This window comes from Callospermophilus lateralis, chromosome 13, assembly GCF_048772815.1.
Source record: "Callospermophilus lateralis isolate mCalLat2 chromosome 13, mCalLat2.hap1, whole genome shotgun sequence".
NCBI lineage: Eukaryota > Metazoa > Chordata > Mammalia > Rodentia > Sciuridae > Callospermophilus > Callospermophilus lateralis.
In genome coordinates, this window is record NC_135317.1 from 107,134,420 (window position 1) to 107,378,460 (window position 244,041).

The window sequence follows — 244,041 nt, forward strand, 5'->3', positions numbered from 1 at the left end:
TCATTTTAGTCACCCTCCATGTGGTCAGGAAGAAAGCTTTGGAAACTGCTTTGGGGTGATGTCAGTGTCCCCTTTCCCTGCTCCCCATATCTAGACAAGAGAACCTGAAACCCAGCCTGTGCTGGATCCCTGGGCCACTCCGAGTGGTGGGGGAGGGCAGCCAATCAGAAGCCTGCTTGGGGCACGTGCAACAATGGACTTCAGAGGAGGGTTGGCCTGGAAAACGGCTTTCAGACGAAACTGTCATTTTATTTATGGATCAGCTCTGGACAGACATGGCACTTCTACTGTCTTCCAAATAATGTCACCCAGCCCCTTTCATGTCCTCTGCACTCCTGGAAGATGCAGTCCCTGAGTGGGCTCTGGCTTTCCCCAGCCTCGGAGAACAGAGGTATGTGGAAGCAGGAGGGTCGGGACAGAGCTGAGGGCAGCCATCTGGGAAGGAGACGGGCATTGGGGTGTAGAGGAGCCGGGACAGCCGCTGCTGGCGGTCAGGCTTGTCGGGCCTAAGTGAGGGTGGAGGTTTGAGGGCTTAAGTGCACCCTGTGCTCTGCACCCTGCTCACCCTCTTGGCCTCTGCCGCCACCCCTCAGTAACAGCCTCTTCCCATCAGTCACTGGATGGTGCCTACCCACATGGGGGTCACAGGAAGACGCCAGGGAGAAACACCAACAAATGTGGTCTCAACAGGGAGCTGACAACTCAGGAAAGAAACAGGAGCAAAGATAACCAAGGACACTGGTGTAGGCAATGAACCACATAAGCTTAAAAGCACCAGACCCCACAGCGGCTCAGAAGAGAGCGTGGGGCGCTCGAGGCCAGCAGGCCGTCCTGACCCTGCCTCCAGCCTGCCCAGCTCCTCGCCACTCTCCAAACAGGACCATGAGGACGTTTTTTTCTTGGACTTAGGATTGAACCCGGGGTGCTCTACCACTGAGCTATGTCCCCCACCCTTTTTATTTTTTATTTTCAGACAGGGTCTTGCTAAGTTGCTGAAGCTAGTCTTGAAATTGAGATCCTCCTGCCTCATCTTCCTGAGTTACCAGGATGACAAACATGTGCCACCATGCCCAGTTGGCATGTTGATGAAAAGTTGAACATAAGCTGAACTGTTTTTAAAAATTCTAGAAGAGATTTAGAGAAACGGAGGATAGTACCTATCCCAAACTTCCTGTAATTTCCATACTGAGACTGCTGAGTCTCCCCTAAGCAGAGCAGAACTGCAAACACGTCCCTCTTGCTGGCCACCCTGGAGCCTCGCTCACATGCTCAGTCCTTGACTTGGTGTCTGTGCGCCTAGATGCGTTCCTGCTTCCACAGCACCCGCTCGGATCCCACTCTCCTCTCACTTCTTCAAGTGGCCACACAGTTGTGGAGAATGCCATCAGTGTGTTCAGAGCGCTCTGAGATGGGATACACCTTTTTTCTGGGCCGTCACATCCCCAAAGTGTCATAAATCATATTCAAATGGGATTCCAGCCTGAAAGAGAGGAAAGAACATGGACTCTCACTCCCTCAGACCCGAGTTCTCCAGCTGTGTGACTGGGGCAAGTCAGCACCTCTGAGCCTGACTCCATGCTGCTTGGAGGGTTAAATGAGCTGACCTCATCATGCAAAACAGTCTTAACAAATTATGATTACAATGTGCTCTATGTCATAGAAAGTACACATCTCTGTTACTAAAACCATGCCCTAGTGTTGCAGAACTTAAGACAGGATTACTCTAAAATTTCTCGTATCATCTATGGGTGGCTGTTCATAAGAAAAACTCCCAGATATTTTAGATGTGACTGCTTTTTTTCAGGGGCAGGGAGGGATATCAAGGATTGACCCAGGGCCACCACTACGGCCCCAGTGCCTTTATTTTTTTTTAACTTGAGACAAGGTCTTGCCCGTGTTGGCTTCAAACTTGCCATCCTCCTGCCTCAGTCTCCCAAATCACAGGGATTACAGGCATGGCCACCACACACAACTAGATGTCTCTGCTTTTGAAGCCCATGAACAAAAATATTCTTTCACTTGTCATTTCAATCAAAATGCATCTAGTTTCCTTGCTTAGTATTCATAAACTTAGAAAAAAATCTGTCCTCAAATCACTTTTTTTAATTGTTTTTAATATTTATTTTTTAGTTATAGGTGAACACAATGTCTTTATTTTACTTTATGTGGTGCTGAGGATTGAGCCCAGTGCTTCACGCATGCTAGGTGAGCTCTCTACCTCTGAGCCACAACCCCAGCCCCTCAAATCACTTTTTTTAAAACAATGAAGTTGTTTGATGGTGTACAACTGTAATCCCAGCTACAAGGGAGGCTAAGGCAGGAGGATCTCAAATTTGAGACCAGCCTCAGCAACTTCAGGAGACCCTGTCTCAAAAATAAAAAATAAAAAGCACTGGAGATATAGCTCAGTGGTAGAGAACTCCTGGATTCAATCCCAGGTACAAAAACAGAAAAGAAATCAGCCATCATCTCTTCCCACTAACTTGTAAGAATGGCCTCTACCCTCACAGGCAGGCAACTAGGCAATCTTCCCAGCTGCCCAGATGGGGTGTTCATCTTTACATCGTGTGCGCCCAGGAACTGCCAGTCATTGATCCTACTGACCTTTCCGAGGAAATGAGTCTTTCCATGCAGCATTAAAACTCAAGTCCACATTGTGCTTGTGAAGAGGGTGTGGAAAGATGCAGTGAGGCTGCTTGTTAGGAGACCATGTCTGGAGCTGGGTGTGGAGGTGCACACCTGTAATCCCAGCAACTTGGGAGGATGAGTCAGGAGGATCTCAAGTTCAAAGCCAGACTCAGCAATTTAGCAAGGCCCTAAGCAACTTAGTGAGACTCTGTCTCTAAATAAAACATAAACAGGGCTGGGGGTGTGGCTAAGTGGTTATCCACCCCTAGTTCAATCCCCGGTAAAAAAGGAAAAGGAAAGAAAGGGCATGTCTGGAATATATTATCCTAAGAATTCACTCATTTTCATTTAAAATTCAACTTAACTGGACATCCTGTATTTTCACTTGCTCACGCTGGCAATCTCACAGGCGGGCAGTAGCCAGTGGGAACAAATTAGAGACAGTGCGCCAGTAGGACAGGAGGGGACACTGCACCCCGCTCAGCTCCTCGCGGTCATCTCAGTTCTGGGGCTGCTCAGCACACCTACAGGGGCCTTTCCAGGGCCTCTCTGGCTACAAGATATAGGAGGCCACTTATTCCTCCATAAACTTACTCCCTCCACCAGAGAAAAATTGCAGCTTTCCTTTCTCTCTTTACTTTTTCCAGGAACTTGATTTTTTTTTTTTTTTTCCTTTTGGTACCAGGGATTAAACTCAAGGGCATTTAAACACTGAGCCATATCCCCAGCCCCTTTTTCTTTTTTATTTTGAGATGGATCTTGCTAAATTGCTGAGGCCAGTAAATCGCTGAGGCCAGCTTTCAACTTTCAATCCTCCTGCCTCAGCCTCCAGAGCTGCTGGGATTACAGACATGCACCACCACAGGCAGCAGGAACTTGTTCTTATTTAGCCAAACAAAATCCCTACATTGGGCAAGTGGGGTGGTTCTTTGGTGCACTGCGGGGGCCACATAAGGCTTCATGTGAGGACCTGTGTCTCCTACTTACCCCATGACTTTCGCATTTCAGTCTGAATATTTGAAGACAACTATCATGTTAGCCCAAATGTCGTCATCTCCTGACTTGATATTTCCAATCTCTCCCGTTGTTCCTCATGTTCCATAGTCAATGAAATCCAAAGCAGGCTTTGAACTGGTGGAGCCCAAGTTCAGTCGGGGTCAGCTCTGAATACTGCCCATGTACCTCAAGATGCCCGGCACCCAAGTGGCCCACAGACATGAAAAGGTGCTCGATCTCTTCAGCACAAAAGAGAAGAACAAGCCAGATGCCAGCTCTCAGGGAGCAAAATGACTGAAACCCCAGGAGACTGTGCGGAGCACTGCACTCACAGCCTGTCCTCGTCAGACTTCAGAAAGCCATTTGGCAAGCTCTGTCGGCAGCAGAGCACATGCCCAGCATGCACGAGGCCCTGGGGTAGATCCCTCGCACTGAAAAAGAAAAGAGAAAAAGATGAATTAAAGTTCAATATATGTGCATCCTGCCACCCAGCAATTCCAGGCACAGATGTATACCCGAGAGTACTGCATCCGTATGTTCACCCAACCACATAGATAAGAATGTTCTCAGAAACCTTCTCCTAGTAGCCAAAACAGACCATAGGTCAACGGTACAATGAACAAGTACTTGGTGGTATAATCAGGTAATAGAATTTCAATACACTATTGAAAATCAATGATTATTGACAAAGACACAACCAAGAATGAATATCACAGACCCTTGAGGGAAAAAAATATATGGTATGATTTTGATTATTTAAAGTTGAAAAACGTGTAAATATCTATGGCATCAGAGATCAAGAGAGGAGCTAGGCAGAGTGGCACAGGCCTCTAATCCCAGAGGCTTGGGAGGCTGAGGCAGGAGGATCACAAGTCAAGGCCATCTTGGGCAACTTATATAAGATCCTGTCTCAAAATTAAAATAATAATAATAATAAAGAGGACTGGGGGTGTGCCTCAGTGGTAAAGCGTTCCTGGGTTCAATTTCCATATCAAAAATCTATTAATCGAGAGAGAAGGGAGGGAGAATGACAGGGAGGTGCCCCGAGAAGGGCTTCTGGAGTGCTGGCCCCATTCTCTGTGGTGATACGAATGAGTGTCACCTGGGTTTGTTAATGTGATAATGATTCAAGCTGTAACTTATGATCTGTGCATTTCCTACATCTATACTGTTCTCTAATAAAAGAGTTGGACGGACTGGGGTTGTGGCTCAGCGATAGAGCACTTGCCTAGCATGAGCAAGGCGTTGGGTTTGATCCTCAGCCTCACATAAAAAATAAATAAAGGCATTTGTGTCCAATTACAACTAAAAAAATTAAATAAATAAATTTTTAAAAAAGGGTTTGTCAAAGCATTGATTTGCAATTAATCTGGTTTTTCAAACCATATGCTATGCAATTTGATTATCTTTCTTGACCATGAAATCAAATAGTTTTTTTAGAATAGTTAGTGATGTGCTTCTACGGGGGCCTGGCATTTCTAAAAGCATTGCGGTTCCCCCAGCCCCACCCGCAGTACAAGGAGCTGTACCAGGGGCACTCCACCATTGAGTTCCATCCTTTTATTTTGAGATAGATTCTTGCTAAGTTGCAGAAGCTGGCCTCAAGTGTGGGATCCCCCTGCCTCAGCCTCCGGAGTCACTGGGGCTGGGGTCATGTCTCAAAGATAGAGTGTTCAGGGGCTGGAGATGTGGATCAAGCGGTAGCGAGCTCGCCTGGCCTGCGTGCGGCCCGGGTTCCATCCTCAGCACCACATACAAACAAAGATGTTGTGTCCGCCAAATAATAAAAAATAAATATTAAAAAAAAAAGATAGAGTGTTTACCTAGCATGCGTGAGGCACTGGTTTCAATCCTCAGCATCACATAAAAATAAAATAAAGATACCATGTCCACCTATAACTAAAAAATCAATTAATTTAGAAAACCTCTAAACAGCTAGGTGGGCAGGGTGGATCATGACTATGATCCCAGTAACTCAGAAGACTGAAGCAGGTGGATCCCAACTTAGTTAGTTGCCTGGGCAATTTAGAGAGAACTTGTCTCAAAATAAAAAACAAAAAGGGCTGGGCACGTAGCTCAATAGTAAAGCACTCTAGTTCAATTCTCCATAACAAAAACAAACAAACCTCTAAATAGCTATTCAGGAGGCTGAGGCAGGAGGACCACATGTCTTGATATATGCAAAGCCCTGGTTCAATCTCTAGCACACACACATACACACACACAAAAAAAAAAAAAAAAAAAAAAAATTAAGACCCTGGTTCTAGTACATCAGTTCTCCCTCCAGATATTTTCAAAATTTTGTTCCCTTCCAACTTTATCAAGGTAAAATTCACAAATAAAAATTGTACATTTTTATGGTGTACAACATGATGTTTCAATATACTAATACAATGTGAAAGGGTTAAATTGAGGTGATCAACACATCTGTCACCTAGCACACTTACCTCTTTTTTTGTGGTGAGAACATGTAAATTTAGCAATTTTCATGAATTCAATGTACGAATAACTGCAGACTCCATGCTGTAGTTTAGATCTCTGACTTATTCATCCCATCTAACTGAAATGTACACTTCGGTCAACCTCTTCCCGTGCCCCTGCCCTACCCCAGCCCTTGGCAACCGCCAGTCTCTGCCTGTGAGCCTGAGGTTTTAGGTTCCGTGTGTGGGTGAGATTGTGTGGTGCTGTCTGTCCGCCTGGCTGACGTCACCTGATGCAATATGCTCCACGTTCATCCATGTTGTCACAACAGAGCTGCCTTCTTTCTCTCCCTCCTAAAGCTGAATAGTATTCCACTGGACCTGTACACACAACATTTTCTTTATCCATTCATCTGTCAGTGGCCACCGTGTTGGTCAGCTTTGTACCACTGACAAGAACAACTTAGAGGAGGAAAGTTGATATTGGCCCACAATATCAGAGATCTCAGTCCATGGTCAGCCAACTCCATTTCTCTGGACCTAAGGGAGGTGGAACATGACGGCAGAAGGGCAGGTAGGGAAAGCTGCTCAGCCTTAGAAGCCAGGAAATAGAAAGGAAGGGGCCAGGGACAAATATCATCCACGTCCATGTCCCCCGGTGACCTGCTTCCTCCGTCCACGCCCCTCCTGCCTACATTGACCACCCACTAGTCCATTCAAATTATTAATCCATTAAATAGAGTAACCCACTGATGAGACCATAGTCCTCATAATCTGATCCTTTCACCTCTGAGCATTGCCCATGAGATGTACGTTTTCTACATATGAGCTCTTGGAATGACACTTCATACCCAAACCATAATAGCCACTTAGGTTAACTTCCTATTTTGTCTTTCAATTATGTTGTTATCAAAGTCCTCCAGCATGCCCATGAAGGCTTGTTCTGAGTTGGTATTAAGACATTTATCAATATCATTTAGTATGATGGTTAAGCCAGCTAATATTATTTTCATCATTTCTATAATTTTGTATTCTACTCACAAGTCTATGAAAAATTTGGTCAAATGCTTTGTTAAAGTCAAGATAAACTTCGTCTATAGCATTCTCATGATTTAAAAGTTTTATAGTCCTTCAAAAAAAAAAGAAAGAAAGAAAGAAAGAAATTGAGCCAGGCCCAATGGGCCATATCGCAGCTACTCAGGGGGCTGAGGCAGGAGAATTGCTTAAGCCAGGGAGTCGAAGGCCATCCTGAGTGCCACAGACCCTGAGAGCGAGAGAGGCGGGAGAAGAGCAAGGAAAGACGGAGTCAGAGGGGAGGAAGGTCAGCGGCTCCTGGCTCTGAGTCCATGCCTCCTGGGATGGCCTCTTTCTGAAGTGGATGCTCACAGACACTGCGGCCCTTTCTCCTGCCCTCGCGTGGCAGGATTGCACTTTCCTGCCTACCCAAAACGAGGTGTGTTCTTGTCCCATGCTTTGGTCAATGTCATGAGAGAAACGTGTGACTTCTGGGAGGAGAATAAGTCTACCCACCTGCTTTCCCACTGCCTGTTCTCAAGAGAAGGCCCCCAAGTGAAGGCAGCAACTGAGGAGAGCCCGCGCGACCTACAGCAGGCAGGTGATTTGAGCAAGAAATAAACGAGAAACAAGGCTCTGAGGTTTGGGTTAGCTGTTGGTGGACATGACCTGGGTGAGCTTGACAGACACCGCGGACTTACAGGTCTGCATTTTCTGGAATCCCCTTGTAGCCTGGTCTTGCGAGATTCAGAGAGGCAGGCACGTGTCCTATCTGCACAGTGTCCCCGTGTGTTCAGGAGGGGGAGCTTGGTGCTCCCCAGCCCTAAGGAGTCATGAGGAGAGAGCTGCTGGGTCCTCTTCCTCCTGCTGGCCCGAGTAAGGCTCAGGCAAGACCTAGCGTTGGCCAGGGCGGTTTGGGGGTCTGCAGAGGTTTTCCCTCTCGGTGGGTATCAGCTGGTCACAGATTCCCATGGTGGAGCTTTCCCTACCACACCCACACACTGATGTATGTTCCAATAAACTCCTTATTGTTTAAACCACCTTTTAAAAAGAAGAGAAAAAGAAGTTCATCCGTACGCCTTATCCTTTCTAATTCCCACGGCGGAGAACACTGAGACAGAAGCATGGAGGTTGAGCTTTGTCCTTACTCCTCGTCGATTTCTTTGCTCTCAATAAAGCCAAAGAATCCCTCTGAAGTTTTCTTAACTTAAGCATTTTCCCTAAGTCTGAACTGAGTCTGGACATTCAGTTTCTCACACCTTTGTTTTTCTTTGTTCATTCTGTGGATCAAACCCAGGGCCTCGTACATGCGGAGTATGCGCTCCATCACTGAGCTACGTACCTGGCCCCCAACTTTCCCTTTTAAAGTTTACCGAATATCTAACATGTACTACTCATTTTTAGAGGTTTCCATAATTCTAAAGCTTATCTGTTAAAAATACTAACATTTTCCTTAACATTAAAATAAATTGCTGAACTCAGGAGGCTGAGATAGGAGGATCACAAGTTCAAGGCCAGTCTCTGCAACTTAGCGAGGCCATAAGCAACTCATTGAGACCCCGTCTAAAAAAAAAAAATTTTTTTAAAAGGGATGGAGATCGTATCTCAGTGGTAAAGCCCCCCTCGGTTAACTGTCTAGTACTCTCATCCCCCCAAAAAAAGAAATTGCTTCCCTTAAGTCTAAGGAGCTTACGTGGCGGGATTACTCTCTCCTTTGAATACTCCTGCATCCCACTATGACCTGTGTCTGGTTGAAATTACCAACCGGTTCCTTCCTGCTGGCCAGAACGAAAACAAATGTAACCACTTTTCTTTCCTTTTCTGTAGTAAATTCTCTTGTTTTCAGAAGTTGGTTTGCTCTGGAAAACCTGGGCCACTGTTACCGTCTGGCGGCAGAGTTGGGCCGGAGCATCTGATCTCCCCAGAGTGAAGGAGGCCCCGGGACCCTGCTCTCCTCAGATCCCACGGGGGGTCTGAGGCTCCAGCTCTGCCGTCCAGCTGCCGCCGCTCGACGGCCTCCAGGCTGCCTTTCCTAGAGCCTCGCCCGCTCAGGCCTCCCGGGGACCCCCCCCCCCCGAGCTCCCCCTCTGTACTGGACACTGACCTTGACTCATGCGACTTCTTGCCTGTGCATTAAATACTCCACATTCATCTACACAGAAGAAAACTCACCTTCACTTTGGTAGTTTGTGGAGCTGGGGATCGAACCCGGCCTCGCACACGCGAGGCAGGCGCTCTGCCTGCTGAGCGGCATCCCCAGCCCCCTCACACCTATACTTTTATCTAATTTTTCAAAAAAGGAAAGAGATAAGGCAGGACAAAGGGGGAAGGGATGGACGCAGGGCGACAGGAGAGGGTCTGGCCAGGGGAACCGTCTCCCAGGCTGGCAGGGGCTGTCCCTGTCCCTGCGTGGAAGTGACGGCCTTGCTGCCCTGGCAGGCGTTGGTTTGGGCAGCGGCGGTTTGGGGTTGGAGGGCCTCGAGGTCTGTGAGGGCTTTCCTGCTGACTCACCCACTCTGCCCCTGTCACCTCCCGGCCATCTAGATGAGCAAGGCCAGGTCGAACAAAGCCAGTGAAGAGCAATAGGCCAGGTGCGGGTCGCCTGCCTGAGGCAGAGGATCCCAAGTCTGAAGCAGCAACTTAGCAAGGCCCCAAGCAACCTAGGGAGACCCTGGATGGGGCTCAGTGGGCAAGCACCCCTGGGTCCAGTCCCCAGTACCAAAAAAAAAAAAAAAAAAGAATGAGAAAAAGGAAAGTGAGCCACGAATATGTCAGACTCTACGATCCCCAACTTTTCTTCCTAGAAGGCCTATTTGAGGACCGTCTCCTGTCACCAGGAAGTCCTGAGCACTTGTCCTGAGTATGGGCACGCGGCGAGAAGAACTGCAGGACCGGACCATCGTCAGGATCGCGGCTCACCTCCCCGACCTCATCGTCTACGGAGACTACTCTCAGGAGCGACCCTCGGTGGACTACTTCGATGGAGTCCTGATGTTCGTGGACATTTCAGGCAAGTGCTGAAGGGGCCCTGTCCAGTGGGCGTGAGCCGCGGCTGGCGCTTGACTCCTGCCCGCGCTGTTCCTGAGGACGCCCTCCACCAGGACACAGGCACAGCCTCTGGGCTGGCTCTCTGGTCCTCCCCACCTCAACTGCCAGTCGTGGGCAGAGCTTCAAGAGGCCCACGTCCCACACCAGGGAAGGGACTCCAGGCTCCAGCGTCCCTACTCCTGTTTCACTGACCCATGCCCCAACGCCACTCCCGCTCCTATCAAAGCAAACTCAGAAACGATTGCCCTCGGTGTTTACGTCTCAATACTGAACTTGCCACTTCTTCAAAGGAGTTGAAATGTGTGTTTTTATTCTCCTGGAATGAAAGTTCTAGTCCCAGTTACAGGAATTGCAGCCATCACTGGACAAGTTGAGTCTGAAAAAAAGAGCCATCTGGAACCTCTCCTTGGCCCCTAAGATAATGAACACAGATAGAGGAGGCTGCATGTGTGACACCTGACCAGCCAAAAGATCATTAGAAGAAACTCTGAGCCATGTGCAGTGGTGCACCCCTGTAATCCCAGAAAGCCAGGGCCAGGCTGAGGCAGGAGCATGGCAAGTTGGAGGCCAGCCTCAGCAATTTAGTGAAGCGCTCTCTCTCTCTCTCTCTCTCTCTCTCTTTCTCTCTCTCTCTCTCTCGGTACTGGAGATTGGCATTTACCATTGAGCCACATCCTCAACGCTTTTTTGTATTTTATTTAGAGACAGGGCCTCACTAAGTTGCTGAGTCTGGCTTTGAATTTGCAATTCTCCTGTCTCAACCTCCACTGGGATTACAGGTGTGTGCCACCGCACCTGGTGTGGCCCTTTCAGGGGATGTAGCTCAGTGGCCAAGTGTTCTGGGTTTAACCCCAGTACCAGAAAAAACAAAAAGGAAAAGAAACAAACAAGTCCCCTGCTCTGGAGGGCAGCCATTGTCCGCATCTTCTAGCTCTGCTTGTTCCTCCGAGTGGCCAAGAAAGCCAGCTGCACATTTGTTGCAGGTTTCACTGCGATGACAGAGAAGTTCAGCACAGCCATGTACATGGACCGCGGGGCCGAGCAGTTGGTGGAGATCCTCAACTACTACATTAGCGCCATCGTGGAGAGTGAGTGTCCCCACGGCCCCGGCTGGAGGAGGTGTTGGTGCCTGCTCCTTCCCTATGTGTTGTTTGTGGCCAAGTGCAGTCACCCAGCTGACTTCCTTCCCTGGTGTGTCGGAAGCAGGCCTTCCCCTGCATGGGCTGTGGCACACTGAAGTAGGTGGACAGGCCTCAGGGCACAGACAGCCCGAGGGAAAGGTGCTGTGCATGCTCAGCTCTTCTGAAATCTGACCTCCATACAGCTCGGACTAAGGGAGAGCGTGAGCAGATCCCAGTGGCAAATAATGAAGCCAGGGCCAGGGTCTCCCAACCGTGTGTCCTGAAGCCCTCCCAGCGGGGTCAGGTCCCCTTTCCACCTCTGCCGGCCTCTGGTTTGCAATGATGATTTGAACTGTTCATGAAGGGAAGGGTTTGCAGGTGGGGTGATCTCTATGCCCACAGGGCCACCAGCTCTGAGTCCCTGGCAATGCCGTAAGGTCACCCTCTAGGCAGCGCTTCAGGCTCACAGAAGCAGACATGGCCGATTCCTTCTGCACCCTGCTCAGCACGGTAGCTCTCAGCAAGTCCGTGCAGATGCGCAGCTCAGAGAAGAAAATGTCCCTTTACAGCGCAGTGGAGAAACCCGCAATGACCCCGCGGACTGCGATCTCCCCACTTCCTGCCTCCTGTGCTGGTGGGGTCCTGTCACATGGGCAGTCACATGGGCACACACACTCACACAAGCCCACCTTGTCCCCGGAGGAGGGCAGCCATCCCCATAGGCACAGAGTGGAGCCCTGAGGCCTGGCCCAGCATGCTCCTGACAGCCTGGAGGCACCGCTGGGCCTGGCGGGAGGTGTCTGGAGACCAAGCCTGTCCTCTGAGCTGCTGCACCTGTGGCAAGGACCCCTTGGCCAGTGGCGGAGGCAGAGCGAGCTGACCCCCTTTGTCTCTCCTCAGAAGTGCTGATGTTCGGGGGAGACATCCTGAAGTTTGCAGGTATGGAGGACGCACGGGGGGGGGAGGGGTGCTGGCTGAGAGTGCACCTCACAAAAGCTGCCCTCCACCCAGGCCCCAAGTCCCGCGTGTCTCTCCCAAAGGTGACGCGCTGCTGGCGCTGTGGAAGGTGGAGCGGAAGCAGCTGAAGAACATCATCACGGTGGTGATCAAGTGCAGCCTGGAGATCCACGGCCTGTTCGAGGCCCAGGAGGTTGAGGAAGGGCTGGACGTCCGCGTGAAGATAGGTGAGCTCCTGGGCGGCTGCGGGGGCCCAGGCAGGGCCGGAGAGGGTGGCTCTGGAGGCGGGCGGAGCGCCACGCGCCACCTGAGAGAATCTGGGCCGGCCGTGACGCTGACCAGTGGACTACCACAAAAGCAGCGTGGCTCCTTCAGTAGCTGGCACACGGGCACCACCAAGCAGAGGGCCCTTGTTGGAGCCGTGGCTGGCATTACTCTATCTCGCTGTTTCTCGAGATCGTGCGGCATTCAGCACAACCGAGGGTAGCTTGCCATTGGGTAGATTCAGCGAGGACATCAGATGAGCCACCTGTCCCCCTTGTAGGAATGATGTGCAACAAAAGCCCGTCCACGGCTCCCGCTGTCTGCAGCACTCCCTAAGGTCAGGCGGAGTGTGGCTCCTGCCGCTGTGTCCCCACAGTGCTGCGGACACTACGCAGCCAGCTCTTCCCCTTGACCACCGTCCCAGGGTGCGGGCATCGTTGTGCCCATTTCACAGGCGAGGAATGGGATCCTGCAGTGCAAACCATGAGTTACATAGCAACGTAGCGGATGTTGGTGTCAGTGTCCGCTCGGCTAAACCCTGTACCCCAGGAGCCCCTGTCAGAGCCGATGGGAACGTCAGAGGTCATCCAATTAACTGTTCCTCGCCTCCTTTAACCTCTGCCCCCTTTTGCTGTTATTTTAAATTTTCAAATAAATCACATGTTCTGTTGTGGAAAAAGAAAGCCCTCTTTTTGTTTTCCAAGTAAACACCTAGAGAGACCGACCTATGACCCTTCTTGAGAATGGCGGGAGCCCCAGCCCCAAGGCTCGCTTCCCCTCCCCTCTGGCCATGTCTAAACGCGGGACTCTAAGGTTTCATTTTAGTGGAAGCCTCAATGTCTTATAAAATGAAAATCCTCCCCAAATCAGGATTATTAGAGTTGTTTTCTATTGCCATTATGTACAAATAAACCGAAGACCAGGTAAAATAACTTTGGGCATTGGTAGGGACATCTGGGGACAGAATTGTCACAGAAAGGCTAATACTAGTAGCTGAAATTTCTAGCTTCAACAAATGGGGCATTTTGGAAGACCTGAGCCTAGAAGGGACATTCTCTGACCCTATATAAAACTTTGGAAGGGGATTCGCCTTGAGGTAGAGGAGTCAAGATTCTGACTCCTCCAACTGCTTGTGCTGCTGGGAATCCCCAGGACTTGTGCCCACCTGTTGCTCCCCTGCTTGCCAGGCCTGGCTGCTGGCCACATCTCCATGCTGGTCTTTGGAGATGACACACGCAACTACTTCCTGGTGATTGGACAGGCGGTGGATGATGTGCGCCTTGCACAGAACATGGCCCGAATGAACGATGTCATTCTGTCACCCAACTGCTGGCAGCTCTGCGATCGGAACATGATTGAAATTGAGAGAATTCCGGATCAGAGAGCAGTTAAGGTAGGTGTGACTTGCTGCCTGCAGAACGTCCTGCCAGTTTGTGCCAGAGGTTGGTTCCCCAATATTCCTGGGCTGCAGACAGGGTGGCGCCAGTCCGGGCTAGACTAAGTGGGCTTTGGCTTAGGAGCCAGGTTGGTGGGCTGAGGAAGAAAGGAGGCTTACTGTGGGCGCCCTAAGGATGTGGAATTGAGGTACTGAGGTCCTCGGCAGGGGCAGGGCCGGGACAGTTAGTGACCTTGCTTAAGGAAGGATCTGCTGGCTGTTACCTGGGAGCAGAGGGAGTTGTTTTGGGGGCGGCCATTGGCCCTGATTATCACTACCCAGAACCCTCCTACCCAGGGTTAATGCTCACTAGCATGAGGACTGGAGGCAAGTGATGACAGCCAGGCCACTGGAGGGAGGACTGGCCTCTATCTTGCCTAGAACTGTCCTTGCAAAATGGCTAGAGAATCAGTGCCTTGAAGACAGATGTGGTTCACACTGTAATCCCAGCAACTCTGGAGGCCGAGGCAGGAGGATTGAAAGTTCAAAGCCAGCCTCAGCAAATTAGCAAGGCCCTTTCTCAAAATAAAATATAAAAGAGGGCTGGGGTGTGTCTCAATGGTTAAACGCCCCTGGGTTCAGTCCCCGGTACCCTATGCTTTGAGAGTGTGAAAAGGGAGGAGAGCTGAGTGGGCAGGGAGGGGCTGGCACCACGGAGATGAGGCCCAGGTGGGAGGCACTCACGCCCGGGACATCCTTCCACCACCCTCCCACCACCGACCCCCCGCCTCCCGCTCCTCCTCAGTCCACGCCCAATCCAGGAGCCAGCTGTCTAGGGCAGCCATGTCCCCACCTGCCGTCATTTTCACACCTTTCAAAACGGTTTTAATTTTGAATTGATTTCAGACTTTCAGAAAAGTTATAAAACTACAGTTTGCCCATATTCTCACTGTCAAACAAAGTTTGTGTTCGGGGGCAGAGAAGGCAGAATACTCCAGAGGCTGGGCACGGGGTGGGGTGCACCCTGTCGTCCCAGCTCAGGCGGCTGAGGCAGGATGACAAGGCCGGCCTCATCAACCTCAGTAACTTAGTGAGAACTTGTCTCAAAATGCAAAAAGGACTGGGATCTAGCTCAGGGGTAAAGTTTAATCCTCAGCACCAAAAATAAATAAAATAAATAAAATCTTTAAAAAAAGAAAGAAAGAAGGAAGATTTCAATGCTCAGTATATAAACCCAGATACACAGAAGGCCCTTCCAGAGGACTAACCTTCATATCTTTGGCCAAGTTTCCCTTGATGAAAGAGCATCGTGTGGGTCTGTTTGTGTTTGTTCTTGTGCCCCCATTTCTTGACGCACCCACAATGCACCTTGGCTATGGTTCTCCCACTCTTCTTCCTTTTTTAGCGGGGGGATGCTGGGGATTGAACCCCGGGGTGCTTTACCACTGAGCTACATCACCAGTCCTTTTTATTTTTTATTGTGAGACAGGGTCTTGCTCCGTTGCTGAGGCTGGCCCCCAACTCTGATTCTCCTGCCTCAGCCTTCCTGTAAGGGTAAGATTTCTAAGCTGCTTCTGAACTGCAGAGCCTAAAGTGTAAAAGACAGGGCATTGTGAATCTTCTAAGCTACAAGGCTTGGGTTAAAAAGTAAAAGACCAGGTATTGTTAAATTCCTCTGCTACCCCCAAATCTGTAATCCCTGTAGCTGTTAGGACAATACCCGAACTGCCCAGTAAATATTTCCATTGACTCCCGGGTTGTCTAATAACTTGGGACTCTGTGAAGCCTGGCAAGTAGGCATTGCAGGACCTAAACCAATCAGTTTGAATGTGTACCCCGCTTAGGGGTGACCAATCACCCCTGCCCCATCTGTTCCCGCCAATGAATGTACTCATCATGTCTCAGAGTTGTTGTTCAATTTTCCCGGGCCTCATGATGATTTGTTCTGATGTATGCAAAGCCCCCACCCTCCCCCAAAAGTGTACTTGAGCACTGCTTGACCTCTGCTCTGGGCTCTGGGCTGATCTATCTTCTTGAGCCAGCCTGCCTGGAGCCTCAGCGTGCTGAATCGGATCCTCAATAAACTCCCTCCTGCTTATTGCATAAAGTCAGTCTCTTGGTGGTCTCTTCCTCCGACGCTTCGCCAGACCCTTACATTCCCAGTTGCTGGGTTTACAGGCAGGTGCCACAGTGCCTAGGTGAACACTGAAATATTAATGAATAGTTGGAGAAACGTTTAAATTTTTCTCTTTGGAGCTGAAGATGGAACTCAGCCTCTCACATGGTAAACACATGCTCTCTCTGAGCTATAACCCCAACCTCTAAAATTTTTACTTAAATTTTCAGTTTTATAAATTAAAGATCTTTTGTGTTTAAGAACACCAATCACTGTTTACCTAGACATGCAAGAGCACATTCCCGGATTTCTACTGGAAATTCACACTAAAGGACCAGATAACCCTCAGAACAAGTGAAAACTTCTCTTTTTCTTTTATTTAGGTTAACTTCTTAAAACCACCCCCTTCTTTTAACTTTGAGGAATTTTTCACGAAGTGTATGACCTTCATGGATTATTATCCTGGTGAACACAAAAGTAAGTACCCTCCATGTAGGTGACCCCTTGCTCTCAACACAACCCCCGGTCTTACCAGCAACCCAGGGACTGCTTCTCGTCCCCTAGAAGAGCAGTTCTCAGTAGCACCCTCTCCCTGGACACTGGTCCCCATCCTCATCTTCCAAGCTTTGGCTGAGTTTCCCTTGATAAAAGGAAAAGTGAAGCCTCTTTGAATTCAACTCAAGCCTCAGAATTCTCTGAAGAGCATCGTGCGGATCTGTTTGTGCTTGTTCTTGTGCCCCATTTCTTGACGCACCCACAGAGCACCTCTTCAGTCTTCTATTTCTTCTTTATTTTAATTGTTTGGAGGCTGGGTTGTGCTGGGTTGCCTGGCTCATCACAGCTGGGCTCCAGTCATCCTCCTGCTTCAGCCTCCTGAGCATTCAGGTCGGGCGTGCCCAGGCTGAGCCACTGACACCTTGTCCCTGCTCTCAAGCTTCTGTCCTCTTCCTGTCTGGGGCTGCTTCTCGGCCACCAGTAAGCCCAGCTCAGTGGCTTCCTCTCCAGCCTCGCCCGAGGTGGTTCATCTCAGATTGCTCTTTTTCTTGAGGCTGTTTCTCCATTTCCTCATCAGAGGACAAAATTGCAAGAATTTAGAGATCACCACTGGCTGTAGTCGGCGAGTCCAGAATCCAGCAACACCTGGTTCCATAAAGGAGAGTAAGGGTTCCGAGGAGGGGCGCAGACCGAGTTGGTTTTGTAAAGAGAAAAGGGCTGTGGAAGCAGGATCAAAGCAGAACAAGTGACTGGTCATTTCAAAGTGACTTTCTTGGGAAGCAGGGCCAAGGAGACAGACAGAAAAATAGCATCCATCAGCCTCGAGCGCCTTTTCATGTGTCAATTGTGCCAATTGACACTGTTCTGTTGGGAGAGTTTGCTGATCCCTCTTGTCCTGATTCTCCCAGAAGGTCAGAGACGCAGCTTGGTTTCAGCTGGGGACCTGGAGCTTCATGACAAGTGGCTCCCTTTTGACCTAACCCGGTCAAGCCCCTGTAGGAGCTTAGTCCAGAACAAAGGCCTCTTGCGGTTTCCTTTAGCAGTCACCAGCCTGTTCCACCCTCCTGCTGTCCTTGCCTGTCATTCCTGCCCTTCTGACTGCATCCTCCTCTAGGGTCATGCGCTCTGTCCACTCCCACCCCTTTGGCTGTAGCTTTAGATGAAGCCCAGAGGCATCACCTCCCCAAGTTCCAAAGCACGATGAAAATGAGATCGAGGTTTAGAGCTACATGCAGCTGAATTTTGGGAAACCCAAGCCTGGAAGAACGTGGATGTCCCTTGGCCAAGGGACCGGAGCCTCCCTTGCTAAGTCCACCCCTCCTCCTGCCCTCCTAGACTTCCTGAGGCTTGCCTGCATCCTGGATTCTGATCCTAAACTGGAGATGTCCCTACAAAAGTATGTGATGGAAAACATTTTGAAGCAGGTATGTTCATAATTGAATTTTTGGCTTTTACTAATGGCTAGTAAAATTGTCTAGTGAAATTAGGACATTCTGTATATGTAGATGACAAACTTAAAATTCATTGTTCAAACCAGGATACTACCTAGGTTGGGATGTTGGGCATAGCTCAGTGGCAGACAGCTTGCATAGCATGTGCAAGGCCTTGGGTTCAGTCCCAGCACAAAAAAAGATGAAAGTGGCCTTATTCGTAGGTCCACTGTGACAACAAGCATCAACCAGAGGCCAGGCACCGTGGGGCCCACCTATAATCCCAGCGGCTTGGAAGGCTGAGGCAGGAGGATCTCAAGTTCAAAGCCAGCCTCTGCAGGAAGGCCCTAAGCAACACAGTGAGACACCCTGTCTCTAAATAAAAAATAAAAAGGGCTGGGGGTATGGCTCAGTAGTTAAGCCCCTGGATTCAATTCCCAGTACAGTACAAAAAAAAAAAAAAAGAAAGAAAGAAAGAAAAAGAAAAGAAGAAGAAGAAGAAGAAGAAGAAGAAGAAGAAGAAGAAGAAGAAGAAGAAGAAAAGAAAAGCATCAGCCAGGCTGTGTTGCCCTTTGCGACTGGACAGGCAGGAGGAGCTGCAAGCAGGTGATGCAGGAGCACCTGTTCTGGGTGCCACAGGGCACACTGGAATACGTGAGTGTCAGGGCAGCGTCACTCCGAGGCCCTTGCATTAATTTTGAGACTTAACAATATAGATAATTAGAACACTTTAAACTACCCTCACCTCCCCAAAGCTTCCCTTTCCATTCCCTTAGATCTGGACTTTCAAATCCACCAAGCCACGGAAATCCCAACTAGCTCTCAGCACTCGCCACACGCCGGTCACTCTGCTATTGCATTTACTTATTTATTTAGGTACCAGGGACCAAACCTAGGAGCACTTTACCTCTGAGCTACATCCTTTTTATTTTTTCATTTCAAGACAGGGTCTCACTAAGCTGTAGAGGCTAGCCTCGGACGAGCTGCCCCAGTGCCCCGAGTAGCTGGGATTGCAGGCTGTACTGTCACGCCCAGCATAACCCTGTTTCACAAGTGAGGAAACTAGTACTCCTGTGGTATAAGAGGTGCTGCTGGGATTTCGACCCTGATCTGAAGGAATACTATAGTTGGGGCGTGGGCTATCCACTGTTCTGACGTACATCTGTTTTAATCCTATCAAAATGCAGTTGTGTCCTCCAGGACATTTTTGTACAACCAGCTTGACCTGTGATTAGAGGCCTTCGTGGTGTGTGGGGATTGAAAAGGTATTAGAACACACCTTCCACGGTCAGCCCAGTGTGGAAACTGCCTGCAGTGTCAGGGGCTGGGGCTGGGGGGCAGAACCACTCAGCAAGCAGGAGACCCACCAAGGCCCAAGAGCCGGTCATTGTCTGCAGCCAGGGCAGGAGCAGGAGCACTGGGACCATCCCATCTCCCCCAGACAGGGCGCTGGCCAGCAGGGGTTTGGGCTGGGAAAATGCCCACATACTCACATCACACACGGAGGAGGGCACCTTCCTGAGACCTGCAGCTCCAGGTCATGGTCACCTGTCCAAGAACCCAGGCGGGGACACCTCGGGGGAGAATTCATTATTATAGAGTCCTTTCTGGGTGCTGTAGAAGGAGTGAGCCAGCGACTCTGACTCCATGATCAGGGCTGCTTCCTCGCAAGCTCCTCTGCAGAGCTGCGTCTGCCCCAAACAAAAAGCCAAACATCTTCAAAGGAGCACAGCTGCTACGCAGGGGTGGTTGCCCCTAGAGTCACCTGCCTGGCGGCAAATGCTGGTGTTGCTATTGTCCTTCTCTGGAGAAAGTCACTTCCTACACCCGTCCCCACCGCCCCAAGGGACATAACAAATTATGCTTTGTTTGGGGCAACCAGGTGGGAGCAAGGTCTGCAGGAGGGATACGGAATCAGGGTGACTCCCAGGGAAAAGGATCCCTCTCGGGTGATAACGCAGGAACACCTGGTAAGAGGTCCTGACTTCCGCGCCACCTGTGGATGACTTGCAGCAGAGAGGGGACCTAGATGAACTACCAGAGAGGCAGGAGCTGGTGCGGCGTGCACTGCTGGGGTAGGGTCTGCCGAGTTGGATTCTAGTCTGCGGCTCTCTCCTCACAGGACCTTCGGGGAATTGTGTATTATCCGATCTGTAAAGTGGGAGAAATAAAACTGATTTTATTTTGCCTAAAGAGAGAGTGAATGTGATGTGAAAATCTTCCAGAAGCCACAGGGTTATGAAAAGGCTGAATTACACAGTACACTTTTGTTTGCTTCTGGAGGTGCTGGGAAGGCATCCAGGGCTCTTTGCATGCTAGGCGGGAGTTCTACCAGGGCTGCAAACCCAAGCCCTAGCTTGACAGTCTTATCCTACTGTCAGAAAAAGAGAGGCCATGAGAACAGCAGCTCTTCCCCCGTCCTGAGGCCTCACAATGGGAGCTGGTCCTTGGGGAGATGGAGTGGTTGCTGGCTGAACATGCCAAGGGTAGACCCCTCTCCAGGCCACTCCCATCAGCTCCGGGAGGCTGGCTCTGTGGCCACCTCACCCTGACAGCTTCAGCTTCCCGGCCTCTCCAGGCTGCCTTCCTCCCAGGGACAAGCTGGGTGTGGGGCAGGGGGGGGCGTAGCTAGGAAGGGTCCACCACAAGGGCCCAGAAAGCTGCTTTGTATCCTGCAGATCGACGACAAACAACTTGGGGGTTATTTGTCTGAGCTTCGCCCGGTGACGATTGTGTTCGTGAACCTGATGTTTAAAGAGCAAGACAAAGCAGAGGTCATAGGCACGGCCATCCAGGATGCCTGTGTGCACATCACTTCTGTCCTGAAGGTCTTCCGAGGCCAGATCAATAAAGTCTTCATGTTCGACAAGGTAAACATGAGCTAAGGGATGGGACCTGCCAGCAGTGGAGGTCAGTGTCCATGGCCAAGCTTGTTGGCCAGTGGAGGAGACAGACAGGTGGAAATCTGACCTAGAGGTGTCAGTCTGTGCGTGGCACCCGCTAGGTGCCAGGCACGGCCCCGGTACTTTGCACACATGCACTGCTTTCCTTCTCGCGACTGCTCCAAGCAGTAGGTGCTGCTGTCGTTGTCCCCATTCTAGAGGCCTGGATCCTGAGACAAGTGGGGACAGGGCTCAGACCTGGGCGGCCTGCCTTCCTGGTCTGCTCCCCAGGCTCAGCTCCCTCTCCCTGCTCCTACGGCTCCAGCCCACTGCGTAAGGCGATTCCCAGGGATTTAGGGCTGAGCCTAGGAAGTGCCTGCCCAGGAGCTGGTTTCTGTGGGGCCGCCTGCCACATCAGGGCCCGCCTGCCACATTAGGGGCCCCACCTGCCACATCAGGGGCCCGCCTGCCACATCAGGGGCCCCACCTGCCACATCAGGGACCCCACCTGCCACATCAGGGCCCACCTGCCACATCAGGGCCCACCTGCCACATCAGGGACCCCACCTGCCACATCAGGGCCCACCTGCCACATCAGGGCCCGCCTGCCACATCAGGACCACCTGCCACTTCAGCGTTTTCATCTGTGGCTCATCTCCGGCTCTCAAGTGCCTGTTCACTGTTCTCAGTCCGGGTCTTAGGTCTGTTCGGTGAGGGACAAGTGACCTGAGAAGTGGTGGTGAGAACTGACTCCCTGTCTCTTTAGAGCGGGGTACGTGATCTGCCCCATCCTCTCGCTCGCTCCTCCAGCAGGCATTCAGTGGGCATTTCACAGAGGCTGCAGCCACTGAGTGCCCTCTGCCAGCTCAGCTGGGCGGGGCCATGGGCTGTGAGAACTGCAGGAATTCCAAGGAGTGCTCACTTCCAGCCTGAGCTCTGGGTGCCCACTTCACCGTCCGTCCCTTCAGGAGGGTCTCAAGAGCACAGGGTCTCAGAGAACAGTCTGTGAAGTCTCTCAGGCAAGGCTCCCAGGGTACTGTGCGACCCCAGCGAGTCACTGAGCATCTCTGAGCCTTGGCTCATGACCTGCCGCTCCTCTTTTGTTTGTTGACTGATTGATTGATTGAGAAGGGGTCTGGCCGTGCTGCCCAGCAGGATGGGCTCCACGGGAGACATGCAGAGTGCAGAATTCCTCGCTGCCAACCTGGCGCCTTCTGCTCTGTGCTCTCCGACTGACTTAGAACCCGTGGGTAAGACGTGGGCTACAGGAGAGCAGGCAGGAGGGGGTGCCCAAAGGAAAGGGCACTAGAGGAAGTCCCACTCGAGACTGGAAGTGGCTCCAGGCCTGGGGATCCAGCGCCACTGGCCTCGCTGACCCCCGCAGGGCTGTTCCTTCCTCTGCGTCTTTGGCTTCCCGGGGGAGAAGGCCCCTGACGAGTTCTCCCACGCCTTGGAGAGTGCGGTGGATATCTTCGACTTCTGCTCTCAGGTCCACAAGATCCAGTGAGTGTTGACCCCGACCCCCCCCCCGGGGGCCCCGACCCTTTGAAAATATATACAGCCCAGTTGGTGGAGTGCTGCCCCGCATGCACAAGGCCCTGGGTTCAAGGAGGAGGAAAAGAATTAAGGGCCCAGTTCTGGGCCTCACTCCTCTCCAGGCCACGTGCAGTTGCCCTACCCGGATCTCCACTGGGAGAACCACCGCTGGGTCCCCCTTCACCATCCCCCCTCCCAGGCCCCTTGGCTCCTGTCATTCTGGAAGTGCTCATTATCTATCCCTCCCCCCCATGCCAGCACCGTGTCCATCGGCGTTGCCAGTGGGATCGTCTTCTGTGGCATCGTGGGGCACACCGTGAGGCACGAGTATACGGGTGAGCCCCAGCAGCCCGAGCGCCGGCCCTGGGCGGGGCAGCAGGGAGCCCAGCAGGAGCGCTGTCACTGAGGGCTCTGGGTGGGACAAGGCGCTACCCATGGAGTGGGGCTTCTGTAACAATGCCCTCGCTCTTGGAATAGGTCAGGACCCCTTCTTCTAGGAGGACTATTGGCATTTCTGAAAATAACACGACCTTCACGGAAGAGTAGGGACGAGTAGCTGAGGTCCCTACTCCCCTTCCTCCCGCGAGGTTCGGCAATGAGGCATCTAAAATACTGGACACCACCGAGCTCCCGAGATACTTAGGTCCAAGTGACACCATAAGATTTCCTTCAAAGTAGTCCTCGGTGGGCAGTGGACAGGCGAGGGTGGGGCAGGGTGGGCCGCGGGCACTGTTGATCTGGGCTTGAATGCGAGGTGAAGCTCCCCACCACGGAGTTTGTCAAAGGGCAGACTAGTTCAGAGATCATTCAGGACTGGGCAAGGCTTCATTCTGTAAAACAGAGCGGCGTCCTGAAGGGCAGAGCAGGCGGGAGACGGCAGACACAGAACAAAAAGCAGATTGGTCCCTGGGTGGTGTCCTGGGAAGGCAGGACGGGGGACAGTGGGGAAGTGCCTGACTGGTCAGCTTCAGGTCAGCTCTGGCCTAAGGACGAAGGCGGGGAGCTTTGGCGGCTTGCCACTGGGGCTGGCCCATTGGGGAATGAGCGTTTCCTGCTCCTGATTTTCCCTCAAGTCCAGCTGGCAGCTTGGTGGGAGTACATGGAGCTTTAGCATGGGGGAGTCTGTTTTGAGTTTTACTCTGGTTTCTGGGGGCCCAGTGCAAGAGCTTAGTCCAAAACAATGGCCTCCTATAACTTTTATTTAACAAGGTTTATACAAGGATGACCTGGCTGGGGTGTAACTCAGTACTACTGAGTTTGCCTGGCACGTGTGAGGCCTGTCTTTGGTCCCCAGCACCAGAAAAAAAACAAAAACAAAACAAAAACAAAAAAAAAGCAAGGAATGTTTGTGTTAAAATGAAATATCTAATGCTCATTTAGTAGTAATATTAAATAAGTACTTAGAAGCAGCCAGGCACCACCCAAAGATGTGAGCATATATTAACTCTTTTTTTTTTTTTTTTTTTTTTGGTACTGGGGATCAAATCCAGGGCCTTGCTTGTGGCAGGCAAGAGCCCTACCACTGAGCTGTGGCCCCGTCCCTGGCTCATTGATCTCCACAATCCACCCTCTGAGATAGCAATAGTGTCATCCCGTCTGGTGGACAGGGAGCTGAAGCCCAAGTACCTGTGAGTGGTAGTTCGAGGCACTGCAGGGCGTCCCCGCTCAAGGGGTCCCTCTGCCCGTCCTCCACGCACCCGGCTTCCAGCCCCGTTGACTTCAGAGGCCACGGACTCAGGTCCACACGGTGCACGCTTGGTCTGTGCCTGGTTTAGCACAGTCCCATTGCGTGCTCTTCCCACGGTGGCGGAGGTCAGCTAGAGCCCCTGGGGGAGCTGTCAGGCCTGGCACCCAGCTTGCAGAGCCTCCCCGTGTCCCTGGTCCTCCCACCCCAAACAGTGTCCTCTGGGCCTCCCAAGTGAGGAATCAGTCCGCTGCTGGCTAAGTGAGTTCCACGTGGGCCGTGAGTCTGTAGCTGTTGACTGACTAGCTACTGGAAGGCCAAATGCTTGTGTCACTCATGAGTGGCAAGGGGGGTGACAGGTGAATGCCTTTGGGATGACCCTCAAATGACATTCAGTTCAAGGGCTGTTTTTTTTTTTTTTAACCCTGCTCTTTGACTCTCTCCTTCCTGTTGTAGTCATTGGTCAAAAAGTCAACATAGCCGCCAGGATGATGATGTACTACCCAGGAATCGTGACCTGTGACTCTGTCACCTACAACGGCAGCAACCTACCAGCCTACTTTTTTAAAGAGCTTCCAAAGAAAGCGATGAAAGGTGTTGGCGATTCTGGGCCAGTCTATCAGTGCTTGGGCCTGAATGAGAAAGTGTGAGTGTGGGTGGCCTCTCCCAGGGTCCCTGTTGGATGTCTGGTCTGCCCAGGCCCTGCTACCAGAGCAGACGCAGCAGACATCATGGAGCGTGCGCAGGACTGTGGGACTCTATCACCAAGTGGAGCTCCTCTCCCCTCCTGCGGCCCAGGGTCCCTGGATTCAGGGACAGACTCTTGCTGGAGATGGAAAGGGAGACTCCTGGGGACTAGAGCCAGGCACTCGGGCCCTCATCTTCCCCATCTTAAATCTGACCTCTTTTCTTTCCTTCAGCATGTTTGGGATGGCATACCTCATCTGCAACAGAAATGAGGGCTACCCTTTGCTGGGTAGGTAGTAAGACTTGACTTGAAAAAAACCTTTTTTTTTTTTTTTGCAGTGCTGGGGATGAAGCCAAGGCCTTGTGCATGCTAGACAAGCACTCCATCACTGACTGACACCCAGCCCGAAACCACAGGACATCCAGAATAGTGCATCCATAAGAGCCTGCAGCTTATTATCACAAAATGAGAATAGAACCATACTCCAAGCCAAGAAAGAGACAAGTAGCAGTACTCCAGGAACACTCACATATGCTCTCCCACTTCCTTCCCCACGGACTTCTGACACCCATTTAAAAATGTTACATAAGCCAATGTGTTGGCGTGTGCCTGGGCTCCCAGTTTCTTGGGAGGCTGAGGCAAGAGGATGGGAGGATGGTTTGAGTCCAGGTGTGCAGGGCCAGCCTGGACAACACAGCAAGAACCTGTGTCTTTTAAAATATATATAAAAATAAATAAAGCATTATAAATAGGTAGATAGATAGATGGATAGATATAGATAGATAGATGAGCCAGATGTGGTTTTTATCTATAATCCCAGCAATTAGGGAGGCTGAGGCTGGAGGATTGCAAGTTTGAGGCCAGTCTTGGCAAGTTAGTGAGGTCCTTAGAAACTTAACGAGACCCTGTCTCAAAATAAAAAAATAAAAAGAGCTAGGAATGATCTCAGTGGTAGAGCACCCCTCGGTTCCGTCCTCAGAACCCCCCCCCCACACACACACACAGCCATACGGTGTGCAGAGTGGTTCTTGCTCATCTGTATCCAGATACTTACATTAACAAGTAAAGCACACAGCTGCTTTCCCTAAAATGTCTACACTTGGATTAATGGTCCTGGTTTTCCACAGACATTGGATAATATCTGAGTCTTTATCCAAGAATTACAGATGGGTCCTCCACAATCTTCTGTCCCACAAAGAAGTGATAGTTGGCCCTTAGTCCCCAAGTATTTCTTCTGTTTGTCTTGATTGGTGCTGGGGACTGAACCCAGGGGCACTTACCCACTGAGCCACATCTCCAGGCTTTTTTTTTTTTTTTTTTTTTTTTAAGAGAGAGAATTTTAATATTTATTTTTTAGTTTTCGGCAGACACAACATCTCTGTTTGTATGTGGTGCTGAGGATCGAACCCGGGCCGCACACATGCCAGGCGAGCGCACTACCGCTTGAGCCACATCCCCAGCCCCATCTCCAGGCTTTTAAATTTTTTATTTAGAGACAGGGTCTGGCTTAGGGCCCCACGAACATCGTCCCGCGTTAGCCTCCCAAGCTGCTGGGATCACAGGTGCTCCCCGGCACTCATCCTGACCCTCAGTCTCCTGACGGAAATGCTCCATGTTTTGAAATCCTGGTCCTTTTGCCTCTCTCCTATCACCCAAGTTTCAAGGGCTGTGAGCTGAGCTTCTGATTTGAGCTTGTATTTAAAAACACAAGAAAAATAACAGTGACAGGGTGGGAACCCAAGGTGATTTTTATTTTGCTCTTTTTTCCTTCTCCTGAGTTTCCCATATTTTCCACAGTGAGCAAGTGTTAGTTTTATAATCAGGAAAAAAATGTACTTTTAAAAATAATTTAGGTTGCCCTGATGGTAATAATAACGTATATGATTTCTGGAGGTGAATTGGACTTTCTTAACCCTAATAACGTTTCTTAGCAGCCCTGAGACAATGTGGTTTGCATTTATGAGGGAAGATTTCCTTCATCACAGAATTGGAAATAAAAATGTTTTCTCTATATTTGTTCAGTATTAGAGCTCTAATCTCAATAAATCTATAGTTTACTACTAGTGTGATGTAGAAAGAAAAGGCAAGCTTTAGTATTAATAGACTTGGTTTAATTCCATTTAGTATGAGCAAATTAAATGGAATTATAATGAGTTTAAAATAATACTTTTACTGGGGGCTGGCTTGTAGCTCAGTTCTAAAGCTCTTGCCTAGCATGCAAGAGGCTCTGGGGTTCCATCCCCAGCACAGGAAAAAAAAAAAAAATCAACTTTCTTTTACAACTGTGGTACTAAAATACAACTGCAAAATCTCCTTGTTAACTGGAAAATTCTCGAGAAAGATTTTTTAAAGTTTGCAGGGCCTCAGTAAAGTCTGAACCATGCCATGTAAATTCCTAGGATAGTCTTGGAAGGGGTGTCCCTCTGTGCTTTTTAAAATATCTGGACTTCTTTGTGTTGCTGATTTTGCTCCTCTTTTTTAAAAAAAATAAATAAAAACAATAGGGCGTGATAAAGAGATCAGATACTTTATGCGTACCATGAAGGAATTCTTGATGTCTAACTGCAGCCGAATCCTAATGTACGAAGGATTATTTGGATATGGAAAAAGCCAGATACTTATGGAAATTGAGTACCTGGCTCAAGGTGAGAACCACAGGTGAGTCCTGGGAATTCTCTCTCCTTGTCAGAGGTCCTGCCCCCTTAGAGAGCAGCTCCATTTACTTGGCATTTCTATAGTTTTGGGGAGATATGACCCTGCACCAAATAGATGATGATGAATATTTTGGGGTGATATGACCCTTTTTGTTTTGGTGGTGCTGAGAATTTTGCCCAGGGCTTCATGCCTGCTAGGGAAGTGCTCTACCACCCAGCCACATCCCCAGCCCTGATAAATATTCTGAACTAAGGAAAAGAGAAACTTTCTGGTCTGGTTGCTGGAAATCCTGATTTGAAGCCAGGTGGGGCTTGGGTAGTTTAAACTTCCTAAATCGTCCCAACATGCCCACAGGTTGAGAGCCACTAGCATAGACACTGTTAACAGGGCTAGATTTCGCCGGCAGAACACACCCAAGTTTGTCACCCTGAGTGGAACAGTGACCATCCTGGGGACTTGCTCTGGAAGGCGGAGCTAATATAATATCGTACACTGTTCCTCTATCTTCATGTGTGGGGTGTGGAAGGCCCTTTCTGGGACAGTCTGCCTGGCCCCTTGCAGAAGTGACAGTAATGACGACCACAAGGATGACTATGGTGTCTCACACAGCTTTTCCCTCTAAGGGGTGAAGGGGAAACTGCTTGCTGACCCCTGTATTTCTATCACTCCTCAACGTCAGGCCTGAGAAAAGCCCGTTTCAAAACCCTGCCCGCTGCCAGGGCTGATCCACAGCAAGGGGGAGGCGTTCCTTCACACAGGCACTTACCAAGTCCCACAGGGTCTGGGACCATTGAGGGCTGTGCAGGTCACCAGAGAACCACAGACGGGGTGGCTTGACAACAGGCAAGCCGGTCTTACAGTTCTGGGGGCCCAGCCAAGGGTGCAGGCAGCAGCTGAGCTGCTCCCTCCCGGATCGAGGAAGAAGACCTCTCCCAGGCCTTTCTCCTGGCTTCTGGCAGTTTGCCGGCCCCGTCTGATGCTGTTTGGCTTGTGGAAGTGTCACCCAGACACCTGCCTTGGTCTGCATGTGGCAGCCTCCCCTGTAGTCTCTGTGTCCAAATTTCCGCTTTTCATAAGGACACCAGACAAGGTGGTTTGGGGACCCAGCCATCTCTAATAAGGTCTCATCTTAACTAATCCCTCTCTAACCATCCTGTTCTCAAATGAGAGATCCCTGGGGCATGACTTCAGCGCAAGGACTTGGGGGGACGGATCGATGATCCCGAGCAATACCTGATCCCTGCCCTCAGGGAGAAGGGAATGTGACCCAGCCTTGGGCAGCAAGGGTCTCCAGGAGCAGCCTGAGAGCACTAACAGAGGAACAGCCATGAGGGGCCACGTGGGGCACCAGGACGCACGGATGACCTCAGCAAAGGTGGCGAGGATGCATCCGCTTGCTGGCAGTGAAGGAAGGTCACTAGGCAGAGAGCAGGGCTGACGGTGAGACCTCGGGAAGTCTCGCGTCACAGAAGGGAGCTGGGACGCAGGCCGTTAGGCAGTGGGAAACCTGAACAGCTCCGGGTAGGCGAGATCCGGTGGGGTCGGCCGCCGCCCCTCCCAGGACTGGGCTCAGGCCAGGCCCTGTGCCGAGGTAAGCGCTCCTCCACGGAGCAACACCTGCAGCCCAGTGGGCAACCAGCCAGCTCCCTCAGGCTCCTGTGGGGCGCCGCCGTCAGATCCATGGGGCAGGGGCAGGGGCAGGGACAGCCGGGCCAGGTGACGGGAGCTGGGTGCACAGGGTGCACAGTGGAAGAGGAACGTCGGCAGCAGAAATCAGCAGCTGCCACAGAGCTTGGAGAGTCTGTCGTCGCGGCTGAACCGGAGGAGTCAGAGCTCCTCTTCACTTCGGTATTTCTGAAAAATGTAAGCCAAACTCTCTTCTGACTCTTGGTTTCTCATGAACAGAACCATTGCTATCGCGTTGACTAAGATCAGCTTCCATCAGAATTTTTACACCGTCCAGATACTCATGGCCAACGTGCTGGGTCTGGACACTTGCAGACACTACAAGGAGCGGCAGAGCAACCTTCAAAGCAGAGTCAGGAGGCTGCTGGACGAGAAGTTCCACTGTCTTCTCAACGACATCTTCCACGTCCAGGTGCCCGCTAGGACTGGGCTCTGCCGGGAAGGGCCACAGGGCCAGCACAGCCGCTCCTTGAGGCTTTGTGATTGACATTTCCTTGGCTTTATTACCCTTGTCTCACTAGAGCACCAGGTGGTGAGGAAGTAGCTCCCAATCCTTCCTGAAAATCCACCATGTTCTTTTCTTAACAGTACCAAGGTCGTAAGGGTAAAGCCAGGGCTTTGCACATACTGTGTATGCACAGCTCTACCTCGAGCTACATCCCAGCCCCTACATCCACACTCAGAAGATTACTGGAAGTATCTGGAAATACCACACTCAAGAAGTCCCAAACGGCCCCCGGTTTTGTTGGTTGGTTTGTGTGTGGTACTGGAACTTGAACCCAGGGGTGCTCTGCCACAAAGCTACCTCACTGGCCCCTTTTAAAATTTCTACATTTTATTTTGAGACAGGGTCTCACCAAGTTGCCCAGGTTGGCCTTGAACTTCTGATCCTCCTGCCTCAGCCTCCTGAGTGGCTGGGGTCACAGGTGTGTGCCAGTGCGCCTGGCTAATGGCCACCTGTTGGTTCGTGTTTTTCTTTCCTCTCCAGTAGAGCTGTACAGTCCTGGCCAGCTGAGCACAGGGTCGCTTTCTCCCACAACTGACTGCCCATGCAAACACTGGGTGTGTTCTCTTCTTCCCTTGGCTCAAAGACAGGCAATCAGGGCTGAAAGGACATAAGGACATCCAAGGAGGGTCTCCCTCGAGGCACAGGCAGCTCAGTGGTTCGCCCAGGGTCCCACAGCTGGAAGATCCTTCACTGTTTCCGGCACTCAGTGTTCTCATGATTTTTCATACAGTTCCCTATTTCTCGGGAGATCTCCAGGATGAGCACTCTGAGAAAGCAGAAGCAGTTGGAAGCACTGTTCATGAAGATCTTGGAACAGGTAAGAGCACCTGTGTGTCAGCCACTGGCCACCTGCCCAAGGGGCTCTGGCTCCAGGAAACTTTGGAAGTAGGTGAAAGCTGGACCCAAAGGTGCTTCCCTCTCTTCCAGTCTTCCAGCTTTGAGCTCAGAATCAATTCAGAATTTAAATAGACTCAGAGGAGTCCCTCAAGCCCACTCCTGGGGCTCGCCTCTCCTGCCTGCCTGACTTCCTTCCGTCCCACCATCATTATACCCAGGTTTGCCCAAATAAGAGTCCACTGGTCGTAACTGATATGGATTGTAAGTTGTTGAAATTCAGATTAATGCAGAGTTATTGAAAAGACAAAGACCCGGCTTGGTTCTTTCCCTTCACCGTAACGGACCATCAGACACCCCGGGTACGCCGCCTGCCGCAGAGCACAAAGCCCTGAAGTCCTGCAGCATTTTTCTTTCTCTTTTGTCACCTGGTCCAGACAGTGAAGGAGGAAAGAATCATTTTCATCATCGATGAGGCCCAGTTTGTGGACGTGGCCTCCTGGACCTTCATGGAGAAGCTCATCCGGACGGTCCCCATCTTTATCATCATGTCCCTGTCGCCCTTCGTGGGCCTTCCCTGTGCGGCAGCCAGTGCCGTCATGAAGAACAGGAACACCACCTACATCACCCTGGGGCCCATGCAGCCCAGCGACATCCGCAACAAGGTCTGCCTTGACCTCAACGTGTGCAGCATCCCCAAAGAGCTGGAGACGTAAGTCACGCTTTCGGCCGCCCCCAGGTCATCAGACGCTCCAGGACGTGCCTGCAAATGCCTGTCCAGTGTTTTTCTGGCCCTGCCTTTAGAGGGGCCGCATGCTGTGCCTGGTGGGGCGGTGCTGCTCACCTCTTCCTGGGGCTCCACACCCTGCTCAGCAGGTGTTTCCCATGCATCAAGCTGGGCTTGGGTCTACCTGTTGTGGTCTACCCATGATAACAGTCACTAGGAGCACAGTCACAGAAGGTGGTGGGAAAGACAGGCTGTGGCCTGCGACCCACCATGTCCCCCGTGGCCGGCAGGTGTGTGGTCTGTCTGTGGCAGCTGTCCAGGCTGACTCTCTGAGCTCCTCAGGGTGCCTCCACGGGGCCCTGAGATGAGCCCTCTGTCAGCATGCACTAGTTCTCTCTCTCAGGATGGAACCCAGGGTCTCGAGTATGCCAGCCAAGCACTCTAACACTGAGCTGCATCCCGGCCCTTTCTATTTCATTTAGAGATGGTCTCGCTAAGCTGCTTCTCTCTGTCCAGTAGCTGGAATTGCAGGGAGGTGCTGTCCCACCCAGACGACAGCATCTCTCCTGGGCTGGCTGCTGACAACCCTCCTGTTCTCTGCTTTTGTTCTTTCTAACGATGTTGCCTTACTCCTGGAAGGAAGATGGCTTGGACAAGGGGTCATTTAAAATAACTCCAACCCTATCCTGAAACAAAAAGAAAAGGGCTGGGGATGCAGCTCAGGTGATAGAGCACCCTAAGGTTCAGTCCCCAGTGCTCAAAATAGAATAACTCCAGTCAGGCATTGGACTCTCTCTCCCCCTCCCCACTCTCTCTCTATACATATCTGCATTTTCCTTTTGATCCAGCAATCCCAGTTCTAGGAGACTATCTCAAAGATGTGTTGACACAAATATGAAGTAACATAAGTAAAAAGTTTCTATCAAACTCTATTTGCATTAATATGAGACTGGAAGCTATCCAATGTCCATCTCCAAGGGAAGCTAAGTTCAACACACTAGGATGCATGAATCCCGGAGCACTGTAGGGCAGTAAACAGAAGTGAGGGAGACCTGGGATCGGCAGGGAGGAGCAGGATGCATGGTTGGTGCTATGCCTTTATTCAGAAAAGTGGAATAGGTGTGTGTGTGTGTGTGTGTGTGTGTGTGTGTGTATACACCCATGCACACTTTTGTTCATATATTTTAGAAAAAGTATTGGAAGGATAAACCAAAAATGCATCCAATTGTTACCTGTATCTAAGGAAGAGAAGCAAGACTGAGGATGTACCTTTTATTGAGTTTTAACTTTGGGGAGATAAAAATGTTTTATGTAATTTAAAAAGAGAAAGAAAGAGAACAAGATGAAAGCAACCCCTGAAACTGGAGCAAACTGGAGCCCATGGAGAATGGGAAGGGGGTCGTCTCGAGTGGCGGCAGGCGCTCTGCAGTGAGAGCCGCCGCCTGTCTTGACGGCAGGTACCTGGTGGAGGGCAGCTGCGGGATCCCCTACTACTGCGAGGAGCTGCTCAAGAACCTGGACCGCCACCAGGTGCTCGTTTTCCAGCCAATGGAGCCTGAGGAGAAGACCAAGGTGACCTGGAACAACCTGTTCAGTAAGTCTCTCGGGGACTCTCTTCCTCTTGTTTCAGTACTGGGTTTGAGCCTGGGGTGCTCGGCCACTGAGCTACATCTCCAGCCCCCTTTGCTTTTTTATTTTGAGGCAGGGTCTCACTAAGTCGCCCAGGCTGCCTCAGCTCACCATCCCTTGCCTCGGGCTCCTGAGTTGCTGGCATGACAGGCGTGCACCACAACGCCGGGCACTTAGTCATCTTCTGTCACTGTCCTTACGTGGAGAAAGTGTTGAGAATGGGCCTTCCACAGGCTGCTTCCTGCAGGGTCAGAGGGCTTGAGGGGGGCGAAAACCTTGGATCTGACACCCAAACTGGAAGAGGACAAAGAGGCCAGACCCCCTGAACTAGGTTAGCACACACCTGTGACAGCCAGGAAAGCCGCCAGGGTCAGACCTGAGGAGCTTGGGTGGCGCCCGGAGGTGAAGTGCTAGCTCAGGGAGGCTGCGCACAGGCCCCACGCTGCAGAGCGTGCCGAGGCCTGCAGCGAGGGATGGCATGACCAAGGCCAGCTGGAAACTCAGGAAAACAATCTCGTTACCCAGAGGAGGAGGGGCCAGAGAGCGGGCTGAGTATACAGTTTGGAGAGTAGATTGAAGCTCCTCTGGCTTTGAGGCTTTTCTGAGAGGTGCTCCCGAGCTGCCGGATTCTGCAGCTCCCAGTCTGGTAGGTGTGAGGCAGAAGAAACCCAGGAGCTCTCCGCCACGATGTTCCCTGGGTCCCAAGGTCCCCAGCTGGTCTGCGCCCCCTCTTCCTGGGTGTCTTCTTGTGTTTGAGTTGTATGTGGCAGGAGAAGAGGGAGAGAGCTCGCCTCTCTGTCTCCCTGGAAGGGGATCTTTCATTTCTGTGACTTTCAATGAGTGATGGTGACTTGACAGCTTGAACCACTCGGTCACCGCTCAGTCTGCAGGGTCAGATTCTTCCTCTGAGGCTGAATTTAGTGGCACATAACAATAAATGCTGTTGAAGATGTAGGGGAACACAGGAGCTCTTACACACTGCTGGTGGGAGTGTAAACTGGTACAGCCACTACGGAAATCAGGATAAACATTTCTCAAAAATCTAAAATCAGGACTACCATACAATCCCGGGTCGTTACCCAAAGGGATTGAGGTCGGCATACTCCAAAGACACCTGCACCCATGTTTATCATGGCACAAATCACAGTAGCCAAGTCGTGGAATCAGACTAGGTGTCTGTCACCGATGGAGAGAATGTGGCAGATACATACACTGGAGTATCACAGAGGACAATCGTCATTTGCAGGAAAATGGATAGGACTGGAGAGCAGCAATCTCTGAGTAAGTCAGTGAGACTTACCAGATAGAAGAACCCGTGTCCTGTGCTCCCTCTGTGTGAAGTGGGGGAAGGGGAGCGGGGAGAGAGTAAGAGGGAGACATTATAGAGAAGAGGAGGGGACGGGGAGAGAGGACGAGAATGATCAAAGTATGAGATGGGCACGCACGAACACACCGCAGTGAATCCCGGCATCCTGTATGATTAACATGCACTAATAAAAGTTTAAAAGATTAAACGAGTCAAGTGTTTCCCCCCTTTAAAACTTCTCAGCGTCTTCTGTGAGACCAGGGAGCTTGTGTTTTGGGAACAGTTGAGGAGTTGACCTTTCGTCTCTAACCCAAGGACATCCCAGTGGAGCGTCCAGGGAGCCACGTAAGCCACGAGATTCCATGAGAAGCAGGGATCACCGGCACTCTGAACTCTGACGCTTGCTCCTGGTACGGAGGAGGGAATAAATGCATGCGAATGGATCTCGGGGACAGACAGAGAGAAGGCCTGTTGCTGGGAGGTTCCAGGAATGAGAAGAGCCAGTGGGGAGAAAAGGGGAGGAGCTGGAGAAGTCCACAAGGAGCAGGAATGGCGGGCGCCAGCACATCGTGATTGCGCCAAGTGCCCTGAACTGTACCCTTTGAAGACGGTTAGTTGTAGGTTCCGTGAATTTCACTTCAGTTAAAAATATGAAATGAATACATGATCTGAGACTGGATCTCTTTTTGGAAGAAAAAGAGATGTTAAAAGACACTGTGGGGTAGTTGACAAACTGGCAGGTGGACAGAGGATTGCAGGAGCCAGTCCATGTCACCTTTTCCAAAGGCTGTAAGAGTACTGAGTTCTGTAAAGGTGTCGCTGTTCTCAGGAAATACGGAGTGAGGTGTCTGGGAGCAGAGTGCGCGGGCTGTGCATCATGTGTTCACACCTTCCCGAAGCACCTCTCTGTGCAGGAACCCAGCGCGGAGCAGGTGGCCCTGAGTACAAGACGCCCAGCGCTCGCTCTCTCCTCCCGTTTACACGACTGAGTCACACCATGAGGCTACCCCCACTTACCTACTCCTATCCACCATCACTCTTCTGCTTGCTTTTTTTTGCCTTTTTTCGGGGGAGGGGAGGGCACTGGGGATTGAACCCAGGGATACTTTACCACTGAGCCACATCCTCAGCCTTTTTTATTCTTCTGTTTTGAAACAGGGTCTCATTCAGTTGCTGAGAGTCTAGCTAAATTGCTGAGGCTGGCCTCAAGTCTGTGATCCTCCTGCCTCAGCCTCTCAGGTTGCTGGGAATACAAGTGTGCTCCACAGTATCTGGCTTAGTCTTTGCTCTTCAGTTAGTTCTTAGTCACTCTTCCTGGTGTTACCACTTGCCTATGGGTCCGGTAGCTCTTAAGCACCTCAAGGGCTGCGCGCATGCAGCATTCACGTTTTGGCCCTTGCAGGAGACAATGCATTTAAAGTCCACATGCACACTGAAGAGTCAGATCGTCTGCCACTTGCTGTTTCTGCCACTCACGGGGCCCTCTTTCACGACCTGGTGGTCTTGCTGTTGGTGTAGGAGTCACCTCTGCAGGAGATGCGGCCTGGGCCTTGCACTGGTGTCTTCCCCTCCCCACCACAGTCTTCAATCTGCCAAGTGTGGGAGAACCACGGGAGGAGCAGGCGATGCACGTTGGGGCACCTGGAGACCCAGTTATTTGGCAAGGTCACTTTCCAGACCTCGCTGTTTTAAATCTCTGGCTGCAGCCGTGCCCCCATCAGAGCTGCGTCTCCCTCAGGGTGTGCCTGTGCCTGAGCGTGGGACTGCAAGTGTGCCTACTGATGCAGGTCACTGTGTGTGCTGGGAGGGATCCTGAGTCCCCGTGAACTCTGTTCTTACCAAACTGTGCACACGAGGGAAGACCCCAATATCGGTGCCATTTATTGTTCTGGGGTGGGAGTTGTCGGGGGAGAACAAAACCATTTTGAGTAAATTTCAATTTTCATAAATGAGTATTTTTTTTTGAGTGAGAGAGAGGGAGAGAGAGAGAGAGAGGGAGAGAGAGAGAGAATTTTAATGTTTATTTTTTAGTATTTGGCGGACACAACATCTTTGTATGTATGTGGTGCTGAGGATCGAACCCGGGCTGCGCTCATGCCAGGCGAGCGCACTACCGCTTGAGCCACATCCCCAGCCCCATAAATCAGTATTTTAAAAACAAGGTACCCCAGAATGTCTGTGAGGCAGTGCTCCTCTATCCCTCCTCCTCCTCACACAGGATCCACCCCAGAGCTCGTGGGAAAGCCAGGCTCTAAAGACAGGATATTAACTCTGGGCTTCCTTTCCTTCTGATCTCCCCACAGAGAATTTCGTTAAGCCAACAGAGGAATTAAAAGGGTTTTCTCTTAGAAATGAGGAGGGAAGTGAAGAAGTCTGTAACCTGGTCAGTGGTGTCAGACTCAAAAACCTGTCGCCCCCCGCGTCACTGAAAGGTAAGGGGCACTCCACCTGGTGCCGGCTCTCTCCTGGTTCCGCCTCCGCTTCCCCTGGGATCCCCCCTGCCCCAGGAGGGAGGGGCCAGGGCTCTCGGCCTGTCTGTCCTGCGCTGCCCTGGCCTGTCTGTCCTGTGCTGCCCTGGCCTGTCTGTCCTGCGCTGCCCTGGTCTGTCTGTCCTGCGCTGCCCTGGCAGGCTGGTTCTTCTACTTCCGATTAGGAGCCTCCCTCCCATGATGTGTTGCGAGCCTGATTTGGACAGGTTTGTTCAACTGCACAAGAGAATGAGGTACAGCACATTTTCAGTTAAACAGAAACCAAATATGAGAGGAGCAAGTCTAGCATTGAGACACTTCTGCCGTCTACTCTTGTGAGAAAGGAATGACAAGGCACTGGATGTCACAGGGGTATTATTAATTATGCTTGGAAGAAAAATGGCTTTCAAGAAATGTTCTAGTTTGCACTCAGCCCCAACGCATGCCATCCAGAGTGACTTCAGACCTTGGAACTCTGTCTTCAGTCGGTGTCATTTGTGTGTCCTTCACTACTGCGTCTCCTGCTGTGGGAAGGAGGACTAGCCCGGCTTCTAGTGTGTTTTGGGAACAGTTGAGGAGTTGACCTTTCATCTCTAACCCAGGGACATCCTGGTGGAGCGTCCAGGGAGCCACGTAAGCCACGAGATTCCATGAGAAGCAGGGATCACCGGCACTCTGAACTCTGACGTTTGCTCCTGATACGGAGGAGGGAATAAATGCATGCGAATGGATCTCGGGGACAGACAGAGAGAAGGCCTGTTGCTGGGAGGTTCCAGGAACGAGAAGAGCCAGTGGGGAAAAGAGGGGACGAGCTGGAGAAGTCCACAAGGAGCAGGAATGGCGGGCGCCAGCCGCGGCCTGTGTGACCCCTGCTGTCTGTACACATCCCTGTCCCACTTTGACCCAAAGTCAGAGCCCTGGAGGCAGCCTCACTCTGCTCCTGTGTGTCTTTAGAGCTGCAGCTGCATTTTCTCTTTTAAATTTGTTTTAGTTGTAGGTGGACAAATGCCTTTATTTCGTTTATTTATTTTCACGTGGTGCTGAGGATGGAACCCAGGGCCCCACATGTGCGAGGCGAGCCCTCAGCTGCTGAGTCCTATCCAGCCCTGCAGTGTGTCTTCCTGCACAGGAGCGAGCTGCGAACCAGACTTAGCTTAGCTGGGTGTCTGCAAGAGGAGCTGTAGAGCAGGACAGGGCCTGTCCAGGATGTGGGTAGTCAGATGGGTAACTGGTGTCTTCTGTGTGTGGCTTTCCACCTGCAGAAATCTCTCTGGTCCAGCTGGACAGCATGAGCCTCTCCCACCAGATGTTGGTAAGGTGCGCTGCCATCATTGGCCTGACCTTCACCACGGAGCTGCTGTTTGAGGTTCTCCCTTGCTGGAACATGAAGATGATGATCAAGGCCCTGGCCACCCTCGTGGAGCTGAACGTTTTTTACTGCTTCCGGAATGGCAAGGATCTTCAACTGGCCCTGAAGCAAAATGCCACCTCATTTGAGGTCCACCATCGCTCCTCGTCTCTGAGACCCAGCGAGGAGATGGGTGAGTCGCACCTGAAGTGACCCAGATTTCCCCTTGGCCAAAGGCGCATAGACTCACGGGCTGATCTGTGCTGGGTAGCGGGTTTATCTCTTGCCCACTGCCTGGCTGGCGAGCCCTTCCTGTTCCCTCCAGCTCACAGCGAGGAGGAGGAGCTCCGAGAATTGGAGGGGGAGGTGATCGAGTGCCACATCATTCGGTTCTCCCGGCCTATAATGCAGAAGACAGCTTACGAGCTCTGGCTCAAGGACCAGAAGAAGGCCATGCATTTGAAGTGTGCCCGCTTTTTAGAGGAGAATGCCCACAGGTGCGACCACTGCAGAAGTGGGGACTTCATCCCGTATCACCACTTCATGGTGGACATCCGCCTCAACACCTTGGACATGGACACCATTAAGAAGATGACTAAGCCTCGGGGAATCCAAGGTAAACCTCCTTCATTCCTAATGAACCCCAGCTATTCCTGGGAACTCTGGAGACTAAGATCTAGAAGCAGTAAATCTGGACCCCAGGGACTTGGCTTGGGCACAGGGAGGCTGAGACCTCTGCAGCCTGTGGGGAAGGAGAAGGTGGGGACTGTCCACACAGCTCTGTCTAGCAGAACCCGCCTCACTGTGAGATTGACAGGGCCCAGGTTTGGGGATCCGGGTTCTGGCCTGACCAGAGCCTAAACTAAAATGCCTGTTCACAGCAATGGCTGGGATCCAAGGGGGCTGGGATGGTCCAACTTGATGCAGCGAGAGCGCAGATGTGGCTTGGTTGATCTAGTGTGAAACAATTCCCAGTGGAAAGAAATAGGAGCGGGAGAGAATCAGGCAGGGCTCCAGAGAAGTGAGCTTGGTCTTAAGGCAGGGTTTCCAGACCACAGCAAAGCAAAGGTAGAGAGGCCACACACTTGCAGCAAACCTGGGGAAACAGCAGAGGGCTCAGGGGCGCGAGGGACTAAGGACTCAGTTCCCACAGGCACGGCGCCCAGCAGGGTCACGGTAGCAGCACCAAAGCCAGCCAGGAAAGGCCCAGCTCACAGGCCCTGGCCGGACGGCCTCGGTGCGTATGGCTGGGTCCAGTGGGAAAGCAGGGCTATACGGAGAGGGTGCTTTATTATGAGGATATCAAACCCTGGGAAGAACTGCAGCAGGTTCAAAATAAATATTCATTCCCATCCATTTTCTATTTTGCATGTATTCCCACTGGATCAAACTTCAAAGTGGGGGGTTATTTTCCCTTTATGGACAATGACATTGAGGCTCTGGAAACTTCAGTAATTTAACACAGAAAAAAGTGAGGGATGTTATTTAGTCTCCTCTTCGTCTGACTGCCCCCCCTATCCCAGCTTCCTACAGCGAGGGGTTGGGCTTTTAGGGTCATGCTTTACCAGAGATTGCAAGAGGCTCTGCAGCGTCAGGTCCATCACTTTTTTAAAAAAGAATTCTTTTGTATACATTTTTCTTTGTTGGTGGACTTTTATTTCATTCATTTATTTATATCTGATGCTGAGAATCATAATGTCCTGAGCCCCTGGGGCTGGGCACAGAGCAGACTTCAGCAGGAGGACATCAAGGGAACCCGAGTGTGGCTGAGTCCAGAGTCCCTCAGCAGCATTTGTTAAAATTCTCCTCAGATGCTATATTTTTCCAAGGCCGTCGATGCCTTTTTAATTATTGTTATAAAGGTTGTGTTATGTGATGTGATGTTGACGTTGACATTTGAACCAAGATACAAAGACACAATGAATGCTGAGGTCCAAGTTGGGGTCAGAGGTGGATCTGCAGAAACTGCTGAGGAAATAGCAGAGTCTGTCGTGGATAAGGAAGAGCGTCTCTGGGGAGAGGTGGGGGTCCTCTGCACCTCCAGCTGGCTGTCTCTCCACCGACCGCCTAGCACAGAATTTGGGCCGCCCGCCCGCCCAGGAAGGCTAAAGCAAGGGACCTGGGCTGCGCTGGGATCAAGCTGCCCTCCCAGCGTGTGGAAAGGATGTGTAGGGTTTCCCAAAGGTCAGACATAACCCGGCTTGGAGAAGAAGGCAGTCTGGGGAGTCTTGGCCATGTGAGAAGACCCCCACAGAGGCCTGGGGCAGGGGGCAGGCAGTGGAGGAGGGAGCATTGCCTGAAGGAAGGAGGACCTCGGCAGCCCCTGGGGAGAGGGGGGAGGGCGTGAGCCAGTGACCCCTCCCAAGGTCCTTAGTAGAGTGCCGTTGTATTTGGGGGATAAGATAAGCTGGCAGCTAGCAGACGGGTTCTGAACAGCTGGCCTCCGACAGGTTGGCTCAGAGAAGAGGGTTCCAGTTATTTTTGGATCCTGCAATAGACCTTGGCCAGCTAGCCTGTGTCACATGAGGCCACTCTGGGAAGTGCTGCTGGTGATCTTTCACCAGCACCCCCCACTGGCGTGAGGCCAGGGCCTGACCACTATGGTCAGGACCTTCTGTCTGTACAAAAGTCTGTCACCTACACAGACTTCCCATAGAGCCTCTGTGAGATTCCCTGCAAGTCTGATCGCAGACGCGGGAGTCCATGACCGTCCTCTGTACTTTCAGTGGTCCTTCTCAGGGTCTTATATTTTCTACATATTGCTGCCTCCTACTGCTCTTCAAAAAGTCAAATTGTGAAATTCATCTGTCCCCCCCCACCTCCTCGCCACCATGGTAGATGAAGATCTAACGCTTACACAACTTCCCACCATCTCTTTCCCTTTCCTGTGTGTGTGGCGGGGGGCGGGGGGTCTGGCCGTGTGGCCCGGGCTGGCCGTGGGCTCCTGGCCCTGCTGCTCCTCGTGCCTCTCCATCAGCTGGGACACAGGGGTGTGCCACAGCCCCGGCTGCACCTCCTAGTATCTCGCACTACCACCCCAGAGGGGTCAGTGAGTGCTTCCGTGTCGACTGTAGAGATTTCTTAGCGAATGTGTATTTGTCCTAGAGTTTCTAGGAAAATCTCTGAGGCCGTGTCTTCCTCAAGGACATCCTGCTTTGGCCTGGGGAGCACCGCAGTTCCTGACCTTCCCACAGGTGGAGTCGGTCCACTGGACCTGCTGGCCAAGGCCTTACCTGGGAGAGACTTAGGAGGCTGCTGTGAGTCAGAGTGAGGAGCGGCTCCTTCTCCCAGTCTCCTGTGAGCCTCACAACCTTAAAAATGGTGTTTTCTGTGACTCGACCCATTTCAAGGGTCCACAGCTCCTCCTTCATCCCTCCCCTGGCTCAGCAGAGTCTGCCACCCGCTTCAGCTTCCAGGATCGCAAGGGCCTTGTTGGACATTTCATTTACTCAACAGATAGCACTGCGTCCCTACTGCGTGTCAGGTACATTAGTGAGCAAAGCAGCATTCTTTTGGGAGAAGTGGATGTGAAGAAGAAGTAGCCATGATGTGTGTGTGTATATATGTAATAACAAATCTCAGGCTGGGGTTGTGACTCAGAGGTAGAGCGCTTGCCTAGCATGCATGAGGTACTGGGTTCGATCCTCAGCACCACATAAATGTAAAATAAACATGCTGTGTCAATCTAAAACTAAAAAAAAAAAAAAAAAATATTAAAAGATAACAATAATAACAAATCCCACAGATGGCAATAGAACTCTGGGCAAGGGGATTAGGAGGAGCAGGTCATTAGGTAGCCCTCAGGAGACTCAGGTAGAGACAGAGCAGGGGTTTTGTGGTGTGGATGGCTAGGACAGAGTGTGCCAGGCAGAGGGGACAGCCAGCACAAGGTCCCTGTCAGGAATGTGGCCCCTCCCGTTCTCCACCTGAAGAGTGTACACCTTTAAAAAACATTTTATTCTCATTTAATGGGGTAGATGTCCCGGGGCTCGGGCTGGGGAGGACCCAGAGGCAGAGTGCTTAGCCTGCTCAGGGTCCTTCATTCACTCTGAGCACTAGAAACAGTGTCTTGGCCTGGAGGAGCAGGGGGTATGTGGAGGAGACAGTCTGACCCTTGAACCCAAAGTCTTATTCCAGGCCTTTGAAACTATGGGGTGAGCAGGTGGTGTCTTTGCTTTCTTCTTCTCTTCTATGAGCATTTAGTATCTTTTTTCTTTTGATTTTTATAAATAGTCCTTGGAGTAGGAAGCTCAATATAATAACCTTTATAAATGAAGAAAATAGAAAACTATGAGTAATATGATCCACTCAGTGGGTAATAAAGGCAGAGAGGATATCTCACATACCCTGTTTCTCTAGCCAATATTCTTTTCTCTGCATCTAATTCTCGCACCATTATGTGTGCATGTGTGTGCGTGTGTGTATATATATATATATATATACCCTCACCCCTTGCAAAGCATTAAACTGAGGGCCTTGCACATGCTAGACAAGAGCGCTACCACTGAGCTCATCCTCAACCCCTACCATTACAATTTGAAACATTTAAAAACAATACATATAATAATACAGGACACTGAAGGAGGAGGAATAGCTTTTCATTTCTACTCATCAGTTTTTTTCAACAAACATTTATTTATGTATCAAATATTTATTGAGCCCCAATTCATGCCAGATAGTGGTGTCCATATTGGGATCATAATGGTAAAAATGATGGGATGGTCACGTGTCCATTCACAAGTTTGAATTTCAGGGGAGGCCAGAGGACAATAAAAAGATGAATTAATAAAACCATCCAGGGGCCTTGTGGGACTAAGTGAGTTGGGACAAGTTGGAGAGGATTGCTCAGAATTATTGCTGGCTGTGTATTACAGGAGTTCGGCTAGAGGGACTTAAACTTATTATTAAGTTCATTTTGCTTTTATGTAAAATGTTCTTCTCACAAGACACTAGCACATCAGGAACCAAAATAGCTGCTGGAACTGCAGCCATCATGTTCCCATTTAGTGCCAGGAGAAAGAAGGAAGGAGGAGGAGGAGAAGGGGAAGAAGAAAGGGATCCGTCCCCTTTGAGGAATTCTCTAGAAGTCCTACCCAATATTTCCTCTATATCCCATCACAGAGTTTGAACTCATGACCGTATTCAGCTGCAAGGGAGGCTGGAAAATGTAACTATTCTGAATAAAATTGAGTTTTGTTAGTAAGGAGGGTCGGAGGGAAGGAGATGGAACTGGGGACCAGAAGCTTCTGCCAGAGACCCAGGTCAGGTTGTTAAAGACCCACTCCATCTTCTCTATAGAAACAGCCCTGAACGGGGCGGGCTCCGCTCCTGTCCAGAGAAAGTCTTGGCAATGCAGGAGGGCAGTGCCAAGGGAAGGAGGGCAAACAGGAAGGATTCAGGTGTGTTCCTGGGTGGGGTCCACCGGACATGCTGCTGGGCTGAATGAGGAAGTGTGGGGAGAGCAGGGAATCTAGCCTCTGCCTGGGTTCTTGCCTTGAGGCAATGAACCATGGCAACCAGCAAATGCTAAATTAGGAAAGCTGTGTGTGGGTCTAGGTGTGTGGAGGAGAGATTCAAGAGCTCTGTGTGAGCATGGTAACTTTGCAATGCCTGTTAGGCATCCAAGTGGCTCTGGCCAAGGAGGACGTTGGATGTGTAGGCATGTAGCTAGAGTAGATGTCAGGGCTTAGGCATATGAAATTGAAAGTCACTGGCACATAGATGGGATTTAAAGTCATGGGCAGATGAAATAACCTAGGGGGAGATCAGGGTGGGAAAGGAAGCCCCGTGCCCAGCTGAGCCTTAGCAGCATTTAGATGATGGCTCAGCAGGCTGTGAAGGAGGGTGGGGACCGAGGCAATCTGTGTTGTCAAAACTGGTGAAAAGAGAGAGCAGTAGCTTGTCCTGAATGCTGCTGAAAGGTGTGATCAAATGTGGGCAAACGCACAGCCCTTCCATTCGGCAATGCAGGAGCCACTGGGAACCTGGACCAGAGCAGTTTTACTTCTTCTGTATTTTTTGTTGGTGCTCTATAATTATACACAATAGTGGGATTCACTGTTACATATTCATGCAGATGACAAGATAGTGATGTCATCTGGTCAGTATCACTCCCAGTATCTCCCCTTCCCTCCCCTCCCTCCCTGGTCCCTTTCCTTCCTTCTACTGGCCTCCAAGAGAAGCTTTCCAGGACCAGGGGGAGAAAGCCCCACGCATTCAGCCTCCACCTCTGGGGGCAAGTGGGGGAAGTCCGGAAGGAGAGGGGTCTGCAGGAGGCCTGGTGGCACGTGCAGGGCGGGGCGCTTGCTCCGCTGGTGGAAGGGAATAAAAGACAACTCCTGAGATGCTCACAAGGCATTTCTAGAAATTGGGATGTCTGTGGAGGGAGGCCGTGGCCTTGGAGCTAGCCGACCCTGTTGCAGCCCTGCCTCTGCCACCAGCAAATCCGGACAGGAGACAGTTCCTCCCCGGCTCTAGGGTTTTTCTGCTCCCTGAATGGAGTCGGCTGGATCAGACAGTCCTCATTTGTTTTCTATCATAAGATCTTCTCTGCTGACATCTGGTTCAGCAAAAGGCTTTTACTTTAAGATTCTCCATCCTTGAGTCAGCATTTTGGGGCATTTCATTTAAATTTTATCTGTATTTTCCCACTTGAAACTGAGTCGCTTTGTTCAGGATGGTTAAATGGCTATTTCAATTAGTGCAGGGTAGAGGAGTTAGGGTACCGTGGTCAACTATGACCAAGAGGACATCTCAGAGGCTTCCTGAAACGGAGGGATGGTTTACGTCCTGCTCCTGTGATACCCTGGTGAAGCTTAACAAGTGGCCTGGCTGCAGTTAGTCTGGCACTCAGACCGCTCCTGGGTTGCTGTCCCTTAGGTCCTCAGAGTTGGTTGCTTTCCTGTGGAAGGAGAGAGTAGAGCATACACATAACCCCTCTCAGCCCGGAGGTGACATCTTCTGTGTAAGAAGTATTCTCAAGGCTTCTCATGGTGCAGCAGGGCTGGGGGATGTGGCTCCTGGCTGGGCAGCAGCCCTCTGTGGCCAGAAGGGAACCGGAGTCTTTGAGCACCACACAAAAATAAATAAAATAAAGATATTGTGTCTCATCTAGAGACCAGACCCCTGTGCTCCAGGGAGCGTTACAATTATCCCCACAACTCCTTTGTTTATTTTCCAGCTAAAGAAGAGGTCAACTTAGCTAAATTGGAGGTTCCTAAGAGACCTGAGTTACTTCCTGAAAATCTCAGGTACAGCTGTATGTAACCATTTAGGAGATAAGAATATAAACCCTTATCAGTAAATTCGCTGTTAGACTCTTTCATCTGGGCAGTCCTTTTGGCCTCTGAGATACAATGGGGAAATGTCCAGGCTATGTGTGATGATTTTGGTCAGTAGTATCTATAGTAGGTTTAATTGCCTTGTTCTTGTTAGTTTTTAAAGATATTTTCATATCAAAGGAGTACACTAGCCAGGAGAGGTTGTGCCTGCCTGACATCCCAGCGTTTCGGGAGTCTGAGACAGAAAGATTGTGAATCACAGCCAGCCACAGCAAAAGCAAGCCACTAAGCAACTCAGTGAGACCTGTCTCTAAATAAAATACAAAATAGGGCTGGGGATGTGGCTCAGTGGTTGAGCACCCCTGGATTCAATCCCTGGTTACCCCCACTCCCCGCAAAAAAAAAAAAAAAAAAAAAAGAGTATGCTAAGCTAGATGTGGTGGGTGTATGGCTGTAATTACAGAGAACTGAGAGGCTGAGGCAGGAAGATATCAAATTTGAGGCCAGCCAGACCTTGACTCCAAATCGAAATCAAAAGGGCTGGGGCGCTGGGGTTGTAGCTCAGTGGTAGAGTGCTCTCCTCGCATGCGTGAGGCACTGGCTCGATCCTCAGCACCACATTAAAATAAATAAATAAAGATATTGTGTCACATCTACAACTAAAAAATATTTTTTAAAAAGGAGGTGGGGGTGGGGTGTGGCTCAGTGGTGAGTACTTACCCAGCATCGAGGTGGGGGTGGGGTGTGGCTCAGCGGTGAGTACTTACCCAGCATCGGCAAGGCCGGGTGCAATCCCCGGTATCAAAAACAAAAGCCTGCTCTGTGTATTACCTGTTGATCTCCTCTTTACTTTTGCATTTAAACAGTCCTGAAGAAATAAAAGATGCCATCTTGGGGTTCTTTGACCTCATTATAACCAGGCTGAGGACCGTCGAGGAAGACGTCATCCCCCTGGAGTCCTGCCAGTGTGAGGAGATCCTGGAGATCGTCATCCTGCCTCTGGCCCAGCATTTTGTGGCTCTGGGAGAAAACAACAAAGCCTTATATTACTTCCTGGAAATTGCTGCCGCTTACCTCATCCTGGGCGATAACTACATGGTAAGCTGCACCATGTTCCTGATTCCTGCCATCAGGTCCCTTTCCTCTGAAAACCACCTTGCTCAGAGGCAGTGTTCAATTGAGAAAGGAGAGTTGGAACAAATTCCACCAGGATCAAACATCGATTAGCACACTGCTCCCTTTAGGGCCTGGCATGGCCTGTCTCCCTCTGTGGGAGGTAAGTGGCCCTATTCCCAGCCCGATACAGCGAGCACTCTGGGTATCAGAGCTGTGGTCCTCAGTAATATCCCCGGTGACGGTCACCCTCTGGTACCAGAATGCCTTCGAGCATGAAATACCTAGAGGTCTTCTGACAGGTGCAGATCTGGTTTTAATCTCATCTCCAAAAAGGCCTCCTCGGGCTGGGGTTGTGGCTCAGTGGCAGAGCGCTTACCTAGCATGTGGGAGGTCCTGAGTCCGATTCTCAGCACCACACACATAAATAAAATAAACATCCTTTGACAGCTAAACAATATGTTAAAAAAATATTTTAAAAAAAAAGGCCTCCTCCACTTTTTCTTGATGCAATTTGTGCTAAAATCATCACATGTAGCTTTAGGCCCCAAAGCACAAAGGAACGTGTCTCCAGGATAATTATAAATCAGGCTCCAGGGCAATGTGACCCACAGAATGACATTGAAATGATCCACTGCTAAGCAACTTGGGTTGAGCTGGGCTGGGCTGAGGAGGTTTTCTACTGCAGACATTCCAGGTGCTCTGATACGCTGAGACACCTGTAGGTCTCAGGAGGATGGGCAGGGCAGGCCGGCTGGGCTGAGGAAACTAGTGTTTCTCCACCTGTCTGACCTTAGGGCCTCCTGGAGCTGCGGGCCCACTAACCTTCCCTGAAGGAATTTGAGGAAAGGTCTCTCCGGGCCTTGCTTCCTCTGCCTCCAGCAGCTGCAGAAGCTCCACGCACCTGAGCGGCTGTGTCCCCAGTCCTTGGCCACAGTGCCGTCTAGTCTGTTTTAAAGTTACTGTCCATCACAGCAGTCCAATCAACATTCATACCTTGGATTCATATACAATTTTAAAAACTAAACCGTTAAGAATGTCTGTCAGCCCTTCGAGTGTTTAAACATGGGAGTCTCGTGTATGTTTCAGGCATGTAGCTGGGTGGCAGTGAGGAGGTGGCCAGTGGGTTCCAGGAGGCAGAGGTTTAGGTAGCCTCAGAGACCAACTCGCTGAAGCCTGTGGATTCCCCTGTCACTCCACACGGAGTGGTGACTGAGGAGGAAGACAGTGACTGACAGCAGGGGCCGGGTGCAAGGCCCCAGTGTGCCCTGCCAAGGAGAACCTGGCTGGCTGGCTGGACGGCAGCTGCCTCCTCACGAGCCTCCTGGCCTCCCTTGGCTGCAGGAGGCTGGCTGTGCCGCCTCCCTGTGCTCCTCTCCAGGTCTGATCTTGTCTTGGTGTTTGCTCGCGCCCTGGAGGCTGGCGATAAGTGAGGAGAGCTGCTTGGGGCTCACCTTCCTCTGCTGCCTCCCAGAGATGGCCTCCGCAGAGGCAGTGGGGCGGTCAAAACTTGCAGCAGCAGGAGGAAAGGCGGGATTGCTAGTGGCTCCTCTTGGCCGAGGGATCCTGCACCCAGGAGCTCTGCCCAGCAGCTGCTGCCTGGAGCTTGCTGGTCGTTGTCCTCAGTGGGGCTGGGGACAGGGGAGGCCCACAGTGGTGCCTGCCTCCTCTCCTCCGCCACGTACGGCGGGGGCTGTTGGGGGGGGGGGCTTGTGTCCCTTCAGGGGTCTGTCCTGCTGGCTCAGGGCCGCGCTCTCTGTGCTGGTTGCAGGCATACGTGTACTTGAACGAGGGAGAGAAGCTGCTGAAAATTCTCAGGCAGAAAAAGTCCTGGAGAAGGACTTTTGAGTCTGCCACATTTTACAGTCTCAAAGGCCAGGTAAGAAGCCACTGGAGGCATGACTCAGTGGTCATTGGCAGAAGTCACCCTTGAGCTTCCCAAGTCCTCCTGCCACCCACACCAGAGTCCCACCTGAGCCCTGAGCCCCCGGCCCTCACTGCTGCTTACCGCACAAGCTCGCTGTCCCGGGTGACAGCTCAGTGAACCGTCTCAACAACCTCTAGAAATGGACGTGAGCTCATGATACACGAGCAAGACGCCAAATGCTAACCCTAGGCTGCAGCTTCCTTCACGCAGTTATCCAGCCAGCAGTCACAGTTACACCCCCCACGCACCCCACCCCACAGGAGGTTTGTTTCCGGCCACAGAGGAGCTGTGCTGTAAGCCTCCCGCCGTCTGTGGCTGGGACCTCCAGGCCCACCCAGACTCCTGGCTTCTCCTCTTCCCTCCGGCTGCCTCCAGGTCTGCTTTAACATGGGCCAGATGGTGCTTGCCAAGAAGATGCTGAGGAAGGCGCTGAAGCTCTTCAACCGCGTGTTCCCCTACAACATGATCTCCCTGTTCCTCCAAACCCACGTGGAGAAGAACAGACACTTCCACTACCTGAACCAGCAAAGCTCGGAGAGCTCCCCTCCAGGGTAAGGGGAAGTTGGGGGAGCGCAAGGCAGACCCCATACCACGCAGGTCAGCCCCCAAGCCCTGGCCTCTAGGGGGCGCCAGGACCCCTGTTTAGCTCTGACCAGTGGGAGGAAGAGCGTCTAGGAGGGGCTCCTAGGCCAGGGCCAGGCCCCACAGCACCTCACAGGCAGCTTTTGCAGAGGGAGTTCAGATGACAAAAGTTTGAGGGTCCCTTTGCAGAGCTAGCTCCAGTGGCCTCCTCTGCTCTGACCTCTCACCACCAGGCCACACTGTTGTAACCAGCACCAGCCAGCCCAGAACCTCAGTCTCAAGCCCACGTCCATTCAGTGCTGAGGCTCTGGGCATTGTCCCAACCCAGGGACATCAGCCCGTCCAGGTAGCCCGATGAGGACGCGGGGTGCCATGGTCAAATTGTACTGGTAAGATTTGTGCTTTTGCTCCCTGTAAAAACTGGAACAAGACAAGGCTGCCCTCCTTCACCACTTCTACTCAACAGAGTCCTGAAACTCTAGCCAGAGCAATTAGGCAGGAGAGAGAAATTAAAGGGATGGGAATAGGAAAATAACTAAAACTATCCCTGTTTGCTGAAGACATGATTCTTCGTGTCTCCACTAGAAAACTTCTAGAACTCATAAATGAATTCAGCAAAGCAGCAGGATACAAAATTAATACCCATAAATCAATGACATTCCTATACATCAGTAATGAAGAAAGTGAAAGAGAAATTAGGAAAACTATCCCATTCAAAATAGCCTCAAAAATACATTTTGGAATTGATCTAATAAAAGAAACATAAGACCTCCACAATGAAAACTACAGAACTCTAAAGAAAGAAATTGAAGAAGATCTTAGAAGATGGAAAGATCTCCATGTTCTTGGATAGGCAGAGGTAATATTGTCAAAATGACCACACTACCAAAAGTGCTATACAGACTTAATGTAATTCCTGTTAAGGGTCTGATGACATTCTTCACAGAAATAGAAAAGGCACTCATGAAATTCATTTGGCCCAGAATAGCCGAAACAATCAGCAAGAAAAGTGAAGTAGGAGGCATCACAATACCTGATCTTAAATTATACTATAGAGCTATAGTAACAAAAACAGTATGGCACCCAAACAGACCCATGGAACAGACTAGAAGACACAGAGACACACCCACATAAACACAGTCATCTCCTACTAGGCAAAGGCACCATAAACATGCATTGGAGAAAAGATAGCCTCTTCAACAAATGATGCTGGGAAAACTAGAAATTCATACATAATAAAACAAAGTTAGACCCCTATCTCTCACCCTGCACAAAACTCTAAGTGGACAAGGACCCAGGCATTAGAGCAGAGACCCTGTGCCTACTGGAAGAAAACGTAGGCCCAACTCTGCATCATGTCGGCTTAGGAACCGAATTCCTCAATAAGACTCCTAAAGCACAAGAAGTAAAATCAAGAATCAATAAATGGGATGGTATCAAACTAAAAAGCTTCTTCACAACAAAGGAAACAATCAAAAACATAAAGAGAGAGCCTTCAGAATGGGAGAAGAATCTTTACCACCTACACTCAACTAGAGCATTAATCTCTAGGACATATGAAGAGCTCAAAAAACTTAACACCAAAAAAGAAAACAAAACAAAACAAAAATAACACAATCAATAAATGGGCTAAGGAACTGAACAGAAGAAGAAATAGGATTGGTCCACAAATATATGAAAAAATGTTCAAAATCACCAGCAATTAGAGAAATGCAAATTAAAACTACTCTGAAATTTCATCTGACTCATGTCAGAATGGCAATTATCAAGAATAACAATAAATATCATGAGTAACAATAAATATCGGTGAGAATGTGGGGAAAAAGGTTCATTCATATATTGGTGGTGGGACTGCAAATTGGTGCAACCACTCTGGAAACTAGTTTGGCAATTCCTTAGAAAACTTGGAACGAAACCACCATTTGACCCAGACATCCCACTCCTTGGCATATACTGAAAGGACTTAAAATTAGCATACTATAGTGACATGGCCATATCAATGGCTCAATTCACAATAGCCAAGCCATAGAGTCAACCTAGGTGTCCTTCAGCAGATAAATGGATAAAGAAAATGTACACAATTTTAGCCACAAAGAATGAAAAATTATGGAATTTGATGGTAAATGGATGAAACTAGAGACTATTATGCTAAGTGAAATAAGCCAATCCCAAACAACCCAAAGCCAGAAAGTGTTCTCTCTGATATGCAGGTGGTGACTTGCAATGGGGGTGGGGGGGTGGGGGTGGAGAATCCAATTGGACAGGGAGGAGAAGGGGACGGGAGGGGGACTGGGAATGAGAAAGACAGTGGAATGAATGGGACATCACTTCCCCATGTTCATACATGAATACAGAACATGTTCAACCACAAGAATGGAAAGGTATACTCCATGTATGTATGATATGGGAAAATACACTCCACAGTCATAACTAAAAAGAACAATTAAAAAAAAAAAGAAAACTATAAGTAATTCTGAACACAGTCCACAGAAAGCAAAATGCACTATAATTTTAACCTCTTCTTTAAAAATAAAAGATTTGTGCGTTTCAGTGGGTGGAAATTTTGCATTACAAAACATGATAATGGGGGAGAGAGAGAGCGGGTGGAAAGGTGGGTGAGGCAGGAAGGTTGACCATTGCGGAAGCTGGGTGTTGAGTGCACATAGCTCGTTAGACTCTTGTTGCCAAGTACAGGTCTGACAGCTTCTGTAGTAATAAGAGTGTCCAGCGTCTCCCACCTGTTGGCAGTTCATACAAGGAGGCTGTCCCTGGGGGGTGGCCTGGAGAGCCTACAGAGGACTTCTCTTCCATTTTGAGAGAGACCCTAGCGCTATTCTTGTACCTTCTGCCTAAGATGCAGCAGGGCGGGTTGCTCCAGCTCTTTTAATCTCACCAAGCGCTGCCTTCCCAGCTTCCAGAGTGGCCCTTAGATGTGGGGTTCCCTGGGTGGCAATGAGCTGAGCCAGCTCCTTTACACAGGTGCAGGTGGGCTCCTGGAGGCAGAGGGGAGGGCAGGCGCTTAACAGGGATCTCCGAGAGGCCTCGGCGCAGAGGTGGGCAGCTGCGCTTGAGTCTCTGATGACAGTGTGTGTGACATGAGCTACTCAGAGCACAGGCATTCTAACAAAGCTCCAACCTACTGGGATCCTGTATTTTCCTTGGCTAAACTTAATGACCCTAGTTGGCAACCGTGTTTTATAAAAGGCATAAGAAACACCTGCACAAGGAGAAAAAGTAGAGAAGCGGTGGGAAAAAGGAGTTGGGGTCGCTGTTGCCTTGCCACACCCACCAGGCGACAGGGCAGGCAGGACCCTGGGTCCCGGGCTCCGCTCCTCATGACTGATGGTGCCCCGCGTTAGCGGCAGAGGATCGTGCCCTGTCGTCCGTCCGTGTCTAAAGGAAAGGACCCAGATTCTCCGTCTCTACCCCGCATCTCTACCCCCCCCCCCCGCGTTCTCGTGGACGGTGAGACCCATGGGTGCTGCAGCCTTGGCCCTCTGCGTCCCACTGCTGGACCGAGGGGGTCCCGAGCGTCCTTGGCTCCGTGGGGCAGAGCCCTGGCTCCCGGCCGCGGGGTGCGGTGGAGGCAATAGCCGGGGAGCCCGCGTGGCTGGTCCAGGCTGGGGTCCGTCGTTCCTTCCTCTGCTGGAAGGGTGGTCATTCCAGACCCAAACGAGGTGAACGACGTGCATGCCCCTTAACCAGCGAGCGCCCACCCAGGCCCGGCTGCCCACGGGGCCCGCGGGAGCCTGCTGGGCGCCGAGGCCTCACCCCGTGGCCCACGCGCTGCGCCCTCCGCTGCACAGGAAGAAGAGGCTGGCCCAGCTTTACCGGCAGACCGCCTGCTTCTCCCTGCTGTGGCGGATCTACAGCTCCAACTACTTTTTCCACTACAAGTTCTACGGCCACCTGGCGGCTGTGATGCAGGTGAACTCGGCGCTGGAGACCCAGAACGACTTCCAGGTAGGGCGCCTTCCTAGCGCCTCTCGGTCAGGAGCGGGTTGGAGAAGCTCTGGCCCGAGTGCCCGGCCCTTCTCCAACTTCACACTCTCAGAAATGATCAAGGATTCCAAGTGGCTTTTCTCTATGAGTTGTATCTGTTGCTATTATCATAAAACAAAAATTGCGACAATTCAAAAATACTTTAAAATAAAAGTCATAAACACATTACATATTAACATTCTTCTTTTTCCTTTCTTTTGGTACCAGGGATTGAACCCAGGGACACTCTACCACTGAGCCACAAACCAGCCCATTTTATTTTTTATTTTGAGAGGGATCTCACTAAGTTGTTTATAGTCTCCTAAGTTGCTAAGGCTGGCTTTGAACTTGGGGTCCTCCTGCCTCAGCCTCCTGAGCTGCTGGGATTTCAGGTGCGCTACTGCACCTGGCAACATTTTTATTTTTTAAAAGAATTCTGTTTCCCCAAACAAACAAACAAAAATACAACGACATTGTATTAAAATTTGGCAAATAGCTTAATGTCTGGATTCACAGAAGATACTAGATTCACACAGGTTACCTCTGGAAACGTGCACAATATACCCAGAGAATGAGGGCAAAAGGGAGAAGCTGAACGGTTGATTCTCTTTTAAAAGACATTTTCAGGCTTTCTGTTGTGCAATCATTTACTTACATTTGCTATTGCTTTTATGTTTCACAAAATTTAAACATTTTACCTTTTGTTTAAGGGACGTAGGCAAGAGGGGCCATGGGCTTGCCTCGGATGCCCCAGCAAATAGGTGTAGAAACTCAGTTTGATTTCTGGAAGCCCATGGCTTTGGCCGGTGACCAGCTTTATTCCCAGGCTTGATAACCCGTGGTTCACTGGCAGGTGCCAGGTGATGTGCCTGGGCTTGGGTCTGGGGACCACCTCAGGCTTTCCCCTCTCCCCTGCCCTGCTGCCATTTCAGATCATTAACGCTTACCTGGACTATTCACTCTACCACCAGCTGGCTGGCTGCCAGGGCATGTGGTTCAAGTATGAGTTGATGGCCATGGAGCAGATCGTGAACCTCCCGCTGAAGGGCGAGGGCATTGAGATCGTGGCCCTCGTGGCTGGTCGACTGGCCCACATCAAATACATAATGGGCCACCTGGACCTGGCCATCGAGTTAGGTAAGGGCTGGTGGGTGAGAAGGGAAAGGAAGACACAAATAATGCCCCCCGACACCGGGATTGTTTTCTTCCCAGGCTCTCGAGCCCATAAGTTGTGGTCACTGCTTCGGAATCCCAACAAACACTATCTGGTCCTCTGCAGACTTTGTAAATCGCTCTTCCTGAAAAGCAGGTATTTATCTTGAAGCCTCTTTATTTTCCAAAGTCGGTCATATTGCTGACTGTTCAGGGCTCGTTTTTATCCTGGTCCATAGGGCAGGACAGGGAGTCCGGTTCCCAGTAAGATGGGACAGCTGGTGGCCTTCTTTTGCCTTTGGATACCTCTGTTTAGCAGAATTCACTCATCAGCATCATCTCTAATTTGGTTGCTCTGGCCATGAGACTGACCGTCCCTATTTTGGAACCAGGACTCCAAGCCCTGGCAGGTGGCGGGAAAGGGAAATGTCTCATAGGAAGGAAAATGCCCAGACAATGGCAACCAGGACTGAAGGCCAGTTTGGCCTGACTATGGTCACCCTGGTCTCAAGATCTATGAGAAACAGGCTGGGGCTGAGGCTCAGTGGTAGAGCACTGGCCTAGCGTGTGTGAGGCCTGGGTTCGATCGTCGGCACCACAGAAAGATAAATAAATAGGGCTGGGCCTATAGTCAGTTGGTAGAGTGCTTGCCTTGCAAGCACAAGGCCCTGGGTTGGATCCCCAACACCCCCCAAATAAATAAATAAATAAATAAATAAATAAATAAATAAATAAAATAAGAAGAAAGAAAGTTATTGTGTCCATCTATAAATAAAAAATGTATATATGAAAAAGAAGAATCTATGAAATAACAGATTGGAAAACAAAACAAAACAGATGGCAGTTTGGGTTTAAGGTTTGTTTGGTTTTGTTTTACTGGGCAGGACCAGGGCTAGACCAGGGCTCACTTCTCTCCATCCACCACTTGGTGATCCTACTGCCTTCTCTGTTCCACAGATACAAGCAGCTGATCCAGGTGCTGGGGTGGCTGTGGGACCTTTCTGTGGCGGAAGAGCACATCTTCAGCAAGGCATTTTTCTATTTTGTCTGCTTGGACATCATGCTCTATTCTGGTAAGTGCAGCTCTGGAATTGAAGAGAAGGTGGGTGTGGCCCCTGTGCTGTGTGGTGAGGCAGCCCCAGGGCTGAGGCCTTGAGACTGCAAGTTTTCAGGCTGCATGGATATGACGGGGATGGAGAGGTTGGTGGCTGTGCTGAGGAGCGGTCTGGCAGGTGCCAAGATTGTGGAGGAAAAGCAAGAAGGAGAATCCCGTCTGGAGTCAGTTACACTCTCAGCTCAGTTTACCCTGGAGCTGACAGGCCTGTCTGGCCATGCACCTGTGCTGGGAGGGCTTCATGTTTACTAGGGTATTCTTAGAGACTTTGTGCTTTAGATTAAAGGACTGGGTTGCTAATGATGAGAGTGGCAGGCACCCACAGCTGTTGGTGAACCTGACGACCTTGAATTGACTGCAGTGGCAGCCCTCGGTGCACAGTTCACCGGCAGGATCAGCGGGGGGCTGTTCTCCACACATGCATTTCAGAAAGGGCTGCACATATTGCTGCTGGTCCGGAAGCCTGGCTGGGAAGGTTGGGGAGAGGCCACACTAAGGTCCTCTTTGTGCTCAGGCCAGGAAAGGTTGGTTTAGACTGTGCTCTTGCCTGGTCTGTGCTGTGGAATTGCGTTGTGAACCTGTAGCATTCCGTGATAGCAGGGGTGCAGGCCTGTCGTTCTTGAGGTCCACGGGGCCCTCTGGCTCATAGCAGTCAGAAAGGACTGTCTGCACAGTGGGCTCTGAGCACCCCACCCACCCGCCACGCTCTGCTGCTGCTTTCTCTTCTAGGCTTTATCTATAGAACGTTTGAGGAGTGTGTGGAGTTCATATGCCAAAACGAAGACAACAGGATTCTCAAGTTCCAGAGTGGAATCCTCCTGGGACTTTACTCCTGTGTTGCTATCTGGTAAGTGTCTCGGATGTCACCAAGTTTCTAGAAGAGCTCCAGGAGTATTTCCAGAAGAAAGCAAAAGCCTGTGTAGCTTCTACCCGAGTTGGCTGGAGGGCGTCACAGAGTATCCACCCGGAGACAGGGAGGGGTTGTCTAGTTCATCACCTCAACCAAGGACAGGGACGTGGCAGTCTCAGGTGTCCTGCAGTGAGCAGTTGCTACACACGCTTCACCAGAGAAACCAGAAAGGGCATGGCCCGATGGCCTCTGTGACCCTGGTTCTTGTCTGTGGATTGAACTGAACCCAGATAGAGACCTGGATTGGGGGGTAGTGGCGGGATTGCATCTGTACTGAACATGTACATTTTCTTATAATTTCCCCCTAAACAATACAGTAAAACCATATTTACATGCATCACACTGGGTTAGGTCTCCTAAGTCCTCTGGAGGTGACTTTAAGTCGACAGGACAGGGTGCATACGTTATGTGCAAATCCTGGCCATTTGCTGTAAGGTACTTGAACATCCACAGGTCCTGTGTGTGGGGAGAGGGGTCTTGGAACCAGGCTCCCAAGGGGAAGGAGGGCGGCCACACTGCTTCTGAGGAGGGTGGAGCCTCCAAACCAGTCATGAGTGGTGCTTGCCCACCTGAACCCACCCACATCAGAGCAGACAGAAACCACGTTGAAGAAGCCGGGACTGCAGGGTATGGCACCCTCAGCAGCGGGCAGTCCTGGGACCTGCAGGTCTCTTCCCCCTGTGCAGAGAAGATTCACACCATGCCCAGGCCTGCTGCCCTGGCTCTCAAGACGAAGGACAGAGACAGGGACCCCATGCACTTGCCTCGTTCTCTCCCCAGACCACCAGCCAACTGCAGCACGCCTCTCTGGAGGAGCGAGGAAGCAGGCGTAACCTGGGGCTTCACCTGTGGAGGCCCTCACGTGGAAGGAGACGGGAGGGAACAAGACTCTCTGGTAGCCCACTCCCCAGGACCCTAGGCTCAGTCCCATCAGCTTGCTAAGCCTCTGACCAAGCAAGCCTCCAGCGATGGCCACACCTGTGCCTGATGAACAGCAAGCCTCCAACATGGGTCACAGCCAAACGTTCCTTAAATTCCACAGCCACCCACCCCTCAGCTCAAAGTCCTTCCAGTCTATTTCCCACCCACCTTCAACTACATGCAGCCACACTGTCCACTAGAGGTCTTGAGATGAGAGTCAGTGACAATATGGAGACATTCCTATATAAAATGTCACAAATCAGAGCAGCTTCAAATTTGAGTCGAAATGCCTTCTTATTATAAAAATTACTTGGGAGAACTCAAAATCTCCGAATTAATTACCCTTGCCAATTAATGTTCAAAGTCAAATTCACTTGCCATGTGGGTTGAAGTTCAATAATAGTCCAAATGTCATTCTAATTTTTTCTGTTTTGACTGGAGAGTTTTTCAACAGTTGTGTCCTAGGCCAATGCGTCTCACATTTAGTGGGCATAAGAGTCACCTGGAAAAGGTGAGCATGGTGGCACACACCTATGCCAACCTCAGCAACATGTCAAAATGCTGCCTCAAAAAAAAAAATCACCTGGCCCCACCTGTCTATTTAGTAGAATCTGGGGACCTGAGAATTCACATTTAAAAGGGGAGCCCAGGTGGAACTGAGTTCACCAGTCTGCTTACACCACTCAGGAGTGCTGGCCCCTGCATCTCTCTTTGGAAAAACTGGAGCAGTTTCTTCAAGCCCAGAATTTATAACTCCAAGTGTCTGATATGTCTCATTTTTTTAGACTCTAAAGAAAGATGGTGGCTAACATTACCTGGGTGCGCCTAAGGATCTGATTCATTTCAAACCATCAGTGAATTCCGAGTTCTCGGGGCTTCGTGGCCCACAGCCTCCTGTGTTTTCAGGCAGGAGGCCCCCAGAGCCCCAGGGCTGGAAACTGCACCCAGAAGCAGTGGACAGGATGCGAGTCCCCTGTCCCCAGGAGTGGCTCTGATTGTCTTACTTCCCTGTGGTGTGCAGGTACGCCAGGCTTCAGGATTGGGATGAATTCCACACGTTTTCCAGCAGAGCCAAACCCCTGGTGTCAAGGAGAACCCCCACAGTTCTTTACTATGAAGGAATTGCCAGGTACCTGGAGGGGCAAGTTCTCTATCTGCAGAACCAAATTGAACAACAGCTGGAGAATGCCCAGGACCGTGGGGTGGAGCTGCTCAAGGTGAGGCCCGGGGCCCTGTCCCTCCTCCACTGCATGGCCGCCTACTTACTGGGCCAGCCAATTTCTGACTGCAGAATTTACATTAGACGTTTATTTATAATAGACATTTTTGAAGTCAATCCTCCTAAACACCAGAAAGAAGAAAGTATGAGCTGCTAGTATCCCTACTACTCAGCAATGATTGCTTTTATTGCACTAGATATCACCTTTCAAGTTCTCTTTGATGTGTGTGCGTACACGTTTCCATTTGTTGTGATTTGCTATTAAACATATTATGAATAATTTTCTGTCATTAAATTAAAACAAAGCATAGTGTTTATCTAATATTATTATTATATTATTATATTATATAGCCCAATTATTCTTGGATGAACTTTCCTACAATATTTTAATGCTATTGTTCTGATAAGCAACCTGGTAGATAAGTCTTCAAACATGACAATTTCAAATATTCAACTGATATGTATTAAGAACTAAACTAAGTACCAGAGTAAAAGAATGAGCAAATTAAGCTGGGTGTGGAGGCATATGCATGTAATCCGAGCAATTTAGGAGGCTGAGGCAGGAGAATTGCAAGTTTGAGGCCAGCCTTAGCAACTTAGCAAGACACTGTCTTAAAAAAATAAAAACAAAAATTTCAAAGGACTGGGCATATACTTCAGTGGTAGAGCACTTGCCTAGTGGGTTCAAGGTCCTGAGTTTAACTCTCCAGGATGGGGGTGGGAAGCAAAGTAGATCTGGGACCGCCCAGGGGGGACAAGCCCCCCAGGGAATGAAGGGTCAAACTGCCGGTGTTAGCATTTACCTTGTTCTCATAAAAACTGAGCACTGATGTGTTTTGTATTGTTGTGTGACAAATTTAATAGCCAGAACCAGCACCCAGGGCTGGGGCTTTATTTAGCTCAGTGGTGGAGCAGGGAGCATGGGCTTGGCGTGTGCGAGCCTCGATTCAATCCCCAGCACCTAAACAAAACAAACCAACAGCACCCGCTTCTGTTTCACAGTTAGGCAGGCTGGAGGTCTGGGAGGGCCTGGCTGGGATCTCTGCTGAGGGTCTTACGCGGCTAGAACTGAGGTAGGGGCCCAGCTGCGTTCTCATCTGTAAAAACCAAGAGTCTGTTTCCAAGTCTTTCAGGCCATGAAGACCCAGGCCCACTTTAGACAAGCTGAATGATAAAACCTGAACAAGGCAGCTGGGCCCACGGAGCAGGGCCGCTCACTGAGCTCTGAATGTTGTCACTCCTGCTTTGTGAGAAGAGAGCTTGGGGCTGGGGACGTAGCTCAGTTGGTGGAGTGCTTGGCTTGTGTGCACAAGGCCCTGGTTTCAAAAAAAGAGAGAGTAGAGAGTGTTACATGGCCTGGGGGAGGGCTCATTACCGCTCCCCCCCACAAACACCTCAGGGTCTCTTCCCAGCTTACCAAATCACTGCCTCCGAACAGGTGGATGTTCAGACTTTGCCCACTTGAAGGTGACATGACACGGAACAGGGGTCTGCAGCTCAGATCTGTGCAACATGCGCTGGCTCTGGGGATAGGGAAATCGCTTGGTTATATAAAGCATTACTTTAAAAATGTCACTGGAGAGAGTAGATGTCTCTTACTTAAGAAGATACTCAGGAGGAATCTGAGATTAACTCCAGGTCATTCAGAAAAAAATACTCTTGGCCATCTTACACTGGATTTAATTTATTCCAAGTGTCTCTTTTCCCCAAATGTCAGGTGAATGAGTCAACTGTCATTGTCACTTTTAGGGATGAATTGAGTACTGATGAAAGTGCCCCTCACTTGTGGTCAACCTGATCAATACGTGAGAACCCAGACAGAAAAATGAGCAGGTGATTAAGTGAAGGTCCATCAATGGTAAAGTGATAAAACCCATTCTTACGAAAGACAGGCAAGGCCACACACAAACAGACGCGCTGGGATCACAACAAAGGCCTAAAACACTAAGAAGACGGTGGCTTTTGGATTCAGGAAGGGAGTGGGGATGGAAGCCTGGGGCAAGGACTGGGACGGGGCACAGTGCTGGGTGGAGGCTCAGACCCTGGGGGGGCAGAGTCTGGATCCTGGAGAGCAGACCTTCTTTATTCAGAGGTGGTGGCAGCCCCAGACTTACTGAGTCCCAGCCAATTCCATTTAGCCAACTCCCTGGGCCATTTCCATAGGCTATTATTTTTGGTGCAGGCCAGACAAAGAAAGCCACTGTCCACAGGTTACGTAAGTGGGCCTACCTCACAAGGCCTGTGTGTGACCTTGAGAGCCTCTGCTGAATCAAGGTGTCCATGACCTTGGCAGCATGCTACAAGCAGCCTGCTGGAGGCTTTGACGGAGGAGCCTACCTACAGCCATTTGGGGTCTGCCCTACAAGACACATTCTGCTCTCCCACAGTCCTGGACATTCTGCTCTGTGTTCCTCTCTGTTCTGTTTTGGAGGTTTCTATTGGAATGCCTGCAGACTCAGAGATTCTCTCCTCAGTTGTTCCTAGTCTACTAATGAGCCCATCAAAGGCATTCTGCATTTATTTTCTTTTTTATTAATCTCTAGCACTTGTTTTGGGTTCTTTCTCAGGATTTCCATCTCTGTTTTTCTTGCCATCTATTTTATCCATTAGAGTTCATATTAATCATAGTTGCTTCAAATTCCTAGACTGACAATTCTAATGTCCCTGCCATGCCTGGTTCTGTTGTTAGCTCTGTCTCTTCAAATTGGTTTCCTTTTCCGTATAATGTTTTCTTGATAGCTGGACATGGTGTACAAGGTACAAGGAAGCAGTGTAAAAGGTCTTTAGTGGTGTGATATAAGGTGTCTGGGAGCGGGGGTGTCCTGTGGCCTCATGACTAGGCGCAGTCTTTAGAGAGCCTGCTTAGCCTGGACCCTGAGCCTCACAAGTGCAGTGCAGTTGCCGCTCCGAGGGGAGACAGGAGTGCGGCAGTCGGCCACTGCTCTGATGAACCCCTGGGGGCGAGACTGCTTACGCAGGTCCTCCTGAGAGCACTGGTATATTTCAAAATGATCCCTTTTTGCCTTTCCCTGCTGGAAGCATAAGGAAATACCCCACCCCCACCCGCCGCCCCCATATTTGCTGCAAGATCCTGGTCAATCTCCTGGAGGTGAAACTCTCAAAATGCAAGTTTTCCAAATTTATTTATTGTCCCCCTTTTTTTTTGGGGGGGGGTGGTCAAGTGCACACAGCACAAAGCTGCCCACTCCAAGTGTGCAATTCAGCAATGCTATCAAGCACCATCTCCTCCACCTGTCTCCATAACTCTACATCTTGCACAGTGGTTGAGCCTTTCCGGTTTCTTACATCTTCTATTTCCTCACTGATCTCCTCTGGCTCTTGTCCCTTCTGTCCAGAGTGGAGTCCTCCAGTCTCCCACTCTTCCTCTAGGTTGTCTCCACCTCGGTTCTGCCAGTTCTTGCTTTGTGATTTTGATGGTTTGCATAAACCTCCTCTTGCTGTGTGGAACCTCTTTTATTTATCTATCTATCTATCTAGATATTTATTTATTTTTGGAACATTTTTTAATGACCAAACTCCTCTTTTGTCTCTCTCTCTTTTTTTTTTTTTTTTTTTTTTAGAGAAAGAGAGAGAGAGAGAGAATTTTAATATTTATTTTTTAGTTTTCAGCAGACACAACATCTTTGTTTGGATGTGGTGCTGAGGATCGAACCCGGGCTGCACACATGCCAGGCGAGCACGCTACTGCTTGAGCCACACCCCCAGCCCCCTCTTTTGTCTCTTATAACTGTTTTTGATTTAAACTCTATGTGTCTGATATTATAGATTTTCATATAACAGTTTGGTAGCTCTGATGGATATCAGATTCTTTCTCCTCCCCACCATTTGCTTTTTTTTTTTGTTTTTGTTTTTCATTGTTCTGGGCTGTCTCTTGCCCTGGATCAGCAGGAAGGCCACTGAAGCTCTTCTCTGGTCTTTCGGAGCCTGTGCCTTTCCTTGGGTGTGCACAGTCACTTCCTAATTCTCTGCATACAGGCAGCTGTTTTGGAATGCTCAAGCAGGGGAGAGAGAAGAGAGGGGAGGTTCACCAGCCCTTCAGTGCCCTGGGTGTCCCTGCAGCCAGAGGAGGGCTTGTAACGACGGCAGGAGGTGCACTGCCTGCCAGCTGCTTGCCTCTGGGACTGTCCCTCTGTGTCAAAAGCAGCAATCAGCCGTCAGAGTGCAGATCCCAGGTATCTGGGGCAGGGTCCCTTTTGTCCATCTTGGATTCAGCAAGTTGTATGTAGGTCACTCAGGAACATGTCACAGCTGCTTGCTGCGGGGCTGGCGCAGGAGACAGGCAGCTGCTACTGTGCTAAGTGCTGAAGTTGGCCAAAATTTGCTTCAACTCATCATCCAACCCAGACCCGTGTGAAGCTTCCAAGGACCCCGGAGTTTTGAAAGAGTTGAGTCCTGCAGACTGCCAGGCGGCTGCTGTCTGAGTGGGAGACAGACCCTGGCGCTTCCTGCTCCACCTCTTCTGCCTGGAGTTTTTAACCCCCAGATGGCCCCTGATGAGTCTCTGAACTCCTCCGGTGCAGTGCAGGTCCCTTACCCTGGTACTGGTTTCCACAGCAGCTTGCTCTGGAGGCCCTGTGTGCACCTGTCTGTCTGCAGTCTTGGGGGTGGCTGTCTGTCCTGTGTCTCGCCCCTCCTACAGATCTGAGAAGAGCTGGGCAGGTTTTGGTCTGTTCAGATCTCGACTCGTTTACCACGTGGTGATTTCCAAGCTCCTTATGTGCAGAACTAGCCAACTTTCCTCCTAAATTTTCAATCATTCACTTGTACTGCTTTGATAATGAGAGTTAGATGTTTTGTTTTCAAAGTAGTCACAGACTGGGGATGTGGCTCAAGGGTAGAGCACTTGCCTAGCACGAGTGAGGCTATAGGTTCAATCTCTAATACTACCAAAAGAAAAAAAAAAGTTGTTGTAGAAAACTATTGGCAGGCCACCGTGGTCTGGGGTGGGCCCTGGCGGCCCCTCTACCTCATGTTACCATTCTATCTACCATACTTAGTAGGTACGTCTCTGTAACACACTTTTTCCCTTGATTGCTCATATATTTAAAATGTTCCCAAACCATCTGTGGAGGAAATGACTTTGTGGTCAGCGAGCTGTTTCGGACTCTGGTTGTACCATTCTGTTGTTTTCCTTTAGAACCTGGAGAGTCTTGTGGCTCAGAACACTACTGGCCCCGTCTTCTACCCGCGACTCTACCACCTGATGGCCTACGTCTGCATTCTGATGGGAGATGGGCAGAACTGCGACCTGTTCCTGAACACAGCCTTGAGGCTCTCGGAAACACAGGGGAACATGCTGGAGAAATGCTGGCTGAACATGAGCAAGGTGTGGGCCCCCGCTCGGGCTGCTGAGACAACACTGCAGCCTGCACGGCTTAAAACAATAGGAATTTACTGCTCATGGTCTGGGAGCTGCAGGTCCAAGGTCAAGGTGCCAGATCTGGTGTCTGCCAGGCCTGTTCTTCAGCGATGGTGCCGCTGGCTCATCCTCACATGGTAGCTGTGCAGGGGGGAAGCTTGGCTCCCTCCTGCCCTGTCTAAGGGCTCTAATTCCATCCAGGAGGGCAGGGCCTTCACGGCCTCATCCCTCCCAAGGACCCTGCTCCCCAACGCCATCACCGGGGGTGAAGTTCCAACATAGGGATTGGGCCCTACTGCCCTTCCACCCCGTGGCCATCACAGCCTGTCTGGGATCCCACACAAAGGGGCTGCTTGTGACCTCCTTTTCCCCTTATGTCCCTGTGGACTCTCCCTCACGCAAATCCTGCTAGCATGGCTCCACCCTGTCTTCCTTCCCTCTTCCCCTCTGCGTTACATTTGTTTCCCGACTTGTGAATGTTGCAGGTTGCTTTGTTCCAAAGCAAAAACCTAGTTAGTACCTCGCCTTAAATTTGGTGTTGTTGGGTAGGGGAATGAATTGTGTGTGTGTGTGTGTGTGTGTGTGTGTGTGTGTGTGTGAGAGAGAGAGAGAGAGAGAGAGAGAGGGAGAGAGAAGGCCATGTCCCGGGGCTGCTGTGGGCCACAGGTCACTTGTCGAGCGACTTGGAAAGCTGGGGGGCCGTAGCATCCTGGGATTGGACACGCCCGGCTCACACGGGTCAAGAGCACCAACCCACCGTTCTCTGTGCCCTCAGGAGTGGTGGTACTCCACCTTGGAGAGCTTGGAGGACCAGTGGCTTCAAACGGTGCTGAGCCTCCCCTCCTGGGAGAAGATCCTATCGGGCAAGGTAAACATCCATGATGTTCAAAAGAACAAATTCCTGATGAGAGTCAATATCCTGGACAACCCTTTCTGACACTCCAGGAGGAGGCAGGCGGTGGCAAGAACGGCCCCCGACTGCTCGCCCACCTTCCTCTGCAGCCCGCCTCCTGCACGCTCCGCTCCCATGTTGGTTTCTTCTTTCCAGAGGGTCGAGAGGGGCTTCAGGGTCCTGCTCGCTCTCCTAACCCCACCCACCCACGCACCTCCACCTCCCCTGAGCTTTGCAGCCTGTTTTCCAGCCCGGGCTGGTCGTATCATATGGGAAAACGTCAGCACCAAGGCGGGTGGCATCCCGAGTTGTGACAGACATGCTTTTAATTAATGTATTAAACTCAAAATGTTTATTTTAAAATGTCCAGTTGTTAAATCTTTTTAAGGTAACATGAAATTGTAAATGACAAACTTTCATCATGGTCTCTAAGGACAAGATTGGAAAAGACACACTTTGGCGTCACCTGACTACAGCTTCCAAAGCCAGGCGGGTGTGCCAGCCCCTCTAGCCATGTGCGTCAACAAGTGGGAAATTAGCTTTTAAAAATTGCGATAGTAGGGGCTCAAGCGGTAGTGCGCTCGCCTGGCATGCGTGCGGCCTGGATTCAATCCTCAGCACCACATACAAACAAAGATGTTGTGTCCGCCAAAAACTAAAAAATAAGTATTAAAATTCTCTCTCAAAAAAAAAAAAAACTTAAAAAATTGCAATAGTAATAATTTTGATTATTAATATTTTGGAGCATTTTTATATGCTCAAAGTTGTGTGTGCGGGTGTTGGGTGTTTTAATTGAGAAACAGTAGCATTCATCTTTATTTCCCAGATGCCGAGGCACGGCTGTGTGCTTTTCCTCTGGGCAGCACAGCTGCGTCCCCTGGAGCCCTAAGGTCAGCCACAGAGGCTGCAGGCCTGGCTGCTGGGGAGGGAAGGCTGGGCAATCAGAGCTTGGGGCTGGGAAGGGAGCCCTGCCACCAGCACACCCCGATCCCACGTGCTCCTCACGCTTCCCCATCCCCATGCCTGGCTGTGAGTGTCAGCAAGGCAGGGGGCGAAAAGCACCGAGGAGCGTGATGAGTAGACACAGATCAGTGTCAGACACACTCGCGCACCGAGCTGTGGTCCTGAAGCTGCACGCTGTCCCAACGCCAGTCGAGGCCTCTCCTTTGTCAGTGCCTCCAGCATTTGATAGGCTGTTCCTCCCCTGCTTTCTGTCATTCGCTCATCCAAGTAAGCACCACAGGCCGAGCACCGAGTAGTGTTGGAGGTCGAGATACAAAGGCAACAGAGGCGATCCTGATCTCTGCCTACTCTGAGGGCCACAGGGAAGACCGACAGATGTCGCTCAGCCCGTTCCATGCTGTCCCAACGTTCTGTCTCACCGGACCACGGGGGAAACGGGGTACACACAGACCCAGGTGTTTAGGACGCTGCTGCAGTGCTTGAAGCCAGGCCATCTCTGTGACATGGTCATAAAAAGCCAAGGCCAGGATACTGAATAAACAGTCAAAGATCCAAGGACTTCCCGTGGCGTGGGAGACCCACGCCCTCGGCCCGGCCCACTCTCCAGTCTGTTCCCATAGCACCTCCCCTGGCCTCAAGATGTGCACTCCTCCACCTTCCGGGCATCCTTGGAAGCAAGGAAAGGTCTTTCTGTGGTCCTTGCCCGCTTTCTGGGTCCACTACTTACCTATGTTTTAGAGGCTGGGCTAGGTTAAGGTCTCCACTGACCACTTGTAGGAGGTGATCTGTGGATAAATGAGAGGAAGTCTTCCTTTTGCTTACTGTGGGCTAAGGCAGCCTGGCCCAACTGGGGTGGACCATGTCATCTGAGGATGCCCATTTGTCCCTTGAGTCTCCCATTTGCCCCTTGAGTCTCCCATTTGCCATTTGTTCCTGGGAAAAGTGAAGGCGTTCTTCCTATCGTGCCCTCTGCCACTGGGGGTGGGTGGAGGCAGGAGAGGGGATGTCAAGTCCTTGACAGCGCTTGCCCAGAGGAGAGAAGGCTCAACGTGGCTTCCCTTGTGCCCTGGGAGACAGAGGCAAGTCCCCTGTGCATGGCTGCTCTGCCCTGGAAGTGCGCCCTCCTCCCGCTCCAGCACTGGCCCTGCTGCTGGAGGAAGGGCACGGGTCAGGCACCCACCAGAGTGACCAGCTTCCCAGGAGACCAAGTCTTCCAGGAGCACACCCCGTGCTGGGGGTGCCCGTCCAGCCGACACTTGCCCTCAGGACTTCAAACGCTTCCTTCACATTCTATTTGCTTCTGACCAAGACGAAGCCCAGATGGGCAAACCTGGAGAAGATAGACAGGGGCAGGCAGTCCTCATTGGAAGCACAGTGGTGCGATTCCCTGAGGACTGGCCACAAATGTGACAGCCAAGACGTGGAGTCAACCAAGGTCTCCACAGACGCATGGAAGGATAAAGAAGACCAAGTGTGAGCACCCAGTGGCCCATCACCCAGCCACAAAGCAGAAGGAAGTTCTGCCGTTTGTAGCAACATAGACTGAACTGGAGGACACCAAGTGAATAACTCAGGCACCGAAAGGCAGATACTGCATGTTCTCACATGTGGGAGCTAAAAAAAAATGATCTCCTAGAGGTAGAGAGTGGTACAGTGGTGACCAGAGGCTGGGGAGGGCGGGCGGAGGGGTGAGAGAGAGGATGTTGACAGGTACAGGGCCCCAGGTGTGAGCCAGCTGCCAACAATTAATTGAATAGAGATGACAAATGTCTGAGGGGGTAGACCTGTCCTTGCCGTGATCATTACACATTGTGCACGCGTATTGGAATATCACCGGAGAGCCCATAAAGATCTACAGTGACACTGTGTCAGTTAACATTCCTTTTTTAAGAAGCAAGTGAGACAGGCGGAGGTGGGAAGAAACTGGATGGTAGTCTGGAGCCTGCACCTTCCACATGTCCGAGTCCATGTGCCTCCACTTTCACAGGAACCCAAGCTTGGTTTCTGGTCCTGACGGCCCCAGTGAGCGACCTGGGGCAAATCCCTGCTCAGGGCTCATCTCTGAAGGAAGCCATCCGCCTGCCCCGGGGATGGGCGTGGCGCATCTTCTGTGTGGACAGCAGATGGCAGCACTGGCTCTGGGATGGCTGCAGCCCCGGGACCTCTCAGGTTCCTGGGCAAGTGCCTTCTTAGCTCCTGGCACGCTGCAGCACCCCAGGGCGCGTCTCAGGGGCACCAGGCAGCTACTTTTAGGAGAAGGAAGATACAGATAATCCACGAGGGCTTCGGGCCCAGGGCAATCAGAGAAGCGATGCTCTGGGTTTTGTTTTGTGTCATTTTTCAGGAGCCTCTGAACACTTGTCACTCCTGTGGGCTCCCTGAGGGCAGAGGACAGAAGCCCAGTCCCCATTACGTCTCCAGTACTGAGCCCAGTGCCGGGACATATTGCCAGAGCTCAGAAAGCACATGTCAATCAATGAGTGTAGCCACATTTCCATTTGATCGTTTCAAGCCTATTCTTCAGGCAGCCTCAGGAGAATGAACTTAGTACTTCTGAGCAAGTAGACCATCTGGTCCCTCACAGGGACCCACAAAAGTTACTTGCCCTCAGTTGAACTAGCCAGGCTTTGCCCAGGTCACAAGGACAAGTGAAAAAGAGGCTGCATGGTAGGCAGGTGGGTTTTGGACCTCAGCTTGATGGGTTGGATCCAATTGCAAGCTGTGTGTCCTTGGGCAAAGCCCCTTCCCATCTGCTCCCTTGTTTGTAAAATGGGGACAATAACAGCACATTGGCAGGGACACTCACAGGTGGCTGTGGGGTGATTTAGGGACGTTCTCAGTGTGTGCCCACTGGGTCTGGGTCTGGAGAAGCCCGCTGAGCACGCGGGTGTGTGACACCATGGGACATGCAACTCCAGCCTTGTCTTGGGGGTTGGGGGCTCAGGGCACAGCCCACCCACGGGAGCAGTCACCGAATGACTCTCCTGAGGAGGTGCATGCACACATTAGCTTTGGAAAGACCACCACTCCTCTTGGTGCTGGGAACTGAACCCAGAGCCTTCCGCCCTGGTTATACCACTGAGCCCCGCCCCAAGCCACCTTTACTTATGGAGAATGGATTAGAAGTGGGCTGGGCAAGATGGAGGCGGGGAGGTAATGATGTGAGCCTGGAATTAGGGTGACCTGCAACCAGGAAGTGCCCTAGAGAGAGACAAGGGCATTGACATGAGACGCTAGAGGAGGCAGAACAAACTGAGATCAGATGGCTCTTCAAGGAGGTGTCAAAATGAACACACAGAGGCCAGGTAAAGACCGACCCTTGGCAAGCCTTTGCGTGGTGCCATGCTGCTAAAGGGACAGTGTGTCTGCCCTTCCCCCCACCAGGCCTTGTCAGCATCCAGGTCTGCTCTCCTGACCCCCTCGCCGGGGTCAGCTCAGGTACCCACCCTGCTCCTGACTCTTCAGCCCCCGGCTGCTCCTTACCTTCTGCCACTGCTCTTGAACATGGTGCTCACCTCCCTCACACCCTCCCATCATCTCTGTCCCTCCTGCCCTCCTGCTGGTCAATGTCCAGTTCCTTGTGTCGGGCTAAACTGCAAGGCCACATAAGCCTTTACTCTGAACTTTGGACCCCGCCGTCTGCCTACGGTTGGCAAGATGAGCTTGCTAAGACAAAGACCCTTCCTTATACTACTAAAATCCCACCTGCCCTCAAGACGGAATCCCATTTTTGTGCCTGGACTGTAAGGCTTTGAAGGCAGAGCTCGCCTCAGGTCTGATGCCTGAGGAGCCTGGGCACCCTCCACCAGGAGCCGTGCTTTCAAATGCCCCTGCCTCAGAGCTCCTCCTGGGTTGCTGGCCGACTGCTGCTGTGGCGTAGGACGAGCTCCGAGCTCACCAGGGCAGGGGGTGCTCATGCTTGTCTCGCTGGCCAGGGGTGCAGCCTCCGAAGGCCTGCGGCAAGCGCAGGCGGCCCTGGGCCACGTGTGGGACCTGAGGCCGCGAGCACTTGGAGTGAGCAGGAGTGAGAAAGGAGACGTGGCAGAAAGTGGCAGCCCCCAGGCACCACCCTGCCCACCAGGTGTCCATTCCAACAGGAAGAGAGGGTGTGGGCGTCACAGAGCTGGGGCCTTCCGAGAAAATGAGGCAATGCAGAGACCCCTCTTCAAACCCCATTCACAAGACAGAATTAAAGACAGGTAGTCAGAACAGAGGGTCCATGGAGAGAATGGAGGCCACTTGGGGTCTGGGAAGTGGGAGGGACTGAAATGTTCATTTCTTCAGAGCCCTTCCTCCACCCTGCTCCGACCTGTGGCTACGGTGACCTGTCCCAGAGATTGTCCCTCCCTCCAGGGAGTTATAAAAGTTAGTGCACCCTGGGCCCTTCCGGCCCAGATCACTCCCCCAGGCCCCTCAGCCCCCCTCTTCTCACCCTGGGGCCCTCCCTCCCAGCATCTCCTGGCCCAGTCACTAGCAGGAAGGAGAGAGACGGGGGAGACCAGGGGAACAAAGGAAGCCTGTGGCACCTAGAGAGGCGCACGCTCTCACTTCCTGGGAGACCGGGATAGCTACCCTGCTCCCTCCCGGAGAAGCCCACGTTACCCCTTTTTAAATAAGCCCTGCTTTATACGCTTGCCTTGAACTTGTGGGGAAGCAGGATAACTGGAGCTATCAACTCTTGTAACCAAAGATTCCAGACGTTGCTCAGAGTAATAGGCGTTAGTTCAGTAGTTCATGGAAGGGAGAGGGAGAGGGAAAGGGGACGCTCTCAAGGCAGGAGAGGGACAATGCCCCTGTCCTGCACTCCAGAGGTGTCCAGAGAGTCCCGCTCAGGCTTGACAGCAAGATGACATCAGATTTTCAAGTCCCCCCTGCCTCCACAATTTTAGGTCCCTTTGTTTGGCTCATGCTGACTGGTTCTAATTGGTTTCTTACCCATAAATTCTCACCGATTTTATGGTTAGGAGGAACTATCCTTATCTCCCAGAGATTCAGGATCAGGTCACCAAAGTCTCTTGGGTTCCTCCCATTGACATTATCTCTGGCCTGCATTTCTCCTGCAGATAACAGGTGGTTGGCTGAGGAATGTGACACGTCCTGTCCACTAGGCCAGGCAGGGCTGCAGGTAAACTGCTTCTTGGAAAAGAAAGCCTGTGGGGGGTCGCACAGTGGATCCAGTTTATAGAATTATCCCCTCACACTCACGTTCCCACCCTCCTCACCTGTCTCTTCCCAAACATGGGGATCTGACCTGGCACACTGACACACATCTGAAGGTCACTGGTTCCTGCGTGGTTGGTAGCAGTGTGTTCAACAGAACTTCACGTGAAGGAAACATTCTATTTCGGATCAACGTGACAGCGCCCATAACATGGAACCACCAAGCTCCATGGTCGGAGTGACGGAGGACCAGAATTTTAAATTTAATCTAAACTTAAATGGCACCTGACCTGGGCCACCACATAGGACGGTGTGGGTCTGTACATATCTGCATTGAGCTTAAGATGCCAGACACAACCCCGACGTTTCAGCCAGGACTTCTCTACAGCAGGACCAGGCCGGCGTGGCCCAGGAGAGAATGGCCTCCAGAGAACACAGTCAGGCTGCCCAGGCCGCGCCTCTCACCAACACGGTGAGTCCAGCACACCAGCCAGCGCGCAGTGGCTGGCTGGCCATCAGTCCACTACACACCAGCCCTGGCGCTCTGCTGCGCCAGCAAGGAGGGCAGGTCTTAAAGGGCTCTGCATTCCTCCGGGCTTACTGTACGTTCTAAGAGAGGCCCTAAGTAAGTATAAATTTTGCTTCTTTTATTTGGTTAAAAAAAAACCTTTGCAATAAAAAATTTCTATTCAAAGGCAGAGAGAGAACCGATAACATGGTCTAGATTTGAACTTCAGTCTCTGGGAGTCTGATGGGTTGACCCCAGCACCTTTGCCCACCTCACACTCCCACAGTGGTTCAGGTGGGCACCTGAAATTACTGAATGTCCGCCCCCCTCCCCAGGCGAAGCAACCACAGATGTGTCCGTGACACAGCAGGATGTCTCTGGGGCCAGACTCAAAAGCAAACAAGAGAATGTTAAACCTGCCAGATTTCCTCTTCCCAGAGGTAGGGAGACCAGCCACAGGAAACAGCCCTTCCCTGTGGTCTGGGAGACTCCAGGCCAGAGAAATGGAGGCTGAAACTCCCAGCCTGGGCTGAGGACGGCCCCGAGGACTGTGGCCACAAACAGCCCCCATCCTCCTGCGGAAGAAGTGCGGAAGCAGCGCTCCCGGGGGACTCCTTTGAGCCCAGAGGCCACGGATTCCTCCCCTGTAAACAGCCAGGCCTCCCACAGCCCCAGCCTTCAGCTGTGGCCCCGCAGCCAGGCCCAGGGCTTTGGGAGGGATGTGAGGAGGGCGGAGGGCAGGCCAGGGCTGCAGAGTGCTTAGGTCTGGCTTTCATTTTTATAGTACATCAGGACCAACGGCCATCACGGCCATCACGGCACGGCAGCAACAACTGACACTTCCATGTCCAAGGCTCAGAAACGGCTTCTAAGGAAAGTCATGCAGGTGTGAACAACAGGGGGCCCTGTCCTTTCCAGAAACTTCTGGGCACAAGGCTGGGAAAGGCAGCCTGTGCCGCACGTGGGGTTTTCTCTTATTATTAGAACATTGGGGTGGGGGGTCAACCTGGCCTTGTGTGTGCTCTTTTGGTTTTAAAACAAAAAGAAATCTTCATTAGAATATGTTGGGTCCTGACGCAAAGAAACCATTTCTGAGACAAAGGGAATCTGACTACAAACTCAGCAATAGAAGAAACCAAGGATTTTTTTTTTTTTGAGAGGTTTTCTGCTTTTTTTTTTTTAATTAGTTGTTCAAAACATTGCAAAGCTCTTGACATATCATATTTCATACATTAGATTCAAGTGGGCTATGAACTCCCATTTTTACCCCAAATACACATTGCAGAATCACATGGGTTACACATCCACATTTTTTACATGATGCCATATTAGTAACTGTTGTATTCTGCTACCTTTCCTATCCTTTCCTATCCCCCCTCCCCTCAAAGATTTGTTTTTTAAAATGTGTTTTTTAAAAAAATTTTTTTATAGTTATAGATGAACAAAATGCCTTTATGCTGAGAGCCATAGCCGAGTTGGAATGACGCATGGCATTTTTGCTAGAACAGAGTGGTTGAGAGGTGATGCCAGCAAGCCATTGAGATGATGATGGTTATGTTAAGCTGTGTATTCAATTGTATATTAGACCCCTGCTGTCCGCCTCAGGCTCCGGCTACTCTTTGGAGTTCTCGAAGAGATTCCTGGGGAGTTCACGTTGGTTGGGGAAGTGCCAGAGGAGGATTTTACGGGTTGGTGTGTGGTATGTCCTGGGAGAAGGCCGCATGCACGGCGTTCGCAGGAGTTCGGAAATAAAGTTTGTTCCTGTTTGAGTAGCTCGTGATTTGTGCCCAGCCAGACTGCGGCATTTGGTGGCCTGTGCGGGGAACACCTGAAGCTCGGAAGTAAGTGAAATTGCTTGCCCCTGAGGGAAGGTGAGAGAATGGGTGACCATTTCAAAAAACAATGTGTTCTTGTTTTGATTTGTTTTTTTTGTTGTTGTTGTTTGTTTGTTTCAAGCTGCCTATCCCTAGAACTTTCTCAGGCAAACTGGGAAAAATGGTTGGCTCAAGGTTTGAAGTTGTTCGGCCCTGAGGAAGAGATAGAGATAGACCGCGAATATACATTTCATAAAAATAGGAAAATTGATACAACGATTTTTTGTTCTGTTTTTGTTTCATTTTGCTTTGGTTTTGTTTTGAGTTATCTGTTTGAGTTGCGTTATCCTTGTAGCAGAAATATGGGGTCAGAAATTAGCAAAAAACAAACCAAAAGAATGTTAAGTAAATTGTTAGAGGAAGGAGGCACCCCAGTAAAACCAAAAAGAGTCAGGGCATACGTTGATATAATACAAAAATGCAGCCCATGGCTTTTTAAGGAGGAGTTGTTGAATATATCACAAAGAGACCATCATGGTGAAGATTTAAGGGAAAGGAAAAGAAGAACCCAGGAACTCTGCCAGTTGGCACATTGCCATTGTGGATGATGATACGATTTTGTTTGCCTAGTCCAAAGCCTTCAGTTCAGATTATGGTAGAAGACACATTAGATCAGGAAATAGGAGGCCTCTCGAGATGGTAAGAAAGGGGAAGAAAGTTAGAGCAGAAAAAGCCATCAGGGGAAAAGTTACAACAGGAGGCTGCTACTAACACCTTTCTATCACCAGAGGGTGTAAGTGTCCAACCAACAGGTCCACCTATGGGGCCCCCGACCCCCGTACTTGATAGATGGGATCCTGAGACAGGACCTCAAAGATTAGCATGCCCTGTATTTGAGGCAGCAGGAGGGCAGCGAATTCACCATGTTTTAGATTTCAAAACAGTGAAGCAGCTAAAAGAGGCTGTAACAACCTATGGTCCCCAAGCACCCTTCACTGTAAGCATGGTCGAATCCATTACCAACTTGAGCATGACGCCAGCAGATTGGACTAGTATGTGTAAAGCTGTGCTAAATGGAGGACAATACCTGTATTGAAGGTTGCCAATGAGGAATTTTGCATGGAGACAGCTAGGTGAAATGCAGCAGCTGGTTATCCTCAGAGAAATCTAGATATGTTGTTAGGAAAAGGACCTTATGTGGGTCAATGGCAACAAATTAGATATGATCCTGGTGTATATTTACAAATTGCTGCAGATGCAGTTAGGGCATGGGAGACTTTACAAGGACATGGAGATTTACAAGATCAATTATCTAAGGTAATACAAGGAGCTAATGAACCTTACGCTAAATTTGTAGATAGGCTTATTCAAAGAGCTACCAGAGTTTTTGGGGATACAGAGTAAGCAATGCCATTAATTAAATGGTTAGCTTTTGAGCAAGCAAACAGATGGTGCAAGGAGGCCATTAGACCATGGAAACATGGAGATTTAAACACATATATTAAATTATATAGAGACATTAATGAACAAGGGCAAGTCTTGGCAGCTGCAGTACAACAGGCTTTAGATGCCAGGCCAAAAACATGCTACAATTGTGAACAAACAGGACATTTTAAAAGGAATTGCCCCATAGGAGGAGGGTTTAACAAAGCTAGGTATCAAAGGAATAGAATACCGAGTATTTGCCCGTGATGCTGTAGAGGGAGACCATTAGGCTAATGAATGCCGTTCTCAAACCACTATAGAGGGTACTCTGTTGTCAAAAAACGGACAAGGACCAGGTGTTTACCCACGATATCACGGAGAAAAGCATTGGGCTCCATTGCCAAAAAATGGACGGGGGGGCCCAATGCTCTGGGGCCCACAACCACAAATATACGGGGCAATGGAGGAACCCAGCAACACCATCAGGGTAGTGCCCAGGACACATTATCCATCAGATCCCTCATCAGACAAACCAGAGGGAGCGCAGGGTTGGACATCTGCGCCTCTGCAAGAGCAGTACTAACTCCAGAGATGGGAGTTCAAATCATTCCCACAGGAATAAAAGGACCTCTTCCCCAAGGAACAGTAGGCTTATTATTGGGACGCAGCTCTTCTACTCTAAAAGGACTTATGATAAGTCCCGGGGTAATTGATCCCAATTATGAAGGTGAAATAAAAATTATAGCTAGTTCTACAAAGGGTATATCAGTAATTTCACCAGGAGATAGAATAGCACAGTTATTAATAATACCCAGCCTATATGATAAATTTTCCAGTAGTACTATAGAAAGAGGTTCCAGAGGATTGGGTTCCACAGGTGTAGATTGGGCTATGCTGTCTTTAAATTTAGATTCTCGCCCCATGCTAAAACTAAATATTCAAGGACATGAATTTAATGGGCTACTGGACACAGGTGCAGACCTTAGCATCATATCTCGTCAAGAATGGCCGAAACATTGGCCATTACAACAGGCCACTCAAACGCTTCGAGGCCTAGGAGTGGCAACTAATCCCATAGAAGTGCAATGGTATTAGATTGGAAGGATTCTGAAGGATGTGAAGGAACTATACAGCCATATGTATTGGGTCATCTTCCTATAAATTTATGGGGACGAGATGTCCTAGATCAATTAGGTTTGACATTAACAAATAACATCAATCCAAATGCGTCCACTATTAGGGCTAGACAAGGTTTTAGGAAAGAAAAAATATTAGGAGAACAAGAACAAGGTATAGCAGCACCAATTCAAATAGATCAAGGAATAAATAGACATGGATTGGGTTTTCAGGAGGGGTCACTGAGACAATAAAAATTACCTGGAAATCAGAAAGACCAGTATGGGTTCCTCAGTGGCCCCTGACTAAAAGATACAAGTAGCCCATGACCTGGTCAAACAACAATTAGCGGAGGGACATATACAACCTTCCGTATCTCCCCATAATACTCCCATTTTTGTCATTAAAAAGAAATCTGGTAAATGGAGATTATTGCAAGATTTAAGAGCCATTAATAATGAGATGGTTATTATGGGACCTGCTCAATCAGGGATTCCTCAATTGTCTGCTTTGCCAGAAACCTGGTATGTTTTAGCTATAGATATTAAAGATTGTTTTTTTTTCAATTCCAATTCATCCTGAGGATAGTCCACGTTTTGCGTTTACTATCCCTGCACTGAATCATGAAGGTCCTGATCAGAAATATGAATGGAAAATACTCCCTCAAGGGATGGCTAACAGCCCAACTATGTGTCAAATATATGTAAACAAAGCAAATCAAAATCCTGAACTACAAATATTTCACTATATGGATGATGCATTGTTAGCACACAAAGATAAAAACACATTGCTAGAATATTATGCCACACTTACAAATTTATTAGCATGGCATTTTTGCCACCTTTATTTTATGTTTATTTTTATGTGGTGCTAAGGATCCAACCCAGTGCCTCACACATGCTAGGCAAGTGCTCTGCCATTAAGCCCCAACCCCAGCCCTTAAATGTGTTTTTAAAAAATGTTTTTGTTCTTGTAATCCAAGCCACTGTGGTGGGGGTGGGGGTGTTGAGTGAGGCAGGAGAATTTCAGGTTGGAGGCCAGCCTCAGCAACCTAGGGAGACCACCTGTATCAAAAAAAGAAAAGGTTAGCTCCAGGCAGAGCCGCTTGGGTTTAATCTCTGCACCACCCCAAATGCTTTGCTAAGTATGGCAAGATCTTAGTTGTTAGGAAACGACGGTGTGGTTGAAGATACACAATAAAGGGTGTAGGGGTGAAATGGCTGTTGAGCACCCGTGTCCTTGGCCAGCGTATCTATGTCCCCGTGCAGCCTGGAAACCAGAGCTGGCAGGAGGAGTCCCGTTACGGGTGGCCTCCTGTGCCCAGGGAAGCACAGCATCCCTCTCGTTCTACTCCTGGGCCTGTGAGGGTCACCTTGGGATGTTCCTGCCAACACTCTCTCCCACTCGAGTGTAAAGCTATGAGGCCAGGACTCTCAGGGACCCTTGGCAATCTATGGAATTAACAGAGCACCAGAAAACTTGAGTGCTTTAATAGTGACTGGTACTTGGGATCCCTGGCCTAGAAGACCACTTTTTTTGGATTGAACCAGGGGCACTTAACCACATCTCAGCCCTTTTCATCTATCAGTTTAAACAGGGTCTTGCCAAGTTGCCGGGGCCTGTCTTGAACTTGCCATCCTCCTGCCTCAGCTTCCTGGGTTGCCGAGATTACAGGAGGGCACCACCACGTCTGGTGTGACATGTTATTTGTGACACAGCTCTCAAGAGATGAAGACCCCTGGCGACCTGCCTCTCTGCCATGCATGCTACCATCTCCCTCACGTCACCTGCACCCAGCTCCTGAGGAACCCATCAGGCACCCAGCCCCATTGTTTAAATACAGAAGTTAAGGGCTCTACTTTAGACAGAAGGGCCTGCCCCACCCTTCCTAACACTGGCTGAGTGACCGTAGCTGGGCAAGTCATAAAATCTAAGCCTGACACTGTCTTTCTGAAAATGGGTATAAGATTAGAGCAACTATTATTAGCTCATAGAGCTGTAATAGAATAAGAAATGCCAAGTGCCTGGCACATTGTACCAAGCACCAAGTAACTATTTCTAAGTTGTCTGTTACTCCTACTTATGTTTGTGGACCCCACGCCAAAGCAGGTTCTGGGAGGAGCTTTTTCTTAACTCCTGTCTCCCTGTGCTCAGCACAGTGCCTGGCTCAGAAGAGCTCTCAGTATAGATTGTTGAATGGATAAATGCATCCATCCATCCGTCTGCCCACCTAGTCAACTAGCATGAACAGCTGAGCGAGCGGCTGTGCAAAGGCCCAGAGGCTCATGTGTTTGAAGAATAAAGAGGAAGGTGTGACTGCTGTGGAAGAAATGAAAAGGTTTTATATTTTTTGTTTGGTTAAAAATGACCACACAATAACATTCAGAAATTAAAAATGATGTATTAAAATATTCACAGAAGTACAACTGAAAAAGATCAAAAATAATAATGAGTTGACATTTTTTTTCCCTAGATGGATACATTTCCATTGAGCAACTAGACAGTTAGGAGTTTTAATTTCCTAGGTGATCCCTTTTAGGTGGCCCTTCACAAGACTCATGAAAAATTTTGCCTCTTTCTGCTTGTTGCAAGTCTGGCCCTGGTCACAAGGGCCAAACAACCAGAGGGAAGTGGTGGACCAGTGGGTGGAGGCTCTGCTCCTGGATACCAGTCTTTGGTAAGAGGCTTTTCCAAGCGGCTTCCAGGGCAGGCAGGCTGGCCAGGACGCTCGCTGCCCTGCGGGAAGGGTCAGGAGGGATCTTCTGCCACGAGGCAGAGGCAGACAGTGTGAGGTGTCCACTGGGCAGGGAGGCCAGGAGTCGGGGAGGGGAGGAAAGAGAAGTGTGTGGAGCCCACAGGGCACTGGCCTCCCACTCACATGGTCCTTCAGGAAGGAGAGAAGGCAGGCTCTGGCACTGGACCTCCCCACCACACCCCGGCCAGCCACCCACGCAGGAGCCCGCTGAGGGCTCCCGAGGTCTTGAAAACAGGCAAAGGTCTTGGGTCGAAGGCCAGAGTGCTGGGGGGAAATGGCAGCCAGCTGAAGGGCAGCTACGGCCAGCAGGTGTCCACCAAGCCCGTCTGTTGGCTGGCGAGTGCACGCAGTGTGGCTGCAGCCTGGGAAGCGGCAGGCAGGTCTCAGGGAGCAGCAGAGCTCAGGGGTGGACGGCGGGCTCCGCAGCAGACCTTCCTCCACTCACCACCTTGGAGCACCTTTAACCCGAGTCGTGCCTTTTCCCTTTAAGATGCTCTGAGGACGCAGCTTCCCACACTTCCCACAGGGGACCCAGGTGGGAGGGGGAGCAGCTCTCAGGACTCCAGGGGAAGGGCCCACGCCCCTGCCCCCACCTTCTAGATGACACTCTTCCCATAGCCAGGGCTCCGGGCAGTTCTAAAGGGGAAAATGTTTCTTTTAAAACAAAGCACTCTGGGAGATGGGAGAACGCAACCTGCACCGCGGTCTCAGGAGCTTTGCCAGCCCAGGAAAACCTGAAAACGCAGAGAGGGGGCAGGGCGGCCGTGGAGGAGAATGAGAGAACAGATCCCTCTCCTTCCTCCACCACTGTCCACTGTTTCAAGTAACGGGGGGCGAGGGGGGGGACAAACCAACCACAACACCAAAACAGGAAGAGGAGAGAGCGCACAGGGCCACTCTACTCCCACGGATTCCCAAAAGTCTGGACCCCGTGAACCTCAATCGTCTTGGGGGTGGGAAGCTTTGGGGAGACCCGGCCGACTGCCCGGGGTTGCTCTGCTGGAGGCCTGAGGCTTCTGAAGGAAGGTCATCCTGTGCAGTGCGAGGCCAGGGCCCTCTGACCACCAGGGCCCTCTGACCACCAGGGTGATCCAGCCAGCCCAGGTCCCTTCCCATATCCCCTGTGGGGACGGAGCCAAGGCCTCTCTGGCTTCCTGTGTTATGTCCACTCTGGCCCAAGGAGGAAGGACAGGGGTCAAGAATGTGATTGATACCTTTCTCCTCCACAGGTGCCACACTCCCGAGCTCAGCCGGGCCTTTCCACCAAATCACCCCCAGGTGTTGATCTAAGGCACCTGGAGGGGAGCGGTACCAGTGGCACCTAGTGGCACACTTATCCTTGCTAACCTGGTGTCATGAACCCACTCCTGACAGGACATCGAGGGTGTGACATTTAAGTAAGTCGACACAACACATAAAATCTGCCCCATGTTTTAGAAGAACCTTCTGTAAGTGGCATAGTTAACAGACGCTGTCTGAAAGCTACGACCAAATGAACGGTTCTGGCGCGTGTGATAGGGCCCCTGGCTGCGTGTCCACCACGGGATCTCCTTCCTCCAATGACAATGAATGCTAAGACTGGTTGAGCCCTTGGATTAAAAGGCCACGTCCACTGGAAACACAGAAGTCTGCTACTGTCTCTTCTGAAAGGCAACCACATCTAAATGGTGGCGACAGGAATGTTCTGAAATGTCCCAACTGTTAATGACCCCGAAGCATGTACAAAAACGGCAAGACGTTCAGACGTAGGCAGATTCACACCCTCACACCATCTTCTCTACATGCAATGGTGGCCCCACATCAGGAAGATTAAATAGAATATACATGTCCTTCACCCACATCCTTTCCTCCCTCTGGGTCTACGCATGTGTGTGTCCTTGCCTGGGTCCCCAAGGCCACATGTGGTTATGGGCTACATTTTCTGCACAAGAGTCCAGTTTGGGTTTGTTTCTTGTCCAGGATGCTCTGGGTCTTAATTTTTCCGGATGTCCGCATACACCACGGATTCCGACTTGTTGATCTTGTCACTGTGATGGCCGCCGGAGTGGTCTAACTGCGCATATATGACTGGGCCCTGGAAGAGAAGCAGAATTAAGGTCTGGGGCAACCGCGTGCCTACGGGACAGGTGTCCCAACCACGGACGGGTTGTGGCTCTGGTTCTAAAGCACAGACCTCCCTCGTCTGTGTGTCTACAAGAAGACTTCCCCTGCAGGACCTCCTGGACCCCTGTCCACCAAGGCTAGGCACAGATGGTGACTCTAAAGCCAGCATGGGCGCTTTGTTACACTTCTCTCTACTCTTGTATGTTTGGAAGCTTATGTAACAACATAACACTCCTCCTCAGGAATACCCCTTGCTTTAGCCCCAGAGAACTCTGCAACCTTAGCAATAGCGATCAGGCTTCAGGACCAGATGGGCACGTCTGTCAACCTGAGACCCGTGGAAACTATGGAAAACACACTCGGTGCCACTCAAAGATACCATCAATTTGAACTGGTCATTTTAGATAAACAGGTACTTTTATTTTTTGTGTGGATGGTACTAGGGATTGAACTCAAGGGTGCTTTACCCCTGAGCTATATCCCCAGTTTTTTTTCTTTTTATTCTTTCTTTTGAGACAGGTTGCTAGGTTGCTCGGGGTCTTGTTAGATAGACTGCTTGAGGCTGGCCTCAAACTTGGGATCCTCTTGCCTCAGCCTCCCAGGTTGCTGGGATCACAGCGTGCACCTCTGTGCCCACTACCTTCAGTATGACTGCTGACGGCAGTGGCCCTCAGGACTCCAAACACTGTTTCTTTCATCTCCTTTTTCAATCTTTTGGTGCTGGGGGGCAAACCCAGGGTATTCTGCAAGAAAAGCAAGTGCTCTACCGCTGGTCAACACCCCCAGGCCCTTCTTTGACTTCTAATATCAGAAAACTATTCTTCCTGGTTTAAAATATGAAAAGAAAAAACCAAAGAATCACAATCCATTGAAATATAAAGAAAAATCCTTGATGGACTAAAGCACAGGTCTCCGCTCGGCAGTGAAGCAGCCGCTCAAGTCGGGGCCCAGCCCAGGGCACACAAGGAGCAGCAGTGGGTGTCTGCCTCCAGGGGAAGCGAGCCCTGGGCGAAGGCTGAGGTTCCCCCGGCCAGAGGCCCGCACGTCTGGCTTCTCCAGCAGCAGTAACAACACAAGAGCATCCCACCCAGGAGCCCTGACAATGTGGAGCTTCGTGGGTGTGCTGCGGTCTTGTGGGGCTCAGACTCCGACTTCCCCAGGAGGGCCAGGCCCAAGGTACGGGCTGCGAGCTTGTGAACGTAGCAGGGCCCGTGTGACTCACAGGACAGTCCCCTAGCACTGCAATTGGCTCCAGCGCAGGAGAGGCTCCGCGCATCAGTTTCTTCACCTCTAACACGGCCCTAAGAAGGGCATCCACAGGCTGAATGAGGTCCTCAGGCAACCCAGGTCTGTCTGTCAGGCCGACTAAACACACACCAGTTGTCATCGAGCTGCCGTTACCCGGGCATCTTATCACACGAACACAACTTGAAACAGGCTGAAGTAACTGACGGGGTCACCGCGAGGGGGGGGGGGAGCCCAGGTGCAGGCATCGGGTGGGGGTGCTCTCACTGGGGCCCCTCGTGGGTGAGATCAACAGACCACACCGTCCCCACTGAATCACAGAGACCTCCTACCTGCATCCCAAAGCTGTAGGGAAACCCAAGGCCGATCCACAAAGACGCAGAAGACGCTCAGAGGACAGCGTCCCACAGCTGACAACAGAGCCCTGCCCAGGACCACCGGGGGGAGGGGTCCGCAGGGTGCAGCAGCATCTCCGCAGTGCGGTCAGCGCCATCCACTGAGCAGGATCTACCCCTCTACTGCTGGAATCGGGGCCAGTCTCCTGACCGGCTCTGACCCACGGAATAAGGCCCGAGGGACATCACCACTGTCACACCTAGGCCTCCACAGGTCTCGTAGCTTCTACTCCTGCACTGGTCTTGGGACCCGCACCCAACATGGCCCAACTGTCAGACTGTGAGTAAGACTACACCATGGCCGCCCAGCTGGTCATCCCTCCAGCCAACTGCAGGTGCACAGGTCCACCGCTCGCCCCATCAACAGGAGAGCCTGAGCCAAACACACGGCGGCTCTTACGCAGGAGGAGACCGAGAAACCCTGTGAGTGGGAAATGCAGAGGAGCCAGGAACGGAGGCGGTGCAGAGTGCACCTGCACCCGCCAGCAAGCCCCAGAGGCCGGCAAGTCCCTCCTAGAGAGAAGGCCCCACTCCCACCCAGGACGCTGCTCAGCTGTCTGAGGTCACTCCCTCTGCCCCTGGGATGTGACAGAGTGACTCAGGTCAGGGACCTGTCAGTTGAGGCCTTGGCAGAGGTGGCTCCAGAGGAAGGGAGGAGGTGCCCTGAGCTCGGGGAAGTCTGCTCCAGAGGGTGCCGAGAAGCTGAGGGTACGCGGGGTCCCCACGGACCTGGATTTTGAGGGCCAACGAGACTACTCAGGACTGCAGAGGACACCATGAAACAAGCTCAACTTGGAGGTGACCCTGCCATTGTAGAGACAGTCACTTGGGTTCGCAGGAATAAATAAGGAGAAGGACGACAAGACCACACCAGCCTACCTCTTTTTGCAGTAAATCTCTTCTTTTGGCACTGGGGCTTCCCAGGCAAGCCCCTGCCACCGAGGGGCCACACCCAGGGCCACCACCGAGTGGCCATACCCAGACACTCCTCCCCCACACTCTCCTTCACGTGCTTTGTTTCGATATTTTCCCTCAAATATAGACTACACAAAGGGCCTTAAGTACTGAAAATGTTTCCAGAAACAAACGGCCCGACGTAGATCGATCCTTTTAGTGATAACTGAGAGAAATGTGCCTCTTATTCTACTTGTATCAAATTTATAAAAACATACTGGAAGGGGGGCCAGGAAGAGAGGGTTCTGGAAGAACAAAGAGAGCTGTCTGCAAACACACGGGTGCCTGAGCAGGCATCGCGGCTAGCCGGGCAGCGTCTCCCCACCCGGAAGGGGTCACTGCGCCGAGGTCTCTTTGAGCACCCGCTCACCGCTGTTGACAAGACCCTCTCAGTACTCACTCCAGTGTTTGAAGAGCCAGTGAAATGGCAGCACCTAAGTATGGTGGCTCTCTGAGGCAAATGGGACCAATACTGAGCATCAACACAGAACTGGAGCAGGACGGGAGGAACACCCTTCTCAGGAACTGGCGGATGGGCTGACACCAGCTCCGCCACTGACGACTCGCTTAGGCTCAGCGCCTCGGCCACAGCTCAGTTTCCACAGGGGCCACAAAGAACGCAGCTTATTCAGCTGCCGTGAGGCGAGGAGGGAATGCACACAGCGATCTTATGCACCTCAGTGTCTGCGTATTAGAGCCAGCAAACTCTTAAATATCCCAACCACCTTTCTCCAGAATTACTGCCTTTTGCAAAACCATGCCCAGGAAAAGATCTAGGAAATGAATTCTCATCAAGTACTTACAGAAAAATTATTTTAAACTAAGCTTTATAAGAGATTTCTGGCTCATTTCCTCCCTGTGCTGCCCCCACTCCCACCCCGACGTCCTGACCGCACACCTTGTGCTGGGGAGGGCTTCTGGCTCTGCTGTTCACCCTCCCTTTGCCTCCTCTGCCCCTCGGGGTGAAGCAGGGTGACATCTAAGCCAGTCAAAATTCCTGTCCCCTTGCAGGTGACTGGAAGACGTAGCAGCGTGTGCCTGATTCTTGGACAATGGGATCGAGGACATGTTTGCTGGGGGGCTTCTGTTAATCAGTCTGCTCCACTCGTCACGGTGGTGACCAAGGGTGCACGCCTGGAAATTAGGGTGCTCCTTTTAAAGTTCCCTTCATGGGGAGCTACTTACTCATCCACAGAGTGACCGCTGACATGTTCAGTTCTCAGGAGGTGCCTACACATGGAAACGCAGGAAGGTGAGAGAACCCTTGGGATGAACTCAAGGGAGAGCCTGTAAACATTCCTGCCATGTCCCCACTCCCAGCTCTGACTGTCACAGACCCATGTGCACATCACACAGGCCTAGGGTTAGAAGTGGGGAACAGATGAACCACACCTCAGAGACAAGAGAAGGGGTGCCCATGTTAAAAAGTCGCTCCAAGCTAACACCATTAGCTGGTCCCCAGGATGACCCGGGTCTGGAACACACGACTAACCCCTACAGCTCCACGCGGGACTTATCTAGATGTGAAAATCTCCCCAAGGTTGTTTGCCAGAATATCCGCAAACACTTTTCTCTACCTGGTGGAAGAGCCTAAGGTTCTCTGAACACCCCGGGAGTCTCCTGAGAGCAGCGCTGGGTGCTGATCTCTGCCTTGGTCCTGTGGCAGCCAGCCGCATGGCTCCTGTAGGCGCTCAGATGCCCACAGAAGTGACGAAAGAGGACACAGCAGACACAGTCAGATAACACATCAGCTCAAATTGAAGATGGCGCGTCTCCTGTGGCCTCTGCTGAGAGCTACGCTGGACAGGGCCTGGGCTCTCTGCAAGGGAAGCATCCCCGATCGTGCAAAGCAGCACCATGGTGACACTGACACAGCCAGTAGGGTCACTCGCTGACACACCGAGGGCTCAGGATGCCGTGGAGTATCTGAGGCAAATGTTCTGACCCGGGACAGTGTCCTCCAAGGTAGTTAGTGTGACATGAAGCCGGACAGCACAGCACACTTCACGAGGGAACACTTGCAGAAGTGAGAGGGCCACCTCCGTCTCTCACCATGGGCCAAGGACACGCGGATTGCACACCCAAGTCATTTACCCTTGGTAAATCTAACAGAAAGGGTACAAGCAGGACCTGGAAGACAGCCAAGGAAGGCTGGCGCTCTGCTTTCTTCCCCAGGGATGAGAGACTGAACTCGCAGCGTTGTGTCCGAGCTGCACCCCAGTCCTCTTTTTTAATCTTTATTTTTTATTTTGAGGCAGTATCTCTCTAAGAAGGCACCCAGGCTGGCCTCGAACTTGCCATCCTCCTTCCCCAGCCTCCTGAGTGCCTGGGATTCCAGGTATGAGCCACCCACTCTGCTGACAAAAGTGACTTCTACCCAACCTGACCATCGCTATTTCACTTATTTTGGGGGGGCTGGGGATTGAACTCATGGCCCACGAGCTATACACATGCTGCCCCTGGGCCTCAACCCAACCTCTATCTTTTAATTGTGGTGCTCTGAGCACTAATATAAGGTGACCATCAGTGTGGTGAGCCGACCTACTGCTTTACAGGAGACCCCTCTTGATTTGGGTTTTGCTTTCCGTGGTTTCAGTTACCCACAGCCAAACACGGCTCAGAAACAGACACGGGCAAGTCTTTCTCTCCATACTTCATTTTGGATGTTCCTACTTCTGTCCTCCACTTCACTGACCTTTTCTTCTATGGTATCTGATGGGTCTTTCATGGCACCCCATGCCTGTTCAGTTCTGAGTTCCCTGTGATTCTGTTTTACAGATCTACTTTTCCCCTCATTATGTTCAGGGTTTTCTTTATATCCTTGAGTCTGTGGGATTTACAACACCTGTCTGAAGTTCCCTGTCTATGAACCATTGCCTCTGACATTTCACCAACGGCCTCTCAGCCGGTTCCTCCTGGTTACGAGTCTTCTCCTCTTTGTATGCCTAGTAAGTCTTGATGGGTGCCAGAAATGGAGACTCGTACAGTGTTGGCTATGGGGTTTGTTGTGTTCTTCTAGAGAGAGCTAGATTCCTTTTCCTTGTCTGGAGTGTCTGTTTCTGGAACTCTGCAGCCACCTCACACTGCACCTATCTCCCCAAACCACTCCCCTCCTGCACTGCAGCAGCACCCTGCAGGGCTGCCAGCTGGTGGCCAGGGCTTGGCTCGTTGTCATTTCTCCCAGATCACAGAGATGTACATGCTACTCCCCAATGTCTCAAAGCCCTGTTTCTCCTCTTCCTTCCTAACATGCTTTCAGCAGGAGAGCCACACCCAGAGGCACTCTCAGTCCAAACAGGAGACTGAGGCTCCGGACAGAGAGAGGGAGGGAGAGGGAGAGCAGGACCTGGCCAGGAGCCCATGCTGCCTCGCACCCCAGCTTTGACCCATCCCAGTCACCTGGCAGCAGAGCACCAGGTCTCCTCACCACAGAGCGCGCCAGGGAGCAAGGTGCAGGCCTCACCCCAGGGCCTCTCAAGCCCGGCCGCCGTCTTTACTTCCTCTAAGCCTCTGTCCCACTAGCACCTCCGCGGGGCAGGCAGCTGGCCAGCTCGGCCAGCTCCGCTCCCTGAAGCACCACGTGGTCTCAGGCACCCAGGCAGCTGCCTGGCAAGGCCACAGCATGGCCAGACGGCGCTGCCCACAACGCCACAAGGCCACTCTTTGCCAGATTCCAAGTGAAGTCACTTCTCCTGCATCTCTGCAGTAGGTGGGAACCGAGCCTGCCGATCATCCAGATAAAGCCTCTCTGTTTTTCTACAGAATCCATGAAAATCATTTTTGTTTTACTCAACCCAGGAAGATGGCTTTTCCTGTGAGTTTCTTTTAGAGGACTTCAGTACGGAACACAATTTGCTCCATTTTCCTTGGGCAATTCACTGAAGACCCTGTCAGCTGAGAAAGCCATTTCTTAATTCTACCTGGGCCACAGGAGTCACATTCTGAGCAAATAACGTGTTAGTGTGGTTGGGTGGAAACCCCAGCAGGGCAGTGTCCTCCACACACGGAGGCTGTGGTCTCGAGAGTGGACCTTGAGCATGCTCATGCTTGCTCGCTTGCTCTCTCTCTCTTTCTCTCTCTCTCTCTCAGCTCTGCTTCCTTCCTGAACCCAGAAGGGACAGAGACCAAAGTTTGGAGCTCGGTGCCGGGGCAGGACTGCCGTCGGCCATTACCTGGTGGGATCCGGAAGGCAGACTCTTTACCAGACCCTCTGTGTCGGAGGAGGACTTCCGTGGAGCCTGCTTAACCGGAGACAAGCTCTCTGATGTGTTGCAGCTGATGTAATGGCAATTTGGAGAACAAATGTAAAAAGAAAATTAAAAATTAAAATGAATGAAAACAAACACAGAACGGTGAGTGAGGCCAGACGCAGCGCAGATACGTGAACAGACAGCGGACAGTGGGCACCCGAGGGTCACCCGCCTTGAAGACGGTTTTCCACCCGATACTCGTTCTCTTAAGTGGTGGATCTATTGCAGAAATCAGTGTGGTGCCACCCCTTCAGCCCCGTTTCAAATGAAAACAGGGGGTTCTGATCACAACACAGCCTGGGCTGCTTTCTAAACCCTACTTTGGGACAAAGGTCCAAAGGAATGAGTTTATACCTTAATGCAATCTGCTTTTGCTATCGTCAAAAGCAAACGTCTTCTGAATGTATTTAAAAACTACATCCAGAGTGAGTCTTGGCTTTTCTTCCCCCATCCTCTGGTTCCCCATATTCTGTTTCACCACTAGTAACACAACCACACCAAAAGCAACAGAAAAAGACAAACAGCAGACAAAGAGACCACCCAGGAAGTCATGAGGGTGGGGAGTGTGGAGCGCCACTCGGCAGGTGAACTCTCCCAGTGAGAGGGCTTCAGCAGCAAGGCTACTGAGAGCGGGGACGGGAGCTCCTGGAAGGGGTCATCCGCGGTCCCTCAGGGATGTGTCATCAGCACAGCTTAAGTGCTTTTTAAAAAAATATTCATTCTTAAGTTTTAGGTGGACACAATACTTTACATTTATGTGGTGCTGAGGATTGAACCCAGTGCCTAGGCGAGCGCGCCGCCACTGAGCCACAACCAGCCCCACAGCTTAAATCCTTGAGGGCAGTGTTGTGAAAACTTTGGAGTTCGGCACATTTAAAGTGTCAGTGCTCAGACCGAAGCGCACCACAAACACTGCGTCCATTGGGACGGGAGGCTGCCTGGATGAGCCAAGGTCGTGCAATTACCCTGACACGAAGAAGGCTCAGTGACCGATGATAAAACTCATGTATGAAGAAAGAAAACAAAGACGCGCCCGTGCACACAAGCGTGCACACACACACACTCACAGACACACACACACACACGCACGCGCATTTCCCATGAGAGCACACACAGCCACAGGAACCAACTTCATCTGGACGTTGTGCGCAGCTGCCTGACATAGTTGTGGACAGACCTCGAGGGCTGCTGGTTAGCGGAGCAAGCTGGTTAGTGGCCACAGGGAGACGGCTGAACGGACACGGAACGTGAACAGCAACAGGCAGTGTGATTAGTTACCATGTGTCTACTGGAGAGGAGGAGCCCAGCCCTGCCACAGTCCCAAGCGTCTTCTACGTCAGCTCTCCTTAGGAGTGGGGGAGAGGCAGCTGACCAGCACACCAAGGGAGGGAGGCAGGGGGGGGAAAAAACCAGAGTGAGAAGAGCAGCACTGGTGATGCCATGCAGGGTCCTAAAGAACATCGCTCTGCCTTTATTAGCCCCAAAGCAAGAGCTGGCACGCCACCACCTGGATTAGTCCTGTGCTGAGACCCAACCCTCTGCCTGCTCAGGAAAACTCTCGCCATGCAAGCGAACCAAGCCAGCACCAGAGAAGCATTCCACGCGGGTCACGCCCGAACGGAGCACTCAAGCCCGTCCACTCGCAGCACTCCTAAGCTCCACGCCAGCAGTCCGCAGACGAGGATCCGCTGTCAACCAGCAAGGAGCGCATGGCGCGCAGTACTCGGCCAGCCCTGCAGGACGTCCCGCACCTGCAGCACTGCGCCTGTGACACGGTCTCAGTGCCCCGTCACCCCAGCTTCCCCATAAGAGCTCTACGTAGCTTATGTGGGTTAGCTCTCCAGCCCAGGCAGGAAAGGCAAGGTCCTGCCATCAGACACACCATGCTCAAAGGTGTCCTGTGAGAAGTCACAAACAGAAACTTTTTTTCCTTGCTGGTAGATTTTTTTTAAAAAAAAAAAAGTATTTATTTTTTAGTTTTTAGGTGGACACAACATCCTTATTTTATTTTTATGTGGTGCTGAGAATCGAACCCAGTGCCTCACGCGTGCTAGGCAAGCGCGCTACCACTGAGCCACATCCCCAGCCCTTGCTGGTAGATTTTATTGTCAACTCTTACTGCCCCAGTTTGGGGTAGGGAGGGAAATTACTAAACGGAGGAGCCCCACATCATCACACCAGGCTAGGACCGCTAGGACTTCCTGACCAGGGTTCTGTATGGACCCAGTGAGAAAGCAGCCTCTCCTTAGGTCGATGCTAAGAAATTAAACTCAGGTAGGGCAAGTGAGTCTGCAGCTTCAGAACCCCAAACGCAGAGTGGACCACCCCAACCAGTGCAGCCCACCCTGTCCAAAAGGGACCTGCAGAGCAGGGGCCAGCCTCCTGTCCACAGCCGGGAGAGGCACTGACTGGAGGAGGCCAGTTAGGGGCAGAGGCGACGCAGGTCACTCTTCACGACTCTCGCCACACACATGCCAACCCTGCCTTGTCTCTCCACCTCCCGAGCCAGAGTCTCTTACCCAGTGTAATCCCGCTTAGAGTTCCTCCTTCGGTACAGGACGGCCAGGATCATGCTGACGAGCAGGGTGAGACCCACGACCACAGCAGTGACGATGCCCACCACCACCCAGACCGGGAACAGCGGCAGACTCTCTGCAGAGAGAAGACGACAGCGGTGAGGACTCTGCAGGGAGGGAGGCAGCTCCCTACGCAGATGGGCCCGGCCCACGAGCCAGGCACCACCTTCCCCGTCCACTCAGCTGTCACCCAACCAGACACCAGTACCCAACTGAGGACACGCAAACGTTGGCTCTAAAGAACCAACTACAGAACTGAGCACTTCTGATCCCTGGTCCCAAAACTAAAGCAAGACTGAGAGGTGAACTTTATCATTCTACTCAAAGTGGACGTGAATTTCCTGCTTATTCTCAAAAAAAAAAAAAAAAAGGGAAAAAATGTTTATACTGCTTTTAGAAATGTCAAATTTTTCCTAGAAGACATCAAAACAGTATTGATTTTCTTCTTTCCCACTGTCCTCTACAACTAGCCACCATCAATTTAGGTTCCGTACAATCAACACTGAAAAGTCAATATCCCTAGGATCAGGTCCACAGGCTCCTGATGGGGGAATCAGAGGCACAGCCGGACAACGGGCGGTTCCCAGCAGGCAGAGATGTGGGGTGGGCCACAGGTCCACAGAGACAGGCAGCACAGCTGTCTGGCTAAATCCCTCCCTCCAAACACAGGTCACTCTTGTTCCCAGTGGAACCTGGGATAGATGGCCACCACCGTGGAGACGCTGAAGGGCCGAGTACCTTTCTCCACCACGTACAGCCTGATGTGCCCAGGCTGGACAACGATGTCCGGAGGGTTCTTGACGTCGCAGATGTAGGTGCCATTGTGAATGAACTGCATGTTTTCTATGTTGATGGATGCATCTTTCTTGTCCAGGTCTCCAGCCCAGCTGATTCTGTCCTTAAATGGGGGGTAGTTGCCCAGGTACACTTGTCCTTGGGAGTAGTGGAAGAACTGCAATTGGAGCAAGAGCACAGTGAGCCACGTTCAGTGGCAGAACCCATGGAGCCTGGAGGGGCCGCTGTGAGGCTCAGCGGTAGTGCTTGCCTGGCATGCACGAGGCCCTGGTTTGATCCCCTTCACCACCCGTAAGACTCCACACTGAAAGAAATGCCACGCCCACAACAGGTCTCAGACGCAGAACCCAAGCCAGAGGGTGCCTGCCTCTGGAGGCTGAGCTCTGACCCCCTCCTCCAGCATCCTCATGCTCTCCTCAGACCTGCTTTTAGCAGAACTTTCTCCAAGACCTTCAGACCCAGCACCATGGGAAGGGGACCGTCCTGGTGCTCAGACCTAAGCCAAGCAGCTGTGCTGGGGGCCTCTGCTCTCATTCCTCCTTGTCAGGTAACGTGGTGCTGGGGACAGTGACTCTACTCTGTGAGTGCCCATGCCCTGGCCTGGCATCAACAGTGTCCCTGTGCTTCAGACTTCTCACCCGATGGCCCACCACCTCACAGGTGGCTGCCCTGCCCTCCAAGCTTGTCGCCTGCTGTAAACTTCTGCCTACCCATCTCATCTCCACCGAGGCTGCTGTCTGAACCCTGCTGGGCCTCCATTCCCCCTGCAAGTGTCAGGAGGGGGCTAGCAGGAGGCCTTGGGAAGTGCGGGCTCCACCCTCGGGACAGGCTCATGACATGATAAGGGGTCCAACCAAAAGAGCATGTGCTCCTGCCCCTCAGCCCTCTGCCATGGAGCTGGACGGCAAGAAGGCCCTCGCCAGGTGCTGGGCCCTTGATCTTGGTTTGCCCAGCCTCCAGAGCTATAGGAAATAAGCTTAGTTCCTTACACGGTATCCAGCACAAAATGGGCTCAGACAGGAAAGACTCACTCCGAGCCACCAGCCTTGGAGCCGTCCTTGATCCCTGCCTTCTTCCCAGGTGACTCCCTCCCCGCTGCCGGATCTGCTGCTCCCTGTCCTGACTCCACATTTCCATAGCAACACCTGAGTCATGCTCATCAGAGTGGCCTCTCAACTGGTCGAGGCCAGTCTGAGTGGAGGCTGATCTACCTTCTAGGCTAAATGAGGGCTGGGGCTGGGGCTCAGTGGGAGAGCACTTGCCCTGCAGGTGTGAGGTCCTGGGTTCGATCCACAGCACCACCTAAAAATAAATAAGTAAATAACTAAGGGTATGGTACCCATCTACAACTAAAAAGATAAAAAATAAAATAAAATAAAATGGCTAAATGATCACCAACAAGCAGAAATAAAATAACTGGTAGTATTGCTATTTATCCAATATATACCCTGCATTTAAGCTGACCCAAATACTCATCAGAAACTGTGAAGGGTCTGAGGTTTTAACCTACTTGCAAACAACAAATTTCCTGGTGGGACGTGGGAGGGCAGTTCTGGCGAAGACTTCCTCCTATGAAGAAGACTCAGAGGCGAGCCTTATTACGTAGGACGCAGCAGGAAGCTTTGACCTGCTCCCCTTGCCTCCAAGACCCCAGGGATGGCCCAGAGGGGTCTGGGCGGACGCTGCACATGCAGAGCCAAGACGGAGCCCAGATCTGTCTGTTGTCTGAGACAGGGTCTTGCTGCGGTCCAGGCTGGTCCTGACCTGGCCAAGTGATCCCCTCCCTAGCCTCCCCAGCGGCTGGGACTACAGGTGTGCCCCGCCACACCCAACCTCAAGCCCAAATCTTCAATAGTGCGCAGAAGGCAAGCCCAGCTCTCTCCCCGAAGTCACAGCGTCTTCGCTACACTGGGCAGGCGGCAAATGTGTCCTCTCCCCAGAGGGGAACAGCGTCGGTCTTCCAAAGCCAGTCACCTACCAAGAAACTCCAGAACAAGGCACGGTGCTCTGCTCCCAGCCACGCAGAAACAGGAGGAATGCGCGCCTCCTGCCTGACACTCACTCCCAAGGCCACCCTGGAACTTCAGCAGCAGAAACACAGCGACCTGCCCAAGGTCACAGGCCTGCCCAAGGTCACAGGCCCTCCCTATGGAATTCAACCTAGCTTCGATGCCGAGGCTCATGCTCTTCCATTACTGAATGCCTCTCAGGAATGGTCACGTCTTGCCTGCTCAAAGCCCTTCACTCTCTTCTTTGCCAGGAAATAAACAAACTCTCAACCCAGGAAACAAGCCCTTCCCGCAGGAAGTCTGCCTCCCTTCCCACAACATCTCTGCCCTTGCCTGGCATTTCTGGGCCAGCAGTGGTAGCAGCTCTGCGATGCTGCCCATGGCCGCCTTCTGAGTGGGTTCTCTTGGTGGGTGTCCTGTATTGGACTGTGACCTTAGAAGACAGGGGATGAGATGTGCTTCTCTGCACTCCTTAGCACACAGCAGGAATCACATTTGTGAACTGAATTGATGAAGACGACCTTGGTCAAACCAGTGAAAGACAGGAATAAAACAGTAAAAATTCACAAGAAAAACCAGGCCTCATTTTCAACCAGTATTTAAAAAGTTCAAGCTGCAGGTTGTAAGACAGGTCTATCTCCTCTCAAAACACCTGTTTTCACTGTATTCAGCTGGGGCATCTGGAGGGAAGGACGGCACAAGGCTGGAGCTCAGGAGGAGGGAAACAGAGCATGAAGGGATGAGGTGGGAAGGGAGCGGGCCAGAGCTCCACACAGACTGCTCCAGAGGGCACACGAGCCGAGGGGGAAGGAGAGGCAGGGAAGGGCAAGCGCGCGACAGACGTGGGGACCCAGGTCCACAGACCAGGAGAGCCGTCCGCGACAGACTCAGGGACCCAGGTCCACAGACCAGGAGAGCCGTCCGAGGTGTGCTGGGCCCTAACAAGGGCTACCTGCTCCCTGATTGAATGCATCCTAATATTTTAGAAATAAAGAATCCTTTAATCAGTAACTGCATTCTGTAATTAACTGTGAGTATAAACTGATGAGGTAAAAATGTGAACCAGAAACAGTACATTCTTATTTGTGTGTGGGGGGGAACTGAGGATTGAACCCAGGGCTGTTCCACCATGGAGCTCTAGTCCAGGCTTCATTATAGTTTGAGACAGGTCTTGCTAAGTTGCTGAGGCTGGATTTGAACTCGTGATCCTCCTGCTTCAGCCTCCCAAGCTGCTGGGATGACAGGTGTGCAGCACCTCACCGGCTCCGGCAATGCTCTTAACATTACGCCTTGGATTATGCAGATCTTCTTCAACCCACACAACAGGGATAATTCCAGCACTGGGGTACTGCTCGGTGGTTCCTTCCCTTTTTCTCCTCCTCCGTTCCCCTCTCCTCTCTTTTGTAGCACTGTGTGTTGAACTCAGGAGCATTCAACCACTACGCTGCATGCCCAGCCTTTTTTATTTTATTTTGAGATAGGTCTCTCCAAACTGCTGCGCCTGGCCTTGAACTCATGATCCTCCTGGGCAGCTCCTGAGTGGCAGGATGCAGTGTGGCCGGCCTGCTTTATTGTCTGTGGACTGAACAAGCCCCTGTTCAGAGGATAGCAGAGGGAAGGCCTCACAAGTTGGCTGCAGTCTGTTGAGAGAACACATGCATGGAGTCTGCCCTCCTGCAATGCGGATGGCTGCACCCCCCGCCCTGTCCAGAGCGGCTGAATGACTCCGTCCCTGGTCTCGAGACCTCTACACCGAGTCTGCTCTCACCCTTATAGCTACCTGAGGGGAGGCTCCTTGAAGACACCTCTAGGCCATGCCTTCTGCACTCTGTCCCTGTGAGGAAAAGCACACCCACATGGCCCCGTGAGGAAGCTGAATGAACCTGACACCCTGACTCTACCTCACCCTTCCCCGCCTCCCCCAGGCCACTCAGAGGTCCTCCTCTTAAAGTCCTGGAATCTGCAAATCAGGTTTAGGTTCCAATGCAGGGCAACAGCTTTCACCTGGGGGACAGAGGTCACAGCTTTGGCAATACCACATGCAAAAATTAAGCCAATTGGCCAGACAGAATGGTGTTTTTCTCCACTCGCTAGGACTATCTCGTATGTACTTGAAGTTTCCCCAGGAGACCCTGAGCAGCTCGTGGTCTATAGACAAGGGACTGGCAATCCTCTGTCCCTGCAGCAATGGCAGAGGGCACATTCTCAACACCGGAAGTTAAGTCCCGAGATCACGGACTTCGGCAACCCCAACAGCCAGCAGGCAGTCACTGCTGCCAGCCTTTCCATCCGAGCTCCAGGGGGAGGTGTGGGCACTTCTTGCTATGTCAGGGCACAGCTGGGGGCACTGCCCGGCGAGATGGACCAGTGCCGGATCTTCCCTCTTCCTCTTCTCTGGAGCCCTAGGGCCATGGAGAGGTCCACCTTGATGGCACCCAAGCTCCTCTCACTCCATTGACGCAGGAACACGGGTCACATTCCCAGCACGTGGACTTTGCAATGTTCAAACCATGGTGCTTCTCTGGGTGTTCTTACTTAAGGATGGACGACGGACTCTGTCCCTGCAAAGTGCTCACAACCTAAAATGTGTGGCATTGCTGAAGTAGGGGTCGAAGTTCCAAGGACGTGTGACAGGACAACAGCAACACAACAAGGTGCATGGGGGTGGTGCCTCGAGGGCCCACTCCCCAGGTCCTCCCGACGACCTTCCTCCTCCAGCGCCCCATGTCGGGGCATCACCCCACTTTACAGACCACCAGCCCAGGTCTAATAAGCACCCACCCTGCACCCACCCAGTTTCTAACTAACCCCCCACCAGGCCCTGCCTGTTCCGCCCTCAGCTGCCTCTCCAGGCGTCCACAGGTGAGAGGAAAGCCGTGCTGGGACCTTTCCCGAAGACCCTACACGCCTGTCGCACGGTCAGCCTGTGGGCTCAGGAGGACGTGGGAGGGGAGCAAGGCGAACGCCTAAAACAGCCGAAATGGAAACCGGGCAAGTGGGCCTGAGGCGCACCACAACCAGGGACCGCAGTCAGCTCAGGCCACCCTGCAGGAAGAGGACTTCACAATAGGGCTTGACCGTGGAGGGGCGTGGGAAGTGGGCGCCAGGAGCAGGACAGACGCTGCTCATGTTCTCCTGGAGGAGAGCCTGCAGCCTACAGCAGGCCAGGACCACACTCATCCTGGAAAAGGTCAGTCGAAGAATGGACTGTCCTCCCAGGACAGCAGGACAGAAGCCTGCGGCAGGCCTGGTGGGGCAGAGGGCACTCCTACCGACACTGTGGTGTCAGCCCCCTCGGGCTGGAAGCTCCAGGAGACGGACGTCAACCCGCCGGTCACGTTAGTGGACTTGAACTTGCACGGCAGCTTCCCTTGTGTCCCGTTGGCCACAAAGATTTCTTTGGGTGTGTACACCTCCAAGGCCGACACACCAGCTGTCCCTGGAGAGAAGGAAAGCACAGGAGTGAGGCGGCTTGGTGTGACTACCACGCGCACACTCACCAGATGACACAGAAGACACAAGGAGGTCGGCAGACACAGGAACTCACTGCTGTCACGCCACACTGCCCAGCAGGTTGGTGCGCACCCCTACGCCCAGCGACTCAGGAGGCCGGGGCAGGGCGAGCAAGCTCCACCCACCCATGGAACCTGTCTCAAAACTAAAACTAAAAAAGTAAAACAGGGTCTGGAATGTAGCTCAGTGGCAAAGCGTCTGCCTTGCACTCGCAAAACCCTGGGTTTGACCGCCAGTTCCAAAAAAAAAAGAATCCCACCAAAAAAATAAGATTAAAAAAAAAAAAAAAGCAAAACAGAACTATATGTTTCTGGCAGGATATTCTAAAGATTTCCTACAGAGTAACTGCTGATGGTCTTAAGTTTTAAAGGTTTTTTTTTGGTACTCTCTTTTTTAATTTTTTGACAGCAGAATGCATTACAATTCCTATTACACATATAGAGCACAATTTTTCATCTCTGTAAGTTTTTGTTTTTAATAAGAAAATTTTATCAGTTTTACTAAACCTAACATGTATGTTTTCAGAACTAACAGATGTTTTAAAAGCAGTTTTAGGTTTACAGACTAAATGGGAAGTGGAGAATTCTCACCATGACCCCCCGGGCTCCCGTTAGTCACGTTGTTCTCGGCTGGTCAGCAAGCCCATCACAGCACTGCTGACTAAGGCCCACAGCTCACGTGAGGGCCACTGTGTGTACTCTTTGGGTACGATGACATGTGTCCACTGTCACAGTGCCACACACAGCATCTCTACAGCTGGCCTGATTCACTGCCCCCAGTCCCTGGAGACCCTTCTCGGCCTGTTTCTACCTTTGCCAGACGCTCTACAGCTGGAACCAGCGTGTAGCCTTCTCAGACGGCCCCTCCCAGCAAAGTTCACTTCCGCTCCCGCATGGCCTCTGTGGCATGGTGTCCCTGGTGCATGGAGTTCCAGAATTCTCTTTCACCCACTGAGAGCCTGCAGCTGCCCCCGTGGCCTGTCTGTGGCAAAGTGAGGCACATCCTACTCCTCTAAGCAGCTCTCAGATTTGCACTGTGACCCCAGGAACTTTCTTCACCTACATTTAAAGCACTGGACTATATGTTTTTAAGCTAAGAATTTTAGGGCCATATACGTTTCTTTCTAACTTTCACTTAGTTTGAGTCTGTTTTTTTGAGTGAAGATTCCCATTTTAGCAGCAATTCATAATAGTTCCTGCAGTGGCCTCTGATTTCAGATCCTGAGAACAGAGCTGTGTTCATGCAGCCAGCAATGGGTGTTTTCCTTGCCATGTCCTGGGCTCAGGCTAGTGGAAAAGCTTCAGTGGACAAAACACACGCTGGCACACTGAGCTCAGCTGCTCCTTGAGGCTCTTTAAAATTCTTTTTTTTTTTTTTTTTTACTTTAAAATTCTTAGCTTAAACTCACCCAGCCCTTCAAAATGAGATATTTTAAAAGAAGCTGTTGGTAGTGAATATGTGCAGTGTTCTGATGATTCTTAAAACGTAACAGGCAGAAAAGGAGCAGTACCGTCACCAGGACTGATGGTCAGTTTCAGAATCTTACTGAGGCCTTAAGGATGATTCTGAACAGGGAGAAGAGGGCACTCCCCCATTCCTCCCAACCATCTTCCAAATATTTATTCTCAGGACACAATGGGCCTTTTGGCTATTCTTTTAAATAAACTGATAGCCACACTACATCAAGCAGATTTTTTTTCTGCTAAAAGAGGGTGGATTATTATTATAGGGAACAATAGATTATTATTTGTGGTCCAAACCTCAAAACAAGCCCTTCTGTCAGACCAGAAGCAAACAAAAGAAGTCCCTTGCTATTGTGGGTAGGCAGAAAAGCAGCCCTGGGCACTGGAGTTCAGAACCAAGCAGGAAGCCAGGAGAGCCGGTTAACCAGTTCATGCAGGAAGAGGCTAGTTAGCAGCCCTGACTCACTCTGCCCTATTGACTAGTTCTCTCCACAGGGAGCCCTGCAAGGAGAGCCAGGCCCTAAAGTCCACAAACAAGTTTCCTAGGGATTCTTGAGCCAGATCAAGGCCTGGCTGAAGAGCTGTGGGCTGAGGCCAAGCAGCCACGTTTACAGTTAATGATTTTGAGCAGAAAGACTATCCAATATGCCTAACCGGCTTTAGGCACTCTAGGCCAGGCCTGACCTAGTTGCACCAAAGCTGGTTACTAGTTCGTGCCTTTCACTTGAACCATCCCATCACTCTGGCTAATGGGAACACGCAGCTCCTGGAGCCAGGACTGAGTCCAAATCTAGACGATTGGCTGGTTCCAGAAAGAGGAAGGGACTCCGACCAGTGAGACCACTTACCTCATCCCCTGCTGTCCATCCTCCTCCCCAGGGCACTCTGGCTGCCCTGGCCATTAGCCCTGGCCATGAGTCAGCTCCTGGTTTCCGTGTTTACCTTCCCTTTTCTGGTGATCTGGCTAAGACTGGGCCTACCCCAGCCGGTCACCCAAATGGCCACACCTAACCCCGGGTTTTTCTGGCTCGGCATTGCTGACAACTGGGCCAGACGGTGCTGTGTTGTAGGGGAGTGTGTGGAGCATAGCCAAGTGTCGGGACTGTGATGGTAGCCCTTCTTCTGCCCCAGGCTGTGACGGCTGCAGCTGGGTCCCGGTGCTCCAGACTCTGTGTCAGGGCCTGCATCCTCGCCAGTCCTCACAGTCAGGCTTCCCAGAGTCCCCGACACCTGGTTCACTGATCCTGCTGCCAGGTCTGAAGCTAAAACCCACCGTCCCCCAGCCACCCCAGCATCGTGCCACCCGGCACCCGCTCCCCAAGTCCTCCTCCTGTGGGCACTGCTTCCCTGCCCAGCCTCCAAGCAGCTAAATTTCTCTGCCTGTCCCACAGATTCGGTTCTGTCTCACTGCAACAAAAGCCAGCGGCACCCACATGGAGATTCGCCAGGCTGTGCTGGCCAGAGAACATCAAGTTGAGCTTCCCTGGCAGCAGGCAGGCCAGAGGGCACTTTTCCCGTTTTCATTCTCGGCATGAGGCAATCTGGGATGCAGAAAAGCCCTTCCCAGCCCACTTTCCTCCAAATCTCCACCTCTGCCAGCTTCTCCTTCTTACTACTGACTGACTTCCTGTTTCCCTGAGAAACCCGAACACGGAGAAGGGAACTTCTCACACCCCCAAGCCACCTCTGCCCCCGCAGCATCTGCCCACAGGTCCTGCCTTCCCGCCACGGGCAAGCGGGTGGTGTCTGCGGAGCCACCTGCAGCTCCTCTGCCCTGCCACCTGAGGACGCCGATCCGGCAATTCTCCCTCTTGCCCCTGACCTTCCCTTTGGCTGTGAAATCACCACTGCCAGCCATTTAAGTGCCACATTCACACTCAATCCCAGTTTTAAGGGCAAAGCTCAACCCTGCAGCTGTGGCCCTTTCGTCCTCTATTTACAAATCTAAAAAGAACTGTGTGCCCTGCTCACCGTGTCCAGTCTCCCATGTTCTCCTGAACGTGGATATTCCCATGACCACACTGGCGCTGTCCTTCTCAGGGGCTGCCGCCACCTCCAGGTGGTTAGATCAGGGTTCCTGGATCCCGCTCCCCCTTGATTCTATTCCTCTCCTACTGCCGCTCCTTCCCTGCTCTCCCTGACCTCTTCTGTCCCCGTCCTTCCCTGAGCACTAGTCAACACTCCAGGCTCAGACTCCGAGCAGCTCCACATGCCAAGCACACCCTTCGCCACGTACCAGCGTCACTTGGCTGGACTGACGCTGCCTCAAACTCAGCTCCTGAGTCCCGCCCCTCAATGTGCCTTCCCACCGTCCTCTCCCTCAGCACGTGGCAACCCAGCCTTCCGGGGGCTGGGACCCTTCCCTGACTCCTCCTGCTCACCACGGCCTCCAAAGCTGTGGGCAAAACAGATGATCTCTGCTGAGACCCGTGGCTAGAGCAGAAGCTCCCTGCCCCACCCAGCCGTGGTCTTGCTTGTGGACTGCTGCAGGGCCTTCCGGGCTGGTGTCTTACCCACTGGGCACGGCGGTCCACAGGGCCAGAGGAATGAGGTGAGAGTCACAAGTTGGATCCTGTCTCTGCTCAAGCTCTCCACAGCTCCCACATCGGGATGGGCTCAGTCCTTGCGTTCTGTGGCCAAGTCTCGCAAACCTCTCAGACCTCATCTCCCACCATCCAGCAACCACCGGGCTCCAGCAACCACCTTGGTCACCTTGTGATGAAAGTGATCATTGACTAAGGTACCTCAGGACAGAGGATGCTGTGGACGGGGAGACGGGGAGCCCTGGGACGCTGTGAGACACTATGGGGGACAAGGAAGAGAATGCCTCAGGTAGGGAGGGTTCCGAGGGAACGCTCGCTTCAAGGTGCACGTGGTTTCCATGCACCTCACTGTCTGCAGAATCCAAATGCCTTTTCCTCTCCCTCTTTGTGGTGCTCAGGATTGAACCCAGGGCCTCGTGTGTGCTGGCAAGCACTCCACCACCATGCTGCACCCCCAGCCTGGAATCCAAAGGACTTTGGCCAAGCTCGCTGCAGCAGTCCCTGACCAAGTGCATGTGACCGTGAACAGCATCTGTTTGAGATGCTCTCCTGTGTGGGAAAGAGTAACTGCACACAGGTTTCCCCCTCAGCCTGCATTCCATGCAGCTCAAGCCAGGGACGATTTCACTGGTTTCTTAAACAATTGGGAATGGTGCACTTTGTCCAGCCCACCCCCACCTTCTTAAGTGACTGAGAGTATTATGGAAATACATAGTGAAGGTATTGTGGATTCAGGCAGCTCCCCTCAGAGCCATAAAAGGGAGGTTTTACGGGCTCATTAAAATGGTGAAAATGCAAACATAAAGAACACTGAGATATACAGAAAGTACTGTTCTAGTCTACATTCCATGTCACTGAAGACTGGAATCCCAGCCTGAATAAGACATAGAACAGATTCTTTTCAAGCCTAGGATTTGCAATTATGGCACAGTGGCCAAGAAGGCGGTGACATGATTCCAGCCTTGGCCCAGAACCTCACAGAGAGAAGAAGCAAGCCTCCTGCTGACTTCTGGGAAAACCAGCGGCCTAGGGAATGCAGAGAAGTGAGAACGGACGGCCAGCTCTAGGTCCTCATGACACATAAGCCCCCGTGCGTAGGAGCCCCTGCGTGGTGACGAGGGTGGGCCTGCTTTCTCCCTGGGCCTTCTCCCAGGAGTCTGCTGAGTCATGCCAGAGGTTAAAGAGTAGGAACGAAATCAGAACCCAAAGGACCCTTCCCTTAGCGCTGTCCAGACAACAGGGCTTCTGACATGCACCTCACCACTCAAGGCAGCATGTAGTCAAAAGTGACAGTGCCGCTCAAGCCTGGACCCAGCCCAACCAACGACACCTGCAAAGCCATCTGAGAAGCAGTCAACAGGTCCTCAGGGCCAGCTGGCCGGGGTCATCCCTCCCACGACCGACTGACACGCAGAGCTTGATGTTCCTACCCGGTAGACGGAGACACGGGGCATTTTAGAAAGAAAAAAGAATGAAGAAAAGACAGAATACAAAACAACGCCCATCGTAACAAAGACAAAAGCAAATCTGGGAGTGGTTCACCCAAGAGGCTATTTCCCGAGGCGGCCCATTTCAACCTTCTGAATTATTAAAGTAACACAAAGGCAACGGCGGCGCCCAGCTCCCCGCCAGGACGCGCTTCCTCCGAGTGATTCTAGCTCTCACACCGTGAAGTCACTGGAAATGTACTGAGCAGCGTCGCCATGAAGAAATCACTGGGGCAGTCGAGGCTGGCCGGGCGCCCAGCTGGCCGGTCACTTCGTGGCAGCGTCCACCTGCAGCAAGCGGGTTTGTAAGATCCTTATCTTCACAAAGGTCCTGTTACTTCCTTGAAACTGAAAGAGGGTTTTGTTTGGAAAATTGTTTGAAGCACTTTGATGTGGTCAGGATACCTCCCCGAGCCACTGAGCCACTGTGGCCTGTCTCTGTTCTCTCGCTACGCCCTGACAGTCTGACACCGCGACATCTCCTAACAAGCACAGATGTGGCCTCTTAAAAGACACTAAAAGAGCGGAGTGAGGAGCGCACTGAGCACAGAGCTGGAGGAATGGCTCCCCGGGACGGGGCGGGCCCATGTGAGGGACCAGCCGGGCAGGCTCAACTCCCAGGTGGGGAGGGAGTGCCAGGGGCTCACTTCACATCCACCCTGGAAGTGGGTCTCCCATGTGCACATTCATTTTAGGATAAAAACTTTTTAAAAGAGAAGGAAGACTGTAGTAAGGTGATGAGGGAACTCCCTTTAAATTCCAGGACGTCCCGGGGAAAGCCTGGAATCCGGCAGCCATGCTCCTCAGAGCTGGGCCACCCTGCGGCTGGTGCAGGCTCCTCTCTGCTGTTTCCAGCTCCCCAGGTGAATGGCACAAAGTAGGGGAGGCGACAAAAACACACTCCATCCCGTGAGCCCTGCACATTCATAAACCAGCTTTCCGCTGTCGGGACACACTCCCCTGCACTCTGTCTGAGATCCTGCCGCAGGCCCAGTCTCCAAGCGACTTCCTCCAGCATCCGCCCTGAGCGCCCCCACATCCTGTCCTCCCCTGTTGGCTCACACTCTGCTGGAAGGACCAATGTCTGTGGCCATCAGAATGTCCCCGTTCACCAGGGTGTACACCCTTATTGCTGGATGAACACTGGCCTTTCACGATGTGTTCAACAAATATCTGTCTGAATTTTGGGAAAAGTGAATGAAAAAAATCAAGGAGAATAAAAACTATCAAACAGCTCAGATAAGCTCAGCCCTAAGATGAGCTGCCGCCCGAGTGGCTCCAGCCAGTGCCAGCAGCACAGCGTTGGCAGCAGTGCAGCTGTGGGTCCAGGGAGGCACAGACGGTGCTCTCAGGGGACTCCCTGCAATCTCACAGGCAGGGTCACCACGCCAGGCCAACTCCTTCCCCATGATCTATGGCCAGCGGGCCACGTCCCCAGCCTCAAAGACCTTTCTGTTTCTGAGCTGAGCAACGTCCAAAAGGTCCTGAATCGGGCCAGTCATGGGCTAATCAAGGTCCCTGCAAGCCCTGGTGTTCCTTCCTGGCCCTGACATCTGCTCTGCTCTCTCCGGTGACTGATTCCCTTTCCTCAATCAGCCATTCATTCTTCCCACACAAGCTAGGACTCAGCCTCAGCCCCTGGGTCCTGACAGCCCAATGGGGACGAAGACCTCCAGTGCAGCCACAGCGGCTGGGTCCTGGCCCCGACTGGGGGGCTGTTACGTGGGGTGGGGCTGCGTGGAAGACCAGAGTCCACACATCAGTGCCAGAGTCGCTGGTGAGGCGTCCCGACGGTCTGCACCAAGTACCCGAACATTTTCCCATCATAGCAGATGAAAATAAGACACCTTGGGTACAAAGTCAGACAATTTTACTTCTAATAAGCTGCAGCAGTCGGTCTTACCATCCGTGTCGAGTGCTCTGGGGCTTGTCCGATAGGTGACAGGCTCTCCTACTTCACACTTCCCAGGGCTCGAGGGACTTACAGGCTCCTCAAGCCGAGAACCACTGCTGCACCTTCACCCCATGACCCTGAGCTCCCAGATGGTGGTTCACAGCGTGTTAGAGAGCTCAACACAAAACACCACCGCAGTGACACAACAAGAGGCTGAAGGACACCTGGGCTGACAGCAACAGGGTTATGCCTCACCCCAAAATACGGCCCAAAAGAGAGGAAAAACCTTCAAACTGAAACCACTGAAAAGTAATGAGCCATTCTATGTGAGACCCCATAGTGGCAGAGGCATCGCGACACCATGGACCACATCCATGAAACACACAGCAGCAAGCGTGACCCCCACGGGGACACCACGTTCTCTGGGGGGCCTGTGGGCAGGACACTATGGGTCACCTCTGTGCCTTCCTCTCAATTTTGTTGTAAACTTAAAACTGCTCTAGAAGATAAAGGCTATTAAAAAGATTACTAGTGCTGGGCCCCACTGCCACCTCTCCCCACTGACTTAATGGGTATGGGGTGTGGCCCGGGCATTTGGACCTTTTAAAGGCCCTGGGGTGATTCAAAACACAGGACCACCCTCCAGCACACCAGTGAGATGTGGGGACCCGAAGCTCCCGCACAAGACGGCGCCTGGTGAGCAGGACAGGCTTGGACCTGAACTTCTCGAAGACCAAAGCAGTGCACTATGACCTTCTGAATCAGTGACCGTTTACCAGAGAACTAACAAAACCTGCCATTTCAGAACCGCACTGGCACGCAGAGTTAGCCCGACGGCCACAGACAGGCTGGCGGCACCCTCCCCACACGGGGAGTGACTCAGATGGAGCTGGTCCGTTGCTGGGTTATCCTTGGGTGGGCCCTGGGTGAACCCCAGCTTACTGCTAACCTATCTGTACCCGCTTCTTATTTAAACCCAGGTGAAAAGCTTCCGCACGCCTCCCAGAGCCCGCAGTCCTCGGCCGGCACCAACAAGACCCCAGTGCATGCTCCCCTGGCCGCACGACGCTGGTTTCCACCCATCCCGAGGCCAGACCTGCCTCTGGGACCCTCTGCCTGGCTGCCTGTCTGCTGAAGCCCCCAGCGGCCACCTCTTCGCCTCAGTACTCAGCACTCCCTGCGCACACCATGGCTACCGTCCACTGAAGCAAACTCCCTTTAGTTACCAGCTCCACAGTTAACCCTAACTCCTGCGGGACCCCCATCTCCAGGCAGGAGTCTGACTGGGCCTCTGTGCCCCAACACCAGCTGCGGATGACCAGACAGCTGTCAAACACTTAAAACAGATGACAGGCAGATACGAGGCTCCCTATAACGTGAACCTTCGGTTAATGAAACAGAAGCACCTATGTATGTTTACTACAACAAACAATTTGCCCTCAAATGGGCCCCGAATCCCAGTGAAGTGCTCCTTCACTCCTAGGGAAATCTGGTAAAGGCATCCAGACTCATCAGCACCGATTTCTCACTGCCAGAAAGGGCTCCAATTCACACTTGGACATGAATTAAAACATGAAGAATGGAAACATCTGTCCCCCATCCTGTTGTGAGAAGGGTTCACCAGAACAAAAAGGGTAATGAATGGGGGTGTGGTACATGCCTCTAATCCCAGCAACTGGGGAGGCTGAGGCAGGAGGCTCACAACTCCGAGGCCAGCTTTAGCAATTGAGCAAGACCCTGCCTCAAAATACAAAAAAATTATAATATTTTTTTAAAAAGGGCTGGGAGTGTTGCCCAGTGGTAAAGTATCCCTGGATTCCATCCTCAATTCCAAAAAAAGGTTAAAAAAAAAGTCAATAAAATACCTCTTTATTGAATCGCTAATAAATGCTGGGTTCTATGGGGATGCAGCCTCATTAGCTACCACACACGGACACACACATGGGAACGTGTACTGAAAAGTGCTGTGTGTGTGCTATGTGCAGGGTCTAGTCAAATGCAGAACACCGGAAAACGGCCTGTGGGAGAGAGGTTATGGACCGCCCGTCTGTATCTGATGTGTCGTTTATACCATTGTTTTCCCTGTGTAAGTCCCTCCTGCACCATCTCCCCTACAGTACCAAACAGACCATGTGCAGCTGAAGTCACATTCCATGGAGAGGTCAGACTCCCTTTATGGAGATGCCCTTGGTTTTATCTGGAATGTGGACAGAATCAAGACAGACTGGAAGGGCACTTTACAGAAAGAGAAAAACAAAGTTGGTGTTTAAAAGCAAATTATGTAGGTTAATTTGACTGAAGAGAGAAAAATTCTTAAGTTGAAGGGGAAGGCTTAGATTGGATGAAGAGTTGGAACTGAAACACCGCTGAGGATTTTTTAGGTGGGCAACACAGTAAAAGTGGAGTCTTTGCTTAAGATTGGCAGATACACAGAAAAAGGAGGAAAAGAAGAGGCACTTGGAATAAATCTTTTCTAAAAGCATTTTTGTTTATTTTATTACACCCTTGATAGTAGACAAATACAAAAGTGGTGGGAGTAACTCATCTCTCAAAGACAACAGCACTCACAAAATCACACCGCACGAGACGTGAGTCTGAGTCCGCCTTAGGTATAGGATGTTTTGAAAAGAAAGTGTCACAAAGGCCTGAAGTCTTTAACATAGTGAGAATTCCACCTGATAGTTATCAAATGACTCCTATGTGTGCCTAGAAGTTACATTTTTCAACACCACGATCATTTTGATGGGAATCTTGCTGAGGAGTATTGCTTTCTTCTGTCTTCATAAAAAGGTGATCCAGTGTGAGTACAATGTTTGGGGAGAAACAAGACATTTACATAGTTTCAAAACAAGTTACATAGTTCCCCACAAGATAGTCATGAATTCCAAAGGAGAAAAAACAGTTCTTTACAGTGAAGAGAAGGGCCCCAGGAACAGGACAAGCAGCAGCACAGGCTCCGCAGATCATACCCCCCGGGACTTACCCACCCAGGACTCACTGTGTGGCCTCCTGCCAGGTGCGGATGACCCGCCGAGCGTCCACCTACCACATAACAGTCAATGAAAAATTCTAAAGAAAAGGAGGAAGCGTCGCAGACTAAGGGTGAGGAAAGAGCTCGGGGCGGGAGGAGGAGGCACGGGTACTGTGGCAACCTGAGCTGAGCTGCATGTTAGTCAGCACCACGCTCCAGGATCATTTCCTGACTCCCATCATGACCCTGTGGTTACAAAGACCATGTCCTTAGTGTCCAGGAAGAACACGGCTCCTTTGCTCCTGAGCTAGGAGAAAGGGGAGAGAGAGAGAAACTGAGCCAGTGGAAAAAAAATGTTAATCTGCAGAATCCAAGTGAAGCACAGATGGTATTCTTTGCACTCTTTCACGACTTTTCTGTAAGTCTGAAATTAAACTGAAATCAAAAATAAGAAAAGTAATGCCGTTTTCCATTTAACCTTTACTTGGTAACCTGAACTTATGTGGCCACCAGGAACATGCTGTAACCTCGTGATGCCTTGTGGGGCGGCTTGGCTCTGCAAGGCTGAGAGCGCCTTGAACTTTGTGGAAATGCCTTTAACTTTCTTACTCTCTGCAGCATTGGATCAGGTCAGCTGTGCTGTTCAGCGCCCCTGAGGCACCTCTGCAAGTTTCACTTTTTAAATTTGTCTGTTATTTTTTTTTTTTTAGTCAGGCACAGTGGTGCACACCTGTAACTCCAGAAGCTCAGACAGCAGAGGTAAGAAGATCACAAGTTCAAGGCCAGCCTGGGCAGCTCAGCAAGACCCTGTCTCAAAATAAAAAAATAAGAAAGCTGGGAATGTAGCTCAGTGGTAAAGCGCCCCTGGGTTCAATCCCCAGTACCACAAAATAAATAAGTAAGTAAAACATTTTAAAAAGTGTATTTTATGTTATCTTTTTGATGAGGTCTGGCTAAATTGCTTAGGCTGGCCCCAAACTCGCCATCTTCCAGCCTCAGTCTCCTAACACAGACATCCTAAGTAAATTCTCTAATCTACTGCAGGTTTGGAAACAAATTCAGTGCATGTTCATTTTACAAATGAAAAAACTCTAGCCCAGAAAGGTTAATTTACTGAACAGGAATAGGATTTGAATAATTCCAAAGTTCTTTTTTATGTTATCATGCTAATATGACCAGGGCATAAAAGAAGAGCTCACAGTCTCTCAGTGAAGAACTGTCAGCAGTAGCAGAGGCTTGGGGGGATGACTATCAGTGATCTCCGCTTCCCACTGGCCTGCTGTGTTTACTTTCTCCTGGTCAGATAAGTTTCTGCAGATCAGTCCAACTCTGGCCCATTTCAGGATTTCCCCCTAACTGACCTCTTAACAGAAACCCGGGTTTCATGATCTCGGGGTATTTAGGGCCTACCCTGTGGCTGGAGGTATCGATCCAAGTTGAGATTGCCATCACTTGATTCACACACAACCAGGCCAGTGCAGGGTCAGTCATCTGGAGCCAGACCAGTGAGGACCACAGGCCAGTGCAGGGTCAGTCATCTGGAGCCAGACCAGTGAGGACCACAGGCCAGTGCAGGGTCAGTCATCTGGAGCCAGACCAGTGAGGACCACAGGCCAGTGCAGGGTCAGTCATCTGGAGCCAGACCAGTGAGGACCACAGGCCAGTGCAGGGTCAGTCATCTGGAGCCAGACCAGTGAGGACCACAGGCCAGTGCAGGGTCAGTCATCTGGAGCCAGACCAGTGAGGACCACAGGCCAGTGCAGGGTCAGTCATCTGGAGCCAGACCAGTGAGGACCACAGGCCAGTGCAGGGTCAGTCATCTGGAGCCAGACCAGTGAGGACCACAGGCCAGTGCAGGGTCAGTCATCTGGAGCCAGACCAGTGAGGACCACAGGCCAGTGCAGGGTCAGTCATCTGGAGCCAGACCAGTGAGGACACAGCCCTGCAGGGACCCGCTTCCCCTAGAGGCAAGTCCCAGGCGCTGTCAGATAACTGATGTCCTGCCCCCTGACTCCCCGGGATTCTTCAAAGAAAAGAAGCCTCCTGAATTCCTCAGGGCCTTTCTCCAGAGGCTGGGGCTTACCAAAGGCCTCTGGATGGGAGAACCGTCTACAACGACCAAGTCTGCCAAATGGTTTAAACTGTATTTTGAGGAGGTTATTACGGAATAACTTTTCTTTTTTTAATATTTATTTTTTAGTTGAAGTTGAACACAATACCTTTATTTATTGATATGTGGTATTGAGGATCAAACCCAGGGCCTCGCACGTGCTAAGCAAGCACTCTGTTGCTGAGCCACAACCCCAGCCCCATGGAATAACTTTTCATGCCACGTTGACATTTTGAAATAATTTTCAAAAACCCAAATATTTACAAAAATTTTCAGCAAAGGGGGCTGCTCAAGCAACTTTTTTTTTTGGGGGGGGGGGTACCAGGAATTGAACCCAGGGACCTTTAACCACTGAGCCATATCCCCAGCCTCACCCCTTTTAAAAAATATATATTTTATTCTAGTGACTGAATCTTACTGAGATGCTAAGGGCCTCACTAAGTTGCTGAGGCTGGCTCTGAAGTCCTGAACCTCCTTCCTCAGCCTCCCGAGCCACTGGGATTACAGGTGTGTGCTACCTCGCCCAGCCTGTTTAAGAAACTTAAGGGTATATGCCCTCAAGGGAATGCCACAGCACCCAAAGAAGGAAGAAGGAACCAGGAAGTTTAGTGGAGGCATGGAATGATCTCCAAGGCATATTATTAAGTGAAAAAAGCAAACTGTAGACACCACATAAGGTACCAAAACAAAACTATATTAAACAAAACAAAAATGAACTCCCATGGATCATAGATGCTACTGTTAAGCGCCATAACTAGAAGACATAGGAGCAAGATTTTGTAATATTGGGCAATGACTTCTTAGATACGATACCAAAAGCATGAGCAAGAAAGAAAAAAAACAGATCAACAGAACTTAAAATCTAAATTGAAAACTTCCATGCTTCAAAATATCAACAAAACGGGAGAAAATTTCCATAAACAGTGGAAATATTTATTTGCAAATAAATAAAAAGTCTAATAAGTCACTTGTATCCAAATATATAAGGAAGAGCCAGGGCAGGGGCTCTTGCCTTTGCAATTGAGCAGGACACAGTCACTAAGTAAATTAGAAAATTAAAAGGGCTGGGGATGTAGCTCAGTGGTAAAGAGCCCCTGGATTTAACCCAAGTACAGTGGAAGGGGAGTGTTTGTGTGTAGATATACCTTCTAATGAATGTTATTTGTTTTGTACATTAAAAGTTGCCCCACTGGTAAGGTAAGTTTTTTTAAAAACATCTCCAAGTTTTTCCTGAACTATGGAAGATACAGACTGTCTCACTGCCTGAGATAACAAAAATGATGTGTAACTTTGGGAAAATTTAAAATGCCCAAAATGTGAAGCTTTGTTGAGCACAAAAATGACACTACAAATGGAAAATTGTATATCAAACCTCCAGTGACAGATCACAGTCAAAACACAGGAGATCAAAAATACTATATAAGGCCGGGCCCAGTGGTGCACACCTATAATCCCAGTGGCTCGGGAGGCTGAGGCAAGAGGACCTGAGTTCAAAGCCAGCCTCAGCAATGGCAAGGCACTAAGCAACTCTAAATAAAATACAAAACAGGGCTGAGATATGGCTCAGTGGTTGAATGTCTCCAAGTTCAATCCCCAGTCCCAAAACAAAACAAAACTATATAAGAAGACTTCAAGCTCTGTGTACAAGGTGGGTATGAAACATGAGTGAATTTCATGTCCATACTTGGAGCACACCCCAAGATATCTCATCATACACATGCAAATATCTCCAAAAAAACAAACAAAAAAAAAAGAAACATGAAATCTGAAACATTTCTGGTCCCAAGCATGTCAAATCAGGGATGCACCACCTCTAGTACTTAATCCATGAGCTAATTACAGGAACAAAAGGAGTTAATATTCACAAAGGACTCGGCATAGTAGCTGGTCAAGTATGAGCTCTATATACATTTTTTTTTTTTCCCAGTGCTGGGGATGGAACCCAGGGCTTGCCCTTGTGAGGGAAGCACTCCTCCATATACATTTGATAAATAAGCAGCTGTAACAACATTTAGGTCTACATGTGAGCCAGAGTGGTTCTGGACAAAAATTAAAATGTCTATGGAATCAGATGTTGGCTTCTCCTTCCTTGTAGCCACTACTGCACCCGGGATGAGCCCAGCAGTTTTGGTTCTGTTCACTGCATGTCCAAAGGACTCAGGCCACGCCTGTCTTCGCTGATGTCTGCCACAGCACTGTCTCAGGAGGATCACCCCATCTGCCTTCTGCCAGGCTGCTGCACTGGGGCTGAGTGTAAGCGCTCAGAGAGGTCTGCCTTCCTTGGAAAGGAGAGGCTGTAAGGCAATCTGTAAGGAAAACTGTTCAACACTGTCCAGTGCTGACCGGACCCAGCAGCAGAGTGCAAAGGAGACACTGTGTAAGGAACCTAGCTGATGATCCAAGTGCAAAGCTGAATCAAGGGCAAAACAGGGCAAAGCTCAGGGGACACATCACAGACGCGTCACTGAAACCACCTTTCACAAATAACCCCGCCCTCAGCTGCACTGATAAACACTGGTTTGCAAACATTTTCAGTAATGTTCTCTGCCAGTGTGGTGTGTGTGGCTTACCAAGGTAGGCCTACATCCTGACACGACATTTTAACAGTTGTAAAAACTGAGGTGCCTAATCACACCTCCCTCATCTATGGCCTCACGACAGTTGGGAGGTGAGCCACAGGATGTCCCTTGATAGCAGGAACAACACTTTTCTTGTGATTTGGGGCTTGCTCTAGAATAGAGTACAAAGGATGGATCATACCCAAACTCTGGAACACAGAGCAAGACAATATGACTTTAGCCCTAACATTTCCCAAGCTCTAGAATAGAGTACAAAGGATGGATCATACCCAAACTCTGGAACACAGAGCAAGACAATAGGACTTTAGCCCTAACATTTCCCAAGGCACTTGCTACCGATCACCCAACCAGTCTATTGCCACATAATTTGCAGAGCCCAAGCCACAAGGGGAAAAGCACTTGGTACCCCGGTGAGGCGGGTAAGAGGATCCTGCAGAGTTGGCCACTGACTTGCTGTGGTGCTCCAGGGCACACCCTGACCCTGACCTTCCCAAGGCCCTGCTGGGCCTGTGCTAAACCCAGAGGGGCAAAGGGCAAAGGGCAAGGGCAGAAGGTTTTCCCTCCCCATGGACCTGATTGCTCACTAGGGGAAGGGCAGCACTCATAGGTGGGAAGGCCCAGAGGACCAAGGGGTAAAGAGTGGCAGGCCAAAACCTGTCCTGGGATGCATGGGCTTGGCAGGGGTCACAACTTTATCTGAGCTGCCACTCCAAGCTCCCGCACATACTCCACGGTCCTGTCATAGACTTCACGTACAAAATACAAATTGAGAGATAAAATTATGCAGAATTCTAAGACAACTCCAAGTTCACTGCAGGACCCTTTTGAGTGTGAGGCTCTGTGTGACTTCACTAGTTGCACGCCTTTGAAGCCACAGAAAATTCAGCAAAATGGGTCCAGGTTTGTGTGCTGGCCCCTGGCCGGAGCCTCCATCGCTACCAGGAACTGAGACTTTCCAGTGCCCTCTTCTCATGCACTTGTCTGGGGTGCAAGGGGAGTTTCATTCATCAGCAGGGAACTCACAGCAAACCCACCAAGAACTGGGAAGTTCTTGAACATGGGCCCATGCTAGTATGCACCCTGGCAGTGAAAACATTAATTCTCTGCCTGTCATTGCTGGAGTGAATATATACCAAAGACTAGAAGCACAACAGCTAGAGACTGAAAAGAAGAAACAGCCAGGAATGGCAGTTGTGCCTGTAATCCCAGTGACTCGGGAGGGCTGAGGCAGGGGAACTGCAAGTTCAAAGCCAGCCTTAGCAACTTAATGAGAGAGACCCTGAGCATCTTAGCAAGACCCTGTTTCAAAATAAAAAGGGCTCAGGACGTGGCTCAGTGGTAAAGTGGCCCTGAGTTCAATCCCTGGTACTAAGAAACAAACAATCTGGGTATAATCTTGCTTCTAAACAATGTATACATATGCTTATGTTGGGCTCTGATGGTATGAAAGACAAGGATAATCTGATACAACTGAAGGATTTTATTCATTTATTTTGAGGACTGCAGGGTTTTAAACAAAAAAAAAAAAAAAAAAAATGGGATCTGACTATAAATAGTTCCTGCTGCTATGCTGAAAAAGGAACGGAGGGGATGTGAACAGAAGCAGGGGCCAGGCAGGAGGATCGCCTGAGCTGAGGAGTTTGTGGCCAGTCTAGGCAACACAGACCTGTTTCAAGAGATACAATTAAAGAAGAAGCTACTACCAAGGTCCAGCGCTGAGCAGTGCAGTGGTGATCTCACTGAGGGGGAGGAAGTGGCAAGAGAACTGGCGAGGCAGGGGTCTCACAGGCGGACAGAAGAAGAGCCCCTGGGCTTCCAGCCTGAGCGACTGGATAAATTAAGGTGATCCCAGGCACAGAGACTTAACTGGAGAGAAGGAAAGCCATCTGCAGTTTTGGGAAGTGCTCGGTTTGAAATGTCCGTGGCACTTTGAGACATCCAAATGAGTCAAGCAGTAGGGGATGTGCGGGTGCGGAGGTCTGGGGCTCGAACCCTGGAGGCTGCCAGCATGGGTGGTACAGAAACCCACAGGGGCAGGCGCCCCCACGGGGAGCGGGGACTAGGCTGGGGGATCATGGCCAGGTGGGCTGAAGGGGCTGAGAGGTCACACCAAGTGACTACACAGAAGGACCGACAGGGTTGGGCAACTTGAAGTCCACAGGTGAGTGACTCTGATAGCTTCAATGGAGTGGCAGGGGCAGCTGGGGGCTGGACTGAACTGAGAGCAGGAAGGAGAGGTGCGTGCCATGCTCCAGTGCAGACACCGCCTGGGGAATTCTGCTGAGGTCTGAAGCCTAGAAATGTAGCTAAGGTGGATGTGGGACCAAAGGAGGGCTTCTTAACACTGGAAGCTCCAGTGCAAGACCTGCCACAGCCAGGGCAACCAAAGGACAGGCCATGGGGAGCCCTGAGCAGAGGGCGACAGGCCTCCCGCAACCAGAGAGCATAGCAAGGGGACAGGAGTGCCTGGCAGTGATCGGAACACAGAACACGCACGAGAGACCAGGCAGGAGGCAACCAGCCAGGAGTGACTAATGCAAACAAGAAAGTAGGGAAGGATTGGAAGTCACAAGAGCTCCAGGAACCGCTGCAGTGAGACTGAGAGGAAGTGGCACTTAAGAGTGGGACGAGATTTTGAGGTTAGTGCACTTTCTGGTAATTGACGCAGATCAGAGAAGATAAGCGGGGTCGGAGAGGGCCACAGAAATCAGGCAGGTGCTGGGGTCAGGACTGCCTGTGTGTGACTGTGGTCATGGGGGAGTGACAAATGAGGGGTAAAGCCAGACTAAGTGAGGTACAGTGCCCTGGCTGTGGTCCCCAGGCCACGCTGCTTGCCAGGCTCCCTGGGCTTCCTGGGGTACCACAGCACAGCCTACGGAGAACGCAAGGTAAACCACCCACCTTACAACCTTAGGCAGCTTAAACGATTACAAATTCAAAAACTTCTCCACTTAAAAACTTTTTCCTTTTTTTTTTTTTTTTTTTTTTGGTACCAGGGATTGAACTCAGGGGCACTCAGCCACGGAGCCACATCCTCAGCCCTATTATTTCTGTATTTTATTTAGAGACAGGGTCTCACTGAGTTGCTTAGCACCTTGCTAAATTGCTGAGGCTGGCTTTGAACTTACCATCTCTTGCCTCTGCCTCCCGAGCCACTGGGATTACAGGCGTGTGCCACCGTGCCTGACTTGTTTTGTTTTTTTTGCCACTTAAAAATTTGTATGGAACACTAGGAGTACCACCAATAAATACACTCAATAAGTATCTACAGAATTCCTACTATGTCCCAGACACTTTCCTAGGGATCACTGGAGGTTCATATTCTAGTGGGAAAGCCACAGAATAAATATAAGAAAAATTAATATATTCCCAGCTATAAATAGCAGAAAGCAATGGAAGTGAGCAAATAATGAGAATCGTGGCCCTTTCACTTTCTGCTATTGTACAGTAGAGGACATGCCCATGGGCCGTGCTCACACTCACCTTTGTGCACTCTGACTTCCAAGGCCAAGAACACTTGAGTCTACACCGGAGGGGGAGGAAAACCAGGAGAGAGTGCACTACTGTACACAAAACCAAGGAGACATGAAAGAGCCTGCCGTGCAGAGAAGGGGCAAAAGGCAGTGTGTGCGAGGGAGGGCGGCAGACACAGGGAGGAGGTGAGCCAAGCTGAGGGTCCCAGTCTATCCTGGAGGAATGGGGACCAATGTGGAGCTCAGAGGAGCAGCCCAATTAAGGCTGCCCACAACAGAGGTGGAAGGGCAGATTCGAAGGGCACACAATCAGCTTTGGGGAGACCATTTGGGGGGGTCCTGCAGTAATCTGAACTTAAAATGATTGACAGTGGTGGTAGTCCAATGGAAAGGAAGGGTGGGCTGAGAAGTAGAGGCATGTTTGGTGGGGAAGCAGGGTGAAGGAAAGGATCCTAGGATGAACCCACACAGTCTGGGGCTCAGGTGAGCGGAGGGGAGGAGGGGAGGCAGACAGACAGCAGGATAGGAGAAGGGTACCCAGGAGGGGACCAGAGGACAGCCGGGGATGGGGGAGATGTGCAGCTGAGTTTGAACACAGAGCTCTAGCTGCTCCTGGACACTCGAGCAGATTTGTGACCGTGGAGTGGTGTCAGCTGGCTGAGAACCTGCACCAAGGGTACATGAAGGAGTCACCATTTATTCAACAAACAGTAACTGGACGTCTGTCTCTGCCAGATGTGCCTCTAAGACAAACCTGGATGGGATCAGCAAAGATGCACACACAGCGAGCCCAGCCAGAGACTGGACAGGACCGGCTCAAGGAAAGCCAATGCTGGGGCACAGGCGGGGAGCACTTGGCAAGGCAAGGGAAGGGAATAGGATCCTGGGTCAATGAGGCCAAGGAAAACAATCCAGAAACCGTGGCCTGGAGCAGGTGAGTTGGCACCACCAGGCTGCCTCTGGCAGAGTGAGAAGCAGGTGAGGGGGCCGGAGTCAGGCAACACTTAGTGGGGCTGTTCCCGAGGCCTGTGTGTTGACAGCCTGGTCCCCGCCCTTGGTGCCACGGGAGGTGGTGGGACTGTCAAGCAGCAGGGCCTAGTTAGTGGGAGGAGATGGGGACTCAGCCCCAGCCTGCTCCCTCCCCTGGCTTCCTGGCCATCTTGAGGTGAGGGCCTCACTCCTCCTTGTGTCCCACCATGAGTCACGGTGCTGCCGCAGGCCCAGAACAGCAGAGCCAAGCACCCCGGACTGCAACCTCTGAAACCCTGAGCCCAAACAAACCTCTTCCCCCATTAAGCTGATCATGCCGGGCATCTTGCCCCAGTGACTGACAGAAGGCTGTTAATAACACAAGAGGTAAACAGGAGGTGCTCAAATAGACAGCAGAAATCACCAGAAACCGACAATGGACAGCTCCACGAATGGCCTGACTTCCATCACATAAAATTATGGTGGTTAATTTTATGTGCCAACGTGGCCAGGTCACAGTGCCCGGACAGCTGGCTACACATCATTCTCGATGTTTCTGCAGAGGTGAGGGTTTGTTTGTTTTTCAGTTGTTGATAGACCTTTATTTATTTATTTATATGTGGTGCTGAGAATCGAACCCAGTGCCTCACACGTGCCACGAAAGTGTGCTACCGCTGAGCCCCAGCCCCAGCCCCAGCCCCAGAGGTGAGTTCTGAATGAGATTTACATTGAAATTGGTGAACTTCAAGTAAAGCAGATCACTCTCCCTACTGTGGGTGGTAGTAGGCCTCACACATCACTTAATCTAACAGTGTGACCTCCCCGAGGACTTTTGCTGCAGGACTGTCTTTGGCCTCTACTGCAGCTGGTCCCTGGGTCTTCAGGTGGCCAGCCTACCTCACAGATTTCAGACTTACCAAGTCATATGAACCAATTCCTCAAAAGCTCTCCCTCATCTTACTGGGGATTAATGTCTTGTGCATGTAAACAAGCACTGACACTGCCCTACACCCCCAGACCCCCTGGAACATGTGTGAGGAACTGGTTGACCACTCCCACTGTCCCTGGACAGTGGCGTGGGGGAGGGGGGAAGCTCAGAGATTCCAATTTCCCAGCTCTAGCTCTGACTGGAAATCTCTATCCTGTGTGTCGTCCTTAGTGTTGGGAGAAAAAAAAAAATCACACTATTAATTATGATAAAACTATCTTTTAAATGATTCCAATTACATATAACAAATCCCCAGATTCCTATGTGGAATATCAGACTCCTAGTATTGCAAGTTCAAAGCTGTTCTGCTGGTTGCAGCAGGGCACTGACACTTTAAGCTGTGCATTTCACACTGCCGCAGAATTTTACCAGACACAAGGCACAGGATAGAGAATGCAGATGGAGGGCTGGGGATGTCGCCTGGCATGCACGGGGCACTGGGTTCGATCCTCAGCACCACATAAAAATAAAATAAAGATGTTGTGTCCACCTAAAAACTAAAAAAATAAATATTTAAAAATTCTCTCTCTTAAAAAAAAAAAAAAAACAAACAAACAGAGAGAGAATGCAGATGGAGCTTCTAACCGGTGAGTTAAACCTAGGACTGGGTACAATGTATCACCATTGCTAAAAAAAAAAAAAAACCTCTCAAACTACAAGCCTGACAATAGATCAGAATATTGATCTATTGTCACAAACTAACAGTTTTGGAAGTGCTTCTGAGTTTGGCTGAAAAAAAAAGAACACATTACAAAGGAGAATTTATTAATGAAGTCATCTTGGATAAAGGTCTAACAGGGCCAAGGGAAATTTTTAAGTGAATAAAAAACCACAGCAGTCACATATATCTAAAAAGACAATTAAAAAAAAAAAAAAAAAGGTTTAGAGGCAAAAACATAAAAGTCCCAGGAGGAAATTACAGTCCCTCAATTTAGGCACTGTGGTCTCACAACCAGTTGACCTCTGCTGCTTATATACTCAAAATTCCAAGGACTTTTTTCTAGACTCAGGGGCATTGTTCATGTCAAGCAGTTGGCAAAGTAATCTCTCATTAGCCTTAAGGATCAAGAGTCAGAGCCATACGATGCTTGAGCACACAGGGAGATGCTTCCCATTTTCCCAAGAACCAACTTCCCAAGGAGGTGTGGGAGGTGAAGAATAAACTAATCTATAAAGAATTCCTACCAGAGCAAGGCATTTTATTCTCACTTTTAAAATGACATCAAGGGTCTTAGCAAGACTAAAATATTTCCAAGACTGAAACATAGGTGAAATGCATGTCCTACATAGAGAATTCAAATTCATAGGTAACAGACACAACTTAATAAAAACTCTTGGGCTCCAGTTCAAAGGCTCTAACCACCCAGATGTGTCTGGTGGCTGAACTAAACTAGCCTCAGCGAGGATGGAAAGATCAGAAACACAGGGTATGGTGTGGCTGGCCTATAATTCCAGTGGCTCAGGAGGCTGAGGCAGGAGGATTGCCAGTTCAAGGTCAGCCTCAGCAACTAAGCAAGACCCTGTCTCAAAATTAAAAAAAAAAAATAATAATAATAATTAAAAAAAGGGCTGGGGATATGCCTCAGTGGTTAAGTGCCCCTGGGTTCAATCTCTGATACAAAAACAAAGAAACCATTTTAAGCCACATAAGTGCTCTCCATTTTTTAAAAGTACTACAAATTTTCATAGTAGATGGATCATTTCCTTAAAAGTAATGTACTGTCCTTTAATATTCTTGACTTAGAGTCTTTATTTACTTGAGTACAGGTATCCTATTTGACACCACCACTAGAACATAGGCTCCCCTGTATTCTGTGCCCAGTAGCTATTTATTTAGTTGAATAAGTAAATAAAGAGGTTGTGAAAATAAATTTACATTTTATGGGGCTGGGATTGTGGCTCAGCAGTAGAGTGATCACCTAGCACAGCACTTGCCCAGCACAGCACTTGCCTAGCACTCACCTAGCATGGGCGAGACCCGGTTTGATCCTCAACACCACATAAAAAAATAAAGGCATTGTGTTGTGTCCATCTACACCTAAAAAAGTAAATTTTTTTTTTAAATTTACATTTTATTAACTTCTACATGTAGCTGTCTTTCATTTAGTATTTGTCTTTAGTTCCTCTTTTCTGGCAGCATTTGAGCTTAGTGAATATCCAGGAGTTGAAGTAAAATATAAGTAGTAAAAAAAAAAAAAAGTATATATAAACAATATATATATATATATATATATATATACACATATACATATACATATATATATATATATATACATATACACACACACACACACATACATATATATCTCACAAATATATATGCACATATAAAGTGTGATATATGAATGTGTACATATATATGTATGTATATATGGGTGGGTGTATATATATATAGAGAGAGAGAGAGAGAAAGAGAGAGAGAGAGACTGTGTGTGTGAGAGTGTGTATGTGTATGTTTATACACTCTTTGACAAGTGTTTCTTTTGGGCAGTACTGGAGAGTCAGCCCAGTATCTCTTGCATGATAGGTAAGTGCCCTACCATTGAAGTGCACTACCTCAGCCCCTTCAAGTCTTTATTTTACTATCACAATCAGTAAATAAGTAAAAGGCTAAGGAAATGGTTACAAGATTTGGAGCCTTTCAACTGCAGAGGTACAGTCTAAGTCTAAATTTGGTCAAGAAGCATTAAAAAACAAAAATATAAAACAAGTACAACAACAACAAAAACCATTATTTTAATATATATTAATTTCAAAATCATGGCAGTTAGTCTATGAATGTCAACTTATTCTTAAATCTCTGAAGAAATATAAAATGGTAATTAAGAGTGAAAATAAATTATGCCTGTAATCCCAGTGACTCAGGTGGCTAGGCCGGAAGATGGCAGTTTCAACACCAGCCTGGGCAACTTCATGAGACCCTATTTCAAAATTTAAAAGGCTGGAGATGTGGCTCAGTGGCAGAGCATTCCTGGGTCCAATCCCTGGTACAAAAAGAAAAAAGACTCTGCATGAAATCACACTTGGAAAAAACTCTTCCAACAAACATTTGCTAAGGACTTACTATGTGCCAAACCAATTCTAACCACATTGCAAACAACTGACAATCTGTCAGGCCATGTCTATGCCTCACAGACATTTTACAGTTATTACCATTTATTATACCCACTATGATAAGGATATTGTCTATAAATAAAAAAATATCAAATTTTGATGGAGAAAAAAAGGAGAAAAATCAAATAGAAGTTAATAGTTAAAAATCATAATAAAACAGTAAACTAAAAGGGCTAGCAAATAGTACTCTCCTGGGATAGGTGGTCCTGAGGTGATACCTGGTGACCTCCATGTGAAAAGGAGCTAGCTCTGGGTAGTTGGGGAAAGCCAAAGAGCCCTAAGATGGCAAAACAGCTTGAGTACAGTGAACCAAGGGCAAATGGCACAAGCTGAAGTCACAAAGTGGCAGAAACTAGATCTCACAGATCTCTGAGGGCCATGTAGGAAAGTCTGAATTTCATCCACGTGCAGTGGGGAGCCATTCAGAATATTAAATAAGCAGGCAATAATCTGATTTGCATTTTAATAAAATTCATTTTTGTAACTGGATAAAAGTGGATTGAGGAGGAACTGGGGAGGCCAGCTAGGTTATCCCGGTGCAACGGGTAAGAAACAGTGCCTTTGCCTGGAGTGCCAGGAGTGGGGGGTGGGAGTAACTCCAGATGCCCTTTGGAGATGGGAGAACTGACTGGATGTGGGGAAAGGAAAGGCAGAAAGAGTCAAGGTGGAGTCAAGGTGGAGCCTGGGTTTCTGGGTTTGAGCAACTGGATGGAGAGCAGAGCTATTTACTGAAATGGGTGGTGCAAAAACAGGCAGATTCTTCACCTACTGTGTGCTCATTCCTACCTGGTGATTACCCAAATGCCAAATCCAGTGAGTCCATATCACATCCACTCTCCTCCTCTGGCCAGGCCTTACCCTCAATGCTGCATTCTCTCCTGGTGTCTACACCAGCACCTTCAGTGCTCCTCTTCCTCAGAGCCTCTTTCCCAGGTTCTCCTGAGCCCTGGACTACCCTTGGGCCTCCCTATCTCCTTCAATGCATTCTCCCTGGATGACCTTGTCCAATCAACCCAAGTTTTAACTGCTGGTCACACAAACCTCGCAAATCTGTAGTTCCAGCCTGAGCTTTCTCCTCACTTCCGGAACCATCTACCCTACTGTCTCCCACATCTACACTTGGACAATTCACCAGCATCTCAGACTGAACATACCAATGTACCCCCAGGGCTGCCTTCTCCCAACATTCCTATTTTTCCACTTCATATCCTTCATTTGTGAGAAGTACCCCTTCCTAAAACAGATCCAGCCTCCGAGCCCAAAACCTATGGTTTTGTTATCCACCTCCCAATTCAAGTCCACACCAAATCAATTTCCTGTCAAATTCACTTCCTCACTAGCTCATCCGTGTGTCCTCTCCTCATATCCCCTGCCTTTCATCAGGTCTCCATCCTCCTCCCCTGGGTTATTAGGCCAGCCCTCTGGTTTCTCTGCCTCACACCACCCTAACCATCCTTCATGGATTTAGGAGTGGCAGGTGAGGTTCCTGGTGAGCTGGGCCTCTGGCTGGGTCTCCCACCTCAGCCTCCCAAGCACACTGAACTACCCACAGGTTAACTCACTATTCCAGGTGCAGTTTAAAGAACTCTTCCTCCAGTCTGAACTTCAGTCTGAATGATGGCCCTCCTTCAAGTTCCCACTGCACACCTGTTTCAAAAGACGTCTTGCAGTACCTATACAGTACTTCTCCCACAGAACTGTGCGTTACTACAACCAGAGGGTCCTTCCTTGAATAGTTAGGTCCTTAACAATGAAAAGCTGCTTAATAAAATGTTTGCTGAGGAACTCTATAGATCAAACTTAAGAAACATCTTCTGGCCAGTCTCAGGGATGCATGCCTGTCCCCCCAGCTACTGGACAGGCTGAGGCAAAAGGATCACTTGAGCCCAGGGTTCAAGGCCAGCCAGGGCAACCTAGTGAGAATCTAGCTCTGAAGGAGAAAAAAGAATATTAGCCTTCCAGTAAGAGAGGAACTGTTATGTGCAACATCCACAACCAAAATAAATAAAATAAAATAAGGGCTGGGGATGTGGCTCAGGCGGTAGCGTGCTCGCCTGGCATGTGTGCGGCCTGGGATCGATCCTCAGCACCACATACAAACAAAGATGTTGTGTCTGCCGAAAACTAAAAAATAAATATTAAAAATTCTCTCTCTCTCCCCCCCTCTTAAAAAAAAATAAAATAAATGATTTGGCAAGAAGAAACATTCAACATTTTCTAAAATTAACCAGCAACAGTAGCTGCTTTCCACATACTGGCATTCATCTCTCATAACTTAAAGAGGTATGTCCAATGTATAGATGGCTATTATTTTGGTGATCTTTTCAATACTCTGTTTTCCAATTGTGCCTTAAAAAAACAAACAAACAACAACAACAAAAAAAAAACCCCTCTTAATTGGCTTTATATCTTACTCTAGAATTGGGCAACACTTCATTCCAGGTGTTCTCCAGTTCTGCTATTTTTGTTACCCTGCATTTAACAGAGATTGCAGTAAGTGCTTCCATGTTGTCTGACTTCTCATGCAAAATGATTCTGTCTGAAACACACAGATTTCTGATAGGCCTCAGTCTTAAGCTACCTTCTACTAGTCTACTTGATTAACCATCACCATCACATACATCTCTCACACACCAAACTTTAATCTTTCCTTTTTCATCAGAAGAGATAACACAGAAGACTCACGTCTTCTATACACAACAGGCTCTTCACCTGTCAATCCCTGCTGGGTAGAGGCTTTCACATTTACAGCCCCTGGAGACAGTGGTTAAAAGGAACATTTGGCAATCCAGAAGAATTCCATCTATTTTCCCAGGTTCCAAAGATTCCACTAAGGACTCTTTCATGAGACACATCACTGATAAGCTCTGATATTCAGATTTTGTGATGCAAGTGTTTCTTTGCAAAAGAAACACTTTTCATTTTCAAAAGAAATGAAAAGATCTATGGTTTCTTAGCAGTTGGCCGTCTTCATAAACATTATTTCACCAAATTATGAGACAGCAACAAGTACTTTGCTTTGAAGAACAACACAGGAAAAGTCCTGTGGCAGACACTACTTAAGATATCCATAAAACAACTCATCCAGTTCACTTAAATTGAGACTGAGGCTAACCCTAAACCTGAGTCAGGATATTTAGTGAGACAAAAAAAGTTTTTTGTTTTGTTTTGTTTTGGTACTGGGGATTGAACTTAGGGGAACTCGCCCACTGAGCCACATCCCTAGCCCTGTTTTGTATTTTATTTAGAGACAGGGTTTCACTGAGTTGCTTAGACCTCGCCATTAAAAAGAGCTTTAAAAAAAAAAAAAAAGTACGCATTTTTAAATGCTCAAATTATGGTGACTATCTCTGGAATTATTGTGGATTTGGCCAAATTGTTTTAAGCCAGGTCATCTCACTGGTATTTAGGGCCCTTTGCATTCAAGTCCACAAGTAATGTAAATTTCTTCTTCTGCTTTGCAGATGAGACAATGCGCACCGAGGGCTCACTGAGGCTTAAGAGTGGATCTGAGTGCCCTGGAAATAGACCTTACGAGGTAAAACAAAACACTGGCTCAAAACAAGGAAGCGAACCAACAAAAGGCCCCACAGATGGAAAACCTGCCACCTTCCGCCACCTCCCTAGGTGGAGCCGGCCAGGAGCCGGGTTCCCGAGCGCGCTCCCGGGAGGGCCTAGTATGGAGAGTCGGGACTTAGGTGGAGGCCCTGTGGCGCGGGCTCCAGGACCCTCGGCCCCGAAGGATGCAAGGTGGGCAGCGACCCTCCCGCGCCCCCGGGCCCTGCGGATAGGGGCTCCGCGCCGCCCCGCAGCCCCTCCGGCCGCGCCCCCTCCCGCCTCGGCACCTGGAGCGCGCGCAGGGCCCGCGACCCCCGTAACCCCCGTGACCCGCGCGTGCCGGCCCGCACCCCGGTCCCCCGCACCACTCACACAGCACGAGCGCCGCGGCCAGCACCGGCCACGGCCAGAGCCTGTGGCCTGCGGCTGCCTTCCCTGCCCCGGCTCCGGCGGGCGCTGCCATGGTCCTGCCGCTGCAGCCGTCGCCGCGCGCTGGACCCACTCCCACTGCGGCTGGCTCGCAGCCACCGCACGGTGCCTCCACGCCGCCGCTCCCGCCGCGGCCCCGGCGGCTGCCTGCCTCCCCGCGCAGGCCCCGCCCCGCCGCCCGCTCACTGGCCCGCCGGCGCCCCTCGCGGCTCGCGATTGGGCAACCCGCCCGCCCGTCATCCCCTCCCGCCGGGAGGCCCCGCCCCCGTCCCACCCAGGCGCCTCGGCCCGGAGCCAGGCCCGGGTCCAGCGCCGCCGCCGAGCGCTCGCCTGCCTGCGTGGCCGGCCCAGCGCCCCATTGTCCCCGGCGCCGTGGAGCTTCGCCCGGGCCGACCGCGCCGTTTCAGCCCTGCTCGGCTTTTCCCGGCCTCGCTCGGGAGAAGGAAGGAGTTCATCTAGCTAAAAAAAAAGGGAAAGAGAGAAAGGATGAGCTGAGAGCGCGGTGGGGAGAGACTCCAGGTCCAGGCCTGGACCGGGGGCTCCTGGTCTGCCCTCCCCAGCCCTGTCCCCAGTCTGTCCTTTGCCTGGACTGGATAATTTATGTGCTGCACTTGAGAGATCTGCCAGCTTGGAAAGAAGTCCCCATCTTGTCCCACCTCCCCGGAGCCTGTCCTCCGGCCCTTTGGTGGCCCGGCAGGGTGGGAACTGGGACTCTCCCGGATCACGCGGGCCGTGCCTGGTGTTTGCTGTACTTGTGCACGTCTACACGAAGTGACACCGAGCTGCCCCCCACACGCTGGGGTGTGCAGGGCTTATTTAAAAAGGGGTAACGTGGGCTTCTCCGGGAGGGAGCAGGGTAGCTATCCCGGTCTCCCAGGAAGTGAGGTGCCACAGGCTTCCTTTGTTCCCCTGGTCTCCCCTGTCTCTCTCCTTCCTGCTAGTGACTGGGCCAGGAGATGCTCGGAGGGAGGGCCCCAGGGTGAGAAGAGGGGCTGAGGGGCCTGGTGGAGTGATCTGGGCCGGAAGGCGGGTAATTAACAACTTCCTGTAGGAGGGGACATCCCTGGGACAGGTCACTTTAGCCGCTGCTGGGAGCCAGGCAGGTTCTCTTGATAAGGCGGGAGGGAGGGCTCAGAAGGAATTCACATTTCAGTCCTCCCCATTCTCTGATCCCCACCCTTGCCCATCTGCCGGTCGGATTCTGGCTCCAGAAGGGGCTCTGTCTGAACCGCCCTTGAAGGTGGAGAATGGAGGAGAAAAGGCGAGACCCTCCGGGAGGCCTGGAGGACAGGGTGAGGGAGGCTGGGAAAGAGCAGGGGAGGAGCGGTGAGAGACCCCAAGTGCAACCTCTCACTTGGGAGTTTTGTCTAGAGTCAAGTCTCTGCTGGTTTTCCTACTCCAGCAAACTCATAATTACTCATCATTAATGAGAGAAAGCTGAGACCTCAACCCAACCATTCTGTCCTGTCTCTCTCAGCAAGGTCCTTCTGAAGTGTGTCTGGAATGAACCAGAAAGAATACAAATGCATGAATTCAACAGAAGATGTGGAACACCTGGTCATCGCTCTGACCAGTGTGCAGTCTACCAGTGCACTCAGTTTCCTTGAAATGCTCAAAGAGAAGGAGAAATAAAGGGTGAAAGCAAGGCCAAAGGCCCTCCAAGGACCCACATGGTCCCCCAGGACCCAGTGGTGTGGGAGCTGTGCTGCGGGCTGGGGTGTACTCTAACATACCCAGGCCTCCCTCTGCTTGGGAAGCTGGCCCAAAAGGAGTCTGGGGAAGACTCACAGCAGTGTCACATTTGAGGTGACATTTAATGAGAGTATTAGACATGGAAAATGACAACCCCCAAAAGTAGGGGGCCCTGGGATAAGGGAGTGAGAGGGAAAGCCAAACGTTGAGAGCACTGATCCTTTCCCAATGATGAAACAAACCCTGAGGAAGAGGTGTCCATCCAACCTAGAAAGGCAGTCTCTGGGAAGAGGCTGAAGCATTGACCCTTCTAAAAATAGATCCTTTCCAGATAACCATCACTGACCCCAGGCCCTCCTTCAGGTCCAGTACAATAAATTCCAGAAACTGACTACTGACCCTAGACTCCCTCCCATTTCAAACAAACCCTAAATTCCTAAGCACTAAAACTGACTCCTTCACTGACTGATAGAGCAAACTCCAAATTCCTGGGTGCCCAGAGAAAATTGATATGCTCACTAGACCACCTCTCAGAATAACCTGTATAAGCCCAGGCCCCTTCTTTGTTTGGGGGCTCATTTTCCACCCGGAAAGTGGGTCCCCCCACAGCTCACTTCATTCCTGCATCCCCTGCTTCTGTGTGAAGCTTCCTTTCTGAATGAGGCGCTGAGCAGATTCGTGAAGTTTGCGTTCCTCCTGGTCTTTCTGTGCTAATAGATAGAGGTTCACCAGGGAAACGGGGAAAGCAAACTCAGAGAACAGGGCGAGAGACGGAGGTTGTTCACTGTTACAGGATGATGAAGTCTGTTACCAGACTTCTTTTCCCTCAGTGCGGCGGCGGCAGAGCATTCCTCAACATGCCCTTTCCTGTGCCACAAGACCTGACTCAGGGAAGAGCACACTCTGTAGTCACCTAGAGACATTACAGCCATTCTGCCCACCCAGGGCTGGACACCTCCCACTGTAAATGGGCAGTGGACATTCTGAGTTTTGTTAGTCAGCTTCCTGCATCTTTGTGGGGGACAAATGGAACACACTAGTATTAGCCTGTGGAGTAAAAGACAAACTCCTTTCAATCACAAGAGAGAAGAACAAAGGGGGAGAAACCTACAAGGATAGTAACTGTTCTAGATTCCCGAGGGGAAGGAGAGCATCGAGCCCTCCTTGCTTGTGATTGCTGGTTACTTTGCCTAAAGAGTTGCAAACTGTGGCTTCCTGTTTCAGGGAGAAGGATAAGCTCCTTTAGGTGTCCAGGGCACATTTTTCCCCCAGTTAGATTTTGGTGAATAAACTGTCCTGGCATCTAGAACTCATTAACATTTTAAAGGATATTTTTATCCTTCTTGCCTTGAGCCCTAAGAATTGAAGCCAGGGCAGTTTCAAATAAAACAAAGAAGGGTGGAGACTGAACTCCAGGCCTGCAATTTTCTGATGTCAAACCTTTGGAAGAAAGTTAACAATTCACTGTCCAGCACAAAATATACCAAATGCTTGTTGAATGAATTAACAATGAATGAATGAATGAATGAATGAATTGTGAAATAATCAAACGAGTCTACTTCTTGGAGAGTCACCTACTTGTTGTTTCCTATCTGGTTAGTGATTTGCTAGATTGAGAATTCAGATACAGTTTGTCAAGTTCCAAAATTTGTATTGATAAGGATTTTGAGACAAATTGCAGTCATTCAGAATTATTCACTGAGTCCCAGCTTTGCTAAAGATGTTCTACCTCAATGCAAAGTATTTAAAAATTGAAAATATAGATAAGAGGCCATTCCTTCTACATTTAATGAAAGATATTGGGACAATAGGCAGCAATTATACAATTGGTTGGCAATTATACAGTAGAATTCAGTGATGGCGCCAGGTATCCCGCCCTCTGATAAATCAAAACAGACAAGATTCAACCCAATCATATGCCACATAAATTGTTTTTGATATGCTGAAAGATATTTTTGTGGCAAGGTCAGAGTCTGAGACACAAGCAGATAGGTTCTCCTGCTGAAGAGAACAGTCCCAGTAAAAACACAGGGACGGCAGGGTGGGACTTAGAACTCTGGCATTAAAAAGTATCCGCAAGAAACCAACCATCTTACCATAAAGGGACAGAGAACGAGTGCAATCTGCGAAACTCAGTAAAGGGGAGAGTCTGCAATTTGCCACCGGGACATTGCTACCTGCTCCGTGCAATTTATTAGTCATGGATATAAATAGAATTGTGGTTTTGAAATAAGAGGTCAGTATTACGCTGGTGATGACATCGTTGCTTTCTTCTGTGTCGCTTATTTTCAAAGAGTAAAAGGAAAATAAAAAACCGGAGGGCTATTTAAAACAAGAAACAAAAACCAGAGAATATAAACGCGAATAACCACTTGGGGGCGCATTAACTAAACTGCTCCACCTTCCTTTATGATGACTGAAAACACGGAACCGCGGCGGCTCGTTGGTCTAGGGGTATGATTCTCGCTTAGGGTGCGAGAGGTCCCGGGTTCAAATCCCGGACGAGCCCTCTTTTGCACGCCGCAGTTTAATTGACTTTTGGGGACACAGGTAAATCAACGCGGTGACTACGTGTCTGAGCGAAACTCTAGAGGGACGCCCTGGAACTTACAGCACGCTTCACTCTCAAATACTGCGCGAAGACCTAGGAAGTGTGTGAGGGACACAAACCTGGCCCCGGCCCGCCAGTGCAGCGGGTGCGCGGCGCCCCCAAGGGGTCCTTGGCCCGCGGGGTTCGTGCTCCCTGCGGAGCCGCCCCTGGCTCGCGGGCTCCGGAGCTGCCGCGGCCCCGTGGCCTTCCAGCCCGCAGGAGGGCCGCGGGCAGCTGAGACGAGCGAGGCGCCGGGGCTCTAGGGCCCTGCGCTCGGCCGCAGGGTTCGGGCTACCGTAGGAACTGAGCTCGCTTGATCTGACTTCGAAGACCGGGGGACGGACACCGGAGCTCGTGGGACCGGAACAGCCACCGGAATGGGCTGTGCGAGGAAAATAAAATCCTCCTCCAATTCAGGTGTGGCTCGAGAAAAAGCCTGGGCTCGTCCGGGATTTGAACCCGGGACCTCTCGCACCCGAAGCGAGAATCATACCCCTAGACCAACGAGCCGCTCTCGGCAACAGCCCTCCCGGCGCCGCCCTTCAGCCTCACCGCCTCGCCGCGCTTCCCGGTCCGCGATACGCGGCTCGCGGAGGTTCTCTGCTCTGGGCCTGGAGCTTTCCCGCCGCGCGGGGTTGCAGCCCGGGGGCCTGCACTGCCCCGGGCACCGCGCGGCACTGGGGAAGAGCCGGGGCTCTCGAGCGGGGCACCGCTCTGCAACCCGAGGAGGAGCCGGGGCTCCCGAGCGGGGCTCTGAGCTGCACCCCGGGAGGAGCCAGGACCTCTGGAGCCGGGCTCTGTGCTGCGCGCTGCACCCCTGGAAGGAGCCGAGCTCCCGAGCGGGGCTCCGCGCTGCACCCCGGGAAGGAGCCGGGACCTCTGGAGCCGGGCTCTGTGCTGCGCGCTGCACCCCTGGAAGGAGCCGAGCTCCCGAGCGGGGCTCCGCGCTGCACCCCGGGAAGAGCCGGGACCTCTGGAGCCGGGCTCTGTGCTGCGCGCTGCACCCCTGGAAGGAGCCGAGCTCCCGAGCGGGGCTCCGCGCTGCACCCCGGGAAGAGCCGGGACCTCTGGAGCCGGGCTCTGTGCTGCGCGCTGCACCCCGGGAGGAGCCGAGCTCCCGAGCGGGGCTCCGCGCTGCACTCCGGGGAGGAGCCGGGACCTCTGGAGCCGGGCTCCGCGCTGCATCCCGGGGAGGAGCCGGGGCTCCCGGGCGGAGCTGTGCAGCTCTGGCGGCGACTCGCCGAGGGGCTCCACTGCCGCTGGAGCCAGGTGACCCGGGCGTGAGCCAGTGCCGCAGGGCGCGTGTCGGGGAGGGTGGGAGAGCGCCGTGCCTGGCTCGGAAGGGAGGGAGACGAAGGAAGCGTCGGGAAGAACGGCACAGCCCGGCCTCCCGAGGGCCACTCGGGCTCCTGCGCGCTCCCGCACTCGGCCAGCTCGGTCAGCCCCGTCGGCTCCGCTGTGATCGCCCCATTTTGCAGGCCAAGAAATCGAGGCCCGGGGCGCTCAGTCGGTCACTTAGGACACAGAGCTAAGAAGCAGCAGCGGCAGCGGTGAGCGCCTGCGCCCCGGGAGGTGCGCGAACGTGGGCAGGGTGGCGGTTAAGGGGACTGCGGCTGGGGAGAGGGACTGGTGGCTTGAAGGCGGGGAGCACAGGGGGCCGGGTCTTTTCTCCCCCCCGCGCACAAAGCTGAGCCTATGGCTGCGTCCTGCTCCCGGCTTCCTGCTCCTGCGCTCCGCGGCCGCGTGGCAGAGGCCCCTCATTTCTGAAGCCCTCTTCCACCGTGGACCACCTTTAATTCAGGGCCTGAGGGCCCAGATGGGGTGTTTGCCCTGTCACTTCTGTGGGGGTGGGGTACTTGGGGTTGAACCCAGGGCCACTTTATCACTGAGCCACATCCCCAGCCCTATTTTATTCTGAGGCAGGGTCTTGTAAGTGGCTTAGGCCTTACTTAGCTGCTGGCTGGCTGGCCTCCGATTTGTCATCCTCCCGCTTCAGCCTCCGGAATCGCTGCCCTCTCACCTTTTGACCGGGAGCTCTCCTCCTCTTCCTTTCCTCCTTCTCCCTCCCTCTCTTGATGCTGAGGGCTCTTGGGGCGCCACTTAAGAGGAGGTCAGAACCAGGGCTCAAGCCCTTGGGCGGTGTGAAAGGAGAAATACAAGTGGAGGCACTGGGAAATAAAGACCACAAGGTGAGGCAGAGACCTGATGGTCCTGGTGCAGGGACTCGTCTGTTTGGAGGGCGGCGCCGTCTAGGCCCTCCTTAGGCTCTGGGCGCTGTAAACTCTGACCGCTCTCCGTTTTGACACCACTTTTCCTCCTCCTGCTGAACTAAGGTGTGAGAGCTGGGTATTGTCCCCACTGATTCAGGGATGCGTGAGTGTGGGAGAGGAGGAGGTGGTGCCTCCGCCCTGCCTGATCCTCCCCTTCCACTCACCATGGTGCACAGAGGGCAAAGCTGAGACCTTTCCCACCTTTGCAGAGCCGAACTCTCCATGTTTTTTGGTGGTGGTGGCTTTCCCATCCCTTCACGGCCATTTGTAATGGCTTCCAACTCTTCCAGCAAGACAATGAGCGCCCTTTTCTTTATTCTTATATTGTATGGTAAAAAAAAAAAAAAAAAACGGTGTCCAGAGTTGCACTGAGATAAATATTGCCCAATTAGCCTATTTGTGTGTAAACTTTCCCCATTTTCTGGATTATTTCCAAAGGGTATACTCTCCAAGTTGGCAGGGTCAGAGGGATGAACATTTTACACCTTGACTGCTTTGTGAGCTTTTGTTTTTGTACTGGCTCTTGATGCAATTCATCACCAAGGAGCTTGACTTGGCTGCTTAGCAAGTAAGGCAAAAACAGGAAGAAGAGGAGCAGAGGCCCTTGCAGGCCAAGTGTAACTCCGCCATTCATTGAGACCCGTGATCCAGTCTTCTAATTCCACTTAAGGGTTTGGGTGGCAAATGAGTTTTCGAGAATGGTGATATTGTAAAAAGAATTATTGAAGATAATGCTGCAGATGAAGTTAGGGAAGAGTCACGGCAGGAGGGTGACAAGGTAGAGGCCAGCCTTTGAAATTTAGCAAGACTCTCAAAAACCAACAGAAAGAATGGATGGGGATAGAGCCCAGTGGTGGACGCCAGTTTAATCCCCAGTACAGGCAGGAGGGGAGGGTGATAAGAATGACTCTGGATGGTGTATTGAAACTCAGAATGTTAAATCTTTTGTTTGGGGGAATTAATGAACTTTATAACTAATGTTTGCTCACCACTGAGTTCTGACCCAACTTAAGTTTTAGTGGCGCTGACTTGGCCTACCTTGGAATGTAAGGGCTGGGGAGCTGGGTGCGATGGTGCACACCTGTAATCCCAGCAGCTCAGGAGGCTAAGGAGGATTGCAAATTCAAAGCCAGCCTCAACAAAAGTGAGGCGCAAAACAACTCAGTGAGACCCTGTCTCTAAATACAAAAAAGGGCCGGGATGTGGCTCAGCGGTTGAGTGCCCCTGAGTTCAATCCCCAGTACTAAGAAAAAAGGAGGGGCTGCTGGGGATATGGTCAGTCGTTAAGCACCCCTGGGTTCATCCACAGTACTAAAAACAAAAACAAGCCATTGATAAGTGTGACAACTACTTCTACAAGTCCACCCACTATATATATATATCATATATATATATATATATGATATTATTTGTTTATTTATTTATTTTGTTTTTCGTGTCTTCATACATGTACTTTGGATAATAATGTTCATCACATTCCACCATTATTTCTAACCCCTGCCCCCTCCGTTCTCCTCCTACCCCTCTGCCCTATTTGGAGTTCGTATATTCCTCCCATGTTCCCCCTCCCTACCCCACTATGAATCAGTCTCCTTATATTAAAGAAAACATTCGGCATTTGGTTTTTTGGGATTGGCTAATTTCACTTAGCATTATTTTCTCTAACTCCATCAATTTACCTGCAAATGCCATGATTTTATTTTCTTTTATTGCTGAGTAATATTCCATTGTGTGTATATGCCACATTTTATTTTATCCATTCATCTACTGAAGGGCATCTAGATTGGTTTCACAGTTTAGCTGTTGTGAATTGTGCTGTTATAAACATTCAGGTGGCTGTGTCCCTGTAGTATGCTTCTTTTAAGTCCTTTGGGTATAGACCAAGGAGAGGGATAACTGGGTCAAATGGTGGTTCCATTCCCAGTTTTCCAAGGAATCTCTACTGCTGGGTTTCTGTTCCCACGACTAAAAGGCTCAGGGGTCACTCCAGTTGAACTGGGCTGACTGGGCTGCACAAAATAACCACACAAGAGACACAAATACCTTTTTCATTGGGGTCGCTGTGAAGGCTCCTCTGACCTTAAGGGTCCACAGGAAGAGAGAGAGTGAGAGCATGCGCTGACCCCTTTTATTGAGGAGAAGCTACTCAAATGAGGCAAGGGGTCAGATTTCAGGGGGCTGAGTCTATCTTCATGATGTCCACTGTCAGCAGGTTGACTGACACCTGGGTAGGCCACACCCAAGGGCACAGTAAGAGAAGGGGACGCACACAAGGCACTTCCATGGAAGATTCTATCCTAAACAGGGCAAGGGGTGATATTACAAAGGAACAGGTGAGTGTAGCTCCACCCACGGGGCTGTAGGAAGACGCACCAGTGCACACCGACCCTTGAACTCCAAGAAGGGTGGAGAAAGCTCTGCCACTTTTCTGTGACTGAGCACCTCAGCACCCAGCCGGGAGTGTGACTCAGTCACGTGCAAGGTTGGTCTCCCACACTCTATGCTTTCCATATTGGCTGCACCAATTTGCAGTCCCACCAGCAGTGAATGAGTGAGCCTTTCTCCCCACATTCTTGCCAACACTCACTGTTGCCTGTATTCTTGAGCATTGCCATTCTGACAGGGGTGAGATGAAATCTTAGTTTTGATTTGCATTTCTCTAACCGCTAGAGATGATGAGCATTTTTTCATGTTTGTCGATTGGTTGTCTATCCTCTTCTGAGAAGTGTCTGTTCAGGAGACTCGTACAGCACAAGAATTAAAATCAAGAATCAGTAAATGGGATGACTCAAGCTAAAAAGTTTCTTCTCAGCAAAAGAAGCACTCTGTGAGGTGAACAGAGCCTGCATCCTGGAGCAAATCTTTACCCCTCACATCAGCGAGAGCACTAATCTCTAGGGTACATAAAGAACTCGAAAAGCTAAACACCAAAAAAACAAATAACCCAAGATCATAAATGGGCCAAGGACCTGAACGGTCCACCGCTTTCAAGTAATTTTCCTACATTTCTGGGTAAAACCACACAGTGCAGGGCCTCGGTGGTTACTGACCAGGGCACCAGCTGGGATACAGGGGGCCGCCACTTTTGCCATCATCCTGTTTCCCTCTCCTTGTTTGGGCCTGAGCCAGGGCCCTCCAGCTCCTTTGGACACACCCGCTGTCCCATCCCCCTGTCCCGCTGTCCTGCTGTCCCGCTGTCCTGCTGTCCCGCTGTCCCGGAGCAGGAGGGCCTGAGGAGCCTTCTCTTGCTCAGAGGGGCGTGGTTTGGCTCGCAGGCTCCCTCTGGCTGCAAGGTCTGTCATTCCTTCATCACGGCCTCTCCCCTGAGGGTCTCAGAGGGCCTCAGCTCCCTGCCCCAGTGGACCACAGTGGGCCTCCCTGGAGTTCCACAGCTCTCCTGGGACTCAGGGCAGAGCTGGAATAATGGCCTTTCTTCAGCCTCCTCCGTGGTCAGGAGACCAGGGCCACCCTGGAGCCAGGGTCATGCGGGAGGTGGGGGGAGTGTAGGGCGTCAGAGAAGTGGTGTCTTGGCCCAGACTTCTGTGCCCTGTGCTCTTCCCTTTTAACCCTTTTTGGGAAGGATCTCAAAAACCAACTCGCACCATGGGGTGAATGACACAGGAGGCGCAAACATGATCTCTCTCTTTTGACTGGGAAGGAGGACACCAAGGGAGTCAGTTGCTAATTTTGACATTTTACACAACTGGATGAGACAAGGGAGGGGTGGGAGGCAACAATGTTGAAGACAATCCCCTTCCCACTGTGAACTTGCTTCGATAATTCATTATCTGGCAACTATTTACTGAGTACCTACTGTGTAAGCGGCCTGGACACAGTGACGGGTAGTAGTGGTGACGTCTTGGACCTCCTGGGGCTCAGGTGCACTCTGGACATGTGACACTTTATTGCACAGAACAACAAGGCTGATTTCCTTGGTGACTTGTGAAACCTAGTCCCATTTCACTTGAGCAGCATTTGATTTTTCCCGGTGCCCATGAGCCAACTGATCATACTTTCATGAGACATTCTGTTCATGTTATTTTTACCTGGTTCACAGAGCACAAAGTTCACTAGAACTAAGCAAAATTTAATTTTGAAGCCAACAATGGAAGAGTGTTGTGGGTGCTGCTCAGTTGGGGACAGTCGCTTTCCGCCTGCCCCGTGTGGTATCCTTTGGTAACAGCGCTTTGAGAACCACCCGTTCCTGGTCACAGTCCGTGCAGATGAGCAGGACTCACTCACTGTGGCTGCAGGAGCGGACACTGCATCTGGCCTCTCTTCTCTCCGGTGCAGGCACGCAGGCGCTGCTGCCTGAGGGAGGCCTCTCTAGGAGCCAATGGACCCTTCCCTGGGGTCTGCAGGCTGGGAGGAGGCTGCCTACGGATATGGCCCACTGTGTGAGTCAGCTTTTCATCTCTGAGTCCAAAATACTTATCCAGAACCTCTTAGAGGAGCAAATGTGTGTTTGGATCGCGGTTTCAGAGGTCTCGGTCCACGGTCAGCGGGCTCCATGGCAGAGACATCGTGGTGGGGGGGCTCGCGTGGAAAGCTGCCCAGGAGCAGAGGGAGGGGGAGGGGGCTGGGATTGGATCAGCCCCAGTGACCAACTTCCTCCAGCTGGGCCACCTCCAGTAATCCACTCAGCCACCGCTGAGGAGGGCAGCGTCCGGATCATGTCCTAGAGCCTCGCTGTGCTGGGGACAGTGTTGCCAACTTGCAGGGAAATTCCAGATCCAAGCCATAGCCCCCCAGAGGGGGAAGCAGGGCCCCAAGTGAGACCCCTGAGATACTCGAGCGCCTGTTCCGCCTGCGTGTGGACTTTCCACCGTGTGACCAGCAGGGAGGTGTGTGAGGGGCTGGGAGCGAGCTCTGCCTTCCTCTGCCCATCTGAGTTGGGCTCCGGTCACCAGCAGTGTCCTCACTCATTCGATGGCATCAAACTTTCACCAGAACAAAAGAGTCCAATTGAAAGAATAACTGCTTTCCTTTCCACTCAGTTATTCCTTTATTTGACATGTATGAACTGAGCATCAGCCGGCCAGTCCTGGTCCAAACCCTGCGCAGCCACATGGGCTTGGTTTCCTGGGTGAGAGCGCGAGGCTCAGAGGCCAGGGCTCCTCAAGGTCGCGGAGTTGCTGTCCCCCGTGCGGCTGAAAGAGCAGCAAGGCCCCCTTGCAGGCACCGGCAGGTCTGTTCAAAGCACACAGAATTTTCTTCCCTTGCTCTCTCTCTGGAGTAAGGAAGGCCCAGTCTGAAATCCGAGCGTGACTACAGGCAGAGTGGAAGAGGGGGTCCGACTCCTCTCCTGCCTTGTGGCTGTGGAAGATCTGCGTTCTATTTTTAGCCTCTAAATGAACCTGAATAAAGGCCTTCCTGGCCTGGTTCTGACTTTGTGCCACCTAAGATGCCACCCCAGTTCAGAAGTCCCCAGGTCACCAGGCCGGGGCAAGGCCTGATGGAGGGGCTCCAGGAGGACAGAGGACACCTTTAGGGCAGTACCAGAAAAGGGCCTCCTGTCCCTAGGGGACCCCTGCCCAGCCGCCCCATCAGCAGTTGGCATGGCCTGGGGTGGGTCGCTGCTTTCCCACGCGGATCAAATGGTGTGGTTGACAAGGGTCAGGGTAGGAAGGGCTCCTGGCCATCAGGCGGCTCCCCCAACCCCCGCCCGCTCCCCTGCTCCTTTCTCATGTGCCACTGGGTTTAGACCCTCAAGAAGTGTGCCCTCCTTCTCCACCCCAGGCTTCTGTTCCACACTGTTCTTAGCACAGTCGTGTGCACATCCCCCCCAGAGCTCGCCCAGATCTGCGTGTGAGCAGACCCCGTCCACAGACAAACAGTGCACAGACCTCAAAATAACCGACACAGGTATCTCCCAAGCTCTGTTAAAATCTAGAGTTTATCATAGCAACCACAGTATTGTCCCAACCAGGTTTCAAGTTCGTTACAAAGTTACAAACTATTTAAAAACAATTTGAAAAAAATACATGAGAACCTCAAATGTGAACCCTGTGCTGGATTTAGAAAGACTAAATTGGATGAGAAACCTGAGGTGCCCTGGTGACACAAGGCCTTTCTGTCTGGCACTGTTGTGACGTCACTGCCACACCAGCTGCTGAGGCACTAGACGCCAAGCCAGAGAAGACCCCAGGCACACGAAGGGACCCCTCCCCTCACGGGTCAAGGAGCGGTGGCCGGGCCTTGCACCTCCATGTTCTCTCCAATGGTATTAAACACGAGCCACCGGTGAGGACAGACCTGCCTGGGTCAGCAGAAGGGCCAGGCTGAGGCTCAGGAGAGGCAACAGCCAGGGGAGCAGGAGGGGTGTCTGCATGGGCAGGGAGCGTCCGGGAGCTCGAGGCTCCTCCTGGAGACAGCCAGTGGGCACAGGCGGGTGGAATCAGCCAGTGTTGCTCAGGGGCCCAGCTTGGCCACCAGCTGTCTGTGGAGTCCCTCCGGCCCCCTCCTGGTGGCAGCAGGCTTGCCCTGAGCGAGCACCCGCTGGGAGTCTCAGCTGGAGACTGTGGACAGGAGAGCTCCTGAGGTGGAGTAAGCCAGCCTTTTTTCTTTTTTGAGGTTTCAGTCAGTATCTCTTTGGGCCCAATGTTTTCAGAATCGGCTGGGCAGCTCACATGGGCCGCAAGCTGAAAAGCTGTCTCTGGGGCCCTGATATACTCTAAGATTCTCTATAACTTACAGGAATCCTATTTTTAGCAAGATGATTTTCTCTGTTTCCACCCACCCAAAGTTAATTTTTACTGACCTTGGAGAACCACAGAGATCTTAGACTAGTGAAAGGCTGTGACTGTACACAGGCAGCATCAGGTCAGCCCAGTCAGCTCAATGGGCGGTGGGCTGCAGGGAGAGTGTGTGGGGGGGTGCCCAGGCCCCCCAGGCTGTCCCATTCCCTGGGGAGCTGTCACCACAGTCAGTGGCTTTAAACATTGACAGAGTCCATCAAATGACACAAGCTCAAGCTGATAAGCTGCTGCCCGTGGATTCACTCTCCATCCACTGGGACGTCCGGCATGGAGGCCAGGAACAGCCGTCCGGGTTCCCGTGTCCCCTGCCGGCTTCAGATGGCATCTTCTGCTTCTGCGATGGCTTCTTTTGCTGCTGCTGCTGCTGCTGCTACCATTTTTGCTGCCACTTCCAAAGAGATGTCTGTAGCAGCTTTGCCACTAGGGACCACGAGCTCCTTTTCACATTTTGGTATCCTGGAAGGGGCTGTCATCCTGTAAAGAGGGGGAGAGGATGAGTTGGAAGCGAATGTGAATGGGACGCTGGACGCTCAGCAGGCCTCCCTGGGGATGCCCCATGAGGCGAAACCCAGGCTGGGAGCAGCAGTATTCACGACGTTAGGAGCTTGACATCACCTTTACAGGCACCACTCGTCCCCATTAACTCTGAGTTAAGGTGAGACAATGAGGCCCAGAGTGGGGGAGTGGCTTCCCCTAGGTCACACAGCTAGTAAGTGGTGGAGTCAAGACTTAAATCCAAGGACCAGAGCTTGAGTCCTCCACTACAAGGGGATTCCCCCCATTCAATTTCCTTTTCCTGAAATATCGCTCCAAGTTCTATGGCCACATACACATGGAAAAGGATCACAGTGAAATGAAAAGAGATTGCTGAGCTCGGGATGTGGCTCAGACAGCGCTCCCCTGCCCTGTGCCAGGCCCTGGGTTTGACACCCAGCACTGCAGAAACTAAATAGAGGCCTGATGCTGGTGTAAAAGGACAACCACGGGCGATCCACTTGCCATTCATTCTAAGGTTCACTGTTAGCGAGCTCCTCCTGCACCAGCAGCTGGGCCGGGACTCGGGCCTCCTCCACCAACTGAGAAATGGAGCCTCTCATGAACGTGCCCATGATATGTGATGTGGACCATCCTAGTGAGCTTTCCTGACCCCAAGCAAATGCACAAGGAGGTTGGACATTTATCCTGGGGACAATCAAGAAGGCCCGGGAGGAGAGGGTGGAGATGCCTGGCAGCCAGGGCTGGGCCCAAGGCGGTCTGCAGCAACGGCAGCAGTGAGAGCTCTCAGTGGAAAGGACAGCAGAGCAGGGAGGAGGCGGTGCTGGTGGGGAATGGCGGGTGCAGAGGCTGGCTGGCTGCAGCCTGGCTCCCACTGTGAGGCAGTGGGGAGCCATGAAGGGCAAGGACTCCAACAAAGCTCAGCAGGTAGAGAAGAGTGGACTTCATTTCCCTGCCAGCAGTATCCAGTCTCAGGAGAGGCGCCAACAGAGGTGGTATTTTTAGGAAGATGAATTTGGTGCGAGTGTGAGGGAATCTGGTGGGAGTTGTTGTGGCTGTCACAGAAATGAGAAGGAGACCGTGGCAGTGCTGGGAGGGAGGTCAGCAGAGGGGTCCCTGGGAAGGACCGTGGCTAAGGAGGGTGGAGGTGGGAATGCAGGGCCATGCACCACCAAGAACTGGAGGGACAGGGCCACCAGTGGAGCCTCAGCCACCTGCCTGGGGTCTGGGAGGTAAGGGAGAGGAGGAAGGTTCCAAGTCAAAATGGAGGAAGCACAGAGCCCGGCCTGGGGCAGCCTGGAGCTGGGCAGGAGGAGGTGCCCAGGCTGGCGCCACCCCAGTGAGGCTTGTCCTGGGCAAACCTGGCTGCCCTGCCCAGTCGGATGGTGGGTGCTGTACGGACCCCCTGCAGCGCCTCCTCCCCTCGCGACAGCGCTGTTCCAGTGTGCCACCTGCCCGCCACGGCAAGCCCCTGGAAGACTCACTCTTTTGCGAGGAAATGTTAAATGCCCGTGAGGGGTGACCAGGAGGGGGCAGGCCCCTCAGAGGCCCTCTCCCATCTCTGCCCTGCCTTCCCCTGAAGAGCAGAGCACCCCGTCCCTGGGGCTCCACTCGCCTCTGTCTTCTCCATGCTGAGCCCCGGTGTCTCCCACCGTGTGGGGGTGAGTGGTGCTCAGTGCACGCTGCTTGCGTTCACCCGGTCAGAACTAGTTTTTCCGACCAATTTCTTTCTGCCAATCAAGGCGCACGGCAGGGACTGGATCAGCGGGTGGAGGAGCGGCTTAGGGTGTGTCTGCCTCTGCCAGGTGGGGAGGACCTAGGACAGCGGGGCCCGAAGCTCCAGGGGCTGCCTCACATCGCCCTTGCTGGCTGGCGCTGACTTTGCACTGGGCCGCGGGCATTTTGATCCTCACCTTGACCAGGCTAGGGAGGGACAGAAGAGCAGAGGCAACGACCCTTGCAGACTGAAGTCCGCACAGGGGAGGAGCTCTGAAGGCCGTTTGAGCTGATGACCACAGCGGGTCCCAGTCTGTCACAGTGATTGAAATCAGTGACCCCGGGCAGCTCCTGGGCCTCCTGAAGCCTGGGTATCTGTCTCTGTAAACCCAGGGACTGGGTTAAAACCCAGGTTTTGCATCTCAGGGAAATAAGGAAAGGAGGAGCGTGGAGAGGCTGCTGTTTGGGGGTGACCCCTGGGGGCTTCGCCAAGGTTCCTTTGTCAGGCATGTGCTAAGGGGAGACCTTGAGCCAGCCCCAGACTGCGGGAAGCCTCCTCCCTGAGACCCCCTGAGGTGCGGTCCTGCCCTGCCCTGCTAGCTCTAAACCCTTCAGGACGGGAAGATGCTGTCGGTGAGATGAGAAGGCTCCTGGCAAGGCAGGCACCCCTAGCCTGAGCATAATCAGATTTGGGAACCATGGGACCGCTTGGACTCTAGAAGGAGGAAGGACAGGCTTGCACGTGCTTTCTGGGGCATGGTGAACTCTCCGAGCTCCAGGGGCTATAAATCTAGGCTAAGCGGGCTGGGGACATAGCTCAACTGGGAAAGCGCTTGCCTCGCACGCACAAGGCCCTGGGTTTAATCCCCAGCACCACACACACACACACACACACACACACACACACACAAATCTAGGCTACAGGTGTTTCCCTTAGAATGCAGGGTGTAGGAAATCGGAAGTATCTTTGCTTCACGGAGGAGCCCAAGGGGTCTCAGTCACACCTCCTTGTCCTCCCTCTTGTTTGCGTGATGGAGTGGAGGGCGCCTGGGAGTTTTTCAACCACCCACTTCCCTTTCGCCTTAGTCCTGTCCTTGGGTTACTGCTCTGGGGTCAGCAATTTTCTCACCTCTTTTAAAGTTCATTCATTCACTCAACAAATATTTTTTAGGAACCTTTTACATTCCAAGTTCTGGAGTAGGTAGGTATCAGGGTTGCACTAGGGGAAAAGAGTAGAAAAGATAATAATAAAACAAACATGAGAATTTCACAATGTGATACCCACCATAGTGACACAGTGGGCTGGTGGACAGTGACTGACGGGGAGGATGGACGCCTCTAGAGAGCGTCCAGACAGGCTTAGGCGAGGAGGGGCCATCTAAGCTGAGAGCTGGGTGGGGGGGTGGTAGTGGCCATGCGAGGGGGCAGGAGGTGAAGTTTTCCTGGGGGAAGGCAGGAATGTGTCTGAGGAACACAACAACATCATCCCGGCTTGAGCACGCAGCCAGGAGGGGCGGGAGAGAGGGGCACGTCCAGTCCTGCCCCTGGAGCTGGCCAGTGCAGCCTTATTTGGAAATAAGGTCTTTGTAGATGTAATTAAGGATTTCGTGGTGAGATCACTCTGGATTTAGGGCAGACCCTATGCCCAATGGCTGGTACCTTACAAGGGAGAGGAGAGGAAAATCTGAACCCCACAGGGGCCGCCCAAGGCCATGTGAAGGTGCAATCACCGGCCACAGTGTGGCCAGCAGTGCTGACAAGCCCCAGGGCTGGAAGAGGCTGCAGGGCCACGGCAGGGGAGGGACAGCTCTCCCGAGGCCCCTGGTCCAGAGGTCACAGCACTTAATTTTGGAGCCCAGGTCCCCAGAAGAGTGAGGAAGTGTCTTTCTGTGGTTTTAAGCTGCCACATTTGTGGTCACTCATAGACAGCACCGACACAAGAGGGAGTGATTTTAGCCAAGAGCAGGTGATCCCAACTAACCACCCACCATGCCCCCACCCTGGGGTGCTGCACAGGAACAGAATACGAGGTGGGAATAAAAGTGGGAGCCGAGCCGGGGAGGCTCCTGGTAGGATGTCGGGGTGGCGAGCGAACCCCTGAGGCACAGCGAGCAGGGAGGGGAGAACACGGGGTGCTGGGCTGACGGGGATGAGCGGGTGCTGCCAAGGTCTGGCCTTTGTCTTTTTGTGGTGCTGGGCATCGAACCCAAGGCACACAGGAGGCAAGTGCCACGCTCAGCCCAGTGAGATTTTGGGGGCAAATTTCAGGTCTTTGGGGGGAAATTTCCCAAGTCTTTGGGGCTGTTCTGTACCTAAAGCAAAGCGAGGTGAGCCCCAGCTGGGATCCTGGGAGCTGGGGAGGGGAAGAGCCAGAGGAAGGTGGAAGGTCCAGAAGAGAGGAAGGTATTGAGGCCAGCTGTCCCCTCCTCAGGGGCAGCAGGAGCCCAGAACCTGAGTGGATGTCACAGAGAGCCTCCTGGGCTAACCGCCCAGCTCAAAGGCCACCTTCACTGGAGGGTCCTCAACTCCCTCCCCGATCCCCACACAAACCCTTTCATGCTTTGGGCTTCCCCAGGAGTGTCCTGCCTCCACGTCCACGTGCCGAGGAGCCGCTGGCCCACTTGCTAGTCTGGGAGTCTCTCTCTTTTCTTGGAAGGAGCACCCTGTTTTCACCCCGGGGGCCCCGACAGCCGTGAGCCCAGGGCCCTGCACTGGTGGCCTCAGTTCCCGACTGTGCCAGGGCTCACGCCCTCCACACACACTCAGCCCCCCAGAACTCCCGCTGACCGCGGGAGACACACTTCCCTTCCTGTCCTGTCCCCTTGTCCTGTCAGCGCCAGCCTGTCTCCCTGCAGCCTGCATGAGGCTGGAGCCAGCTGCCTTGGTTTCCGCCCACTGAGCTGCTTCATCACAAGCACAGGGCGTGTGACAGGGCACTCCCGGACCTGCCCAGCTGTGCTGGGTGACCGAGCCGGGCCACCTACCGTGGGGATCTTGCTGCTGGCCTCCAGTGTGGCGTGGCTGGAGCCTGGCTGCAGAGCTGCTGGCTCCTCTTGCTTTCCCTGGCCTTGCTCCTGTGCAGGGACATGGCTGTCCTTCAGGTCTTCAGGAGGACACTGAGGGGCCTCGTCCCCGACACTTTCGAGCTCCGGCTCCTCAGCACCTTGGCCCTCGTGTCCAGGCGGGTCCTCTCCGTTTCCAGCGCTCTCCCCCTTCTCCTCCGTGGACTTTGCCCTCTCCTTTTCCTCTCCGGCTGCCTCCTCCTGCACGGGGCCCCCTCGCCCAGCCTCTCTCTCTGGGCTGGCCGTTCGGGGAGGTTCTGGGGCCTCCTGTGCTGGGCTCTGGCCAGCTGCTTCTGAATTCTGCCCGGCCTCACCTTGCTTGGCCTCCCCTGGGGTGCTGGCCTTCTCCTCTGGCCTCCCTGTCCTGCTGGGCATCCCCGGAGGAGGCTTCCCACCGCATCCTGGGGTTCCCCTGTCCCCCTCTCCCTCTGCCCCCTGGCTGGCCGGGGGCACCCCTGGGGCCCTGCTCTTGGCTGTGAATACTTCATCCCCGTTCTCCTCCCGGGTGCCATTCTCCTGAGATGCCCTGAACTCTCCCAGCTCCCCGCAGTCCGACTGCGACCTTCGGAACCGCCTGGAGGGAGGGCGCCTTTTTATGGAGCCCCTCGTCCGCACCTGGAGAAAGAGATAAAGAAAAATCACCCAGAACCTGTGCAAAGGGCCCAGAGGAGGCTGGCGTGTCCTTCCAGGGCCCGCTAGTGCTCCCGAACTGCCCCCCACCCATGGCTCAGCTTCCTGGAGAAGCCCTGTGCCTCGTCACCTGAGGCAGCAGCTGCTGTCCGTCAAGAGAAACAAGGCAGCTGGGAACGGCTCTGCCCTGGGAAAGGCCACCCGTTTGGTGTCTAACTTAGCAATTTTGTGGGAAGATCTTTTTAAGGCTGTACCTATAAGCAATCAGTTCTTCAAATGCCCTGAGTGGACTCGGCCACCAGCTTCTTCCTACACTGACGAGTTGGACACAGTCTTGCTCGAGTTTGTAAGAGTCGGGCTTTAACATTTTTTAGACAAAGGTGAGCCCACCAAGGAAGAGGCCTGAGGTCTGGAGATGACCTGGCCCTGGTCAGGGACCTCACGGGCTGAGCTGGACGGCCGTGACCAGCTTCCTCTCTTGCCCCGGCTGGGTCTGCCTTGCCCCTCAAAGCTGGCTCACACTGGCAAAGCTGAGCCGCGAATCCTTTGCTTCCTGGGAGTCAGGCCCAGGGTCGGGAGCCCTTCCTCAGCAGCTCGGTGTGATCCTCTGCATCAGAGGCTCAGGATCAGGCTTCATCTGGGACACTAGGCTCGGCCCCACGTGACGGAAGCCATGTCTCCTTTAACGCTTTATGTAAACTAAACTTTTTGTCATCTTATTTCCCCGCTGATGACATTTTGGTATTTGCCGATCCTAGCTCCTTCTCCGAGGCTTGGAGTAAGTTCTTGTTTCTCAGGGGACTTCCCTGGACCTGCTCCCTTGCTGCTGTCGGAGCCCCTGGGTGTGTGACCAGGCGCTGTCCTGCCTCCCTGCTGCTCCCTGTGGAGTGTCCTGTGGGAAGGATGGCTCTCCACTGGGCGCCAGCTGCCTCGGGTCCCAGCACCCTGTGGTGAAGGACTCTGCTCTGTGCCCAGGCAGCAGCTCAAGCCTGCCCGTCATCGGGTCAGAACAGGGAATCCTGTGGTCCTGGTGGCCCCGGCAGCCCTCTGTGGAGCCACAGGTCAGTTCCTCACGTCTGTTTCCAGATCCCGAGGTCCCTGCCTGTGCAGCTGGGCTCCATTCTGAATCCCCACCACTCTCCACAAAGCAGAGCCTACTCTGTCCCCAGACTGTGTCGGGCCACCACGGGAACAAGGCAGGGAGGGAGGAGAGAGGCGGCTAGCTGGAAGGTGAGCTTAGTTCAGGAGTCACTAGTGGGGGAGAGGAGCGGTTTCTTCCTCTCCAGGACAACAGCAGGGGAGGGGACATGCAGGGTCACCTGGCCCAGTGTAGCACCTGGGAACCGGAGTTTACCTTATTGTAACAGGGCAGGTGACTACCTTCGGGTGGCTGGTCGAAGCTGACCGGTACCTCCTCTGTCTCGCTAGGCCGGGGCCGCACGCCAGGGCTGCTGGGGGTGGATGGGGGGCTGTGAAATGGTGACACCATGGCCTTGAGTCCAGGACTCTTGGGCGAGGCCCCGGGCAGCAGAGCCGCTGGATCGAAGGTTAAATTGGCCTGTTGGGAGAAGGTGAGGAATTTCAAATAGGGGTGCCCAGAGGACCTTCTACTTGGGCTTGTGGGTCACCTGGCTCGGAACTGGCTGAGACTGGTTAACTCGAGGCTTCTCCAGTTACTTGGCAGCCAGTTCTCTGGGGCCACAGCATGGCCTGCTCCCTCTCTCCAGCTACCTGACTTGCCACACGCTGTCTTCCAATGCTGGTGGGTCCAACCAAGGGGCCGGCACCGGTACCACCCCAGCTGGTAGCCCAAACAGCAGCTGCTAGGCACCGCAGGTCCCCGGGTCTCACGGAAGGTCGGTCCCCATCGCTGCCAGCCACTCAGCAGCAGCTGCTATGCAGCGGAGGCCCCGCATGGCACTCAGAGGTCACCTCGGCAGCAGCCCTGCGCGTGGGGTCTGTTCTCATGAACACATCAGGAACCCGGGACCTCTCCCCGGAGCTCGTGCCTCAGGCCTCCTGGTTCCCTCCTGGTGGGTGGCCAGCATGGTGGCCACCGCTGCCTCTTCTCAGGTGGGAGGGGCAGAACACACCCTGCGTGCCTCACTGGGAAGTCACGGTGCAGGTGAGTCTGCATCCAAATCTCCGAGGGTGACCAAAGGGAGGGTTGGGCAGGGGGGGGCGGGTAGGCCCCAACCCACCCACTGCCATGGCAGGAAGCATCAGCGAAGAGAGTGCGCGAGTGTCCCCCTCCTGCCCTCTCATCGCCAAGTCACTGTGTGTCCTCCAGACAGCAGTGGGACCTCACCAAGAAGAGACAGACCAGGACAGGCAGCTGCAACCGGAGGTCCATGGGTTCTCCAGGACCACCCACCCGACTGCAAATACTGGGTCTTGCACTTCACAGCTGCTGTGTGACCTTCTGCCAGCCCAGGAGCCTGTGAGTCTCAGGTTGTTATCTTTCCATTCCTTTTAGGCTGAACTCCAGAGTCTTTATAGAGGACCCTGTTTGCTGTTTCCTGTGGCTCCCGGCTCTTACCTCACAGGCACACCCTCCTGACTGCCCTGGGCCCCCACCTCCTCCAGCCAAGGCTGCTGCCCTGGAGAACCCTGGGTGCACTCAGGACTTGCAAACTACAGAGTACTAACGGTTTAAGAAAGCATCAGTGTTTTTATTGTGATCCTAATCAAGGATGAATAAGGCAAGAATGAATCATGGAAATAATTAAATGTAGCCAGGTGCAGTGGCACAGGCCTGTCATCCCAGCAGCTCGGGAGGCGGAGGCAGGAGGATTGCAAGTTCAAAGCCAGCCTCAGCAACAGCAAGGTGCTGAGCAACTCAGTGAGGCCCTGTCTCTAAATAAAATACAAAAACGGTTGGGGATGTGGCTCAGTGGCCAAGTGCCCCTGAGTTCAATCTCTGGTACAAATAAATAAATAAACAAAAAATGGAATGTATAAAGCATTCGAGTGAAGAAGCAACGCACTGAGCCCAAGCCGTGTCAAGAAGCAGCGGTGCCACGGGGAGGCTCAGCCCTCAGAGCCGTGGGAGTCGGGCAGGGCCAGCTCAGGGCTTGGGGCAGAGCGTCTTCTCCTGGCTGTTAAAGGAGGGCTCCCCGCCCCTCCAGACTTTTCACAGGGAAATCCCTCCCTGTGGCTGCTTGCAAGTAAAGTGGATCTTACTAATCAACAACACAGCAACAAAGAAAGTTGACCTTTGAATCAAGGACGTTCTAGTGAAGAGAATCCAGTTCCTAACTGATGCAGTAGGACATGAGAGGAAAACCCACGCTGACGGTGGCTCCCCTGTCCCCTCCCCAACCCGTTCCCCCATAGGCTTTGGCTGACATTCTTAAGGAGGCTCAACAGTTACATGTCCAGACCTCATTCTGAACTCACCATGTTTTCCAAAAAGGCTCATTAGTGACTGGGAAAGGGAACGGACGCACAGCAGAGTACAGAATTTGGGAGCTAATCTCTGGCACTTGGACAAGAGTGTGGAAGGCTGCAGGGAGCAGAGGCAGGGTCCCCGGCTCTGGAGTTCTGGAGTGCTGGGCCCTTCTGAGATCCCTGGAGGGTATGTGGGGCCCGGAGCCTAGAGTACAGGACAGTACCTTGGCCCCCAAAGACCAAGGTTGAGAGGCCCTGATGGATCAGCAGGAGCTGGCCCACCACACGCCAGGAGATCTTAGCCTTTCCCTCCATGTCTTTCACTGTTTCAGGTGTGAAACCCTTTCTCCCCCACAAGATTCTGAGCTCAGGCCAGAGTCGTCTGTTCATGGACACCCCATGGGCCTGCCCAGCCGTGGGTGCAGTTTGCAAGGGTTCTGGGCACACAGTGGAGGGGCAGGGCAGAATGCTGGCCAACCAAGGGATCTGGTCATGTCCCCGCAACACACAGTGGCTCTGTTGCAGCCCTGAGTAAGGCTGAAGTGGTGTGTGGCTGGCTCAGGCCTTTGAGGGCTCAGTCTTCCTGGAGTGTTTCTTGCAGTTAAAATGTACTTTTCCAGGACTTTGGAGGCACCCATTACCTGTCCACTCAAGCATGACGTGGTCCTTTTGCCCAGGTGAAGGCTGCCAGTCTCGCCCTTTAGGGCAATTTGCTCATTAACTGGTTACAGGGGACAACTATGCATTGAAAATGGGGAGCACCCCTTGAAGCCCCCAAGACCTGCGACTCTGGGATGAGAAATGGAAGAAAGCGAGCAGCGGGCCACGCACTCTGCACCTACCTGGAGCTTCTCGATCAGGGGGGAGCTCTTCACCTTGATCTTGGGAGGGTGGCCAGCACTGGGCGGTGATTTCTATGGAACAAATGGACCAACACGAGCAAGTGAGTGAGGTGAAGAGGGTGGGCCCTGTGGAGCCCAGAGCCGGGTGGAGGACAAGAGGAGACACGGCCTTCCTCGCCCCACTGCTTAGTTCCATGCCTACCTGGCCTCAGGCCCAGGCAGCCCGGTCCCCCATCTCATCACCAGCAAGACCACTTGAGCCTAGGAAAAGTCAGGGCAGACGCATAACGCGGAGTCTACCATGCCAGGAAGAATGACTTCACTGTGTCTGTGGGCAGCGCGTCTGGACCTGCTAACCTCCAGCAAGGTGAGTCACCCCTGGGGGCACGAGAGGCGAAGAGCTCTGTTGCACTAAGCTCTTGTGGAAGCTCCCGCCTGTGGCATTGTTTAGAGCTCTCCATTCCCCCAGGCACTTTCACCAAGTGGACGTGGATTGCAGATCTGTGTGTTCCAGCCACCGAGTGAGTTGTATGAGGGTGGTTCAGCTCCTGCCCTCGAGGCAGCCGTCCACGGCTGACGTGTCTCAGGTGTGTCTGGGATGAACTCAGGTCAGGAACCCTGTCTGCCTCTGGATTCTACAGTTCTAATAAGATGGACTCCTTGCTTGATGTAAACTCCCTGCAACCAGGTGAGAGGGGTGACGGTGGTGGTATGACAATCTGGTGAAGACGACGACTCTCCCTCTCCTAGAGCTTGGGCCTGACGTATCCTGCCTGCCCTCAGCCAGGGGCTCATTTACCTGAACCTTGGGAAGGAGAAGGCTGACCTCTTAGGAGCACTCTGAGATGCCCGTGGAGTGAGAGGGCTTTATTTTAGTGACAATGGGAGGCAGCCTGACTCAACAGATCCCCTGTCACCTTTAAGGCCCATCACCAAGTGGGGGCATGCTGAAGAGGGATGACCACTGGCCGGGATATCGCACCTTTTTAATTCTCGCTTTGGGAGGAGCCAGGTGGCTGCCCTGGCCACAGCCTCCTCCACCAGTAGGGTGAAATGAACGATGCTGAGGACTCTCCCGGGCTCCCCTGCCTCCACATCAGACATGCTCCTGGAGCAGCCTTCTGTCGTGGTGAGCACAGAACTCCAATCCCAGTGGGCTGGTCCTTAGCAGCTGTGCTTTGTGGTTGGAATGCGTGTCTGAATTGCTATTTCAGAATTTGCAGCAACAATTTTGCTACAAAGCTCACTCTAGGTAATGCTATAAATGCTTCCCTGACTGAACACTGCCTTCTGAAGACAGCATAAATTCAACAAATGCTACCTGTTAGCCACAGGACAGTGCTCGGGGTCCAGTCCCTGTGCCCAAATGCACTACTAGCAGAGCCAAATCCCGTGGAAGTCGTGGTTGCAGTTCCTGGGACTAACAGCAGGTGGCAGCATTTCCTTTACAGTTTAACAAGGCTGACAATGGTTGGGGGACACAGCCTTACATGCACGTCTGTGTATTATGTGCTTATGTGACATGTCAATCATGTCCTATACTGTCCAGCCCAGGAGGTCAGCACAACATAGAAGCTGTGGACCTAAATTTTCATATAGGAGTATTTTTCAGCCTTTTTCTGAGCAAATGAGGCAGGATCTGTGACTGCATTAAACATCCTGGTTCTTGCGGAAAAGGGAAACCCCTGGTCACCTTTCCTGCAGGAGGGGCTCTGCAGCCAGCAGGTGCCTCCAGGGGCTGAACCCATGGCCTCAGGCCCCAGCGGGCATGGGGAGAGGGCAGGGATGAAGAAGGGTGAAGCACAGGGCTCAGGGCACATGTCTGCGATCCCAGAGGCTCAGGAGGCTGAGGCAGGAAGACTTCAGCAGGTGGCCGCCTGGACTACTTGGCCAGACCCTGTCTCAAAAATGAAAAAAAGCCGGACATGGTGGCACATGCCTGTAATCCCAGCAGCTTGGGAGGCTGAGACAGAAGAATCGTGAGTTCAAAGCCAGCCTCAGCAAAAGCGGGGCGCTAAGCAACTCAGTGAGACCCTGTCTCTTAGTTAAATACGAAATGGGGCTGGGGGTGTGGCTCAGTGGTGGAGAGCCCCCGAGTTCAGTTCTGGGTTGCCCCCCTCCAAAATGAAAATAAGAAGGAGCTCTGTGGCAAAGCACCCTGGTTCAATCCCCAGTAACCACACACACACGAAGAAGGAACAAAGTGGCCCTTCCTAGCCCTGAGCTTTAGGAAGGAGGGCAGCCTGACCGGGCCCTCCCCCTGCCAGGCCCTGAGGTTTCTGGCATCCCCCAGAGCACAGGAGAAGCAAGGCCTGCAGCCTCTACCCCACCCAGAGGGACAGAGCTGGCTGCCCACTTTATTTCTATGAGTTTCAAGGTGACAAAAAGTCACTTATTCCTGGAGACAGTATCCTTCCTAGGTTCAAGTGGCCGGTCCCTACAGGCAGGGCTTTCAGGGTGACATCTACCCTTCCACTCCCAGCACCAGGAGGGGTGCCCCAGGGGGCTGGACCTCTAAGCTCACCTCAGGAAACCCAACACCCTCAACCTGACCCTCGCTGCTTCTGTTCCAGCCAGTAAGCGCTCCCCAGCCGACGTGTTCTCTGGTGAGTGATTCTGTCCTTACTTTGTGAAAAAGAAAACAGTCAGTATGGTGTGCTGACCTCCTGGGCCAAGCCCAGGTCCTCAGAGCACACGCTGCGCGGCCACAGCCAGCCTGCTGTGTGGCGGCAGGGACACCGAGTCCCGGGGGAAGGCCACAGGGAGAAGCTGGCCCTCTGTGGAGAAATTCCCTGCTGTATGTGTTTCGTTATAGCGTTGGCTGGAACCCCAAGAAACCACAGAACCGTAGCGCTAGCGCCCGAAAGGCCAGCAGGAAACCCTGTGTTTTGAAAACTCTACTCCTTGGGGTTCAGTGGAGGGAGGGAGGTACTCTCAGAGCAGCAGGCCCCCTGCCCTCCTCCCACCTGACTGCTGCAGCCATAGTTTATACTTTTCTGATGGGCTTCTGCTTATCAGCCTTGGGGGGCCACAGACACTGGAAAGCATTCACCTCGCCCCGCTCCATGGTGGAGGAGAGGATGCAGGCGCCACGAAGTTTGCCCCAATTCACGCGGTATTCAGTGTGTGTGCCAGAATGCTGGCCTCTGAGAAAGGAGGGGAGGGAAGCAGAGGTGGCCCGAGTGGGTTTGGGAGCTGAACTGTCCTCGGCTCACTGGCTCTGTTCTGGGGTCGGCCTCCAGGCTGGACGCCAGGACATGCAGATGCATTCCTGGCACTGAAGGTCCGTGGGCGGTGGGACAGGCCCTGGAGGAGTCTTTCACAGCTGCCACTGGGCAAGGCGGGCTGGAGGGTGTGCAGGCGGGGGTCTGCTGCCCCGCGGACTGTCTGCCAGAGCCTTGGTGTGCGCGGCATGGCTCTTCACCTCAAGGCAGCGGGCCTCTGTGCGGTTTTCCTCAGTGATCCACAACGCGGGCCTGCTCTGTGGAGGACCCTGAGGCCACATAGCCCCTCTGGGTACCTCATCCCGAACCCACCCATCAGGCCTGGGAACAGGACATGGCTTCTCTGAAGCTTGACCCTGGTGTGGTGACAGTATGTGGCCCACTCTTGGCTGGCATCCTTAGGTTTGAAGAGTGGTGCTCCTGTCCTCGGCGGACCATGCAGGGGCGCAGTGGGCACTTAGACTCCAAGGTAAAGGATCCAAGGAGCAGAAAGAAGAGAGATTCGGGGTGGGTGTGTAGCCAGCGTAGAGCTCATACACGGCATGAGCAAGGACTTGGGTTGTCCCCAGCTCCATAAAACCCCAAAATACTAATAATAAACAAACAACCAGGAAAAAAAATTTAAAAAGAGAGATTCATCCTTGAATGTGAAATGGAGAAATTCCCTGCCAGACTTCGGAGGCCTGCAAGTGTGATGGCTGTGCCTCTTCCTAAGGAGGGGGAGACCCCGAGGACGGCCTCCACCCAGCGACACTTACCTCCTCACCATTCTGGCCCAGCTCTACCCTGGGGGGAACAGGGGGAGGGAGCAGGGTGGTTTCCTTCTTGTTGGCTTAGTGGCTGGTGTCTAGAGGGAGGGCGACAGACGGACACACGGAGAGAGAAAGAGACAGCCCATCAGGCAACAGGGAGCAAGAGGAAGGAGTGGACGCCACGCCGGCAGGAGTGTTGAGGGCGTCTGGAGGAGGCCGGATGGAGGAGGCTGTGTGGGTGGGCTGCCCGCCGCTGCGGGAGCGGGCGCCAAGTGGCCGCCCGGGGACACAGCATCTCCGTCCCTGCAGAACCCCGACTCACTGACTGGACCAGCGCCTCAAAATGACAACCACATCCAGCCTCTTTAGCTTTTTTAGGCAGTGCCAGCACCTGAGATCCATGTCATCTCCTTTGTCCCTTAGGATGTTCCTATGAGGTCTAGGAATTGTGGGCCCAATTTTTCAGTTGAGAAAACCAAATATCAAAACAGCGCACCTGAGAAGGTAAGCAGGCTGCCAGGGGCCTCCCACCCTGCTCCTCTCTGCTCACTCCTGGTCCCTGAGGCTGAGAAACTGAGCCCAGCTCTCCCCAAAGCCACAGCGTCTCCACGCTTCCCCCTGAGCAGGACTCCCTCTGACCCGATGCCCGGCTTCCTGCAGGAAGTGCTTCCTCTCATCCTGCTCAACTCAGGGCCTGCTCCTGATTTCTGGGGGAGGGCAGCCCCCGGAGCCTGGCCTGGCAGCGGTGCAGGAGCTCAGTCTGGGCCAGTGGAAGAGCCAGAGGAGCCCGCTCTGTGGGCTGTTCACAATACCTCCTGGTCCAGCTAACCACCTCAGTGTGAGTGCAGGACTGCTCAGGCTCTGCCCCCAGGGCACATTCCCGGATCTGGATCCCATCGGAGGGACCCCTCTGGCTTCTTTTCCTAATTTGGCAATAGCAAGCCTCTCCCTCCTCTTCTCAGCCCCAGCAGACTCCCCTTCCCTCCCAGAACAGGAAGCCCGGAGGCTCACCTCTGTGGCTGCAGCCGCCTGCTCCCGAAACCGCCCGGCCAGCTGGGCCACCGACAGGGATGCGGAGCTGTCCACATTGGCATTTGTCTCTGCTGGCCTTTCCTGGCAAGCCAAAGAGAAGCAAAAGTTGATCAGCAAGTGGGCACTTGGCTCTTCAGAGTATCAGTACCAGTGCCGCGAGGGGCACTTGTTTTGTGGCCACAAGCAGGAGTGCGGTGACAGGGTAGTAATGGTGTTCTGCCGGCGCCTGTATTCAGGAATTTTTACAAAGCATGCGGTCAACCACGATTAGCAAATATCTATAATACACTCTGCCCTGGATATGCCTCTGGGGACCTGGGGGCAAATAAATTGGTCCTGTCCTGGAGGGGGACCCAGGGATGTGGGGGTAGCACAGGCCAGGCTTTCTCCTTCTGCAAGGACCCAGAAAAGGACTGTATGCATAGTGGTTTCCATCCGTCACCCAGCAACTTTGACAAATGGGGGCTGCACCGTGCATTTAGAGACATGGGCCTTTGTGGGTAGGAAAGGGGTGAGCAGACGCCCTGTGAATCTAACACACACGGGCCTTGGCTTTCCTACTTAATTGACTGCCTTGGGCAAAGAGTTGTTCCGCAGATACCTGCTGCATTAGGAAGGTGCCTCAGGAGGCGCGTGGCCTGCAGGGTGAGAACCAGGCCGCTGAGACTCCACCACGGACTCGCCCTCCCGCCTGGCTGGACCTCTCCCTGCCTCCGCGGGGCTGCTCTGTGGGCCAGCTGACAGGCGCGAGGCCTGGAGCCCTCCGAGTGCTTCAGGGTTCTTGTCATGCTGCCTCCAGCTCGGGTCACCGCTCACTGTCAAGCCTCAGGCCAAGACGTGACATGACATGCCACCGAGCTGTGTCCCAGAGGCAGGGCCAGCAGCAGCCCTCGGAATGCCCTCTGCTCCCACCTCGTTACACGTGGCCTATGACACCTGGTTTTAATGACGTTTCCAGGTCCGATCCCCGGCAGCAGGCTTCACCCTCTTTGTCACAATGGGAACATTTCTTAGACTGCGAACTCCCTCTGCCACCTCCCTCCTGCACATCTAGCTGGAAACTGGGAGGACTGGCAGCAGTTTGAGAAAGTCCATCTCTTCTGCCCACAGGCCTCGTGGCCCTAAAGACAGGGCCCCAGCAGCAGGAGCCCCTGCGCCCCCACCGGGCACACACCCATTTCCTTGAGCCTCCTTTTTGTGTGACAAGGGTCTCAAAGCTTCCTGGCTTCTCCCACCCCACCAGCCCCCACCAACTCCCAATAGTGGAGTTAAGGACTGGGCTGGGGCTCAGCAGCAGAGCGCTCGCCTCCCTCGTGTGAGGCCCTGGGTTTGATCCTCAGCAGCACATAAAAATAAATAAACGAAATAAAGGTATTGTGTCCATCTACAACTAAAAATAAAAAAAAAAAAAAGAATAGTGGAGTTAAGTAAATGAGATGAATTTGGAGAAGATTCCTTCGAAGGCCGGAGGGTCTCCAGGGTCAGAGAACTTCTGACCTTGAGGGGCCGTGCTGGGCAGCAACCTCGTCCTGTGGCCTGCCCTGATTCCAGTTCACCTGCATTCCAACCCACACCCACACTGGTTTCACTTAGAGATCGAAAGATTCACTTCACTGCTACTGAAGACGCCAGACTGCCTCTAGTGCTGGACAGACGTCCAGCGCCCCACCCCGGGAGCGCCCCACGGGGCAGGGCTCACAGGACTCACACCTGTTGGGCCTTCTCATCTGCCATGTCAGAGACCAAAACCTGTCCTCCTGGAACACGGGACAGCCTCTGGGGCGGCGTGGTGAACCGAGCCACTCTTGGCCCACTGGCTTGTCCATCTGTCCAGCTTCCTGCCCACAGAACCTATCAGCCTCCATTCACTGCTATTTCTTGCACGGGTCCTGCTGACAGCGCACTCTCCCTCGGCCTCCCGGGCGCCGGCGCTGGTGGCCCAGCACACATTCCAGTTAAAAATAGAGCAGGGCAGGAATCAAAACCTCCTCCCGAACTTCCCTGTCTGGAAACCAGGCTTGGCAGGGGCTCAGCAGCAGCACCGTAAGGCTCTGGGTGCATTCAGAGCTGAAGAGCTGGGTGGCAGGGAAGACTAGCCCCTCTGTGTCTTCCTGGGGCCCAGGGAGTGGGTCTTAGACTCCAAGACGCCCGAGCTCTTGGGTCCGGCAAGCCCAGACACCTGCCATCATGCTGTGCAAGACTGATGGCTGCCTGCTGCCCACCGGGCACATGAGAGCCCAGACAGAACAAGTAACTTAGCCAGAGTCACACAGGAGAAGCCGAGGGGAATAAACTTGTCCCAACACCTGATAAGATAAGATAGCAATGGACGTCCGTTAAGAGGTGGAGCTGGGGGAAGTGCCCTGGAAGCTGAAAAGGTGCTATGTGAGCTCCCATAGTTATCAGCCTCCAGGTGCCAGGTGCAGGGGAGGAAGCATGGTCTTGGGGATGGATGGGGCTGGCGGCTCAGTCTGCCTGAGGCTCTGCCTGCATTTCTGCCGGGCAATCCTGCAGCGGGTCAGTAACCTCGCCCATCCAGCTCTGCCCCTGGCCAGCTCCCTCTCCGCCCTGAGCTGCTGGGGAAAGCCACGCTCTCACCTGAACTGGTCTTAGTTCTGGGAAGGACTTCAGTGTCCCCGCCTACTCCCGGGCTTTCCTGAGACCCCTCGGGCTCCCGGCATTGCATCTCCTTTCCTGGCCCACAAGCAACCGGGCAGGGCCTGAGGTGGCGGGTGCTCACCAAGGCTGGTTCCTTCCCCTCCTGCCTCCCACCTGGGCTGCCAGCGCCCTCAGCTCACCCCTGGCAACACAGCGTCTTGGACACTTCTCCCTGTCCTGCCTTCGTCCTCCTGGCCTCCACAGACTGTGGCCTTCCCTCCATCCTCCAGGACCTGATGTGCCTGCTAAGCCCTCCTGTCACCATGCCCACCCGCCAGCTTAGACAGACGGCTGTGGGTGCTGTGCGGCTGTGCCGAGGCCAGAAGAAAGTCACCTCTGGTGTTTTCTTTCCATTCCTTTGGCCCGTTCTTCTGAAGGAACTGAGGAGCGCTGTGGCTGCACTGCGTGGACCTCCCCCACGGTTGCCACACGGAGGAAACACGGTTTGGAAGCTGCTGACCGTCCACACAGGGCAGCCTTTGTGGAGCCAGAGTGGGCTCTCCCTCCTCCTGGCTCTGCTGCTCCTCCCCCTCCTCCTCCAGGGTCCAAGTGCCCCACAGCCTTGGGCCTCGGCTTAGGGAAACGAGAGGCTCTGCCTGGCCGAGGAGCCCTTGCTCTTGGCCAGAAGGAAGATTCTCTTGCTCAGGAGAACAGGCCAGAAGACCAGGGCCTCCAGGGCAGATGGCGGCCGGCCCCCTCCATCCTGCAGGACGGCAGAGCCGAAGACAGCCTTGCGGGGGCCACCCTCCGAGATGCCAGCCATCACCTAAGAGGCACCCTGTTGTCACTTCAGGCTCAGGTGGTCTCTCATTGGCATGCTGCTGATCCTTTAACTCTTCCCTTTCCTCTACTCCCCAGCCCCCAGGGTTGAGCATCGCCATTGCAGGATGACGGGAAGGCCCCTGGACTGGACCTCGTGGGCCCCTCGCCCTACCTGCTGACCCAGAGCACCTGTGGCTACAGAGGGCGTGTCCCCGTGAGGCTGACCACTTCTAGCAGGGAGGCTGGCAGAGGGGCCGAGCACCTTGCTCTTCAGGTTAGTAAGTACTGGCACAGGGACGCCTGGGCCTGGCTCCGGGGCCCCAGCTCCCTCCTCGCCAGGCGCGCGGCACCCACCCCCGGCTTCCCTCCAGGACTGATCCTAACCGTCTCTCGTACTGTTCTAGCCTCCGGGGCTGACGCTGAGCGAGACAGCAGTCCTTCCCTCCCGCAGTCGACCTCAGGTGGTCAGCCAGGCCTGTGCCAACGCCCCGAGAACGTCGAATGGGCACCTCTGCTCGGGGCGCAGGAAGACAGCACTGAGGAGGAGGGACAAGACGGGAGGAAAACTATTCTGAACAGAAAAAAGATGGGGCTGGGGTTGTGGCTCAGTGGTAGAGTGCTCGCCTAGCACATGTGCCACATAAAAAAAGATGAAATAAAGACATTGTGTCCACCGACAACTAAAAAATAAATATTAAAAAAAAAAGAAAAAAGAAACACAGGTGGGAACCCAGGCTGAGGGACAGGGACAGAGAAGTGGGGCAGGCCAGGCTGTGCACCAGAGGGGCCTGGAGAGAGGAAGGGCCGGGCAGTCTGGGGCAGCAGCGGGGCAAGCGTCGGTGCCTCCTGTTGAGTGATGGGGTGCCACTCGGAGGGTCTCCAGGAGGGACTGACCTGCCACTGACAGGCCTCTGTGGAGGATGGACGGGTAGAAGCAGACCAGGAGGCAGGCCCTGGCAAGGTCCAGCTGAGAGGTGACAGTGAGTGGACCAGGCCTGTCACAGGGTGGGGTGGAAGGAGGGCTCAGGGGTGGGACCTGGGAACCCTGGCCCAGGGGTGGGAGTAAGGGGCAGAGGGGATGGGTCCTGATGTCTGGCTGGGAGGTGGGTCCCTGGGACTTCTGGGCTGGGGAGCCTGGCGGTCAGCCACAGAGGCAGTGATGAGGAGTCCTCACAGCCAGCGCTCGGCCTCCTCGGTACCTGCCCACACCTCAAGTGCCCACTCAGGACACGGGAAGTCCCGGGGACAGCGGCCCCTGAGGCTGCACCGCAGAAGGCCGGGTGGGGGAGGACACTCCAGAGCAGATACTGCACTGAGGGGCACTTCAGTCTGTTCCTGGGAGCCTGGACCTGCCAGCAAATCCAGCCCCGTGGCTCAGGGCGACTGGGGCTGCGATGGATCCAGGCTTCCAGCACAGGCCTTAAAGCAGGGGACCACCCGGATTGTGTGGGTGGCCTCGTGACCACAGGGGCCTCAGAGTGCGGGAGATGGCAGAAGAGTCAGGGTCAGAGGGAGGGAGGTCAGAGAGACCGGCCACTGCTGCTGGCTTGGAGCCCGGAGGAAGAGGCCAGAAAGCCACGAATGCAGGTGCTCCTCAAAGTCCAAGGCCACAGGGCTCCTCCCAGAGCCTCCAGAGGAGCACGCCCTGGGACGACTTGGTGCAGAGATAGGTCCTGAATCTGTGACCTCCTGAACCATCCCATGCTAAGATGCAGCGTGCAAGCCCTAAGGGGCGGTCACTTGTCACAGCAGCCACGGGCACCAATATCCGGGAACAGTGCAGCGGGGAAGAAGAGGCCGTCCCTGCTCCTCACTGGCACCCACCCTCCTGATAGAGGCTGGAGAGATGGTGCTGGGCACCACTGCCCACCACCAGGGAGGTCACGAGGGGGAGGGGAGGAGGAGCAGACACAGTGGAGGCTGCCGTGATCTGGAGCCACGGGTGAAGGCACAGTGGGAGCTCCCAACCTCGCCACAGGCGCCACGCGGCTTCCAGGAGGAAGGGCCACCCGGCCCCGCTGGCTGGGAAGCTGTCCGGAGCCAGGCCCCAGGCCAGCGAGCCACAGGAGGGGAAGAAGCTCTGAAGCCTGGAGCAGGGCCCCCAGGCCTGAGAGGCAAGATGAGGCTGGGGAGGAAAACAGTCTGAGTGCGGAGGGCCTCCAAAGTCCCTGGAGGGTTTTAAGCAAAAGAGCACAGCCGTCGGGGTTATCTGCAGCACTCTCTGGCTGCAGTGTGGGGACTGGGCAGGCTGGGACAGGGCTGGCAGGCATGAGGCAGGGAGGCCCATTTGGAGGCCACAGTCCTTGTTACAGAAGAGGAAGATCAAACAGAAGCTAAAAAGTGGCGAGCACACTGCCTCCAGAGGGTAGGCCTTCTGAGCTGAGCTTCCGCTGGCCTGGTCCAGGGAGCTGGGAGCTGCATTGGGAAGGAGTGGGCAGAGGCCAGGAAGTGAAGAGCGGCCGGTCGCTTCTGGGGTGAGGGCAAGGAGGGAGCCTCTGGCAAGGGCTGGAGGTCCAGGAGACCCTGCTCTGGATGTGCAGCTCCCTGTTGCTGTGGGGGCTCAGCACGAGCGCTGCCTGCCACCCACAGACCCTTTCGCTGTGGGCCTTTCTAAGGGGAGGAGCAAGAATCAGGAGCGAGCCTGTGGCCCACCTTCGGAGGGGCGGGAAGAGCTGCAGACCTGCAGCTGACTGAGTCAGCCATTCAGAGGGTGTTAGAGTCCCGCCACCTGCCAGGCCGGGACCAGTCTAGGGACTTGAGAGCAGGGCAGGTGTGGCTCCCACCTGCAGGTGCCCTGGTCTGATGGGCCTAGAGGGGAATGGAGAACAAGGAGTCAGCAGAGGCGGAAGGCTGGGCCCAGCGGTGACCCTGAGCACATGGCTCTGTCTGGGAATGAGTCAATATCTTAAGGATGGCTTTGGGTGGAGATTGGTGCTGACACTCTGTTGACCTCAGGGGTCTGAGAAACTGAAGGAGATGGTAGCCTAGCCTGGCATGGGGTCAGAGGAGCTAGAGATCATTAATAGAACTCAAAGGGTCAGTGCCATGGAGACGTTAACAGGACTGGCTATAGGTTGGGTCTGCAGAATCCCTTAAGGCCTGCCTGGGCCCCTGCTTGGTCCCCAGCCTGGCACTCTTGGGAGACTGCAGACTTTAAGAGGGGGGCCTAGGGGAGGTACTCAGGTCACACAGGGAGGTGTGCCCTTGAAAGTGCCCTTGAAGGGACTGTGGGGCCCAGTGTTGTCCTCCTCTTTTGTCCTGGGCCACAAGGTGAGCCATCTGGCCACGGACTTCCTCCACAGACCCAGAAGCAATGGCACCAATCTTGAACCGTAACCCCCAAACCGCGAGCTCAAATACACCCTTCTCATTATGATTATCTCAAGCGTTTGCACGGTAATGGAAGCTGACGAGCACAGGCCGCGAGGCCATTTAGGAGGAAAGACTGACCAGAATGGGTGACAGAATGAGTAGGAATAGGGCAGAGTCAAGATGCCACCTGCATTTCCAGCTCGGGCTTCTGCAGGATGCGGAGAAAAGGAGCCCAGGCAAGAGCAGGGCTGGAAGGAGAGAGGAGAGAGGTGGCAAGTCACAGGAGGTGAGCTCGGAGCAGGCGGTGGACGCAGCAGAGGGCCAGGCAGACCCCCAGCACCTGCTGGGGATCTTTGGAGTCAGAGGAGCCCATGGTTGAAACTCGGCCATGTTACGAGGTGGGAGAGCCTGAAGACTGGTGGCCGCAGAGGAGGTGGCGGGGTGGCTGAGGAGAGGCCGCAGGCTCCAGGCATCCTGGGCCACATCTCTGAAATTCCTCCTCTCGCCAAAGAGCACAGAGGCTGAAGCAGGACAGCTTCAGCCTGTGGCCAGTGGCTCTTGGACCGTGGGGTTCTTGTTGCTGAGGGCAAAGGGGAAGAGTGGGGAGGGGTGCCCCGGTACAGAGGTACATGTGATCGGGACGGGTCCCTTCACTTGTACCTGCAGTGAACGTGCAATTCCTCTGTCTCCACAGTGTGTCCAGAAACCCCTACCTGGGCTACTCTCACGCTGGTCAGTTCAGTAGCACACCTGGTGAGCCAGGGCCACCTGTGGGCCCTGCTCAAACACCCTCGGCTGGGGGTCACTCCTGCTGCCTGAGCAGGAGTCCTTCAGGCCACAGGAGGCCGGCCTTCTGAGATTACAACAAGCCTCCAGGCGGGGCCTGCCTCCCAGTCCGCTGTGGCCTCTCCTGGTTCAGCAGCTCTGGAGCTGACCGTCAGTGGGGAGGCCCTCAGGACAGGGGGCCCTCGGGGGCCTGCCCTGGAGAGGCTCGCATGATGCCCTGCAGGGGGACGAGAGCAGTCCAGGGTGGAATCTTGGCCATGCTGCAGGTGGAAGAGGCTGAACACTGGCAGGGCGTGAGGGCCACAGAGCAGGTGGACAGGGGCGGGCGAGGAGACCTTAGTGTCATCATGTGACCTGAGGGTGGAGGTCACATGCAGAAGGAATCACGGTATGATTCCAGGAGCTAAGGTCCTGAGCACCCGCCATCTGCCTGCCCCGTGTGGGTGGTCTCACCTGACTCACACAACTGCACCCAAGGGGGAGTCACCGAGGCACCCCACTCAACTGAGGAAGCTGAGGCAAGAGAAGGTGGGTGTTTCTCCAAAGCCTACAGAATGAGTGGTGGCAGGAGAGTCGGCTCAGGCCTCGGGGGTCTGTGCCGTGAATGAGGACTTCCACGAGCAGCGTAAGGAGGAGCCGGGCAAGGGCCACGGGGCATCTGGCTCTGCGGCTGCATACGTGCTGACCCGGAGGGGACAGGTCAGGCAGGGATAGATGCCCAGGGCACAGCTGAGGCCTGCTTCATGTCACTGAGGCAATGTGAGCAGGAAGTGAGTAAAAAAAAGAACGTTTTCCACTTGATCAGTATGTACTGCACATGGCCTAGAATATGGCCATGTGATCAAACTGACCGTCCCTTGAAAATTCCAGAAGCCCTAACCTCATAGGTCAAGGCTTTTCCACATTATTTTTTCCAGGGATGGGGATTGAACTCAGGGCCTCGTACATTCCGGGCAAGCAGTCTACCACTGAGCTACATCCCCAGCTCTTCTTATTTTATTTAGAGACAGGGTCTTGCTAAGTTACCCAGGCTGGCCTTGAACTTGCGATCCTCCTGCCCTGGCTTCCCCAGTAGCTAGGGTTATAGGCGTGCACTCCCACACCGGGCTTTTCCAATGTTTTGAAGTCATGGAGTCATTAGATTATTGGCAGATGTGAAGAAACTTCTTCACAGGCCCCATTTACTTTCTTGATATGTGACTGTACTTGGAATTGCACATGGAAGCTTCTAACTTGGAAGCAGAAGAAAATAACTGGGTTTGAATAACATCAGAAGAATGAAAACCCGAGTTTTTATAAGTTATCACGTTCACAAACCTGTTTAGCTACATTCACCAGACACTGTACAGCACCACAGAAGGAGCCCCTGGGAGCCTGGCTGCCCAGAGAACACAGCCTGGGGAATGCCCCCCTGAGCAGAGCTGCCGATCCTTCCAGCAAACCCCGAGGGGCCGTGCCCCTGGGCACCGCCCCACTCAGCAGAACAGCTGCCCCTCTTGATGTCTCAGCACTCCTCTGACTCAGCCACTCCTTCCTGGACCCCGCGCCTGCACCAGGCCCTTTCCTACCAATCACAGTCCCCCGGGAAGGTCTGCTTCCAACCACTGCCACTTTAACTCCAGTTTATTATTTATTAGAGCAACAAGTGCCATGGAGGGAAAGGACAAGATCACAGGAGAAGGGAGCCTGATCCCAAGATGTGACATTTACACTGAGACAAGTAGGCGTGACCCAGGCCAAGGGGGCGTGTGTGTGTGTGTGTGTGTGTGTGTAGGGGATTGAGGTGGCTGAGAATACCCCAAGTGGAGTTTGCACAAAAGCTTTGGCCAGCTGAGACCAGGGGTGTTGGGGGACTGAAGACGGAGGCCCTGTGCCGCTGGAACTCAGAGAGCACTTACCATGTCCCCAGCCTGCAAGGTTTCCTCCTACAGAAGCCCTGAGCACTGACTACGTGTCAGCACATCTCCATCCCCAGTCCACTGCCTGGCCCACGGTAGGGCACTGCTCTGGAAGTGTTAAATGTGTAGTCAGTTTGAAAAATATTCTGGCAGCTTCTCATGCAGCTCAATCTACATCCTCCAAAGGACTCCACAATTGCACTCACAGGTGTTTACCCAAAGAAGGGAAAGCGCATGTGCACAGGAAGACCCGTGTGCAGATCTTCAAGAAAGCATCATGACTCCTAGCCCAGGTCTAGGAACGCCTCTCAGAGTGGACCGCCGACTGCGTTATGTCACCCTGCAAGCCCGCTCAGCGTGAAAGGGCAGAGGCTGGCCCCCCACACAGGCGAACCCCGAAAGCTTTATGGCAAGTGGAAGGAGTCACCTCCAAGACTACCTGCATGATTTCATTTACTTCCTGCCCTTAAAAGTGATCAGAGCGGGTCACTGATTGCCAGGGCCTGGGTTGGGTCCAGTGGGGAACCAACCGCAGGGGCAGGAGGAAGTTGGCATGAGGGAAAGGCTCAGCACCTGGAATGTGGCCTGGTGTCCAGGAGTGGTGGGCGCGACTGCACCCGAGTCAGCACTCCCTGAGCTGGGCACTAAAGCAGGTTGATCGTACTGTGCGCCCACCTTATCCTGTAAAGGTGGCTGAACAATTCGTTGAAGCGCTGATACAGTTCAAATACAAAGGCTGAAATGTACTTCGTCTTGTTATGTGCTAGCCCCAGGAGCCCAGGGCCCGGGCAGGAGGGCACCCTTTGGCAGCTGCCACGAGCAGGCCTCATCTGGCCGTTCCTGTCCAGTCCCTGGCTCCTGCAGCAACACACAGAGAGAGAACAGAATGGGGGGCTTGACAAGCCCAGTTGTGCATCCCACTCTCCAATCCATGGGCTGTGGGATCTTGGGCATCTGACCTAACTGCTTAGAGTCTCTGAGATGCGGGTAACACCACCCTCTTGGGTCGCAGATGCCAAGAGACAGTATTTGACTGTTACTCAAATCCTGCGTGATCTCAGGCAACACACCCAAGCTCACACAGCCTCCGTGCCGCCGGCCTTGTGAAGCAGATCTGGAGCAGCACTTTCCAGCAGGACTGTGAGGGAGCCTAGAGCAGCCTGGTGCCGGTCCAGCACAGGGCCCAGCGCCCAGCTAACTTCCCTGGCTTCAGCCATGGGTGTGGGGGTCTAAGATGCCCACCGGCATACAGTAGGGTTACTCTTCATGGGGATGCTAGGCGGGTGCAAGTTTGGCCCTAAAGAATTGCAGGGGGGGCAGCTGGAGACGTGGCTCAGCGGACCCGCTCGCCTAGCATGTGTGAGGCACTGGTTTAATCCTTAGCACCACATAAAAATAGATAAATAAATAAATAAAATAAAGGTATTGTATCCATCTACGTTTTTTTAAAAAATTGAACAAAACAATTGCAGGAGATGGGAGAGGTCTGCCACGGCCAAGTTATTTTCACAAGGGAATTGCCGAAGGAGTGCGCAGAGCAGTGGGCTGGCAGGCGCTTGGCGTGGAGGAACTCACAACCTGGAGGCTGTGGCGTCCAGAGCAGCCTGGCTAGGTGGGGTGTGGTTCTGGCCTGGCCACTCTGCTCACCTAGCAGGGACATTCAGCTGCTGGGGTCAGGGGTGTGTCCAGGCTGGGGGTGGGGTAAAGGCAGGACCAGCCCTCAGAGGGAAGGGGCTGTAGAAGGAGAGCCTACAGGGGGCCTCAGGGGTGTGGCCGGGTTTGAGGGTGAGGGCGGAGCCTGCCCCTGCCCACCAGCCTGACCCGGTGGTTTCCCAAGGGTGGCCTGGGCCTGCGAGCTCTGCTGTGGGCCAGGCGCTGAGCGGGCCTCCAGGACACACGCCTAGTGCCCGGGAACTTGGAATCCACCCTTCAGGGCACGTGTGGCGGGAATCTTGAGGGAAGACACTGGTCCTGAGTTCTCCCCACGCCCAACCAAGATTGCAAAGGGGAGTCCCAGCCAGCCCCACGGCGACGCAGCCTCCTGCTAGAGAGAGGGCTGGGGGTCCAGGGAAGAGTGGGCCACCCGGTGAGGCCACTAGGAAGGATCTGCCACTCTGGGAGGTCCCAGAGCAGGGCCATGGAGAGGCCAGGTACACTCCACATCCAACACCAGAGAAAAGGGCAACACATGGAAGAGAGCAGGGGAAATGGAAGGAAAACTTCCACTTAAGGAGCAAATGGGGGTGGGTGGCAGGGAGCGGGAGAGACACTGGAGGCTGGGAACTGGAGACAGGCATTCCGGACTGTGACAGTGCAGGAGCTGCCCAGAGGATGGGCCGGGGTCAGGGGACCTGAGGGACTGCTGACCTCCCACACCGGGCTCCAGAGTTTGTGACATTTTGAAGACATACTGAGGTTCTTAGGGAACACAGCATGTGACAACAGAGTGCAGAAGGAGAGTGTTAAGTGAAACACTTCCCAGTCCAAGGGAGACCAGTGGAAGGAAGGGACCAGAGGGAGGGAGCAAGGACGGGAAGCAGAGGTACAGAAACAAATGGACCAGATCAAGTTGTCCTGTTGTGTGCACAGCCAGCGGCCAGCACGCAGCAGCAGATCCACCATTGCGTGCAACTATAATGCACCAATAAGCATTTTTTAAAAAATAAAAAATGCAATGTTTCCCTTTTTAACCAAGACAGAATTCTAGAAGTCCTTTAGTGCCCCTCCCCCCCCCCCGCCACCCAATGCCTGTCTATTAAAAAGTGTAAAACTTTTTTTGGTGGAAATGAAGCACTTTCTTCACAGTGAAAATGAAATGAAGAGGAAATAGCAGCTCTGGAAGTGCTTGTAGCAGATGGAGCAGAGGTCGCAGCTGTCAAGTGCAGCATGACACAGACAAAACCGAGGACATGCACTATCCAGAGAAAAGCCAACGTGAAAAGTTGTCAGGGAAACGCAAGTTCACCTAATTTCTCTTTGTACTTATCAGGAGGGAGGAGGGAGGAGGGGGGCAGGGGAATGAGGGAGGGGGCCAAGGGAAGCAGGGAGGGGGAGGGGAGGGGATCAGAAGAAGGAGGGTGTCGGGGCCGAGTCCTGGGAGCCAGGAAGCTCCCCAGATCCTGCTGGAGGAGAGGGGAGTGGTGCGGCCTCCTGGGAAAGTGACCGGCAGCATCTATGAAATGAGATCACACCAACCCTTGGGCCCGGCTCCCGCCCTGCCCCTCAGACTTCTGAGTTTAAGAGCAGAAGGCCGTGGGCAGCTGTTTACAGCAGCAGGGCCCAGGAGAGAGTGAAGAGCCAGTGAGGGAAATGGCTTGCCATATATCTGCCTAGTGGGCCATTTTAACTCTGTGAAGAAGAATGAATGACACACTCCAATTTCACAAAGTTGTGGTGAGAATAGTAGGCCGCGGAGAGGGGGCATGGAGATCTACAAAGAAGCAGCCTCTGAGAACCCAGGTGTGCACCTGTGTGCCTAAGTGTGTAGCATATGTGGAAACGTCTGGTTAGGTGGTGGCGGGGCCAGGGACGGAGCTGTCTGGGAAGCAGCTGGAGGGGAGAGTGACCAATCATGCCGTGTGCCTGTGTGGACAGGTGAGGGAATCCCACTCTTATGTATAACTGTAATGCACTCGTAAAAAATAAAAGTCAGACTACAACTGAGTTACACCTCGGGTACTTAAAAGTTTGTGTGTGTGTGTGTGAGTAAGCTGGAGCTGATCGGCCTATTTTTGTTTCATTTTTGACCAGTTTCTGAGTTCTTGGATCTACCCTGCGCACATGTTCACGAAACACACTACAGAAAGCCTTTAAGATTTTGTCCACTTACATCAGAAATCCATCCACACCCGTCCAGAGGGATTCCTCCCACCACCGCATGGTGACCTGCTGTGGGGATGGACCACAGTGCACACCACTCCTCTCTGACATACGGACGCTGAGGCCGTTTTGCAGTACGTCACAGTTACACATGCACTGCCATGACTGATCATGTGCACCCGTGTGTCCAGACTGACAGACATGCATCTGTATGTTCAGACTGACAGAAGTGCAGCTCTCGGGAGAGTTCGCTCAGGTGGGCTTGTGAGGTCCCCAGCACAGGTGTGTGCACACTCGGTGGGTGTGACTGATGCCCTGCCATGGAGGTGGTGCCATTCTGCACGTCCCCAGCCACGTGTGAGCCAGCCGGTGGCCCCACAACCTGGCGGAGAGTGTGTTGAACGGTATCTAACTTCTTTTCAGTCTGGAAGGTATGAAGAAACGGCACCTCAGGGTGGGTCTAGTTTTGTCTTGATATAAGTGAAACCTTTTCAAATGATTGAAGATGATTTTAGATCTTTTTGTGAGTCAGCTGCTTATCTTTTGCTCTCTTTTCTCTCTCAGGTTTATGGGCTTTTTATTCTTTCCAATTTTAAGAGTTCTTTATATGTTCTATATAGAGACCTTGGCTCTTTATAAATATCTTCTCCTGGGTTCTCAGTTGTAGTGTGACTTCATTTTTTGCGGGTCCATTCCAATTACATAGAATAAGGGGCTACCTTCACGTACGCACACAGGCACAGGACGTGATTCGGTCACTCTCACACTCCAGGACCTCCTTTTCCCGCCCTCCCCTGTCTCCTTCCTCTACTCTCCGAGGTAGAGCTGATTTATAAGGCAAGTTGCTAAGATATATGACGATATGAAAAATATCAAGTGAAGAAAAGCTGAAACGAGAGTTTCAAGCTCTGCTCTCCAACTGCTTTGGGAAAGCCTGGCTGGAGCCGGGGCAAACACTTGGAAAACCCCAAGTGGTGAGTTGTCAACCTTCTCAAAATGTCAAGACCTCAAGACCAAGTCCCAGGGGCCCGGGGAGAAGGCAGGCACGCCCATAAGGGAGGTGGAGAGTTACTAATAATTCTACAAAAATTTTTAAAAATATTTTTTAGTTGCAGATGGACACAGTATCTTTATTTATTTATTTATTTTTTGATGTGGTGCCGAGGATCGAACCCAGTACCTCACGCATGGAGGCAAGTGCTCTGCCACTGAGCCGCAGCCTGGGCCCTACAAAGATATTTTGTTGCTAAGTTTAAATATATGCAGCCTGAAGCTCTGTTAGGAAGTTTGAGGTTCATGAAAGTCCAGGCCAGCTGGCCCCACTTGCAGTGGCCCAGGCACATTCCAAATCACAGTCCCTTCTCCATGCCCTACTGCTCTCTGCTCCAGAAAAGGACCAACCTGAAGCCCAAACAGCCTCTTGCACCTCACCATAAACGGGAGTCGGGCACACAGGCGGTTTCCACCAGGCCCCGTACCCCTGGTTTTCTTGGACTGGTCTGCTTGGACTCATCCTTGGGCAGTTCCCAGCCTGTGTCCCCAGGAGTCACGGTTCCACTCCACATGTCAGTGGTGTAAGTTCTGAACAGAAGCTGCCACTCTGGGAGCACAGCTCGACACCTGGGAGCCGCGAGCCCTCGGAGTGGATGGGGCAGGGTCCGCTCAGATGGGGTGCCTGTGCAGCTGTCTTCTCCCCTTTTGGCCATCATGGGGGCACATTGCCAACTCCAGTCCTCAGAGGCCAGGCGGGCGAGGTGAGAGAGTGGGTGGGTGCTGACCTGAGTCCACCTAGGGGGGAGGGTGCTGCTGACCCCAGCCCCAGCCCACCGCCTGCATGTGCACAGCGGGTCATTTTTCCAAAGACTGTTCAAGGCCCAGCATCATCAAATGCTCTGATGTTTCAACAGAAGATTTTAAGTTTAATCTGTTTGCTTTTTAAAAATCAGCCCAATGTTTTAAAAACAAGAGAATCTGAGTGGGATGGGTGGTGCTGCCTGCCGTGTTCCATCCCCAGGGCCCCTGTCTGCTGCTCCTGGTTTCTGGGAAGAATGCTTTGATCCTACCCTACCATTTTCTGGACAACTCCAGGTGGACAATTCTGGTTCACTATATGAATTTATTTCTAATTATTTTATGCACATCACTATACCATTGTTCTTAGTATCAAATAACAGCAAAGGTACTACCCTATCTCACTGAAGTCTAAGGAGTATCAGATCTTAACACAGAACTCAGGCAGGGTGAGAAGACCTGGGTCAGCGTCCTCTACCCCTTGCCAGCCTCGAGACCCCTTAATGGTAGTTTCCGAATCAGCAGAATGAGTCAGAATTACCAGCTCACAGAATGCCCACGAGGCTTTCAAAGACAAGCTGTGCAATAAAAGTGCTCTGTAAATATTTGCTCCCCTCCTTCTAGAAGACAGACACGAGGCTCCATAAATCCACATAGACTGTAAACAAATAAATTGGGAGGGATTACTGCTGTTTTACTAATAGTCTCTTCACTTTACGAAAGGATTTCCCATAATGGGCTTCTCTGGGTGCATGGAGAACATACTGTTCTCCCCAGTTTTTGCTTACGTAAAACTTTTTTTTTTTTTTTTTAAATGAACAAGCCTTCCATCTTCTCAATGCCCGTCTCCCAGCCTGTCCCGCGGGGCTGCCCCCACTGGGTGGAGAAGGGATTGCTGTCCGCTGGATCAGAAGCAAAGATGATGCTTCTGATCCGCCATGAGTGCCACAATCCCTGGGGACTCAGCAGCCACAGGGCACTGCTGCACACGAGAGCTCCTCCTTTCCAAACTGCCCCCTGGGCCTCCTGTCACTGTGTTAGGGGACCAGCCCTGTCTCCTCCATGGGTGACAGGCTGTGGAGGAGTAGCACATTCATGCCCAGCCAGAGGATCTGAGACGGCACCCACAGGCACAGCTGGGCTTTTGGAAATGTCAGGAGCAGAGCTGGTTATGTCATGGGCTCTGTCCTGCCTGACCGCAGCACATAGGAAGCACCTGTAGACAGCAGGGAACCAGAGGAATTAAAAATATCTGCCTGATCCCTAAAAAAAAATAAATAAGAGAGGAAAAATGGTCTCTTTGCTTTTCACAGGGAAAACAAACAAAGCGATATCTGGTTGGAGCCATTTCCTCTTTGCAGAACACGCCCCTCCTGGAGCCGCCCCTCCCCGGGCGGACGTGGGCCTGAGTGGCGGTCAGCGAGGGTCCTGGAGCAGGGGCTAAGTCTCAGGCTCCGGGTTTCGCTAGGCGGGGAGCATGAGGAAAGCTGAGCTCATTTCCCTGGGGAGAGGTGCATCCTCCATCCCGCTCTGAAAACAAGGGGCCTTGTGTTTGTCCCCACACTCTCCTCAACCCCAGGAAGTCTGTCCCTGGGAGCCGTGAGGAGCAGCGATGACAGGCCCATCCGGAGAGGTCGAGGGGCTGGGTCTGCAGGACGTGGCCAAGCTCACGAGCAGATTTGGGGACAGCAACTGGGAAACATCAGATCCTGTCTCCCTGGCTCCTCACACCCACTCGGTCACCAAGCCTGTCCTTCTGTCCTTTATTTATATTCCTGCTCTGTCTCCTCATCGTCACTGTGGCCACTGACCCTCAGGATGCCGTTCTCTCTCCTGCGACGGGGCGGGGGGGTGTCTTTGTCTCCACTCTTCTTCCCCTTTTCCATTCTCCCCTCTGCTGCCCAAATGGTCTTTCTCAGCTGTAAGTCTGCCGTGTCTTCACCTGGGGCCAAAACACCTTCCTCAGGACCGGCATCCCGACTCTGAAAACCCGGAATCTGACATGCTCCAAAACTGAAAACTTTTCCAACACCGACCAGACCTGACACCATGACGGGAGAGTCCACACCTGACCTCTCGTGATGGGCACAGCTGAAACAAAGGAACTCTAAAAATGATCACATGAAATTCTCTTTGGCCCATGTGAACAAGGTGCATGTGAAACAAATGAATTTCACGTTTGTACTTGGGTCTCATCCCTGAAATCTCTCAAGATAGGCACATGCAAACATTCCAGAATCTGGAAAAATTAAAAATCAAAAACACCCCAGTCCCAAGTCTTTGGGATAAGGTGCCCTTGACCTTTTAGACTGCGAGCCCCAGTCCCCTCTCCGTCCTACGAGGTCACACCTCCTCATGGCAGCAGCACTTGCTGAGCAGACCACGTGCCACACTGGGCGTTTGATGGAGACCAGCTCTTCTGATGCTTTGGCTGTCGGGCTTTGGACAGTGGGAGTGGGGATCAGGGAGGCTGATGAGTTGCCAAGGCCTCTGGGCTGCAGAGGGGCTGGGTTCAGCCCTGGCAATCTGACACCGGGCCCCAGCTCTTCCCATCCTGAGCCTTTTGTGCCTTTCTGAACACCATGTACTTCCCACCTCCAACGCTGTGGTCCTCAGTGCCACCACCTACGTGGATCTTCCTCCTCCAAGACCCAGCTCCCTGCCCGCTCCTTCAAGGACCTATCCCTGGGATAGTGTCATCTTGACCACCCCAGGGAGCCTCTCATGTAGCACCTGCTTTGCTAACCTTGACCCATCGGTCCCTCTCACCAGACGGTGACCTCTGGGTGAAGGAGGTGCTGTGGCCTTCTCCTTGGCTTCCCTGGACTTTTAGCACCCACACGTGACAGGTGTCCAATGACGATTTGCTGATTTCAAGCCCCAGCCTTTGGAGAAGGCAGGTCTGTGTTGTAGACTGTGTCTCTGCTGCTGGGCCTCACGTCTCTGTGAGTAGCACAGGACCAGCCACGAGCTCAGCTGCTGTAGAACCTCTCCCCATGGACCCCAGCGTCCACCCAGCTGAGCCTTCCTGCTTTCATCTGAAGAAAAGTTGGCAGAGGGAAAGCTACCAGGGTGGATGCAGACAAACCCCCGTCCAGAGTGTGACATCTACGCAGTCAGCACCAGAAAGCAACAGAAGGCAAGGGAGGAGACCCTCTCAGAGTCTCCATCTGGGAAGAAAGGTGTGACCCTGACCATCACTGGGCAGTGCAAGGCACCACTCGTGGCCACTGGCAAAGATATGTGTGGATGGTAAAACCAAGGTGCCACCCCCACGGGGAAAAGTGGCCCCTTCAAAACAGCTGCAGCGAGCGCACTGACAATTCTGCCTCTTCTGAGACAATAACCTGGGGCTGAGCAACGAGACTTTGAAAATGCCTTGTTCTTTTTTAGAAAACACAGTAAGGAAGTGGAGTATGCAGTTTATACGACATTGAGGAGTCAGAGGCCACCTGAATACTGTTTTAGAGAAGAGCTGCAGAGAACCTACGCACAGAGTAACAGCACAGGCCCGCTAAAGTGACAGGTGACAGACCTCGACTTTCTAAAGCTACAAGGTCCACAGAGGTCCACGTGGAACTGCGACATTGGCTGGAAACCCTGCAGAGCTCGGGCCCAGCGATCGGTGCCCACACGATCCGTACCCACACGATCCGTACCTACACGATCCGTACCCACACGTGTGTGTGCACCGACAAGACTGGGTGCACTGGCCTTGAAGTTGCTCCGCTTCCCGGAGTTAGACAGTAATCACTGGTAATCCTGTGTCCCTGCGGGGCTGCAACCCAGTCTGGCCCTGGGAAGGAGCGCCTGGTGCCAGTCTGGCTGCTGCGTGGATCTTCACCAGCCCAGGCTGAAAATACCCTGGAGCGTCTGGGCACCGTGGAGTTTCAGTTTTAAAGGGGCCCAGTTCCTTTTAAGCCCAACCCCCTCCCAGTCCTGATGATAAGGGAGGCAGCTCCTCCATGAGGAATGGAGGGTGAGGAGAGATGAGAGCCAGGGCCTCCTCACCCAGCTGGTAGCCAGGCCGCCCTCCTGTGAGAAAGGCAGCGGACCTGTCCCCTGTCCGGCTGAGGAGAAACATCTGGGCCCAGCCCCAGAGGAGGGGGGTGGGGGGACGCAGCCTGTTGGAGCCGTCCCCTGGTCGCCTGGGATGACAGAGGGCTGATAAGGGTGGTGCATGTTCCCAGCCAGGCTCTCCCCCAAGCCTGCCCACCCGTCTCCTCCACTGGGCTGGGCAGAGCGGCTCACCACAGGCCGCAGAGGAAGAAAGCCGCAGGACACAGGCAGAGGCTGGGGGCGTCCCAGGCAGTAGGGCTGGGGGCGGCTCAGGTGGCCGCCGAGCACACTACACCCTGTGTTGGCTCACAGACCCTGAAGGAGGGGGTGGGCACTGTGCCTGGGCGGGAGCAGGAGGCCGTTCAGCAGCACTGTGCCTGGCCCTCTCCCCAGGCTGCGGCTGGACAGGCCCTGCGGGAGTGGTCACCTGGCTCCAAGGAGCCCTTGGCATGCCTCTCGGCCCCCACAGCTGTCGCAGCCAGGGGACCTCTGCCATGTCCTTTCTGCTCTCACCACAGCTGAAGGCGAGGCCTGAACTGTGTCCCCCAATCCCCACACTGAAGCCTGGTCACCAGCACCTGAGAATGTGACTGTGTTTGGACATAGGGTCTTTACAGAGGTAGTTAGGTCAGAGTGAGCTCTTCGCGGTGGGCCCTAATGCCACTTGACTGCTGTCCTCAGGAGGAGACACACACCATGTGAGAACAGAAGGAGAAGGTGGCTGGCCCCAAGCCCAGAAGCAAGGCCTTGGAAGGAGCCACCTGCAGTCCTTGACCTTGGCCTCCCAGCCTCCAGAGCTGTGGGGAAGCAGAGCTTTGCTGCTCCAGCCGACCTATCTGTGTTGTGACAGCCGAGCAGACTACTGGGACATGGGTGGCCTTGTGGAAGGGGCCTCTGGGCCACCCTTCACTCCACTGCAGCACACTCTCCTGGCTCACAGCATGCGTCAGGTGAGAGCGCCTCATGTCCTCTCCCACCTGATCAAAGCTCTCCGGCCTGCACAAGCACAGCCACTGCAGGGCTGGGATACTGGACCCTGCTCTGTCCTTAACCGGTGCTTCTCTACAGAAAAAGCAAAATCCTTCCCTAGACAGAGTGGAGTCCCTGTAGCTCCTGGGCACTGGCCAGAGCTCATGCCAGGGATGGCAGTGGTCCTTCTGGGGCGGACAGCAGGTCTCTCCCTGCCCCAGGCTGGAGCCCAACCAAAACACCGGGGACTCAGGAAGTTCCATGCACCGCAGCTGATGGCATCAAACACAGCCTCTGCCTAGGGTGAGTGGCTCCCGCCCCACCAATCTGGCCTCCCAGAGCTTCAAAGAGACGCCACAGAGGAGAAAGAAGCAGAGGCCCAGGCGCAGGTGGACAACAGGCAGCTTACCCCGCTCTACGTCGGCGCCTAGGCTCCAGGGCACCGCCTCTCTTTGGTGGGCCAAGTCATTTCCAGGTTTGTCCCCAGCATTTTCCACGATGTGGTGGTGAAACCCCTGCACATGTGGATCCTACACACATTTTCCAAGTTATCTCATCTCATTTAACTCTCCCTGTGAGCCAGATGGGGTGGAGTTATCAAGCTGGTGAGGCCCCCCAATCTTGCACCATTGGTCCAAGATGCTTTAGCAGTGGAATTTGGCCTGGCCCCCTGAGTGACTCCCTGGGTTCTCCTCCAGCACACTCACACCCACGCTCACACGATGCACCTTCCCAGGTGCCTGGGAGACACAGGTGCTTCTCATCACGGACATGAAAAACCCAGTCCCTGGCCTGTCTGCTTTTTACGTGTCGTGGTGCACTGGGCATCCCTATCCGGGCAGGCCCCTGGGAACCATGCCTAGTCTTCAGCTACGTCTTGTCCCTGTGAAGAAGGGTCCTCCTCTCAAATTCCTGTCCCCCCTCCCTCCCTGGTCCCGTGCAGCCAGCTCCCTGGTCTTTAGTGTGGGTGACTGAACGGCCTCCATGACATCTCTCTCCAGTCCATCCTCAGAGCCACAGCCAGAGTGAGCTTCCTAAAATATGTCTGACCATATAACTCCCAGCACCCCCTGCTCCAGGAGTAGAACGAATGTGACACCAAGAGGTGGCTCTTGCTGTCACATTCTCATCAGTTGCACCCAGCGTAAGTGGGATAGTGTGCTGGCTGCACGGACACAGCTTCAGGGTGGGTCCTCCAGGCTCCCTTGCCACCTGACCCTGAGCGCCTGCTCTGAGGAGATCCCGACTCCTTCCCCAGCAGGCCCCGGAGAGGCTCTGCGGGTCTGGTCTGGTCCCTGCTGGCATGGCCCCCCCCACTGAACAGGGTCATACGTCACACACACTTCCTCCGTCCTCCAGCTAAACACCCTTCTCGTCACCCTTCAGCCACCCTCTCCTCCCTGTCCTTGCAGACTGAGCTCAGGATCACCTCCTTGCTCCAGGCAGGATGTGCAGATCACCACAAAGCACCGCGTCTGCCCAGTATTGACCAAACTGCTGCAATCACACACTGCCTTTCTGACTCCCCGACTAGGCTGCAAGGCCCCTGTGGGCAGGAGCCAAGCTTCACTCCCCAAGGTACCCCTGGTCCCAGCAGAGAACCCGACACAGTTGGTGCTGGTTACAGATCTCAGCGAGCCAGTGAGCAGGGTTGCTTCTCCTCCCCCGCGCAGACACGCTTCCCAAGACTGCAAGCCATCACCTAGAAGCCAGCTCAAACACTCAGGTTCTGCTCCTTTCCTGACCCCACTAGAGGTTCCTGTGTCCCCAGTGTCACTGTCACTGTCTGCCCCACCCCTATCTGGTATGTAATTTCCCCCAGCGGCCCAGGCTCCAGGGGGAAGTACCAGAGGATTGCTTCATTTCCCAGGGTGTCCACACCCCCTTCCTCTGCTCCCCGGGGCTGGCAGCAATACCCTGGGAGGAAATGGCCATTGGCTGGACACGGCTCTTGGGCCCTCTCACCTCACATTCCCTTCCTGGAGCATCCCGCTGAGCCGGCAAGCTGTACGGGGAGCCTCGGCGGAAGGAAGGAAGGAGGCCAGGGCCAAAGTGGCAACATGCATGGAGAGCCATAAAAACATCCATGTCCTCGACCTAATAATCCACTCCTGGGAATTGCTTCCAAAGAAATCATTCAGAAGAAGAAAAGGACACAGGACTGTTTATAGCTGGTTATTTATAACAGGAGAAAATGGAAGCCAATGCCATGGCCCAAGATAGAAAAGCGACTAAATAAAGGATGGTGTAGTGTATCATAGACCATCGAGAAGGCGTTTAAAATGACAATACGGCTACGCAGAACCAGGACGTCATCTTGGAAATAACAGTAAATAAGAAGAGTGCAGACTTGCGTATATGCTGACTCCAGTTATGTAAGAATCCTGTGTGGCTAAATATAATAAAGACCCAAAGCTGAAAGCATTATACATAGTGGAATTATCCATTTCTCCCTTCTTTTAAATGAGAGAGAGAGAGAGAGAGAGAGAGAGAGAGAGAGAGAGGGAGAGAGAGAGAAAGTCATTGTGTTAGGATGATGAAGGTTTATGGTTTACCTGAAAATGTTCAAGATTAGCTTAATAATAAACGAATATTTTACTTCTTTATAGTACTAGGTAGAGGACCCAAGGTCTCATGCATGCCAGACTAGTGCTCTACCACTGAGCCACATTCCCAGCCCTTTTTATTTTTTTTTATTTTTTTTTTATTTTTGAGACAGGATCTCACTGAGTTGCGCAGACAGGCCTCCAAGTGGCTATGCACCAAGGGTTTTTCCTTGATCACACTTTGATCATTGGTTGAGAAACAAGAACCAGAACATTCCTCCTTCAGACTGCTGAAGCCTCATGATCCATCTGCTGCAGGACCACAGCCTGGGTGCCACGCAGGCACTAGAGGACATCTGGCTACCCCACTCCCATCCTCTCCAGCCTCAGGTCACAGCCCAGAGCCCACAGGCCCCGGTGTCCCTGAGGCCCCCTTTTCGGAGCTAGAGAGAGAATCTGGGGAAAGGACCTGAGGAGAGCCCAGGAGGCCTGGGCAGGAGGAGAGACTCAAATCCTGCATTTGGGGTGTGAAATAAAGTCTGAGATGGAGTTGTCTTTTTCCTCAAAAAAAGTCGTTGGGCTGGGGTTAAACCTGGATCCCCAGCTCCTCAATAAGTGAGTAAATAATAATCAGTAAAAGTGTCGGTGGTCAGCTAAAGCTCAGGCCTTCTCACCTAAACCTAAGCACGGGGGGCTTTCCTTCACTGTTCTGAATCCTCCCGGGGCTGCGGCACAGTGGTCTCGCCGGCTCCTCCCTCTGGTCCCTCCCTCTGGTCGCGCTGGAGCTCGCAGGGCCAGACGCAGGGCCACCCTCCGTCCCGTGAGCCCTGCCATCCAGGGCCCCCTTTGCAGCCTGCAGAGAGCACCGTCCACCCTCTTCTGGCCTGCGCAGCCCTGCTGGTCAGCCCCCCGGCGTGACCACCTGCTCTCCCATCCCCCCCCCGCGCACACAGGTGCGCCCGCGCCCACCCTCAGGAGACCCTGCGTTCTGGTAGCCGCTGTCCTCGCCTGACCCCTTCACCGTGGCCGCCTGTCTGGGGTGCGGCTCAGCACAGGGAGGCTGTCCTTTCTGGCTGACGTCCTCAACCCAGGGGGTGGCAGCACCTGGGCGTCCCCGCAGCGCATTCTACCCGGAAGGTCACTTGCCGCGGCCTCCGCCTCCAGGGCCAGTCACTTCCCTCGGCCTCCACAAGGCCTCTTGGCTCTCACTCTCTCGGGCGGAACCGAGCATTCGTGTGGAATGGTTGAACAATGTGCGTGCGCTTCCAGGCCAGGCCCCTTCCTAAAGCTAAGCAGAGGGCTTCGCACCCATCCCTGTTTAACTTCATTCTGTTGGTTCTGGCCGGTGTCTCATCCTGCATTAATCATTTTCGACTTGAGTGTGTCGTGTGTCCTATTAATAATTCCAGCTGTGGGTCATCTGGATTCTTTCTACCTTTCATTCAAGTCATTAGCAAACATGTTTAATAAGCCAGGACCAAGAACAGAGCCCTGTGTCCTGCCACTGGAGACTCCTATCCTCAGGAAAGGCCAGGGGTCCTTGATGAGGATGCTTCCAGCAAGATAGCTCTGTCTACTCTGAATCCATCTTAGCAAAAATATCCGTTGTTGTAAAAGCAATGTGATTATTTGAGAAACAAGAAGGCACTGAACTCCCTAAACCCACTGGAAGCTCCAGACTGCTGCCCACTGAGGCAGGGGGATGGCTCTGCTGTGAACGGCTGGCCTCACCCTCCACTCCCCGCAGCTATCTTATGGACTCAGACTCTACCCTCCCTGTGGGGCAAAAGACCAGTCAAGACACAGAACCAGGTGAGGCAGGGGGAAGCCAGGAAAGCTACACACTGGAAACCCCTCAGCCAGGGTTTCACCTTCTGCAGTTTCAGTTACCTGTGATCCACTGCAGTCTGATGATATTACATGAAAAATGCCAGAAATAAACAGTTTATCAGTTTGAAGTTGCACTCCCTTCTGAATACCACGATGGAATCTCACGCTGCCATGTTCCTGCCTGCCCAGCCTGTGAATCACATTCTCCGTCCAGTGTTTCCACACGGTATGTGCTACCTGCCTGCTGGTTGCTTGGCAGCTGTCTTGGCTCAGATCCACAGCCTGTGTTCAAATAACCCTCATTCTATTTAAGAAAGGCCCAAAGTGCATGAGTAGCGATGCTGGTGATTCAGGTCTGCCAAAGCAAAGGTGAAGGGCTTCCTTGACGTGAAAGCCCAGGCCCTGTGAGCTGAGCTCTGACTGGCTACTCTATGCCAAGACTCCCCAGGGTGCAGTCCGGACAGATGCAGGAGACACAAGCTCTGGCCCAGCACTGCCCTAAGAAGGCCCAGTGTCCCGTGGAAGTACAGAGAGGTTGCCAGCAGCACTGTCCACCCCATCAGACTCCTGGGCTGGAGAGGACTCCAGATGGTCTCGTCCATCCCATGTCCCAGACAGAGCTGCACTAACGGTGGAGGGTAGGATGGGCTGCTCCCTCCCACGACGAGAACTGCTGACCTACTGTGTGCCAGACACCATTCTAACCACCTACTTTGGACAAGCACTGACTCAGTCGGCCCTCCTAAGGACCCTCCCAGGCAGGTGCCATCAGTGTTTCCATTGGACGGACGGACGGACGGACGTGCAAGCCAAGCTGCAGGTAGGTCTGCAGCTACTAAATGGGAAAGTCGGGATGCAAACCCAGCCTCCTGGCTCAGCGTCTGCGCTCTTCCCACGTGGCTGTCTCTCCACTGTGTGCAGCCACATCCCACCCTCGTTCTTGAGGTATGTAGAGCACACATTATACTCATCGTGGGACACCAGGCCGACAGCGGGGTCTCAGAGCTCAGAGTCCAGAGGAGATAAGGGAAAGGGCTTTGAAAAGAAAGAGCACTTCCTCTGTGGCCACTGCACAGGTCCGAGCTTCTTTTCTGCTGTAGAAAGCCTCCCTGTCCTGCTTAGGAAGACTCTCTGCCGCATAGCTCAGCTCACACTCATGGGCGTCACCCTCTTCTGCCACCTCCCACTAGAAGATACCCTCAGGCTGCTACGATTGTTCAAGGTATTGGTTCAATTAGAATTAACACAGCACCTTGGTTTTGTGGGACAGCTCAGCTTTTTAAGGTGGGTTCATAAATCACCTAACTTATTGCTTGCACGATCTTACTGCCTCCTCAGCACAGCCTGTCAGATCAGAAAAGCAGGTGTCAGGGCTTGAGGCTCAGTGGTAGAGCGCTCACCTGGCACGTGCCAGGCCCTGGGTTCGATCCTCAGCACCATAAAAATAAATAAACAAAATAAAGGTGTGGTGTCCAACTAAAAAATAAATATTAAAAAAAAAAAAGAAAGAAAGAAAGAAAGCAGGTGTCACAGACCGTCACTGTGGACCTGAAACCCGGGTTTCGCCGTCTGCCTTCTGTACCCCATCCAGCCCTTGGCCCAGTCCGGTCCTTCAGACCACCACCTGATTCCAACGTGACCAGCAGAGTGACCCCCACGAACCTTCCCATGGGCACGAGAGGCAGGACCTGAGATGAGGAGCCGCACAACTCCACAGGGAAGAGGTGCCCAGTCCCCACCGTGGGGCGCCTCTACAATCAGAAGGGCTGTGGAGAATGCAGCCCAGGAAGCAGAGGGATCACAGTCCCAGGCACCACCAGGGCTAGAAACTGCTCCTCTTGATGGTGTGGCTCTTGGACTGGTCCCAGGATGTCAAGAAGCAGCCTAAAGGGCTCTCCTCATGGCTGTCTTTCTCTGTAGAGATGGGACACACACGCACCCCTGGGTTTCCAGTCACGCCCGCCTGCCTCTCTAGATCTCCCCAGCGCATGAAGTGCAGGGGGCATCACTGAAGCCCCCTGTGCCTGTGTGGCAGCCCTCAGGTCAACCAAGAAGAGCACCTGCTCCCAGGACAGCGCGAAGCCCAGGTCAGGAGGCGGGAGGCCTCCTCCTCAGCCTCCCGCCAGGTCAGCCGGAAGCAGCCTCACTTCAGACCAGTGCAGAGACGGCTGCGGCTGCTCCGGCTGCGGCTGTTCCATGAGGCCTGCAGACTCTGCCAGGCACTGCAGACATGCATGGAGTCCTCCTGGCCTCTGCAGCTGAGTGGAGCTGCGGCCACTTCTGACCCTTCCAGGAGAAAGCACCTGATGGCCACTGCACATCCTGCAGGACTTTCCTCCCTTCTGCCCCGATCCCCAGCAATGTTCTGTGTGGTAGCTGCTTCTTCAGCTCGGTCCCACAGGAGGACAAACACTGACCTAGAGAGAGCCCCCAGCCACCCTGACAGACGTACAGCACGCGTGAGAAGCCACTAGAACTGTGGCACTGTGTGTCAGGGCGACACAGGCCTCTCTACACTCATGCGGCGGAGCTCTTTACAGTCCTCTGGTTTTGTGACCATTTCTTTCGTCTCTGTTCCTCATCATGCCTCTGAAGTCTGTGGGTAAACACTGTGACATAGTAATTCTCATTGGTGATTTCTCAGCACACAGCTTTAATAAATGGATGAAAGTTCCATCAGTGAAGGCATTGGGCATTGGAGAGCAAACTGTTGAAGGAGATCACGTAGCATCGTGCCAGGCCTGGTCCTTTGTGGAGGTGGGGACCACACGTGATCTGGAGCAGGTCCCCTACCCTGCGGCACCACAGCTCTCTCTGGAAAGACACTGGAAGTGACCTGTCCCTGCATGGAAATGCTCCACATCACCCCAGAGACCTCCCCTCCATATCTGGAAGGTCTTTGAGATGTAAAGATTTCGAGGTGAGGGGTCATCCTGAATTGTCAGTGACACACGTCCCTATAAGGAACACAGGCGAGGACCAGCAAAGGCTGAGTGACGTAGCCCTCAACAGAAGAGGTGCAGGGGGCACCCTGACTCTGGCCTCCAGAATGCAGAGAGTCAGCGTTGGTGTTCTGAGCCAGCCAGCTGGTGGGCATTTCAGATAGGCCTGCCCGCTCGGCTGGCTTGGATCCTCCCCCGTGCAGTATGGCGGCACCTGGCCAGAGCACCAGGCATGTCCCCAAGCCTCCCATCCATCTCCCCTAAGAGAATCCATTCACAATCCTCCGGGTCCCCCTCCTCCCCACACTCAAATCCGAGCCTTCATGAGGGGAACCCGGCATGACTGGCAAAGGGGCCGAGGTCCCTGAGAAAGGCTCTTGGTAGGAAGCAAGTGCGGGCTGCCCTCTGACGCTCACTGCCGCTCACCCGCCCTCTCCACCTGCACAGGAGAAGGTGCCCCACGGGGAGACCTGGAGTGTGGGAGACCCCCAAGAACCCGGAGGGGGCAATTCAGAGCTGGGAGGACATGAACAGGCACGGGTCCACTTAAGCACAGGGTCCAGGGTCCTGTTGCAGCTGCAGCCAGGAGGCCTAGACCTGCTACAGCTGAGCCACTGCCTTCCCTCATGTCCTCATCTTTAAAATTAAGGGGGTGAGAAAAAGTGCTCGCGCTCCCCCTTGCTCAAAGTGCTTATACCCTGACTGACACCCCTTACAAACCCGCTGTTTCCCCCGCCTTAGGTGCTGGCACCAGGGTCCCCCAGGGACAGGGCCTCAGGAGGCTTCCAGATGTGCAGATGAGGGGCAAGAGGCCATCCGAGGTGAAGGCCCAGCCCTGAGCCTCCTCGCAGCAGCGGGCAGCGAGGAGGAACCACACCGTCCTGGAGGAGGGCAAGGGAGGGAACAGGGCCCAGGACCCCAGCCACAGCCGTGGGTTCAAGTGTGGCTCTCTGGCAGCCACCTTCCAGGTCTGCGCGAGCCGCACGAACATCTTACCTAGAGATTACAATGATAAATCTATGCAGGAGTCCACCTGGTGGGCATTCAACAGAGGCAGTCAGTAGCCCGACGGCCAGCTTTCAGGTCTGTCCCACACCCCGGCGGTGAGGCTGCTCAGAAGAGAACCTCCACTGGCCCTAGAGCGTATCTCGAGAGCATGACAAGCCGGGCCTGAGGCCTGGGAGTGTAGTTCAGGAGCTGAGATGGGTGGGGGGAAGGGTCCGCCTAGCTCAGTGAACTCCTCAGGTAGAGGTCTACCAGGGAGGCCCAAGGAGGCCGGAGCCTCCAGTGATGAAATTCTCTGTGCCCTGGGGCAGGTGCCTGGGTTGTGCAATGGCAGCTGCGGGTTCTGCTTCTTGTTTCCCTTCCTGGTCTAGTTGGGTGGGGGCTGAGGTCTGTGGCAGGCTATTACTCCTGCTCCACCTGGCTCGTCCCTGGGCAGACCTGGGTCGGAGGGGACACGCTGGCTTTTCAGAGAGTGCAGAGGTGGGGCGGGGGAGCTCAGCCGCAGAAGTGAGCGCAGCCTGTGTGAGGCCCTGGGTTTGACCCCAGGGGGAGGAACGAGTGGGCTGTGGTGGCTGTGAGTGGGACAGGAGCTTGTGTGTGCGTGGTTTACTCCCAGAGGCCTCTGGGCGGAGCAGCTCAGGGCCTGCGGTGCCTTCCGGTGGGTTTGCCTAGAGTTCATAAACAACGCTGGGGACATGCCTGATGTGAAGCCCATTTCTTGAACATCAGCTGCAACATCCAGAGCTTCTCAGTGTCCTCATCTGACAGCTCCCAGCTGGGGACTCCCTTGGGGCAGGAGCCTTGGGGTGCAGACACAGGCAGGAGTGTGCTCACCCTTGGACTCAGTCTCCTGTCCCCGCAGACCCCCAGGGCTGCCTGGAGGGGAGGACAGCACTGGCAGAAGAATCCCGGCTGAGGCGGGTTCTCCACCCCGTTACAGAGAAGCTGACTCTGAACTCCCACGTACCTCCCAGTTCATCAAGATAGTATCTTGTACTTTTTATGTCATGTCATGTGCGTATATTTTGTTTCCCCAAATAGAAGAGAGTGCCTTTTATGGCAGCAACGGCACCTGACATTTCTCCGTGTCCCCCAGCAAGTCCTCCCACTGCAAACGCATTCATGGGCTTCTCTTCCAGGAGCAGCTGTGAGCCCCGCACGGCTTGCACCCAGGGCTCCGCTCTCGCCAGGCCCTCTGGCTGGGATACCTGCCCCTCAGAGAGCTGGGCAGCTGACTCCTCTTCCTCTCAACACCCACCTCTGCCATCTCTAACGGATGGGCCCTAGGCTGGGAGGCCCCTCCTTCCTGCGGTACATGGCATCCGGTCTAGGTGCTTCCCCTCCTAGACTGCAGGTTCTTCAGGGGCCAGCAAGGTGACAGATACATTCTGGTCTGGATCCCCAGGGCCTGGTGGGCAGTGAGGGCCCAGGGCATGTTGGTGTTGGCTGAGTCTAATGTGCCAGTGTGGCACCCTGTGAATTGCCACCAATGATTAGAAAGGTCCAGCCTGGGAAAGAGCTGTGACCCCTGCCCCCAGGCCAGGAGGATGGCCCTGGTGGAGTGCAAGCAGGTGTACATGCAGGGCAAACGCATTAGAAAGGAAGGCTGGGACATCTCTGATGTGAATGACGCCTGTTTCTCAGACGGGGAGAATGTCAGCTCCAACATCCAGCTTCTCAGGGTCCCCATCTCACAGTTTCTGGCTAAGGCTTCTTACACTACCACAAGGGATGAGCTTCGGTGGCATCTCAGAGGGGTCCCTCACAGGGGACCCTGCCTGTCCACCTCGCCTCTTCTACAGACACTCTAGAGGCTTGGATTGGCAGTGAGGCCTTTCCCTGGAAGAGGGTTTGATGCATCCAAACACATAACTACAGGGTGTGCCCCAGGGGCCCAGTTTCCACGATTCCCAGGAGAAAGGTATTCAGAAAGCCCAAGAGGAAACAGATGGGGTGCTCACTGCCCAAAGACCAAGGGACAGGGACAGTGTCCTCTCTGGTCTGGCCCAGGCAGACCCCCTTGGGCGAGGAGCTCCTGTAGGGTCCTGGGCCATGTGGTTGGGGTGGCTGAGTCTCTACTTTGTCAGCATTGTCATTGTATGGTGTGTGGCACAGAGAGATAAAAGTATCCACACGACATCCTGCAGGCTGAACATGAGGAGCATCTTGCTGTTGTGAAGAAACTCTGATAAGAAGACTCCCCCGGGAGCCACTTCAAGGCTCAGGCCACACCTTCCCAGATGAGGCCGCACTGCCCGCCACAGACCTCTGTTCTTTAAGGTGTGTGGAGACAGTCAGAGAGCCCTGTTCCACCCAGAGCTGGGTGACTTCTCCAGGACTTCCAGGGAGCTGAGCCGGCTAGGCTGGCTCTGTAGACCTCTGGTGTTATCACTGGGGGGAGGCAGAGCTGCCTTGGATTTCTCTGGAACTGAAATGCTTTCTCTTGTGGCCCTGATAAGATTCCGGGGCTGCAGAGCTGCTGTGCTCAGATTTCCCACGGAGGCTCTGCAATCTGCCTCTGGTGCTCATCGGGCCCGCCAGGGTGCCCCACGGCCCCACTGCCCCTCTTCCCCTGGGACAAGCAACCAAGTGAAGCCATTGCCAGGGGTCCGCAGAGCTCGGTGGAGCCAGAGAGGAATGCAGGGCATGTGTCAGTCCCCACTCCAGCTTCCAGAGGCTGCGATACCTCCACTGACGACCCACAGCCCAGCCTGTGGGCAGAGGGCAGAGGGCTTCTGCGGGGACACCTCCAAATAACGTTTTCTAGAGCTTGGGGTCTCCTCCATCCTCGTAATATCTTTTAATGCCTTAGGAAATGTTTAATAAGGCCAAACAGTATGAATGAAAACAGATTACAAAGTGGACACGTCAGGTATACCAGCGCGTACACTCTTGTCATTACCAATACTGTCACTCCTTGAGGTTGAAGACATGGCAGCTCTCTGTTTTTTGGGGGAGGAGGGTGGCACCAGGGATTGAACTCAGGGACACTCAACCACTGAGCCACATCCCCAGTCCTATTTTGTATTTTATTTAGAGACAGGGTCTCACTGAGTTGCTTAGTGCCTCACTGTTGCTGAGGCTGGCTTTGAATTCACAATCCTCCTGCCTCAGCCTCCAGAGCTGCTGGGATTATAGGTGTGCATCACTGTCCCTGGCTCTCTATATTTTTAAAAAATATTTATTTTTAGGTTTTAGGTGTGGACACAATACCCTTATATTTATGTGGTGCTGAGGATCGAACCCAGTGCCTCATGCATGCTAGTGAGAGCACTACCCCTGAGCCACAGCCCCACACCCAAGGCTCTATATTTTTAAGTAACATTTTAAGTACAAGATGTGGCACATAATTAATGCTCAACGGATATCAAATAAACAGTGCAGACAATATCCAGGAGGAACCTGGCATGCCTCAAGGAGAACAGGCTCACTTGCTGTCTCCATCCAGGAATTCCTGATTTGTTCAGTGGTGATAAAGTTTAGTTTTCACTCATTTAAACCTTTCATTGGTTCAACTAAACAGCAGACACATGTCGTGGGGAGATACTTTGAATTTTCATGTTATCTACTATTTAGCTGAACAAGTGAAGGATTTAGTCTGAGAAAGTTGAACTTTTTTCAAGCACCCTCAGGCTACATGGCAGTGCCTACGGTTTGTATATAAGGAACTGAGAATACTAATTTAAATTCAGTGTTCAAAGTTTCCAGCTCTTTCTTACTAAACACCTATGTTCTCTGGGTTCCTATCTATGATAACTTCACCCATTATTTTTTTTCCTACAGAAGAACCACATTTGTATCACAAGAGGTCTGTATTTCTCATGGAGCCATGGAAATTTCTGCCTAGAACAATCAAAGCTAACATACCTAAACACTGGTTTTTAAAAAATTGATCTTTGTCTCATTTCTAGCTACAAACTTACTCATCTAACAAGTCTTTATTGGATGGCACTGGCCCTAGAATATGTAAGAATGGCCCTGCCTCCTGCAACCTTCAGGGAGAGTTAGGCAGGTGACAGTCACAGAGCTGCCCCATGCCCCAGTGGTGGTCTGAACAAAGTCTTCTGAGACTGGAGACTGAAGGCATCGGGAAGGGCTTGCAGAGTTGGTGGCTTCTGAGCTGCAGATTGAGGGGACAGGAGCTCCCGGTTTCTGCTAAATTTATCCAGCAAGCTTTTGTTGAGAACCGTGATTTGAGGCTCTGCACGGTGCTAATCTCTGGAGGCCTGCAGACCTGCACACAGCCCCTGCCTGGACACCTTGGTGAGCGAAAACCTAGGTGATCCCAGCTCCTCCACAGGTGATCCAGGAAGTGACTTCTGCGGTCTCTCCAGCACATGGTCTTTCCTCTTTGCTGTGTCTCCATTCTTGCTGTCTCTGCACTCAGAAGGGCTCCCCACCCTGACTGCCTCGCACACTCCATGAGCTGCACCTCTGCCCTCTCACCCCTGCTGCCTCAGGGCCACGCTCTTATGCAACACTGCAGAGTTTCTACTGCCCATGGAGCAGAATCCAGGGGGACACACCAGCTGGCCTGCAACCTGCATAGAAGGAATTGAGACTATTGATTTAAATTTGAAGTTCTCAGTCTCCAGCTCCTTCTTCTCTATACTCCTCTGTCCTCTGGGTACACCGGGAATCTACAATAACTTCACCTGGAATCTTTCCTAGAGAAGACAGTCTGTACGAATTGGAAAAAGGCACACAGCTAGGCAAGGGGATTTTCCTTCCTGCAGATGGCCTCGGTCCCAGCCCCCACCCACCTGCTGGGCAGCACCTGCTGTGACTCAGTGGCCCCTCCTCTCTTGCTCTCCTCCAGCCACTGGCCTACTCTCCTGAACAGAGAGGCACGTCCGCCTGCACCTGCTCCTCAGGCTTTCCTCTCACCTTGCTGGCGGCTTCCTTTGGGGCTCACCTGCTCTGCACTCCTTTCATGTTCTGAGCAGTCACTTATTTAGCACACACACTGAAAATCATACACCCGACAGGACACAGTGAATCCTACTGGACTGTGGGTGTCAAAGGCAGGAGTCTGACGGCAGCCACCCGACTCCTGTTTATTCCAGAGGGTCAACAGCAAGGCAGGCTGATGGAAGGACCAATGTCGAGGACGAGATAAAACTGACTTAAAAAAAAAAAATTCACAATGGCTCCTGCCAGGTAAGAGGGTTCTAGAGAGGAAGGTGAGCCTCACAGGTCTGGTTTGAATTCCTAGTCTTGGAAGGAATTTAACTCAGTTTCTTCCCAAACCAGCAGTCCCCCCATGTCTCAAGAGTGGCCTTCACCTCTCAAAACCACTCTGAGCTTTTCAGGAATCCCCAAGCCCACCACGCACGCTGCGCCCCACCAGCAAGCCAGCTTCCTAGCTGAGCATCGTCATTTCCTGCCCCTTGTGCCCCCTTCACTTCACCAATACTAGCAGTGGCAGGTTTTTTTCAGGTGATTTTGACAGACACTTCAAAAGCAGCCATTCCCAACCAGCAAACCCATCCCTGAGTGGTCACAGTGATCTGCCAGGCTTCCTGTCAGGCTGAGGGACACCTCCTCCCAGACCCTCCCAGGCCCCAAAACTCCAGGGAGTTCTCTCCATTTCTCAGTTCCTAAAGGGTGGGCCTTCCCTTTTCATGCCCCACCCCCAAACCACACAGGAAATTGCTGTGCTGACTGTTTCAGGGTCTCCACCACCCACTGCTCCTTCCTCAACTGAGTCGGGGAGAAAGTACCCCAGTGGCAGGAGCCCTTTGGGGGTTTTCCTGAAGTTCAAACTTGCTTTAAGTCTAAATTCGCTTTCCTCTTATCTCAGTCCATTCTTGGAGGGATTAGAAAAGGCATAATTCGTATTGAACCCCTTCCCCCAGGTTTAAGGCATCCCAAGTCTCCAAGAGGATGGAGCGCATCCCAGTTCTCCAAGAGGAGGAATCCTGTCTACAGCAACTTTCTCTGCTTTGCGATTGTTTCTACAGACAGTCCTTCTCAGACCCCAGTGGATCTCCTGGTCCCTCCCTCCCTGAAGTCTCCCAGGTGGTCCCAGTTCCTGGAAGACGAGTGGGTGAGGTGAACATGCAGGACAAACCCACTGTCCCTTCAGAGAAGGCAAGCAGGAGTCCAGCTTAGGAGACTGGCCTCAGGCTCCACAGCTGGCTAGTAAGAGCCAGCAGTTACTGCATCCTGAGGACGCAGACCACAGCCTGGAGGGGAGCAGTGTCCTTTAAGAGTACCAGTGGGAACCACCTTAAAAACAGCATGACATTTGCGGCTTCTCTTTGCTCTTTTCAAAAGCCCCAGGTCCTGCTAAGGTTGATTTAGGTTAGGTGTCAGTTTTAAGGGGGAGAGGAAGCCACTCCTCCTATGAACGGTGGTGGCCCTCACCGCACTGAGACTGGACGGACAGAAAGTCCCCAGCCCTCCTCCCTGCAGTCCGAGGACCCTGGGTCCCCTCTGGAGCTCCCCCAGACATGACCAACGTCCCAATACACACAGTCTCAGAGGACAGGGGCATCCGGGAACCTAGGGTCTCACCAGAAATAAGGTCATCTGACGGGCGGGTTAGGGGCGCTTTTCAGAAAGTTATGAAAGATGAGGCAGGCACAGAGGGACTTCAGAAGAGGACAGATGGACTCCAGAAAGGCCACTCTGCAAGTGACAAGGGAAGCCCCAGACCTGCAAAGAGGGCCAGCCGCTCACGGCAGCTGTTTCAATTTCAGGGCCACCTCTGAGATTGGGGCTCTGCCCTCTGGCCGGTCCTCGCCGCACTCTGTCCCATCAGAGCCGTGGCCGCCCTGGGTTTCTCTCCAGCGGGCGAGTGCGGGGCCGGGAGCCGCGCCGGGAAAGGCCCCCCGCGCCCGCCCGGTCGCCCCGCGGCGCGGGCCGCTCCTTACCTCCATGTCCCCGGCGAGTCGCGCCGCGGCGGGCGAAGGCGAGGCGCAGCACTGGCCGCGCGCACCGGACGCGGAGGAGGAGGGCCCGGGCGAGGGCGGGGCGGAGGCGGCGGGCGAGCGCGTTTAAATTTAGACGCAGATCTAAACAGACACTGTCCCTCCGCGGGCGGGACCGGCGCGCCGGCGACTCCATCCATCTGCCCAAACAAGGGGCTGCGCGTCCCGCCCGCGCGTCCCGCTCCGCTCGCCGGCCAGGGGTCAGGGGCGTCGGCCGCCCTCCTCCTTCCCGGGTCCACCCTCCCTGCCTTGGCTCCGCGCTCTCCTCTCTTCGCAGTGAACCTCACACCTGGTTTCCCGGGGTGTCCCGGGGCGGCCGCCGAGGCCGCGGCCGCTCCACCTGCGGGAGCTGCTCCGACCGCCGCTCCGCGTGGCGCGACGGCCACTTCCCCGACGCCCCTCCCTCCCCAGTTCTGTGAACCGCTGCGCTCTGCCATCCACCTGGTTTCAGGGAGGGAGGAGGAGAAAAATTAGGAATCAAGGCAAAGCCTTCCAGTCGCTGTTGGAAAACTTCCCTCAAATCTGGTTGGATTTGTGCTCTGGGTTCTGTGGGAATCTCAGCTCCCACAGCCGCCTCAAAGGGCCTTTCCTTCCTTCCCAGTAAATATAGCAAGGGCAGGATCCTGAACATCCATTCCCATAAGACCCGGCCTCTAACTCTCCCCAGGGCCGGCCCAGCCCTCGGACCGCCAAGAGTCCGCATGGAGGACAGGAGCCTGGAATCAGTGCTGCCCGTTTACGTGCTGGCCACAGCTCTAGGCGCCCCTCCTGGGACCCTCTTCCCCGGACAGAGAGACAGGGGAGATGCCCCTGGGACTGGCCAGCAGAAGGGACTTGGGTGCCTGTGTCCTGCTGCAGCATTCTTACCCCCAGCCTGTCTCCAAGCCTTGATCCCAACTCAGCCAGGGAAGGGGTCCCTCCCAGAGGTGGACAGTGGGACAGGTGAGCAAGCGCTTCGAAGGGAGATGGGGACACCCTGGGGGAGGAAGGAGCTGAGAATTGGCCGCAACCCTTACCCTTCTTCAAGCAGCGCATGTGGGCCTACAAGCTCTTCAGCTGCTAGTTTGTGCACCAGTCTTAGAGAAGTGGCCGCCTTCCTGTGGTAGAGACTTCTAAATCGCTGGCAGCCCTCCTGCCAGGCTGGTGTCCAGTTCATTTACCCAGCTGAGCACAGGGGGAAGACCCAATCTCAGCAACCTGCAGAAGGAGGATTGGACCCTGTGTTTCCTTGGACAGGTCACTTAACCTCTCGGGTCTCGGGTGCTCATTTTCCTCACCTTGACCATGTGATAGGTGCTCTGGAAGGATAAGCTATCCCTAGCTTCATGTGTAAGTTTCAGATGGATAAGAGCCTTTCACTTAGAGCCAGCTACTCTGGGGTCAGCAAAAGAGCCCGAATCCCAGGAGTTCAGGCAAAGCCCCTCCCATTCAAGACTGTCAGCTGCAGAGGTAAGGTCACAGGGTTAGGGCTGGTGGGAGCAGAGCACTTTTCCTGGTAGCAATGCATAATGTGTGCCTAACTCTTCCCTTTCTTTCTTTTTAAAAATATTTTTAGTTGTAGATGGACACAATATCTTTACTTAGTTTATTTTAATTTTCTTTTTAGTTGTAGATGGACACACAGTGTCTTTATTTATTTTTATCTGGTGCTGAGGATCAAACCCAGTGCCTCACACATGTTACACAAGTGCTCTGCCATTGAGCCCCAGACCCAGCCCTTCTCTTTCTTTTTTTAAAGGCAGAGGACTGAGCTAGTTATCAGAGCATCATCCATGACCATGTCTTCTAACCCGGCACCCTGGGCCTCTGCCTTCTCCTTCAGCCCGTCCTGCTCTCTGCTCAGAATGGGGCAGCCCTGCACAGGTGTCTGGCTTCACAAACACAAGGGAGGAAATGCCTACCCAGAGGAAACCGTTAGGCCCTGACCACATGACAGCCACCCAAGGTGCCTTGTGGCTGCTCTCCACGCCCTGCCCAGGCCCTCCCTGGGCTGAGAAGAGATGACCCGCAAAGCAAATGCATGGCCTCCCTCCCATGTTTCTGGGTCCCAAATGCAAGGTGGGGTGCTGCTGCAGAGCTCCCTGGGCCCAGGCAGAGACCTTGGACCAAGGACGCAGTGGAAGACAGGAGGGGAGGGGGAGGGGCGGTGAGTGAGTGGCCGTGGGTGTGTGCTCCCTGAACTGACCTCTACAAGACCCCCAGAAGCCAGATTGGAGAGAACCCAGCTGGGAAACACTGTGGCCTGCTGGATGAGCAGCAGCTCTGTGGGAGGAGGTGACAACTAGGGGAAGGGAAAGTGGCTCTCTGAGCAGTCAATGCCTCCCCCTCCTGTGGGGTCTGAGGCCTCAAAGGATCTGCTTCCTCCTCAGTCCCTGGGCCTTCCCTGCACATGCCCTGATGATCTGAACCAGCCAAGCGATAAGTGGAAGTCTGCGTGGCCTAAGCAAGGAGCACCAGGGAGGGACTGTGGCTTCCCCAGGCCCATGCCAGGAGCCCCCAGCCACTGGCTTCCCCAGGCCCATGCCAGGAGCCCCTAGCCACTGGCTTCCCCAGGCCCATGCCAGGAGCCCCTAGCCACTGGCTTCCCCAGGCCCATGCCAGGAGCCCCTAGCCACTGGCTTCCCCAGGTCCATGCCAGGAGCCTTAGCCACTGGCTTCCCCAGGCCCATGCCAGGAGCCTTAGCCACTGGCTTCCCCAGGCCCATGCCAGGAGCCTTAGCCACTGGCTTCCCCAGGCCCATGCCAGGAGCCCCTAGCCACTGGCTTCCCCAGGCCCATGCCAGGAGCCTTAGCCACTGGCTTCCCCAGGCCCATGCCAGGAGCCTTAGCCACTGGCTTCCCCAGGCCCATGCCAGGAGCCTTAGCCACTGGCTTCCCCAGGCCCATGCCAGGAGCCCCTAGCCACGGGCTTCCCCTGGCCCATGCCAGGAGCCCCTAGCCACTGGCTTCCCCAGGCCCATGCCAGGCCTCTGGCACATATTTGATGGATGGATACATGGAAGAATGAATGAATGAATGAAGCAAATTTGTAGGATCTTTACCTTTAAATCAAAGACAGAGCTTTTCTGAAATGGGGCTGCCATGGGAGAAAGCACCCGTGGGAGGAGAGATCATCAAGGCCCTGGTAAGTAGTGACGGAATTAGTTTCCAAACAGAACTATAGAAAGCTCAGATCAATCAGCTTCTCATATGGGGCCACACTGTTGTGCTGATCATCTATTTTTAAAATTCAGAGCAAGAAGCAAAATTTCTTTCATAACTCTACAGATTTTCTCTCTCTCTCTCTCTCTCTCTCACACACACACACACACACACACACACTCACGCACACGCACACGCACACCCCTGCCCCACCTTGGATACCAAAATCGGAGGGTGCTCAAGGCCTTGGGTCTCTCCAGGGAGGCCTAGTCCTGCCCCTGCAGTCAGTGGGGGTTCTGGGGAGGCTGTGGCTGAGGGCAGGCCGCAGGCCCAACCACCAGGGCTCAAGAGCAACACTGGTGAAAACCCCAGGGGACTGGACGGAGTCCCAGGGGCTGGCCCTTCCCCTCTGAGGCACCATCCCAGGGTCAGGAGTGAAACTGGGCAGATCTACCAACGACCCATCAACCTCAGCCTGAGGAAGTGTGCCAAGCAGCCACCTGCCCACGAGCTCCACTTCTGGCTGAAAATGGGGACGACCAAGGGAACTTTGAAGAAATACCTGTGCGTGAGCCCACCCAGACCTACAGGGAGCAAGGCCTGATGTCCCTGGGTTTTGTCTTGTTTGTTTGCTTGGTTTTGTTATTTTTTTTTTTTTTAGTTTCAGCAAACAGGTAAATCCTGAATAGTGTAAGCCAACTGTGGAACTACCTTTTTCCCTGTGTAGAACTGGAGGATAAGTAAAGAAATTTTGGTTGAGATAAAATGAGAAATGTTTATCTTTTATGCTAAAGAGATATGCAGGAAGAAATATTATTCTACCTGATAACTGGAACTGAAGCAGCCACTTTATTGCCATGAGGCAGAACTTCCCGAACACAGATACTTTTGTTTCTTTTTTCTTGGTATCTATTTTGTATGCCAAAGTCAAGGTCGAGCACAAATAAGCACTCAGTAAATAGTCATTTAATAAAGAACTCAATGACTTTGTTGAGGTACTAAATTGACCAATCCTGGAGGGATTTCCCTCTGGGATTTCTTTATAGTTTAAACTTTTTTTTTTTTTTTTTTTTTAAGAGAGAGTGAGAGAGGGGGGAGAGAGAGAGAGAGAATTTTTAATATTTATTTTTTAGTTCTCGGCGGACACAACATCTTTGTTTGTATGTGGTGCTGAGGATCGAACCCGGGCTGCACGCACACCAGGCGAGCGCGCTACCGCTTGAGCCACATCCCCAGCCCCTTAGTTTAAACTTTTTGAGTTATTTTTCTTGTTGTTGTTGTGATAGCTGAAGGTATACAGCTGATCCAGATAGATACAAACTTGCAATAAGACAAAATCAGACACAAGCACAGAGAGAGACAGTCGCTCCAAATACTAAGCAGCAGAGATGGGAGAAAGAAATTGTCCAGAAAGGTCAGAAAGAGAAACACAGAGAGATAAGCGGAGAGAAGGGAGAGTGTGGAAGAAGAGGGGGTTGGAAATCAATGTCCTTTGAGAAGGAAAAAAATAATTTGAAAAATTGAAGACATCATCACAATCCGTATGTCTCAGCTCCTGTCTAAATTTAGAGCAGCAGGTGACATGGACCACCATTTTCTGCCTTATTCTCATACAAAGAAAAAGAACTGATTTTTCTAGAGTGTAGGTGGGGTGACATTTACAGAAACAAAGGTCCGTTTGCAGGAAGCCAGGCCGAAGCACAGAAGCACAGTGTGAGGTTCTTGTTAGTAAGGTGAGGAGCCGCAGTGGCCCAGTGGCCGTCCCCAGCTGCAGGCTCCACGTGGCCACCACTGGAGTCTCCCCAGTGACTCTACACTGATAAGGTGGAATGGATTCTAGGAGGGGTGCTGAGTCCCACCTGCAGCGCATCCCTGTCTTCTCGGGGACAGCAGCAGGCAGAGAAAAGTCCCTGCACCTGAGTTCCAGGGTGTCCTCTCCTGCTCTTTTTCCCTGTTGGGTGGTCCCGCTGCGTGTCTCTCTGCTCATGGCGAAAGGGGAGTCTCCTGGTCCCTCTTCATGTCTCCCAGTGGGGTGCTGTGATTCTGCTGGGTGCTGCCCTCCGCCTCCCTCCACCGCTGGCCTCTGGACTGGGCAGCTCCTACCTCCTCCCTGCCTCCAGCGCTACCTTCCCCGGGCTCTCTTCTAGAACACCTGGTGGCGCCCCCCACTGGGGATGAAGCCAGCTTCCCGCAGGGCTCACGCTGTTCCCTGAAGGGCAGCCTCACCTCCCTGGCCTCCCTCAGAGAACCCCCAGGCCTCTCACTGCGGCCCCAGCACTGGGCCTCCCGGTGGGCTCTTTCCTCCACTGGAGTCCATCCTGCTTTGCCGAGAGCTTCCTCTCACACCCTTCAGTTCTCAGCAGAGGCTCCTCAAAGACGGTCCTGGCCACCTGGGGGGAGGCATGGCCAGCTCCTGCCTCTCCTGCTCCTGTCATGGTGAGGATTTTAGAACCACCTGTTTGCTGTGTCCTCCACCAAACTCCAAGCCCAACCAAGGCCCAGTCCACCCAGTCTTCAAGTTCCATGATCAGCGCTGGGTTCAAGTCTGGTAAAAATACATGTTGGGTGAACAAACAAATGTGCACCATCCCTGGGTGAAGGTAGGTGATTAAGTCTGTAATCCAGTTCTACACGCCCACCTAAAACTGTGGTGACACAGAGGGGAGCACAGCCACTCAGGGTCAGCTCTGGCACCAGGCCGCCCGGGTCCAACTGTGACCTTGGACCAGATACTTTTTTGCTCCTCAGATTCTTCATCTGCAGAATGAGGAGGAAGGACTCACCACACAGGGTTGCTGGGAGGGGAACAGTCAGCATGTAGCATGTGTGACAGACGTGGGGTCATGGTTGTCACAGCAACAGGAAGGGCAGCCACATGCCCCCGGGAAGGAAAGGTCACAGCCAGGGGCAGGTCCCGGCAGCAGGCGCAGCCTCCTCCACAGCGGGACTCCAAGTTCACCTCTCCATGCCAAGCCTCCGGCTTGTGGTTCCGATTTCTACTTATAGATGGGTCTACTCGACTATAGCCCGACTCAAAGGAAGGGCTTGTCTTTGCCTTAATTCTTCTCACCTGTTTTATGTGACGGTTCTTGAATATTCCAAGTTCAGATGCAATTCTGCATTTTTTGCCAAAGAGGTGGAGGAGGAGGAGAGGTGAAAGGGGTTTTTATATCACTCAGACTTAACACATCTACAAAGGTCTACAGAGCCCAGTGCAGTGGCGCACACCTGTAATCCCAGTGGCTTGGGAGGCTGAGGCAGGAGGATCACAAGTTCAAGGCCAACCTCAGCAACTTAGCGAGGACCCAAGCAACTTTGTGATACCGTGTCTCTAAATAAAACATAAGGGCTGGGGAGGTGGCTCAGTGGTGAGGCGCTGGTGCAGGACTCCCAGGGAAGGGGCCCTCTGGTCTCTTCCCAGGCCTTGCCTCCCATACGCTGGTCCATTTGCTCCCACCCGCTGGCTCTCACAACCCCTGCCCCCCTTCTCTGTGCTCTTGCTGTTGGGGATCATTATTACTTGGCCGAAGTCTTCTTTTACCTTTTCTGCTTCCCGGTTTTGGGATTCCAAAAGTCTTCGCTTCTTGGTGTCCCCTGCTGTGCTGGCCCCCTGAGGCAAACCCAGGAGCCTGCCTTATGGGTGTCATTTATCTGAGAAAGTGACAACAGTCCCTAATGTTTGAATCAGAATGCACACTAAATACACTACCCAGTGTCCCGAGGCCGCCGACAGCTGACCGCTGCTTGGTCCTGAGGAGAGCCAGGGCCACAGGGACGGAGTGGTCAAGGAAGACCCAGGGGCAAGAGGCAGAGGAGGCCCACCTAGATGTGCTTGGTGGTGGGTGGACAATGGACAATGGACAGCGGAGCCCTGGGTAGAAGGAGCCTATGAACAGATAGCCCCAGAGCCAGAGGAGCTTGTGGGGAGGGCCAGCTTCAGGTGTCACAGCACCTGCTCCAACAGGGCACAGGTGGCCTTCAAGCAGTGGTCATTCAAGAACCCCGCTCACCTCCACAGGAAAGGTGGCCACACCCAGAGTGCTGTTCTGGGGTGTTTTAAGCTTGGCATTTGCCCATAAAAATAAGTGATATTTACATTTTGAAGATTATTGAACTTGAGCAGAATTGCTTCCAGTTTGTAATTTCTGTTTCCTTCAAGGCACTGGAAGGGACTTTTTGGTGGCAGTGAAGAGCAAGAGAAGAGGTAAGAATGAGCAAGAGAGAGACCCCAGATGCTGGCCTGCGGACACTGCAGCCGACGGCCCAGGGAGCACAGGCACCTAGGGGCCACCACCTGGGGACTGTAGAGGGCAAATTGTCCACTCTCACTTCCTCATTGGATAACTGCCTTCAGTCCCCAGGGATGTGGTAAGGGACTCCTTGTCAGAGTGACCGAGAAAGTCTGAAACCCTAATGAAACGGGTCAGAACTAAATCTAACCCCCACTGCAGGGCTGGCCAGGACGCAGACGCCAGTCACCCTGGAGACGCCATGGCTCTGCAGCCGTGTGGGTGCAGGGGCTGGGGGTGGGCTGGGCTGGGCCAGGGAGGAATTTGCATCTCTTGGCTCAGTCACGTCTGAGCTAACATCCTGTTTTGCTGTAGGTTGGGCACATCAGTGGCCCAAGGCCTCCTCTGACCAGCCTCAGGAAGTGTGTCTCCGCCTTGCAGGTGGGACCCAGTCCTGGTGATCATGCTGGGAAACCCAAGTCCCACCCCCGCCAGGCCCCTGCCCTCCTTCTACCCCAATTCTAGGACTCCAGCCCTCCCCTGCTCCCCAGAGACAATCAACAGGAAGTTCATCAGCTGGAACACTCTGTTCCTCTGTTGTGTTTTAATTCTGCAGCTGTGTTTGAGGGCTCACGCGCTCTCGCTGGCTGTGTCTTGGTTGGCTCTTTGTCTGGTGCTTTCTCTCAAAGGCATTCTTACAGTAAGGCCCCAACCAGAAGGAGAACTAGGGTTGGCAAGAAGGAAGTGGGTGTTGAGAAAGCACAGCGGGGAGGGAGTTCTAGGAAGGGTGGCCATCTTGGCTCAGGGTCATTGCTGGACAGAGACCCGAATGCCGAAGAGGCATCCCTCCCTAGGTCATGCGCGGTGTGCCTTGTCCCAGCTCCCTCAAGTGCACTTTTCTAGCTCAGGTGGCGGGGACATGCGGGTGTGACTTCTCAGTGTCCCAGGGCACTGCTCAGCAGCAGCCTCGTCACTCCTCCTCACCCGCAGGAAACGGTCAGTGAATGAATGAGGGAAGCTTCTCTCCCTCTTTTCACCCCAAGTCAGCACAACAGAAATAGCACCACAGCTCCCGAAGGCAGCGGGTCCTGCGCCAGGTGGTGCCTCTGGCTCTCCTGACCTGCAGTCGCAGCTCCACCCCTCGCCTGCCGAAGGACCCCTCCTGCACGGCTCTGGGACTTGCCAGAGCACAACTCTCTCTCCCCTGGTTGTTCGTCCTTCTACTGCCTCCCCTTTGGTCCAGAGAGAAAGACCTCTACACTTGGAGGTCCGGAGTCTCTAAAGCCACCAAGAGCCTAGAAGTGAACAGTCCTTCCAAGTCCTCCTTCTTCTTCAACAGACCCAAGGAGAAAGTCCTGTTTGTTATAGCAGCTGCTCCGCTGAGCTCACTCGCGTTGAACACAGGGTTGGCTTTGAGGACCACCAGGCAAATGGCTCACCTTCGTCACCCACATTGGAAATGCTTCCCGAGTAACACACAATACTCACGTCTCTTGAAACCCGAGTTTGAGAGAACACAGCCTACAAGACGGTTATACCCCACGTCTCCATGAAGCCGCGTCTGGAAGACCCATAGGATGATCTTCTAGGTCATCCTAGGTCAGCAGGCTGGCATTTCTTCCTTCCTTTCTTTTCTCCTCCTCCTCCTCTTCTTCCTCTTCCTTTTCCTTCTTCTTTTTGGAGCTAGGGATCAAAACGAGGTCATCACACAAGCTGGGCAAGTGTTCTACTACTGAGTTCCACCCGCAGGGGAGCTGTCATTTTTAATGCCTGGCTAGTGCCTGCCAAATTTAGTCCTCCAAAATAAATCACAAGTAAAGCTGTACACAGTCCATAGTGAACATCATACTCAGCGGTGAAAACTGAGATCTTTCCTTTTTAAAAAAATTAAATTTTATTTTTTTAGTTGTTGATAGAACTTCATTTTTATTTATTTATATGTGTTGCTGAGAATTGAACCCAGTGCCTCATACATGCTAGGCAAGTGCTCTATCACTGAGCCACAACCCCAAGCCCTGAAATCGTTCCTATTAAGATCAGGAGCAATGTAAGTTTGCCTATCTTTGCCACTTGTATTCAACATGGTACTAGGAGTCCTAGCCAGAGCAATTAGGCAAGAAAAAGAAATAGAAAGCTTGCAGATTGGAAAGGAAAAAGAAAAATTATCTTTGTTTGCAAATGGCATGATCTAATATGCAGGCAACTAAAGATTTACACATACATATAAAACTGTTAGAACTAATAAATGAATTCAGCAAAGTTCATGACATAAAATTAATATTAAAGGCAGCTGTGTTTCTAAACAGTAACAATGAACAATCTGGAAAGATGTTAAGAAAACAATCCCATTTACCATGCCATCAAAAAGAGTAAAATACTTAGGATTAAACTTAACGCAGAAGGTAAAAGACCTTACACTAAAAACTGCAAAATGTTGCTGAGAAAAATTAGAGAATTCAAAAATAAATGGAAATACATATCCCGTCAATGGATTGGAAGACATAATAATATGAAAATTTCCATACTACCCAAAGTATTTATAGATCAAGTAATCCCTAACAAAATCTCAATGATTTTTTTTTTTTTGCAAAAATAGGAAAAAACACTCCAAAATTCATATGAAATCTCAAGGGACCCCAAATTGCCAAAACAATCTTGAAAAAGAAGAACAAAGTTAGAGGCCTTATTCATTCTGAGTTTAAAGCTACAGTAATCAAGACAATGTGATTACTTACTGTCATGAAGACAGACACACAGGATAGAGTCTAGAAATCATGTGTCTGGCCAAATGATCTTCAGCAAGATCTCATACCAAAAAAAAAGTCTTCAAAATTGGAACAGGAAAACTAGATATCCACATACAGGGACTGGAATGGACAAATTGTATTCCCTCCCTGTAGGATCACGTCGTTATGGATCTATGTATTAACTAGAAAGCACGAAAAAAACAAGAATGAAGTTGGACCCTTACCTTACATTAAATAAAAAAATTAATTCACGATGAATCAAAGACCTAAGCTTCTCAAAATAAAATGGGAAAATCTTCAAGGCGTGCCTTGACTCTGAGACCAAAAGCCCAGGTGACAAAGGGGTCACATCAAACTGAAAACCCTGCACCATGAAGCAAAGGACAGAGCTAAGAGGCGGCGCAGGCAGCGGGAAGCCTGAGTCCACGCGTCTCTGCTGTGAGCTCCCCACCCAGGACACAGAACAGGAAGGGACCCACACAGACGACTACTCAAAGAAGATGCACAGAGGGTCCACAGTAAACGAAACGGTGCTCGATGTCACCTTCTCTGGAGATGAAAATCAAAACCACACATCCACTTAGAATGACTGCTGGTAAAACTAGGTGATCAAAAACCAGAAAGTAATAGTGTTGGCCAGGCTGTGGGGAACTGGAACCTCTGTGCACGGCTGGTGGGGCTATAAAGCCATGCAGTCCCTGTGGAAAACCATGTGGAGGCCTTCAGGAATCTAAAACTGGAGTTACCATGTGAGTCCTAATCCCACTTTTGGGTATACAGCCAAAAGAATTGAAAGCAGAATCTCAAAAATTACTTGCAAACCTACGTTCATTTCAGCATTATTCACAACAGCCAAGACACAGAAGCAAATACCACTTACATATAAATGGGCACAGAAAATGTGTGTTACATTCATACAGAAGAATATTATGTCACCTTGAAACAGAAGGAAATCTTATCACGGGCTACAACATGAATGAGCCTTATGCTGAGTGAAATGGGCTTGTCACCAAGGACCATATGATTTCGCTAATATTTATTTATCTAGTTATTTTGGTACTGAGGATCTAATCCTCAGAGGCTTTACCACTGAGCTACAACCTCAGCCCTTTTTATTTTTCTAAAATAACAACTAGATAAAAACGAAAATATCTAAGTTTCTGAGGGTCTCTCTAAGTGGCTGAGGCTGGCCTTGAACTTGAGATTCTCCTGCCTCAGCCTCCTGAGTGCAGGAACTACAGGCATGTGCTGCCACACCCAGCTGGCTTATATTTAGAGCAGTCAAATTATGAAACAGGAAGCAGGATGGTGGTTGCCAGTGCTGGGGGTGGGGGGAGAGGGGATTGTTTGGTAGGTTTAGAGTTGCAATTTTGCAAGATGAAAACTTCTAGAGATCTGCTTTTTTTTGAGACAGGGCCTCAACTTTGTTGCCCAGACTGGTCCTGAGTACATGGGCTCAACTGATCCTCCTGCCACAGCCCCCGAATAGCTTGGCTACAGGTGTGCACCACCACACTTGGCTACAGGTCTATTACACAACAATGCGAATACAGTTAGTGCTACTGAACTCAAAACTGGTTCAAAACACACACACACACGTGTGTGCGTGTGTGTGTGTGTGTGTGTGTGTGTGTGTGTGGGCACATGCGCATCTGTATCTCAAAGCAATTGAAAGTAAAAAAGAAAGAAAGACAGAAAGAAGACATTTAAGTGCTTGAATGTGCCTGATCACAAATTGCCACCATCAGTGCTACTCCTCGGGTCAAAGGCCAGGTAAGTGCTCACTGGGTAAAAATTCTCAGGAAGCAAGTTTGACATCAATACAGAGGACACCTTTACAGGCCCAGCGCCCAGCTTGAAGGAGCTTGTGAAGGAGCGAGCTGCAGGACTGGACAGCGCTGCCCGTCACTGCTGGGCCGGCCCGGAAACATACACGTTCTGATGCTGGTGGGTTTTCAAGGCAGTTCTGACCTGCAGATTTGAGATCTGAAACCACAAAAGTGGGCTGAGGAGCAACAGGAGAGCAGAAAGCCAGCCTCTTCCACTGGCCAGGGACACGGGCTGGAGCAGGAAGGGCTGGGCAGCTCCACAAGGGGCCCTGGTGGCTAGGGCTGTGGCCTCCGAGGAGCACCAGAAATGGAGCAGCCAAGGCTTGGGGAGAGAGGGAGAGGTCGTCCAGGGAGGGCAGCACCCCTGCCCTGGCAGCTTCCTAGGCCAGACAAGAAGACACTGGGCCTCCTGGTATGACACAGCCGGAGGGCAGTGCCACCTTCAAAGGGACACTTGCAAGAGTGGAAAGAGTGAGAGGGGAGGGGGAGAGAGAGAGAGGGTAGGGGGGACAGAGAGGGAGAGAGAGAGAGAGGGTGTGGGGGAGAGAGAGGGAGAGGGAGAGGGAGAGGGTAGGGGGAGAGAGAGAGAGGGAGGGAGAGAGAGGGTGGGGGGAGAGAGAGAGAGGGAGAGAGAGAGGGTAGGGGGGACAGAGAGGGAGAGAGAGAGAGGGTGGGGGAGAGAGAGGGAGAGAGAGAGGGAGAGGGAGAGGGTGGGGGGAGAGAGAGGGAGAGAGAGGGTAGGGGGAGGGAGAGAAATGGAGGGAGAGAGAGGTAGGGGGAGGGAGAGAGAGGGAGGGAGAGGGTGGGGGGAGAGAGAGGGAGAGAGAGGGAGAGGGTAGGGGGAGGGAGATGGAGGGAGGGAGAAAGAGGAAGAGAGAGGGTGGGGGGAGAGACAGGGAGAGAGAGAGGGAGAGGGAGAGGGAGAGAGTAGGGGGAGGGAGAGAGAGGGAGGGAGAGAGAGAGGGTGGGGGAAAGAGAGAGGGTAGGGGAGGGAGAGAGAGAGGGAGGGAGAGGGTAGGGGGAGGGAGAGAGGGAGGGAGAGAGAGGGAGAGAGTAGGGGAGGGAGAGAGAGAGGGAGGGAGAGGGTAGGGGGAGGGAGAGAGGGAGGGAGAGGGTGGGGGGGAGAGAGAGGGAGAGACAGAGAGGGAGAGACAGAGAGGGAGAGGGTAGGGGGAGAGAGAGAGGGAGGGAGAGAGAGGGAGAGAGAGGGAGGGAGAGGGTAGGGGGAGGGAGAGAGGGAGGGAGAGGGTGGGGGGGAGAGAGAGGGAGAGACAGAGAGGGAGAGACAGAGAGAGAGGGTAGGGGGAGAGAGAGAGAGGGAGGGAGAGAGAAAGAGAAGGTAGGGGGGACAGAGAGGGAGGGAGAGTTGGGAGGGAGAGAGAGAGGGAGGGAGAGAGAGGGGGCAGAGAGAGAGGAGAGAGAGAGAGGGAGAGAGAAAAAGGAAGAGGAGGAGGAGGAGCTGACGCGGCTCCCCCACTGCTGTCCCTGCTGACCTACTGGTCCCCCCTGGAGGTGCAGGCTGGAGCCTGAGGCCTGTGAGCCAAGGTGCACTGACCTGTCACCCTTTGGTGGCCAGAGTGCTCTGTGGCCGCCTGCTGCAGAAGCCGGCTCCACAGGACACTGCAGTCCTGACCCTGCCAGTGTGGACCCTCCGACCTGGACCCTGGCTTCCTGCCCTGCAAGAGGAACGGCTGGTGGGCAGACCTGAGTGGAAGTTGGGACCAACAGCGTTAGTGGTTTTCCAACCCCAGTCAGCCTAAGTGTGGACCGATGCTGTGAGCCACGTGCTGTGTGAAGTCGGCCTCGGTCAGAGCAAGGCTCTGATGCCGTCGGGTTCTGCGGTGCAGGAGTGCTGTTCCTGTTTGTGTTCCGTAACCCGAATTCTCACTGGCTCATCCGGGTCTGACTCAGGACACGGAACCCAACACGGCAGGGCAGGCTTCTTGGCTGGAAGCCTCTGCCTTACTCAGACCTAACTTGCCAACAGAAGCAGAGGATCAAATTTCAAACTCTTGCTAAGCTTGAAGAGACTGAGCCACTAACAAAATTCACCAGGTGTACCTTCATGGGATCTGTTTGAAACGGCGCGGTATGCCTGAGGGAGCTGGGAATTGGAACACAGGGCCTTAGATAGTGAGGGTGAACCCACGTTGGTTTTCTGGGTGTGGTAGTGATGCTACGGTTGTGTGTTATCTGCCAGAGATGCATGCTGGGTATTCAAGGCTGACGTTTACAGCCAGCCGCAGGGCCTTTGGACGCCCAAGTCAGGTCGCAGGTGTAAGGAGCGAGAAGGACCAATTTCACATTAGCAGACCGCTTAGGAGCAGCCTGCTTCCTGGGGTTGTTGGCAAAACAAAGTTTGAGGTGAAACTTCATCCCCTGCTTCTCCTGGTGGGGAAGACTCTGGACCTTGGCGGCAGGTGGACCTGGTAAGACTGCAGGAAAGCGGCAGGCGTGCTGGTGGGCCACGTCCCTCGGTGTTGAGGAGCTCCAGCAGCCCATCAATCAGTTCCTTCTCTCCAGGTTCTCGTCTCATTCATTTGAAGAATGAAATCCACAGACTATATTTATTAAGAAGGTAGAAGGAAAAGCAGAACTCTTTCCATATAAGAGGAGAGCTAGTAAATAGGTTTTCTCCATCTGGTGAGCTGGTCTGGGGGTTTACACAGCACTTGGGTCACTGCTGGTGGTCCAAACTTCTGCTGATAGGGTTTGGAAAGTACTAACAGCTCCGCCCCACTTCCACCTTCACCATGCAGGACAGGAAGCAGGGCAAGAAGCACAGCAGGAAGCAGGAAGCAGAAAGCAGGAGGTTGAGGCATGGGATGGTCTGTGCTCCAAGATTCGAGGCTGTAGCCTGCATGAAGCGGGCATTGCAGCAGGTGTTGGCACCCATGCTCAGTTCTGACTGCTGAAGGGTGACAGGTGGGCACCTTGGTGCGTGGCAGGCTCCACGCTCCAACCCTCCAGGGTTGCCACTCCACCACCCTGCTGCCGCTTCCTGGCAGAGACCAGCAGGCTGGCTGCGTGGCTTGGCAGCCACATCATCCGGAATTACTATATTCATTTCCTTTAAAAGGTGAGCATCTGTTCCGTGGCCCAGCGATCCACACCTATGCAAACTCCCAAGAGAAATGAGTGGGTCTGTCCAGCAGGAGTTATGCCCAGGTTTATCATGGCAGCTTATAGACTGTGGTGCTGGGGATTGAACCCAGGCCTCTCAGATGCTAGGAAGGCCTCTACCACTGAGCCACACCCCCCAGCCCTTATTTAACTTTTTTGAGACAGAGTCTCCATGAATTGCTGATGCTGGCCTTGAGTGTGTGATCCACCTGTTCTGGCTCCTGAGTCACTGAGATGACAGGTACAGATCACTTTACCCATCGCAGTGTACAACAAGAAACAACCCCTGTCAGAGAACAGACCAACGAGTTGTGTAGCATTCACACAATAAAGTGTTGTTCAGCAATAAAAAGAAACAAATTGCCAAGAGGAAGGAGGAGCAGAGGAGTGGGCAGAGCAGAGCAGGCACCTACCTGGATGGTGGGCAGTGGAACAGCGGCCCTGGCCCTGGCATTGATGGGGAGGGTGTGCAGGAGGAGGGGCTGTATGTTCAAATGAAGAACATGAGCTGACACAGAGTGTTTTGAACCAAGTCAGAGAAATTCAAAGCTTCATACATACATTTTTCCCCCTCCTTCTTCTGTGCTGAGGTTGACCCAGGGCCTCATGCCTGCCAGGCAAGTATCCTGCCAGTGAGCCACATCCTCAGCCCCAAGATAACAAAACCTTTCAGACTCTGACTCAGCAAGCCAGGCCCTTGCTAAGAAGATGCTCCTGGAGTGTTTGGAGTCCAAGGGTGACAGAGGGGTTCCACCTGGACTCCATCCTGTTCCCCTCTTGCAAGTGCGTTGGTCCTGTTTAACCAGTGGTTTGTCCCAGTAGCAATTAAAGGTCCATTCTGTTTTCTTTTTTTTTTTCTTTTTTTAGGGAAAAATCCTAATCATCACAGATCCAACACACTAAGCCGAATGAAATTACTGTGTGCGGAATAGCAACCATGCACCCTGCAAATAAGAAGCCCTTGTTTTCCAGGACCTCTTCCTGGTAGCAAAGGTCAGGGAGAGGACAAGCGGGTGAGGTCGGGGTGGAGGGCCGGAAGGTTCTAGACTTGCCTCTGAAGTAGGCCGCGTGGGTCCTGAGTCTGGTCGTTTCTGAGTAGCTCCCTGTTTGCAGGCTAATCGTGCGACTCCTCCGAGAGCCGGGGACTGGGAGCCTGCGGGCTGCTGCGAGGCTCTGGACACATCGTCTGTGCGCCCTGGTCCAGTGGATGGTGGTGGGGGCAGAGGAGCAGCACAAGGACCAGGGCTCTGGGTCCTTCTCTCTGCCCTTGTTTGCTCCCCTTCTGTTCCTCTCACCTCCCGTAAGATTCTGCAGGCACTCACCGAAAACCGCGCTCCAACCCACCAGAAGTGGCCAGTGCCCTGAGGAGACATGGCATCAGGGAGCCCTGGGGCCCTGGGGAGGGGACGCTGAGCCCGAGACACTGGGATTCATAATGAAAGACCCAAATCAGATTTTTCCAGGCTGTGAGGTCCTCAGGAGCAAAGCAGGGGTTACGTAAAAGGGTGCCCTGGGTGAAGGGAAGAGCAAAGACCAGCATGGCCAGGTGGGGGCGGGGGAGAGGCGACTGGACACTGGAGGAGTTTGGACTTCACCCAGCAGCGGGGGGCCACCATGGCAGGGGCTTCCGCAGGAGTCAGATCTGCACTTCAGGAGAGCGTGGTCCTGCGACTGGGCCCCACCAGAGGCCTGGGCTGCGGGGAGGGAGGAGGCCTAGAGACTGTGGGGCAGGGACCAGGAGGAGGGGTAGGTGGGAGGAGCCGAGCGGGACTTGAACTTTCAGAGTAGAGCTGCCAGGATTATCAAATAAAAATACAGGGCTTTGTCCAATTTTCAATTTTAAGTCATGAATGTCTAATTTGCAGTATAAATATGTCCTGTGCAATGATTAATCTGAGTTCAAATAGAATGGAGTGGTAACCTACTTCAGGATCATCGTCTTGAAATGCAGATCTGATCTGCTGAAACCATGCTGTCCTACCTGAATGTTCATGTGAGCTTTGGGGGAAGCGGCTGGGACAGCAGGCTGGGCTGGGCTGACTCAGCCCCACAGCCCAGAGCCTCCGCCCTGGCTGGACAGGGAGGAGGACGCCCCTCTGCTGGCACACCCCGAGCTTGGCTGGCGAGGCCGGCTGAGAGGGGCAGCCTGGCTTCTGACAAGGACTGGCATGTGGGACCTGGGCTCTGCTTCCAGGATCCCGCAGGTCCCAGAGGGGTACGTGGTTGGGGCCCCAGGATCAAGAGGAGCCACAGGGGCTGTGGAGGGCCAAGAACGTGGCTGGAGGCTGTGAGTGAGGAGTCTAAGTCCCCAGAGGAGCGACACCTGTCTCCGGGGCTGGAAGCTGATATCTGAGAACGCTTCTTGTGGGGTTGGGCCTGACTGTGACCCACCTGCTTGCACAATGTCTAATTGTTGCGGATTTGTTGAGAAAGCGTCTCCTGATACTTGGCAGCGGTTCAGGTTGTCGGCCTGGGCCGTCCAGCAGAGGTTTCCCAGGTTGCTCAGTGCAGACTGGAGCCAGCAGAACAGCAAATCCCCTGAACTTGAACCAGCAGCCATTCTTGCCCAGGCCCTTTGGACCCCAGAAGTCATACCACGAGTTCCGAGGCTCTGATCATGATCTGGGCGCTGCGTCCACACAATGGTCCCCAGTGTGGTGCCTCCCAGAAGCCACCCCCCCCCCGGGTATCACAGACCCACCGTGGGGTAGGAGGCCTCCTGACAAGGGCAGCACTGCCCAGGCCCCTCCTGCTCCTGGAAGCTAGGCCCCGCTGGGGGCTGGGGCGCCATGCGCCTCCCTGCGTGCCTTTCCCTGGCAGGCTGCTGGGACCGAAGGTGGTAGGAGTCACACCTTGTGACACAGGTCACAAGCTGTTCTGCAGGACAGGTGGGGGGCTGGGCGGGGGGAGAGTATTAAATGTCTGTCATGTGCCATCCTGGAGACCACGTCACCTCACAGATGAGGCATGCTAACGCCGAGCTGTAGGTGACTTGGTGAGGCAGAGAGACCAGGGCTGGCCAGACCACAGGCAGAGAGAGTGGGCTGGCTTAGACCTCAGGCAGAGAGAGTGGGGCTGGCTTAGACCTCAAGAGGAGAGAGTGGGCTGGCTTAGACCTCAGGAGGAGAGAGCAGGGCTGGCCAAATCTCAGGTGGAGAGAGCAGGGCTGGCTAGACCTCAGGTGGAGAGAGCAGGGCTGGCCAGACCTCAGGTGGAGAGAGTGGGCTGACTTAGACCTCAGGTGGAGAGAGCAGGGCTGGCCAGACCTCAGGTGGAGAGAGTGGGCTGACTTAGACCTCAGGTGGAGAGAGCAGGGCTGGCCAGACCTCAGGTGGAGAGAGCAGGGCTGGCCAGACCTCAGGTGGAGAGAGCAGGGCTGGCCAGACCTCAGGTGGAGAGAGCAGGGCTGGCCAGACCTCAGGTGGAGAGAGCAGGGCTGGCCAGACCTCAGGTGGAGAGAGCAGGGCTGGCCAGACCTCAGGTGGAGAGAGCAGGGCTGGCCAGACCTCAGGTGGAGAGAGCAGGGCTGGCCAGACCTCAGGTGGAGAGAGCAGGGCTGGCCAGACCTCAGGTGGAGAGAGCAGGGCTGGCTAGACCTCAGGTGGAGAGAGCAGGGCTGGCTAGACCTCAGGCCTCTCCCCTGGGTCTGCTGCTCTTGGAATCCTGCCACTCAAAGTTGCTTTGAGGGAAAGGGTGTTTGTGGCTCAGTGTGACTCAGTGAGAACTCAGGAGCGGCTTCCAAGGGCTAAGGTGGGAGGCCAATACAGTGACCATGACTCCGGGGTCTCTACATCAGGCATAGCCCCCTGGTGGCACATCCTCCACACACAGTGGTCCTCTAGTGTCCCTCCCCTGTGTTGTTGTTGGATGAATATACTCACGCTAGCTAGAGCACCGCTAGGCTGATATAACAAAGAAATCCAAAACATAGTGGCTTAAGCTTAAGCTGACTTCAATCTCATAAAATTCCAGGTGAGTGGTTCAGAGCCAGTATGCATCCAAATGGCTTCCTCAGTTCCAACCATCACATTCTGCATCCATGTCATGAGAGTGGAGGAGAGCACACAACATCTTTTCAAGGGTCTGGCCTGGAAGATTGTACATACCAGTTCTGCTTTTATCTCATCATTACAGAGTCAGTTGTAGTTGCAAGAGAATTTGGGAAATGTAGTCTTTTGTTGAGTTGCCACGTATGCAGGTAAACTTCTATTGCTGTGGAAAGAAGAGAGTTGGGAAGAACAGGAAGCAGCCTTCCACACAGCTCGGGGGACTCTGGCACAGGAGGAAGGCCACTAGTGTTTTCTTTAGGCTCTGGATCTAGGTTACCAGGCTCGGAGTCACCACTCTGCCCCTCGGATGTGGCCTGGGAAAGTGTGACCTCTTGGAATCTGTCTTCCAGGAACAATGGTCACTACTAGTCTGGTTTCTCACTGGGACATTGGGAGAGCCTGGCGCAGGCCGCCAGGTCTGTGGGGGAGTGAGGGGCAGCCGCGATGCCATGGACTTAGGTTTAGTCTCCTTGTTAAACTGTGGACTCCCCGGCTGGCCCGGGAGAAAGCACATGTCCATGGCGCTCTGCCTTGCACTGCCACTCTGGTCACAGCGTGCTAATGCTCCTGGCCTTGCTGCCCACCTGCCCGCTGTGACCCATGCTCCCCAGAGCACTGTCCCTCTCGGCCGCCTCCTCCCTCAGGTGAGAGTCACTGGCAAACTGCCCCCATCTACTCCTGGACCCTGGAACTTCCTCCTTGCAGAGGGCATTTGGGTGGAGAGCCCCGGCCCAGCCTGGCAGGAAGGAAACCAGTGATCGGCCCCCAGCAATGCGGCTCTGTGTGCTCCTCCCCCCTCCCATGGGAGCCACAGACGCAGGCTTTGCCTGTCCACAGCTCCAGGAGGGCTGCATCTGGTTTCAGCAGAACCTGTTTTTTTCTCCAGGAGCCGCTAAGCTCCTTAAGGAAGGAAGGAACCTCCCAGCATCTCTCATGTCAACGTGGGCATATAAACAACGTGCCAGTGTCCATCCCTCACCAGCCTGCTGCCCACAGGTGCCAGGGCTTCCTTGCTGGCAGCAGAGGAGCTGGAGTTTGTACGAGAACCTTGCTCAGTACTGCGCCCCGACCAGAGGAGGCGGGATTTGAACCCAGGATCTCCAGCACCAACTCTGGCTCTCTTCTGAGTCCGGATCATTTTTATTGTAGTTGTGCTTGAAAGGGTAGAAACCAGGATTCCAGTCCTGTGTCCTCCCCAGCACTGACAAGCTCATGCCCCGAGCAGGAACTCACAGGGGCTAGAGCGATGGGGTTCCCGTCCTTTGTCCCCGGCAGTGTAGTCCGTGCTATCAGATCAGTGCAGTCTTCCTGGGCACGCTGAGGCTGTTGGATTGGAATGTGAAGGAGAAACGCAGCAATTCCAAGGGCTGCAGGTGACAGCCCCGTGCAAAGCCTTCTCGGAAGGAGGATCGTGTGCAGATGCAGGTGAAATCGGGGAAGTCCTGTCCTGGGCAGCACACTGCACCAGCTTCCCAGCGGACCACAGCAGGAGTGAACCAAGGACCTGCCAGGGGAGAGCTGACCCTCACACGCACAGTCACGAGTCCGGCAGGAGCGGATGTCCTTCCCACAAGGCTCGGCAGCCATCCATTCCGGGTTTCCTGGCATGGTCCACTTTTACATCCAAAGCCGGTGGAAAGTTCCATGTGCAGCCAGGTGGTGGTGCACACCTGTGACCCAGAGACTGGAGAGTTGAGTAGGGGGATAGCAAGTTCGAGGCCATCTTTGCAAGTTCTGTTGTAAAATAAAAACTTTAAAAGGCGGGGGTATACCTCAGATCCAACATCCTGAGTTAATCCCCCAGTACCACAAAGGGAGGGGGAGGGGGAGGGAGGAAAAGGGAAACAGGGAGAGAAGGACAGTCGTATGGTCATGTGTGCTGGGGAATGAGGAGGTCTGCTCTTGAGTTTGGAAGACATGGTTACGGCAGGCACGGGAAGAGTTCCCTTGCTGCTCCCCACCAGGAGATCAAAGGCAGAGGGGCCGCCCGCCTGGGCAGCCCAGCCCTGACCCTCCCCACCCTGCAGCAGGTGCCAGGACCTCTTTGTCAGCGGTGGAGAATCGGAGGGGACTCTGCTCAGCCCTGTGCAGCACCAGCCAGAGCCATCTGGCCTTCTGCAGGTCAGGCCACAGGGAGGCCTTCTGCAGGTCAGGCGCAGGGAGCCTTCTGGGAGAGAAAGCCATCTAGGGCTGCGCCCTGGAGTTGAAAAGGCAAAGGTCCTGTTGACAGGAAAGAGGAGGTGACTGCTCTTAAAATCTTACTGCATGAAGGCAGGGGAGCCAAGGTCCCTTGAGACACTTTGAGACACCAGAGCCACGTTTGTCTTCCACTAGGAGGCCTGGGCCGGGGTCCTGGGCAGGCTGGAGGCCCTTTCCACACAGGGTGGGTGGCTGCTGGGCGACAGTGTCCCTGACAAGCACAGGCGACCAGGACAAAGCCTGTTCCAGGCTCCATTAACCCCACCTCCGCCGGGTCAGGCTTTCTGCCAGGGCTCAAGGGTGACCTGGGGACTCTTCTAGAGTCACCGCCCCCCTGACCTCCTCTTCTCACTGGCCACGTGGGGAGAAGGCGGTCTCAGGGGGCTTGCTCAGACTGGCTGGCTGCTGTGCCTGGAGGTGCCTGGGGACCCCCAGGGTGAAAGCGCCATCAGCAGTTCCCCTCTGTCCGCCGACGGGTGGCCTGTCCCGGCGCACCCGAGCTTCACCCACCGGTCCCTGCTAGGGTCGGCCTGCAGGTGCGTGGGGGCCGCCCCCAGTTCTAGGGCACAAAGCTTCCCTTTTCCGCCCCCAGGGGTTCATCTGATTCTAAGCCAGACGTGGACACCAGTGCCGCCCTGCACGGAGGTCCTGCGTCACCGGGGCCTGGCCGTGGGCTCGGTGCACGGGAGCAGGTCTCATTGGGGAAGGTGCCGGGCCTGGTGAGCCCCGCAGCCCTCCTTCCTGCTGCCCCGCCAACCCTCCGACTCCCCGCGCCAGCCGCGGAAATAGCGCCCTCGTGCGAGCGCAGCGCGACAACCGGACTCGGACTCGACCTTTCACGCCACTCCGGGGGCCATGGATGCTTTGCCTTTTGCTTGTCTTGGCCTTTCTTCCTCTAAGGTGAGCAGCATGCTGGGGACACGCGAGGAAACCGCTGGACCCCCGAGCCGCAGCCCGCGGCCGTCCCTGGCGCCAGACCCGCAGGAGGAGGGCGGCGGAGCGGGCGCCCAGCGGCCTCCTGCGTGTCCTCTTCTTCCTCTTCTTCCTCTTCCCCCATTGCTTTCCCTTCACGGCCTTTCCCCTCCCGCTCTCCGCCCTCCTCCGACCTTGGGAGCAGTTACATTTGCCTACAGATGGCCTCTGGTGAGTTTAGGTCTCTCTTCCTTGAGTGGGGGGGGGGGGCGGGGGGCCGCCAGCCCGGATTTGGAGCCCCTGGGTAGTCTGTCCATCCTCCCCGCTCGGTCCGCAAAGGTTGGCAGCGGCCTGTTAAAACACAGTGATGGGGAGGCCGCAGACGACAGCGTGGGGACGTGAGGGGGTGGACAACAAGAAAAGGTCAGAGGAAGACCAGCAGGGCCAAGCGCCCTGCAGTCCAAGGCCGGCCTGGGGACAGTTCCCTGTGCAACCTCGGGACCCGAAGCAGGAGGAAAAGCCTCAGGTGTGTATTTAGCACCTCCTTCAGGCCAACCAGCCCGCAGTGCCAGTGCGTCCCGTGTACTGATAGCTGACAAATTCTCCCTCCTTTTCAGGAGGAAGTACCATGTTATGGTGGGAAATGTCCCCAAGGCCTCTCGGTGACAGATTTCCTACAGTTCTTTATTCAGTGACCTTCAGCGAGGCTGATGGCAGTAGGTCCCCAGGAGGCAGCTCCTGCTCTGCCACACTCCATGGGGAAAATGTAGCACTGCTTAAAACAAACAAAAATCCCCACCAGCACCCAGCGGCTCATGTTCTTAGGAAACTCATCACGGTACTGTTTCCCCTAACTGGGCTTTTGATGAAACTGAGCATGGCCCACTGTGATTTGTAATCTCTCAAAAGAAGCTATGCAGTTGATAAAAAGGAAGGTTTTCATGTCTGATACTTAAAAGAGAAAAGAATAAAGTCTTTTTAGGAGACGGAAGGTTTCATTCCAACAGGGGACCCACAGGCCCACTTCATCTGGCCAAGGGTGGTGCAGGGAGGCCCCCGGAGCAGGCTGACCCAGGCTCCTGGCTCCTGCACCCTCCTCCCTGCCCCCCAGTAGCTGGGGCCCTCAGCTGTGCGGCCAGAGCCAGTTCCAAATATATTTAGAAAGCTGTTTGGGCCTCATTTGTGACAGAAGAAGGGACCTTCAAAGGGTTCTCAAATGCTGGTGTGCGCGGGAGGACCTGGTGCTTGTTAGGAATAGAGTTCAGCGGATTTCAGATCCAGTGTCCTAGCCCCGGCCAACGAGTCTGCATTCTAAACAATTACTGAAGAAACAATTGGGAATGGGGATCCTGCCTTAAAGCAGGGTTCTCATCATTCTAGCTGAGAAAAAATACTCAGAACAGATGCTCCTGACTGCTCACTTGGACAAAGTTACCTCAAAGATGAACACCTCGATTGATGATAATTTAAACTGCAGTTTCTTGGTACATCTTGTAGGACAAATTAGTTAGACTCCTGAGGCGCGAGAGACTGCATGCTTGGCGCACGGTGTGGAATTCCTGCCACGAGTCAACCCATGCTGGGGGTCTGCCAACTCAGACTTAGTCCTAGAGTAGGTGCGTGAATCATGTGAACAGGTGGATCAGTCTGGCTACAGGTGGCAGGGTAATCACAGGTAAACCACACAGAAGCTCTCTCTGTCTCGAAGAAGCAAGGCCAGAGGCTGGCAGTGCCGAGCGGCATGTGCCTCTGGCAGCAGGGCCCAGGTTGCCTCTGTCGCTCTGAGCTTCAGGATATGGCTTCCCTTTCATGCCCAAGAGGGTTGCTGGAGCACCCACCATCACTCCAAAAGGCAGCTAGTGGGAAGGAAGGGCATTTCCCAGGCTTGTACTCAGGACCTCTGCTTACCTTTCACTAATTAGAACATATTCTCACAGCCATATCTAGCTGCAAGAAGTTGGGGCCAGGGGTTAGGTGGCCAGATACCCAGCTAAGCATAGAGGCTGATCGAAAAGGGAAAGGGGAAATAGTGGAGGGACACCTGACGGTCTGCCATGGCCATCAGTAACAGATTAGGACACCTAGGGGCATCACCAAAGCCACCCGATGTCCTTCAGGACAACCCCTCTCCAACCTCAGTAGCAGATATGCCAGTGTCACCCTGGTCTGAGAGCAGTGCTCCGGCAAGCCACACGCCACAGTCAGCTCTTCCACGCGGACTGTTCTGGAAACCTCACGTCACCAGGCTGTCGCCAGCAACCAGGCAACATGGAAGGGTAAGCAGTACGGGTCCCCTCCCGGGGCAGTGTGTCACCCAGGCCCACCCCAAGGCCCGCCTGCTTAGTGTCTCAGGTGCCTTTCTGAACAAGACCTGGTCCCTCTCAGAGGTGTGCTGGGCCTGGGAGACTCCAGGCCTTCCTACTCCTGCTCTGCCCTTGACGTCAGCGGGCATCACTGCTACCCACCACAAGGAAAGGTGCAGGGAACCAGAGGTCACAAAGGTCGAAGAGCTTTCTCCCAGGGATGTGTGACTGCGATGTTTATGCAGCATCTTAACAGGAAACCTGGGCATCCGCCCCCAGTGAACCGTTGATCACCAACCCCTCTCAACCACGCACATCCCTCTGCCTTGCCCCAGAGTTCATCTCATCCTGAATTGCATGTCTTAGCTCGTTTTTTAAATAGTATCACTACTGGTGTATAGGTGCATGAACCATATATTGCTATGGCTTCCTTTTGAAGTTTAAAAAGGGCAGGCCGGGACAGCTTTCTGTCACTTGATTGTGTTTCCACTAAACTTTATGTTTCCTGGACGGTCTGTGCTTCTGTGGGCAGCTGGAGACGGTTCGTTTTATTGTTGTGTCATGTTCCGCTGGTGTGAGCGCCACAGGTAGCCCCCTATTCCTCCGTTGATGGAATTTGAGTAGCTTCTCTTCTGTTTTGTTTTTGCTATCATAAAAACTCCTGCCCTGATCATGTTTCCTAGGACAGGATTCCTGTGATGTTGCACGTGTGTGTTTAGCTTTGGGAGATAGAGCCGTGGAGGCTGAGCCAATTCACACCCCTCAGTGATGATAATACAGTATTGACGTTCAGGTTAGTCAAACTTCATTGATTTTTGTCTGTTAATTAGAAGAAAAAAAAAAAAGCTGCCCTTCTTTGCGTAATAATTCACGCCTGGCCCAGCATCTTTTCATAGCTGACTAACCCTAAACATTTAAGGTGATCTGAGCTAGGGACAGTGGTTGGGGAGGCTGAAGCACCAGTTCAAAGTCAACCTCAGCAACTTAGAAGGACCCTAAGCAACTCTGCCTCTAAATAACATGCAAAAAGGGCTGGGGAGGGGCTGGGGATGTAGCTCAGTTGGTGGAGTGCTTGCCTCACGTGCACAAAGCCCTGGGTTCAATTCCCCAGCACCACAAAAATTAAAATAAAAAGGGGCTGGGGATGTGGTTCAATGGTTAAGTGCTTCTGGGTTCAATCCCCAATACCCACCCCCCCCCAAAAAAAAAAAGAAAGACAAGAAAAGAAACAGGCCAAGCTGTGTGTACCACGGAGCCCGTGTGCCCCAGACACCCGACCCCCCCCCCCCGGGACTGAGGTTCTTTTCCTCAGTTGCCCAGTTCACAGTGGACAGCTCAGTGAGCCCCTCTGGAGACTGGTGGGCACCGCTGGCCAGGACAGGATATGAATGTCCAGCCCCTTGCCCAGCGCGGGGCAGCTCCTGGGGGCCTGTGCGATGAGTTGGGGCCTTGCTGTGACTGCAGAGCGGCTCACCTCCTCTCGCCTCCATCCTGCTCCACAGCGGGGGCTTCTAAGGAGCTCCCCAGTAAGCTCGTCCAGGGACCCATCTCAGAGCCGGATGCCCAGGTGGCCTGTGGCTATTAGGGCCAGGATTGGTCTAAGAAGGAGGACAGTTTGTAAACTGGGACTTGAGAGTGTGGTCACCCACTGGCCAGCTTGCCAGGACCTATGACCAGCGTGTAAATGGCCTCAAGCCCTCTGTACGGGTGCAGCCTAAAATCCCACCAGCAGTGGATGTAGAAAGACTGACGTGGAACAGGATGGACTGGCCGGGGCAGGGTCTCAGGCACCCAGAGGGGCAGCGGAAACAGTGGCCACAGACAGCGGAGCTGGGCGGCTGCTCTTAGGGAAACCCCATTCTGTGGAGAAGAGCAATGGAAGGCCAGAGGTGACTCATCGCCAACCAAAGGCTGAGTGTGAAATCCAGAGCACGCCCACGGGAGTGGACAAGGTTCTCTCACCTCCTGTAGGTGGAGTGCAGGAAAGGCTGAGGGCTAGGCTAGGATTTAGTTATTAAAGTGCAGAGCTCCCGAGGAGGCTGACTTCTCGATCCACAGGCCGGCTCCACCAAGGGCAGCACTGAGGTGTTAGCCGAGTCGAGTCTTGTCCATCCGTGGGTGAATGGATAAGGAAAGCATGGAACACACTCACAGCGGAACATTACTCAGCTCTGAAGAACGCAGTCCTGCCGTCCGCAGCACAATGGCTAGACCTGGGGGCGTGGTGTGAAGTGGGACCGGACAGAAGTAGAACGCCAAGCATTGCGCGTTTCCTCTTATGTGGGAGCCACAGAAAAGTCCGCCCGAATGTGGACTCATGATTAGCAGAGGTTGGGACGGGGACTCATGAGGGGCAAAGGGAGGCTGGAGAGTGTCAGCTGACTGCAATGAGCTCCACCAAGCAGTAACCTCAGTGCAGCTTCATACACCATGCATGTACGCCTGGGTTGAAATACAACAGTAACCCCACTCATACGTGTAGCTGATGCATGTCAATCAAGAAAATGAAATGTTCTTAACAGCCCAAAGTTTACCAGGATGGAAAAGCCAAGTACAGTGATCTGGTCATGATACATAATACACATTAATAATAATAAATAACAAAATGTTACAAAATTGAAAGAAAAAACAGAAAAATTGACTCCCTAGATCCTCCTTACCCTGTGGGCCTGCAGTGACCCTTTCCTAGTAAGCTGGCACTCTGGTGCCGTCCTCCCTGACACCTGGCTTAAGCAGGCGCAGAGTCGCTTGCCTTGTAAGACAACAGGCACTCTCCTGAGGCCCACGGGCCCGGCCTCCCGCCGGCCTCCCTCCTGGCCACTAGACCAACACCATAACCCACAGAGCAGGGCCTGCAGACCTCCATGCATGCCATCTAGCTGGCCGGGACCACACTGGGACTGGAGTCTGAGGGACAGGATCAAGGGCAGTGGGAAGCCAAGTTGACCAGGGATGGTGTGTACACATGGCATGTGACTTAATGCCCATGGAGTTCATGAATTCTAGGACGGTCCTTAGAAGCTTTGATAGAGAGAGGGGTGGGGACGACAGGACCAGGAAGCAGCCGAGGCCAGGAGGGCACTCACTGTGCTGGGCAGCCCCTGGGGGCCGGCCTGGGAGAGCCACTGAGACAGGGACTAGAATGTGACGTTCCTCCAGGTCAGACTGCAGTCAGGAGGGTCCTGCTCGACCTGTGCATCCAGAAGCCGAGAGTGGGTGCCCGGGAGGCTGAGCGCAGCACCACAGCAGACGCGGAGAGCTCCCTCCAGACCTGAGCCGGTTTCAGACGATGGAAGGTGAGACCCGGTGGCAGGGAGCAAGGCTCGCCCCCAAGACTGGCATGAGCGGCAGCGGTCCCCTGCTCCCCTGCAAAAGGCTAAGAGCTGTTCACTCAGCCACTGTCCCCTGGGAGAAGGGGAACCCAAACTGTCTGAGGACACAGGGCCCAAGCTGACACTGCTGCCTGGGAACCTAGGGCTTTCTCTTAGAGCAGGATCAAAGGGGTCCAGACGATAAATGGCCCTGGCCTAGGTCCAACCCACAGTTGGTACTCTGGGGTCCATGGACTCACCCAATGGCCATTTGCTTAGCCACAAAATATATGATTTGAAACAGACGCACTTGAGAGTTGGCAGAAACCTCACATGGTTCCTGGGCCCCTAGACTGAGAGGTGCCATGGTAGGGACATCCTGTGGTGATCCTCTGAAACTACCCTGCCCAGCCAAGACAGGAGGTCAAAATCAGTATCCCATCTCAGGGAAAAGGGCTGTCACTTGGCCATCCTTAGACCCGAAGGACGCAGGTCCCCACCTGACGCCATTTAGTTTGTCTTTCTGGCCTCAGCTGGACCCCGGAGAGGGTCAGAGGGCTGCCATGAGCTCCGCCAAGCCGTGTCCTCTGTGCAGCTTCTGCACCACACAGGAGTCTTGGCCGGAATGAAGTCGACCTGCCTGGACACGGGTGTGGTTTGGGAGTGGGGCGGCCCTGGGCCCTCTTGTGACACTGCTTCCCTGGAAGGTTCTAGACTGGAGAGGTGGAAAGCTGTCTGCCCACCCTGGCTGGCGTGGATGGGCCTTCAGCTTCTCTGAGTGTCTGGCGGGAGGGCGGTGGTCATTTTCTAAATGTGCTCTGTCCTGTTAGGACGACCCTCTCCTGGCCTTTGGGTGAAGAGAACAGGCTTTTTTGTTGTGTTTTTTTCCTTCTGGGCCAATTGGCATTTCTGGGTCACCTGCTTCTTCAGGCCCAAGCCTGGGATATAGGAGGCGAAGAGAAAACCAGGAACCCACCCTGTGTTGTTCCCGGGTCCCCAGCTCTGGCCGGGCCGCCACCTTTCTCCACCTTTCAGTCTGTTTGCTTGTATTAGGAGTGTGTGTGAGTGAGTGTGTGAGTGAGTGTGTGAGTATGTGAGAGAGAGAGAGAGAGAGAGAGAGAGACAGAGAGAGAGAGACAGAGAGAGAGAGACAGAGAGAGAGAGAGAGAGAGAGAGAGATGCCAGGGTTTATTGTGCTCATTGGGACTGACAGGGAAGAGCGACATCCCACCTGATGGGAGGTGGAAGTCCAGGATCTCGGCCACAGGAGTGGCCCTCCCTCACACAGGGCTGGACGGGGCCCACCTTGCAGTGCAGGAGGCACAGGAGCAGGCCCAGCCCTGGGTCCACTCGTCCTTGCCTATCACACCTCCTGACAGGGACAGGAGGCCTGGAAGGCGTGCGGAGGTGTGTGGGAATGGTGGCCCTCCCAGACAGCACACGCTGTCGTCACCTGCTGCTGTGTGGCTTGGCGTCCTCTCAGGTGGGACAGACCTGAGAGGCCCTGCTGGCCAGTGCTCCGCATAGTCCACCTGGGGAGTTGGTGCTTTCTGCTCCAGGGTTCTGGCTCCGCAGGTCTAGAGCTTTGGGCCCACCTGTCACCCAGCTTCTCATGGTGAGACCAGCAGGAAAAGACCCTGGTCATCTGCACCACACGACGGGGGCAGAGAGGGACATATTTGGCAGGTAAGGGACCCACCTGGGCATCAGTACCCACCTCAGTACTCCCTTGCCAATTGTGATGGCAAATGCAGTAGCCATGGCCTGGGCAGGGCCCGATGACCAGGGGATCAGACTCCTCAGTGGGAAGGGTCAAGGTCACCCCACTAGGTAAGCCACCAGAATAGCAGTGAAAGAGGGAACTATGGCACCTGGGGACCTGCTTTTAGTGAAGGCCACCACCTGCCCCACTCTCTTCTCTGAAGTTGCTCCCAGGAAACAAGCCCACCAGGAGGCCCAATAGGAGGCCCAATAGGAGGCCCACCAGGAGAACCACCAGGAGGCCCACCAGGAGGCCCAATAGAAGGCCCACCAGGAGACCCACCAGGAGAACCACCAGGAGGCCCACCAGGAGACCCACCAGGAGGCCCACCAGGGGGTCCACCAGGAGGCCCACCAGGAGGCCCAATAGGAGGCCCACCAGGAGGTCCATCAGGGGGCCCACCAGGAGGCCCAATAGGAGGTCCACCAGGAGGTCCACCAGGAGGCCCAATAGGAGGTTCACTAGGAGGCCTACCAGGAGGCCCAATAGGAGGCCCACCAGAAGACCCACAGGAGGCCCACCAGGAGGTCCACCAGGGGGCCCACCAGGAGGCCCAATAGGAAGTTCACCAGGAGGCCCAACAGGAGGTTCACCTGGAGGCCCACCAGGAGGTCTACCAGGAGACCCACCAGGAGACCCACCAGGAGGCCCACCAGGAGGTTCACCAGGATACCCACCAGGAGACCCACCATGAGGTCTACCAGGAGACCCACCAGGAGACCCACCATGAGGTCTACCAGGAGGCCCACCAGGAGGCCCACCAGGAGGCCCACCAGGAGGTTCACCAGGAGACCCACCAGGAGACCCACCATGAGGTCTACCAGGAGACCCACCAGGAGGCCCACCAGGAGGTCTACCAGGAGGCCCACCAGGAGGTCTACCAGGAGACCCACCAGGAGACCCACCATGAGGTCTACCATGAGGCCCACCAGGAGGCCCATCAGGTGCCCACCAGGGGGTCCCCAGAGCACTGCATCCAGCAACCACATTCACCAAGCCGGCAGATCTGGTTGGCCCAAGGGGTGGTCCTGGGAGCCTTGGTGTGCCCTGGGGATCTCCTGTCCCCTCCCCCAGGGGAAGCCCTCTCTCCCCCACAGGCAGAGAGCACTGACAGCTGACAGCCCCTGGACAGCCTTCAGCTGCAGAGAACTGCCCCTCGATGGCCAGGCCCCCCCAGCCAGGGCAGGCAGGCCCCCGCGGGCTCCCAGTCCGCAGCTCTCTGAGGCATGGCGGGAATCTTTGGTTGCGATCCATGACCTGGTTCTCCTCTGCCCATCCTGCTTGCCCTGCTCCCTGCAGGAGCCCACTCCCTGGAGTCACTCCCAGCAACACTGTCGCATGCAAATAGTGGTTTCAGAATCTACTTACCAGGAAACTGAGGTGACAGAATGAGTGCTCAGCTTTCCGTACCAGAAGACGCTCGCCTTTGGACTGGCCGGCCGCGGGCTGGGCCTGGCCCTGGGTCTGGGAGTGCCTCTGACGCAGGAGATACCCTGAGTCCAGGAGAGTTCCTGAGACATTGCCAGAGAAGGAGTCGCGGAAGGCCTCAGGAGGAAGTGGGGTGGAAACACCCGAAGGAAAGAAGAAGATGGGTATACCTACAAAGCCCCCTTCCAGCTGGGCCTGAGCCCTGTGCCTGAGGACAGGGGTTGCCAGGAATCCACAGAGAGGCCCCGGCCATCCATCAACCACACAGACCAAGGGAGCTCCGGAGGGACCCGCTGGCCCTGAGGACGCGGAGTGGGCAGTCATTCCGGCAGTCAGGAGCTCCCAGCTGCTCGGACCCACTGCAGCCCGTCCAGCCATGGCAGGGAGGCGGGGCAGCTCTTTCCTCCCGGCTCGCTTCCCGGCTGAGAACCCGAGCTCTGGGACTGTCCAGTGCCACAGTGAGAGCCTTGCTCCCATTTCACACCACGGCCCTCCAGTGCCCCCAGGCTTCCCTCAAATTTAGGTGGAGCCTAAATTGGGGCCAGGCTTAGCTCCAAATTGGAAAGATGGGATTAGGGAGGCCAGAGGGTGTATTTTAAGCTTTAAGAAAACCTGAAAAGTGGAATTTTTACTCTGGAGGTGCCAGACGTGGCATAATTAAACGATTTGCAAGTGTTCCCAGGTCATGCGAAACCCACAGGACTCGGGGAAAAAAGCCCTGTGAGATATTTTGTCCCCTGTGTATAAATTTCCAAGGGCTGCTGAAACTCGGCACCGCAGGCTGGGTGGCCTGAAGGGCAGGAATGGCTTGTCCCCGGTTCTGGAGCTGGAAGTCTGACCTCAAGGCGTTGGTGGCCATGCTCCCTCTGAGGGCTGCGGGGCACTTCCCAGGCTCTGGGGTCCATTGGCTTCTGCTGTGGCACGCCTGCCTCCACCTTTGTGGTCACGTGGTGGTCTCCAGAGACACAATCGACCAGGAAGCACGGGAAAAGGCCTCAGCGAGGTTCCTCATCCAGATGAAGCTGCACAGCAGAGCCGCAGTGAGGTGCCTCGAGGACCCGGTGATCCCAGACGTGGAGGAGGAGGAGGAGCTGGAACTGGTGCCACCGCTGTGCGAAGGCTTGGTGAGTCTTCAGAAACAGAACTTCCACGCTGCAGAGCATTGAAGAAAAGTACTCCAATCCTCATTCACGGTTTTTCTTGGCATCATTATTGACAACAGCCCCAAAGTGGAGTGACCCCATGTCCACCAGAGAATGAGGGGTTAGCAGACTGTGCCTTATGCTTGCCATGGGATAGCATTCTGTCTTGAAAAGGCGGGGAGCGCGGCGGGGGTGCCCCTTGGAAGCAGGATGTGAGGGGAGAAGCCCGTCACAAGAGGTCGCACATGAGCTAGAGAGCCGTTGGTCACCAGGGGGTGAGACAGACAGGGCCGGCTTTGTGGCTGTGGGGTTTCATTTGGGGACAGGTGAGTTTGGGGACTAGCTACACGTGGGGGTCGCACAACAGGGTGAGTGTGCTAGATTCTGCTGAGCTCTTGACTTTAAAGTGACTGCTGTTCTGTGAATCTTGTCTCAATCAAGGAAAAACTTTATTCTCCAAACAAGGGGAAAAACAAAAGGGCTCAGAATCAGGAAAACCCCGGCTTCTTGAAAACACTGCTCTGGCTCCCTTGGAGAGTGGAGACGGGGATGGAGAGAGGTGGGAGGCACACACCTGGGAGGTGCTGCAGCCGTCCAGGTGGTGGGCAGGTTGGCTTAGTCACCAGAGCCAGGAAAGGGCCCGGAGAAGCCATGGGCGGAAGAATCAGCCAGGTGAAGTGTCTGAGGAGGGTGAATTAGCAGTCCCCCCTGGCCTCCCCTCTGCTGGGGACCCAGCTGGGCCTGGAGCGTCTAGGTGCCTCCCCTCTGTCCGCCCCAGCCCCAGCCCCATTACACTGCGTTGCCAAATATGGGAGAAGTAGGAGGGGTGGGTGGTTTATTTTTAGGCTTGAGGTCTAAAGGCCTCCACTCAAGTGCAGCCTCGAGCCAGAAGCTGAAAACACGAGTTTAAGAGCGGTTCTTCCTCCTGACCCTAATGAGGCCCTGGGAGGGGGTGAGTGGAAAGAGCAGGCCCCACGAGAGGCCCGTGGTGAGCGTTTCCGAGAAGTGGGGCCTGCTGGGCTTGGACGGTGGGCAGTTGTCAGCCTTTGCACAGAAGGTGGAAGGAGAGCCGCACTCATTAGGTACCATTGAGAGCCATCAGGCTCAAGGGTGGGAGTCGTGGTCTCCTGGTCCCAGCAAACTGCAGACGGCCCAGCCCCCATGGTCGTCCAGCCCCTGGCTGATGCTCTGCTGGAGGTTGGGCCTGCAACCGCAGGGGCCCCATCCCGCTTCTCCGTGCCCCCGTGCCCTTGGCTCCAGCTTTCATATCGGGGGGAGCAGTTCTGCAGCCGCAGGATGGTGTGGGGAGCCTTACCACTCTCCCTCCTCGTTTCTCCCTGGGGGGCTTTCCTCTCCGTCTCTCCCGCGCCCGACAGAGGCAGACCCTCCTCCCAGGTCGGGTATGGGAACTATGGGCAGCTCAGTTCTGGTCCAAGGACTTGGTCGACAGGAACCCGTTCAGTTTCATCTATCCCCATTCCAGGGCTAGGGCAAAGGCCACCATTCACACCAAGCCCCCATCAATTAAGTGCTATTAGGTGTTCAAAATCCAGCCCTCCAAGGGGGAAAAATAAAGGACCTGATTTGCAGCATTTGCTAATTTCTATATTGAATATATTCCAACATGGCCAAGTTCAAGCCAGTGCAAGGCCGCTGAATTCGGACATAGGAAGAAATGTGCAGAATCTTCTCTAACAAGCTGGGGCAAAGTGCCCCTGCTCCCACCTGCCAACCTGTTCCCAGAAATAGACCGTGCTTTTTATTCTGAACTACTCCCTCCAGAATTTACTGACAGGCATGGCTTAAGAAGTGTGCTCGGAGCAGGTGTAGTCGCTCACGCCTGTAATCCTAGTCAGGAGACCGAGGCAAGAGGATGAAATTTTGAGGCCAGCCTCAGCAACTTAGTAAGCCCCTGACTCAAAATAAAATATAAAAAGGGCTGGGGATGTGGTTCAGTGGTAGAACACCCCTGGGTTCAATTTCTGGTAGAAAAAAAAAAAAAAAAAGATTCTTCCTAAGGTACAGGGCTGATGTGAGGATCAAATGGAATCATGCACAGTAGAAATTCCATGGTGCTGTTTTACTGGCAGCACTCCACAGTGGAATCGGAAATTCATAAATAGAAGCTGGGAATCAGGTTCTAAGGACACTCCAAACAAGTGAGCAACTGCAAAGGCGGGAGCTGAGGGTCGGATGGGACAGGGGGGCACGAGAACAGCCCGGGGGAGTCACCTGGGGAAGCTGGAGGTGAAACACCTCCTCATAGGGCTACTGCAAGGGTCACGACCTGTCAGTCAGAGTGCACCAGGCGATGGCCACAGAGCCGCCGTGACTTCAAGCGCTCAAGGTGTGTGGTTCCTGGGTCCCAGTGAAGACGACGCTGGGTTTGCTGCAGAGCAACTTTGGAAAGGGGCGCTCAGCTCGCCCTGCTCCAAGCCCGTCTCACACCACTGGCCGCCAGGACTGGTCTCAGGGCCCACTAACCCAAGCTGACCTGGAACCGCATCCTTCCCTGTGCCCAGAAGGCAGGAAGCATGTGCTCATGGGTGGACGGCACAACACCTACCACCAAGGGCACAGAACAACCTTTGCCCTGTTGGGTAGGAGCTCAGGGACAGCAAGATGGCAGAGGCGGGGCACAAGAAACATGCCACCGGGGGACAAGACAGGGAGAAGAGTCATCAAGCCCTGTTTACAATCAGTCCCACTGTTACAGGCTGAGGCCTTCCAGGAAACTGAGGCAGAGTGGAGACCCCCCTCCTTTCAAACTCCAACTCTTGCAATTGAGTCAAAGAGATTTCAGACATGTCGCTTGGCTCAGAGTCACAGGCATCAGTTTATTGAAGGGATAGGAAAAGGAAATGGGTCACTCTCAAGGTCCTCTCAGAGAAAAGGGGGGACAGTGTGCCTCTCTGCACTCCAGTTTTATTGGGGATCCCAGAGAAGTTTCCAGAGAGTCCCACCCATGTAGGACTTGACTTCACCTCTTGACTTTTGACTGACAGCAGGATGACATCAGACTTGCAAGTCCCCACTGCTATGACCACTTAGGTCATTTTGGCCCATGCTGTCTGGCTCTAATTGGATTACCTTTTTTAAAATTAAAAAATAATTTCTTTAAGTGGTAGATGGACAAAATGCTTTTATTTATTTACACACCATGCTGAGGATTGAACCCAGTGCCTCACATGTGCTAGGCAAGTGCTCTATCACTGAGCTACAATCAAGTCCTCTAACTGGACTTTTTAAAAATATTTTTTTAGTTGTCAATGGACCTTTATTTTATTGATTGATACGTGGTGCTGAGAAGCAAACTCGGTGCCTCACACATGCCAGGCAAGCGCTCTGCCACTGAGCCACAACCCCCGTCCTCTAACTGGATTCTTAACCATAAATTCTTAGAGATTTTATGATTAGAAGGAACTGTCCTTATCTCCCTAAGTCTTGGGACCTGGTCTATGAAAAGGGTCACAAAGTCTCCCCGTTCAGGGTAACTGGGGTTCCTCTTATCTGCATTTCTCCTGCAGATAACAGGTGGTTTGCTGAGGAACGTGACATGTCCTGTCCACTAGGCCAGGCGGGGCTGCAGGTAAACTGCTTAGAGGAAAAGAAAGCATTGGGGGTCGCACGGTGGGCACATTTCATAGAATTATCCCCTCACGCTCACGTTCCCACCATTCATGTCCCAGTCTGCCTGTCTGTCCCCTGACACCATTATCACAACAACTCCTGCCACTGAGGACTCGTCGCCCGTGATAATTCCCACCAGAGGCCTGGTGTTCTAAAATAATCAGTGGGACAAGTGGAGGAAGGTCCCTGACCAGGTCCCTATAGGGAAGGGGACACCTCGCAGCTCGGCACACAGGACAGGAGTTTCCAGACCTGGCCTCGAACCTCTCTGTCCACCTCGAACCTCTCTGTCCACCTCACCAAGTGCTGCTTTCACCCTCACCGTCAGGAATGCGTACTTGCCTGTCAAATCTGTGTGTCTTGCTCAGTTCTTTGTTGGGGACACCAAGGACCTGGGCCCCAACCATATACCCCAAGGAAAACAGCCCGTTTGCCCACCCAAAGCCCCCCATCCCTTTGTACGTCCTGAGGACTGAGACGGATCCAGCCGAGACCCTGGGACTCTATTCCAGGGGCATGGACCAAGCAACACTCCGTGTTTCTCTGTGCAGTCTTGTAAATGGGAAGACAGGAGTTTAACAAGGTGCCCCAGGATTTCTTTAGCAAAAGAAATTTCCTTGAACAAATTGCTCAAAAAGCCATTTTATTGTGGGAAAAAAAAAAAACATAGCCCCAGGACTTGGGTGTCTGGGCTAAGAAAAGACATCGTGCTAAATTACTGTGCATAGTAAAGAGAAAAGAATTTCAAATTTCTTAACCAGGCCTGCAAAACTTTTAGGATAGAGATTCCAGCTACACAATTTGGGACGCTGTGGTATGACCCCACCCCTGGCCTTCAACAGGAGCCCGCTGCCCTTTGTAAGTCGTGTTTGTGCAGGGAATTCAGTGTTGGCGGTTCATTCAGGAACCAAAGACAGGCAAGGGCAAGAATCCAGCAGAGAACCATTGGAGAAACAATCCCTGGGAAGCCTCAGTTAATCCCGGGGAAATGCTGGGTTTTGCAGCTGAGCATAGGGGACATTTGTACTGAACTAATAAAGGGAAAAGCGACCCCACTCAGCTGAAGGAAGTGGGGGTTTCCGGCTGCTGCTGATTAAATGGAAGAAGAGACTTCCTCAGCTCATCAGGTACTGAAGGGAGCTCCTGCGTCTCCCTGGGGGCTGAGGTGGCCTCTGGCCGGCTCCTCTGCTGGCCTGGGAGTCATTCCACAGCCCCAGGGCTCTGAGCTCGCAGGTGAAAGGGCTTAATACACCTCCACACGCCTCCTGCCAAACAGAAAACTGCATTTGTTGAAATCCAAGTGGAACCTGGGGTGATAATAAGCTTACGTGTGAAGAACGTGAAGGTTGTTTGTAGAACAAAACTAGGTTCTGTGAAGAGGTCACAGTGAATAAAGAATTACGGACTCTAGAGTGGTGGTGTTTGCTCTTTTTTTTTTTTTTTTTTTTTTTTGGTACCAGGGATTGAACTCAGGGGCACTCAACCCCTGAGCCACACCCCCAGCCCTATTTTGTATTTTATTTAGAGACAGGGTCTCACTGAGTTGCGTAGCACCTTGATGTTGCTGAGGCTGGCTTTGACCTTGTGATCCTCCTGTCTCAGCCTCCTGAGCCACTGGGATTCTAGGTGTGCACCACTGCACCGGGCCTTGCTTTTGTTTTTGAGAGGGGCCTACTTATAATTTTGGCAATGTATCAGTTTTTGAAAAGGTTTACCATATTTCCCTATGAAGTGCTGGATGTCACCACAGTCCTTGAGGCCAGAGGCCTGACTCAGGGGATGCAGCAGACACAGTGGAGCCACTCGCCACAAACAGCAAGCAGAAAAGGTAGTGGTGAAGAGCGTGAGGGGGACTGTAATCCGTGCAGCTACACCAGGAAGACACAGGACCCGCGTCCTCAGCCCTGTCCTCCAGGGGCTGACAGTGACTTTGAGTTTATAGAAAGGGGACCGAGGGCAAGGGTCGGGGTTTGCACAACTGAGGCTGTCCCAGCTTCCACGGCAGGTGGCCTTGCTCAGGTGTGTCTGTCCCTGGTGATGTCAGGATGGGTCAGGCAGGATGAGAAAGCTGTTGTTGCAGAGGTCTGTGAACCACACTTGTTCCTGGGATCCCAGGTGTCCCAGAGCAGAGGACCCAGGCAAACTGGAGGAGAGATGCCAAGTCTTTGCTCCTGCGTTAGTCACTGGTCGGACACGAGCAGGCAAACGCAAAGACTCTGAGCCCTTGTTGTATGGAGAGGGTTTGTGGGGGTGTCCAGTTGGGGTCCAGGTCCTGGGTGTCACAACAAAGAATTGAGCAAGGCACACAGGGTAACAGGAAAGAGCAGATTTCCTGAAGGAAAGCAGCACCCATGAGGTAGGGCACAGAGGGCCGAGCAAGAGACGCTCCAGACCTCACCCCGGAAATCAGTGTCTTACACGCTGAGCTCTGAGGCGTTCCCCTCCCTACAAGGACCTGACCCCCTACAGGACCTTAGCCCATTGGCTCTCAGGAAGTTGGCCACTTCATGATGCCTGATTAGAATACTGTCCGATTTTCTCCCACTGGTTACTTTAGGAAACCTAATTAGAATAATGTCCTCTTCCCCTCCATTGGTTATTTTCGAATACCAAAGGTGTGGCCAGAGCTGTCACGGTAATGGGCTTATCCTAAACAGGGACAGGGACACTGTCTTGTCCTCCCACGGATCTTCCTTGCACTCTGCCTCCGCCATCTTGGTGTCCTGAACTCCTACCAAACACGAGGAGGCTTGCCGGTGGGAGTTCCCCAGGGCAGTGGAGCCCAGCAGCAGGAACTAGCTACCCTGGCCTCCAGGTCTGGCCTCCAAGGCCTGGCTGAGGACTTAACCTCTGTAAGCATTTTTATCATTGTATATGATTTGTAAGAGGGAAGGGGACTTAAAATTTTGACAATGGCCAAGAAAGTCCGTCAGGGAGGAAGTACAGTGGGGAGGGAAACACCCCTGGCCTCGTCAACTCCTGGAGAGGTAAGGAGCGAGGCAGGCGGCTCTCTCCCCACCCTCCTCCACTGCAGACAGCTCTGCCTCCAGCCCGGGCAGGACATGGGCCTGAGGAAGAGCAGCTCTGGGCGGGGCACCTGGACTGCAGCACTTGTCCCTCTGACCCTGCCGCTCTGGCACCTGGGAGTGACCACGTGACTAGGTCCAACCACCAGCCTCAGCTCCCTCAGCTCCCACAATCCCTGGCCCAAGACTGTGGGGCCAGGCAGGTCTCAGAATTGGGGGCCTCTCAGGTCTGAGAAAGGCATCGGCGTGCCCAGGAGCATCTGCTTCCTGGAAGGCATTGTCCCCACAGCCGGTCTGCAGCAGCAGACACTGAGGAGGCCCTCAGGCCCTGCCCAGAGCTGTTCCTCCCGCCCACCCTGGCGCTGGAGGTGTGCCACAGATCGGAGACAGGCAAGGCTCCTCCAGCCCCTCAGGCTGGCTTAGAATAACAGCTCCCCTCCACCAACTTCCTCTCCTGAGCTGCAGGGGAGATGACCACAGGCCCGGCTACCCCACCCGCCCTGAGAGCTCACCCTTCAGGGCCTGGTGCTGGTGGCGCTCTGGGTGCCTCTCTCCCTCAACAGTCTCAGTTCTGTAGATCTCAGCGATACTCAGAGAGCAGAACGCAGAGACCCGGAGCCTCACTGAGAAGCAGCCTGCTCTGGGGACTTACAAGAACTGCCCACCTTCAGAGCCCTTGGATGTGGAGATGAGGAGCTGGAGGACCGTGGCTCTGTGCCCTGGGGCCAGTGCGGACAATAAATAAGAGCTCACGCAGGGACTGTGCTGGGCACAGTGCCTGTGCCATGAAGGCCATGCGAGTGTGCAGAGTGACACCACCTAGCACAGCCCCAGGAGGCCTCCCCACCCTGCATTCTGGACCAGAGGCAGGTTCCAGCCAGGCCTGCACCTGGCACTAGGCCCCCTGTTCCAGCCACCACCCTGAGCATCAGCAGCTCCACCCAGAGCCCCGGGGTGCAGCCTGTCACGCAGGGCTCTGGTTCCCTGTAGTTCAGTGGCTGAGGCACACCAGGCAATGCCAACAGGACCAGCACCACACCGAGGAGGGCCCTGGGGCTTCTTACTGGGGGGGAGGACACAAGAGGGAGTTGGGGCAATGAGATCTCAGATCACACTCCAGGTTTCACGAAGGACAGAGGTGGACAGAGCCAGGCACTGTTCAGTAAGACCTGTGACTTAATCAGCCACCTACTGACTCCTTGGGGTCAGGCCCGAGGCTTGCTGTGGACAGGGAACCGAAGCTGCTGTCCCCCACCCCGAGTGTCGGGGTGGTGCAGAGGTGGTGGAGGACGTGGGGAAGGACGGAAGAAGAGGCTCATGGAGAGCCAGGGAGAAGCCAGAGGTGGAAGGAAGACGGGGCAAAGCTGCTGAGAAGAAGGGGTGTGAGGGTTTGGGGACCCTCAGGGGACCTGTGGCCTAAGCAGGTAGAGTGAGCAGAGGGCGTGGCTGGAGGGCCAGCACAGTCAGGGGCCTCGCAGGCCAGGCAAGGTCCGGAGAGCGTGGCGGGTGGCTGGGGGCTCCGGCAAAGGAAGACAGCCATCTCGTCTGTGGTTGTGTAAGGAGGACACTTATCTTCATAGTGCATTCTGGCCCACAGTTTTCACAGGCTCTTAATGGAATTCAGAGCAAAGCTGAAGCACTCTGGAGTCATCCTAGGTACTGTACCTAGTGTCCAGGAGTCACCCAGACCATTAACAGTGCCTTGAGTCACAGCCTCCAAAATTCAGGCATCGCAGGTGTGAAAACCTGTGGTTGTCAGCAAGGGCGAGTGTGAGGTAGTAAGTGTGGCTGCTTCTGTCGCACAGACCCCTTCATGGACACATGGACATCAAGGGAACACTGCCCTCCGCGACAAAGCGCCTGGAGCAAGCCGTCCGTGGCAGGCTCCCTGTCAGCAGGCCACCTGATGTCATGACAGCACACTCTGTCACTGCCTTCTTTCTTGCCATTAGAGAGCTCTGTTAATGGCCCACCCGTCCCCATCTCCAGACAACACCCCGCAGGGTCACAGACAGACTTTGACGGGATCCAAAGCCTCTCATTGAAGATCAGCAACCAGGGGACGCAGGAACACTCTGAGTCCAGCCAGTGGCTTCCAGCTCAATGCCTCTGGCCACAGCCAGGTTCTCGTCACATCACTGTGCACCGAGACCATGGGTTTTCCTTGGTCCCCGGAAAGCTGCAGAGACAGCGTCTGCTTGCCTGGGAGACCAGAAAGCTGGATTGCCAGGAAGACTGCTACCCCCCATCTCCACCAGGACGGTGGGCCCTCCCGTTCCCCTCCCAGGCCCTCCCATGGCCAGGAGCGTCTCACAAGTGAACCCAGCCTCCGTGGTGGTCAGACATATTGTCAAGGTATGTGCTTTCAGCTTAGGTGGCTGAGGTTTGAGACGCTCCTTCCCCCCATATGTCCACCAACACCGGGGCCCAGGAGCTTGGGGAGCTGGGCTGGGGGACAGATGTGGGCTGTGGATGCTCCTCTGCCCCACAGGCCCCCTCTCTGAACGCCAGAGTGTGTTCAGCTCCAGCCCCACTTTCCAAGCCCCTGGCCTCAGGCCTGTGTTGTCCCTCTCCTCCAGTGAGGGGTTGTCCTTCTGCGATCACAAAAGTCTCCAGGAGACGCCAGCACAGTGTGGCCAGCGGCCTGACTGAGGCTGTCATGAGACACCTGTGTCGACCATTTAGCTGATCTACACCTGGATTCCCCACCCAAAGAAGTGGGGAAATAAGACATGCTTGTGGTTTTAAGTCACTAAGCCTGGGGACACTTTATTAGGGAGAAACACAAACATCCACACAGGAAAGAACCTGGATCAAGTGCAGGCCCAAGGCTGTTTGATGAGGGGAACGAACACGAATGAGCATTGTCAGCTCAAGAAATGAGCATGCCCACAGCCCTGGGGCCAGCCTCCGCAATTACCCCCAAGGGACTGCTACTTCATGGCTGTCACCTTGGAATGGCTTGTCGACTTTTGAATTTTATGAAAGCAGAATTTCACTTTTTTTTTATGTCCAGCTTCCTGTGTTCAACACTGCATTTGTGGGATTCATCTGTCGCTTCCTGAGGTAGCGTTCTTTGCTGTAATATTCCATGAATATAGCACATGCACGAATATACCATAATCCATGTTCCGTTTTACTGTTGGTGGGCATTTGGGGACTACTCCAAATAATGCTGTTATGAACAGTCTTGTACACATCTCTTGGCCAGCGTGTACAAGGATGTCTGTGTATATACTGAGAAGTGGAACTTCTGGGTCATACATCAGCGGATGCAACCAGCCAGTTTCCTAAGTGGCTGAAGCAGTTCACATTTCCACCATCAACACACGAATGTCACCACTAATCTACATTCTCAGCCACCTTGGTACTGTCGGCTTTTTTGATTATAGCTATTCTGGTGGGTATGTGGTCTCAGCTTGCTGTGATTTTAACTCCCTCTCTTGAATGATCAACATGTTGACATCTCTGATGGCTGTATGCACCCTGGAACTCCAACAGGCAAGGGCTGGTCAGACCTGCACCGCAGGTGGCTTCTCTCTGGGCGTTGATTCTTAAAAAGTACTCTGCCAACCTCTGTATCCATGCCTGCTTCTGTAACAAGCTGTCTGTTCCAACAATTGTTCCCACAATGTCATTTCTAGTATTTCTAACCTATGAACTAGATCCTGAGCCAACAGTGTAGAAGGGAAGCTGAACTTCCCTCAGAAGAGGTTGTGATTCATGGACCCAGCAGCCAGGAGATGTGCATGTGTACATGGCCAGAGAACAAGTCAGCGTTAGCTTCCGTGGCACCAGCTGAGCCTGGCATGAGGAAGTTCAGGAGCTAGGTTGGTATACAACATATTTTGTTTCTTAATATAAGTTAGCAATATCAACCAAGTCCCATAAGTAATTTTATATTTGCTAAAATATATTTTAAAGCTTTAATTTATATTATTTGCACATTTCTTGGTAAGAGCATAGTACATTTGAGGGGCTGCAGTTGTGGCTCAGTGGTAGAGTGCTTGCCTAGCATGTGTGAGACATTTTGATTCTCAGCACCACATATAATCAAATAAATTAAAGGTCCATTGACAACTAGAAAAATATTTTTTAAAAGAATATAATGCATTTGATATTCTTAGGGCAAGTTCTTGTTTACTATTTGTTTTATTTTACAAAAACTTCTTGGCTATCCCCATGCAATTACAATTACAGATGAATTTTAGAATGAGCTTATTTTTAAAAACATTGTAGGAAGTTGGAGATGTAGCTCAGGGTTAGAGCACTTGCCTAGCACTCTTGAGGCCCCGGGGACTGATCCCCGGCACTAAGTCAATCAATCAATCAATACACAAATATGAACATTATAGGATTAGGGTTGCAGGTTCACTGACTTTCTAGACTAAGTTGGGGAGAACAGAAGGCTTTATAACATTGCATCTTCTTATCCAAAAACAAGGCAATTCTTTTAATGTTCCTGTTTTGTTCCATTATCTTTTTTACTGTTTTTTTTTAAGGTGGACACAATATATTTATTTTATTTTTATGTGGTGCTGAGGATCCAACTCAGTGCCTCACACATGCTAGGCAAGCACTCTACCACTGAGCCACAACCCCAGCCCCTCACTAAGTTTTTTAATAGCTTATTGCTAGCCTGTGGGAAAGCTTTTGGTTTTTATATTTATCTTGTGTCCAGCCACCTCATGCAGTTCTTATTTAGTTCTAGTAGTTTCTACTTGATTCACTTGAGTTTCCTAGTCATATCACAAGTATGTAAGACAGGTTTTTTCTCAACATTTCAAATATTTGTACTTTTAAGAGTCTATTCTGTAGTATGGTTTTTCCTTGTGTAAGAATTTTTAATGGTTTCCCCAAGTCAAAATCCCTCCTCCGTGACATGGTACACCTCCCCTGCCAGACCCCTGAGCAGACCACCTCCTGCACTGGTTCTGCACAATCCTCTTCCACCCCCCCCCCCCCGTCTCTATTCCAAGCACACCACAGGGGCAGGCCTCAGCCCTGTTTCCTCTGTGTGAGCCCTGCCCCCTGCGCTCTCCTACCTCACCATTCTCTGTCAAGCTTCTATTTATCCCTCAGCTGCTCCTCAAGAATCACCCTGTGGTGAGGCCTTCCCTGGGTGGGCTGAGGCTCCTCCCTTCTTCCTCGGCCCTTGTACAGTCTTCACATGGAGCTGATCTCACTCAACAGCACTCCACCTGCTGGCTTATCTGTGGATTCATTAGGAGGAAACTTTCTTTAGGGGTAGGGATAATGTCTATTGTGGTGCCCAGGGCTTGGACGACACTTGATGCAAATTTTTTAAATGCATACTTTGAATGCACAAGTAGTGGAAATTTTGGCACCTAGCAGGCAAGATGGATAGATCTTTCGTGTGTGCTTTTTAAATTACTATCATGATGATATACAAGACTGGCTTATCTTAGCACAAATCCTAATCTAATCATTTATCCTGATTCACAGATGACTTTCTTTTTCCATTCAATATTATCAATACACTGAAATACTGGAAATATTACTGTTCTAAAGTCTAGTTTATAAAATAAAATAAAATAAAGTCTAGTTTATGCATTTTTCATTTAAAAAAGTAATTCAAAAGATATGAGCATGTCTGTTTATGTACCAAGCACATCTAGACATTTAGAAACATGCTCTCTTGACTGAGGAGTCAAGAATGACCACCCACGTCTGGAAAACAATCGTTAGCCAAATGTAAATGTGAGCAATGAGTAACAGGTTAGACTCTCAGCAGTCAACAAGAGGGCAGTTTTCATGTCTGCCTTTTCGGTCCTGGAAACACCTAGGTAAAGCAAAGGGAAAGGAGGAGAGCTGGGGGTGGGGGGGCATCTGCTAAGGGAAGTGATGTCTTTGCCTTCTGCAAACCTCTTCCTCTGTGACTGTGTGGGGAGCCAGGCCCCGCTGTGAAGCTGCTCTTTCTTTCTTTCCTTCTCTCTCTCCTTCTCTTTCTTTCTTTCTTTTTTTTTTTTTTTTTTTTGCAGTCTACAGTGGAAAATATCCAAGTTCATAAAGATGAGCTGGGCACAGTGGCACACACCTGTAATCCCAGTGGCTCAGGAGGCTGAAGCAGGAGGACCACAAGTGTTTGAGACCAACCTCAGCAACTTAGCAAGGTCCTAAGCAATTTACTGAGACCCTGTCTCAACATAAAAAATAAAAAGTGCTGGGGGAGTGGTTCAGTGGTAAAATGACCCTGGGTTAAATCCCCAGTACTGGAGAAAGAGAAAGATCAGGTGAAGCAGTCTATGCATTGATCAAGTAGAAAGTGGTAACAGAGTGACCGGGCCGGGCGTGGTGGTGCAGGCCTGTCATCCCAGTAGCTTGGGAGGCTGAGACAGGAGGATTGTGAGTTCAAAGCCAGCCTCAGCAAAAAGTGAGATGCTAAGCAACTCAGTGAGACCCTGTCTCTAAATAAAATGAAAAATAGGGCTGGGGATGTGGCTCAGTGGTGGAGTGCCCCTGTGTTCAATTCCCGTACTCCCCCCACCCCCAAAAAAGTGGGAACAGAATAGTGGACAAAAACTAATAGCTACAAAACACAACACAAGCTAAACTAAAGTTGCCAAACTGCCTATATTCCCTGCACTGTGTTGAGTATTTTAAATTCTTTGTCTCAATCCCCAGGAACCTCTGATGAGGTAGGAGCTATTATTCACCCCCTTTTAGTGCTCAGGACATTGAGGCTCAGCGTCACCTGAGGGGCTGGTTCCAGAGCCAGCTGTCTTCCTGCCTCACTGGCTGCTATTTGAACCACCCACAGGGCGAGGCACAAAGCGGCCTGTTCTTCAAAGACCAAAGCCTGAGCGACTGCAGAACTGAGAACCCCTGGCATGTGGTGTAATTGTTCTGATGCAATTAATTCTGCCAACCACAGGCAGTGGGCACCTTACAGAAGCCTGACACTGTGCTTGGCGCTGTGACAGGGAGGGGACAAAGCCACTGTTCCTGGCCTAGATGGAAGTACAGTGGGTAGAAGTGATCTAGACAAATAAACAAGGGGAAGACTGTGGGAAAGAGAGCTTGCAGGCAGAGGGGGTTCTCAACAGGAGAACCCCGACATCAGGAGATATTCCACAGTGGGTCGGTGGGAACGGAGCCCCTCTGATATTAAAAGCTCCAAACTGTCCTAGCTCCTGAACTTCCTCATGCCAGGCTCAGCTGGTGCCACGGAAGCTAACGCTGACCTGTTCTCTGGCCATGTACACATGCACATCTCCTGGCTGCTGGGTCCATGAATCACAACCTCTTCTGAGGGAAGTTCAGCTTCCCTTCTACACTGTTGGCTCAGGATCTAGGCAGGTTCCCTGGCTTGGCTTGGACCCCATGGTGGGTGGGGTTCGTGGGGGCTATTCAGACAGATACCCAGTGACAGAGCAGGAATGAGGCCTCAGCCTCCCTTGGCTCAGGTTTTTCCGGTACAGCAACAAGGAAGGCTTGCTGGTGAGGAGCTAAGGCACCCAACTGTCCCTCAGTCCGCCTTGCTTCTTGTTGATTGTATACAGCTCTGTGTGCAAATTATTCCAAAAGCTATTGTCCATTGAGTCAGGTGGCCATTCCCCAAGTATCTGAGTGCCCACTGTATGCCTGGGGATTTGTGTTGGAGGAGATAGACCACATTCCTGCTCTTGGAGTTTCCATTCCATCAGTGGAGACAATTAACACGTAGCTAACTAAATAAACAGAGCCATTAAAGGCTTTAGGCATGACTCTGAAAGCCATAGCAGGGCTGGTGATGGAGAGAAACAAGGCCACCTGGAAGGAGTGGTCCAAGAGGACCTCCGAAGACCGACACCTGGGCGGAGATCCGAATGGGAGAGAGAAGCCATGCCAGCAGCCAAGGCAGAGAATTTGGGCCTGGTGAACAGCAAGAGCAAGGCACACACACTGAGGAGGGGTGCTTAAAGCCGGGGGTCTGCAGACCTCATTCTCATGTCCCCATGCATGAGACCAGCGCTAGACACCGGCTTTGTCACACACAGCTGTAACAAGGCCTCCTGTTATTCTGTATACCAGCAATCATTCTTCCAAATGCCATTGTTACCAAGCAGACCCACGTAGGCAGGGTGGGTGGGTGGGTGGGTGAGTGAGTGCGGTGCGGGCCTTCATGCCCCCTGGCTCGGTGTGGAAACCAGCATATGTGGCTTTCCTAACCGGAGACTCCTGTTCACAGTAGAGGATCTCGTTCCGGACACACAAGTTCTGAGGAGCACCCTAAACTGGCTGCACTCAATGAGGCCGCATTTAAGACGGAGAAGAGGCGGGACTTTGGTTCACGCCCCGGTCCCACACTTGTTCACAGACTGGCTCAGCAGCTGCGAGGACGGAGCTCTCTGACACCTCCCCCCAGAGGCCAGGTTTCCAGCAGGGCCAGATTCGCGAGATGCCACCAGCTTGATAACAATAGAGGACTTGAGGCCCGGCCAAAAGGATGAACTCCCTGAGCAGATGCGACCAAGGCTCAAAATCATACAGACTGTGTCCAACTCCAGGCCTAACAGAAGGAGGAGGGCGCCCTGGAAGAGCCCCCTAGAGGCAGCGAAAGGAGATGCCCTTCGCGGGGGCGGGGAGGGTCCTCGAGGGCCAGAGTCCTGAACCCGCGGACCCCAGGCCAGATGACCTAACAGGTCCCAAGTCGGCGACTTCAAATGCTGCGTTGGGCACCGAGGGCGACAACTTCCTCGTGTGGCCACCCCTGGGCCAGGAGTTCGGCCTTTCCCGCTGGGCGCCCGGCCGCTCTTCGGAGCTGACGGGAGCGCACCGAGAGAGCAACGCCGAGGACGCAGCCCTTCCCCTCGGGCCCGGTGTCCACAGCGAGGTCAGGAAGGGAAGGTGGGTGTGCCCGGGAGGAAGTCCGTCTTCTCCGCTGGCCTCCTCCGGACTCGGTGCCCGTGGTCAACTCCACGCAGCGGGCATCCTGCGGGGACACCCCTTGGTTCAGAGTGGAACCCGGCAGTGCTGCTTTCCTACCTGGAGACTCGGGTTCACGGTGGACACGCCGCGGTCCCGCGGACGGAGGGGCGGGGCCGGGGGCAGGGCCGGGCCGGGGGCGGGGCGGCGGGCGGTCACCCCGCCTCCCGCCCTCGGCCTGCCTCGCTCCCATTGGCCCCCGGGGGCGGCTCGCTGCGGGGCGGGGCCGACGCGCCAGGCCACCCGGGCGGCGGGCGGAGGCCGCGGACCCGCAGCGGACGGCGCCATGGTCGGACGTGCCCGCGGCTCCGCGCGCGCCCTGCTGGCCTCCGTGCTGGCCGCGCTGCTGGCGCTGCTAGTGTCGCCCGCGCGGGGCCGCGGCGGCCGGGACCACGGCGACTGGGACGCGGCCACGCGGCTGCCGCCGCTGCCGCCCCGCGAGGACGCGGCGCGCGTGGCCCGCTTCGTGACGCACGTCTGCGACTGGGGCGCGCTGGCCACCCGGTCCACGCTGGAGGCGGTGCGCGGCCGGCCCTTCGCAGACGTGCTCTCGCTCAGCGACGGGCCCCCGGGCGCGGGCAGCGGCGTGCCCTACCTGTACCTGAGCCCGCTGCAGCTCTCCGCCAGCAACCTGCAGGTGAGCGGGCGGGCGGCCGGGAGCAGCCCCCGCCTCTCCTGCCCCCGGTGGCCCGGCGGGATGGCGGCATCCTGGGAGCCGCGCTCGGGCGAAGAAATGGGGGGATTCTTTGCCGGGACCTGGAGGATGGCGCACCCCTGAGTTTCAGGAGTCCGCTTGGCGTCTCCATTAACTGAGCTCCGACTGAAAGGTCTTAAGGATGCAGAGTTCTTTAGGTTGATGAGCATTTTGCAGACGACATCAGGGTCCTCTTCCCGAATGCAGGCTTTCCCTGCCGCTGCAGGAAGCCAGCGCACCACGTCGCGCACAGGCACAGTGATCAGGGCAAGCTTTGGCCTCCAGTTCGCACAGTGGCCTCACCCTTTTCCACCTTCTAGAGCGGAGCAGAGCCTAGAGCTGTGGCGGACCTCTGCGGCCCCGTGGGTAGGCTCAGAGCCACCAAACCCAGGAAGGGAGCCTGATTTGGTCCTTTTGACAAAGATCTCAGATTTCAGGTTAACTGGAAAAGATTATTATCCACCTTTATGTTACACAGGTGGGCCCAGCAGAATACAAGCTCCAAATTCCGAGCCCTGATCCACAGTTTCTCACAACACTTGTAGGTTATGTGGCATCATCTTAGACCTATCCTGCCATTGGAACTTTTTTTCTCTTAAAAAAAAAAAAAAATCTTAATCTATGTGGTTGAAGGGGTTCTAACATAAAGCATGCTTACAGAAACAGAAAACTGTTAAACAGTCTCCAGCCTTGAAAGCCTGGCCTAGGGATGTTTACCTTTCAAGAGGGCGTAGTCAGACTCTTAGGACAGGGTTTTTTTTAAAAAATACTTTTCGTTGTAGAAGGCACAATACCTTTATTTTATTGATCTGTATTTATGTGGTGCTGAGGATCTAACCCAGTGCCTCACACATGCTAGGCAAGGACTCTATCACTGAGCCACAACCCCAGCCCCTCTTAGGGCAGTTTTTTTACAATCCAAAAGGTAGGGACCATGGTTAGCTAGGCTTCTTGGAGAAAGGCTGAGAGAGGGGAGGGAACTGACCCTTTCCCCGGGCATTGGTTTCTTACTGTAACGTTTTTGTAATGTCATTTCATGACCAGGGCTGGTTTTGCCATCACAAAGGGAGAGGTGAAGGAAACATGTTAATTAGGTGCCTGCCATGCACCAAGCTGACCTTCCTGTCCCATTCCTTTTCTTTTCCTTGTCTCCTCTAATAACTCTTCGAAGTAGGTATTATCATCCCCGTTTTGCAAATGCAGAACTTGCAGCTTGGATGGATCAACAGTCTGTGGCCTGTCGTTTGAAGGCAGATGGACCAAGGCTTCAGACTGGCACCCAGGAACTGAATATGGCCACAGACCAATTTTCTTCAGCACACCCAGAGTTCTGTTTTGTTTTAAATTAAGTTTTGATTAGTTACCAATCTTTTTAAATTCAGGTTTTACTTTAAAGTTTAAATTGCGGACTTCTTTGGAAAGTTGGAAGCTCTGGTGACACCGGGGGCCTCCGTTTTCTGAACAAAACCAGAAGTAGCTGCCGCTTCAGCTGAGCACACACACCCAGCTCACCACTGCTCATTCCCAGCCCACTCCACTCCTTCAAGACAGACTGTTTCACTCCACTAGTGAGGCTCAGTTTGGCTGCCAATCACAGTGACCGGGGGAGACTTAAAAATGCACTTTATTCTAAAATAATACGCCCCCACTCCCAAATCCCTGCCGATATTCTAATGGGAAGGGGGAGGTTGAGCACCACAGCTGGACATGGTGGTGTTTACATTTGTGAGCTGACCAGGGCGTGTAGCATCATCCCCATGACAGAGGGGAGGAAACAGACTCCGAGGACTAACCAGCTAAGGGTCATCAGGTGGGACTCCAGCCCAGGTATTTGTAGGAAAACAATGTTGAGAAACCTACCCAGGATTTCAGGTTCCCGTGAGAGCTGGGGGGAAAAGATGTGGCTATGTCAGAATTTGTCCTATGGCTTCCATCAGTGAGCTAGTTTGCTTCTGCCCTGTCTTCCCTCCTGACCACCGGGATGGGCTTCGCCTCATGGAGTGAGTGAAGTCGTTCGGAAGGAACAAGAAGACCCAGGTGTGGGGCCACGTCTCGTGTGTAGATTGCCTGTCCCTTGGAACTCAGAGACAGGTGGTGTGGTTCAGCTGTATTCACCACCAGGATGCTCCTGTGGTCTTTTTCTTTGTGGCCGTTTTGGATAGTAAATGATCATAGGAATGTGCTGCTGGTGTTAGGGGTAATGGTACCAAGTTGGGTTGCAGGACCCGAGTTGGAAATGAGATCTGGGGTTGATTCTCTGCACCGAGACCTCAAGACTACTGGCCTGTCTTCCTGACATTCTCCTCTTGTAATATGACCTTCTAGTTTCTGGGCACTCCTGGTTTTTTTTTCTTTGATTCCCTAAAAATAAGTATCTCCCAAAGTCCATTTCTTACCCCTCTATTCTCATGGTCCTTGGATTCTCGTGGCTTCACTTCCTCTCACTAAGATTCACTTCCAAATTTGTGTGTTTCTGACCTCCCCAAAGTTCCCCATTTCTAATATTTCCCCATTTCTAAGTATTAGATGATACCACCAGAAATTCTGTACGTTTAAAGCCAGTTGTCTTCCTCAGGAAACCGGCTCCCCAGTCCTGCATTTCTGTTAATGGAATCAGTATTTTCTCAGTGGATACATTGGGGATTTCACTGCCCCTCCCAAATCCCTTGGTGCCAAAGTCCCTCCAGTTTTCCTTTTGCTTCCTCTGTGTCCGTCCTTGCCCTTCCCCCTCCATCCGTTATCTCCTTCTGCCTGAAGCCCTGAACAGCTAGCTCTGGGGTCATCTGCCCCGTCCACCCTGCCCACCTTATCACAGCGTTGCCTGTGCCCAGAGCCCTGACCAGCGCCCATGGCCTGTTGCTGCTAGGAGTTCCCTGGGATCAGCTTGTGGACAAGCCGGCCAGGGTGGTTTGGGAAGCACTGCCCAATGCTGGCCTACAGACGCTGGCCTACAGAATACAGCCCAGCTCCTGAGCTCGGCCAGGCCCCTGCCCTCCGGGCTGCTCTCTCCCAGGCTGGGCGTCCCCACCTGCCTCCACTTTCCCAGTCCTGTGGTCTGGAGCCTTCCTTGCCTCCACTTCAGTGTGTCCCCCACTTCTGTCCTGAGGTTCAGTAAGTCACAGGGCTCCCTACACTGAACGTGGACCACCTAAAGGTGATGAGTCTTCCTCTGACCTGTTTTGCATCCCTAAGGGTTGCTCAGGTATCCCCCAGCCCCTTCCTCTCTTCCCCTTGGGTCTCCTTGCCTCATCACTGGGAGGCCACACATTTTAGCTCAGTGACTTGAAGGAGCTCTGTCCCAGCTCAGAGTTTCTGATGAGACCCTGTGAAATGCAGGCATTGTCCAGAGCCACGGGCTGAGGAGCGAGGCGGTCTGGAATGCCGTGTGCTGGGTGGGTTTGAGTCACCTGCCCGTGGGAGGCTGGTGTTGGGAGTGTAAGGAGCAGGGACTTCTGCTTGCCTCTTGAGTCTGGGAACCCTGCTGTTGCCGGAGCAGGAGGGGCAGCTTCCCAGCCTGAAGTCACATGCCGGTTCTGTTCTGCCCCCAGAGATACCCAGCAGCGTGACTCAGCAGGGTGACTCAGCGACTTTCTTGCTTACATTAGGCAATTAGCTGGTTGAGCAACTGGGGTGTTTTTATGCTCAGTTCACTCCAGAGTTTAACCCTTTAGACATTGCAGCCAGTGCTGTCATCTGCCCTGAATTTGGGCGGTGCTGCAATTATAATTTCTCTGATGAATATGGACGGATTCCAAGTCCAAGAAAAAAGTATATCCAAATAGTTCTTAGGAGTCACTAATTTTAAATATGGGCCCCCCTTTTCAGAGGTCAGGATTGGTTGCTATCCCGGAGCGTGCTTCCCTGAGAGGCAGGTGGTGTTTCACAAGTTGTCCTTTCTTGGAAGAATGACCTACGTGTGCAACTTGTGAAATTCACTGCTTCTTCAGGAACTGCTTTTCTCACGAGGGGGTCTCCATTCTGTCTCTGCAGGAGAATCCACAGGCGACGCTGACCATGTCTCTGGCACAAACTGACTTCTGCAGGAAGAATGGCTTTGACCCCCAGAGCCCGCTCTGTGCTCACATTATACTGTCAGGAGCTGTGACCAAGGTGAGCCGTCGCCCGCACCCCAGGTGGCTCAGAGAGTGACATCCACCAACTGTGAGCGAAGAGCCTTCCAAGGGCAAAGGCGGTTGATGTGTAGATGCACAGGGAGAGTGTGGGACGTGATCCCGGGGAAACGGAAAGCTTTCATCCGTCACGTCCCACAGGTGTCCGTGAGACTGTGAGGAGGGTGAACTGAAGGCAAACAGATGGGACCATAAAGGCCTAGAGAAAGCAGCCCTTGCCAAGCAGCCCTGCCCGTGGCACTGGGCCCTCTCCCTGGCTTAGAGCTGTACAAGGCCTCCTTCGTCTGGCCCCTGCTGCCGGTTCCGCGTGGCTTGGGCAGAGAGCACGTTATGTAGGCCAACGAGAGCAGCGTCCCTGGCAAGAGGCCAGAAGTGCATTTGGACGGTTGGGAGGGTGCCAGGCGGAGGGATCAATCAGGCCAGGTGTCCAGGACCAGGTGTCCAGTGCCAGTGGGTTGTTGATCGACCTGGTCAGTCGCGAGTATCAGGCGCGTTTGATCTGTGCTTGGAAGCTCTCCGTGGGCGCGGCTCTGTCCTGGGCGTCCTTGGGGGCAGGGCGTTGGAATGCGCTGGGCTTCCAGCCTGCTGCTGAAGGATCTGAGCCTTCGCCTACGCGCATCTGCGTGTGTCACACAGTGTTACGGGATGAGCGTGCTCAGGTGGCTCTGCTCTGGCTCCTGCAACATCTTATTTCAGGACCTTGTGCCAGTCACTGCGGTGGCTGGAAGTTTGTCGAGCAGTGAGCGCTGGCTCGCGCCATGTCGGGTTCCTGGGCGTTCTTCACGCTCCCCCCCGTTTGCTCTCAAGTCCTTCCGTGTGCGGTCAGGGTTTGTGGCTGAACAGACCTTGGGGTTGGTAGGATGCTAGATCCCTGCCCTCAGTGAGGACACGGCGTCCCAGCCACAAGAAGCCTCATCTCACTTCTGTCCTTTAGGTGAACGACACAGAAGTGGACTTGGCCAAGCGCTCGTTGTTCGTCCGACACCCGGAGATGCAAACCTGGCCTTCCAGCCACCACTGGTTCTTTGCTAAGTTGAATATAACCAATATCTGGGTCCTCGACTACTTTGGTGGGCCCAAAATAGTGACACCTGAAGAATATTATAACGTCACACTTCAGTAAGTGTTTGCACCCCTTTCTCCTTCCCAGGGCCCAGCCTTACGGAGGTCTCAGCCTCCTCATGTGCAGACCCCTTAGCAGGTCGGAAAGCCTGTGACCCCTTCTCAGAACAATACCTTTAAATGCACAAACGTTGGATCACAAAGCCAACCACACAACTGTATTGAAACGTATTTATAGATGTTTGTAAATGCATGGAATAGAATTAAGCTTTTTTTTTTTTTTTCTTGTACCAGGGATTGAACTCGGGGGCACTCAATCACTGAGCCACATCCCCAGCCCTTTTTTATATTTTATTTAGAGACAGGGTCTCACTGAGTTTCTTAGGGCCTTGCTAACTTGCTGAGGCTGGCTTTGAACTTGCAATCCTCCTGCCTCAGCCTCCTGAGCTGCTGGGATTACAGGTGTGCCCCACTGTGCCCAGTTGTAATTAAGCTTTTTAATCATTCAATAATATAAGATCTAATAATGAGTCTGTACCTTTACTATCCAGACAGTAAGGACTGAAGACTAACATTTTAAGACAACTTAGCAATGTCACGTGGTTTGAAAGTACCTGTGACTCCTGTGTTTCTGTGAGGACAGTCACAGATGCACCGTCATCGCTGTGGTCATTGCCTAAATTCATCCTGAGGGAAATGATAAGTTTCAGTTAGAGATTAATGAAAATGAGAAGCAGTTTTCCATCCAAGTTCGCAGACCCCTGAACTGCATCTTCAGGCCTGGCCCTCAGGTTGGGACCTCATTTAAGGCTGTGCTTGTTGGGCCCTGGACAGAGCCCTGTCATAACCCCTGGTGGCATTTTCTCGTGAGGCTCTGTGCTCTGGACTGAGCCAGCGCCCCGTTCCTCTCCGTCAGCCTGCAGTGCCAGGGGTGCCTGAGGGGGTTGGGTCCCCCACCAGGAGGGGGCTGCCTGTGGCTGCATGCAGAAGGGCCAGAGGCCAGGGTCCTCTCCGGGGCTGCAGAGCGTCGTACCTGGTAGGAATAGAGAGGTGGCGCTTACAGTATCGTGACAGGGAACAGTTTACAAGGAGGACAGCAGTGAGCACGCAGGCACTCTTGGGGGGTCAAGGAACACTCTGGGAAGGCAGGCATCTTTGGGTAACGGGTCCAAGGGCAGTGCTTGCTTTAATAACAAAATTAAATTGTTTTCCTGGAAGTCTCCACACTGAATAAGTGAACAGACACTTCTGAGGTTCCCACTCTTTAATGCCAAACACTGTGCACTTCCCTGCAGCTCAGAGATAAGATGGAACAGCTTCTCCTTGTCCTGAGAGGAGGACCAAAGACAAGAGCAGGGGCCTCCCCGAGACTGAGCGCCAGCACTCTGGGAGTGGGTGCTGCCTGGCCGCTGCCCTGGGTGGCCAGTCGAGGACCCCTGACTACTACACATCCATTTCAGGGTCTGGGAGTGGCCACCCCTGGAGGAGTGTGCAGTATTGTCTGGTGGGCCAGGGCCTGCACCTTCCTGGGGAGCCACCTCCAGGTCAGCAGCCACCTTGCTTGGCTGTGGCGGGCTGAGCAGGGGGTGAATGCCGCAAAGCCCTGGGCATCCGACATGTTTGGCTGGGACGGAGTCTCCAGAGAGCCTCCACACAAGTCCCCGATAGGGCCCGACTGGAGGTGGTCTGCCTCATGGAGCCCTGGGGTCACCGTCCTCCAGCAAACCCGCGCACTGAGTGGGAGGGTGACAGCTTGGTGAGGTGTTTGCTGGCACCCAGTTCTTATGAGGACAAGCCCGCCTCCTGTCATGAAAGTCCACGCAGCTCAGTGTTTGTCCTGGGATCCCTTATTCACCTCTGGCACATCACGACACACAGAAGGTCACAGGTGAACGGTCTGGTCTCCTTTTCCTGGAGGTGGATTTCCTGACGGCGGTGGACCAGGTGCAGCAGGAAGGTGGCGCAGGTCACCTCCCACTGGGCTCGGTGTCTTCAGGCACTGGCTAATCGTCCTTACGTGTCCCTGACCTTCCTGTTCTAAAACCTTCAGGAGTTGCTCCTAGATGAGCTGCTGCGGCAACTGGCCTGTGTATCGCTGTGTCCACGCCACTGAGCGGTGAGATTAACTCAGAATCTTACACTTTTAGGTCATAGGCTTCTCTAATAGAATGAGCTAACTTTGAAGATTTGTCAGCCCAGGTTATGAGATGATTCTTCCTCTCTCTCCCTTTTCCAGGTGAAGTGGAACACGGGAGCTGCCCGGCACGTGTGAGGTTTCTGGGCCTGTCTCCTGCATACCCGTCGGCCCGGCCTTCCTCTGAAGTCCCCTGGAATGTCCGCCCGTTTTCTACATGCTGGTCGGCTTCCTTGCTTGCTTGTGTGGGACCTAAACTCGATTTCTTGGAAGTTGTGGTTGTCTGATTTTTTTTTTCATATTTTGAAGCAATTTTAAAGGAGAAATTCTTTCATATAATTAAAGAAAATTAGTTTCACTGCAAGTGTTTTGCAGTGGTGCTCCTCGAAGAAGACCAAGTGCAGGTCAGATGGCCATTGGCATTTGCAGGTGCTGGCATGAGTCCTTTATTCCTGGTGGCCGCTGTGCTGGGCACGTGCCCTTGCCCCAGCTATCTCCTGGCTGCTGGTGCCTGGTGCAGAGGGGCTGCCCCTATCAGAGTGGCCACATGATCCTGCCAAAGCGTGAGCCCAATCGCAGCTCCCTGCTCGTGCCAAGCGACCTGACGGTCCCGGGTGTTGTTGACCCAGCAGAGAGCAGAACTGTTTCTTAGGAACATTGTAAACTTCTTACGTTTTAAAGTGACACTTACCTAGAACAGAGGTAGTTCATAGAAACTTCCTGCGTTCTTCCTAAATAGTCACTTGATAATCAGCCTCTTCCATTAAAAGCGCACATGTTCAGTTTTGCCCTAAAATACGATTGTAAAGAAGGAAGGGAGTTTTGTGTATCTCCGCTATTCTTCTTTAAGTAGAGTAGACTTGGGCCTGAACCAGTTGGGGCCAGGGTTAGTCCCCCTGCTCAGCCACTCGCCACAGCCTTGGACGTCCCCCTCAGCAGCCACCTAAGCCTACCTGGGTCACTCTACAGGTCTGGATAGCTCCTGAAGCTGCCTTCCCAAGTCAGGCCACCTGAGGGAAGAGACGGCATTGAAAGTCACCTTTCAGGAGAGA

The 244,041-nt window shown here is 52.9% G+C and overlaps 4 protein-coding genes and 2 non-coding genes across 7 annotated transcripts in view; 3 read left to right on the forward strand and 3 right to left on the reverse strand.

Annotated features, from left to right (window-relative positions):
- Positions 1-9,920: 9,920 nt before the first annotated feature.
- On the forward strand, positions 9,921-64,649 carry Adcy10 (adenylate cyclase 10). The gene is made up of 32 exons (XM_076831366.2): positions 9,921-10,068; positions 11,090-11,194; positions 12,128-12,166; positions 12,268-12,411; positions 13,636-13,841; positions 16,323-16,416; positions 17,770-17,858; positions 20,543-20,734; positions 22,131-22,249; positions 22,541-22,617; positions 24,423-24,612; positions 24,887-24,942; positions 27,159-27,312; positions 29,215-29,407; positions 30,234-30,320; positions 30,775-31,049; positions 32,522-32,658; positions 36,303-36,431; positions 37,730-38,008; positions 38,141-38,431; positions 44,996-45,065; positions 45,962-46,193; positions 47,980-48,087; positions 48,511-48,686; positions 52,524-52,680; positions 53,631-53,835; positions 53,911-54,007; positions 54,808-54,923; positions 55,694-55,811; positions 57,817-58,012; positions 63,173-63,361; positions 64,170-64,649. Exons 1-32 carry the CDS (start codon positions 9,921-9,923, stop codon positions 64,329-64,331), a joined length of 4,830 nt encoding a protein of 1,609 aa, XP_076687481.1. The 3' UTR covers positions 64,332-64,649.
- A 13,004-nt stretch (positions 64,650-77,653) lies between these two features.
- On the reverse strand, positions 77,654-123,578 carry Mpzl1 (myelin protein zero like 1). Its single transcript, XM_076831592.2, has 6 exons — positions 123,389-123,578; positions 95,627-95,793; positions 90,289-90,502; positions 89,494-89,626; positions 86,897-86,999; positions 77,654-80,101 (listed from the first exon to the last, which is right to left on the reverse strand). Exons 1-6 carry the CDS (start codon positions 123,477-123,479, stop codon positions 80,000-80,002), a joined length of 810 nt encoding a protein of 269 aa, XP_076687707.1. The 5' UTR covers positions 123,480-123,578; the 3' UTR covers positions 77,654-79,999.
- Positions 123,579-127,574: 3,996 nt separating this feature from the next.
- On the forward strand, positions 127,575-127,646 carry Trnap-agg (transfer RNA proline (anticodon AGG)). The gene has a single exon. It is a non-coding gene; the product is annotated as a tRNA-Pro (tRNA).
- Positions 127,647-128,165: 519 nt separating this feature from the next.
- On the reverse strand, positions 128,166-128,237 carry Trnap-cgg (transfer RNA proline (anticodon CGG)). The gene has a single exon. It is a non-coding gene; the product is annotated as a tRNA-Pro (tRNA).
- Positions 128,238-135,875: 7,638 nt separating this feature from the next.
- On the reverse strand, positions 135,876-187,226 carry Rcsd1 (RCSD domain containing 1). Its single transcript, XM_076831346.2, is given in 8 exon segments — positions 135,876-137,229; positions 141,951-142,643; positions 144,013-144,216; positions 146,891-146,962; positions 150,873-150,901; positions 150,904-150,961; positions 151,878-151,979; positions 187,154-187,226. Coding segments are annotated over 8 exon segments (1,197 nt in total). The 5' UTR covers positions 187,160-187,226; the 3' UTR covers positions 135,876-137,196.
- A 48,028-nt stretch (positions 187,227-235,254) lies between these two features.
- Creg1 (cellular repressor of E1A stimulated genes 1) overlaps positions 235,255-244,041 on the forward strand; it is an 8,979-nt gene continuing 192 nt past the window's right edge. The window contains exons 1-4 of one of the 2 annotated variants that reach the window (XM_076831353.2): positions 235,255-235,606; positions 239,654-239,773; positions 240,728-240,912; positions 243,092-244,041. The exon at positions 243,092-244,041 is cut by the window's right edge and continues 192 nt beyond it. In XM_076831353.2, the coding sequence (XP_076687468.1) occupies positions 235,256-235,606; positions 239,654-239,773; positions 240,728-240,912; positions 243,092-243,095 (660 nt within the window). In that variant the 5' untranslated portion in view covers position 235,255 and the 3' untranslated portion in view covers positions 243,096-244,041. Of the gene's footprint in view, positions 235,607-239,653; positions 239,774-240,727; positions 240,917-243,091 lie in introns of those variants that run through there. The other variant, XM_076831354.1, reaches the window with a different exon arrangement.

What these genes read in the sequence shown, in the direction of transcription:
- Adcy10 (XM_076831366.2), top strand. Translation starts at nt 9,921, where the DNA reads ATGGGCACGCGGCGAGAAGAACTGCAGGACCGGACCATCGTCAGGATC. An exon ending in TGAGGGCTACCCTTTGCTGG is followed by an intron (nt 24,943 to 27,158) that starts GTAGGTAGTAAG and finishes TAAAAACAATAG; the next exon opens with GGCGTGATAAAGAGATCAGA. An exon ending in GGACCTGGCCATCGAGTTAG is followed by an intron (nt 53,836 to 53,910) that starts GTAAGGGCTGGT and finishes TTTTCTTCCCAG; the next exon opens with GCTCTCGAGCCCATAAGTTG.
- Mpzl1 (XM_076831592.2), bottom strand. Translation starts at nt 123,479, where the DNA reads ATGGCAGCGCCCGCCGGAGCCGGGGCAGGGAAGGCAGCCGCAGGCCAC. An exon ending in GGCCGCGGCGCTCGTGCTGT is followed by an intron (nt 95,794 to 123,388) that starts GTGAGTGGTGCG and finishes CCTTCTCTCCAG; the next exon opens with GGACAGCTGGTGTGTCGGCC. An exon ending in TCTAAGCGGGATTACACTGG is followed by an intron (nt 87,000 to 89,493) that starts GTAAGAGACTCT and finishes CCATTACATCAG; the next exon opens with CTGCAACACATCAGAGAGCT.